Source organism: Saccopteryx leptura, chromosome 1 (assembly GCF_036850995.1).
Source record: "Saccopteryx leptura isolate mSacLep1 chromosome 1, mSacLep1_pri_phased_curated, whole genome shotgun sequence".
NCBI lineage: Eukaryota > Metazoa > Chordata > Mammalia > Chiroptera > Emballonuridae > Saccopteryx > Saccopteryx leptura.
The window spans coordinates 387,272,189-387,535,714 of NC_089503.1; the positions used below are offsets into that span (position 1 = coordinate 387,272,189).

General features: G+C 56.0%; 23 protein-coding genes, 4 long non-coding RNA genes and 3 other non-coding genes across 51 annotated transcripts in view; 16 read left to right on the plus strand and 14 right to left on the minus strand.

Annotated features, from left to right (window-relative positions):
* The first annotated feature begins 3,104 nt into the window (after window positions 1-3,104).
* LOC136387747 (uncharacterized) lies at window positions 3,105-7,218 on the plus strand. 2 transcript variants are annotated; one of them, XR_010748153.1, is made up of 5 exons: window positions 3,105-3,255; window positions 3,634-3,740; window positions 3,923-3,993; window positions 4,358-4,965; window positions 7,081-7,218. It is a non-coding gene; the product is annotated as an uncharacterized lncRNA (long non-coding RNA). The 2 variants fall into 2 exon arrangements; XR_010748152.1 differs by lacking the exon at window positions 7,081-7,218 and having other exon boundaries at window positions 4,358-5,336.
* Window positions 5,473-22,764, minus strand: ABHD16A (abhydrolase domain containing 16A, phospholipase). Its single transcript, XM_066359740.1, has 20 exons — window positions 22,580-22,764; window positions 21,468-21,524; window positions 20,403-20,469; window positions 20,081-20,167; window positions 15,027-15,112; window positions 12,809-12,882; window positions 12,491-12,613; window positions 10,556-10,670; window positions 10,348-10,449; window positions 9,544-9,607; window positions 9,120-9,169; window positions 8,607-8,730; window positions 8,105-8,209; window positions 7,825-7,888; window positions 7,341-7,397; window positions 7,152-7,214; window positions 6,916-6,992; window positions 6,733-6,831; window positions 6,589-6,635; window positions 5,473-5,810 (listed from the first exon to the last, which is right to left on the minus strand). Exons 1-20 carry the CDS (start codon window positions 22,709-22,711, stop codon window positions 5,727-5,729), a joined length of 1,677 nt encoding a protein of 558 aa, XP_066215837.1. The 5' UTR covers window positions 22,712-22,764; the 3' UTR covers window positions 5,473-5,726.
* LOC136387748 (uncharacterized) lies at window positions 8,631-12,482 on the plus strand. The gene is made up of 5 exons (XR_010748154.1): window positions 8,631-8,760; window positions 9,057-9,253; window positions 9,738-9,880; window positions 10,000-10,151; window positions 11,217-12,482. It is a non-coding gene; the product is annotated as an uncharacterized lncRNA (long non-coding RNA).
* Window positions 22,765-25,335: 2,571 nt separating the features above from the next.
* LY6G6F (lymphocyte antigen 6 family member G6F) lies at window positions 25,336-29,225 on the plus strand. Its single transcript, XM_066361458.1, has 5 exons — window positions 25,336-25,419; window positions 25,904-26,233; window positions 26,317-26,580; window positions 28,692-28,847; window positions 29,001-29,225. The coding sequence occupies exons 1-5, from the start codon at window positions 25,362-25,364 to the stop codon at window positions 29,069-29,071; spliced, it is 879 nt and encodes a 292-aa protein (XP_066217555.1). The 5' UTR covers window positions 25,336-25,361; the 3' UTR covers window positions 29,072-29,225.
* A 1,964-nt stretch (window positions 29,226-31,189) lies between these two features.
* Window positions 31,190-32,683, minus strand: LOC136389618 (lymphocyte antigen 6G6e-like). The gene is made up of 3 exons (XM_066361459.1): window positions 32,560-32,683; window positions 31,797-31,922; window positions 31,190-31,675 (listed from the first exon to the last, which is right to left on the minus strand). Exons 1-3 carry the CDS (start codon window positions 32,609-32,611, stop codon window positions 31,452-31,454), a joined length of 402 nt encoding a protein of 133 aa, XP_066217556.1. The 5' UTR covers window positions 32,612-32,683; the 3' UTR covers window positions 31,190-31,451.
* Window positions 32,684-40,619: 7,936 nt separating this feature from the next.
* On the minus strand, window positions 40,620-43,401 carry LY6G6C (lymphocyte antigen 6 family member G6C). Its single transcript, XM_066359757.1, has 3 exons — window positions 43,246-43,401; window positions 41,734-41,844; window positions 40,620-41,283 (listed from the first exon to the last, which is right to left on the minus strand). The coding sequence occupies exons 1-3, from the start codon at window positions 43,298-43,300 to the stop codon at window positions 41,069-41,071; spliced, it is 381 nt and encodes a 126-aa protein (XP_066215854.1). The 5' UTR covers window positions 43,301-43,401; the 3' UTR covers window positions 40,620-41,068.
* On the plus strand, window positions 42,058-47,987 carry MPIG6B (megakaryocyte and platelet inhibitory receptor G6b). Of its 7 annotated transcripts, none has more exons than XM_066359749.1 (7): window positions 42,058-42,078; window positions 45,406-45,490; window positions 45,900-46,247; window positions 46,412-46,502; window positions 46,827-46,867; window positions 47,008-47,087; window positions 47,219-47,987. In XM_066359749.1, the coding sequence occupies exons 1-7, from the start codon at window positions 42,073-42,075 to the stop codon at window positions 47,321-47,323; spliced, it is 756 nt and encodes a 251-aa protein (XP_066215846.1). In that variant the 5' UTR covers window positions 42,058-42,072; the 3' UTR covers window positions 47,324-47,987. The 7 variants fall into 7 exon arrangements, with proteins under 7 accessions (XP_066215846.1, XP_066215848.1, XP_066215849.1 ...); XM_066359751.1 differs by lacking the exon at window positions 42,058-42,078 and adding an exon at window positions 42,151-42,888; XM_066359752.1 differs by lacking the exon at window positions 42,058-42,078 and adding an exon at window positions 42,151-42,602.
* A 1,569-nt stretch (window positions 47,988-49,556) lies between these two features.
* DDAH2 (DDAH family member 2, ADMA-independent) lies at window positions 49,557-52,923 on the minus strand. 5 transcript variants are annotated; one of them, XM_066359744.1, is made up of 7 exons: window positions 52,557-52,923; window positions 51,332-51,693; window positions 51,110-51,209; window positions 50,914-50,987; window positions 50,705-50,824; window positions 50,048-50,197; window positions 49,557-49,862 (listed from the first exon to the last, which is right to left on the minus strand). In XM_066359744.1, the coding sequence occupies exons 2-7, from the start codon at window positions 51,626-51,628 to the stop codon at window positions 49,689-49,691; spliced, it is 915 nt and encodes a 304-aa protein (XP_066215841.1). In that variant the 5' UTR covers window positions 51,629-51,693; window positions 52,557-52,923; the 3' UTR covers window positions 49,557-49,688. The 5 variants fall into 5 exon arrangements, with proteins under 5 accessions (XP_066215841.1, XP_066215840.1, XP_066215844.1 ...); XM_066359743.1 differs by having other exon boundaries at window positions 51,332-51,690; window positions 52,557-52,921; XM_066359747.1 differs by lacking the exon at window positions 52,557-52,923 and adding an exon at window positions 51,965-52,520 and having other exon boundaries at window positions 51,332-51,690.
* A 180-nt stretch (window positions 52,924-53,103) lies between these two features.
* On the minus strand, window positions 53,104-59,037 carry CLIC1 (chloride intracellular channel 1). The gene is made up of 6 exons (XM_066359756.1): window positions 58,763-59,037; window positions 56,315-56,424; window positions 55,980-56,105; window positions 55,723-55,829; window positions 54,393-54,574; window positions 53,104-53,518 (listed from the first exon to the last, which is right to left on the minus strand). The coding sequence occupies exons 1-6, from the start codon at window positions 58,799-58,801 to the stop codon at window positions 53,357-53,359; spliced, it is 726 nt and encodes a 241-aa protein (XP_066215853.1). The 5' UTR covers window positions 58,802-59,037; the 3' UTR covers window positions 53,104-53,356.
* Window positions 59,038-63,817: 4,780 nt separating this feature from the next.
* On the plus strand, window positions 63,818-81,405 carry MSH5 (mutS homolog 5). The gene is made up of 24 exons (XM_066361460.1): window positions 63,818-64,257; window positions 64,521-64,644; window positions 65,482-65,562; window positions 65,746-65,808; window positions 68,237-68,358; window positions 68,534-68,643; window positions 68,894-68,929; window positions 69,836-69,918; window positions 70,830-70,875; window positions 73,768-73,906; window positions 74,029-74,091; window positions 76,300-76,428; window positions 76,664-76,736; window positions 77,220-77,329; window positions 77,543-77,623; window positions 77,850-77,937; window positions 78,150-78,339; window positions 78,449-78,575; window positions 78,985-79,134; window positions 79,417-79,491; window positions 79,833-79,976; window positions 80,161-80,298; window positions 80,450-80,523; window positions 81,020-81,405. The coding sequence occupies exons 1-24, from the start codon at window positions 64,132-64,134 to the stop codon at window positions 81,129-81,131; spliced, it is 2,484 nt and encodes an 827-aa protein (XP_066217557.1). The 5' UTR covers window positions 63,818-64,131; the 3' UTR covers window positions 81,132-81,405.
* Window positions 81,406-81,561: 156 nt separating this feature from the next.
* On the plus strand, window positions 81,562-83,674 carry SAPCD1 (suppressor APC domain containing 1). Of its 2 annotated transcripts, XM_066359762.1 has the most exons (5): window positions 81,563-82,016; window positions 82,260-82,400; window positions 82,911-83,006; window positions 83,128-83,181; window positions 83,248-83,674. In XM_066359762.1, exons 1-5 carry the CDS (start codon window positions 81,564-81,566, stop codon window positions 83,416-83,418), a joined length of 915 nt encoding a protein of 304 aa, XP_066215859.1. In that variant the 5' UTR covers window position 81,563; the 3' UTR covers window positions 83,419-83,674. The 2 variants fall into 2 exon arrangements, with proteins under 2 accessions (XP_066215858.1, XP_066215859.1); XM_066359761.1 differs by having other exon boundaries at window positions 81,562-82,016; window positions 83,128-83,674.
* Window positions 83,675-83,796: 122 nt separating this feature from the next.
* Window positions 83,797-95,810, minus strand: VWA7 (von Willebrand factor A domain containing 7). Of its 2 annotated transcripts, none has more exons than XM_066359758.1 (17): window positions 95,603-95,810; window positions 95,101-95,346; window positions 94,150-94,431; window positions 93,201-93,297; window positions 92,113-92,223; window positions 91,461-91,656; window positions 90,985-91,154; window positions 89,283-89,395; window positions 88,955-89,071; window positions 87,518-87,703; window positions 86,913-87,045; window positions 86,636-86,788; window positions 86,442-86,534; window positions 85,235-85,536; window positions 85,018-85,157; window positions 84,653-84,827; window positions 83,797-84,543 (listed from the first exon to the last, which is right to left on the minus strand). In XM_066359758.1, the coding sequence occupies exons 2-17, from the start codon at window positions 95,329-95,331 to the stop codon at window positions 84,373-84,375; spliced, it is 2,670 nt and encodes an 889-aa protein (XP_066215855.1). In that variant the 5' UTR covers window positions 95,332-95,346; window positions 95,603-95,810; the 3' UTR covers window positions 83,797-84,372. The 2 variants fall into 2 exon arrangements, with proteins under 2 accessions (XP_066215855.1, XP_066215856.1); XM_066359759.1 differs by lacking the exon at window positions 95,603-95,810 and adding an exon at window positions 95,456-95,557.
* Window positions 95,811-96,007: 197 nt separating this feature from the next.
* VARS1 (valyl-tRNA synthetase 1) lies at window positions 96,008-108,980 on the minus strand. 2 transcript variants are annotated; one of them, XM_066359764.1, is made up of 29 exons: window positions 107,982-108,980; window positions 106,521-106,655; window positions 106,293-106,431; window positions 105,953-106,077; window positions 105,787-105,871; window positions 105,490-105,590; window positions 105,261-105,388; window positions 102,952-103,116; window positions 101,873-101,954; window positions 101,323-101,442; window positions 101,138-101,246; window positions 100,965-101,059; window positions 100,680-100,770; window positions 100,331-100,455; window positions 100,145-100,248; window positions 99,899-100,057; window positions 99,723-99,813; window positions 99,494-99,599; window positions 99,339-99,409; window positions 99,130-99,255; window positions 98,723-98,827; window positions 98,580-98,648; window positions 98,406-98,484; window positions 98,167-98,294; window positions 97,771-97,926; window positions 97,406-97,612; window positions 97,227-97,338; window positions 96,822-97,147; window positions 96,008-96,145 (listed from the first exon to the last, which is right to left on the minus strand). In XM_066359764.1, exons 1-29 carry the CDS (start codon window positions 108,366-108,368, stop codon window positions 96,077-96,079), a joined length of 3,795 nt encoding a protein of 1,264 aa, XP_066215861.1. In that variant the 5' UTR covers window positions 108,369-108,980; the 3' UTR covers window positions 96,008-96,076. The 2 variants fall into 2 exon arrangements, with proteins under 2 accessions (XP_066215861.1, XP_066215860.1); XM_066359763.1 differs by having other exon boundaries at window positions 105,787-105,874.
* A 697-nt stretch (window positions 108,981-109,677) lies between these two features.
* On the minus strand, window positions 109,678-115,021 carry LSM2 (LSM2 homolog, U6 small nuclear RNA and mRNA degradation associated). Of its 2 annotated transcripts, XM_066359766.1 has the most exons (5): window positions 114,829-115,021; window positions 114,329-114,396; window positions 110,768-110,798; window positions 110,593-110,652; window positions 109,678-110,163 (listed from the first exon to the last, which is right to left on the minus strand). In XM_066359766.1, the coding sequence occupies exons 1-5, from the start codon at window positions 114,829-114,831 to the stop codon at window positions 110,038-110,040; spliced, it is 288 nt and encodes a 95-aa protein (XP_066215863.1). In that variant the 5' UTR covers window positions 114,832-115,021; the 3' UTR covers window positions 109,678-110,037. The 2 variants fall into 2 exon arrangements, with proteins under 2 accessions (XP_066215863.1, XP_066215862.1); XM_066359765.1 differs by lacking the exons at window positions 114,329-114,396; window positions 114,829-115,021 and adding an exon at window positions 111,760-111,894.
* Window positions 115,022-115,999: 978 nt separating this feature from the next.
* Window positions 116,000-121,507, minus strand: HSPA1L (heat shock protein family A (Hsp70) member 1 like). 2 transcript variants are annotated; one of them, XM_066359767.1, is made up of 2 exons: window positions 121,410-121,507; window positions 116,000-119,306 (listed from the first exon to the last, which is right to left on the minus strand). In XM_066359767.1, the coding sequence occupies exon 2, from the start codon at window positions 119,291-119,293 to the stop codon at window positions 117,368-117,370; it is 1,926 nt and encodes a 641-aa protein (XP_066215864.1). In that variant the 5' UTR covers window positions 119,294-119,306; window positions 121,410-121,507; the 3' UTR covers window positions 116,000-117,367. The 2 variants fall into 2 exon arrangements, with proteins under 2 accessions (XP_066215864.1, XP_066215865.1); XM_066359768.1 differs by lacking the exon at window positions 121,410-121,507 and adding an exon at window positions 121,220-121,334.
* A 504-nt stretch (window positions 121,508-122,011) lies between these two features.
* On the plus strand, window positions 122,012-124,333 carry HSPA1A (heat shock protein family A (Hsp70) member 1A). The gene has a single exon (XM_066359770.1). It carries the CDS (start codon window positions 122,154-122,156, stop codon window positions 124,071-124,073), a length of 1,920 nt encoding a protein of 639 aa, XP_066215867.1. The 5' UTR covers window positions 122,012-122,153; the 3' UTR covers window positions 124,074-124,333.
* A 16,396-nt stretch (window positions 124,334-140,729) lies between these two features.
* LOC136387759 (heat shock 70 kDa protein 1A-like) lies at window positions 140,730-143,198 on the plus strand. Its single transcript, XM_066359771.1, has one exon. The coding sequence runs from the start codon at window positions 140,958-140,960 to the stop codon at window positions 142,875-142,877; it is 1,920 nt and encodes a 639-aa protein (XP_066215868.1). The 5' UTR covers window positions 140,730-140,957; the 3' UTR covers window positions 142,878-143,198.
* Window positions 143,199-152,760: 9,562 nt separating this feature from the next.
* LOC136389620 (uncharacterized) lies at window positions 152,761-158,163 on the plus strand. The gene is made up of 2 exons (XR_010748328.1): window positions 152,761-152,935; window positions 158,097-158,163. It is a non-coding gene; the product is annotated as an uncharacterized lncRNA (long non-coding RNA).
* On the plus strand, window positions 155,858-155,933 carry TRNAI-GAU (transfer RNA isoleucine (anticodon GAU)). Its single transcript has one exon. It is a non-coding gene; the product is annotated as a tRNA-Ile (tRNA).
* Window positions 158,164-161,538: 3,375 nt separating the features above from the next.
* LOC136387760 (heat shock 70 kDa protein 1-like) lies at window positions 161,539-163,933 on the plus strand. Its single transcript, XM_066359772.1, has one exon. It carries the CDS (start codon window positions 161,766-161,768, stop codon window positions 163,683-163,685), a length of 1,920 nt encoding a protein of 639 aa, XP_066215869.1. The 5' UTR covers window positions 161,539-161,765; the 3' UTR covers window positions 163,686-163,933.
* A 9,572-nt stretch (window positions 163,934-173,505) lies between these two features.
* On the plus strand, window positions 173,506-175,063 carry LOC136389621 (uncharacterized). The gene is made up of 5 exons (XR_010748329.1): window positions 173,506-173,591; window positions 173,773-173,811; window positions 174,030-174,068; window positions 174,471-174,631; window positions 174,841-175,063. It is a non-coding gene; the product is annotated as an uncharacterized lncRNA (long non-coding RNA).
* Window positions 173,864-173,927, plus strand: LOC136389798 (small nucleolar RNA SNORD48). Its single transcript, XR_010748370.1, has one exon. It is a non-coding gene; the product is annotated as a small nucleolar RNA SNORD48 (small nucleolar RNA).
* Window positions 174,318-174,384, plus strand: LOC136389793 (small nucleolar RNA SNORD52). The gene has a single exon (XR_010748365.1). It is a non-coding gene; the product is annotated as a small nucleolar RNA SNORD52 (small nucleolar RNA).
* A 2,217-nt stretch (window positions 175,064-177,280) lies between the features above and the next one.
* On the minus strand, window positions 177,281-181,353 carry NEU1 (neuraminidase 1). The gene is made up of 6 exons (XM_066359773.1): window positions 181,085-181,353; window positions 180,547-180,739; window positions 179,177-179,439; window positions 178,461-178,643; window positions 178,069-178,291; window positions 177,281-177,978 (listed from the first exon to the last, which is right to left on the minus strand). Exons 1-6 carry the CDS (start codon window positions 181,244-181,246, stop codon window positions 177,752-177,754), a joined length of 1,251 nt encoding a protein of 416 aa, XP_066215870.1. The 5' UTR covers window positions 181,247-181,353; the 3' UTR covers window positions 177,281-177,751.
* A 504-nt stretch (window positions 181,354-181,857) lies between these two features.
* SLC44A4 (solute carrier family 44 member 4) lies at window positions 181,858-195,537 on the minus strand. The gene is made up of 21 exons (XM_066359774.1): window positions 195,444-195,537; window positions 193,642-193,690; window positions 193,205-193,278; window positions 192,983-193,061; window positions 192,057-192,156; window positions 191,854-191,979; window positions 191,649-191,709; window positions 189,259-189,346; window positions 188,621-188,704; window positions 188,144-188,379; window positions 187,935-188,034; window positions 186,791-186,883; window positions 186,425-186,527; window positions 184,212-184,465; window positions 184,034-184,128; window positions 183,829-183,932; window positions 183,655-183,728; window positions 183,351-183,421; window positions 183,160-183,254; window positions 183,002-183,086; window positions 181,858-182,351 (listed from the first exon to the last, which is right to left on the minus strand). The coding sequence occupies exons 1-21, from the start codon at window positions 195,475-195,477 to the stop codon at window positions 182,218-182,220; spliced, it is 2,139 nt and encodes a 712-aa protein (XP_066215871.1). The 5' UTR covers window positions 195,478-195,537; the 3' UTR covers window positions 181,858-182,217.
* Window positions 195,538-195,954: 417 nt separating this feature from the next.
* Window positions 195,955-218,220, minus strand: EHMT2 (euchromatic histone lysine methyltransferase 2). 4 transcript variants are annotated; one of them, XM_066359778.1, is made up of 28 exons: window positions 218,130-218,220; window positions 217,416-217,482; window positions 217,102-217,320; window positions 216,704-216,957; window positions 215,745-215,829; window positions 215,609-215,649; window positions 215,311-215,466; window positions 205,401-205,535; window positions 205,210-205,324; window positions 204,951-205,052; window positions 204,578-204,726; window positions 204,334-204,477; window positions 204,019-204,254; window positions 203,758-203,940; window positions 203,562-203,644; window positions 203,162-203,268; window positions 202,953-203,075; window positions 202,776-202,877; window positions 201,569-201,673; window positions 201,322-201,476; window positions 201,069-201,236; window positions 199,920-200,064; window positions 199,484-199,561; window positions 199,127-199,242; window positions 198,933-199,019; window positions 197,047-197,128; window positions 196,756-196,931; window positions 195,955-196,454 (listed from the first exon to the last, which is right to left on the minus strand). In XM_066359778.1, exons 1-28 carry the CDS (start codon window positions 218,169-218,171, stop codon window positions 196,274-196,276), a joined length of 3,636 nt encoding a protein of 1,211 aa, XP_066215875.1. In that variant the 5' UTR covers window positions 218,172-218,220; the 3' UTR covers window positions 195,955-196,273. The 4 variants fall into 4 exon arrangements, with proteins under 4 accessions (XP_066215875.1, XP_066215876.1, XP_066215872.1 ...); XM_066359779.1 differs by having other exon boundaries at window positions 197,047-197,125; window positions 218,130-218,219; XM_066359775.1 differs by lacking the exon at window positions 218,130-218,220 and having other exon boundaries at window positions 217,416-217,739.
* Window positions 218,221-219,982: 1,762 nt separating this feature from the next.
* ZBTB12 (zinc finger and BTB domain containing 12) lies at window positions 219,983-222,861 on the minus strand. Of its 2 annotated transcripts, none has more exons than XM_066359784.1 (3): window positions 222,834-222,861; window positions 222,257-222,484; window positions 219,983-221,760 (listed from the first exon to the last, which is right to left on the minus strand). In XM_066359784.1, the coding sequence occupies exon 3, from the start codon at window positions 221,734-221,736 to the stop codon at window positions 220,357-220,359; it is 1,380 nt and encodes a 459-aa protein (XP_066215881.1). In that variant the 5' UTR covers window positions 221,737-221,760; window positions 222,257-222,484; window positions 222,834-222,861; the 3' UTR covers window positions 219,983-220,356. The 2 variants fall into 2 exon arrangements, with proteins under 2 accessions (XP_066215881.1, XP_066215880.1); XM_066359783.1 differs by lacking the exon at window positions 222,834-222,861 and adding an exon at window positions 222,572-222,688.
* A 17,849-nt stretch (window positions 222,862-240,710) lies between these two features.
* C2 (complement C2) lies at window positions 240,711-252,974 on the plus strand. Its single transcript, XM_066359782.1, has 18 exons — window positions 240,711-241,014; window positions 241,173-241,379; window positions 241,960-242,145; window positions 244,514-244,687; window positions 244,769-244,867; window positions 244,994-245,127; window positions 246,055-246,193; window positions 246,780-246,920; window positions 247,881-247,970; window positions 250,319-250,459; window positions 250,793-250,887; window positions 250,986-251,100; window positions 251,213-251,378; window positions 251,460-251,536; window positions 251,680-251,771; window positions 252,137-252,263; window positions 252,388-252,437; window positions 252,599-252,974. The coding sequence occupies exons 1-18, from the start codon at window positions 240,969-240,971 to the stop codon at window positions 252,773-252,775; spliced, it is 2,256 nt and encodes a 751-aa protein (XP_066215879.1). The 5' UTR covers window positions 240,711-240,968; the 3' UTR covers window positions 252,776-252,974.
* Window positions 252,975-253,393: 419 nt separating this feature from the next.
* On the plus strand, window positions 253,394-261,029 carry CFB (complement factor B). Its single transcript, XM_066359781.1, has 18 exons — window positions 253,394-253,560; window positions 253,638-253,871; window positions 254,460-254,645; window positions 255,690-255,863; window positions 256,497-256,598; window positions 256,710-256,846; window positions 257,104-257,242; window positions 257,591-257,722; window positions 257,991-258,092; window positions 258,179-258,316; window positions 259,117-259,214; window positions 259,334-259,451; window positions 259,640-259,793; window positions 259,892-259,968; window positions 260,070-260,182; window positions 260,267-260,399; window positions 260,478-260,527; window positions 260,822-261,029. The coding sequence occupies exons 1-18, from the start codon at window positions 253,497-253,499 to the stop codon at window positions 260,972-260,974; spliced, it is 2,304 nt and encodes a 767-aa protein (XP_066215878.1). The 5' UTR covers window positions 253,394-253,496; the 3' UTR covers window positions 260,975-261,029.
* Window positions 261,030-261,031: 2 nt separating this feature from the next.
* Window positions 261,032-263,526, minus strand: part of NELFE (negative elongation factor complex member E) — an 8,001-nt gene continuing 5,506 nt past the window's right edge. For both annotated transcript variants that reach the window (XM_066359790.1, XM_066359789.1), the window contains 4 exons: window positions 263,493-263,526; window positions 263,287-263,341; window positions 262,948-263,050; window positions 261,032-261,317 (listed from right to left, as the gene is read on the minus strand). The exon at window positions 263,493-263,526 is cut by the window's right edge and continues 111 nt beyond it. In XM_066359790.1, the coding sequence (XP_066215887.1) occupies window positions 261,220-261,317; window positions 262,948-263,050; window positions 263,287-263,341; window positions 263,493-263,526 (290 nt within the window). In that variant the 3' untranslated portion in view covers window positions 261,032-261,219. The remainder of the gene's footprint in view (window positions 261,318-262,947; window positions 263,051-263,286; window positions 263,342-263,492) is intronic.

Below are 263,526 nucleotides of genomic sequence, written 5' to 3' on the forward strand. Positions count from 1 at the left end.
TTGGGTCCAAGCTGGTGAGCTTTTTGCTCAAACCAGATGAACCTGCGCTCAAGCTGTTGACCTCGGGGTCTCAAACCTGGGTCCTCTGCATGCCAGTCCGATGCTCTATCCACTGAGCCACCGCCTGGTCAGGCGAGAGGTTAATTCTAAACAATGTTTTTACTTTTCAGTCTAGTAGTCATAATAACTGCTTTTTTGTTTCTTGGGGAAACAAGGTTGCTTACGCCCAGCCAAAAGTTTATTTTGTTCTGTTTTAACATTCCAAAGGCGTAAGACCCGCAAGGCAGTCCCCAGCATGGCAGCTCCGGCTGCGTTTGAAAGTGGCTTATTTATTGATTTTCATTTTTAAAATATTTATTTATTTTTATTGATTTGAGAAGAAGAAGAGAAAGAGAGACAGTAATATCCATCTATTCCTGAATGTGCCCTGACCCAGGATCAAACCAGCAACCTCTGAGCTTCGGGGCGATGCTCTAACCAACCGAACTATCAGGCCAGGGCTACTGTTTGATTTTAAAGAGAGAGAAAGAAATATTGATTTGTTCTACTTATTCTTGAATTCGTTGGTTGACTCCTATATGTGCCGGGACTGGGGATCTCAACCTGCAACCTCAGCGCATTAAGAGGATGCTCCAACCAACTGAGCAGCCCGGCCAGGGCCATCTCGTTGCTGTTGTTTACATTTGCCTTCGTTGAGCCCACAGTTTTTTGTTTGTTTTTTTGTTTGTTTGTTTTTTTGCAGAGACAGAGAGAGGGACAGGTAGGGACAGACAGACAGGAAAGGAGAGAGATGAGAATTATCAATTCTTCATTGCAGCTCCTTAGTTGTTCATTGATTGCTTTCTCATATGTGCTTTGACTGGGGGGCTACTGCAGACTGAGTGACCCCTTGCTCAAGCCAGTGAGGTTGGGTCCAAGCTGGTGAGCCTTGCTCAAACCAGATGAGCCCGCGCTCAAGCTGGTGACCTCGGGGTCTCGAACCCAGGTCCTCTGTGTCCAGTCGGCCGCTCTATCCATTGCGCCACGGCCTGGTCAGGCGAGCCCACAGTTTTAATGGGGGAAACATATCAACAAGCTATGATGGGGATGGGGGTGGGGGTGAGGGTGGGGGTGGGGGCGGAGTACTTGCCGGGAGCACCTGGGCAGTGGAAACCCTGACAAAGGGATTTTAGCAGAGGAAATTTCGGAATCAGATTTCTGTCTGTAAGATAAGCGGGGAAGGGGCCTGACCTGTGGTGGCGCAGTGGATAAAGCCTTGACCTGGAACGCTGAGGTCGCCAGTTCAAAACCCTGGGCTTGCCCGGTCAAGACACATATGGGAGTTGATGCTTCCTGCTCTTTCCCCCTTCTCTCTCTCTCTCTCTAAAAATCAAGTAATTTTAAAAAATAAAGATAACAGGGGAGGGAACCAGTTAGGAAGCTATTCCTGAGTCAGGCCACTAGATGGCAGCCTGGTCTAGCAGAACAGAAGCAGGCAAGCCCGGCAGCAACGAATCTGAGATGCATTAGCAGTGGTAGTCAACCTGGTCCCTACCGCCCACTAGTGGGCGTTTCAGCTTTCATGGTGGGCGGTGGCGGAGCAACCAAAGTATAAATAAAAAGGTAGATTTAACTATAGTAAGTTGTTTTATAAAGATTTATTCTGCCAAATTTAGCAAAAATCTGACATAAAGTACTTGGTAAGTAATTATTATATGCTTTAACTTGCTGTAACTCTGCTTTATAAATTTTATAAAGTAAAGTGACTTCCCTACTTTATAAATCACCATTACTGTGGAACCGGTGGGCGGTTAGAAAATGTTACTACTAACAGAGATACAAAAGTGGGCGGTAGGTATAAAAAGGTTCACTACCCCTGCATTAGAGGGAAGACCGCACAGATTCCGAGTTAGATGGGGTGGGTGGATGGCAGGCCCGCGCCGGATGATGGTTGGTGCTACCACTTTCCAAGATGGGACAGACGTGGCGCTGTCAGAAATCCCAAAGCCAGGACACCTGGGTCCCGAGTGCCCGCAGGCAGCCTAGTGCCCGCCGTGGGTCCCGGAAAGCCGACCTTTCCCTACGCCCGCTTCTTCCCGCCTGGTCAAGCTCGGCTGCGGGTCAGTGGGTCTGATCTCCGTGCCTGGCGGCACCTTAGCGCTCCCGCGGGGGGAAGTGCGGCCCACAGCCGGCAGCCCACAGCCCGCAGCCCACAGCCGCGCGCTCAGTTCTCTGCCCACCAGCTGGAAAGGGCGCGCTCGCCGGGCGTCGGGACCCAACGGGCTTCGCCAGCAGGTGGCGCCGCGCCTCGCTCCCGCCCTCGAGCCCGGCTGGGTCGGTCTCCGCGGGAGGCTCGGGGTTTATCCGCGTCGAGTCCACGGGTGGGCTGCCGGAAGTGCTCGGCGGACAGCTTCCGGTCTGGAGGGGAGGCTTGGGGCGGGGCCCTGCAGGGCGTGTCCCGCCCCCACCATCCCCACATCATCCCCGAGTCCTCTGGCTTCGGGGTACAGGTGGGGTGGGGAGGGACGGGCGGAGGCCTGCGCCCCGAAAGACGGACGGGAAAGGACACGAGAGGAAAGTGAACGTCCCCAAGAACCTTGGGATGAAGGGAATAAGAACAGTGAATTATTTCCTTCACCCCCAGGCTCCCGACCCCCACATAAATGACGGGGACAGCGTGTAGACGGAAAGGGTCAGAGAGCGGAGCCTCTGGAAGCGAAGCGGGCAAAGGGGAAGCGGAAGGGGGCCCCACCGCGCCCGCCGACCCCCTCTCTGGAATGTGACCGCCCTTAAAGGCCAAGGACTAGGGGTGGATGGGGAACTCGCTCTGGGAGGTCCAGGAGGGCTGGCTAACAGGCAGGGAGACGGGGGTGCTATTCCGTGGCTGGGCCGGCCGGGCCGGAACCGGCCAGGCTTCCTCTGGGAGGGGCGTGGCCTCAGGTGATCAATCCCGCCCTCGTCCAGCGCGCTGAGTGCGTTGCCATGGTGACCGGCTGCCGGGCGGCTTTCCTGGGGTGAAGAAGCAAGCATTCTGGTCGTCGCCATGGTGACAGCAGTGGTGACCCTCCCCCGGGACTAGGGACAGTCCCCGGGTTTAGGGGTAAGCGGCCGAGTGATTAGACGAAGGAGGTCGGGCCTGAGCGCAGGCCACCGAGTCTGGGAGGATGGGGCGCGGCCTTGGATGTTAGGGCCCGGCCTGAACCAGGTTCTTCTGTTCCAGGACCGGTCCCCTACCGCGCAGGCAGGGGAACCGGCGCGGGGATCTCCGACCCCAGTGTAAATGAATGGCTGGGTTCCTGAGGCAGCTGCGATGGCTTGTTGATTGGGTGGACGGACGGGCGGCTGGACAGATAGGGACTTGGCTATCCCCGACACCTTGGCCTCCCACCTTCTGGGGCTCTCCACGCTCCCGGGGCCTTCACTCACTCGGACAGCTGTGAGGGAAATTCATGCCCGTCCCCGGGGCGGGGCGTGGACTAAACCCCCAACCCAAACACTGGGAGTCCAGCACCTCACACTGGGAGCCAGACAGGGCCAATGAATCGGGTAGGAGAAGGGGTGGTCCAGCCTGGGACCCCCACCTTTTCCCAGGTTTCCTGCCCAAGACAAGACCTCCCTCCCAGCCTCCATCCTCTTTCCCTGTCTGCCCAGCAGCTCCTCGGAGACGCCTGAGTGTGCAGACCTCACATCCAGAGCCCCAGAAGATATGGGGTCTGCATTTCAGCTGGTCTCCTGAGACTGCCGGAACCCAGATGGACAGGGTGAGGAGTGGACAGGGAGCTGGCCCACCCTAGGGTGGGAGTCGGGGTGGTTCTGGAAACAAACAGCTGCTGTGAAGCCTTATCCGGTGGGGAGTAACTTGAGGGGTAACAGGCCCAAGGGTGGGGTGGTCCGGATTCCTAATGTTGAGCCTCCCCTTTCCCCACCCACTTCCGGTATCCAGGGCTCCTCAGAGCACCCGCAGGTCTATGGTGTGTTCGGGAAGAAGGGGAGGGGACATGGCAGTAGAGGCGCGTTTGCAGAGCTGTGGCCAGGAAGGGAAGTCCTTTGTCTCCAGGGTGTGGGAGGTGGACTGGGTGCCCCCCCCCCCCCCCCCCCCCCGGTATTGACATTTAAGGAGGTTCTCTGAGCTGAACAAAGACTTGGTTTCCAGGGGATTAACTGTCCTGGTCATCTGGGAGGGCGAGGTTCACAACCATGCCAGTGGTCCAGCTTCCTGCTCCACACTTCCTGCCCTGTGTGTCCCCTGGGACAGGACAGAGAGAAGGGGGCCACTGTCAAGTGTTCCGACTGTTTGCTAGAAGTGGAACATTTTGGAGCTGTGGCCACCTCCCCTCTTTTTTTTTTTTTGGTAATAATTTTTATTTATTGATTTTAGAGAGGAAGAAAGAAAGACAATAACATCAACCTGTTCCTGCATGTGCCCTGACCAAGGCCTGAACCAGCAACCTCTGCACTTGGGGATGTCAGCGTCACTCCAACCAACCGAGCTATCCAGCCAGGGCCTCCTCTCCTCTTTTAACCTCAAATATTAGGGGTCGTCACCTGACAGATCTCAGGTCTCCCGTTCCAGTGGAGATGCAGTCTGCTCTCTGGTAAGGCGCTGGTGGGAGCAGATAGCTCTGCCCGGGACTTCGTGTGTGCCCTAGGACCAGAGGAGACACTGAGATGAGCTGAAGACTGCATGTGTCTCGGACATCAGAACATTGTTGCCCACGTTCAGTGTCCTGTTCAACACAGTGGACCCAGGGATGTCTCATCTGGAAAGGAGGCTTCCAAGGGAAGAAGGTGGCCAGGCAACAAACTGATGGGTGAGAGAGGCAGTCATTCTGTTCCATGAGGTCCAAGGATTGGAAATATGAGGGAAGTTACAGGGAAGTGAATTCTTCAACCTAAGAATATTCTAACAGCTGCCCAAAATGGCCAAGTGTGGCTCTGGGCGGACATGAGTCCCTGGCAGGCCGTGTTGATTGACTTGCAAAGAAGGTGAGAAGAGAGACTTGAATGGCATGCTGAGGGGGGTGTGCAGGATTTGCTGGGTAAGACAAGGGGAGCAGGCCACCCCTCACCCCCCATGGAAACAGAGCTGAGAACGGATCAGGGTGCTGACGGTGAAACCACGCTGGCTGGGCCTGAGAGGTGGTGGGAGAGCCGAGCAGGTGCCATCAGGCACCAGAAAGTAGTTTGGGAACAAAGCTTGTGAGCTGACGCACTGGGAGGCAGCCGGGCTCCCGGGGTAGCTGTACGCAGCCAGGGCTGAGGGAGGGCTGGGAGGTTGCAGTGGGGATCGTATTAGGCACCAGGGAAGGGTGAGGCTTGGGGACCCACTGCCTGAGGACAGCTCAAGCTGGGGGGCTGAAGACTTGGGGGACAGCAGAAACGGGGGGGGGGGTAAGCTGGCCATATGGAGCTGGCTTTCCCCAAGGCCAGCCCTGTGAGGCTTCCGCCCCTGGCTCCCTGGACACTTCAGAAGTCACATCATTAGTCAGCCAGTAGAAAAAATACCTTTTTATTAATTATTAGGAAAAGTCCATTCATTTAATGCAGGGTGTGTGTGTGTGTGTGCACCAGGGAGGTTAAGTACTGCCAGATGGATGGGGGGAAACGTGCAAGAGGAAATGAAAAGGGGGGTGGTCCCCACTTTCCACAAACTAAACAGCAACGTCAACACAGAATCACAAATAAGGGTCCTTCCTCATGTCTCCTCCCGTCCCGTCCCGTTCTCCAACATGAGTCCCAGTGTGGTCCTAGAGGTGCCAGGGCATCTGGAAGTTCTGGACCGGGAGCGGGGTACAGTGGGTGGCCTCGAAGTTGTACAGATGCTTCTGAGCCTAAGGAAAGGGCGGGACGGGGCGCAGAGCACTGGAGTGGCTGCCACAGCACCTTCCCGCGCTCTACCCTCCACGCCTCCCCACCTCTACCCCCTCCACGCCTTCCCACCTCTACTCCCTCCACGCCTCCTCGCCTCTACCCCCTCCCCGCCTCTACCCCTTCCACCCCCTCCCCGCCTCTACTCCCTCCACCCCCTCCCCACCTCTACCCCCTCCACGCCTCCCCACCTCTACTCCCTCCACGCCTCCTCGCCTCTACCCCCTCCCCGCCTCTACCCCTTCCACCCCCTCCCCGCCTCCCCGCCTCTACTCCCTCCACCCCCTCCCCGCCTCTACCCCCTCCACCCCCTCCCCGCCTCCCCGCCTCTACTCCCTCCACGCCTCCTCGCCTCTACCCCCTCCCCACCTCTACACCTCTACCCCCTCCCCGCGCTCTACCTCGCCTCCCCGCCTCTACCCCCTCCACGCCTTTACCCTCCGCGCCTCCCCACCTCTACTCCCTCCCCACCTCCCCACCTCTACTCCCTCCCCACCTCCCCACCTCTATCGAGCCTCCCCTCGCTCTACCCCCTCCACGCCTCCCCGCCTCTGCCCTCCGCGCCTCCCTGCCTTTACCCTCCGTGCCTCCCCGCCTCTACCCCCTCTACCCCCTCCCCGCCTCTACCCCCTCCACACCGACCACCCGCTCTACAGAAGCTGCTGCTTCCAACCATCCCCAGGTCCCACATGCACCCCCTGGCCACTCAGGCACCCCGTTCTTGCCCCCCCCCCGACTCACCAGAAACAAGGCCAGCTGCCGCCTTCCCTCTGCACTCATGTCCTCCCCTGCAGAGAGGAGGCACTCAAGCCTGGGCCGTGCACCGGGGCCTCCGTCCCCTCCCCGGGCTCTTCCCACCCCGCTCCTGCCCCGGGCCCTCCTTACCCACGCTCCAGGGGAAGTCCGGCCCATGCTCCGCCTGGTAGGAGCGGAGGACAGACAGACACCAGTCTTCCTCAACCTCCCATCGGCTGTAAATTGAGGCTGGTCAGGGAGAGAGAGGAGGGCCCATGAGCGACCCGGCCTGGCCAGGCCCCTGCCCGAAGGCCGCCCCAGTCGCCCTCTGACCTTCCTCCAGCTGTGAGGAGGCCTCCAGCCACTGCCTCACCACGCGGAGCCCTTCTTCGGCCATCACCCGGGGATACCTACAGGGGGCGTGCCGAGGGGGCGGGAGGGCCGAGGGGGCGGGAGGACCCAGGGTCAGAGCTGATTCTCCTTGCTCTGCGTCCTCAGGCCTTCCCTTCCTCCCGGTGCTGGCTGTGCGCACGCGCACGTGTCAACACAGACACAAACCCTGCTCTCACCGATGCTGCAGGAGCTTGAGCAGGAGGTCATTGCCTCGGTTGGACATGATGTCCTCAGGGACCCTGCGGGTGAGAATGTTCACTGAGGGCACGGAGGGTCTGGATGCTGGGGTCTCAGGTGGGTGGAGGTGGAGAGGTAACTGTCCAGCTCTCAGGGACCCAGGAGGGTGGAGGTCCCCAGGCACTCACGTGGTGGTGATGATCTCGTCCTTGGTTCTGCGGACCAGCAGCACAGGACCCTGGTACCTTCAGGGGTCGGAGCAGTGGGGAGGGAAAGCTCAGAGGGAGACAGGGGACAGCTGGCCCCCTCAGTCCGCGCTGGCTGCATTCTCAGCCCCTGCTACAGCGGAGCCCCAGGGGCTGGCCCTCCGGCCAGGGGTGAGAGCAGAACGTCTAAGAAAGGGCACGCTGGAAGCCTGGCCCCGCTGTGCCAGGCGGGTATCATGAAGAAACGTGTTAGCTTCACTTGGGAAATCCTAAGAATTAGGTCAAGGGTCCCTGGGGACCGGGAGGGGTTAGGCCATCCAGGGTGGGGCAGGGTCACTTGAGGGATTTGGGGTGGTGTTCATTCGACAACGACAACGTGCAGTGTGGCACTTCGGGACCCACCGCAGTGCCTGCCACCCAGCAGGGCTCTACAGGTGTGTGTGTGGGGGGGGGGGCAGGGCGTCACCTGCACAGCTGCTCCGCGTTGTTCAGATTGAGGTGCTGCCTCACGGTCCTGGTCACCAGGCCCCCTGGAGTGGGACAACAGTGAAGGGACAGCAGAGACAAAGCCCCTGCCCGACACAAAGGTCCCCGCTGTTCATGGAGAGAGAAAACTAAGGCCCCCAGAAAGGGAGTCTTCCTGCATCTCGACCACAGGGCCGCCCACTCCCCACCCACAGGAAAGGGAACCGTGGCTGGTTAGAACAGCTCCTGGTTCCAGACTCCCTTTCTGGGGCTCCACTCACTCCAGCTGTCCGGCATGACCTTCAAGGCCAAGGGCACCAGGTCGTCAAAGGAGGCATCCAGGATGACAGCACTGATGTCTGGGTAGGACATGGCGGCCCACGTGGCTGGCACCAGGACAGGGAAGGGTGAGGACAAGGGACTCCTGCCCACCCCCCCATCGTCCTCCACTGACCCTCCAGGCCGACCCCACGGCCCGTGGGAGGTTAGCCCCAGGGCCCCGCCTAGCCCCTCGGGCCCCTCCACCAGGATGTCTGGAGAGGCCGGGAGAGAACGCGGATGTGCCCTGAAGACCATCACAGGGGAGCTTCCCTAGCCTCCCCGGCCCTGGACTCGGTCTGCGTCTGAGCATCGGGCTACGTAAGATGTGAAGTGCGTGTCAAGGGTGCCTTCTCCAGACACTCAGAGAGCCCTCCCCCCTCCCGCCTCCGCCCCCATTTCCCACCTCCCCGCGGGGAAGGGGGTGCCAGACCCACCCCCAGTGGGGGAGGAAGGAGGCGGTACCCGTGAAGCCCCCGATGGACCAGGCGTAGATGACGATGTCCTGCGGCTGGAAGCCCAGACGGTGGATGGCGAACTGGACCACCACGTCCATGGCGTTGGCCTCGTTCTGCGGGAACGGCACCCCCTGCAGGAGGACGGGCAAAGGCCGCAGTGGGTCAGCACCACAGGCCGGCCACGCACCTCGGCCGGCCACACGCCTCGGCCAGCCACACGCCCCGGCCGGCCACACACCTAGTGGGGGGGGGGGGCGCACGACACCCTTCCTGCAGCTACTCTGCAACAAGGAAGGGGTAGAGGGTGGTGGAGGGGCGGCTCTCCCCAGAAACCAGCGTTCACAGTGACAGCCACCACGCCCCTCCTGCTAACGCCCCACTGAGGAAGGGGGCTCCCCAGTCACAGGTGAGTGGGAGCCCCCACAGAAAGAGACACCAACTTCCCTAACTCCAGCAGCTGACCAGAGGGACAGAGACCACAGCTGAGGAAAAGGACGGGATTCTGGAGAGAGGGTCTCACCGTGCTTCCAGCAAAGCCCGGATGATTCCAGCCCAGGACTGAGTATCCGGCTGTAACACAGGGGGGAGGGGCTGGGACCTCCTGGCCTACACCCCCAGACCCCAGAGCTCGAACCACCCCCGCACTAGAGGCAAGTAACCTGCGCCTCCCCAGGATGGGGCAGTGACACCAAACCTCCGAGGCAGCGGAGGGAGAGGCGTGTGATTGTGTGGAAAAGGCACCGGCTGAGGGACACAGCCCAAGGGGAGGGATGCAGGGTTTGCAAAAAAAAAAGGGGGGGGGGGGCGTGTACTCTTCCCCACAGGTGAGGGCTTCAAACTTCACCACAGAAAACGGGTCAGGCCTGGGGAAGTCGGATCAGCGTGGGAGGACGGGGATGTTCCATTCCCGGGGCAGGGACGAGAGGGCTGAGCCACGGGCCTACCTTCGAGAGGGGTGGTGATGCAGCCCACCTCGTAGAAGCCCGCGTTCCCCTCACAGCAGATCACCTGCAAGAGGCAGCAGGAAGGAAGGCTAGGGAAGAGCCAAAGGGGACTGAAACCCCCCGGGGAAGGCAGGACACCTGTGGGGGCTTCAGGGGGAAGAGTAAGGGCCTGTCCCTGTGCTCCCCACAGGGAGCAGAAACAGCTCTTCACAAGGTCCAGGAGGTCAGAAGCAAACGCTGTTAGCATCCGCTCGGGCCCTCGCTGGAAGAAGGCTGTTTGGAGCTGAAATGCTCAACCACCCAGCACAGCGTCCTTTAGCTCTTGGAAGGCCATGAGGTGGATATCTCTCAGGAGTGGGATTTGGGGTATCTTTTCCTTTCTAGTTTTTGGGTCTCTTTTTTCTGTTTCTCTTGGGTGGCGTGGCGATCGCTTTCCCTCTCCTTCTCCGGGCTCAGGTCTGACGACCGGATAAACTAACTGCGGTGCCCCAGCCGAAGCCCAGAGATGATGGGACCAGCCTAGACTCACAGCAGCTGGGCAGAGCCGTGACTAGAACCCAGCTCCCAAGCCTACGGACGAGTGCTCTTTCCGGGGCTGCTTCCTGGAGGTGGGAGACTCTGGAGTCTGGGCTCAAAGTCTGGCTCTCCCAGCAACTGACCTGGGAACGTGGTCCTGGGCCTGTTTCATCATCTGTAGCGGGCGCACGTGAACAGTACTGGGAGCTGGGATTATCCGCAGCTGTGCTCCCCAGAACCTGACGGCCCGTCCCACACCCTGCCTGTGGGCTCCCGGCTCCCACTCACCAGCTTCTGTCCCTGGGGCTCCGCTGTCCCCCGCCGGTCCACAAACATGGTGTCGATCTCGTTGCCATCACAGGCCAGCAGCTTGGCCCGGCGCCCGTTGTGCTGAGTGGGGCAGACGCAAGGCCAAGTTAAGGAAGGGCAGGGGAGCCAGGTGCTTGGGGGGCAGAGGGGCTGCCGTGGGGGGCGGGTCCGAGTCGAGGGGCCTCACCTCTTCCACCAGCCGGGCCTGGCCCTGCAGGAGCACGGGCATGAGGGCCTTCTGCAGCAGGTACACAGAGCCCGGGTACAGCATCCGGCGCCCCAGGGTGTGGGCCACCAGGTAGCTGTGGGGAGCACGCAGTTAACAACCCCCAGCCCCAGGGGACTCCGGGGCGGCTTCGCCCTTGACCTTCACAGCGTCCTCTGCCTCTTTCCGGGCTTAAGCAAATATTGTATGTATGAGACGGGGTTTATCAAACTTTTTTTACTGCAACCTTTGTAAGATCCACATTTTATATCGTGGCCCAGTACATATAATTCCGAAAGTTTTACAATACTTTCTATATACAATAAGTAAAGGCAACGTTATTCTCAAGTAGGAATCTGTTCATATATAAATACAACTTAGGAAAAGTCTCCAAATAATACTTGAAAAAAAAAAATGACGATTTGTAATTCACTAAAATTGATTTCAAGATTCACTAATGAGCGCTGTTCAAACGCAATGAGATTATCGATTCAATTTCCCAGTCAGGACACATACAGGAACCAACCAATGAATGCATCAATGGTGGAACAATAAATTCATGTTACTCTCTCCCCCCTCTAAAATCAGTAAGTAAAAATTAAATTTTTTAAAATAAATTAAAAATTTTTTTCCTGTATTTCAGGAGAGAAAGCGAGAAAGGCGGGGTTGGGGGGAGCAGGAAGCATCATCTCATATGTGCCTTCTAGTATGTGCCTTAACCGGGCCAGCCTGGGCTTTGGAACCAGCAACCTCAGCGTTCCAGGTTGATGCTTTATCCACTGCGCCACCACAGGTCAGGCTTAAAAATAACTGGGTCCGATGCTTGAATGAATTGAGCTATCCTCAGTGCCTGAGGCCAATGCTTGAACCAATCGAGCCACAGAGGGAGGGGAAGAGGGAGAGAAGGCGGAGAGGAAGAGAAGCAGATGATCACTTCTCCTGTGTCGCCTGATCAGGGATTGAACCCGGGATGTCCTTATGCAGGGCTGATGCTCTATCCACTGAACCAACTGGCCAGGGCCAATAAAAAAAATCTTAAAAAAAAATAATAAATGAAAATTCACTAATGGGTCGATATGGGCAGTTTGAAGGCCACCAACATACTGCAAACTGCACTGTTCTGCTCGCCCTGGCTGTTCTGTTTACTTTAATGCCTGATGTCTGTCACGTAGGGGGTGTCCCGAGCCTGGTGCAGAGCAGGGACTTAATAAACATTTCCTGAACAAGTGGACTCAGACAGATCAGCTGGCAGGTGCGGCTCCTGACAAAGACAATTACCACTGCCAGTTAACCGCAAAGGGTCTGTCCCCAGACAACACCCTGTGCCCCCTCGCAACCCACCTCTGGCTTGTCCTCTGACCAGTCAGCACACCATCAATAACCAGTCAATAGCCGACCGCCAAGTCCGCCCCGTCCCTGGTCTAGAACCTGCCTCCCAGCCCGCAGCACCAGAAAACCCCACAGCACCTGCTGGCGTGCGACCTCCACCATATCAGGGCCACAACTACCATCTCCTGGGCTTTACCGCGTGCTCTCAGGTCCCCAGGCAAGACCGTGCCCTACATGTGTCCCCCAGTGTCACCTCACCACCTGTGAGGCAGGTCATTCACGCTCCTGGAGGGACGACCCCGGAGCAGAGGGGCCAGCACAGGGACCGCGCAGCCGCTGGACCCTGCCCCAGCCAAGGCTCTGTGCTCCCTCCTCATTCTTCCCTCTCGGCTTCATCAGAAGAGCGGCCGTGTCACTGCCGACCCTTCCTGCACCCCTGGGACACTCTGGACCCCACCCAGCCTCTTCTTCACCCATGAACGTGGGTAAACAGGACGTTGCCACAGAGGACACACAGCGCACGGCGCTGGGCCCAGTACGGGGGTTACCCAGGCCCAGACCCCCGCCCCAGGTCCCCGCGTTTCCCACCTGGTGATCTGACAAGGCAGCTTCTTGACCCGGTTGAGGAGGGTGTCCGCGGTCCCCCGGTGCAGGGGCTCCGGGCGGAGCAGGGCCACGCCCCAACGGGAAGGGCCCCCTCGGGACTCCTTCCTGAGCAGTGGAGAGAAGCAGGGGAGGAAGGGGGTCAGGAGCAGCAAGCTGAGTTGGGAGGCCGGCACTGGGCCCCAGCAGAGAGGGGGCAGGGGACAGGGACCCAGGGAAAGAACCCGGCTGGGCTCACCTGGGCCCCGGCAGAGATGGGGGCGGAGGACAGGGACCCAGGGAAAGAACCCCGGCTGGGCTCACCTGCTGCTGGGCTCCTCCCAGTGGAAGTCAACCGGCCAGCTCCTGAAGTCAAAGTTGTACAGGGCCAGCTGCCTCTGCAGGGGGCGGGGAGAGGTGCGGGTGCAGGGGGGTGAGGAGGCGCGCTGCCCACCCTCATCGGCCCGGGACTGGCCCTCACACATCACGGGAGACAAGAGCAAGCCAGCACCCTCCTGGTTTTCATGTGACAAGCTCTGACGTGACCAGGAAAATCCCAGCAAGGGGGAATGTCCTGAGCCTGACCGGCAGTGGCACGGTGGATAGTGTCAACCGGGACGCTGAGGTTCCAGATTCAAAACCCCGAGGTCGCTGGCTTCCACGCAGGCTCACCAGCTTGAGCATGGTGTCACTAGCTTGACTGTGCAATCACTGACATGATTGCATGGTCACTGGCTCGGCTGGAGCCCCCAATCAAGGCACGTGTGAGAAGCAATCAATGAACAACTAAAGTAACACAACTACAAGTTGATGCTTCTCGTCTCCCTTCCTGTCTCTCTAAAATCAATCAATCAGTATTCTTAAAAAAAGAGAATGTCCTGAGAGGTACCAGACTGGCCTGTCTGCCCTCTTCCAGATGAGAAAACTGTTTGCTTTACCAGAATCTAAGACTGCCGCACCCCCAGGAGGGGGCAGAGGTGCCGGTGTTTCTGAGGGGGGTGGGCTCTATGGCTGCGGAGGCTCCCTTCCCCACCTGGGTCCTCACCTGAGCTGTCTCCGAAGCTCAGAGATGCCCCGGGGGTCAAACTGACTGTCCCAAGCTTAGGTGCGAGGGGAGGAGGGAAGTCATGCCCAGAATGGCTCCTACGCACCAGGCCCGCCTCTCCAGCGAAGCCCTCTGACTGTCCATCCCCACGGCCACCTCCCTTGCCCCAGGGCCTACGGCCATGGGCTGGCACTGCCACCAGAGCTGCCGTGGGGGCCGTCTCATACTCAGCGGTACTCCTTACCCACCCCCAGGACGCTCAATGCTCTATTTTATTTTGAGAGTTGTGTTTTAGTTTCTGTCAGAGAATTTTCTTTTTTTTAACATGTTCAACAATAACGACTCAAGGGAGCAACAGAAAATGTGCACAAAAACAAAGGGCAAACAAAACAAAATGAAGAGCAGCACATTTCAGGCAAGCTGTGCTCAGACCTGGACTCGGATTCAGACCGGGTCACTCCCTCCCCAGCTCCGGGGTCTGTGTGGGTCCCGGCTGCACACACGAGGGTGACCAGGCCGCCTCGCGGTCGTTGTGCGGATTAGCACAGGCGTGCGCAAACGTTCAGACAGCGCGGTGGAGCACGGTGACGGGCTCCCTCGCTGGTGGTGTGGAGTGACCAGTGACACCATGCCCGCGTCACAGCTCCTAATCCTAGAAAGCCCTCTGTAGCAGGAAAGACCTTCAGAGGGTTCCCAAGCCCCGTCTCAGACACCACACACTCCGCACTGGGTGGACTGGCACAACTCCCAGGACACTGTGACCTGGCGCCACGCTGTGTTCTGGGCAAGAGAGTGGACACACCTGTCCATCTGTTCCCAGCCCCAAGACCAGCAGAGCGCTCAAGGCACACAGTAACAGTAAACACGCACAGGCCTGAGCTCTGTGACAGAGAGAAAACCCCCGAGAAACACTGTAGAACACCCTGGAAAGCTCAGGGGGTAGAGCATTGTCCCGACACACCAAGGCTGCAGGCTCCGTTCCCCGTCAGGGCATGTACAAGAATTGGTCAACGAATGCATAAATAAGCGGAACAAATCTACGTTTTTCTCTCTCTCTCTCGAAAAACTAATTAAAAAATAAAAAAGAATTTCTTTGAAAAAACAAAAACACGTTGAATGTTTCTCCATCTACACAATTCTTGTGCGTGGAGGGCGGAGGGGTGGGGGTCGCTCCGGCAGAATATCCCACTAGAAGCGGTGAGAAGGAAGGGTCCGCGAGCGGGAGAGGGAAGGGTCCACGAGCGGGGAGAAGGAAGGGTCCGTGAGCGGGGAGAAGGAAGGGTCCGCGAGCGGGGAGAGGGAAGGGTCCGCGAGCGGGGAGAAGGGAAGGGTCCGCGAGCGGGGAGAAGGGAAGGGTCCGCGAGCGGGGAGAAGGGAAGGGTCCGCGAGCGGGGAGAAGGGACACCCCGCTTGGCGGGCAGCGATCACGGCTCCCCGGGCAGAAGCAGGGCTGGTACCCGGGCAGGCCCCTGCCGGCCCTCTGCTGGCACCTCTCACCTTGTTCTCTGCGGACTGGTTCCGATGCGTGGCCTCCAGGATGGCGATGAACTGCCGGTACTGGGGGTTGGTCCAGCGGCCGATGCCTGGGAGGGGACAGGAAGCGGTCAGGGGAGCTGGGAGGCCAGACGGGCAGCTCTCAGGAAGGGAACGGGGGACAGGCAAGGAGAAGGCCCCGGACAGAGACGTGAACGGAACAGAAGCCCAGGGCGGGGGTCTGGGGAATCAGGAGGGTCGGCCGGCCCCTCTCCTCCACGGTCAGCTCGTCTATGGCAGGGGTCCCCAAACTTTTTACACAGGGGACCAGTTCACTGTCCCTCAGACCATTGGAGGGCCAGACTATAAAGAAAACTATGAACAAATCCCTATGCACACTGCACATATCTTATTTTAAAGTAAAAAAAACAAAACAGGAACAAATACAATATTTAAAATAAAGAACAAGTAAATTTAAATCAACAAACTGACCAGTATTTCAATGGGAACTATGCTCCTCTCACTGACCACCAATGAAAGAGGTGCCCCTTCCGGAAGTGCGGCGGGGGCCGGATAAATGGCCTCAGGGGGCCACATGCGGCCCGCGGGCTGTAGTTTGGGGACCCCTGGTCTATGGTGTTCCTCCAGCCCCGCTTCTCCAGTTTGTTTCTTCGGAGACTCTGGAGCTCTCAGCCCCCAGAACGCTCCTTCTCCGCAGTCTCAACAGAGACGCCATCCCGCAGCCTCTCGGCCGCCCGGCCCCAACGCCTGCCGCTCTTTTCTGCACGGTCTGCCCCTGCCACCTGCCCCAGGACTCTTGCTCTGTAACTACTTCCTCCCGGGACCCAAGTCCCCTTCCTCTGCCCTCACTTCCGCTGGGACACTCAGCACTCGCCCTGTCCCTTAGGGATTCCTTCTCCCTGTGCTGCCTGGGTCTGTCCTTGTCTCCTCCCAGTCCCTGAACTGCTCCTCCTGTGTGGCCACGCTGCCTCCCTCCCTGACCCAGAGGCGGCCTCTCTCCCTGACCCAGAGGCGGCCTCCCTCCCTGACCCAGAGCCGTTCTCCACGCTGAGCTCCCTGACCCAGAGGCGGCCTCCCTCCCTGACCCAGAGGCGGCCTCCCTCCCTGACCCAGAGGCAGCCTCCCTCCCTGACCCAGAGCCGTTCTCCACGCTGAGCTCCCTGACCCAGAGGCGGCCTCCCTCCCTGACCCAGAGGCGGCCTCCCTCCCTGACCCAGAGGCGGCCTCCCTCCCTGACCCAGAGGCGGCCTCCCTCCCTGACCCAGAGGCGGCCTCTCTCCCTGACCCAGAGGCGGCCTCTCTCCCTGACCCAGAGGCGGCCTCTCTCCCTGACCCAGAGGCGGCCTCTCTCCCTGACCCAGAGGCGGCCTCCCTCCCTGACCCAGAGGCGGCCTCCCTCCCTGACCCAGAGGCGGCCTCCCTCCCTGACCCAGAGCCGTTCTCCACGCTGAGCTCCCTGACCCAGAGGCGGCCTCTCTCCCTGACCCAGAGGCGGCCTCCCTCCCTGACCCAGAGGCGGCCTCTCTCCCTGACCCAGAGGCGGCCTCCCTCCCTGACCCAGAGGCGGCCTCTCTCCCTGACCCAGAGGCGGCCTCCCTCCCTGACCCAGAGGCGGCCTCCCTCCCTGACCCAGAGCGGTTCTCTGCGCTGAGCTCCCCTCGCCCTGCACGCTGAGCTCCCCTCGCCCTGCACCCGGCCTGGCCTGCAGGGAGAACATCCCCTCACCCTGCACCGCCGCCGGGAGCCTCAACTCCCCACGTCCCTCCTTCCCACCACCCAACAGGTGCCCCATGCCAGACACTGTTCCCACGCGGGAAAGACAGTAGGAAAGGAGAGGCAAGGGCCCTGCGGCCCTCGGATAGCGACCACTTTGGTTGGGGGGGGGGCGACTACAGAAAGACTAGAAACAGTCAACAAGAAAACCTCAGAGAGGGTAAGTGCTGTAAACACAATAAAACCCGAATGAACTAGAATGCCACGGATTGTCAGGGTGGAGCCCCCAGCGACACTGAGAACGCAGGGTGGTTTGTGTAGCGGCCATGAAGCCCTTTGAGTCAAAAATGTAAACGCACCAAAAAGGCTACCCAGTGTGTACAGTCACTACGTGGTATAGATTCTAAGACACCTTCTCACATTTGAAATCAGTATGTATTTTACAACACACAGCAGTTTAGATTTGACGAGATGAGGTATGTACTTCGTAGAAGTTTAAAAATACGCGGGAAAAGAAACACAGCAGAGGACTGTGGTCACTCTGGGGAAAGCGGAGCGTGGGAGGGGAAGGGCCCCAGGGGGACACAGCAGTCACCGTATCGCTGGGTCGCATTTCACTGAAAAGGTGTGTAAAGCAGTATCGCAAAACATAAGCATTTCAGTTATTTTTGATATTTTGTTCTCTTAGCTTTTCTGCTTCTCATCTTTTCCCCAAACTAAAAAGAAATCAAGTTAAAAATTAAGACAAAACTGTGTGGGTGGGGGGCTACTTTTAGATGGGGTGGTCAGAGAAGGCCTCCCTGAGGACAGAGCCCAGCCCTGTGGGGACCAGGAGGCAGAAGACTGCGGACAGGAGGTCCCCGCCCTGGGCTGAGCCCAAGGGCAGCCATCCAGCTCCAGACCACCGCTCCCTGCTCCCAGTACCCTCCCCTGGTTCCTTCCACGTGCACCCTCAGGGAACAGTATTTGGTTTATCTCTCTATTTATGTATTTCTGAGACTATGATATAGATACAGAAAACATACATTCAGTTTAAAAAAAATGCAAAGCAAACATTCATGTGACTTATCACCCAGGTCAAGAAAGAGAACAGGCTCTGGCCGGTTGGCTCAGTGGTAGAGCGTCGGCCTGGCGTGCAGGAGTCTCAGGTTTGATTCCTGGCCAGGGCACACAGGAGAAGTGCCCCACCCCTCCCCCTCTCCTTCCTCTCTGTCTCTCTCTTCCCCTCCCGCTGCCAAGGCTCCATTGGAGCAAAGTTGGCCCAGGCGCTGAGGATGGCTCCATGGCCTCTGCCTCAGGCACTAGAGTGGCTCTGGTCGCAACAGAGCAACACCCCAGATGGGCAGAGCATCGCCCCCTGGTGGGCATGCCAGGTGGATCCCGGTCGGGCACATGCGGGAGTCTGTCTGACTGCCTCCCTTAGAGGCAAAGTACCCCTAGAACAGTGATGGGCAATCTTTTGAGCATGGTGTGTCAAAATTCACCAAAAAACCGAGCATAACTCGGGTGGTGTGTCACTTTGAGAAAAATGGCCTAACTGGAGGTCCCAGAACTAGACGCTCTGTGCTGGAGTTCTGTTGTTTTGGCCTACAGACCTCCCGCACAGAGTGTCTACACTACAGCAAATGTTTTATCCTCGGCTATTGCACCTGGCCGTGCATGAGCTGAGGATGAAACGTCCTTCTTGGTATTCGGCCCCATACTTCTCTGGTATGCGGCTGCATGTGACCGCGTGTCATCGAAAATGGCTACACGTGTCTGTGCTGACACATGTCATAGGTTCTCCATCATGGCCCTAGAAGGATCAGGAATCTCTATGTTACTTCCTAACTCTCAGGTGACGTCTCCAAGGGTGTGTGTCCCAGGGGGATTGAGGGACAAAGCGTGAGGTGGGGCCTGTAGTGGCCATGGACAGCCGGGAAAGACGTGACGTCGACATGAGGGTCAGTGTGTGAAAGGTAGTAAAGCTCAGAAAAATACAAAAAAAAAAGAAAGAGAACAGCCTGACCAGGCGGTGTCACAGTGGATAGAGTGTTGGACTGGGACGGGGAGGACCCAGGTTCAAGAACCCGGGGTCGCTGGCTTATGCGCGGGCTCATCTGGTTAGAGCAAGGCTCACCAGCTTGAGCCCAAGGTCGCTGGCTCGAGCAAGGGGTCACTCTGTCTGCTGTAGCCCCAGTCAAGGCACATATGAGAAAGCAATCAGTGAACAATTAAGGAGGTGCGATGGAGAACTGATGCTTCTCATCTCTCTCCCTTCCTGTCTGTCTGTCCCTATCTGTCCCTCTCTGTCTCTGTCACTAGAAAAAAAAAAAAAGAGAAAGAAAGAAAAGAAAGAGAACAAAGCTACCTCCTACCAGAAGTCCTCCCCATTTTGTCTCCTCTCAGGTAGTCACTCTCTTGACCTTCAAGGTAACAATGTCCATGGTTTCCCTAGTGTTTCCACTTACATCCGCATCCCTTCTGAACTCTTTATAAATGGACACACTGCATCAATTATGTGGCAGTCAGCTCCTTTCATTCAGCATTACAGTGACTGGCTTCGTCCCATTGCTGAGAGGAGCTCAAGCCTGTTCACTGCGCTGCTCAGCACGCTGCTGCAGGCCTGTACCCCCTAGTGTACTTACCACCCTACTGTCTGTGCCTGTGCAGCTCTTTTCAGTTTAGCATTATTATAAACAGAAGTGGCGACCCTGGCCAGTTGGCTCAGTGGTAGAGCGTCGGCCTGGCGTGCAGAAGTCCCGGGTTCGATTCCCCGCCAGGGCACACAGGAGAAGCGCCCATCTGCTTCTCCACCCCTCCCCTCCTTCCTCTCTGTCTCTCTCTTCCCCTCCCGCAGCCGAGGCTCCATTGGAGCAAAGATGGCCCGGGCGCTGGGGATGGCTCCTTGGCCTCTGCCCCAGGCGCTAGAGTGGCTCTGGTCGCAACAGAGCGATGCCCCCGGAGGGGCAGAGCATCGCCCCCTGGTGGGCAGAGCATTGCCCCCTGGTGGGCGTGCCAGGTGGATCCCGGTTGGGCGCATGCGGGAGTCTGTCTGACTGTCTCTCCCCGTTTCCAGCTTCAGAAAAATACAAAAAAAAAAAAAAAAAAGAAAAAAAAAAAAAGAAACACAGAAGTGGCTATGTGTGCAACTGCTGTGGAATATATGCATCTTTTCTAGATAACAGCAAAGTTTTCTGCTTTTTCTTTTCTGATATTTACGACTCAAGACCTTGAAGGAAAAGATCAGGCCTTGACCGTTCTCAATTATTCTCCTTCAGGGCCCGACACGAAACTGCAGAGGCTACTCTGTAAACATTTACCCAGTGAGGGACAGATGCAAACGGGGCTCCCTGTCCACCTACCTCGGAGGCAGGCCACCCCTGCCAGCAGCAGCAGCAACGTCCCGGCATAGTGTGAGAACGGAACCACTTTGGACAAACTCAAGTAACCTGGGGAGGGAGAGGAACGATGTGAGAAGTGTTCCCCACCCCCCCTCAGACCCTCTTCCCGGTTCCTGACCCAACGTCCGCCCCACACCCTCTCACCATGCCCGCTGAAGGAGATGCCTGACGTTAGAGGGAAGCCACGCCACCCGTGCAGGTCCCCTTTCCCTCTTCAGGGCGTCAGCCTCTCTGCCAACAACCTGCCCGTTTCCTGTCCCACCACCTCTGAAACCACACTGACCTTTCCTGTATAAGTAGAAGAAGGCGAAGGGGGAGGAGTAATAAGAGATGGACCAGAAGACTGAAGCCTGCAGCAGAGAGACGGGGACAAGCAATCAATACGCACGCGCACACACACACACACACACACACACACACACACACACACACACACACACACACACACACACACACACACACACACACACACACACACACACACACACCCTCTCTGCCACTTCCAGCCACAGGCTCTGAGCAAACTAGATAACCTGAGGGATATCATATGAAGCACCTATTCTGTGCATGACATCATGCACACAGTAGGTGCTCAAGATTTGTTGAAAGGCGCTGTGTCAGACCACAACAGGCTGCTAAAAATAAATACAAGTTCTGTTTTCTTCCTGTCATCTTCTCTGGATATAATTATTCACATTTAAAAGCCAGTTTTTCTTTCTACTCAAGTTAATCAAGCCTTTTCAATCAGCCCTGCTCAGGACAGCCCCTGGCCTGGTCCCCAAGAGATGCACAGACGTCACCATGGGAATACTGCCAGAGAGAACAGCTGTCCTTGCAGCCAAAGAGGTTAGTTGCCAGGACAGGAGGTCACTGGAGACTGCAGGACTCAGCACCTGCGGATGGTCCCAAGAGTAAACAAATTTTCCTCATGGCTTAGGCTGCCCGGAGAAAGCAGGGCACAAGCCAAAGAGGAGAGCCAAGCCCTGGCCGGGTAGTTCAGTTGGTTAGTGTTGCCCTAATATGCCAAGGTTGCAGGTTCAATCCTCCATCAGGGTACATAACAAGAATCAACCAATGAATGCATAAGTAAGTAGAACAACAAGTCAATGTTTCTCTCTCTCTCCCCCTTCCTCTCTATTTAAAAAAAAAAAAATTAAAAATAAAAATAAAGGGGAGTGTCCAGTATGCACAATGAGTGACAGTGTACGAGTGTTGGAGAGGTCTGCTGCAGAGCCTGGGCATCCCCACCCCAGGGGCACTGCCTTCTCCCAGGCTGGCGAGGAGGAAGTTCAGAAGGGCAGCCGGGGCTGAAAGGCTGCAGGAGTTCCCGGTGCCAGGGCAGACATACCAGTGCCAGGATGCTGTCGGCATGTTTCTCCAGGGCCCGGGGCTGATAGTACGTGTCCTGCCAAAGCAGATGCCGGCGTTAAGGACCCTGTCCATTGAGAAGTCCTTCTCCTTCCCTTCTGGAAGCCCCCGACGTGTGTCCTCTGGGCCTAGCCTCCAAAACTGTCTCTCCTAAGATATCCCTGGCTCTCAAAGAAACACCTCTTCTGCAGCCCTGGGCTTGGACCCTGACTTCCCACCACAGACCATGAGAACAAACACGGGGTGGTGGTGGAGAGGCACCCGGTTCGGGAATGAAAACCAATAGTGAAAGCGGCACTGGAGGACTTTGGTGCCTTTATTAGAACCTAGTTGGGTTGTGGGTGTGTGCCTATGGGGAGAGGCTGGGTTAGGGAAGAAAAGACAGACACCATTACAACGTTCAGGGGGAACAAGAGCATCAGAAATGAAGAGTCGGTTGATTATGGAAAGGAATGTGGCTTGGGGTGGGCATGTGCAGGAGACCAGAAACATAATGTGAGGCTATGGTTAAAAGGAAGAGAATTTAGGGAGGCACAGCCTACCCCCATCCCCAGCTTTCCTGAGTGCAGTGGCCCTGGCTGGGGTCTCCAGAGCAGGCTGGGGTGGTGGTGGGAGCGGTGAGATGGAGAACAGTGAATAGCTGATATGTTGAAAATGTCATGTTGAAATCCAACACCTACTAGAGGGAAGATAAGACGGAGCCCGGGAGGCACCCAGGGGCCCCGAGTAAGAAAAGGAAATGGAGAGTTTGACAGCCAGACCAGCCAGCTCCGGAATCCGCGCAGGGGCTCCTCTAGGACTTATCAGTCAACAATGGGGGGCTGGCACGAACCACGACAGCCGGGGTCGGCGGGGGATGCGGATGGGGACCGCGGGAGGGACCACCGAGGAGTGGCAGTCGGGCTGGGAAAGCGGCGGCCGGTCCACAGGCGGGACTTGAACCCAGGCAGCGCGCAGGGCGCAGGCTGTGCGCACAGAGGGCACGACAGGCAGGCTCCCCCCGATTTCCACTAATGGGCGCTTCCGCGGAGCGATGGCTGCCAAGGGGTTGGGGCCGTACCATGTTTCGGGCCAGGGGAGAACGCGACTCACCCAGGAGCTGGACGGGTGGGTGGGGACGGAAGCTGGAGCCTCGGGGACACCGGACGGGGCCCTTTCAGAGTCCCTGTCGCGGTAGATCTTGTAGAGCCGGGGGCCGAGGACGCAGCTCAGCAGCTTCGCCATGGCCCCGGCTCGGGCCGCTGCTCTCTCGGCAGCACCGCCCCCTTCCCCCGGCTGGCCCCGCCCCCCGGCCTCTAGGGCGCTGCGTGCGTGCCCTTGACGTCAGCACGTACCGGCTCCGCCTCCTCGAGCTGGCTCAGGGCGTTTTCGGCGCTTCTGGAGAAGGAGCGAGTGGTTGGAGCTACGGGTGCGGCAATGGTCCGAAATTAGTGGGAGGAGTTGGGAACGCGGAGGGTTAAAAAGTGAGCTGGCGTGGTCCCGTCGTCACTTTGTTTTCTATCCCTTCCTACTGGTAGACACCCGAGATAGACTAGGCAGGAGGCGTAGGATGAGGAGCACTTGACAACAGACAAAAAAAAGGTTAGGTGCCTGATCTCCGGTGGCGCAGTGGATAAAGCGTCCACCTGGGAACACTGAGGTCATTGGTTCAAAACCCTGCACTTAAAAAAAAACAAAAAGCCCTGGCCGGTTGGCTCAGCGGTAGAGCGTCGGCCTGGCGTGCGGGGGACCCGGGGTTCGATTCCCGGCCCTGGCACATAGGAGAAGCGCCCATTTGCTTCTCCACCCCCCCCCCCCTCCTTCCTCTCTGTCTCTCTCTTCCCCTGGAGCAAAGATGGCCCGGGCACTAGGCATGGCTCCTTGGCCTCTGCCCCAGGCGCTAGAGTGGCTCTGGTCGCGGCAGAGCATCGCCCCTGGTGGGCGTGCCAGGTGGATCCCGGTCAGGCGCATGCGGGAGTCTGTCTGACTGTCTCTCCCCGTTTCCAGCTTCAGAAAAATACAAAAAACAAACAAACAAAAAAAACCCTGCTCTTGTCTGGTCAAGGCATATATGGGAGTTGATGCTTCTTGCTCCTCCCCCCTTTCTCTCTCTCTCCTCATGAATAAAAAAACTAAGAAAAAAAAAAAGGTTAGGTGTCTAGGAATACATCTAAATCAAAGAAATACAAGATGTATTAAGAAAATGATATCGTTATTGAAAGAAGTAACGAGGGCTTGAATAAATGGAGAGTAACACCATAGTGATGAATAGAAAGTCTGAGTCTGGCCTGACCAGGCGCAATGGATAGAGCCTCAGACTGGGATGTGGAGGACCCAGGGTCGAGACCCGGAGGTCGCCAGCTTGAGCGCGGGCTCATCTGGTTTGAGCAAAGCTCACCAGCTTGGACCCAAGGTCGCTGGCTAGAGCAAGGAGTTAATCGATCTGCTGAAGGCTGTCGGTCAAGGCATATATGAGAAAGCAATCAATGAACAATAAGGTGTCACAACGTGCGACGAAAAACTAATGATTGATTCTTCTCATCTCTCCGTTCCTGTCTATCTGACTCTGTCTGTAAAAAAAAAAAAAAAAAAAAAAAAAAAAAGGAAAAGAAAGTCTGAGTCTGGTTTTAAGTTGATTGGATCAACTGAGTTATCTAGGTCAAGGATCCAATCAACTGAGCTATCTGCACATGGCTTCATAGACAGAGAGAGGCCCTGGCCTGGCTCAGTGGATAGAGCGTCAGCCCAGCATATGGACATCCTAGTTCGATTCCCAGTGAGGTCACACAGGAGAAGTGACCATCTGCTTCTCTTTCCCTCTCCTTCTCCCTTCTCTCCCTCTTCCCCTTCGGGGAAGCTGATGGCTTGATTCAAGCATCAGCCCCCAGATGCTGAGGATAGTTTGGTTGGTCCAAGTGTCAGCCTCAGCTGCTAAAAATAGCTCGTTGGTTGGAGCATCAGCCCCAGATGGGGTTGCCAGATAGATCCCAGTTGGGCACATGCAAGAGTCTGTCTCGCCTGACCTGTGGTGGCACAGTGGATAAAGCGTCGACCTGGAAATGCTGAGGTCACTGGTTCGAAACCCTGGGCTTGCCTGGTCAAGGCACATATGGGAGTTGATGCTTCCAGCTCCTCCCCCCTTCTCTCTCTCTGTCTCTCTCTCCTCTCTGTCTCTCTCTCCTCTCTAAAAAATGAATAAATAAATAAATAAAATTAAAAAAAAAAAGAGTCTGTCTCACTATCTTCTCTCCTCTCAATAAAAAGAAGTGAAAGAAAAGAGAAAGACAAAGAGAGGTGATGAGAAAGGGAAGCTTTTGTTGTTCCACTCAGTTGTGCATATTTTGGTTAGTGCTCTGACCAGTGATCAAATCCACAACCGTATTGTTTTGGGAGGATGCTCTTAACCGACTGAGCTAACTGGCCAGGGTGATAAATAAATTTAAAAATAAATAAATAAATAGCCCTGGCAGGTCAGTGCAATAGATAAAGCATCCCTGGTCAGGATACACAGGAGAAGCGACCACCTGCTTCTCTTCCCCTCCTTCTCCCCCTTCTCTCTCTCTTCCCCTCATGCCACTAGTGGCTCAATTAGTTCGAATGTCAGCCTGGCACTGAGGATAGCTCAGTTGGCCTGAGCATCAGCCCCAGGCACTAAGGATAGCTCGGCGGTCTGACCGTCGACCCCAGGTACTGAGAATAGCTCAGTTGACTCCAGATAGAGGTTGCCGGATGGATAGAGTCCTTAGACTTAGAGCTGGGCTTTATCTCCCCAGCATTCATATCCCTTCCAGAGGCCTGTGTCATTGCAGACCAGGAAGTGTGGGCCTTTATCGGGGCTCTACTTCATCTTTGGGGACACCAGTTCCCAGGCAAGCGAACTGGAAAGGCTCTCCCCATGGCAGTCTTATCCCTCCTCCTTCTGCTCTTCTGTGGGTCCCCCCAGGCTGCCGCAGGTAAGGAGAGGGATTCGCTGAGGTTGGGAGGGATTGCTGCCATTTCTCCCTAGGAGCCTGAGGAAGGCGTCTTATTCAAGAAGATAGATTTACCCCAATGGACCTCCCCCTGTCTCTAATCTTGGGGAAGTTCCAGGGACCCTGAGGATCGAGGTCGGGTACAGTTTCCTCTAGAAAATAAGAATGGGTGAGGAAGTGCTTCCAGGAGAGGAAAAATGAGAGGAGGAGACATGGGCCTCTGTCCACCGTTCCAGCTCTTTCTTCTTGCCCTCAGAGTCCCTCGCTCACTGAGGGAGAGGGGAGGAATACCCCTGCCTTCTCTCTCCACCTCACATTTTATTATAGCTGTCCCTTGAGAAATGGGCTCACGGCCGGATCCACGCTGGGGGACCTCAGAAGGAAAGGAAACCAGGGGTCGCAGATGGAATTGGGAGGTTGCTGATCTGATGGAGGGCTCCAGACTCACACCAGCCCCTCCCCACAGACAGAATCCAGGCCATCTATGTGGCCTTGGGGGAGGCGATGGAGCTACCATGTCCCTTACCAGCTGCCCTGCAGGGGGACGAACTGCTGTCCTGGTTCCGCAGCCCAGCAGCCGGCTCCTCCACTGCCCTGGTGACCCAAGTCCAAGTGGCCAGGCCAGCCCCCGACCCCGGGAGGCCTGGAAGGGAGCCCAGGCTCAAACTGCTGGGGAACTACTCTCTGTGGCTGGACGGGTCCAAGGAGGGAGACGCCGGACGGTACTGGTGCGCCGTGCTGGGTCAGCGCCACAAGTACCAGAACTGGAGGGTGTATGATGTCTCTGTGCTCAGAGGTGCGTGGGGGCAGGCGGACGGGGGCCACCGGGGGCGATGGGGCAGCCCGAGCAGGGACTGAGGGCTCCCTCTCTCCCCACAGGATCCCAGCTGTCTGCAAGGGCTGCAGATGGGTCCCCCTGCTCTGTCCTTCTGTGCTCGGTGGTCCCTGCCAGACGCCTGGACTCTGTGACCTGGCTGGAGGGGAAGGGTCCTGTGAGAGGCCGTGCTCAGTCCTTCTGGAGTGAGGGGGCTGCCCTGCTCTTGGTGTGTCCCGGGGAGGGGCCTCCTGAGCCCAGGGGCCGTAGGCCCAGGATCATCCGCTGCCTTATACCTCAGAACAAGGGGGTCAGCTTCAGCCTGGCAGGTAAGTGGAGGGAGGTCACGGGAAGGGATGCTCCCCTGGCACGGCCACACCTACTGGCTAGAGGAGGAGGGAAGAGAGGAGGTGAGTTTGTTATCAGCCAGGTCAGAAGGGATGATTTCTGGTGCAGCTGATTGTTACCTGTAAGAGGGGGGCTTTTTTCTCATTGACTGAATCTGTAACAAAGAAAGGGGTGGTTTAGGTCAAGTTTCTTGGGGAATAGACCATAGCCAAGAGGGAGAAGAATTCTGGTGGAACATGCCATTGTTTAGGAATAGGCTAACCAACCTGACCATCGGTGGTGCAGTGGACAGAGCATCAACCTGGGATGCTGAGGTCCCGGGTTTGAAACCCCAAGGTCGCTGGCTTGAGCGTGGGCTTGCCTGCTTGAGTTTGGGGTCACCAGCTTGAGCACATGGTCACCAGCTTGAGTGTGGGGTTGCTGGCTTGAGCCTAAAGGTCACGGGCTTGAGCCCAAGGTCGCTGGCTCTTGAGCAAGGGATCACTGGCTCAGCTTGAGGCCCTCGGTCAAGGCACATATGAGAAGCAATCAATGAACAACTAAAGTGATGCAACTACGAGTTGATGCTTCTCACCTCCCTTCCTGTCCCTCTCTCTCTCTCTCTGTCTAAAAAAGAAAGAAAGAAAGAAAAGAAATAGGTTAACTTATGATTTGTGTGGAATATCCTATAGCAGAGAGGAAGAAAATAAGAATTATTGCTAGAGGAGTTGCCTTTTGAACAAAGGATATACGAGCCTGACCAGGCAGTGGCGCAGTGGATGAAGCGCCGGACTGGGATGCGGAGGACCCAGGTTCAAGACCCCGAGGTCGCCAGTTTGAGCGCGGGCTCATCTGGTTTGAGCAAAGCTCACCAGCTTGGACCCAAGGTCGCTGGCTTGAGCAAGGGGTCACTCACTCTGTTGTAGCCTCCCGGTCAAGGCACATATGAGAAAGCAATCAGTGAACAACTAAGGTATCACAACAAAGAATTGATGCTTCTCATCTCTCTCTTCCTATCTGTGTGTTCCTGTCTGTCCCTCTCTCTGTCTCTCTCTCTCTCTCTGTCCTTGTCACAAAAAAAAAAGAAAAAAAAAAGAAAGGATATAATAGTGAAGACAGAGGCCCTGGCCGCTTGGCTCAGTGGATAGAGTGTTGGCTCAGCATATGGATGGACTGGGCTCAATTCTGAGTCCGGGCACATAGGAGAAACGACCATCTGCTTCTCTCCCCTTCGCCCTCTCCTTTCTCTCCCTCCTCCTCTCCCACAGCCAGTGGCTTGATTGGTTCGAGCATTGGCCCTGGGCGCTGAGGATAGCTCCATTGATTCGAGCATTAGCCCCAGACGGGGTTGACCAGTTGACCGGGATCCTGTGCCTTAACCAGACAGCTCACTCGGTTGGTTGGAGCATCATCCTGAAGTCCAGAGGTTGCTAGTTAGATCCCAGGTCGGGGCACAGATCAATGTTCCTGTCGCTCTCTCTCTCTTCTAAAATCAATAAAATAAACATTAATAAAAAAAAACACAGTGAGGGCAGAAGGAAAAAAAAATGTAATCATTTTACCAAAAAAAAGAAAGTCAACTATACAGAGAAAGAATGCTATCAGATGTGGAACAAGCCATTGACGAGGCAGGAGGGAGGAGCCAATGGCCATCATTTTAATGAGCAAAGGTCAATAATGGCAACAAGTGGACGTTACTTCCCTCTCCATCCACAGCACCTGTGGTGGGCACTCCGCTGACGCAGCGGGTGACAGGGAAGATGCAGATACGAAAGGCGCTTTATTTTTTCTTGAGAGGGTGACTTACTGTGAAGGGTCTGAGGAGAGATGACAGGTGTGGCCGGCGGTGTCCACAGGTGTGGACAGCTCTGAGTTAGCTGTCCGCGTGTCGGGTGTGGGGAGGCATCACCGCTCCCCATCCGTGTGGGCTCGCGGGGTCAGGCTGAGAGGCGGCCTGGAACCGGGCAGGATGGGGGCGGAAACTGAGGGCAAGGAAACTGATGACGTCTTATTTTGGGAGAGCCCACCAGACTACGTGGGAAGCCTGTTTGGAGCCCAGGGACAGAGCCCCTCACTCCCTCCTCCCTTGTCCTCTTGTCTGCCCTTCCTGCAGGCTCCATGGAGGCCGCCCCGGCCCCCTGCGTCCCTTCCAGGGGCTGGGATGCGCCCTGGATTGCGATGCTGTCCTTCACAGCGGGCCAGGGGCTCGCCATCCTGATCCTCAGCGTCACGCTCTGGAGGCGGAGGGCGCAGGGGACTCAGCGCAGAGGTAGGTCCGGCCCTCCCAGAAGGAAGAAGGCAGCGTGTGGGTGGGAGACAGAGGCTTGGGCTCACATTCTGCCTTTCCAGGGGGGGAGGAGGGGGCGGGGACACAGGTCTGAGTTCTCTGGTGACTTCTCTGCCACCGTCCCCCCCCCCCCAGATGCCTCGGTTCCTCAGTTCAAACCTGAAATTCAGGTCTATGAGAACATCCACTTGGCCCGGCTGAGGTGAGGAACACAAGAGGAGGGGCTTAAACCCCAGAGGGGACTGGGGTTGGGGTGGACGTGAGGTCCCGGCTCCTGAGGGGGTGGGGAATGAAAATATCCTGTCTGTCTGGACTACCGTCTCTCTGTTTCACAAAACCCACAGCCCGCCTGCCTTCAGGACCAGATGATCTCGATGACACCTGCTGGAGAGTCACCGGCTGTCTCCCCGGCCGTCTGGCACCTGAAGGACTCCCTGAAAATCCTGGCGAGGGGGCGGGGGTGAGGGTGGCATTTCTCAGACCAGCCGGTCCCCAGCAGGCAGCTGTGTGTGCATGCATGTGTGCGCGCGTGCGTGCATGCGTGTGTGCGTGTATGTGTGTGTGTGTGTGTGCGTGTGTGCGTGCATGCATGCGCGTGTGCATGTGCATGTGCGTGTATGTGCGTGCAGGTATGTGTGCACGTGTGTGCATGCATGTGTGTGTGCATGTGTGTGTGCATGCATGTGTGTGTGCATGTGGGGGGGTCCTTCACCTCTTGGGGCAGCATTATTTCCTGAGGTCACTTATGAAACAGTGTGGTCTCCTATCTGTAGCAGCCAGTGAGGGTGGCCCTGAGCCCGCAGCCATGAGACTGAGGGGTGCTGGCGTAGCTGGCAGGGGGTGAGGAGGGGTGGGGAAGGGCAGAGAGGGGACAGAGGGATCCAGGGACTTGGCCAGCGGGGGAGAACCGGGCGTAGAGGAGCCAGAGGACAAATGGCGGAGACTGTGAAAGAGAGAAGGGAAGAGACTCAGATCGGAGTAAGGGCTGAGAGGTTCAGAGAGAGAGAGAACAAAGAGAAGCACACCGTGGGAGGGTCGAGGGGCAGAGAGGACGGGGAAAAACTCAGGTTGCCTCTAAATGAAGCCGGAGCCCCCCTCCTCGCAAAGAAGAGAGGTGGAGCGAGAGCCAGCAGCTCTCATCGGACCCCAGACTGCCTCGGATGGAAGGTGGTCAACCCCTCCCCTCCCCTCCCCGCCCCGGTCACCCTCCTTGTCCTAGGCGCTCCGCTGTGGCCTCCGGAGCAGCCCATTGTCACACACTATCTCCCGGGCGTCAGTGTCCACAGGGGCAGGAGGCTGGACTGCCCGGTGAGGTGCTGCATGCTGGGCTGTCTGTGGACCGTGGACCAGCCCGGGCTGGGGAGACAGGGAGCCCGGTGATGCTCCCACCTCGTCCGTGCCCCTCACAAGCACAGCCACACCCTCACGAGCAGCTCCACGGGCGGGGAGGGCGTCCTTTCGTGTATCCATCCGCTCCAGCTTGGGCCTCACTGGTGAAGGGAGGCGTCTCACCCGAAGCCTTCACACCGCAGGGGCTTCAGCTCAGCTGGGCAGGAGGAGGATGGCAGTGACAGGGGCGGGCGGATAGTGAGGTGAAAGTTATGGTCCAGGTTCCGGCACCCACTGCAAACCGCCCCCCCCCCCCGCAGCTGCAGTTTGCTTTTAGAGAGAACACACACACACACACACACACACACACACATACCACACACACACAGTGTACGCACGTGGGCAGCAGTGTTACCAGAGCCCCAGGAGCCACATTATTAAATTTACTCTTCATCCTTCCTCAAGGCCTCTCCCCTGAGTTCCTGACCCCCCAAATAAACCTTCCCTAGCAAGACTCCCCTTCTCTCCACACACGGCGTCCCTTTTATCCTCTCGCCTGGGACCCACATCTCCATCCGCCACGTGCCTGCCCTGCCAGAGCCCTGGGGCTGGAAGAGGGCATCAACAATGGGCATAAGCCTGACCAGGCGGTGGTGCAGTGGATAGAGCGTCGGACTGGGATGCAGAGGACCCAGGTTTGAGACCCCGAGGTCGTCAGCTTGAGCGCAGGCTCATCTGGTTTGAGCAAAAAGCTCACCAGCTTGGACCCAAGGTCACTGGCTGGAGCAAGGGGTTACTCGGTCTGCTGAAGGCCCGCGGTCAAGGCACATATGAGAAAGCAATCACTGAACAACTAAGGTCTCGCAATGAAAAACTGATGATTGATGCTTCTCATCTCTCTCCGTTCCTGTCTGTCCCTGTCTATCCCTCTCTCTGACTCTCTCTGTCCCTGTGTAAAAAAAAAAGAAGAAGAAAGAAAACAATGGGCATGGGCATCAAGAAAAGACAAAAGACACAGACCAGGTGTTTTGTTTTATGTGGCTCGGCGCTAAGCAGGTGGCTGTAGGGGCCAGAGCAGAGCCCGAGCAATCAGGTCTTGGAAGGGGTCCGCAAAGGTGTTGGGGGCAGGTCTCTGCGGCCTCTGTACAAAACCAAGTTCTTGGCCGCGTCTCCAAAGTGCCTGTGGGCAGGTATTTCCGGAGTCACGCTGACGGTGGTGGAACAGTCCTGGGTCGAGGGCTGCGGGCCCAAGGGAGGTCAGCGGAGGAGGAGGTGGCCACCCCAGAGGACGCTGGTGGCGAGGAGCAGGGCGGCAGGGAGGGCACTGGGGAGCCGCTGCAGCTTGGCGGCCACGTTGCACAGGTCCTTGTCGCAGCAGTGGTGCTGGAGAGCATAGGAGCGCGACCAGTAGGTGGCATTGCCAGGCAGAAGGCACTGGGCTTTTGGGAGGCAGCCTTTCCGCTGGATGGTCTCGCTGTGCTCTGTGGGACACAGGAGAGGCTGAGGCAGGGGCAGGAAGCGGGCAGGGGCAGCAGGGAAGGCAGGAAGGACAAGGACGGGGGTGGGGAGGCCTGCAGCAGCGGCACTGGACCAGAGTCCTACCTGAGGTGCCCACACTGACGCCACACGCTTCGCCCTCCTGACACTCCGTGGGAACAGGGTAGCAGGGTTTGGCGAAGCTGCAGCTGTAGCAGAGGAGCCGCCCCTGGGCAGTGGAGGTGGTGAGACCTGTGGGGTGGGTGTAGATCAGCAGGGCAGGGAGGAGAGGCTGCACAGGCCAGGCGAGAGCCGGAGCCAGGATCCGGGGCAGGGATGCACCGGGAGAGATGACACGCAAAGCTGGGAGAAGGAAGCAGTGACATGGAAGGAGACAGGCACACGGAGGGGGATACATGGAGGGGGAGACACGAAGGGGCAGACACAGAGGAGGGAGGGAGGGGAGGGAAAGAGGAAGACACAGAGGCAGGAGGGATACAGGGACTGTGACAGACATAGTGCGAACAGAAGCCAAGAAACTCGGAGACGACTCGGGATGGCAGAGACGTTAAGCAGATGGTGCCAAAGGCAGAAGAGAACGTGGAACTGAGGTTGACCAAGGGGCCTAGCACAGAAGCGAGAGATGAGAGGAGGGGCGACAGGGGCTTGTCAAAGACGCCACAAGGAAGAGCTACTATTCTCCAGTGGCTTTGGAAAAACACTTTTAAGCTGGCCTGAGGCCATCCTGGTAGCCCCTCTTTCTAAAGCTCCTACAACTCCCTTCTTGCCCCGCCCCCCACCCCAGCTGTCAGGCTCCTCCGTAAACTCCCGCCCTAGCCTAGCCATGCTCCCAGCCCCCTGCTGTGGGAGATCCCCAACACCCTCTTACCCAACACCCCACAGAAGGACAAGATGCAGAGGAAAGCGCTGGAGGGGCCCATGGCTGGGCCCGGGGCTCAGGCTCAGGCGTCTGGAAGAATGTAACCCGCAGCCCAGGTTGGAAAGTTGGAGCATCTGAGTGAGACAGGGAGGGAGCCGTAAACAAACACGCCCAGGGAGTGAAGCTGGAGGGTGGAACCGGGACCAGATTCACCAGCCTGACCAGCGGGAGGGCCCTGGCCTCTGCTCCTGCACCCCACACCTCCCTGCCCTCTACAGAGAGAGACCTGCCGTCAGGGTCTTCTCCGGTCTCCCAGCTGTGTCTGAGCTCCAGCATGTCCATCACCTTCCCGCCCACTTGCCCCCCCCCCTTGTTTCCAGTTGTTCTCTGCTCTCTTAACTCTCCCCTGGTCTTCTTGGTTTTCTCTCTTCCCTCTTCTGTGTATCTGAGTGTCTCAGGCTCGCTCTTCTGAACAGCCCCGGCCCAGATCTGTTTGAGTGTGCAATCAACAACCTCTTCCCACCCAACCTACCATGCCCAGCTGCTTAAAGGAGGGCCCCACACCCCTCAGAGCCCTTTGACCCCCCTCCAGGCCTCAATCTCCCTACCCCATTATTATCCACCCCCATCCCCCAGCTCTATTACCTAGAAAGAGAAAATTAGTCAAGCTTGGGGTCAGAAAGTCAGATATGGCCCTGGCCAGTTGGCTCAGTGGTAGAGCATCAGTCCAGTGTGTGGAAGTCCCAGGTTTGATTCCTAGCCAGGGCACACAGGAGAAGCGCCCATCTGCTTCTTCACCCCTCCCCCTCTCCTTCCTCTCTGTCTCTCTCTTCCCCTCCTGCAGCCAAGGCTCCACTGGAGCAAAGGATGGCTCCATGGCCTCCGCCTCAGGTGCTAGAATGTCTCCAGTTGCAATGGAGCAATGGCCCAGATGGGCAGAGCATCGCCCCCTGGTGGGCTTGTCGAGTGGATCCTGGTCAGGCACATGTGGGGAGTCTGTCTGTCTGCCTCCCCACTTCTCACTTCAGAAAAATACAAAAAATAAAAAAAACGAAAGTAGGACATGTTCTGCTGGGGCAAGGTGGGGGAGGTCATAAAGACCAGGAAGTGCCTGACCAGGCAGTGGCACAGTGGATAGAGCATCAGACTGGGATGCAGAGGACCCAGGTTCGAGACCCCGAGGTCACCAGCTTGAGCACAGGCTCATCTAGTTTGAGCAGAGCTCACCAGCTTGAACCCACGGTCGCTGGCTTGAGCAAGGGGTTACTCAGTCTGCTTAAGGCCTGTGGTCAAGGCACATATGAGAATGCAATCGATGAACAACTAAGGTGTTGCAACGAAAAACTAATGATTGACGTTTCTCATCTCTCTCTCTGTTCCTGTCTGTCCCTCTCTCTATGTAAAAAAACAAAAAAAACAAAACAAACAAACAAACAAAAAAAACCCAGGAAGCAATGCAGGGATGAGATTTGGGGGGTGGTGGCAGTGTCTGGAAGACAGGAGTTAAGAGACTGGGGAGGAGGAGAGCCACATCTGGAGAATCAGGGCAGGACTATCTCGGGAGGATACGGTGGGTGGGCGGGGCGGTGGGGGCAGAGGAGGGACAGGCCTCCATTGAGCAGTAGTGTTCCTAACTTTTTTTTTTTTTTTTACAGAGGCAGAGATAGACAGGGACAGACAGACAGGAACGGAGAGAGAGATGAGAAGCATCAATCATTAGTTTTTCGTTGCGCGTTGCGACTTCTTAGTTGTTCATTGATTGCTTTCTCATATGTGCCTTGACCGCGGGCCTTCAGCAGACCGAGTAACCCCTTGCTCCAGCCAGCGACCTTGGGTCCAAGCTGGTGAGCTTTTTGCTCAAGCCAGATGAGCAGGCGCTCAAGCTGGCGACCTCGGGGTCTCAAACCTGGGTCCTTCCGCATCCCAGTCTGATGCTCTATCCACTGCGCCACCACCTGATCAGGCCCTCTTTAAATTTTTTATCTCAGGACCTCTTTACACTCATTTTTTTTTTTTAGTTGGGTGGGGGGCAGACAGGGACAGACAGACAGGAAGGGACAGACAGACAGGAAGGGAGAGAGATGAGAAGCATCAACTTGTAGTTGTGGCACTTTTAGTTGTTCATTGACTGCTTTCTCATATAAGCCATGATGGAGGGGGCTCCAGCTGAGCCAGTGACCCCTTGCTCAAGCCAGTGACCTTTAGGCTCAAGCCGGCAACCATGGGGACCATGGGGTGATTCCTCACTCAAGCCAGATGAGCCTGTGTGGAGTTTCCAACCTCAATCCATTCCTGTCTGTGCCCTGACCTGGGATGGAAGTAGCAACCTCTGAGCTTCACAATGACGCTCTGAACAGCCCAGCTATCCGGCCAGGACTTACACTTTTAAAAAGTTACAAACACACACACACTACACTCCCTGCCCCCAAAGAACTTTTCTTTGTGTTGTATTACCATTTACTCTATTAGAAACCAGAACAGAACATTTAGAATCGGTTCAATTTAAAATTAAAATAATAAACCTACCACGTGTAAACAAAACCTATTTTTGTGGAAAAGAACTTGTTTCCCAGCGAAGATGGGTGGGTTTTTGTACCGACTTCCACGTTCAAGGCTGCTGCGCTATGTTGGTTTGGTTCGCGGGGATGAAGAAAAGCGACCTGACACGGACACGCGGTGGGAAAAGGAAGACGGTTGAGGATCCTCTGACAGTGTCTTAGGACCGCTGCTGAGGGCGGAGGAGTTTGGGGACCCTAGGGGGTGCGGAGAGCTTTCTCCTTCCTGGAGAGGAGGCAGAGGCGGCTCCTCCCTGTCCCCATCGGGGCCCCAGTGCCCCCGAGGAAGACTCTCTCCTTCCTTTTTTATTGCCCTATAAAGCCCAAGGCAAGGCGGGCGTGAGCTGGTAGCGCAGGGCCAGGGAGAGGGAGAGGGGTGGAAGGGAGAGGCGCGGCTGACCCGGGCGGACACAACGAACCCCCTTCCTGAGGCTGTTTCTCAGCTCCCTGGGGGAGGGGCAGGGGAGGCTGACTTGGCTAAGAAGGCAGCCAAGGCCCCCGTCGCACTGACCAGTGCCCCTCTGCCAGCCGGCTTCCCCGGGAGCCCGGGCCCAGCGCGTCCTCTCTCCAGCCGGGACCCCGCTGGCTGCGCTGTGACTGCAGGTGGCGCAGGCCCCAGCAGCTCCTGCAAAGGGATGGTGACCACCTGTGGCGAGGGCCCCCGCGGCCGCGGCAGCTCCCTGCAGCGCACACCCGGCCGGGCCTGGGGAGAGCAAGCTGGGTCTGGGTCCGGCTGGGTCTGGGCAGGTGGTGCTGCTGGCCTTTCTGGCCGCCAGCACGGAGCCCCTCAGGCGCCCCGTCTGCTGTCCGTGGGGTCCCAGCGCCCGCCCTTCTCTTTGCTCTCCGGGGTAGGCCAATTCGTTCACGTGTGTTTGTAAAAAAAAGCTCAGCCCCTTGAAAGCAGGAACCAAAATACTAAACCAAACTTCAACTTTCTGGCATCGGCTAAGAACCAGGGAGATATATGTGGTCTTCTTCTTCTTCTGTTTATTTTTTTTTATTTTTTTGTATTTTTCTGAAGCTGGAAACGGGGAGAGACAGACAGACTCCCGCATGCGCCCGACCGGGATCCACCCAGCACGCCCACCAGGGGCGATGCTCTGCCCACCAGGGGGCGATGCTCTGCCCCTCCGGGGCACCGCTCTGCTGCGACCAGAGCCACTCTAGCGCCTGGGGCAGAGGCCAAGGAGCCATCCCCAGAGACCGGGCCATCTTTGCTCCAATGGAGCCTCGGCTGTGGGAGGGGAAGAGAGAGACAGAGAGGAAGGAGGGGGGGTGGAGAAGCAAATGGGCGCTTCTCCTATGTGCCCTGGCCAGGAATAGAACCCGGGTCCCCTGCACGCCAGGCTGACGCTCTACCGCTGAGCCAACCGGCCAGGGCCTTCTTTTTTTCTTTTCTTTTCTTTTCTTTTTTTTCTTTTCTTTTCTTTTCTTTTCTTTTCTTTTCTTTTCTTTTCTTTTTTTAACTGAGAGGCAGCAAGGCAGAGAGACAGACTCCTGCATGCGTTCCTACCTGGATCTACCAGGCCAAGTCCTCTATGGGGGCGGGGGCAATGCTCTGCCCATCTGGGGCTGCTGCTCTGTTGCTCGGCACCCGAGCTATTTTTAGCAACTAAGGCAAGGCCATGGAACCATCCTTAGTGCCCTGGCCAACTTTGCTCAAGCCATTTGATACATGACTGTGGAAGGGGGAGAGAGGAGAATGAGAGAGAAAGAGAGAAGGGGGAGGGATGGAGAAGCAGATAGGCGCTTCTCCTGTGTGCCCTGATGGAGAATCGAACCCAGAATTTGCACACACTGGGCTGACACTCTACCGCTGAGTCAACCGGCCAGGGACGTATGTGTGTGTTTTCATTTATTATTTTGAAATAAATTTAGATTGACAGAAAAGTTGTAAAGATGATACAGAGAATTCCTGTATCTTCTTCACCCAACTTCCTCTATTGTTAACATTTAGATAACTATAGGACAGTTGACCCTTGAACAGCATGGGGGGTAGAGGCACCCACCCAGCTCAGTATAAAATTCATGTATAACTTTTGACTCCCCAAAAACTTTTTTTTATTTTACTTTTTTTACAGAGACAGAGACAGAGAGTCAGAGAGAGGGATAGACAGGGACAGACAGACAGGGACAGAGAGATGAGAAGCATCAATCATTAGTTTTTTGTTGCACGTTGCAACACCTTAATTGTTCATTGATTGCTTTCTCATATGTGCCTTGACCGCGGGCCTTCAGCAGACTAAGTAACCCCTTGCTCGAGCCAGCGACCTTGGGTCCAAGCTGGTGAGCTTTGCTCAAACCAGATGATCCCGCACTCAAGCTGGCAACCTCGGGGTCTCGAACCTGGGTCCTCTGCATCCCAGTCCGACGCTCTATTCCCTGCGCCACCGCCTGGTCAGGCTTTATTTTATTTATTTATTTTTTTTACAGAGACAGAGTCAGAGAGAGGGATAGATAGGGACAGACAGACAGGAACGGAGAGAGATGAGAAGCATCAATCATCAGCCTTTTGTTGTGACACCTTAGTTATTCATTGATTGCCCTCTCATATATGCCTTGACCACGGGCCTTCAGCAGACCAAGTAACCCCCTGCTGGAGCCAGCGACCTTGGGTCCAAGCTGGTGAGCTTTGCTTCAACCAGATGAGCCCGCGCTCAAGCTGGCGACCTCGGGGTGTCGAACCTGGGTCCTCCGCATCCCAGTCCAACGCTCTATCCACTGCCCCACCGCCTGGTCAGGCCAGGCTTTAATTTTTAATTTATTGATTTTACAGAGAGAAGAAAGAGGGTAAGGGGAGTGAGAAGTATCAGCTCATAGTTGTTTCACTTTTGTTGTTTATTTGTTACTTGTCTTATGTGCCTTTTGAGCCGGCAACCTCAGTGTTCCAGGCGGACGCTTTATCCACTGCACCCCCTCAGGCCAGACTCCCCCACAACTTACCTACAGCCACCCCTTGGTATCTGAAGGGGACTGGGTCCAGTATACCACCCCCCTAACCCCTTGCAGATGCCAGAATGCCATTGCTCAAGTCCCTTATATAAAATGGCATAGAACAATGTGTATAGCTTTCTCTCTGTATCCAAGGATTCCCAACTATGGACCAAAAATACAGTTTTCAGTCTGTATTTGGCTTAATCAGCAGATGCAAAACCCAGAAGGCTGACTATATATTTATGGGGGGGGGGGAACTTTGTCTAATTGGACCCGTATTGTTCAAGAGCTAACTGTACAATTATCGAAATCAGAAAATAACACTGGTACGATATGCACTACTAACTAATCTGCAGACCTTATTCAATTTAGCCACTTGTTCCAGGACCCAAACCGAAGGCCCACATTGCATTTAGCTCCCTTATCTTTTTAGCTGCCCCCAATCTGTGACAGCCCTGAGTCTTTGATGTCCATAATCTTGATGCTCTTGAAGAGTCCTGACAACTTATTTTTACAGAATGTCCCTCGGTTTGCATTTATCTGATATTGTCTCACGGTTAGATTGAGGTCATGAACTTTTGGCAAGAATACTGTAGATGTGATATCGATGCTTTTCAGTGCATCTCATCGGGGAGTTCACAATGTCAGTATGTTAACTTTGGTCGCTTGATTTTACAGAGGTGTTTTTTGAGGAGGCAGAGAATCCCTTAGGACTCCTTCAAATCATCTACTGTTGCCTGACCTGTGGTGGCAGAGTGGATAAAGCATTGACTGGAATGCTGAGGTCGCCAGTTCTAAACCCCGGCCTGTATGGGAGTTGATGCTTCCTGTTCTTCCTTCCTTCCCTATCTTTCTTTTCTTTGGTTTTTTTTGTTTTGTTTTTTTTTGTCTTTTTTCTGAAGCTGGAAACAGGGAGGCAGTCAGACAGACTCCAGCATGCGACCGACAGGGATCCACCCGGCACGCCCACCAGGGGGAGACGCTCTGCCCATCCTGGGCGTCGCCAGAGCCACTCTAGCGCCTGGGGCAGAGGCCACAGAGCCATCCCCAGTGCCCGGGCCATCTTTGCTCCAATGGAGCCTCTCTGCGGGAGGGGAAGAGAGAGACAGAGAGGAAGGAGAGGGGGAGGGGTGGAGAAGCAAATGGGTGCTTCTCCTGTGTGCCCTGGCCGGGAATCGAACCTGGGACTTCCGCACGCCAGGCCGATGCTCTACCACTGAGCCAACTGGCCAGGGCCTTCCCTATCTTTCTATCTCCCTCTCTAAAATGAATAAATGAAATATTTTTTTTTTTTAAATCGTCCGCTCTTCGCTAGAAGGTAGGGAAGAGCAAGTCCTCCAACCAGGAGGCTAACACCTCTTCTTTTTTTTTTTTTTTCTTTATTATTTACTCATTTTAGAGAGGAGAGAGAGAGAACGGGGAGGGGGGCAGGAGACATTAACTCCCATATGTGCCTTGACCAGACAAGTGCAGGGTTTTGAACCGGCGACCTCAGTGTTCCAGGTCGACGCTTTATCCACTGTGCCACCACAGGTCAGGCCTAACACCTCTTCTTATTCTCTCTCTGAGCCTCGGTGACCTTGTCTCTTCACCATCCAGCCATCTGGTGGCCCATCACTGCAATCAAGTGGAAACAGAGCTGGTGGAAGACTTGATTTACACACCCCGCAGGGACTGCTGCATGGGGGACCTGTGCGACAGCCCTATGGCTCGGACTGGGGCCCTGGCCTGGGTCTCTCCCAGACAGTGGAGGTGGTGTGGGAATAGAGCCCAGGAAGGGAGCAAGGGGTTGAAGGAGCTCTGAGGTGACACGCACTCCTCTGTGAGCCATTGGAACCTTCCTGCCTGCCGCTGCAGAGCTGACTGGGAAATTCCACCTCTCTTTTGTTGATGGGAGGGCTGCAGGAGTCATATGAGGGGCATTCAGGCTCTAGTTTGGGGTTACTAAGCATCAATGGGCTTAATTTATAATGACACACCCCTTACCGACCCAACCCCAAAGACAATGGAGAATCGGCCCTGTGTTACTCCTAGATCTTGTTGTTAGAGGGAACCCTCCCTAGCAATGGCGCTCACTCAGAAAAAGGGCCTGGGCTGGGCGGGGTTCTCAGAGAATCAATGAGCTTGTTTGTCTGGGTTGGTTCTCCTTTCAGGCATTTGCAAAGTGGCTCCCAATAGGACGCTTCTGAATTGCGAAAGGAGATAAACTGTAACCCTGTGATAGGCGGGTCACTCAGCGCCCCCTCAGTAACCGGGTCCCCGGTCTCTTCTGCAGGCGACTCTCCTACCCTTTTCAGGGGAGCGCTCGGGCCAGGCTGCACCTCTTGCTTGGCAGGACTTTAGGGGTGTGGCCTAAATTTGAGATAAGAATTGTTTCTTCAAACACTGGGACCTGTGTGCCATGCTCAGATACTAGAAGGGAGGACAGAGGCCAGAAAAACCTGTTTCTCCGTTTGTCCCAGCTCAGCCTTCCGGGGGAAACTCCCTGAAGGGTTCTTGGGTAAAGGGTGGGTGGCGAAGGTGCTGTTTTCGGGGAGGGGGCCCCTCTGACACTGGGCCTTCCGATAATAAACGCACCACTTATAAGACGGATATTTATTCATCAAAATGGGAAGGGGGAAGAGGGAGAGGGGTAGTCCGGGCAGGCAGGGTGCGGGGTATCAGACCCATACAGCGAGGTCATCAGGTCTCTCCTCAGAGCCTTCACTGGGGACAGGACAGAAGCCCCATTGCAGGTCCCAGTCGCTCGCTCGCTCGTAAGCGGGGTATGGGAAAGTGCAGGAAACAACCTGGGCCCAGTGGAGGCTCTGGAGTGGTCGAGAGGGACACGGGAGGGGGACGGAGGGTGTGGGGGGGAATGATGGACACGGAGACCACCGTCTAATTAAAGGACCATGAAGGGTCGGAGAAATGTTTTCCCCAGCAAAGGGAGCTTGGGAGCGATCCCTGCGGGAGGCCAGGGGACCTGGGGACCTGGGGAGAGAGGCTCAGGCTAAGGGTGGGGAGCAGGGGCCGCCGTAGAGTGAGCGTCAGTGCAGCAGCCAGAGGCCAAGGCCGGCCGAGGAGGCCAGGAGGACCAGGCCCAGGGCCGGCGTGGGCCGCGGGGCCGGGCTGTTGCAGTTGTCCTTGGTGCAGCAGGTGGTATTATAGGTCAGGCCCAGCTTGTGGTTGGTTTGGTTGAAGGCTTCCCTACAGGGCTCTTCCGGTGTACCACAGCGCAAGTTGGAGAAAACCCACATCTTGCCTGGGGGCAGGAGTGGGCAGGGGTGTGTCAGCCGGGATGGGCGCCCAGGGTACCTGTGACTACCTCCCTCCGCCACGCACCCACCCCGGGTCCTTCCTTCCCAGCCCTGCCCAGGCTTTCCCCTTCTGAACCTCTGCTCAGTCTGACCTCCCTCCTGCACCTCCAGACCCCGCCCCCAACCCTGGTCCTATCACTTGCCAGGCCATGAGGCTTTGGACTTGTTACTGTTTCTTTCTTTCTAAGCCTGTTTCCTCAGAAGAAGACTAACGGCCACATTATAGGGTGGTCATGAACATGAATTGAAACAATCCACAAATGGGGTCTGGCCCGTCATAACTTTTTGGCCAAATGTCCTCACTGCTGTCATTCTCGGTTCCATCTCAGTCTTAGCCCCCAGACAGAGTCTCCTAGCGGCCCCCTGTCCCCACTAAAGAAGGGGGGGGGTGTTACCAAGGTACACATTTGTTGTCAGGCATTTCTGTCCTGGTTCCAGGCGGCAGGACTGCCGGTCCACGCAGCCCAGCACAGGGACCTTGTAGCAGGAGTGACAGCGAATGTCAGCTGGGAAGACACAAGCCAAGCGGAGGTGATGGGGTGTCTGACTCACCTGGGGCGGAGCCAGGCCCAGGGACAGGGTGAAGCCCAGCTGATGGGGGTAGGTGCTCTGACCTGTTTGGTCTGACAGGGATGGAGCAGGTGAGCGAAAGAGAGAAAGTGGAGGTGGGTTGAGGGTGCACTGTGCCTCTGGGAACGGCCCACACCCAAATACCTTCCTCCACACCGCTCCACATGGGGGTGAGTCAGGAGGGGCAGGGCCACCACCAACAATACAACATGATGCATGATACTGGTGACGAAGGGAAAGTGACGATTCCATAGGGTGGGGGAGGTGGGGGAGAAGATGAAAATAATTTAGAAGAGGTGACAAGCCGAAACTTGAAGCAGGAAGAAATATTAAAAGTAAAAACCGAGGAGGATATAAACACATGCAGGTATGGCTTAGAGCTTGAGGCTGGCAAGAAAGCCACCCTATAGCCAACTTTAGCAATTTACTCTTCACCTGCTGGGCCCGCCAAGAGTGTGGGCAGAGGAACCAGACCAGGGTTGAGTCCTCTCTCCCCCGGAGCTCTCTGGTTGAAAAGAATACTATCCAGGAGACAAATCATCAGATTCCGCCTAGGCACAGCACATGGCACCCCCGAAATTCCTGCCTCGGCTCATTGAAGATCTGAGCATGGAAGGTTTGGTGAAGGAGGGATTCGGTCCAAGGGTGAAAAAGACTGTGACTGCCCTTTAGTGAAAGACACCTCACCCTGGGGGTGAGCAGCCCTGGTATTCCCTCCCTAGCGGGCCAGGCAAAGCTTCCTGGTTCCCCAGGGTGTTCTAAGAGGTCCTGGCACCCTCCAGAAAGCTTGTGTTCTTGGGGCCATGTGCCCCAAGGAGGAGCAAGGGGAAAATAGGAAAGGCTACTGCTTGAAGGACTGAGCAGGAAGAAGTCCCTGATAGAGTAGATGACCAGGTAGGGTGCAAAAGAAGGTCCAGGCTGGACGCCTAGGTTTCTGGGAGGACACCCTGCTGAGGGCAGGTGAACAGAGGAGAAAGCAGGTGAGCTTGACTCTGGAGAGTTTTGTGTGGCAGTGGGGCTGGCAGGGGAACTGGACATCAGGGTTTCCAAGAAGAGGGCACCTTGCAGTGGGGAACAGGGGACCTGGCACCCTGGCTAGATAGAGAGTGGGTCTTGGAGGTGGGAAGGAGTTTGAAAGATGCAGACGTGGTCCTTGAGAAATGGAGCAAGGATCCTGTCACAGGGAGGCCTGGTTCTGGAAGACCAGGAGAAATCAGCCAATGGGGGCCAGGGGTGCTTGGAACCCTGAGTCGCGGGTTGTGTATAGTGCCATGGGTGGGACAGGGTACAAAAGTCCTGACCAGGTGAACCAGGTCCTTGGGGCCCCAGGAGCTCACCTGAGACCCAGCAGCAGAGCAAAGAAGACCAGGTGAGCAGCAACAGGCCTTTCATGGTGAGGATCCGGAGAAAGGGAGGGATGGCGGCAGCTGACAGAGTCGACTTCCCAGGACCCAGCTCTGGGAGTTGAGTGGCCTTTTTGGAATTTATAATCCCAACAGTCCCTCCCTTCCCTGCCTCTGGTGGCCCCTCCTTCCCCATTAATGCAAGGCTGACTGAGGAAAAGATGGGGACTGGGGAGGGGCTAGACTGGCCTGGATGGGGGAGTGGGGATGGAGAAGCAGGCAGGAGAGGGCGTGGCAGGAAGGGCGGGAGCCCAGGTGGGCCATTCGGGTTCTGGGTTTCAGAATCATATACCCCTCCTGGCCCAGACAGCCCTGCCTGCCCAGTCTTCTGAAGAAGCCTCACCAAATGCCGCTGCGATGGGACAGGGGCCAGGGTGGTAGCTTCTGCGATATGGACAATGGGTGTGGCCCAAGGTGACTGCCCATTTTGGGTCCCTGGGGGGACACTGGTAGAACGTGTGGGCAGAGATTTTGGATGGAAGGAGAGCCAAATTCATCTCGGTTCAGCCCCCCTCTCCCCCCAGTTTGGTCTTCCCAACCCCTGCTCATCCACAGGATTAGGGAGTAAGGTTTGATATCACCAAGTGTTTCTGTGATGTCACTGCAGCAGAGGCATGGGCCGGGGCTGCCCACTAGGAGGGGCTGCCGCCTCAGGCTCCCCAAAGGTTCCCAGGATCCTGCCCCGGCTCCCCAGGGCTTGGCTTAGCCTCTGGTTGCACCAGCCGGGTGAGGGCCAGTCCAGTCCCGAGCCTGGGGCACGTGCACCTGCTCCAAAGCACCTCCCCGGCCAGAAGGCCAGAACCTGCCTGTTTGGGAGGAGCTGTGACAGAGGGGGACAGTGTGAGCAGAGAGAGATGAGGTAGAAGCTACAATAACAGTAGAAATGGTAATTATCATAACAGGTACTTCGTGTGCCTGTTTGGGAGGAGCTGTGGCAGAGGGGGACAGTGTGAGCAGAGAGAGATGAGGTAGAAGCTACAATGACAGTAGAAATGGTAATTATCATAGCAGGTACTTCGTGTGCCTGTTCGGGAGGAGCTGTGGCAGAGGGGGACAGTGTGAGCAGAGAGAGATGAGGTAGAAGCTACAATGACAGTAGAAATGGTAATTATCATAGCAGGTACTTCGTGTGCCTGTTCGGGAGGAGCTGTGGCAGAGGGGGACAGTGTGAGCAGAGAGAGATGAGGTAGAAGCTACAATGACAGTAGAAATGGTAATTATCATAGCAGGTACTTCTTGTGCCTGTGGCTCAGCCGTTGCTCTAGGCGTTTTTCGGTGTTTGTCTTCCGTTCTCACATTTCTCTACAACAGGGGTTCCCAAACTTTTTACACAGGGGGCCAGTTCACTGTCCCTCAGACCATTGGAGGGCTGGACTATAAAAAAAACTATGAACAAATCCCTATGCACACTGCACATATCTTTTTTTTTTGTATTTTTCTGAAGCTGGAAACGGGGAGAGACAGTCAGACAGACTCCCGCATGCGCCCGACTGGGATCCACCCGGCACGCCCACCAGGGGCAACCGCTCTGCCCACCAGGGGGCGTCGCTCTGCCGCGACCAGAGCCACTCTAGCGCCTGGGGCAGAGGCCAAGGAGCCATCCCCAGCGCCCGGGCCATTTTTGCTCCAATGGAGCCTTGGCTGCGGGAGGGGAAGAGAGAGACAGAGAGGAAGGAGGGGAGGGGGTGGAGAAGCAAATGGGCGCTTCTCCTGTGTGCCCTGGCCGGGAATCGAACCCGGGTCCCCCGCAAGCCAGGCCGACGCTCTACCGCTGAGCCAACCGGCCAGGGCCCACATATCTTATTTTAAAGTAAAAAAACAAAACGGGAACAAATACAATATTTAAAATAAAGAACAAGTAAATTTAAATCAACAAACTGACCAGTATTTCAGTGGAAACTATGCTCCTCTCACTGACCACCAATGAAAGAAGTGCCCCTTCCGGAAGTGCGGCGGGGGGCCTGATAAATGGCCTCAGGGGGCCGCATGTGGCCCTAGGGCTGTAGTTTGGGGACCCCTGCTCTACAACGTAGGTGCTTTTAACAGATGAGCAAACAGGCCCAGAGAAATAAACGCCTTGATCACACCTCACAGATGGTGGAATGGCGAAGTCGGTATTTGAACTCAGCCCGGGTCCAGAACACGATGCGAAAATGCTTGTGTGAACGGAACACAAATTGTAAGTCAGCCCTGTTTGAGGGCTGTGAGCTTCCGGGCAGCTGGCGGCCCCGCCCCGCTTATCGGAGCCCCCAGACCCCGCCACCCCGCAGTTTCCCTCCGGTCTCCTCCGCTGATTCACTCGCCTCCCCTCCCCACCACATCCCAGCCATGGCCCTGGTCCTGCAGCTCTTACTGCTGCTGCTGTGCAGGGCCCAGGGGGACCCCCCCGGTAAGCCATCCTTGGGAAAGTTGGGGGTGACAGAGGAACGACTGAGGCACGGGGCAGGGGCCGCGGGGGAGTGGGGTGCGTGTGAGAAGATCCAGGATGATGGGATGGCAGAGAGGAGGGGAGGGGAGACGGAGGAGTCCGGAGGGAGTGGGTAGTCTTGTCTGTGGACTTGCCCTAACCACCTCCGGGTCTCCCCTAGTTTCCCTGGACGGCCACCCAGGGGACCGGGTGAATCTCTCCTGCGCAGGGGTCTCGCACCCCATCCGTTGGGCCTGGGCGCCTAGCTTCCCAGCCTGCAAGGGCCTGTCCAAAGGACGCCGCCCGATCCTGTGGGCCTCCTCCAGCGGGACCCCCACAGTGTCTCCTGCGCAGCCCTTCGCTGGCCGCCTGCGCGCTCTGGACCCTGGCATCCGGCGGCTTGAGCTGCTCCTGAGCGCGGGGGACTCGGGCACCTTTATCTGCAGGGGCCGCCACGAGGACGAGAGCCGTACGATGCTTCAAGTGCTGGGCGACGGGGCCGATTGCAAGGCCCCGGGGCCTAGCCAGGGTAGGTCGAAGCCTTCGCGCCCAGCGGGGGCTTAATCCTGACACCTATCCCAAACTGGGGGCTAGGTGGGGGGCTTGACTGGGGACTCCGGAGCAGGAGAGCTGGCTGTCTGTCCTTGCACCCCTGGCCTCGGTATTCACTACCCCCTTTCTCCGTTCCCCCAGGGTCAGTGTATCCCCAGCTCCTGATCCCGCTGCTGGGCGCGGGGCTGCTGCTAGGACTCGGAGTACTGGGCGTGGTCTGCTGGCAGCGCAGGTGAGCTGGAGAGGCGCGGCCGGAGGGAGGGGGGGCGGAGCAGGGTGTTCACAGACGATCTGGGGCCCTGGGTGTGGTTTGGAGAATTGCGGAGGTCAGAACTTGCGGGCAGGGCTGCAGGCTGGTGGTGAGTGGAGCCCTGTCTTGGGAAGCGAAGCTACTATAGGCGGGATCAGAGCGTGGGCAGACCTGTGGGATTGGAGCCTACGCTGTTTTATCGGCCAGACCCTGCAGGTTGTACGGTTGTGTTTGGCCCGTAGCCGAGGACAAGCACAAGCCAGACGAGACTGGTGGTTCTCAAAGACTATTGCACATCCCTTACAGGCGCTCGCGCCCGCACCTGCTTGATCCACTCCCCAGATTCGGTGAGCCTAACTCCACCCCATTCCCCTTCTCCTATCCGCACACTCCCCACCCCTCAATTCTTCCTGAGTCTGAGCTCTTGCCGGGAGCAGACCAGGTGGTCACTTTATCTCAATCCTTCAGCTCTGTCCCCCTCACATAGCTCCACTAGTGAAAACCGAGCCTCCGAGGCCAGTCAGGGAGGAGGAGCCCAAGACTGCCGGGGACCGGGACCCGGAGCCGGTAAGGACCTGGGGATGGGAAAGGGGACTGGCCAGAAGCCCTAAAAAAAAGTGGACTAGGAGAGAACAGAGGCCTGGGTCGCCCAGGAGTCCCACTTCTGAGCCAGTGCTGCCTTCCTCTCCACCTTTCAGATCCTGCTCTACGCCGACCTGGATCACATGGCCCTCAGAAGGTCCTGCCGCGTGTCCCCGTTGGTCCCCGCTGATTCCTCCACCATCTACGCGGTTGTAGTTTGAAGGAAAGCCCTTCCTCCCAGCACCACAAGCTTGGGCCTCCCGGCTCTCCATAACTGCTCAATCCCTCTCTGCCTCTCCCTGGAGATGAAAGGCACCATGGGATAGAAATCAGCAGTCAGGAGATGGGGAGCGGGGAGACCTGGCTTCCAGGCTTTCTCTGCCACTGACCCTGCTCCATTAGCTAGCTACGTCCTCTCCTACAACATTCCGGTCTCCTTCACCACTGATGTCCTCTCTAAACCTCACCTGGGCCTGTCTCCCCATCTTAAGACACGGCCACCCCTACAGAGTGGTCCCATCTCTTCCCTCCCTTCCAGACAAGCTCCTTGAACCTGGGGCCCACACCTGTCTCCTCCATCTCTTTCGGGCCACTCCCATGAGATTACCAGTGATGTCCTAATGGCCACACCCAGGAGACATTTTTAGCATTCACCTGGCTTGGCCTTCAATTACTCCTTTCTTTAAGCTGCTTTTCTTTAACGCTGATGTCTTCCTTCCGGACTCATCTTCCTTTCTCCCTACCCCCATGGCATCCCCCACTGTTCTAGATGTGTCCCTTTCTTCATCTGCCTTCTTCCTCTCCCGGAAAGCTACCCTTCCTCACAGAGACAGATGATACCCGGGAACTCTTTCCAGCTCAGATCTCAAGTATGAGATTGCCAGGCTGTCCCTCAGACCTCCCTGCCTAGCTGGCTGGACGCATTTTGCACACGGCATGTCTAAAAACTCACTCTCATCTGCCAAGCCTCCTCACTTAATCCTCCTCTGTATTATCTCCTGATCAACCTTGTTGCCCAAGCCAGAAACTGAGTCATGCAGACCTGCTTCCTCTCACTCCCACAATTAACCAAGTCCTGCCACCTCTTGTAACGTCACTGTAAAAGCCACACCCTCCTTTGCTCCTAGTGCAGGGGGGGCGGGGCGGGGGGGTAGGCCCTGAATGTACTCTTTTTTTCCCTGGGTTGCTCATAGCCTCGCCTCATCCTCCCACCCTCCTCCCTGAAGCCAGAAGGATCCTCCCCAAATTCTATCCTGCTCTGACAGTCTGTATTTCAGATCCGTAGTATTTCTTTTGGTAACCTTCAGCTCTGGGCCCATGGACTCTGGCCTTGGGTACAAGGTGCCACAGCTCTCGGCATGCTCTTCAGGCTTATCTTGGTCATATCACATGCCTACAACATGTCATCAGCCTTAGAGAAATTCTCCCTGGGCCCCAAATGCTGTATGCCTTTGCCCAGTGCAATTCCTTCCCCGTGGATTGCTTTTTTCCCTCCTCCTCGCTACCTGCCTGGCTAATTCTTATTTATTCTCAGGACTCAGTTCAAGTGTAGCCTTCCCAGAAGCCATTCCTGACCCTCTTTGCCACCTGCATACATTTTGATGCCCTGGGAGTTCCCTTATTTCTCTCATAGCAATAACCTCTTGTGAATTTGTTCCATCACAACCTGTATGTCCCTTTGTAAGAAATGTTCAAGAATTGTGAGTTCCTGCCTGACCAGGTGGTGGCGCAATGGATAGAGCGTCAGACTGGGATGCTGAGGACCCAGGTTCGAGACCCCGAGGTCGCCAGCTTGATCACGGGCTCATCTGGTTTGAGCAAAAGCTCACCAGCTTGGACCCAAGGTCACTGGCTCGAGCAAGGGGTTACTCGGTCTGCTGAAGGCCCGCAGTTAAGGCACATATGAGAAAGCAATCAATGAACAACTAAGGTGCCACAATGAAAAACTGATGATTGATGCTTCTCATCTCTCTCTGTTCCTGTCTGTCCCTATCTATCCCTCTCTCTGACTCTCTCTCTCTGTCTCTGTAAAAAAAAAAAAAAAGAATTGTGAGTTCCCTGGTATCGGGAGACAGACCCTTTTCGTATCACTGCTAAGCCTGAGTAAATGAGTGAATAAAAGTTAAGATCCCTGCAAGCATCATTTTCTCTTATCAGTTAGGGGGTGGGCTGGTACCCTACCACTCTCTCTGAATCATAACACTCAGATAAATTCAGCGAGTGATCCACCCATACTGTCTCTCCTCTGCCCTGTACACACTCACCACGATAGAAATTCTGTCCTACCCATTCTGTGCTTGAGCACCTATGACACAGGGCTGGGCCATGAGTCAGTAAGTGCCTAATGAGGGTTTGATGAATGACAGAGGCCTCCTTCCCAGCACTAGGCCCAACCTGAGGTCTCAGCCTGCCACTGTCCCTCTGTCCCAGCAAGACACCAGCTACAGCCCAGTCTGAAAGGTCAGTTCTATTTTATTAGTTCTAGGAAAGCAGACTCACCTAATGACCTCGATCCTTTTCCCCACACTACGCTCTCCCCCTATCTTGGGGCCCTCTCCTCACTTCTAACTAGTCACCATCCCCTGTCTAACCCTCCCTTATGCTGCCCGACCCCTGGCTAGCCAGGACCCCGAGGCCAGGCGCTGCGCCGTGGGGGCGTGTGCTGAGCACCAGGCACAGGGAGCTGAGCCCAGCACCTGCCTTCTCCAGTTCTGAGCAGGACACAGGCACGAGGGTGACGTCAGAGAGCTTCTGCAGTGCCTGCAGGAAGGACATGGAGTGAGGAGACAAGAGTGAGACCCTGAGACCACAGCCAGGTTCCCCTGCAGCCAGCTCTGCACGGTCCCAATCAGGCTTCTAAGAGAAGGTATCCCTCCCTCCCTCCTTCCTACTATGAAGGCCTGAGACTCCTTTCTCTGGTGGCGGAGCTCCGGGCCTTCCCTCACCTCCTGACTGTTGGGCAGGTCCCCGCCTCCACGATGCAGAAGGAAAGGGGGCACACCGGGCAACCCAGGACGCAAAAAGAGACAGTCAGCGGCTGCATCATCTGGGAGGGTCAGGGAGGCATAGGGGTGGTCCGTCAACACTGCCATGGCCTGGTGGAGAGGAACGGGGCAGCATTCAAGTGTCAGAAACTCTCCACACTGACCCTGGCTGCCCCACCATGGCTAAGGGCTGGGGACAGTTCTGTGGGTAGAATAATAACAACACAGCACTTCCTGTGTGAATGGCACTGTTCTAAGTGCTCTTAGTTACCTTTGCTTATTTCCGCCTCGAGCTCACAGGCAGTTCTTTCCACCTGCAATCCCTCTTCGCCCCATCTCCCCTCCTCCAGCCCCTGCCTGTCGTCCCCATCCATCCTTCAAGTCACAGCTCAAATGCTACCTTTGGGGATTTTTGTCACACTCTGTAAATCAGCCCTGTTTCCTATCTCCCAGCTCCCAGTCCGGCTTTTACTTTTGCTTTCTCGCGTGTTTTCACTACGGACCGGCTCCCTGAGGGCAGCGGCTGGAGCGATTTTCAGATCCTCCCAGCCCCGCCTCTGGGCCGAAGCCACGCCCTTTGGGGGGACCGCGCCCCGCCCTAGCCCCGCCCCTCCTCACCCTGACAGCCTTCTGGGCAGCGTCGCTGCTACCGGCCACCACCGTGCGGGGTCCCCCCATGCCGCAGAAACTGCGCAGGTGGGAGGGGCTCGAGACGGGCACAGTGGAGACTGCGAAGTCCTGGGGGGCACAGGGAACGGGCTCAGGGCCGAGGGAGGGGTGCTCTTAGCCTCTCCCTCCGCCCTCCTAAGGCTGGTCCCACTGCTCACCCTGAACGTGTCCGCCACGATCTCAGCTCCTCGGTGATTGGTCCACTTAGAGAGGCCTACGAAGAACTCCCGGCCTGGAGAGGGGTCCGGGCGGGCGGAAGGGACTGAGTCGGAAACAGGGCCTGAGATGGCCCAAGTCTCCCAAACTCCGCTTCCCCGGTGCGGAGCCCCAGGGGCGGCCACACCCCAGCCTCACCGGTGAAGAGCACATCAGTGCCATCCAGCGTCGCGTTCTCGTCCCCCATCTCCACAATTCGGAGCCCCAAGTCCTGCAGGGCTGTGCGGACTCCGTCCACCTTAGGGGTAAGAGGTGAGGAGGCATTTCCACCCCCCACCCCCCGCCCGGGTTCTTCTCTAAAGCCTCGGGTGTCCGTCCAGCTCCTCCTGTCCTCATCCCCCACCCTGCCCTGGCGCTCACCTCCGGCCTGCGGGCCGGACTCCAGGGCCGCGTGATTAGGGCCGTGTCCCCTTGGATCACGGCGGTGTCACCGAGCAGCGGTCCCAGCGGCAGCGACTCGTCAGGAGGCAGTTCTAGCAGCTGTAGCCCTAATCGCTGCCTCAGTTTACCCCCTAGCACCCCGTGCTCCCTCTGTGCTTTAGCCAGGTTCAGAGCCGGGAGGCCAGCCCCCGCACCCTCCCCCGACGCCAGGCTCTCCGGGACCCCGCGGATCAGGGCGTGGGAGCAGCGGCCCAGCCCCTCGCCCGGCGTCCCCATCCCATCCACACAGACGCCTCCTCCGGCTGCGCTGGTTTCTTACTTTCCTCTCTTTACTTCACCTGCTTGGAGAGAGAGAGAAAGAGAAAGAGAGAGAGAGAGAGAACGGGCAAGATACAGAGAGAAAGAGACATGCCGAGAAGGGCGTAGGTAGGTGGTTAAGAACGCTGGGGTGGTCTTCCAGCTATCTCGGGCGCCCCTCCCACTCCTCTCCGCCTCCTGCTGACCTTCCTCTGCTGCCCACCTCATTCCACCCGCGCCCTCGCGGGCCTGCTTTTTTTTTGGGGGGGGGGGAGTCCGAGGAGCAAGACCAGGATTCCCTAATCTTCAAAACACCTGTTGCCTCTGCTCGGGGGCTTCGGGAGGTTCCTTCCCGGCGCCTCTCTTGGCAGCCGCTAGGATGCGCTCATTCCCCAAAAATGCAGCGGCCCCGCCCCTTTAACCCTCAGCTGCTCAAAGCCGTGTGGACCCGAAGTGCGGCGAGAGACCCACAGGGGTTATGGGACAGGAGACAGCTAGGAAGAAAGGGCCTGGGGGATGGAAGCCTTGGATCCAGACGAGATAAGGGGCAAGGGGCAAGGAGGGAAGAATTAGAGCTTAAGGAGTTCAACATCCTCTCCACCCCAACCGGTCACTCTGGCCCTAGCGCGACCCAGTATAAACCAGAACAAGCCCCAGAGGACTGGGAGAGGTCTAAAACGAAATCAGAGGGGCGGGGAAACGGGGGGCGTGGTTCCGGGGAGCGGGCGCCACTCCAGGCTCCGGGACCCGATTCCTTTTCTCCCGCCGGTCTATCTTCCCCAAAGCCCTCCTCATTCCGCTCTGCACCCACATGTCGGCTCCCTGCACTCTGTCCGGTGCAGGCAGAGTGCGGCCTCAGACTCCGGCCGCAACCCGATCCAGGGGGCACCTCCCACCTCAGACTCACCTACAGCGGCCACCCCCACTCCTGCCGCTTCGTGATCTTGGCTGGGGTCCCAACACCCCTTAGGGCAGAGTTGGTGGAGAAGAGTCCTAGTCTTCAAGCCTCGGGGGCTGGAGTTTTGGCTTTGAGAAATCCCTGGGTAGGCGAGCGCAAGTACTACGGTGGGGCAGGGGCGCGACGGTCTGGCGGCTCCCGGGCATTGTCTAAACGGGACGGGGTGGGTCTCCCCGAGGCCACGCCCACTCCGCCCAGCTACGCCGCTCCCACTCCACCGGGATTGCTTCCCCCTTCTCTGAACTTGGCCCCGCCTGGCGAGCTCTGCCCGGGCCCACCCAGACATGGCCTCCCCTTAAGGCTGGGCTGCAAATGCGACATGGACCCAGAAGACAGGGCGATGATAAGACTGGCGGTAAAAATGGCAAAATCCCCGCAAGCCCCTCCCCCTTCTAAATTCCTGGCTTCTTTCCCTGAACTCCACAAGGTCACTGATCCACCCTTCGTTCCGAGTTAGCGACATTTCAAGCCCCCTTTGTGTAAATGCAACACCAGATTTTCATTCTGTATTTTTATTAACTGAAATAGCTTGTCCTACCCAGCCCATCCCACAATAAAAAAATCTCACCCGGTTCCCCTGTTCACTCCCCTCATTCCCCAGGCAGCCCTTCACCAGTGCTCCAGAATTCACTTCCCACTGAACATTTTGGAGTGTGTCCACTGGGCAGCCAAGTGGAAACCACCTGGGGGGGGGGGGGACTTTGTGTAGAAAGATGGAGGGGGTGGGGCGAGGGAGCTCCAGGAGGAGCTTATTTGAGGGCCTTGGCCACTTGCTCGTAGGCCAGCTCGATCTCCTCATCGTCTGGACAGGTGGAGGCGAACTCTTCCCGGGCATAGGCATTGCGCAAGTACCGATGCACTCCCCGGAACACCTCAGGGATGGAGAACCCCCGGTACTTCTTACACACCACCTGGGGAAGGGGGTGGAGAGGAGGAGAGGGGGACCAACATATTACACTCGGGGAAGTCACACTGGGCTGCCACACTGTGGTGTTTCTCTTATCTCAAGGCCAACAACCTGCTAAAATCCAGCCTTCTTATCCAAGCACTCCTGTGATTTTATCTCCTCTCTCCATCTTCTCCAATCAGCTTTCTTAACTCTTCACTGTCTTCTCCGTCTTTACCTTTCCTCTCTACGGACTGATAACCAGCCCCCCCTTTCCGACCGCCTCATTCCAAGGTGCTCCTTTTCTCCTCTTGGTCTTACTGGGATATAATTCACAAGCCATGGGATTTTTCTCTTAATTTCCACAGCAGCTTTTCTCTCTCTGTTTCATTGGGGACAAGGATTAATCATAATACAGCTTTGTCTTCCAGCGTCCGATACATAGTTCTGCGGCAGACCGACATCGGGCTCCTGCTTTTACAAACTAAAACCATAGCTTTAAGGCCGGGGCAAAAGCATGAGAACCAACAGTTTTCATCTTCCACAAGAGGCAGCAGAAACTGGGGCTATGAAGAGTTAAGGCTTTGATTTTAGGAGAAGCCTGTTCTAATTCAGGGATCTTGCAGAGACTGAGACAGGAAGAGCATTCTTGTGCACGGTAACACCGGGATGTGTTACTCTCGGCCAGTTGGCACCCCCCCCCCCCCAGCGTGTATCACGGAATGTCATTTTCTCAAGCACTGGTCTTGCCAACCATGATTGCTGAGAAGGAACAGGGTGGCACCCGCTATTGGTAGCAATCTACCGAAACCACCCTAAGAAAGAAATCACGTTCGGATGGTGGTTATCACAGGAAGCCATCCCAGCAGCCACCCTCTCCTCCCACGATGACCACCCACCTGCACTATGTGGAGCTTTGGCAACAGGTTGCAGTCCGCCAGAGTGAGCTCATTGCCATCCAGAAACTTCCTCTGAGAGATGCCCTCATCCTCGGCACTGGTCTCATCCACTTCTTCTGGGAGGGGGGACGTTAAGTAATTGTCTAAAACTTTCAGGGCTTTCAGGAGCCCCTTCTCCAGATCTGTGAGGAGAGGAAGGGGGTATTGGCAAGAACATCAGGTGAGTGACACAGAAGGTGAATCCAAGAAGGTCCACGGGGCGGGATAGGGGGTGAGGAATAATGCTGAAGCCAGTTCAAAATATTAACACCTAGCCTGACCAGGCGGTGGCGCAGCGTATAGAGCATCGGACTGGGATGCAGAGGACCCAGGTTCAAGACCCCGAGGTCGCTAGCTTGAGCACAGGCTCATCTGGTTTGAGAAAAAGCCCACCAGCTTGAACCCAAGGTCGCTGGCTCCAGCAAGGACTTCCTCGGTCTGCTGAAGGCCCGTGTCAAGGCACATTATGAGAAATCAATGAACAACTAAGGTGTTGCAACACGCAATGAAAAACTAATGATTGATGCTTCTCATCTCTCTCCATTCCTGTCTGTCTGTCCCTATCCCTCTCTCTGACTCACTCTCTGTCTCTGTAAAAAAATAAATAAATATTAACACCTAACTTTGTTAGCTTTCTGTGTCATTCTAAGCACTTTACATACACAAACTCACTTAAGTCTCACATCAACCCACAAAATAAGTATTGTTATCCTCATTTTATAGACCTGGGAACAGATTTACAAAGATGTTAAATGAACTGCCCAAAGTCACACAGCTAGGAAGATTTGTATTCAGGTAGTGGGGATCTAGAGTCAACGTTCTTTTTTCTTTTCCTTTCTTTTTTTTTAACGTTTATGTTATTGATTTTAGAGAGAGGAAGGGAGAGCAGGAGGAAAGAGACAACAACATCTGTTCCTGTATGGGCCCTGGCAGGGATCGAACTGGCAACCTCTGCACTTTGGGAGGATGCCCTAACCAGCCCAGCTATCTGCCCAGGGCTCGAGTCACTATTCGTAAGCACAACTCTGTTCTGCCAGAAGACGGGCCAGCAGCCAACCCAACTAATGTCCCAGTGGGGCAGAAGATGCCAGGGAAAATGGAGAGATGCTTAAGAATCGCAGCCAATGGGAATGCAAGGAACTCTGGGTGTTAAGCAAAAACCATAGGGTTTGCCCACATCTGCTCCGTCTCCCCGATATCTGAATTTCCAGGTGCTCCCTCCTAATGCCTCCCTGCCCCTGGGCCTTCTCTATTCCTCCTAGGACCCAGGCCTCTGATCCATGAGACTCACTGTCATTGAGTGCTGGGTTTGAATTCTTGATGTAGGCAGAAAATTTGGCAAATATGTCCAGGCCAGCGGTGTTTGACTCCGGGTTCAGAGCTGCCAGCTTGGGGTACCTGAAGGCCGACGGGAGAAACAGGGTAAGATACCTTCCGGGGAGAAGCCTCGGTTCCCCTGTCCCAGCCCCAGGACCTTTGGGTTTTTTATTTCTTCAGCGTCTCCCTTTCTCAGAGCCTCCCAGCGCCCCTGCCCCAGCGCCCCAATACCTGGGAGGGCACAGCACGGCCTCCAGGAACTCCTCAATCTTGTTGGTGTCTGTGTGCACTTCGGTGCCATACAGCAGGAACGGGAGCTGCCCTCCTGGGCAGAGCTTCTGCACCGTCTCAGTCCGCCTGTCGGAGAGAGAGGCCAGGCATCAGGACAGGAAGAGGGGGTCAGGGAGAACCAGGAAGGGGCGATGGGAGAGATGTGGGAAGAGAAGGCAGGGCTCTCCGGGCAGAAGGGAAAAACGTTCAAGACTGAAGAGTCGGGTGGCTGAAAGTGGGTGCACGCGCGTGTGTGTGCGCCCAAGGGGTGTCGAGAGGAACAGACGTGCGCCTACCTCTTGGTGTCCACGGTGGTGACGTTGAAGGTGACTCCCTTGAGCCAGAGCACCATGAACAGTCTCTGGGAGAAGGGGCAGTTCCCAATCTTGGCTCCATCACTGCCAGCCTGCAAAGCAACCCCCACCTCAGGTCGGGCCTGGTGTACTCCATCTAGCCCCAGGCCATGCTGGGCATTTCCTGTTCCCAGAGCCAGCTGTTTTCTGCCTAGTCATGACAGACACACAGTCTCTCCATGAAAACCTTCCTCCCAGACTAGGCTTCTCCACCTTGGGGCTGGGCCAAACCTCGTGCAAATCAGTAGGAAAATTTTCTGCCATGGTTGGCTTCTGGCTCCCCAGAGAGCTGAGGACCGGTGAGAGGCAGGCAGAGGAAATGGGTTTTGGAGAAGTTCAAGGATTGGGGTCTTGGAAAGAGAAGACAAACAGTCCTTTTCTTTTTTTATTTTTATTTTTTATTTTTCTGAAGTTGGAAATGGGGAGGCAGTCAGACAGAATCCCACATGCGTCCAACCGGGAAAACTGGCATGCCCACCAGGGGGCGATGCTCTGCCCATCTGGGGCCATTCTAGCGCCTAAGGCAGAGGTCATAGAGCCATCCTCAGCGCCCGGGCCAACTTTGCTCCAATGGAGCCTTAGCTGCGGGAGGGGAAGAGAGTGACAGAGAGGAAGGAGAGGGGGAGGGGTGGAGAAGCAGATGGGCACTTCTCCTGTGCGCCCTGGCTGGGAATCGAACCCGGGATTCCTGCACGCCAGGCCGACGCTCTACCACTGAGCCAACTGGCGGGCCCAAACAATCCTTTTCTACGTGTATATTTTAAGTACTTTACATTGGAAAGCTCCTTTACTTCTCAGATCAACCCATGAAAGAGTCCGTGGAGAGGGTCTTTGGTGAGGCCAGAGCTGTAGGCTCGAGGCCTGGGTTCCTGAAAGGAGCATACAGAGCCCGAGGACAAGACAAGGGAGAAGCCAAGAGTTCTGCGGTCTCGGTACCCAAGCTGTTTCTGGGCAGCTGGACGGGGAGTCAAGGGTCTCTTAGAGATGTCCAGAGCCTTGCAGAGGGGGGCTATGCTCTAATTGGCAAGTGGTGACCTCACCCCTCCAGGGACACCGCCCCCTAGGCTAAGGGTGATTCATGTCACGTGTCCCCAGTCTCAGCCGCTTCCTTCCTGGCTCAGAGTGGGGGCAGGGCCTTGAGAGGCTGAGGACTGGGCCACGGGGAAGGCCACATCCCCTCTCCGCACCCCTCAGGGCCAGCAGGGGTCCCCCAGCTCAGAGTCCGGGGCTCCAGAGAATCCTCCTCCCCCAGGACCCCGGGCCACAGAATCTGCAGCACAGACTCACCCAGGAGTAAAAATAGCCCTTGAGGCCAATGTGAGAGAGAGGTGGGGACCACACCTAAGGGGGCGGGCCCGGCACCTCACCGGGCTGGGGAGAATGGCCGCCCGAGAAGGGGAGCATAGAGAAAGAGAAACAGGCAGGAACACACAAAGCCACCACGAACAAAAGGGGTAAGGGGAGAGAAAGGAGCCGGAGAGGGGGCGGGGCGCGGTGGGTCAACAAGAAAACAGGGATGAGGCCCAGAGGGGAGAGGTGCAGCCCCAGCGGGGAAGGGGGCCGGGCGGACACAGGGAAGGCCGTGGCTGAGGTTCCGACACCCACAGGCCGCAGGACCGACCACCTTTCCTCATCCACACTCAGAGAGAGAGGGGAGAGTCGGGCTGACTCGCTCTCCTGCTTCTGCAACCCTCAAACCCTTACGGCCGGAACCAGCTCTCTTCCGGACCCCTCTCGCCCAGCCTCCAGGTCGCCACAGCTAAACTCCCGTCTCCTCGCCTCCCTTTCACTTCCCCGAGCCCCCAGACCGCCCCTCCACCCGTCACCTCTCCAGCTCTGCGTCCTGAACTCCGCTCCCACTGTCCTGTCTCCTTCCAGCCCACTGAGTCTTCCGGATCGACCGCCAGCCACCCCCAGGCCTCCCGACCACACCCTCTCCCTGAAACCTCCCCCACAGACACCCCCGCCCCCGCATCGGACACACACTTCTGCAAGTCTCCCCCACTGCACTCCTGGCTCTGAGATTCTCGTGGGGGCCACACGTCCTCATGTTTCCTTCTGTCCCTCCCAAACCCTTCTGGTCTCCCGGCCCCCCCTTCTGTCTGCTTGTGTCCCCGCCCCCATGCCTTCTCCCTTTTCTCCACCTTGTGGCCCTTTAGGCTGCTAAAAACTTGCACTTTTACAAACTTTTAAGGGTTGATCCTAGCATTCTCATCATCCCCACCCACGTCCATTTCCTACCCCCTCCTGAACCAGCCCCCCCACCCCGTCTCCCCAAGACTGCACGTGCGGCTGGGGGTGGGTGGGGGGTGAGGACCCAAGGGGTTGGGGGAGTTGCGGCTGGAGCCGGGGAGAGGTGAGGGCGGCCTAAGAGGAAGATGGTCTTCTTACCTTCACGAACAATTCGACCTGCGGTTGCTCTTCAGCCATGGTTGCGACGGGGACCAGGAAGCGGCCGTCACTGGGGGAACTGGGAGGGGCCCGGGCCAGGGAAGGCGGGTCGCACAGACGGAGATTCTCTCCCCGAGGACTTGGGCTGTCCCCCTCTGCACAACACGAGCCGGATCAGACTCGCTCACTCCGGACCCGGCCTCCCCACCAGCCCAGCGGACCCTACTACACTCGATTCCTGTAGCTCGGTGTCCTCCTGGGCTGGATCAGGGAGCGGCTGACTCATGGACCAGCCCCGCCCTGGACCTGGGGAGGGGACGGGAGGGGGCGGGACCCGAGGATCAAGGAGTGGTCCCGTAGGGGAGATAGAACCTCAGGTCTCTGGGAGGAGGAGGAGGAGGCGGTAGGAGACTCCTGGGGACCTCCTGGTTTCTCGGCCGGTCTCCTTGAACACAAGACTTTACTTCTGCCTCAGTTTACCTGCTTCATTAACCAGACGACCCTCCCAGTCTTCCCTCATACAAGAAACTTGATACCAACAAGTGGTGAATACCTGGAGGGCCCAGAGGGAATTTTAGGACAGAAACTTGGTCGTTGATTCCTTTTTTCCAAGTTCCTTCTAGTTTTCAGTCCAAATTCTGGGTTGCTAGGACCAGGGTCAAGGAGAAGAGCTTGGAAGTGGAGGCTGAGATTGGGGGAGAGGTGGTGAGGGGTCGGGCAGGGGGTGGGGAGGCAACCAGACCTGTACTAGAGAACAGGAGGCTGAGCCAAGGTCCCCTCACCCTCTCTAGCCTGGGGGCCACTTCTGTCCCCCCAACGAGGCGCTTTCCGGTACCCTCCCCTTTTACTGACAGGTTGCCTTGGAGATGGGGTGAAAGGGTGGGGTGGTTGGGGCCCAGAGACCCTAGGGTAATAGTGTCCTATCATGGGTAAAAGCCAAGATCAGACAGAGCAGGGTTAGAATGAGAGCAGTCCTTGTAGACACAAATAAGTAAGGACAGAGGGAGACTAGCTGCGGCCCTCCCCAGTCACCTTGATTTTAGAGGTGTATCAAATTATGGTCTCCCGAAAAATAGCCCAAGAATATGTCTTCCAAACTGGATATATTCTAGGCCCCACATTATTATTATTTTTTTTACAGGGACAGAGAGGGGGGGGGGGGGATAGACAGACAGGAATGGAAAGAGATGAGAAGCATCAATCATTAGTTTTTTGTTGCGACACCTTAGTTGTTCATTAATTGCTTTCTCATATGTGCTTTGACCTTCAGCAGACCGAGTAACCCCTTGCTCAAGCTGGTGACCTCCGGGTCTTGAACCTGGGTCTTCTGCATCCCAGTCCAACACTCTATCCACTGCGCCACTGCCTGGTCAGGCTAGGCCTCACATCTTGACTCTCTTATCCATCAGTTTTCCTTCTTCCTCATCATCCTCTGTCTGACAAGAGACCTACAGGGCCAGAAAAACTTGGTAGGATGCAAGGACACAGGAGCAAAACAGCTGGAAACTTGAAAAAGGGGAGGGACTTGGGGGTAGAGTGACAAGGCTGGCGGCTGGAAACCAGCAGTTAGTGGTTTCCTCTCTTGCTTCCTCTTCTGTGGGTTCCTCCTCCCTGGGAGAAGGTCTGTCCCTTTCCTCCCCAGAGAGGGGATGGATATATTTGGTGTTTGCTGCCTTGAATTGTAACATCCTATAAGAATGTAGAATGATTCCCGTGTGTGTGTGTGGGGGGGGGGGGGGGTAGGGAATCTCTTCCCTCAAAATCTGCAGAGGATGAGTTCCTCCGTCTGAAGGAGGTCAACACAGCCCTATTTCCCAGGGACCTCTTCTGCTCCAGCAGAGAAGCTCCCCGTGTCCACCAGAGAACCTGCCCCACAGAGATGTCCCCTCTAGCGAAAGCTCCAGCAAGTGAAGCTAGGTCTGAGTTCAAACGGGTTTGGCAGCCTCTCCCTGCCTCTTTTTTATTTCCTACAGCTTATTATAGCCAGAGCTGCCTGGATCACCAGTATTAACTGGCTGGCTGGCATGGCTACCCACAAGGTATCTTGCCTGAATTTCCCAGATGACAGGTGATGCTGCCCTCTCCTGGTCCCATCCAGAAAGGCTCCAACTCCTGCATCAGAGGTTTCCCTCCTATTTCCTCTCCTTGCCCCTGCCTTTCTCCTATCAGTATCCCCCGCTGGTTTCTTTTCTGGACAGGTTTCTCTTTCTATTCCCGCCCCTTCCGGGGCTTGGTAAACCAGTCCTTAATCTCTTCCCACCTCAGATTGGAAGGTGTCCCACCCAGATGCTGTAGACACTCCTCACCAGCCTCCTCCAGGTTTCCATAGCTCAGTTGCTCAACAGTTCACCAAGGGTATCCATTAACCTCGCCCTTAACTCACTCCCCCACCTTTCTGGTTGGAGGGGATTTTCCAATCATTGTTTTAGCAGAGCCAGCTTACCCCACCCTCTTTCCTAAAGTTTTGGGTGGGCTCTGCCCCTCTCAGGGTACCCAAGACAAAGCTTGGAGGAAGATGTATTTTTAAATTTTTTTTTTTTTACTTTATTTATTCATTTTTTAGAGAGGAGAGAGACAGAGAGAGAGAGAAGGGGGGAGGAGCTGGAAGCATCAACTCCCATATATGCCTTGACCAGTCAAGCCCAGGGTTTCGAACCAGCGACCTCAGCATTTCCAGGTCGACACTTTATCCACTGCGCCACCACAGGTCAGGCTGGAGGAAGATGTATTTTAAGGGATCTGTTTTTTCTTGTTGTTGTTATGTTTGTTTGTGTGTTTTTTTTGGAGAGAAATCCTTCATTTATTGATTGATTTCAGAGAGACAGAGAGAGGGAGAGAGAGCAAGAGACAGAGGGAAGCATTCATTTGTTGTTCCACTTAGTTGTGCATTTATTGGTCATATGTGCCCTGAATGGGGGTTGAACCTGCAACCTTGGTGTTTCAGGACGACACTCTATCCAACTGAGCTAACCGGCCAGGGCCAAGGGGTCTGTTTTTTAAAAGTATATATGTATTTGTTGGCCCTAGCCATATAGCTCAATTGGTTAGAGCTCACCTAGATACACCAAGGTTGCCGGTTCCATCCCGTCTCTCTCTCTCTCTCCTTTTCTCTAAAACAATAACATAAAATAAAAAATAAAGTATATATTTGTTTATTTTATTTTGCAGCAAGTAATGGAAGAATTTATTGGCCGTGCAGGAAGAAAGTCAGAGAAAAGGGGGCCTTGGAGATATTGGGGTGGGGGAATGCCTCTGGGAAGGGGGGCAGGAAACAGGAGGGAGACCAGGGTGGCAGGGCGAGCTGCCACTGCCCACCTCTTCCCTGGCTGCAAGTCTGGTGGGGTCCGTTATAGCTTTAGGAGGAGAAAGGCAAGGTGACCGGGCCTGTCGAGAAGAGCGGGAGGCACCAGCAAGCTCCCAGAACAGGGAAAGCCTATAGTTGTTTATTTTTCTGTCTCACCATCTCCTTGCTTCTCCTACCCTCACACACACTCAAAAGTTAGCTTCATGGAGCCCACACCTGATTACATTCATTACGTGGAATCCACCACCTGTCCCAGAGTCGACACTAAATAGTGTTGTAATGTATCCAGTCAGTTCTACAAAGACACCAAGTCCAGATGAATTTTTGAGAAGTGTATTTAATTAGTCGGCTAGCTACATGGAGCACAATCCCAAATCCTGTAGGCCTAATACAGTTCTGAGCTTGCTTTTATACAAAATCAAGTCCTGGTTGGAGTGGGTAAGGGGGGACTTGTGAACCCTTTGTCTAGAGAGAGGTATGAGTTACTCTCATGACTTTAGGGTGAGTCCGAGTATAAGAATTCTTGATTAAGGTACATAAACATTGTTTTCTAAGGTTTTCAGATAAGTTCTATCTTCTTCGCTCTGCATGGCAAGTGGCCCCAGGCACCCTTTCAGAGAATTCTAGGAATCGGCTAAACTATGACTAGATGACCCAGCTGCCCTTGTAAGCCAGGAAGCTCCTGCATTCTTCTTTCCTTTCTTCACAGAAAGGAGAGGGTAAGAGGCTTGACTTTTCCTGTTTAAAATGGCGTTGCTAATGCTAAGTTTTACAGCTCTTTGGCGCCTTATCATAATAGTTGCTGTAAGAATGAGTGGCAAGCCTCTGTCCTTAGGGTGTGTGTGTGTGTGTGTGTGTGTGTGTGTGTGTGTGTGAGAGAGAGAGAGAGAGAGAGAGAGAGAGAACGCAGGCGCCCAGGGTTATGTCCCAATAGCAGTGTAGGTGTTCGTATCAGGTCTACTCTTGGCCAGAATTTGGTGTCATGCCAACGCCTTCACTTCCTTTGGGGAGACTGAAATGATACTTTAGGGCCTGTAGTGCCCTTGTGCTCAGGAAATTGGCAAAGGAAGGCTGCGATAGGAGTCTCATTTACTTCTGCGTGTTTAAAACACGTAGCTGTGACTACGTTTGCCAGGCACTAGTCTAAGCTCTTTATAAATATTAACTCAGAGGGACAAATATTAACTTAGAGTTGTTGGCACAGGTTGAATTACTGTTGCTTATCTCCAGTCTCCAAAAAAAAAAAAATGACCCTCTTGCCCTTTAAGATCGGCTTTCTCCCCAGATACCCCGCCCACGCCCGCCCCCTACCCCTCACGGCAAAGCCCCTAAAACGGTCCTCCGGGCTGGGACTCAAGCACGGCCGCTTCCGGCCTTCTCACAGGCTCCACCCCGTCTTTATCAATACCAGAAGCCCTGGACCAGAGGCCTAGGTGCTAAGCAACCGCAGAGGGCGGGAAGTTTGAGCGTCCTGGCACCGCCCCATGAGAATCGGCCAATCAGTGCCCAGCCTTCTCAGCGACTGCGATTCCCCTCCTCCCTCTCGCCCTGTTGGTTCTCTCGGCGGGATCCGAGACTCCCTGACCAATAGCGGTCAGAGGGGGTGGGGCGATTGCGCGCGCACCCCCATCCTCCTCTCAGCGCGCTCCTCCCGCCGCAGACTGGTAGCTGTTGGGTACGCGGTCTTGCGCGCGTCAAGGTTCACGTGACAGAAAAGGCGGGAAAACTCCGCAAATCGTCCGCCAGTCGGGTGGGGAAGTTGAGAGCCGGGGCGGCCGCGGACGTAGGGGCGTGGTGGGCAGCGGCCGGGAGAGGAGACCGGGGCTCGCCCCGCCGGGCCCGCAGTCAGTCTCCATCCCGGGGGCCGCCTCGGTGTGGCAGCCGTGGGGGCGGGCGAGGCGTCCACGGCCCGCGCGGCATCGAAACCCCGGGACGTCCGCCCTCGACACGCCGCGCGTGTTTAAAGCAAAACGTGCCCTCTCTCGCCTCAGCCGCGGCCCAGACCTTCCCAGGCGCGGGGACCGCGCGCTCCGGAGCCGGCGTCCGTGTCCGCACCCGCGGGGCCATGGCCTCGGCGGCGGCGGCGAGCGCAGTTGGGCGGCCGCAGGGGCCGGAGCTCGGAGCGGCCGCGGCCGGTTTCCCCAGCCCGGCCCCCGGGCCGGAGGAGGAGGACTCGGAGGAGCCGGCCGAGGTCTCAGGGCGGCGCGGGTGGGGGACCGGGGCGCGGGGAGGGGACCGGGACGTCCCCGCCGCTGTGCTGGACGGGAGAGGGAGCGGGGAGGAGGCCCGGGCCGGTCACCCGCCCCCGCCCCCGCCGCGGCGGTCAGCAGGGCCTGGAAGGGGCGGCGGGGTGGGGCCCCAGCTCGGAGACCGGGGAGCAGGATGTAAATGAAGGCGCGGCGCCCGCCTGCACGAGGAGCGGGTCAGACACCCGTGTCCTCCTTGTCGCCGAAGACCCATCTGTGTGTGCTGTGGAACCTGGGCCACCTGGGCCTTGCCTACTATGACACGGGTGACGCCACCGTCCACTTCATGCCGGACACTCCGGACCACGAGAGCCTCCAGCTTCTGCAGCGAGGTGCGGGCGGGGCGGCAACCCTGCTCCTCCGGGACCGGAGTGCCTCTGGCTCCTGCCTGCTCACCTGACACCATCCGTTGCCATTAGTTGACTTCTGGAGGGAAGTCTGTAGTGTTTTGTTTTGTTTTCATCTTTTTTTTTTTTTTTTTTTTGTATTTTTCCGAAGAGGCGGAGACACAGACTCCCGCATGCACCTGACCGGGATCCACCGGGCACACCCACCAGGGGGCGATGCTCTGTTGCATCCAGAGCCACTCTAGCGCCTGGGGCAGAGGCCACAGAGCCATCCTCAGAGCCCGGGCCAACTTTGCTCCAATGGAGCCTTGGCTGCGGGAAGGGAAGAGAGAGACAGAGAGGAAGGAGAGGGGGAGGGGTGGAGAAGCAGATGGGCGCTTCTCCTGTGTGCCCTGGCCGGGAATCGAACCCGGGACTTACACACACTGGCCTCTACCACTGAGCCAGCCAGCCAGGGCCGCAGTCTGTAGTTTTTAGGAACTAATTTTATCATTCAGCAAATATTGATTAGGTGTTTACAGGGTATCAGGAGCTGGAGACAGGCCCCTGGGTAAATTGGTCATGTCTGTCCTCATGGGATTTATAGTGCATAACAATCTCCAGGGCACACCTCCCACCTACCAGCTTCACTACCCACTCCGTTCCTAACTCTCATGCCTGACTCACCTGTGCTCCCACTGCGCTGGGCACTCACTCCCTACTCTCAGAGAAAGGAAATGAGCTTTTGAGATGGGGTGGGAGATAGCACGAGAGGGCTCTGGTTTCTTCTCAGTCAGGGGATCAAGATTCTTTAACTCATTTGGTCTCCATTCTCCTTCTAAGTCCTGGATGAAATCAATCCCCGGTCTGTTGTTACCAGTGCCAAGCAGGATGAGAATATGACTGAGTTTCTGGGGAAGCTTGGTAAGGACTGGGTAAGGCCGAGAGGGGAGAGGAGGAAGGACTGAAGTCGAGAATGCTCCAGGAGACCAAAGGGTCTTACAGGGAGGCAGTCAGGAAGCCAGGCCTGGGTGAGAGGGAAGGGGGGACAGAGGCAGAAAGACTGAAATGGACAGACTAATGGGCCTTTCTGTGCCTCCCTCACAGCCTCCCAGGAGCCCAGAGAGCCTGAGAGACCTGAAATCATATTTCTGCCGAGTGTGGATTTCGGTATCTCCTTTAGCTTTGCCCAGTCCCACGTCCCAGCTTCCTAACCTTTCTCCTAATTCCACCCCATCAATCCGAGGTCTCCCCTATTTTATCTCATCCTAAACCTTTGTGTCCTCCAAGCTCTGTGACCGACCAGTCTCAAGATCTCTCCTGCTCCCTGCCCTTTAATAATCTGCAACTTATTATGAAACCTCCACTTAGGGATATGTAGGGATGAGGGCGTTCCCTGAGAAGAGAGAATGATTAAAAAATTATTTATTGATTTTAGATAGAGAGGAAGGGAGAGAGAGACAATTTTTTCCACTTGTTTATGCATTCATTGGTTGATTCCTTTTTTTTTTCTTAGAAAGGGGGAGGAGAGATGAGAAACATCAACTCATAGTTGCTTCACTTTAGTTTTTATTATTACTGTATTATTATTATTGCTTTTTATACGTTCCTTGACCAGGAGGTTCAAGCTGAACCAGTGACCCCTTGCTCAAGCCAGTGGCCTTGGGCTCAAGCCAACAAACAACCTTGGGATCATGTCTGATCCCACGCTCAAGCCAGAGAACACGTGCTGACAAGCCTGTGCTCTGGCCGCTGACGTTGGGGTTTTGAACCTGGGCCAATGCTCAATCCACTTGCACCACCACTGGTCATGCCACTGGTTGATTGTTGTATGTGCCCTGACCAGTAATCGAACCCACAACCTTGGTATATCTGGACAATGCTCTAACCAACTGAGTTATCCAGCCAGAGCTACACAGCTTTCTTTTTTTTAATGCTTTTATTTATTGATTTTTACAAAGAGAGGAGAGGGGAAAACGAGAAGTATCAACTTAAAGTTGTTTCAGTTCCTTGCTTGCTTGTCATGTGTGCCCTGACCAGGCAAGCCTAGGATTTTGAACTGGCAGCCTCAGCATTCCAGGTCAATGCTCTATCCACTGCATCACCACAGTTCAGCCTGGACAGCCTTTTTTTTTTTTTTTTTTTTTATACAGAGACAGAGAGTCAGAGGGATAGACAGGGACAGACAGACAGGAACGGAGAGATGAGAAGCATCAATCATTATTTTTTCGTTGTGCATTGAGACACCTTAGTTGTTCATTGATTGCTTTTTTATTTATTTATTTATTTATTTTTTTTAGATTTTATTTATTCATTATAGAGAGGAGAGAGAGAGAAGGGGGGAGGAGCAGGAAGCATCAACTCCCATATGCGCCTTGACCAGGCAAGCCCAGGGTTTCGAACCGGCAACCTCAGTGTTTCCAGGTTGACACTTTATCCACTGCGCCACCACAGGTCAGGCGATTGCTTTCTCATATGTGCCTTGACCACAGGCCTTCAGCAGACTGAGTGACTCCTTGCTTGAGCCAGTGACCTTGGGCTCAAGCTTGTGAGCTTTTGCTCAAACCAGATGAGCCCGCGCTCAAGCTGGCGACCTCGGGGTCTCAAATCTGGGTCCTCCACATCCCAGTCCGACGCTCTATCCACTGCGCCACCACCTGGTCAGGTTGGACAGCTTTGACTTATAATTTCCTCCTTTAAACCAAAGCCATTTGCTAGGGGAGTGGGAACAACTGCCCTAGTGAACTTGATGACCCATAAGGCACTTCTATAACCTTCCCAAGTTTAAAAAAAACACACACAAAAACTGGAATGTTCTATCCAAATTAGATGTTAGGGCATTAATGTTACAATATATGATCTTTTTGGTGGGACAAGTTCAGGGTTTCAAACCAGTGACCTCAGCATTCCAGGTCAATGCTTTATCCACTGTACCACCACAGGTCAGACTCTCATATCAATGGAAATTTTTACTGGTTATTTTTTTATTTTTTGACAGAGTCAGAGAGAGGGACAGACAGGAAGGGAGAGAGATGAGAAGCATCAATTCTTCATTGCGGCTCCTTAGTTCATTGACTTTTCTCATGTGCCTTGACAGGGTGGGGGTGGGGTCTACAGCTTAGTGAGTGACCCCTTGCTCAAGCCAGCAACCTTGGGCTCAAGCCAGCGACCATGAGGTTATGTCTATGATTACACACTTAAGCCAATATGAACCTGTGCTCAAGCCGGATGAGCCTGCTCTCAAGCTGGTGACCTTGGGGTCTCGAACGTGGATCTTCCGCATTCCAGTCTGATGCTCTGTCCACTGTGCCACTGCCTGGTCAGGCCAATGGAAAATTTTTAAAAAGGATAGAGCCATGGCCAGATGGATTGGTTAGTTAGAGCATCATCCTGAAGCACAGAGGTTATGGGTCCAGTCCCTGGTCGGGACCCATATAGAAACAGATCAATGTTCTCTCGTTCTCTCTCCCCCCCCCTTTCCCCCTTCCTCCCTTCCTCTCTCTAAACTCAATCAATATAAACATTTTAATTGAAATAAGAAGAGAGAGAGAGCATTAGACTAAGAATCTGCTCTCCCCCCATGCCATCTCCAAAATAGGTCTGGAGATAAGCAAACAGCGCCTCCTTTCTGGAAACTACTCTTTCATCCCAGACTCCATGACCACCACTGAGAGAATTCTCTTCCTCTCTTCCATCATTCCCTTCGAGTGCCTTCTCACGGTGAGACGGGTCCCGGGAAGTCAGGGCTGGGATACTGCAGGTAGAAGAAAGGCAGAAACACTCCCATCCTTGGGGTGAGTCCTGGGAGATACTAGCCCAGCCCTTGAAAAGAATAGTTTTCCCTGGTGTGGTCCCGCCTCCGGGACAGTGGAATTGACTCCTGGTCCCCTCCCAGGTTCGAGCACTTGGAGGGCTGCTCAAGTTCCTGGGTCGGAGAAGAATTGGAGTTGAGCTGGAAGACTATAACATCACCGTCCCCATCCTGGGCTTTAAGAAATTTGTGTTGTAGGTGATTTACCATAACCTCAGCCAAAGTAAAGTGGGAGGCCTAAACAGTAACACGGGTTGGGTGGGGGTACGGGTGAGGCAGGTGGGCAGTGACCTACCAGGTAAAATGCTCTGGGACACACGGGAGCACCCGGGGATGTGGAGCTCGGGGAGAAGGCTGAGACTGTCCCGGAAGGCGGGGTGAGGGGGGTGGGACTTACAATGCACTCCGACATCTTATACCCCGCACCTTCTCTTCTGCCCTCAGGACCCACTTGGTGAGCATAGATCAAGATACTTACAGGTAAGCAGATAGAGGCAGGCTCTCATCTCTGGGGACGGAGAAGGAATAAGCTTAATGCTCTAACATGCTTAATGAGGCTCCAGTTTCTTTCATCTGGGACTATTAAGATCTGTCTTGCTGAAAGAAGTGGGTGTGAGAGGGAGAGAAAAAGAAAAGCACAAAGTTGTTACCCTTTTCTGAAAGGAGAAACGGAGGCAGAGAGAAGTGAGGGACTCACCTTATAGGACTTGATCTCAGGAGGCTGTTCTCAACCCCCTTCTTTCTTTCTTTATTTTTTTTTTAGCATGAGAGACAGGAAGGGAGAGAGATGAGAAGCATCAACTCGTAGTTGTGTCACTTTAGTTGTTCATTGATTGCTTCTCATACATGCCTTGATGGGGGGTGGGGCTCCAGCCGAGCCAATGACCCCTGGCTTAAGCCAGCGACCTTTGGGCTCAAGCCAGTGACCATGAGGTCATTCATGTCTGTGGTCCCACGCTCAAGCTGGCGACACTGTGCTCAAGCTGGTGAACCTGCCCTCAAGCCAGATTAACTCACACTCAAGCCGGGGACTTCGGGGTTTCGATCCTGGGTCCTCCGCGTCCGAAGTGGATGTTCTATCCTCTGCACCACTGCCTGGTCAGGCCCTTCCATTTTTTTTCAATTCCCTTTAAAAATCCAAGTTACCCAGGCCCTGGCCAGTGAGCTCAGTTGGTTGAGCATCATTCCAACACACCAAAGTTGTGGCTTTGATCCCCGGTTGGGGCACATACAAGAGGAAACCAGTAAATGCACAATTAAGTGGAAAGTGGAACAACAAATCGATGTCTCTCTGTCTCCCCCCCCCTTTCTTTCTCTAAAAACCAATCAGTTAATTAATTTTTAAAAATTCAGGTTACCCAGAACTGCCCCGTTTCTCCCTGACAGCGTTCTGCAGATATTTAAGAGTGAGTCTCACCCTTCCGTGTACAAAGTGGCCAGTGGACTGAAGGAGGGGCTCAGCCTCTTCGGTACGTGTGCCTCGTCTGTCAGTCTGTCACCCCGCACAACGGGCGCCTTCCAGACGTGTCCCAGCCCCTCCCTGCCCGGGGTCAGACGCCTCCCACTCCAGTCCCGCTCCCTTTCCCTCTTTGTGCCCTGCCTGAACTTGGGCACCTCCCCAGACCCTGTGGCTGTCCAGTGCCATCAGTCTGCCATCTCTTACTTTTACCAACTGCATGTTTATTCCTCGGGCTTGTTGGAATGTTTCCACAAGTTCTGCGCCTGTCCGGGGCGGTGGGAGGCCCTCTGGACAGGGGTGAGGTAGGAACTGTGAAACTGCCCATGTCTGATTTTTTTAAAAAAAGATTTTATCTATTGATTTTGGGAGAGAGAGAGAAGGGCGAGAAGTGGGAAGCATCAATTGGTAGTTGCTTCTCGCATGTGCCTTGACCAGGCAAGCTGGGGGCCTCGCACTGGTGACCTCAGCCTTCCAGGTTGATGCCCTGTCCACTGCGCCACCACCGGCCAGGCCCATGTTTGATTTACACAAGAGTCTTTATCAGTTGTCTCTCTGGCTTTAGGGTGTCCTGGGGACATGGCCTCAAGTGTCCACTTGGTTTCACTATGCACGTATCAGTGGGTTATGTCTCATGTTTACACATATGTGTTGGGTTGTCTGTGAGTCTAACTATGCTTGCTCTGCATGTTTTTCTGGCTGAGTGTTCTGGTGCGTGTCCATTCCCACCCCTAAGCCCATAGAAGGTCTTCCTGGCTCAGACTTGGGGCCACACGCTGGCTTTGACTGCCCTTGTGTCCTGTATCTGGGGAACACCCACCGTCCCCCTCCTCCAGGCCAGCCTGCCCAACGCGGAACCTCTGACCTGGATTCCTCCGCGTGGGCACAGCCACACATTTCTTTCCCTGCCCCCCCACCCCCCAGGAATCCTCAACAGATGCCGCTGTAAGTGGGGAGAGAAGCTGCTCAGGTGAGTGAGTCTCACGCACGTGCTGTAGACGGATGCATGCAGGCTGCAGACACACACACCACCCCGCAAAGTGGAAATCAAGACAGCTGCCCTTTGCGGGTGCTGGCTAAATACATTTCACCTCTACAGCGGCCCCGTGTGGCCGCCGGCGTTATCCTCACGACATCGTCAGCACAGATAACACACTCAGGGGGACACACAGACTTGCACACACACAAGCAGCAGAAACGAAGCCCTCATGTCCTTTTCCGTTTATAATTTTAATTATAAAAACCACCCTTCCCATTGGAGCTGTTCTCTGATAACTCAGTTTCGTGCGTCCAGGTCAGGGCTCCGCGTGCAGAATGCTCTGTCCACATCATTTCTCCTGGCGGTTTCTGGAGGCAGCATCCGAACTGGGGCCCACCGGGCCCGTTCCTCTTCCTGTATCCCCTTTTCTGGTTAACGGCGTCGCTGGAATAGGGCCCGAGCTCTGCCCCTTGAGCGGATGCTTCTCCCTCACCCCCCCATGTTCAGTCATTCTCTAGGGCCTGTTGAGTCCCTCCTCCAATGTCTCCCAGCCGCCCCTCCTCCCTCTTTCCAACTCTCATTCTGGCTGTCATAACTTCGGGCCCAGAGCATTATATATGCTTTAAATTGGTCTCTGCCTCTGCTCTCTTCTTTTCTCCAACCTATCCTTTATTCTAAAATACCTGTTAATCCAAGACAGAGATCCAAACAGATCACTTCGCTCTTTAAAAAACCTTAGATAGAGCCTGCAGGCAGTGATGCAGTGGATAGAGCATTGGACTGGGATGCTGAGGACCCAGCTTCTAGACCCCGAGGTCGCCAGCTTGAGCGCGGGCTCATCTGGTTTGAGCAAAAGCTCACCAGCTTGGACCCAAGGTCGCTGGCTCGAGCAAGGGGTTACTCGGTCTGCTGAAGGCCTGCGGTCAAGGCACATATGAGAAAGCAATCAATGAACAACTAAGGTGTCGCAATCCGCAACGAAAAACTAATGATTGATGCTTCTCATCTCTCCGTTCCTGTCTGTCTGTCCCTCTCTCTGACTCTCTGTCTCTGTAAAAAAACACACACACACACAAAAAAACCAACCAAACAAACAAACAAAAAAAACCTTAGGAAGAAACTAAACGACAGAAGCCTCCGGAGGCTTCCTCGTGACCTGCGGGTGCAGATTAGCATCAGCAGCTGTGTGATGTTCCCACCCACCCAATTTTCCTTTCCAGGCTTACCTTCCCAAAGCCCTCCTCAACCCTTTCTCATTGGAGCGTCCTCCATTTCAGCCATTCCAGCCATGACCATGAACTGAGGACTTGAACCGTCCCACATGGGACAATTATAATACCTTCTCAGGGAGAACACGAGAAGAAACGTGTTTGTGCTGTTCTACCAGCCACGCTTTCATAGCTGGAGGCCGATATACAAACCCATTCTTTTTTATTATAATTATAATTTTTTTTTACAGAGACTGAAAGAGAGTCAGAGAGAGATAGATAGGGACAGAGACAGGAACGGAGAGATGAGAAGCATCAATTATTAGTTTTTCGTTGCGCATTGCAACACCTTAATTGTTCACTGATTGCTTTCTCATATGTGCCTTGACCGCGGGCCTTCAGCAGACCGAGTAACCCCTTGCTCGAGCCAGCGACCTTGGGTCCAAGCTGGTGAGCTTTTGCTCAAACCAGATGAGCCCGCGCTCAAGCTGGCAAGCTTGGGGTCTTGAACCTGGGTCTTCTGCATCCCAGTCCGACACTCTATCCACTGCGCCACCGCTTGGTCAGGCACGAACTCATTCTTTTTTTTTTTTTTTTGTATTTTTCTGAAGCTGGAAACGGGGAGAGACAGTCAGACAGACTCCCGCATGCGCCCGACCGGGATCCACCCGGCACGCCCACCAGGGGCGACGCTCTGCCCACCAGAGGGGGATGCTCTGCCCCTCCGGGGCATCGCTCTGCCGTGACCAGAGCCACTCTAGCGCCTGGGGCAGAGGCCAAGGAGCCATCCCCAGCGCCCGGGCCATCTTTGCTCCAATGGAGCCTCGGCTGCGGGAGGGGAAGAGAGAGACAGAGAGGAAGGAGGGGGTGGGGGTGGAGAAGCAAATGGGCGCTTCTCCTGTGTGCCCTGGCCAGGAATCGAACCCGGGTCCCCCGCACGCCAGGCTGACGCTCTACCACTGAGCCAACCGGCCAGGGCCTTTTTTTTTTTTTTTTTACAGAGGCAGAGATAGACAGGGACAGACAGACAGGAACGGAGAGAGATGAGAAACATCAATCATCAGTTTCTCGTTGTGCGTTGCGACTTCTTAGTTGTTCATTGATTGCTTTCTCACATGGGCCTTGACCATGGGCCTTCAGCAGACCGAATAACCCCCCGCTGGAGCCAGTGACCCTGGGTCCAAGCTGGCGAGCTGTCTGCTCAAGCCAGATGAGTCCGCGCTCAAGCTGGCGACCTCGGGGTCCCGAACCTGGGTCCTTCCGCATCCCAGTCCGACGCTCCATCCACTGCGCCACCACCTGGTCAGGCACGAACTCATTCTGACTCCCACTCTCCCACTCAGCCGCCGTAGAGTGTTATCAGACAAATGCCTCCCCACGCCGCCCTCCCTCTCCAGTGCTAACAGGCTGTGTCACATATCCGTGTGGGATGCCGCACATGGTCACACCCATCAGCTGCGGTGTACAGACAGCTGTGCTCCTATCCGGAGAGTTTCAGTGGACCCATTGTGTAGACGCCCCTGCACAGATAGGACACAGTACTTGCCAGTACACATGCATATCGCCACAATTGCCAGGGACCTGCACATGCACGTCTTCACAAATCGGGGTCCAGACAGTGATGAGAACAGCTGTAATTTCCGGTCTCCCTACCCCCACCCTCACTTCTATCTAGGCTGTGGTTCACACGTCCAACGCAGGACCTGGGGGAGCTCAACTCTCGTCTAGACGTCATTCAGTTTTTCCTGCTACCCCAGAACCTGGACATGGCTCAGACGCTGCATCGGTTGCTGGGTCACATCAAGAACGTGCCTGTGAGCACAGAGTGGGGGGCTGGAGGTGGGGGAGGAGGGCAGGGCTGACAGGGCCAGGGGCTTCCTGCGGGGCATTAGGCTGGGAGAGGGAGAACAGTGGCTGTCTCCTTGTCTGGCTGTAGCTGATTCTGAAACGCATGAAGTTGTCCCACACCAAGGTCAGCGACTGGCACGTTCTCTACAAGGTAGGACAGGACCCGCCGTCTGACTCTTACAAGGTCAGGTGAAGCCCCTCAGCATGTGTTCCGTGCCCTCTGTGGATACACTGTCCAGTTTTATCCCAACACTTGTTCTAAGCTTGTATTGTGGAAAGTGTCCAAAAAATTTAGAGGGAATACTAAAATGAACCCTTGTGTCCTCATGTGCCTACCTCGCAGCCTCAACACCTGGACTCCTGCCGATCTGGTTTCATGTGTATCTTCTCCCACTTCCCACTTCCTGCATTATTTTGAAGCAGCTCCCAGCCATCATATCATTTCATTCTTAACTATTTCAGTTTGATTTCTTTTTTCTTCTTTTTTTTTTCCAACTGAGAGGAGGGGAGATAGAGAGGACAGACTCCTGCCTGCCCCCCCCCACACACACACACGCAGGGATCCACCAGGCTGGAGCCATGCTCGCAACTCAGCTATTTTTTAGCACCTGAGGTGGAGCCATCCTCAGCGCCCAGGGCTGATGCGCTCAAACCAGTAGAGCCATGGCTGTGGGAGGCAAAGAGAAGGGGGATGGTGGAGAAGCAGATGGTCACTTCTGTGTGCCCTGACTGGGAATCGGACCTGGGACATCCACATGCTGGGCCACTGAGCCAACCAGTGAGGGTTGCAGTATGATTTCTAAAATAAAATTATTAAGATTTTAGTTTTTTATTTTAGAGGGAGGAGGGAGAGAGAAAGGCAGGGATCAGGGGTAAGAGTGGGAAGCATCAACTTGTAGTTGCTTCTTGTATGTGCCTTGACCTGGCAACACCAGGTTTCGAACCAGTGTTCTCAGTGTTTCAGGTTGACACTCTATCCACTGTGTTGCCACACAGCAGGTGGTAGTTATTATTATTATTTTTTACAGAGACAGAGTCAGAGGGACAGACAGACAGGAACAGAGAGATGAGAAGCATCAATCATTAGTTTCTCATTGCGCATTGCGACACCTTAGTTGTTCATTGATTGCTTTCTCATATGTGCCTTGTCCGTAGGCCTTCAGCAGACCAAGTGACCCTTTGCTTAAGCCAGCGACCTTGGGTCTAAGCTGGTGAGCTTTGCTCAAACCAAATGAGCCCGCGCTCAAGCTGGCGACCTCAGGGTCTCGAACCTGGGTCCTCGGCATCCCAGTCCGACGCTCTATCCACTGCGCCACCACCTTGCCAGGTGGTAGTTATTCTTTTTTTAAAATAATTTTCTTTTAGCCTGACTTGTGGTGACCCCAGGATCAAATCAGCAACCTCAGTTTTCCAGGACCATGCTCTGTCCACCGCACTACAAGCCAAGGCAAAAAAAAAAAGATTGTTTGAGTGGAGAGGAGATGGTTCTTTTTGTCCCCACTGGGAATATACAGACAACTGTGTTTTATTTACTTGGAATAGTTCCTCTCTGTGTAGTTATGCCACTATGTGGACATACATTTATGTTCACTTGTTTCATTTTTTAGTTTTAGAAATTTCTTTTTTAAATTTAATTGTGTAATTATGTAAAATATATACATAGTTCCAAAGTCAAATCTCTCAAACAAGAGATAGTCAATTAATTATAGCTTCTATCCTTGTCCCCTCTTTCCACCTATAGATATAACCTTTTCTATCTATCTATTTAATTTATGTATTAGCAAGAGAGAGACAAGAAGGGAGAGAGATGAGAAGCATCAACTCATAGCTGTGGCACTTTAGTTGTTCATTGACTGCTTTCTCATGTGTGCCTTAGCCCCAGGGGCTCCAGCTGAGCCAGTGACCCCTTGCTCAAGCCAGTGACCTTGGGCAACAAGCCAGCAACCTTGGGCTCAGGCCAGTGACCTTTGGGCTCAAGCCAGCGACCATGGGATCATACTGATGATCCCATGCTCAAGATGGTGACCTCAGGGTTTTGAACCTGGGACCTCAGTGTCCCAGCTTGACACTCGATCCACAGAGCCACCACCAGTCAGCTCCTTTTAAAAATTATTTCTTCCTCCTATGCTGTAAGTTCATATGGACCGGGACCACATCTTGGTTGTCTTTGTAGCCTCGGTGTTGAGGGCAGAGCCTGGCACATTTCCTCCCTCACTGTTTCTTCTCTGCCTTTGAGAGCTTCTCTTTGTCTTCACTGTTCTGCTTTTCCTCGTTGGTCTTTGTCCTCAGTCCAGTCCTGTCCCCTCGCCTCAGCCGGGGCAGGGTGTGGGCCACCCTGCTCCGTCCATTCCTCCTGCAGACGGTGTGCAGTGCCCTGGGCCTGAGGGACGCCTGCCGCTCCCTGCCCCAGTCCGTCCAGCTCTTTAGGGACATTGCCCAAGAGTTCTCCGATGACTTGCACCATGTCGTCAGCCTCATTGGGAAAGTGGTGAGTGGAAGGAAAACGGCCAAGCCCCTGGGGAGCTAAGGGCAAGCGATGCGGCGTGGGAGCCTGGGAGACACCGAGGATGCTGAGTGACTCCAGGGTGGGGTGGTGACAGGAGGCGCTCGGTGGGTTAGGGTTAGATCAGGGCCCGCAGGGAGAATGGAGCTCGGGTAGAGGGGACGACCAGGACCGAGAGACAGTGCTGGATTATAAGCAACTGGACTTCTTGCCTCCTCAGGTGGACTTTGAGGGCAGTCTTGCTGCTAATCACTTCACAGTTCTGCCCAACATAGATCCTGAAATTGACGAGAGTGAGTGTGGGTTGTGGGGACAGGCTTATGAGCCCTGAGACGCCCCGCCTGGCGACGGGGTGCCGTCTGTGAGCCCTGACACACCCCGCCTGGTGACGGGGTGCCGTCTGTGAGCCCTGAGACGGCCCGCCTGGTGACGGGGTGCCGTCTGTGAGCCCTGACACACCCCGCCTGGTGACGGGGTGCCGTCTGTGAGCCCTGAGACGCCCCGCCTGGCGACGGGGTGCCGTCTGTGAGCCCTGACACACCCCGCCTGGCGATAGGGTGCCGTCTGTGAGCCCTGAGATGCCCCGCCTGGTGATGGGGTGCCGTCTGTGAGCCCTGAGACGCCCCATCTGGTGATGGGGTGCCGTCTGTGAGCCCTGAGACGGCCCGCCTGGCGACGGGGTGCTGTCCTTGGTCGGCGCCACTACCACTGTGATACGCATGGCAGCCAGGGCTGGAGTCTTCCCTCTGATGTTCACGTGCCTCCCGCTCTTCTAGAAAAACGAAGGCTGGTGGGACTTCCCAGTTTCCTCACCGAGGTCGCTCAGAAGGAGCTGGAGAACCTGGACTCCCGTATTCCTTCCTGCAGCGTCATCTACATCCCTCTGGTGAGGGTGGGGGGCTGCAGGTCACCCCGGGGGTCTTTCGGGAGGTGTCAGGCTTATACAGGACGCATGGGCAGATAGCAGCACATGGAGCAGTCTGAGAACATAAACGCTTGTGGTGGCCTGGCTGCTCTTGGGCAAGGGCCTCTGGCTCCCTCTGGGGAGAGCAAGTGCCAGCACCTCACGCCCTGCCGTGTCCCCTCTCTGCTCTCCCAGATCGGCTTCCTGCTCTCTATTCCCCGCCTGCCTTCCATGGTGGAGGCCAGTGACTTTGAGATTGAGGGACTGGACTTCATGGTAAGACCCTCTGTGGGGAGGTGACGAGGAACAGGAACCGGCAGCCGACAGGGGCCTCCCCCATCAGCACCGCCCAGTACGGGGCTGTCCTCTGTCGCTTGACCTGTGTTAGCTCCGAGATGAGGGAGAATGGAACCATGTGGGGGTCAGGGTGGGGGCGGGACAGGTGGGAGAGGATGAGACCCAAGAGGCCCGGATCCCACAGCTTGAGCCTCCCCTCCCCCAGTTCCTCTCAGAGGAGAAGCTGCACTACCGGAGCGCTCGGACCAAGGAGCTGGACGTGCTGCTGGGGGACCTGCACTGCGAGATCCGGGGTGAGGGCGACAGGCCAGGGGGCGGGCAGCCTGGAGGGGACCCGCCGCTCCTGTTCCTCCTGCTCTCGCTCCGTGAGAGGCCCTGACTCCGCATCTTCTCTGCGAGTCTCGGACCGTCTGTCAGCCCGTTTCCAGGTCCACCTTCTGGGGGCTCTGCTTCTCGTTCACGTTCCCCCGGAGCTGACCCCAGCCCCTCTGCCGCCTCCCCGCAGACCAGGAGACCCTGCTGATGTACCAGCTGCAATGCCAGGTGCTGGCGCGGACGGCTGCCCTGACCCGGGTGTTGGACCTGGCCTCCCGCCTGGATGTCCTGCTGGCTCTTGCCAGTGCTGCCCGGGACTACGGCTACTCAAGGCCCCACTACTCCCCCCAGCTCATTGGGGTTCAAATCCAGAATGGCAGGTGAGAACCGAAGGTGGTGGGGGCACAGGTGCGAGGGGCCTGGAGACCCCGTACTCTGGGAGCTGCGTCCATCTGGCCCACGTGTGAGGTGCTTCTCTGCTCGCTGTAGACATCCTCTGATGGAACTCTGTGCCCAGACCTTCGTGCCCAACTCCGTAGAATGCGGTGAGGACAGAGGCAGGGTCAAAGTCATCACGGGACCCAACTCCTCAGGGAAGAGCATATACCTCAAACAGGTAGGAGAGGGGCACACTGGGCCTCTGGCACCTCCAGCCTCACCTCGTTCCCCACCTGCAGCTCCTCTCCTGCTGCGTTCTGACCCTGCCTGTCGCGGAGACCCCATGATCCACACCCTGCTCTTCCACTCATGTGTCCCATTCTCCGCCTGAGCGAGAGCCACGCCCTACTAGATCTTTCCGTAGCTTCAACTCCCTTCCCCCACCTCTGAATAGATCCACGCCATTCCCCAGGGTGGCCTCTGCCACGCCCTGTCCCTCTCTGCTGATTCTAAACGGAGTGGAAGAGGTAACGACCTTCCATTCACCTGTGTCCACCTCTCCATGACCTACCATCCACCCTCAGCCGAGCCGCACCTGTACCACAGCCCGCACTGCCAGGCCTCAGGCTCTGTCCTTCCCTGCCCAGGTTGGCTTGATCACATTCATGGCCCTGGTGGGCAGCTTTGTGCCAGCAGAGGAAGCCGAAATTGGGACCATAGATGCCATCTTCACCCGGATTCATAGCTGCGAATCCATCTCCCTCGGCCTTTCCACATTCATGATCGACCTCAACCAGGTCAAAGGGGGCAGAGAGGGGTGGGGTCGGGGGAGGGCGGTAGTGGGGAAGGAAGTCTACCCCCTGAGAACTGACCGGAACAGGAGAAACATTCCCTCTACGGCCTGCCCTCTACTCTGACCCTGTGCTTTGTAGGAGGCACTGTTGGCACCATTGAGGAATCTGGGGTCCAGTAGGGTGAACAGATAGACCAGCGGCTTTATTCACGGGCTGACTGTGGTCAGTGTGTCACAGGCCTTCAATGCTAATGAAACTCTCCTTTGTCCACTTGGTACCCAGCAGGTGGCAAAAGCAGTGAACAACGCCACCAAGCAGTCTCTGGTCCTTATGGATGAATTCGGAAAGGGAACCAACACGGTGAGCGGAGAAGTGGACAAGGAACGACGGAGGGGACATGGCGGAGGAAGAGGAGCATGGCGGGGAGGCTGGGCGTCGGGACACGAGAGCGTGTGGGCAGAAGGACACAGAAAGGGCAGGCGGGGAGGACAGGGCCGGCGGAGGGAGCGGTGCTCTGTGTGCTCACTCGCCCTGTCTGCACAGGTGGACGGGCTCACCCTCCTGGCTGCGGTGCTCCGACACTGGCTGGGCGTCGGGGACACGAGAGCGTGTGGGCAGAAGGACACAGAAAGGGCAGGCGGGGAGGACAGGGCCGGCGGAGGGAGCGGTGCTCTGTGTGCTCACTCGCCCTGTCTGCACAGGTGGACGGGCTCGCCCTCCTGGCTGCGGTGCTCCGACACTGGCTGGCGCTCGGACCCGCGTGTCCCCAAGTCTTTGTGGCCACCAACTTTCTGAGCCTCGTTCAGCTCCAGCTGCTGCCACAGGGGCCCCTTGTGCAGCATTTGGTGAGGGAACTAACCTCAGCCCCTAGGCGAGCATGTCCCCGAGCTGGAGACCAACTCCTTCCAAAGGGGCTAGCTGGCACGGGTGGCCCTTCCCTGTCCTCACTCCCCACGGGGACTGGTCCTGGGTCTCAGGGCAGGAGGCTGAGTGATGACAACACACCGTCCCCTCCTATTCTCTTCTCAGACCATGGAGACCTGTGAGGATGGGAATGACGTGGTCTTCCTCTATCGGGTCTGTGAAGGCGTCGCTGACGCCAGCCACGCCTCCCACACAGCTGCCCAGGCTCGGCTTCCCGACAAGCTCGTCGCGCGTGGCAAGGAGGTGACGAGATCCTGATGTCAGAATCAACTGTGCCCACCAGGGCCTGCTTCCACTGTCCTCTTGGGGACAGGGTTTCTGGGCCCACGGGTCTTGTGACCCTTACTCCCTCTTTTCTTACCCAACTCCCCTTCTTCTCCCTTCCTGTTCTGAGGTCTCCGACTTGATCCGCAGTGGGAGACCCATCCAGCCCGTCCGGGAACTGATGAAGGAGAAGCGCGTGGAAAGGTGAGCGTGTGACCCAGGGTCCTTGTCCCCTCCAGCACCTTCTGCGGCTCTCCCCTTTCAGGGACTCAGAAAGCCGCTTTGCCCTGCAGTGGTCCACTGTTTCTTTCTGAAATCCCTAACTTTATTCATGTAGGTATTTATTTTTGAGAGAGAGGAAGGGAAAGATAGAGAAAAGCATCAGTTTGTTGTGTTACCCATTGATCGTTGTGCCCTGACTGGGGCTTGAACTGGCAACCTTGGGGTCAAGCCAGTGCCCTTGGAATCAAGCCAGTGCCATCTGAATGGAGCTGGCGACCTCAGGATCAAGCCGGTGATTTCGGGCTTTGCACCAGTGACCTTGGCACTCTGGGACAACGCTCTATCCACTGCGCCACCAGCCAGGGCTGAAATCCCTGAGTTTGCCAGGGCCCGGTTTCCTGCGCCGCACACAGCCTCCCGCACTGCTCGGACTCCGTTACCCAGGCTCTCGCTATCTCACTGCTCCCTCTCCCGTCAGTTGCCAGGCCTTAGTCGATAAGTTTCTGAAACTGGATTTGGAAGACCCCCAGCTGGACCTGGACGCGTTCCTACGTCAGGAAGTGCTGCCCGCAGCCTCGGCCATCCTCTGAGTGTCCTCCCAGGGCCACCTCCACTGCCCAGACCCCGGGGCCATCCTCTGAGTGTCCTCCCACTGCCCAGACCCCGGGGCCGTCCTCTGAGTGTCCTCCCACTGCCCAGACCCCGGGGCCGTCCTCTGAGTGTCCTCCCACTGCCCAGACCCCGGGGCCGTCCTCTGAGTGTCCTCCCACGGCCGCCTCCACTGCCCAGACCCCGGGGCCGTCCTCTGAGTGTCCTCCCACTGCCCAGACCCCAGGGCCGTCCTCTGAGTGTCCTCCCATGGCCGCCTCCACTGCCCAGACCCTGGGGCCGCCACGCCCTCTTTGTTAGAGAAACAATGTTCGTCAGACCCAGTGTTCTCAGTTTTCCTAGAAACTTTGTGCCATATTAGGAATAAAGTTTATTTTGGAGAAAGTTATTGTTTACTTCGGCCAAAACAAAGCATGAGAACAAACAGAAAAGAGATGGACCGCCAAGCAGGAGTCCACAGAGGGACAGGCGAGCAGCACAGTGACACTCCTGTAGGGAGACAGAGGGGGCTCTGCTCAGGGGGACTCCATGAGAACCAGCTTCAACAGACCCTACAGGAGAGAGAGCACAGGGGAGGTAGACCGGAGAGCCCAGGGGAGACGGTCTCTCCCCAGAAGTGGGGACACCCCAGCCTGGGACACAGCGGGAGGGACTCCGAGAGACTGAGACTGGGTAGGACACGCAGCCTGGGGGAGGGGAGGGTCCAGCCCTGGGCAGCCGTGGGCGTGGTTGCACGGTCCCAACTCCGAGCCATGGGGAGCCGGAGCCCCAGCACGGGGCCCCCAGCGCCTGCCTCCTACACCGTTCTGCTGCTGCCCCTGCCCACCTGCCGCCAAGACCCCGGGGCCCGCAGCTTCTTCCTCTGGGTGAGTATTCGTTCAGAGGGGACCCTGGGGACGCTCCTGTCGCCAGACCTGCCCCTCCATTTCCACATAATTGTGAGGCCTCCTTAGTCTTCCCCACTGCTTTCCCTTGCCCTCCAGGCCCTTGGTGGCCCTGTCTGGGCTCACAGTTAGCGACCAGACAGTGAACTCCCGCAGGGGCTCTGAGACAGGCTGTGGCCCTGAGACCTGACATGGAGTGAGGCAGTCTCTGTCTCGCGTTTGCAGCTGCAGAGGATGCGGGCGCTGGAGCGGGAACAGGACGCCCTGTGGGAGGGGCTGGCGCTGCTGGAGCGTGGCCGGGCCTGGTGTGTGGGACGTCTGTGGGAGGCTCAGCAACAGCAGCTGCGCCTGGGGGCCCTCGGCGAGGTACGAGGGCTGCCCCCCTGGGTGAGGATGGGGAGCGGGGCTGTGGGACACACCCCGACACCACCAGGGAGAGGAGAGAGTTAATGAGCAGGGATCGAGAATGGGAAGCAGCATTGTAATTGTAATTGTAATGGCAGGGTGCCACCAAATGGTTAGGTCAGGTCCGGTCCCCTGTCATTGTAGGGACTGGAGGGGCTGGTCCGCACTGCATTCAAAAGGACGCGGTTTGGATCACCCCATCGACAGGGGGAGTGGCCTGGATTACTCCGGCAGGTCCAGGGAAAGTCCATAAAGAATGGGCAGAGAGACAATGTGCTGCTCCAGGGGATGGAGGAACCGGACTGTTCCAGGGATGGAGTGGAGAGTACCAGGTCCTCCCACCTACCTGCCTTGGAGGGGTGCTGGCATGAGGGGACCCAGATGGAAACGAGGAGTGGCCCCTGGTGACAGGAGAGGAGTGGCCGATGGCCCTCAAGTGTTCACACTGTCAGCCTCCCACTCCTCCTTTAGAACTTTCTAACAGGTTTGCACGCAGAGCCCAGTGGTCCCCAGTTAGCCCAGATTCAAGGGGTGAACATCTGTCTGCAGAATCTGATTCAGGGGAAGGTGAGTTTATTGTTTTTAGTTTAGACTTTTGGGAGGTTGGGGCAGAGAGGGGACTTGGGTCAACACTGGTTTAACAGAGAACATTGAATATCCCCCCCTGTCCTCCCCGTCCCTTGGACAGGCCAGTTCTTATGCCACTCAGGACTGGAGGGGACGGCCCAGGAAGCAACAACAGGTAAAATGGAAGGCCATGGGGGGAGGGGAGGGCACAGATGCCCAGCCTGTTTCTCTTCTTCTCCAGGGGTTGTCAGCACAGCAGAAAAGAGTCGTTCAGCCCAAAGGGAAGATGGCTCGGCCAGGCTGCCCCAAGGGGTGGAGGGACCTACCGGTGTCTAAGGCCCCCTCTCCTCCCCCTCCTTCAGTGACAGAGAGGCTGAGTCAGAACCACCAGCTGCCTTGTTCTGCCTCTTGACTCGACAGCTGAGCAGCTTCAGGCTGGTGGGTCAACCGAAGTCCAGAGACCATGGCGTCAAGTTCCTTCTCGGCTCCTGAAAACTTCCCTTTCATCTCGGTATCTTAGGCCCCTTCCCTCCTATGTGAAGTGCACAAGTGATCTTTCTTTGAAATCTCTCTCAGGAGAAGAAATGTTCATTGCCTTCAACTTTAAATGTAAAAATAAAATAGAAGGTTCTCCAGAATTTCAAAAATAAAAGCAACTCTATAAATGACACTTTCTGGTACCCTCCTACCCCGCTCTGCTCCCCACCTTTGTCTTCTCCCATCTGTCGTCCCCTCCACCTGAGCTTGGAGAGCAGGAGCAAGGAGTGCAATGGAAATGCTACAGAGGAATCGAAAAGCAACTCTCTTCAAAAATGAGCTGAGGGTTAAGGAAAGTGGATTGAGGGAAAATCTGCTGTCCTCTTTCCCAATCTTGCAAAGAGAGGGGACCAGTGCACGAGAAGGTAACCCTCCAGCCCAGCTGGGAGAGGTAGGGTCCTGAGCCCCATGTTACCTTCTCACCTATGGGGCAAGATTGAAAAGAGCCCTGGGCCCTGGCCAGTTGGCTCAGTGGTAGAGCATCGGCCTGGCGTGTGGATGTCCTGGGTTCAATTTCTGGCCAGGGCACACAGAAACGCCCATCTGCTTCTCCACCCCTTCCCCTCTTGCTTCTCTCTCTCTTTCTCTCCTCCTCCTGCAGCCATGGCTCAATTGGAGCGATTGGCCCTGGGCACTGAGAATGGCTCCATAGCCTCAGTCTCAGGCGCTAAGAGCTCGGTTGCTGAGCAATGGAGCAACGCCCCCTTGTGGGCTTGCTGGATGGATCCCCGTGGGAGTGTCTGTCTCTGTCTCTGCTTCCTCTCCTCTCACTGAATTAAAAAAAAAAAAAAAAAGCCCTGGGCACCCATCCTTCTAGGGTCTGTTGTCATCAAGAGGCCAGGCCTAGGAGAAGCAGCACTGCTCCAACTGTGCCCCACCAGGGGTTGCCTGCCAGCCCTCCCCCAGCCCTGCCAGGAGTCAGCAAAGGGAAGGGACGAAGAGTAGGGCTGGCCCTAGTGAGGACAGGGCCAGAAGAGTGGGCTGGAGCAGCGAGCTGGTCCTGGGGAGAAGAGAGAGAGAGGGAGAGAGGGAGAGAGGGAGAGAGAGACTGTTTGGGTGTCTGCGCCCAAATGAAGCCTCCCCTGCGAAGGGAAGCAGGGTTGCCTCACCTGTGGGGCGGGGGCCAGCACCAGGAGTCGGAGGAAAGCATGGGTGGGGGGCACTGGGCCTGCTTCTCTGCCCATCGCAGTCACAGTCACCAGCACCACCGAGTCCGCGGCGGCTGACGCTGGGACCTCTAACCACAGTTGCCCCCACGCGGACTCATTCTGCTGCAGACGAACCCTGTGCAGCGGATGTAGAGGGCTGCGTGAAGCCCAGGCTCCCAGTAGCTGAGGTCAAGGGGCGGAGCCACGTGCTGCGTGGGAGGGGCAGGGAAGATGACAGCCAATCGGAAGGGACCAGAGGCGGGGCCTAAGGAGGGCGCAGCGTCTGGCACACCTGGAAGACAGCGGGAGGGCTCTAACTGCTTCACCTGGAGAGGTTGGAGGTTAACGCGAAGCTGGAGGTGACGGACGTCCTCAGGTCCAGGTCCTGGGGACCGGAAAAGCTGGCGATGCGGAGGCTGAGCGGGACCTGGCTGCCCGGGGCCAGGAGACTCGGAGGGCCGCTGAGCTGCAGGGGACGGCGGGTCAGGGCAGGAGCCGCCCAGCTCTCTGTCCCCCCCGGCCGCCCCCGCCTCCGCGTCTCACCTCCAGAAGGACGGGGACCACTGTGCAGGGCTGGGGGGCCGCCCGCAGCAGGCGCCGCCCCGCTCCGTCCCGTCCAGCCAGCTCCAGGGAGAAGGGCCGCGAGGGGGACAGAAGCGCGGGCGGAAGCGCAGCCGTGAGGAGACCGCGTTGCGGAGCCCCCCGGGGCTCCAGGGGCACCCGGCCCAGCTCGGCGCCCTGCGGGAGCCCTCGGAGGACAACGTGGGAGAAGCGGGGCAGAGGCTCTCCGGGGCTGCTTCTGGGGTCCAGGCCGGTCACCTCTACCAGGAGCTGCATCCCGAGACCTGGGACAGAGGTGGGGCGGGGAGATCAGTGGTCTGCGGACGATCCAAAGACGGGAAGAAGGGAACGAGAGGTCTCCAGGGGACAGAGTGGGGGCCTGCACACTGAGGTCAGTGGTGGGAAGCCCGAGGTCGCTGTCTTGAGCAAGGAAGGGGGTCGCTGGCTCAACTTGAGCCGGTGATCCCATCCCGGGTCAAGACACATAAGAGAATCAATCCACAATGAAGTGGAGAAAAGGAGTGGATGCTTCACACTCAAAAAAAAGAAAAAAAAAAAGAAAAAGAAAAAAAGAATGAATGAACGGCTTTCAGAATAGAGGTTACCTCTGGGGAGTAGAGATGGGGAGGGAGTTCTGGGAGGTTCTTCTAAATCTTGAATTGAGTGGTTACGTGGGTGTTATTATATGACATCCATCCAACTGTGTGCTTAAGTTTAGTTCATATTTACGTAAAATGACGTAAATTACAATTCAATAGAAAGTTAAAAAATATATAGACCTTTTTTTTTTCTGTATTTTTCTGAAGTGAGAGGTGGGGAGGCAGTCAGACTCCCATATGTGCACTGACCAGGATCCACCCGGCATGCCCACCAGGGGGCAATGCTCTGCCCATCTGGGGCGTCGCTCTGTTGCAACCAGAGCCATTCTAGTGCCTGAGGTAGAGGCCATGGAGCCATCCTTAGCACCCGGACCAACTTTGCTCCAGTGGAGCCTTGGCTGCGGGAGGGGAAGAGAGAGACAGAGAGGAAGGAGGGGGGGGGTGGAGAAGCAGATGGGCGCTTCTCCTGTGTGCCCTGGCCGGGAATCAAACTTGGGACTTCCACAGGCTGGGGCGACACTCTACCGCTGTATAGAATTTTATAAATATAAAATTAATGAACAAATTGGAGTGGGAGGGATTAGATGTACCTGCAACTGGCTGAGTCAGGGGGTAGAGGCCAGGGTGGGGGCCTTCCTCGATGGGGGTCCCGAAGTGGAAGAGGAAGTCCAGAGAGGTCTGAGCTGAGGGAGGTGAAGGCTGTCAGAAACCCTCCCCAGCAGAGGTGACCCAACCGTGCGCTCTGAGCGCCATCTCTTCCCTTCCCGGGACGTCTCCCCCTCACCTTGCACTCGCACCCGGGCGGTGCCCTCAGCGAGGACCCGCATCTCCCAGGTCCCTGCCTCCGGGGGGTCATTCACGGTCACCGTCCAGAACTGCCCGAAGCGGCGAGTGTGACCCAGAGACCCCTGGCCTTCCTCCTGGCCCTGGGAGACCCCTGGGTGGGCGTAGGAAGTGAGGGAATGTCACGTGAAACAACCCCCCCCCCCCCCGCGGTCCATCAGCCCTCCTTCTCCACGCTCAGCTCTCCCCTCTGCCCGGAGACCCGCGCAGGGCAGTACCTGCAGGGTTCCTGATCCAGAAGCTGCGGACGTCCCCGTGGACCCGGATGGTCACCCTCCGGAGCAGTCCGTCGACACTGAACAGAAGTGGCCTGCCAGGCACCACAACTGGAGGTTCCAGAGGAAGGGTCACCTTTGAAGATGGCAGGGCCAGAAAATGGCGAGAAGATGAGGCAGGGAATGAGGGGGGAACCGGGACCAGAGAAAGGGGGAGTCAGGCGGAAATCAAGTCCCACCTGGGGAGGGGTATACAGAACACCAAGGATGAAGTCACAATCACTGCCGGGGGTGGAGGCCAGGGGTGAAGAATGACTCAGCCCCTTCTTGTCCCCCACCCCAGAAAAGGTAGCAGGACTTCCCGTGGAAATCCCAAGGATAAAACATTGAGCCTAAGACTGGTGGCAAGGGGGCGCTGCTAATATGGAAGGAGCAACGTGGAAGGGGGTCTCACGGGGAGATCAACGTCCCTTCCCGCCCTCAGATGTCCCTCTAGCAACACAGCAGTAAGCGCCATTCCCTCCCTCCTATGAGAAAAAGAAACGCAGTGTCCCCTGTCCCCTCAGTTCTGAGCTGAAAGCACTAGCCCCTGAGTCCCCTACACTTACCAGGTCAGCCATGCTGTCCCTGACAACAGCTGCCACATCCCGGATGTGCTGATCTTTGGTGAAGATCACCTCTCCTCCAGAGGCCAGGGCCACCACTTCATATGGCTTGAAACGCAGAGGGGACAGGGCCTCACGCCGAGCTCGGCCGTGACTCCTTGATGGGTCTTCAGTCACCAGGAATGTCACCTGCGCCCAGGAGAGAGGCCAGCTGTCAAGGGGCCCATGTATCATCTTCCCATTGCAACTGAGGGTCTCCTGTCTCCGGCTCTCGCAGAGCTCATGATTAGTGGTAAGGTCTGCCCTCTGGCTATGCAGGGTCTCCCAATGACACCCCCCCATAACTGTTAGAATATATCATCCGGCCCTGGCTGGTTGGCTTAGCTGTGGAGCGACGGCCTGGCGTGTGGAAGTCCCAGGTTCAATTCCTGTCCAGGGCACACAGGAGAAGCACCCATCTGCTTCTACACCCTTCCCCCTCTCCTTTCTCTCTCTTTCTCTCTTCCCCTTCCACAGTCAAGGCTCCATTGGAGCAAAGTTGGCCCGGGCACTGTGGATGGCTCTGTGGCCTCTGCCTCAGGCGCTAGAAAGGTTCCGGTTGCAATGGAGCAATGCCCCAGATGGGCAGAGCATCGCCCCCTGGTGGGCGTGCCGGGTGGATCCTGGTTGGGCGCATGCGGGAGTCTGTCTGACTGCCTCCCCGTTTCTAACTTCGGAAAAATATTAAAAAAAAAAAATGAAAGAAAGAGGCCCTGGCCGGTTGGCTCAGCGGTAGAGTGTCGGCCCGGCGTGCGGGAGACTTGGGTTCGATTCCCGGCCAGGGCACATAGGAGAAGCGCCCATTTGCTTCTCCACCCCCACCCCCTTCCTCTCTGTCTCTCTCTTCCCCTCCCGCAGCCAAGGCTCCATTGGAGCAAAGATGGCCCCGGCGCTGGGGATGGCTCCTTGGCCTCTGCCCCAGGCGGTAGAGTGGCTCTGGTCACGGCAGAGTGACTACCCGGAGGGGCAGAGCATCGCCCCCTGGTGGGCAGAGCGTCGCCCCTGGTGGGCGTGCCGGGTGGATCCCGGTCGGGCGCATGCGGGAGTCTGTCTGTCTCTCCCCGTTTCCAGCTTCAGAAAAATATTTTTTAAAAAAATGAAAGAAAGAAAATAGAATATATCATCCACACAGTGGGTTCTTGGCAACCAGATCTCCAGTTCTTCAAAGGGTTCCTGGGGGCAAGTTCAAATATGAATTCAGCATGGTTAAGGGCGGGGCCTTCCATTCTTTGGTACTGCGAAAGGGATCAGGAAAGGTTATACCCGTCGTCCCCATCCCACCCCGTGCCAAGGCTGGCTCAACCACCACTGTGTGGCATGGCCCCCATTACGAGACTGTCGTCACGGGGTCTCCCGCAGGCCTGGGCAGCCCCCATTGGGCCTCCCACCAGCTGTGCTCACCCTGCAGCGCCGCTCCCGAGTCAGCGACTCCACCTTCTCGGTGAGGAAGGCGTCCTTGGGGGAGGCATCAGTGAAGACGAAGATGTCTGAGAGCGGAGGGGTGTGCAGCAGGGCCAGCTGGCAGAGACGGTGGACAGGCAGAGATGGTGTCCAAGTGGCAGCAGGGGAATGGGCGGAGGGGGAGGGGCGGGGAGACAGGTAGCCCGGAGACCCTGGAATGGGGCCTGGGCCAGGCTCTGAAAGTGGGGTGGGGTGGGGTCCCAGGAAGGCTCTCGGTCCCTCGGTGGCGGGGCCTGGAAAGTGGAGAAGGGAAGGGGGAAGGACAGACCTCCAGGGCAGACAGGCACATCTCGGGCTCGTCACCACCCCCCAAAGCGTGGATTTCATTGAGCTGCTGCCAGAAGCTGTCAGGGTCAGTGGTTGTGAAGACAGGGCCGAAGCCTGGGGAGGAGGAAGGCAGGGCGGGGTGAGTGCAGAGGTTTCCCCGTTCTCACCCAGCAAGACGCCTGCTACGCTCTGGGACTAGACCAGTATTGAACCAACAGTATCTTCTTATATTTATATGGGCAGGGCAGGGACGGGGTACCTCTGGCGGGAAAGCGGTCTTTTTGGGAAGATGTGTAAGTGTAAAAAGACAATGGGGCCTCAGTTTCCTCACCAGAAAAGCCAGAACCTGACCAGGCGGTGGTACAGTGGATAGAGCATCGGACTGGGAGGTGGAGGACCCAGGTTCGAGACCCCGAGGTCGCTGACTTGACCGTGGGCTCATCTGGTTTGAGCAACGCTCACCAGCTTAAACCCAAGGTCGCTGGCTTGAGCAGGGGGTCACTCTCTCTGCTGTACTCCCCTCCCCCCCGTCAAGGCACATATAAGAAAGCAATCAATGAACTAAGGTGCTGCAATGAAGAATTAATGCTTCTCATCTCTCTCCCTTCCTGTCTGTCTGTCCCTCTCTCTGACTCTCTCTGTCTCTGTCACACACACACACACACACACACACACACACACATACAGGCCAGAAAAAGAACAGTACTTCCTTCAGAGGGTTACTGGGAGAACTAAAGAAACTGATTTTGTAAATCTTAGAAGAGCGCTCTTTGACACAGAAGGGGCAGAACTCTTCACTGTTCGTGTTTCCACGTGTTTCCACCCTTCGTCAGATGTGTGGTAAGCCCCTACGATGCCCTGGCTACAGTGAGATGTCTGCAGATACCGGCACGAGCCTGCCCCCGGGGTATTCTCAGCCCACAGGCGTTTTATCTGACCTCAGTTCAGCCCTGGGAGACAGGCAGGATAAAGCTACACTAGCTGTCACCTGTTTTATGGATGATGAAATGGAGACTAAGAGAGAAGTTGTATGTCCAAGCTCAGGACACACAGCAAGACTGGTTGACCCAAGGCCAGACTGTCTGGCTTCCAGTCCGGTGGGGAAAGGAACACCATGGAAGTATCAGTGTCAGACACTTCACAGAGGCCTGGACCCAGCACACCCCCATCTTCGTCCCAGCCTCTGTCTAGGGGACGTTGAGAAAATTGAAATGACTGTTTTCTTTTTTAGTGACAGAGAGAGAGAGAGAGAGAGAGAGAGAGAGAGAGAGACACAGATGCTCATTGATTGCTTTCTCATATGTGCCTTGACGGGGGAGGGGGGGCTACAGCAGACCGAGTGACCTCTTGCTCAAGCTGGTGAGCCTTACTCAAACCAGATGAGGCCGCACTCAAGCCAGCGACCTCGGGGTTTCAAACCTGGGTCCCTTGTGTCCCAGTCCAATGCTCTATCCACTGTGCCACCGCCTGGTCAGATGACATGACTGTTGATCACTGACGCCTCAGAGAGGCGAGGCTGCCTGCCTAACCACGGGTTGTGACTGAGCTCTGGTGTGTGTGTGGGGGGGGAGCGGCCCGTTGTCTCCTGTACACGCAGGCCGGTACCGGGACAGGCTCACTTGGGCTCACGGCCCCAGCGGCATTAACTCCTTGCCTTGACTCCCTGCCCTCCCTACACTCTCCCCGCCCTGCCGGACGGGGACCTGGGTCATGGAAAGGCACCAGGACGTAGTGGGTGGGCTCCATGGGGCCGCCGCGGCGCTGCTCCACTATGTGGCGGGCCTGGATCTTGGCGGCGCGGATCTCCTCGCCCATGCTGCCCGTGGTGTCCAGGACGAAACTCAGGCTGGCGGCTGGGCTGATGTCCAGCAGCCTGGGGAGAGCCGCCGTCAGGGGGCTGTCTGCACGCCCGCCCCCAGCCCCCAGCCCCCAGCCCGCCCCCAGCCCCAGGCGTCGCGGCTCCCCGGGGAGTCCAGCAGCCTGGGGAGAGCCGCCGTCAGGGGGCTGTCTGCACGCCCGCCCCCAGCCCCCAGCCCGCCCCCAGCCCCAGGCGTCGCGGCTCCCCGGGGAGTCCAGCAGCCTGGGGAGAGCCGCCGTCAGGGGGCTGTCTGCACGCCCGCCCCCAGCCCCGCAGCGTCGCGGCTCCCCGGGGAGTCCCCCGCTCCGGGAGGCCCCTCACCTGGAGAAAGCCCCGTCCCCCAGGCGGCTGCGCAGGAGGCCGAGGGCCTGGACGGAGGCCACAAGGGCCACTTCCGCCGCCGGGAGGTGCAGCGTGTGGTGCGGGGAGAAGCCCGGGGCCGTGCTGTCCTTGTTGATGCCTCCGCGAGGCGGCCGGGAGCTGCTCCGGTCAAAGCGGCCCCCATGGCTGCATTTTCCTGGGTGGGGACAAGGGATCTGGACGGTCGAAGTGAAAATCAAAAAACAAAACAAAACCCACTGCCTCCTAAGAACACGGAGCCCTTTGACCTGGCCAGCCCCTCTCACTGCTTGGCAGAGAGTCAGCGAAGTGATGACATTTTGTGGAGGGCAAATCTGGAGGGGTCAGTCCCGCGGCCCACAGTGGGGGACCGAGCCCTCCCGTCGTTCCGAAGAGCTGCTTCCCGGCGGGCCGTGGAGAAGTCTGATTAGCCGAGGAAGAAGCTGCTCCCTGCCCCTTCCCCCAGCAAGTCACGGCCACCTCAGTGGGCCTTTGTCCACCCAGCCCCTTCCAAACATCCTCTCCTTCTTTCAGAAAGTGGGGCCAGGACCTGGAGGCCCGAGATTCCCGGGGAGAGAGTCAGGGGAAAGGAAGCGCCTCCCCCCTTACTTCTGAGGGCTTTCCTTCCCGGTACCTGGAGGCTTGGGTGGAGAACCCCCAAAGTAGCCAGAGGTGAGGAGTGTGGAACCCAGCAGGTTCCCAGGGCAGCTCAGCTCCCGACAATCGGAGCAGGTAGGGTCTTCCACTGGGGACAGAAGACAGAGGTCTAGACCCCAGACTCGGCCACCCTGACCCTTGTCCCCAGCCACCAAACTTCCTCGGCTTCTCCTCCCATTTGGAATAAGGTGAAAGCCCACAGGGACCCTTCTGGGATTTCTGTCATAAAACCTAGAGTTCAGAGGCAAAAGACAAAAACAACACCCTGGCCCTGGCTGGTTGGCTCAGCGGTAGAGCATCAGCCCGGCCAGGCCAGGGCACACAGGAGAAGCACCCATCTGCTTCTCCACCCTTCCCCCTCTCCTTCCTCTCTCTTCCCCTCCTGCAGCCAAGGCTCCACTGGAGCAAAGTTGGCCTGGGGACTGAGGATGGCTCCATGGCCTCCACCTCAGGTACCAGAATGGCTCCAATTGCAACAGAGCAACAGTTCCTATGGGCAGAGCATCGCCCCCTGGTGGGCGTGCCGGGTGGGTCCCGGTTGGGCGCATGCGAGAGTCTGTCTGACTGCCTCCCTGCTTCTCACTTCAGAAAAATACAAAAAACAAAAATAACTCTGGAGTTCAGGGGCTGGAGGTGGGACTGCGCTAGAAAAGCCAGCAGGGAACTGGGGGCTAATCCCAGGGGGGCCGTGCCCTCTGTGAGCTGTGGACACGACGTGAGCTTGTCATGGGCAGGAGGCAGCTCACGGGACATTGCTCTGTTTGGAGGTTGAGGGGGGGGGACTGTGGAAGAAAGCCTCGTGGGAGCCAGTGTGTGTGTGAGGGGGGACCCACGGAGAAGACGGAGAACTCAACCGAGCTCTGAGGTCGGCCGACCAGGTCACGGCTCTGTCCCTCCCTGAGCAACCTGAGACCCGGCCTTCGGCTAAACTGGGAGGCCTCCTAGGTCGTTTCGGGACAGGAAGTGCTGTCACACCGTCCGGGACCTCAGGATGTGACACAGCGGATGGGCTGAGAAGGGGTGGCTCTATGCGCCCCCCGCTCACCACCGGGGTCATGGCCGTACCTCCCGCCAGGTCCCCGAGTCCTTGCCTCGGCCACAGGAGGTGCGGGTGTGGCTGCCGCTGCCCCAGCTCCAGCCAGTTGCTGTGGCTGTAGAAATCCTGGTCCCCGGGAAGGAAGGAAGGAGACGGAACAGCAGGAACAGCATTATCTGCACTCGCAGCCTCTGGCTCTAACTCGCCACTCCCTCCTTCCCCACCCGGCAAGCCGCCTCGCAACCTGCTACTCCTGTCTGACACCCCGAGTCCCCCCTCCGACACCCCGAGTCCCCTCTGCTGCTCTCCCCGCCCCATTGCCCATACCAGAACCTTCCTGGAGAGGGGTCTCCCCACATTTCTTCCCATCTCAGAGCCCAACCCACGGCCTTCCAGGCCCACCTCTGCCCATGCTCTTGCATGCCACCCTCACTGCCCTCCAGCCACCACGGTTTCCGTCTGCCCCTCAGGAAGCGCTGCCTGAGTGGCCGTGGGGACTATGGAGCCGCCTCGGGGCCTTGGCAAGAGAGGCCGCAGGCCCTTCTAGAGGCGCGGTCAAGAAGGCAGCACCCAGGTCGTGGGGGTTGATCCCCCGTCAGGACACGTAGGATAAGCAATCAATGAGTGCACAACAAAGTGGAAGGAGTTGATGCTCTCTCTCTCTCTCTCTCTCTCTCTCTCTCTCTCTCTCTCACCCCCTTTTCTCTCCCTCCCAGATCAATGGAAAAATTAAAAAACAGAAACGAAAGAAACCCGGGTAGCTCAGTTGGATAGAGCATCGGCTTTAATGTGCAAGGTTGTGGGTTCGATCCCGGTCAGTGCACGTTCAAATCAACCAATGAGTGCACAGATGTATGAAACAAATCGCTGTTTCTTTCTCCCTCCCTCTCTCTCTCTAAATTCATTTAAAGAAGAAGGCAGCAGACAGGAGGACTAGCAGTGAAGGCCCTCTGATCACTGCCCTAACCCCTTCCTCACCTGCAGGGTGTGGAGGGCGGCCCCCAAGCTCTGGCGGGCGAGGGTGTAGTCGTGGGCTCTGGCCGCCACCAGGGCGTCCCGCAGGGCCCCCACCAGGCGTGTGCGCCCCGGGCCCAGGCGCTCGGCATCGAAGTGCAGGTCAGGGTTGTTCCTGGAAGTCGGCAGGAAGTCCTGGGCTGCATTGGCACGGGACACCTCCCCTAGGGCCGCTCGGAACCGCCGGGAAGAAAAGCCAGGTCCAAAGTAGGAGGCAAAGAGGTCATCGGCGAGGAGGGTGCGGCCCTGGGAGAGCGGCAGGGGACAGGGGCTCCAGGGAAGCCCCTCGGGTGAGGCCGGTGCCCACGTCCCCTCCACAACTGCATGGAGGCTCGGTATGGCAGGGGCTGAGGGGGTGGCCCTGGGAGGGGCCGTCCTGGACCTTCTAAGGCAGGGGTCCCCAAACTTTTTACACAGGGGGCCAGTTCACTGTCCCTCAGACCGTTGGAGGGCCAGACTATAAAAAAAAACTATGAACAAATCCCTATTCACACTGCACATATCTTATTTTAAAGTAAAAAAACAAAATGAGAACAAATACAATATTTAAAATAAAGAACAAGTAAACTTAAATCAACAAACTGACCAGTATTTCAATGGGAACTATGCTCCTCTCACTGACCACCGATGAAAGAGGTGCCCCTTCCGGAAGTGCGGTGGGGGCCGGATAAATGGCCTCGGGGGGCCGCATGCGGCCTGCGGGCCGTAGTTTGGGGACCCCTGTTCTAAGGGGAGGGGCTCCTGGTCGCAGGACTGGAGCTCCCGGCGTGTTGGCTGCAGGGGTAGAGGTGGGAGGGAAAAGGGGGTCCCTTCTTAAAGGGGGTCCCTTCTTTCGGCTAGCAGGACCTTCAAGGAGTGGAGGTCACAGGACCCTCCGTGGGCTGGCTGGGAGGTGAGAGGACTAGGGGTACTCACCTGGAAGTCCTCCCAGCGAACGGGCTGCCTGCCTGGGGGTGGCCGCTCCAGGAACAGCTGCAGGGTGACGTTGAGCACCGCCTCCTCGGTCAGGTCCTGGTGGGTGACGGAGCCCGGGGCAGCCAGGAGGCTCCAGATGTTGGGGAAGAAGGCAGGTGTTCGGGGGAGCAGCAGCACCAGCAGCAACACGGAGGGGCCCAGGTGGGCTAGGGGCACACCGGTGGGGAGCATAGCTGACACACGGACCTGGGGGACAGAAGGCTCTCAGGGGACGGGTGGCCATTTCCGGGCAGGCCTGGCCCCACGCCCATGGCTACCTGCTTGGGTCCCTCCGGCTTCATCTCAAGCACCTTACCTGCCCCAGCCCACCTTCCTGCCCTCTCCAGTCACGGGACAACCCGAGGGCCTCCAGAGGCTAGTGGGGACGTCCCCCTGCAGGAGAGGACTCGAGCTCCTCCCCCAGGGCCCCCCAACTCGTCCCAGCACAGGAAGTCTCCCCTACCTGGTGGCGCAGTCTCCAGACAGGCCTGCGGTGCGGTGTCACAGGGCACTTAGGTCAGAGTTATAATTAACCTCAGTGGGAGTCGGGAGAAGGACGGAGGCCCGCAGGGCAGGGCAGCACTGTGGCCCTGGAACTCATGCCGGGCTCCGGCCGTAACAGCAGAGGGGACCAGGGCAGCCCGTCCTCGGCTGCAGCAGGGAGGTGACTGGCACCCGGGAGGAGGCAGGGATGGCGGCTCAGCGTGACTCAGGCCTGGCTCAGTGCCAGGGGCGGCCCCAGACAGATGCACCGCTGCCCACCGGGACCTGGCCCCTGGCCCAGCCTGCAGTCTCTGAGGATGCGGAATCCCAGGCCCTCAGCACCCCGTCCCTGGTCGCCCACCACACACACACACAGAGACAGTTTTGTGGCAAAATATTTATTGCTGCCACTCCCCTGGTGGACCAGTGGGGTTTGAGGGCTGGAGTTGGTGTATCACAACATTTTCTGAAACAGGGCAATGGCCTCGTCCATCTTCCTGAGCTCTGCTTCTGTCTGCTGGAGCTGGGGGGTGGGGGGACGACAAGGGGTGGTGGGTGGTGGGAACCCAGGCCCAAGAGAGAACCCCCCCAAACCACCACAAAGGCAGAGGGTCCGCGTTGGAAAGGCAGATGAGAGTCACAGGGAGTAGTTGGGGGACTGTGTACTTGGCTGGACTGGCCCCTCCCAATCACAGGACCTCCCAGCAGCACCCACTTCTCCGCCAGCACCGGACTTTTGGGTCTTTCCTTTTCCCAGAGTGGTCAGTCCCCGAGGCCACAGGGCCTCAGAGCCCGGCCCCACCTGAGGGGCACAGCAGAGGTCAGGGCCACAGGCTCCTGGGAGGGCATTTGCATGTACATGCACCGGGTAGTCCCGCCTGCCTGCGGGGGCGACAGGGACAGCCCAGCGTGTCACCCCGCGGCCCGCAGCTGCCCCTGCCCCTCAGTGTGGTTTACCCCGGGCTCCGGCCTACAGGGCGCCCTGTGTGGTCCGAGGCCAGCCCGGGTGTGCGGGATGCCGTGTTCTGGGTGCCAGGTAGGCCATGAGGGGTCCCGTTCTAGGTCTGACTCTGCCCCCACCTTGCTGTGCCCCCCCACCTCGCGCCCCCCTGGACTGGCTGGGCAGAGCAGAATGCAGTCCCAGAACCGTGTCGAAGGCGTGGGGAACCGGGGAGGGAACGCCCAGCCACACCACACACCTTGGCTTCATCCGCCTCCTGGACCTTGAGCGGCACCTTGGCGGGGTAGCCCTCCGCGGCACGGCGCTCCCGCAGACGCTGGGCCTGCCGCTGCACCTCGCCGCGCTTGGCCTGCAGCTTGCCCAGCTCCCGAGCCGGGTCGACCAGCCCCTGCAGCTGCAGGTGGACCGAGCAGCGGTCCGAGGCCAGGGCCACAGCGCAGCCCTGGGGTGCGGGAGCCCCCAGCGCCAGGACGGCCACCACCCCCGCGCTGGCCAGTGCCTGCACGTAGGCGGACACCGCGGAGGCCTGGGTGCCCGTGGCCTGGTCAGCCACTTCCAGGAAACCTGCCAGGGGAGAGGAAGGTGAGGTGGCCGCCCCAGGCATTGGGCTCGGGACAATGGGCGGGCGGGGGCGGAGGCTCACAGTCTGGCCGGATGCGGGTGAGGTTGTAGTCAGCTCGCAGGGAGCGCACGACTCGGGTGATGCTCAGGGCCAGCTCCAGGGCAGCTTCCGCCTCAGGGTCCTTCCAGGAACACTGCGGGGCGAGAGGGGGTGAGGGGGGCTGGGGGGCCGGCGGGGCCTGTCCGAGCCGCACCCTGTACCTCTGCGGGCTCCGGGTAGGGGGTGACGCAGAGGCTAGGGGGTGCTTGCGGTGTCCGCCGGGGCAGCCTCTGGAACAGCTCCTCGGTCACGAAGGGCATGAAGGGCGAGAGCAGCCTCAGGCCCACGTCCAGGCAGGTGTAGAGGGTCTGGCGGGCGTGCTCGGCGGCCACCTGGTCCACCCCGTTCAGCACGGGCTTCAGGCACTCCTAGGGTGTGGGAGGCACAGGGCTCAGGCTGGGGGAGGCTGGGCCTCCAGCCGCACTGCAGCGCGACAGCTGGGCAGGGCACAGCTCGGCTCCACCTCCTGGCCAGCCCAGCACGAGAGACAGGGCAGCCCGGTGCCTGTGCCTCTGCCCCTCCTCACCAGGTAGACGTCACAGAGCTCGTACAGCCAGAAGTTGTACTGGGCCGTGGTGACCGCCGGGAAGTCGTAGGCCTGGAAACCCTGGTTGCTGAGCCTCACGGCCTCAGTCAGCCGGCTGCGGATCCAGCGGTCCACCAGGCTCTCGCCGCCTCCGGGCTTGGGGAGAGGGGCAGGTCAGCCAGGGCCCACCACAGATGTGGGGGGGCCAACACCAGGTACCCCGCGGGGCAGGAGCCCGATGGCTCTTAGGCCGTCATGTGCCCAGTGCCTAGCGGGAGGGCCCCAATGCTCTGGGCTTCCTGTGTCACCCCGTCCCCCCAACTACAGGAGGCTCTGTGGGGTCAGGGGTTGCCGCCCCGACAGGTGCTGGTCACCTCACGCCTACCAGGCCCTCACTTCAGAGGTGGCTGCAGGCACGAAACCCTTGCCGAGGCCGCGAAGAGCGAACTTGGTGGCGTTCCACAGCTTGTTGCAGAAGTGGCGGTAGCCCAGAATGCGGTTCACGTCCAGGTTGATGTCACGGCCTGCACGCACGTGGGGAAGGGAAGTGTGACCTCAGCACCCGCCTCCCACCCCGCCGGGGGCAGCGCCGCGGGGGGCCGGGGGAGGATGCTGCTGAGATGTAGGGACCCTACCCTGGGACGTGTAGGCGCAGAGTCCAAACCGCAGTGCATCGGTGCCGCACTCAGGAATCCCTGCCGGGAAGTCCGCCTTCTGTGGGAGGAGCCAGTGGGAGGAGTCAGAGCCGAGCCGGCCAGCCCCGCCCCCACCCCCACCCTCCCCCCAAGTCGTGTTGCCCCGTACCTTACCTGCCCTTCTCTAGCCCTGTCCACTTCGCTGGGGTCTAGGTTGCTGTTCAGTAACTGGTCGTGGAGGCCCTGAGGGGGAGGGGGAGGGGTCAGAGGGCCACGGCCACAGCCTAGGCTGGTCCCGGCCCAGCGCCCAGTCCCACCTGGAGGGAGACACCGTGGATGACATCCAGGGGGTCGATGACATTGCCCAGAGACTTGCTCATTTTCCGGCCGTGAGCATCCCGCACGATGGCGTGGAGATAGACCTGAGGTGGGCAGGGGCCTGTGAGGTTGCGCCTCCCCACCAGGTCCCCTGCCCCCCACAGCCCAACATGGGTCTCCCATGCAGCCTCCCGCCAACCTATTCGCACCTTCATGGACTCAGGGGCGCCCTCCCTCTGGCAGCCTGGGCACAGGACCACCGAGCGGATCCCAGGCCGGCTGTCCGGCCCTCACGCCCACCCACACCTGTCCACGCCCTGCGCTGGCCCGTCCACGCTAAGCGCGAGCTGTGTAGAGGGGCAGGGCAGTGGGGACCGCGCGTGGGAACGGTGAGCAGGCCCCACACCTCTCTGAAGGGGAGCCTGCCAGTGAGCTTCAGGCCCAGCATGACCATCCTGGCCACCCAGAAGAAGAGGATGTCGTGGCCTGTCTCCAGCAGCGTCCCCGGGTAGAACACACTCAGGTCTTCCGACTGAAGGCAGAGCAGGGGGCGATGGGGAGTCAAGCGCCAGCCTCCAGGACCCCACCCCACCTGGGCTGGCCTCAGGGCTGTACCTGGTTGGGCCAGCCCAGGATGGAGAAGGGGAAGAGGCCAGAGGAGAACCAGGTGTCCAGCACGTCCTCATCTGAGGGAAGCCGAAGGTGAGAGATCAGAGGGTGGAGGCAGGGATGGAGGCCCCGCCCCGCCCGCCCCCAAGGCCCCGCCTTGCCTTGCTGGAGACTGATCTTGTCCGGTGACACTCGGAAGGCCTTGGCTGCCTTCTCACGGGCCTCCGCCTCGCTGCGCCCACTCACCCAGTACCGCCCATCGGGGTCCTGCCGTGGGTGGAGTGAGTTCCGGGGGTGGGGGCGCCTGCCCTGCTGGACCCACCCCCCCACCACGGACCCAACAAACCGCAGCTCCCCCAGATGTGCGGTGTTTCCTGGCCTGGTTCTCACCTCCCCAGGGGGCACGGCCGGGTCACTGACCGTGACGAAGTAGGCCGGGATGCGGTGACCCCACCACAGCTGCCGGGAGATGCACCAGTCCCTGCCCAGCAGTGGGGAATGCGGGGTCAGGGGCCAGAGGTGCCTGGCCGTCACCCAGCCACCCTCCCACGCTGAGCCTCAAGTACCGGATATTGTCCATCCAGGCATGCCATGTGCGCTGATGGGCCTCTGGCAGGATGCGGAGGTCGCCCCGAGTGACGGCCGCACTGGCGGCCTGCGCCATCTCCCCGCAGCGCACGTACCACTGTGGCCGCAGCAGAGGCTCCACCACGTCCTTGGACCGGCTGCGGGTACACGCAGGCGGGGAGGTTGGGAGGGGAGCACCCTGCGGAGCCCCCCTCCCCACCCCGTTCTCTGGCTCCCACCCTCACTTGCAAAGCGGCACCACCATCGGGTTGTCCTGGACGCCGCGGAACAGTCCCCGCTCCTTCAGCGCCGCCAGCACCGCCTTCCTGGCCTCAAACCTGGGCAGGCCCTGGATCGCACAGCAGCCTCATTACGCCGTGCCCCGGTACCCCTCCGCTGCAGACCCAGCCCCCACACCCAGGCAGCCTCACCAGGAAAGGTGGGGGCACATTGATGAGGGCCCCCTGGGAGTCCATGATGCTGACAGCCTCCAGCCCGTGCCTCTGCCCAACCTCATAGTCGTTCTGGTCGTGTGCGGGGGTGATCTTCACCGCACCTGGGACCAACGGGGGCGTGCAGAGCCGTGAGGGACTCCGTGGGGTCCCTTCCCACTGCACCCCTTGTGCTGAAGGATGTGGCTCCCACCTTCCTAAGACACCCCCCTGAGAGCCAGCCCCCCTCCTGCCTGTTTAGGTGAAACCTCTTTTCTCCTGGAGAGAGCAGAGGGACGCCATGCCGGCCTTCCCGGCTCCTCCCTCCGCACGGGACGTCCGTGCTCACCTGTGCCAAACTCCATGTCCACAAAGTCGTCAAAGAGAATGGGGAGGCTCCGAGCCAGGAACGGGTGGGCCACACTCTTCCCTTTCAGGTGCTGGGGACAGAAGGGGACCTCAAAATGCACAGAGGTCTGGGCCCGCCTCCCTCCTCTCTCCTCCCTCTTCTGCAGGGCCCAGAGTCCCTCCTCAGGGCTAGACAACAGCCCGATAGGACGTTCTCATCCAGTTTCCTCTCCTTGGCCAGCCCGTGTCGGCCCACACCCCCCGTTGGGGGGCGCCCACACCGCACCTGGTATCGGGGGTCCTCGGGGTGCACAGCCACGGCCACGTCTCCCAGCATTGTTTCGACCCTGGTCGTCGCGACCACCACCTCCTCATCGCTCTCTGTGGTGAAACGGGACCTTGTGATCTCAGCGCCAGCCGCTTCCTGCCTCCACCCTCCTGGGCGCTCCTGGACCCTACCTGAGCCTAGGACCTTGTAAGCAAAGGAGATGAGGACCCCAAACTCCACCTTTTCCTTGTAGCCAGGCACGGAGAGCAGGGTGCGACCCGTCAGCTCCTTCTTGTCCACCTGTGGGAGGGGTCTTAGGATGAGTGGCCCAGGACCAGGGCCCGGGGGAGGCAGGGAGAGCCCGGGCGGGGCACACCTCGATGTCGGAGATGGCCGAGTTGAGGGTGCAGGACCAGTTGACCAGGCGGGTGCTGCGGTAGACCACTCCTTCCTCGTGGAGGCGCACGAAGGCCTCCGTCACAGCTGCTGACAGTTTCTAGGGCAGAGCAGGCGGGTCGAGGAGGGGCTTAAGGCCCAGGGGCCCAGGCCGACCTTCCAAGGCAGCAGGGTCCTGTGAAACCGGCCAGTCTGGAGGCCCACTGCCCAGGACCCTTTAAGACCTACTTTCCCTGAGGGGAGAGGGGACTACGGAGGGGACCACGGGAGCACAAAGGACAGGCAATAAGCCTGATGACACTGGAGATGGCAGGGAAGCCACTCAGCTGGGGACAGGGGCTAGTGCAGAGGACCCTGGGGGTTCAGGCTCCATGGGAAGCTGAGGTCCCATCATGTGTCACCGGGAGGAACGTGAGCCCCCGGAGCGGGTGACAGGAAACACAAAGGGGGGGACACAGCACGTGCTCCCTTCTGGACGGGGCCCACACTGGGGGGCGCCCCCACGGCCCCAGCCCGACACCCTTCCTCACAGGGTCCATGGTGAAGCAGGCCCGGTCCCAATCCAAGGAGCTGCCGAGCTTCCGCAGCTGGTGATAAATTCGGTCCCCTTTCCTAGCGGCAGACAGACAGACAGGTCAGCGCTCAGGCCCCGGCTGCAGGGAGACACTGGTGGGGCCGTGCCGGGAACACGCATCCTCTGACATGGCGGCTGCAGGGAGACACTGGTGGGGCCGTGCAGGGAACACTCATCCTCTGACATGGCGGCTGCAGGGAGACACTGGTGGGGCCGTGCAGGGAACACTCATCCTCTGACATGGCGGCTGCAGGGAGACACTGGGGGGGCCGTGCAGGGAACACGCATCCTCTGACATGGTGGCTGCAGGGAGACACTGGGGGGGCCGTGCAGGGAACACTCATCCCCTGACATGGCGGCTGCAGGGAGACACTGGGGGGGCCGTGCAGGGAACACTCATCCCCTGACATGGCGGCTGCAGGGAGACACTGGTGGGGCCGTGCAGGGAACACTCATCCTCTGACATGGCGGCTGCAGGGAGACACTGGTGGGGCCGTGCAGGGAACACTCATCCTCTGACATGGCGGCTGCAGGGAGACACTGGGGGGGCCGTGCAGGGAACACGCATCCTCTGACATGGTGGCTGCAGGGAGACACTGGTGGGGCCGTGCAGGGAACACGCATCCTCTGACATGGTGGCTGCAGGGAGACACTGGGGGGGCCGTGCAGGGAACACTCATCCCCTGACATGGCGGCTGCAGGGAGACACTGGGGGGGCCGTGCAGGGAACACTCATCCCCTGACATGGCGGCTGCAGGGAGACACTGGGGGGGCCGTGCAGGGAACACTCATCCTCTGACATGGCGGCTGCAGGGAGACACTGGGGGGGCCGTGCAGGGAACACGCATCCTCTGACATGGCGGCTGCAGGGAGACACTGGGGGGGCCGTGCAGGGAACACGCATCCTCTGACATGGCCCTGGGCCCTGAAGCCACTGACCCTCAGCCTCTCGGAGGTGAGACCCCGCAGCCAGAGTGGCAGGGGACCGAGGTCTCGCACGGACGGGACAGGGAGGCAGGGCTGCCGGACACTTACTCCCCCTTCCACTTCCAGACCTCCCGGAGGAAGGCTTCACGGCCCAGCTGGTGCCGGCTCAGGCCCTGCTCCCGCCACAGCTTCTTCTCCACCACCACCTGGGTGGCAATGCCCGCGTGGTCACAACCGGGGTTCCACAGCGTCGTCTCCCCGCGCATGCGGTGCCTGGGGGAAGGGCAGTGCGGAGGACCCATGTGAGCGGCTGCCTGGGCCGGCACCTGGACGGGGCGGGGCCTCTGGGTCGGAAGTCAGTGGAATCAGGGAAGAAAACGGGGGTGGAGAGGGACTGCGATTCTAAAACTCCAGTCTGGGGACTGATGTGCACGGACAGCCAGAGCAATGGGCAGGCGAACAAAGGGGAGGCTTCTGTCCAACCGACAGCAAAACCTAGGAGACAGCATGATGATTCAAGCAGCAACTTCCCACACGGAAAGAAGATTACAGACGAAGGGAACAACACAGTGACTGAACACAGACCCAAGCCAATGTAGTACTTGTCACGGGTGGCATTACAGATTAGTACGAAAAGGAAAAACAATTCAAAAATTTTGTTTGGGAAAACTACCTACTACTTTCTAGGACTCACAAATAAATTCTAGTCAGCCTGGCCTGTGGTGGCGCAGTGGATGGGGTGTTGACCTGGGACACTGAGGTCCCAGGTTCAAAACCCCAAGGTCACCGGCTTGAGCACAGGTTCACCTGGCTTGAGCACAGGGTTGCTGGCTTGAGCTTGAGTGTAGGATCACTGATATGATTCCACGGTCGCTGGCTTGAGCAAGGCCTTGGTCACTGGCTCGGCTGGAGCCCCCCAGGTCAAACATGTATGAGAAGCAATCAACTAAAATGACGCAACTACGAGTTGATGCTTCTCATCTCTCTACCTTCCTGTCTCTTGCTAAAAAAAAAAAAAAAAAAAGTCAAGCATAATGAAGGAAGATAAAAAATATTTGACCCTGGCTAGCTGGCTCAGCTGGAAAGCATTGGCCTGGTGTGTGGAAGTCCCGGGTTCAATTCCTGGTCAGGACACAGAAGGAACCATCTGCTTCCCCCCATCCCCACCCCCATCTCTCTTTCTATCCTGCAGCTGTGGCTCAATTGATTTGAGCACGTTGGCCCTGGGCACTGAGGATGTCACTGTCGATCCTCCACCTCAGGTGCTAAAAATAGCTCAGCTGCTGGCCGATCATCAGCTGCAGGCAGAGTTGCCAGGTGAATCTCAGTCAGGGAGCATGTGGGAGTCTATCTCCCTTAATCTCACTTAAAAAAAAGAACCAATGGAAAGATGGGAAAACGACCAGTATGTACAGATGGTTCACAAAAGGGGATACCAGACTGGCTGAGACACAGGAAGAGGCATGGTTCACTGGTAATCAGAAATTACAGAAGTGTCTTTTTTTTTTTTTTGCCCAGCAGGTTAGTAAAGTGAAGATAGTGTCCAGAGCTGGCAAGGGCATGGGGAAATGAATGCCCGCACAGGAAATTCATGAAGGTATAAATGGGTCAAGTATTTGCAGGGAGACTTGGCAGCGTCTATCTGTACTTAATATAGACATGCCCTCTGACCTAGCAGTTTCACTTCTGGTGGCTAGGCCAGACGAGTCCTTCCACATGTGCTTGATAAAGGAGAAGGCACATTCCCAAAGACTTCCCACAGAGAAAAATCAGAAACCACTAATAAATAAACAAGAGGGACTCCATTACGAGATGTCACACTGTGGAATACCACAGAGCAATGCAAGAGAGGGAGGTCAGAGATAAAGAAAGGTCCCTAAGTGAAGGTATTAAGTGTAATAAAAAAAGTTGAAGAACACGATGGACAAGAAAAAGCCAGCCTGACCAGGTGGTGGCGCAGAGGATAGAGCGTCGGACTGGGATGCGAAGGATCCAGGTTAGAAACCTCAAGGTTGCCAGCTTGAGTGTGGGCGTCGCTGGGTTGAGCGTGGGATCACAGACATGACCCCTTGGTTGCTGGCTTGAGCAAGGGGTCACTTTGCTCTGCTGTGGCCCCCAGGGTCAAGGCACATATGAGAAAGCAATCAATGAGCAACTAAGGCTCCGCAACAAAGAATTGATTCTTTTCATCTCTCTCCCTTCCTGTCTGTCCCTCTCTCTAAAATAGAAAAGGAGAGAAGGCAGGCTGCAGGTGGGGGTGGGGGTTGAGAGGAGGCCGCTGGTCAGAGGGGAACGATGGAGAAGCATACCGCCATCCCACAGCCAGGGGGCAGCCCTGAGGACCAATACGGAAGGAGCGAGGTGGGAGGACCCCTCAGCACGGGGAACCAGCTGGGAGAGGACTCTCGGGAGCTCACCATCGGGTCAGGGAGTCCTGGATGGCATTGGTGAGCGCGTGGCCCAGGTGCAGGGAGCCTGTCACGTTTGGGGGTGGGATGCACATCATGAATACGCCCCGTGGATTTGGCGCTGAAACACAGGAACGCTAAGGGAGGAAGGAAGACGGGCACACGCTCACGTCCTGTTGCCTGTCCCGGCCCCTCCCCCGCCCTATCCCGGCCGGCCTGGGCGGCAGTGCCCACTCACTCCATACTCGGGCTTGAAGAAGCCCTGCCGCTCCCACCAGGGGTACCAGGCTGCCTCCACGTACTGAGGGCTGTAGGAGTCAGGCATGGTGCTGCTGACGTCTGCCAAGAGGAAGGCAGGGGTCAGTGCTGAGGCTGGGGGCAGCTGGGAAGGGGACTGAGGGCCAGCAGAGAGGGCCGGGCCTCGGCAGATGGTCACCAAGTACCGCGGTAGGAGCAGGACAAAGCAGCGGGGTGGGAGGCAGCGGCAGCTGAGGAGGTAGAGGTGAAGAGTGGGGGTCCCCCTGCCTCCTAGTACCTTTCTTTTCCCCAGGTGGGGTCGGGAGGTCATAGGTAATGACCCCAGGATCCCGCTTCTCCCTCTTCTCTGGCTTTACTTTCTTCTGCTTGGGAGGAAAAGACAGGCCCAGGGGTCAGCCTCCCCTCTGGGCACCGACCTCCTGGCTCCAGCCCCTGCCTCTCACCTCCCCTGGGGGTGGCTGCTGCTGCTGGATCTTCTGCTTCTGTTGGAATTTTTCTAGCTTCTCCAGTTTCTTTGCCTCTTTCTTAAGTTGAGCAGGTGTCTTTGGAGGTGCGGTGGCCCCGGGGCCTGGCAGGAGGCACAGACAAGCAGACGTAGCTGGCTGGGGGCCCTCTGGACAGGTGCTGAGTCTCCGAGGGGCTGTCCCCAGGCTGACCTCCCTCCGTACCCTCCGCACACCCTGCCCCAGTGACTCCACCATCCCAGGAGAAAAACGGAGGCGAGCTGTGTGGAAGCCCCCTTCCTCCCCCAGCCCCTTCCCTCCCACCCCCACCTCCCCTCACCTGGCTGTTGGGAGAGAGGCCTGGCCCCCGAGCACAGGGTCACCTCGCCCAGCACGGCCCGGAACTCCGGCTGCTGAACACAGGTGGTAAACCAGCGAGTGACATTACCCCAGACCCGGCGGGCAGAGGGGTCCAGGACCTGGGCAGGGGGAATCAACTATCCTCAGTCACCTTACAGCGAGGCCCGAGGGGAGCTGCCCTCACTCTTCCCCAGGCCCAGTGACTCACGTATCGAAAAGGCAGCAGCAAGGCTGTGACCGCGGCCAGGTCAGCCAGGGTGGGAGCCTCCCCGGCCAGGTAGGTGTGCAGCCGAAGCCACTCTTCCAGGGGGCTCAGGACCCTTCCCAGGGCCCCCAGCGCAGCCTAGTGGGGAGGGGAAAGGGTGTGCGACGGGGCGTGGCCTCCTTCCACTCCCACAAATCACCACCTCTGAGGCCAGTTTCATCTTCTCTGAAATGGTCATAATAAAAAGAAGCCCTGCAGCTTCTCTCGTTCATTCAGTAATTCTCACTGAACATTCACTGCGTGTCAGATGCAATATATTAAGTACAAGAAATTGAAACACAAAAATTGCTTCAACAGTATTTATTAAGCACCTACTACATGCCAGGTACTTTTTTACAGAATGAGGAGAGAACCTGAATAGATGGGGCCCCTGACCTAGTGGAGTTTACATTCTAATGGGGGGGGGGGGAGACAATAAATGAGCAAATACAGACTACATGACCCTATAAAGAAAAAGAAATCAGCCTGACCAGGCGGTGACACGGAGGATAGAGAATGAGACTGGGACGCGGAGGACCCAAGTTCGAGACCCTGAGGTCGCCAGCTTGAGCGCGGGCTCATCTGGTTAGAGCAAGGCTCACCAGCTTGAGCCCAAGGTCACTGGCTCAAGCAAGGGGTCCCTCAGTCTGCTGTAGCCCCACGGTCAAGGCACATATGAGAAAGCAATCAAAGAACAACTAAGGAGCCACAACAAAGAATCGATGCTTCTCATCTCTCCCTTCCTGTGTGTCTGTCCCTGTCTGTCCCTCTCTGTCTGTCACAAAAAAAAAAAAAAAAGAGAGAGAATAATAAATCAGGCTGAAGGGGACAGTGAATTACAGAGAAGGAGCCTATATCTTAGTGTAATCAAGATATGAGGGAGCCAGCCAGGGTCTAAGTCACATATCCATTTCATTCATTCATTCATTCATTCATTCATTCAAGAAATACTAAATATCTACCATGTGCTCAGTGCGTGGTTGTGTGATAAGAACCAAAAGGCACAGCTCCACTCTGAAAGGACTTCGTTACAGTCTGGTGGTGTGGCTATCTCTCTTTTCCCTTACTTGCCCTCATTTTATGTCTCCTCCCTCTCCTCCCCCGGCCCTACCAGCCTCTGCTCATCTCTCCTCCACCCAGTCTTTCCTTACAATGCACAGTAACTTCTATTATCAAACTTTTATTCAAGCCACTTTAAAGTGCCTGGCACTGGATGTGGCATCTGCACATTTCTCCTAACCTTCTCAACATGAAAACTAAAGTTTCCATCGATAAAGACCAGGGCTCAGAGACGTTACCAGGTGGCAACCTGGGATCTGATCAATCTTTTCCCACATCTGACACGCTATCTCCCCGTCCAATTCTCCATTACACTTTTTGCTTCCTTCTTCTAAATCTCCCCCTCCCCACATTCTCCCCACGTACCTGGGGGTCCTGGACAGAGCTGCGCAATCCCAAGGCGGGCAGCGTTGCCCCACAGGCAGCTGGTATTAGCTCCGTGTCGGCGTAACTGACCCACTGTTGGACGAGGACGGCTGCCCGGCTGCCCCCAGGGCCGCCCAAGCCCGCTGGCCACAGCATCTGGGCCACAGCTGTGGCCCCCCACACCCAGAGCCCACCGGGCCCCTGCTCCAGGGCAGGCAGCCGGGGTGGGGGAAAGGGAGTCCTGCTGGCCGGAGGCGGCTGCAGACAGACGCGAGGAGGGGCGCCTCCCCAGCCGGGGCCGTCTCCAGCCTCCCCGTAGCGCGCAGCTATGAGGGCGCGGAGGCTGGGGAAGGCGTCGGGGTGGGGGGAGACGTAGAGGATGGACATGGTTATGCCGAACCCAGTAGAAAGGACCTAAGGAGAAAAAGAGACGGGGCGGTCGGACCGACCTGGGGTCCCAGCTTAGTACAGAGGGGAGGCCCTCAACGGACTCCTCCACTACGCGCGCCCGAGGTCCCCAGGACGGAGGGGGTGAGGCCTGAGGGGCCGGCTGGCGGAGTGGCGGTGACAGTGCGGGGCTTCCTGTGATCCCGGGTCCTCGGGGAGCGTGGGAAGCCCGGAGGAACCCCTCGGCGTCCGGTAGGACGCGGGTTCGAGCCGCAGGTACGTACGGGAGGGAGGTGGTCAGATGGGGCCGGGCATCCACCCCCCAGTCGGGCGCCGGCTGAAGCCTGACCGGCCGGGAGGCGGGGGCCGAGGACTCGGGCGGCCGCCGGGACGGTGGACGGTTCCCCAGGCGACGCTGGCTCCCTGGGACCTCCGCCCGGGCCGTCAGCACCCACGTGTCGCCCCCTTTGCGACAGCGAGCGTTTCCGGCCCGCGGGTCCTGGCGCGAGCGGGCGGCCGTTCCCCGCCTGCGTGCGCAGCCGCCACCCCGCGCGACACAGGCCGGGGGCGCGCCCCGCCACGCGCAGGAGGAGGGCGCGACGCGGACACGGGCACGGGCACGGGGCCACCCCCACCACACACACCCCCTCCGCGGGCCGGCGCTGCATTCAGGCGCCGCGGCGGGCACCCCGCGGGTCCTCGGGCCGCAGGGCGGGGCGGAGCCAGCGGAGCGCGGCGGGAGCGGCCGCAGCAGGTGCTGCCGGCAGACGGACCGCTTTGCCCCGGGCACCAGCCCCCAGCGGCTCACTTCCTCCGACGCTGCCGACGGAGTCGCGCCGACCGGCTTCTGATACCCGTGAGGGCCCTGAACGCCGAGAGCGCTCCTCTGGAGCGGAAGGAGCGAGCGAAGACAGTTCGCACCGACGCCCCACAGTATCAGTGACGGCACCTATTGATCTGCGGTGGGTATCAGAATGGACTGATTGGACTGGGTTGAGAGATCTATCCAGCAGCAAAATATGCGTCTGGCGTCTCATTGAACGTTGACTGTCACGTTACAAAAGGGGCCGAAGGTGTTCATCGAAGGTGCAGTCTGAGCAAAAGGCCACGTCGGTAGGGGCGCGTTCAGCAAACTGTCGCCCCGCCGAGGTGGCAGTAGACGGGGGCTTAGACTACGGACAGTAGTGGCAGGTAATCCTGGGAAGCTGGGCTGCACTCGCGGCTGGGGCAATGAAGGGGAACAGCCTGAATGAATTCAAACCCTTTCCCACCCTCCAGCCTCCCTCACCAAACACACAGAACCAGAAACTTGCATCATAAGTTTTATTCCCGATGCGGGACAGATTCCCTCCACCCCCAAATGAACTGCATGCTGCTCTGGAGAGAGCTGGGAGCCTCTCCCACCATCTCTGAGGAAGGAGTCAGAAAGGCATGTGCTGGGTTAAGGAACATCTTGCAGTTCCCCAGACAACTTCTCTGCCCCCTTCTCACTGAGGACAGCTCTCCCCATTATTAGTCCTATGATCTACTCATCGCTTAAAATAAAAAAAGGTGCCTTCACTGTTAAACCAAAAACGCAACACCTCATGTATGGGTGGAAGTGTCCTTGGCTGGAACACTGGGCCAAGGACCGCGAATCGAAGTGGGGAGGGCAGGAGAGGAGCCGCCATCACTGTTTCTGCTGCAGGGCCTCCTTTCTTGCTGCGTCCTGCAGTAACTGCGTGTCCACCTCGTCGGCTGGCAGCTGCACGTAGCGGACCACGGAGCCGCGGATGAAGCAGTTCTTCACTGATAACTGGACAAAGATAGGCAAACGTGAAAACACCCTTAAAAATGTACTCCACCGCCCTGGCTGGTTGGCTCAGTAGTAAGACATCAGCCTGGCATTGGATGTCCCGGGTTCAATTCCTGGTCAGGGCACACAGAAGAAGCAACCATCTGTTCCACCACCCCTTTCTCTTCCTCTTCCCCTCCCAGCCAGTGGCTCAATTGGTTTGAGCCTCTGTCCAGGCACTGAGGATAGCTTGTTGGTCTTAGCATTAGCCTCAGGCACTAAAAATAGCTCAGTTGATTAGAGCATTGGCCCCAGTGGGGAGGGGGTTGCCAGGTAGATCCCCATCGGGGCACATGCAGGAGAGAGTTTGTCTATCTCCTTCCATTCAAAAAGAAAAAAAAATGTCCTGCTTTTAGAGGTGTTTCCTCTTTTCCACCATCTCCAACTCACCATGTGAGGGTATTTCTCAGGGTCTGTGACACTGATGTCGGTTAGTTTGATGTTGAGATACTAAGACAAGAAGATGAACACCACTGTTAGCCCTGGAGACAAAATACAAGTGCCCCACCATTAGCTCTCCCCATCTCCTGCCCCAAGCCAGTCCTGGGCTCTTGTTCTGTCTCACCTGATCCACAGAATGGAGAGTCCCACAGATGCTGTCAGGGACAGAGGGAAGGAAGAATAAAATTAACTGACACCAACGGCAACATAGAGGTGACTTGAGAGCTGAGATAAGAACATGGCTGGGGGAAGGAAGCCAGGCACTTGAGGAAGTCAGGACAGGTGGAACCAGAAGGGGGCGTTCCTGAGCCCTAGAGTGGCCAATCAGGGCTTCCAGGGCACTGTTATTTTAGATTGTACATTTTTCCCTACACCAGCCCACTCTCCAGAGCTGCCATTAGACAACTGTGATGCACTGCACTTGTATTTCTCCTGTATTCTATACAGCATTTGTAATTTTCACAGCCGCTTTATAACTTCTTAGCTACTTTACAAAGTAGCTATTACCACCCAGGGGCTTAATTTGCTCAAGAACAAATAAGCCCACATCTGTCTGACCCAAGAATCTTCTGCTATTTCAAACATTTACTGCTTTGGAACCAGAGCTCCATGTGTAAAGTAGATAAAGCAGCTAGCATTTCTCTTGATGAAAGAACAAGGGATGTTCCTTCCCTTCCCCAGTCCCCAGGACCCTGACATGGTAATGAGGCATACTATCTGCACACCAGTGCTCTAAGCTTTGCTACCTCACTCCCCCAGCTTCTGTCAGTGGCTTCAACGCTAAGTCTCACACCCTTGCATCCCAGGGACTGTATTTCTCTACTCTGTAGGTCCCATGAACCTGCATCGTTTGCTGATGTCTAACATTTCTGTAATTCTCGTCTGACATCTACAAACCAGGGTCTCACTGATGAAGGCCCCCGGTCAAGGCACATATGAGAAAGCAATTAATGAACAACTAAGGTGTTGCAATGTGCAATGAAAAACTAATGATTGATGCTTCTCATCTCTCTCCGTTCCTGTCTGTCTGTCTCTGTCTATCCCTCTCTCTGACTCACTCTCTGTCTCTGTAAAAAAAAACAAAAAAAAACACAAAAAAACATTATCGTGCCTGACCTGTGGTGGTGCAGTGGGTAAAGCTGGAATGCTGAAGTCGCAGGTTTGAAACCCTGGCTTCCTTGGTCAAGGCACATATGGGAGTTGATGCTTCCTGCTCCTTCCCCTTCTCTCTCTCTCTCCCCTTTCTAAAATGAATAAATAACGTCTTAAATAAAGATAGCTCAATTGAGCCTGACCAGGCGGTGGCGCAGTGGATAGAGCGTTGGACTGGGATGCAAAGGACCCAGACCCCAAGGTTGCCAGCTTGAGCGCGGGCTCATCTGGTTTGAGCAAAAGTTCAACCGCTTGGACCCAAGGTCTCTGGCTCGAGCAAGGGGTTACTCAGTCTGCTGAAGGCCCACGGTCAAGGCACATATGAGAAAGCAATCAATGAACTAAGGTGTCGCAACGCACAATGAAAAACTAATGATTGATGCTTCTCATCTCTCCATTCCTGTCTGTCTATCCCTATCTATCCCTCTCTCTGTCGCTGTAAAAAAAAAAACTCAATTGATTCAAGCTTGGCCCCAGACGGGAGTTGCCAGGTGGATACCGGTCGGGGTGCATGCAAGAATCTGTTTCACTATCTCCCCTCCTCTCAAAAAAAACCAAAACAAACAAACAAAAAAAACCCCAGTATCTGAGCTCTACTGTCTCTCAGTGGCAGTGTCACTATATCCCTAGCTGCAGAAAAGTCTTTAACAGCACCTCAACACCAACCACAGCAATGAGGTAACTTTCAGGAAGTGTATAAGGAAGGTGGTATTATTTCACTGAATCCTTTAAAAATGAGATATTTGGCATAAAAGTGGTCTGAACCTGACCTGTGGTGGCACAGTGGATAAAGCGTCGACCTGGAATGCTGAGGTTGCTGGTTCAAAACCCTGGGCCTGCCGGTCAGGGCATATATGGGAGTTGATGCTTCCTGCTCCTCCCCCCTTTCTTTCTCTCTCTCTTCTCTAAAATGAATAAAAAAAAAAAAAAAAAAGAATTAAAAAAAAAAAGTGGGCTGAACCTGGCCAGACAGCTCGGTTGGTTAGAGCATCATCCCGATATGCCAGAGGTTGTGGTTTCAGTCCCCAGTCAGGTCACGTACAGAACAATGTTTCTGTCTCTCTCCCTTCCTCTCTCTAAAAATCAAATAAAAAACAAAACCAAAAAACAGACAATAAACCTAAGAGAAAGAACTCTTTCCCAACCCAGTGGACTACCTTTGAATCTTGTCCTTGCTTTAGGACTTGGAGCTGAAACATAAGTTTTTTGCCCTGTGGAAGGCCCAGGAAAGAGAAAAGAGAAAAATAAAAACAAGTTGTCTCACAGAATTGCCTAGGGTTGGTTCTGGCTTCCACACTTGTCTCTATATAGCTATAAACGATATGCCATCAATACCCTATGCCCTGCCTGGCCTGTGGTGGGGCAGTGGACAAAGCTTCGACCTGGAACTCTGAGGTCTCCGGTTCAAAACCCTGGGCTTGCCTGGTCAAGGCATATGGGAGTTGATGCTCCCTGCTCCTCCCCCTCTTCTCTCTCTCTCTCTCTCTCTCCTCTCTAAAATGAGTCAAGTTTTTAAAAACATTTAAAAAAAAAGAATTGTGTACAAATTAAAATATCTGTTTACTTAGCCTCAAAACAACCAATAAAATCTCAATTATGAAAGAAACCTAATTAAAAAAAAATACCCTACGCCCTGCTGATGTCACACAGAAAATCTGCGATGTAAAAGGTGAGGCCCTTTCCTTACCCTTCCCTGCCATGTCCATGTTTCTTCCATTAAAATTATCTCCTGCCTGACCTGCGGTGGCGCAGTGTGGACCTGGAGTGCTGAGGTTGCTCGTTCGAAACCCTGGGCTTGCCAGATCAAGGCACATACAACAAGTGACTGCTTACAAGTTGATGCTTCTCACTCTTCTCCCTGCCTTTCTCTCTATCTTCTGTAAAAATCAATAAAATCTTTATAAAAAAATGTAAAAGCTGTCTGCCTGGTAATGGTGTAGTGGATAGAACTGACCTGAGATGCTGAGTTCCGAGATTCAAAACCCTGAGGTCACCAGCTTGAGCGCGGGCTCATCTGGCTTGAGCTCAGGGTCGGTGGCTTGAGCAAGGGGTCACTGCCTCAGCTTGAGCCCCCCCAGTCAGGCACGTATGAGAAAGCAATCAATGAACTAAAGTGCTGCAACTATGAGTTGATGCTTCTCATCTCTCTCCCTTTCCTGTCTCTCTCACTTAGAAAAAAACCCCCACAACTTTGTACATACATCTTTACTTGTGGAAATGATTCTTACGTTTATGGAAGTTGAGTCAAAGGAGTATATAGTTTAATTGGAAAAAAAAAAACAACTATGTCTATTTTGTAAAAAATGTTGATGCCTCCACTCTGACCTCTGTGGACTTACTCTTTATATACATATTGTATTTTTTTTTTCCAACACAAGAAATAACACCCCAGCTAATCTGTCAGTTTTAAGGCACAAGTCATTTATTTCTTCTGTATCTCTCCCACCTTGCCCTCAAATACTTGTCCAATTAAAGAGGTTCCAGGGCCCTGGGCACACCCACCCCCTACAGACTTGTTGCAGCAGGGACCTACCTCAGGTCATTCTTCAGCTCCACGACCACATCTTTGCCCACAAGGGACTTGAAAAAGGAATAGAAGAGCTATTGGGCAAGAGAGGGAAAACGGTCACACGGGAGAGACGTGGTGGGGAGGAGTGGCCTTGGGCCACTACCACCAAATACCGGTACTGGGGTCCCCACCACGTCTGGGGCAGGTCTCAGAACTTCAAGAGAAGGCACCCTCGGCGACAGAGAGGAACAGCTGGGGCCCAGAGATTCTGCACACTTCACTGAGCCTCGGGCATCAGCCCCGGAGAGGGGCTCCGCCCTGCACCCCTCGGGCCGACCCGGCTGGGGGCTCAGTTCAGCAGCTCTCCGGGGGTCCCAGGCACTAAGGGCTGGAGGGCACCCCAGGGCCCCACTGCAGCGCCGCGGGCCGAGGCCGGGATCCCCGCCCGGACCCCGACCGGGACCCCAACCGCCCGGCCCGCCCGCGCTCCCCGAGGGCGCCCCTTGTGACGTCACGACACCTACCATGGCGCTCGCGCAGCGGGCTGCCGGCCGGACCGGGAAGGCGAGGCCCTGATGCCCTGATTCCGCCGGCGGGAGGCCGTAGCCGGGCGGGAGGCGGAGCGCGAGCCCGCGCGCGGGCAGCGGTGTGGGCAGCGCGGAGTCCCGAAGGCGCGCGCGCGGCGGGCCCGGTCCCGAGAGCCGGCGGCGTGGAGCGGCGGGCGCGCTGACGCCGAGACGGGGCGGGGCTTCCCGCCTCAGACGGGGCGGGGCTTCCCGCCTCCCGAGCCCCGCCCTCGGCGGCGGCGGCGGGCTCCACCGCGCAGGCGCGGCCCCAGCTGTTGCGAGAAGGTCCCAGAAGCTCCTCGCTTCCCCGAGGATTTTCTTGTCCTAGGCGGGGCTGTCCGCTGTGCGATTCGCTCACACCCTATAGACACTTCCTACTGAAAACTGTGGGGACGTTTGTGAAGCCTCATGAAGTATGTACACTTTTCTGTATCTATACAGTTCCTTAAAAAGTAACAACCCCCCCCCCCAAAAAAAAACAACACCCCGCTCTCCCGTCAGGGAGGAAGTCGGTTCTTTTTCCCTGTCCCCATCCCCTTCTTCGCCGGCGACTCTTCCTGGCCCGGGTCTCCGAGGGACCTCAGGAGGCTTGCAGCTAGGGGAGCACACTGGGCAAGCTAGTCCCGGCTAAGCCCCTGAACAAGTCTCTGAGGCCCCCTTTCCTCTGACTTTTCCTCCTGCACGGCCAATAAACTCTCACTTGGCTTGCTGCGCTTTGTCTCTTGATTGAATTCTTTCAATAAGACAAAAATGGAGGCCTTGTTGTTTTGTCTGGAACACACATAGGACCATTCCGCTAATCTGCTATTCGTTGACTGCTTTAAGAAGTGTGAGGGCGTAGGGGACAGCCCGTCTGTATAGTATATGGCTGTGGGGGTAGTGTCGGTAGCAGATGATCATCTAATTTCTTCCTACTTAAATTCCCTACATTAATTGTCACGTGCAAATGATACACACAAAACTGGATTATAATAAACAAACAGTAAAACCATGGAGGGGGGAGATGACACGTTCAGTCCCCGAGACCAGGATGATACTATGAAAGGGTTCCTACTGTCCTGATACACCTTTGCCATTTTGTTCCCGGTCAGGGCACATACAGAAACATCTGTGTTTCTGTCTCTTTCTCTCCATCCTCTCTCTAAAATCAATAAATTAAAAAAAAAAAAAGTCATTAAAGTAAGACTTTTATTTATTTATTTTAGGGAGAGGAAAGAGAGAGAGAGAAGGGGGAGGAGCAGAGAGCATCCGCGGGTAAGCCCAGGGTTTCCGACTGGCGACCTCAGGGTTCCAGGTTGACGCCCCATCCACTGTGCCACCACAGGTCAGGCAATAAACAAAGTTTCACTCCTGGCCCTGGCTGGTTGGCTCAGTGGTAGAGCTTCAGCTCGGCGTGTGGATGTCCTGGGTTTGATTCCTGTCAGGGCACACAGGAGAAGCAACCATCTCTCCCTTCTCCTTCTCTCTCTCTCTCTCCCCCTTCCTCTTTGTCTAAAGTAAATAAAATAAACATTTAAACACCTATTTACAAACAAATAAAAGGAGGCAGAGCTTCGGATATGAATCCCGTCTCCTTCACTTGCTGCTAGAAAATAAAACTGCCTTGTGACAGCCACGCCTCCGCATAATATTTCACATCCAAATGTGCCCCCTCAAATACAGAGCGTTACAAATTCCGTTACACATATTTCTATGCCCTTGTCCCCAAGACTTTCATAAACATGTGATATGACCTAACAGGTGAAAGTATTTTTTGAAGAAATAAGACCATACCAAATCCTCCATGTCTCATTTTGCACAAAAGTACCCATTTGTCAGGAGTTCTGTTGTAGAAATGTTTTCTGCATGTAAAAGTTATAATAATGGACGCTGGGGGCACAGACACTGGACCTAGACCCCACCTGCAGGTAACATCAAGGAGAAGTTTGTTCCCCAGCTGAACTCTGAGCGCCTGAACCAGTCTATCATGGAATAGCTAGTAATTATGGTGAGTAACTGCTCTAACTGGGGCTGAAAGTGACTAATGATCCCATCATTTTCCTGTTTAAAACAATGAGCTCGTGAAAATTCACATACTTTGCCCTTAGCAGCTTAATCATGCACAATAGCTCCAACCACACATGCTCTTGCCACGTGCTTTTCAAAATACACTCACAGCCTAAGGATACCAGAAGAAATCTGCTTTAGGAACAAATTTACCGAAGGACAAGTAGCTCTCCACACAAAGGAGAAGAAAGTTGGGGAGTCTGGAGATACAAGACGTTCAAATTCATCCGTTGGTTCTCAGAGGGGCCTCGCTTCCCTAAGAGCCTCATTCCACAGTCAGAAGCAGGACCTGGAGTGTGGAAAGATGGCATATGACACTCTCCCTTTAGAATCCCAAAATGATGATCACTTCGGTTCCGTCCAGTTAATTCAAGAATCATAACAAAGTCTGAAGGTGAGGGGAACAAATTCACCTGAGAGGCACCGTAGAACCTTTCAACACCAAATAAGATTAGTCTACTTCTTCAATGGTGGGGCCAGTGGTGGCCTGTCCGGGCGAGTACCCTGTTGCGCAGGTCGGCCCAGTGCATCCGCCCTGGTAGAGTTTGGTGATGACGGGGTTACACACCTGCTCCAGTTCCTTCCTCTTGTGCTCAAACTCATCTTTCTCAGCCAGTTGGTTGGCCTCCAGCCACGAAAGGGCCTCATTGCACTTGTCCAGTATTTTCTTTTTATCTGACTCACTAATCTTACCCTTCAACCCTTCTTCACCCACAGCACTCTTCATATTAAAAGCATAGGATTCTAAGCCATTTTTTGCTGCAATTCTCTCTCTCTGCACCTCGTCCTCCGCTTTGTAGCGCTCCGCCTCCTGCACCATGCGCTCGATCTCCTCCTTGCTCAGGCGGCCCTTGTCGTTGGTGATGGTGATCTTGTTGGCCTTGCCCGTGCTCTTGTCCGTGGCTGTAACATTAAGGATGCCGTTGGCGTCGATGTCAAAGGTCACCTCGATCTGGGGCACGCCCCTGGGCGCCGGCGGGATGCCACTCAGCTCGAAGCGCCCCAGCAGGTTGTTGTCTTTGGTCATGGCCCTCTCACCCTCGTACACCTGGATCAGCACCCCGGGCTGGTTGTCCGAGTAGGTGGTGAAGATCTGCGTCTGCTTCGTGGGGATGGTGGAGTTGCGCTTGATCAGGGCCGTCATCACGCCCCCGGCCGTCTCCAGACCCAGCGACAGGGGAGCCACGTCCAGCAGCAGCAGGTCCTGCACCTTCTCGGACTTGTCCCCCATCAGGATGGCGGCCTGCACCGCCGCCCCGTACGCCACCGCCTCGTCCGGGTTGATGCTCTTGTTGAGGTCACGGCCATTAAAGTAGTCCTGTAGCAGCCTCTGCACCTTGGGGATGCGCGTGGAGCCCCCAACTAAAACAATGTCATGGATTTTAGCCTTATCCATCTTGGCGTCCCGAAGAGCCTTCTCCACGGGCTCCAGGGTATTCCTAAAGAGGTCCGCACACAGCTCTTCAAACCGGGCTCTGGTGATGGACGTGTAGAAGTCGATGCCTTCGTAAAGTGAATCAATTTCCAAGTTGGCCTGCGTGCTGGACGACAGGGTCCTCTTGGCCCTCTCGCAGGCCGTGCGCAGCCGCCGCACGGCTCGCTTGTTCTGGCTGATGTCCTTCTTGTGCTTCCTCTTGAACTCCTCCACGAAGTGGCTCACCAGCCGGTTGTCAAAGTCCTCCCCTCCCAGGTGCGTGTCCCCGGCCGTGGCCTTCACCTCGAAGATGCCGTCGTCGATCGTCAGGATGGACACGTCGAACGTGCCCCCGCCCAGGTCGAAGATCAAAACGTGTCGCTCTCCCTGACCTGCTCTATCTAAGCCATAGGCAATGGCAGCAGCTGTGGGTTCATTGATAATTCTTAGCACGTTGAGACCCGCAATCACGCCTGCATCCTTGGTGGCCTGGCGTTGAGAGTCATTGAAATAGGCCGGCACGGTGATCACCGCATTGGTGATAGAGTGGCCCAGAAAAGCCTCAGCAGTCTCCTTCATCTTGGTCAGCACCATGGACGAGATCTCCTCGGGGTAGAACGCTTTCTTCTCTCCTTTGTAGGACACCAATACCTTGGGCTTGCCTCCTTCATTGATTACCTGAAACGGCCAAAGTTTCATATCTGATTGCACTACAGGATCATTAAATTTTCTGCCAATCAGACGTTTGGCATCAAAGACAGTGTTCTGCGGGTTCAGCGCCACCTGGTTCTTGGCCGCGTCCCCGATCAGCCGCTCCGTGTCGGTGAAGGCCACGTAGCTGGGGGTGGTGCGGTTGCCCTGGTCGTTGGCGATGATCTCCACCTTGCCGTGCTGGAACACCCCGACGCACGAGTAGGTGGTGCCCAGGTCGATGCCGATGGCCGTGGCCTTAGCAGTAGCCATGGTTTTCCGAGACCTATTGAGAAAAAAGTGCGATAAAGTCTCAGCAGGATACTTCTTCAATTTACTATTTTTAGCTGTGGTAAAATACTCATAACATGAAATTTATCAGTAGTAAGTTCATTCACATTGTTGTCTAGCCAATCTCCAGAACTCTTTATCTTACAAAACTGAAATTCCATGCCCATTAAACAACTCACCATTCCCTACTCCCAACAGACCCTGGAAACCACCACTTGACATCTCTACAAATTTTACTGCTCTAGATAACTCATAGTAGCGGAATTATACACTATTTCTCTTTTTGTGACTGGAGTATTTCACTTAGCATAGTAACATATTTCGTCTGCTTTTTAAAAATTTTATTTTATTTTACTTTTTGCGAGAAAGTAAGGCAGAGAGATGAGAAGCATCGATTTGTTGCGGCGCCTTAGTTGTTCATTGATTGCTTTCTCATCTGTGCCTTGACCAAGAAGCTCCAACTGAGCCAGTGACCCAGTGCTCAAGCCAGTGACCTTGGGGTTTTGAACCTGGGTCCTCAGTGTCCCAGGCCGATACTCTATCCACTGCAACACTGCCTGGTCAGGCCATATGATTTTCCTTCTTTTTTAAGGTGGAATAAAATTCTATGGGGTATCCACATTTTATTTATCTATTCCCTCTGTGGACATTCAGGCTGCGTCTACCTGATGGCTATTGTGAATAATGCTGTCATGAACTCTGTGTACAGACACCTTTCTGGAGTACAAATATCTCTTCTAGACCATGCATGCTTCCATGTTCTTTGGACAAGGCAGACCTAAGCATTCTTAGCCTACTGGAAGGGGGAAGGCGGTGGTTGTAATTTTTTTTTATAGATGTTTCTTATTTACTCGTTTTTATTTATTTTAACTTTATTTATTTTTTACAGAGACAGAGAGTGAGTCAGAGAGAGGGACAGACAGGGACAGACAGACAGGAACGGAGAGAGATGAGAAGCATCAATCATTAGTTTTTCATTGCACGTTGCAACACCTTAGTTGTTCATTGATTGCCCTCTCATACGTGCCCTAACCGCGGGCCTTCAGCAGACCAAGTAACCCCTTGCTTGAGCCAGCGACCTTGGTTTCAAGCTGGTGGGCTTTTGCTCAAACCAGATGATCCCACACTCAAGCTAGCGACTTCAGGGTCTCGAACTTGGGTCTTCTGCATCCCAGTCCGACGCTCTATCCACTGTGCCACCGCCTGGTCAGGCTATTTACTCATTTTTAGAGAGAAGGGGGAGGAGCAGGAAGCATCAACTCCCATATGTGCCTGGACTAGACAAGCCCAGGGTTTTGAACCGGTGACCTCAGCGTTCCAGGACGACGCTTTATCTACTGCACTACCACAGGTCAGGTGCAGTGGGGTGTAATTGTTTTGAATTTCTCACAGTTCCTGACTCAAGTGTCCTGTCCTAAGTCTGTGATACATTTTATTTTGAGACTGGATCTGTCTCCTGCTGAACTAAGATTGTTTTACCCTCTGGTCTCTGCATGAGACATTAATCGCCACACTTGGGTTTAGCTGCCTTCCTGGGCTCCTTTACCCTCTTCTAGGGATATGTGGGAGTGAATCGGGGCTGTCAGGAACCCTCTGCAGCCCTCAGAAGTTTTATCAGGTGAGGTGGGGCACTTCACGTAGTATTTGTGTTTAACCTTTTACCTTAAAAAGTCCCATTATGGGCCCTAGCCAGTTAGCTCAGTCCCTTAAGAACATCAACTTGAAACACCAAGGGTGCGGGTGTGAACCTGGTTAGGACACATACAGGCCACCAGTAAGTGCACAACTAGGCGGAACAACAAACGAATGTCTCTCCTGCAAATCAATCAATAATTTAAAAGTAAATAAGTGAACTTCAAAAAAAAAAAATCCCGTCATCTACAGACAAGGACAAACCGGCTCCTCTACCTCTTTCCAGCAGCTGTGACCAGCCAATTCACTGCACCTTGAGCTCTTCAAAGGCTCCCCCTCCGTGGTTGGCACGCCCCCCACACTTAGATTTGAACGAACTCAATAGAGAGCCTTGCGGCACTGTGTCACACGAGGACCTACCCGTCCTGCCTATTCCCACCCCATTACAACCGGCCCTCCCGGTCACCTAGTCTCCCGCCGTCTTCGCTCCAGTTTGGCAATGTTCGGTTTGCGAAGCCCTAGTAGGGATCACTCAAAATCCACCGTGTGCGGCCAGCTGTCCCCCCACCCACCCCCACCCGCCCGCCGCCCTAACTTTGAGCCAAACCCAGTCCTATCACCGCGTTCCGCTACTAGCGGTGAGGTCAGAGATAGCACTTCCATTGTAACGCGGCCTAGGGCCGGGGCGTCAGCATGACCACGCCCCTCCCACCCCCTTTTTACCGTCACCACGACAGCCAGGCGGGCCCCTCCCACCCAGGGCTCCTCCCACCACCCCATCCTTCCCCCTTCCCGGTGCCGCACCAGCCCAGCAAACCCCAGAACAGTCTGGAGGGTTCTGGGAGAAACGGGACCAAGGACGCTGATTGGTCTGAGAAAGCCCGGGGGGCAGGACGCACAGCGAACCCCCGAGAACATTCCCGACTCGCCGCCCCGCCTAGCGCGAGGATTGGGGGAGCGGGGAAGAGGCGGGACTAGGTGAAGAAATATAAATGCAATCAGCCGCGACTACACACAGCAACCCAGCCTCCTAGAGTGATCTTTGCTCTGTTTTTGTCAGCCTATTGTTCGTGGACGCAACCGCCGCGGATCCGAGCCTCCGAGGACAAACTTCTGCTATCCCGGCGTTCCGTCTCCTGCTTCGGAAAGGACCGAGGTTTTCAGAAGAGACCCGAACCTTCAGCGCCCGGCGCGAGAACAAGGCAGCGGCATGGCTAAAACCACGGCCATCGGCATCGACCTGGGCACCACCTACTCGTGCGTCGGGGTGTTCCAGCACGGCAAGGTGGAGATCATCGCCAACGACCAGGGCAACCGCACCACACCCAGCTACGTGGCCTTCACCGACACGGAGCGGCTGATCGGGGACGCGGCCAAGAACCAGGTGGCGCTGAACCCGCAGAACACCGTGTTCGACGCCAAGCGGCTGATCGGCCGCAAGTTCGGCGACGCGGTGGTGCAGTCGGACATGAAGCACTGGCCTTTCCAGGTGATCAGCGACGCGGACAAGCCCAAGGTGCAGGTGAGCTACAAGGGGGAGACCAAGGCGTTCTACCCCGAGGAGATCTCGTCCATGGTGTTGACCAAGATGAAGGAGATCGCCGAGGCGTACCTGGGCTACCCGGTGACCAACGCGGTGATCACCGTGCCGGCCTACTTCAACGACTCGCAGCGCCAGGCCACCAAGGACGCGGGGGTGATCGCGGGGCTGAACGTGCTGAGGATCATCAACGAGCCGACGGCGGCCGCCATCGCCTACGGGCTGGACAGGACGGGCAAGGGGGAGCGCAACGTGCTCATCTTCGACCTGGGCGGGGGCACGTTCGACGTGTCCATCCTGACGATCGACGACGGCATCTTCGAGGTGAAGGCCACGGCCGGCGACACGCACCTGGGAGGGGAGGACTTTGACAACCGGCTGGTGAACCACTTCGTGGAGGAGTTCAAGAGGAAGCACAAGAAGGACATCAGCCAGAACAAGCGAGCCGTGCGGCGGCTGCGCACGGCCTGCGAGAGGGCCAAGAGGACCCTGTCGTCCAGCACGCAGGCCAGCCTGGAGATCGACTCCCTGTTCGAGGGCATCGACTTCTACACGTCCATCACGCGGGCGCGCTTCGAGGAGCTGTGCTCCGACCTGTTCCGGGGCACCCTGGAGCCCGTGGAGAAGGCCCTGCGCGACGCCAAGCTGGACAAGGCGCAGATCCACGACCTGGTGCTGGTGGGCGGCTCCACGCGCATCCCCAAGGTGCAGAAGCTGCTGCAGGACTTCTTCAACGGGCGCGAACTCAACAAGAGCATCAACCCGGACGAGGCGGTGGCGTATGGGGCGGCGGTGCAGGCCGCCATCCTGATGGGGGACAAGTCCGAGAACGTGCAGGACCTGCTGCTGCTGGACGTGGCTCCCCTGTCGCTGGGTCTGGAGACGGCCGGGGGCGTGATGACGGCCCTGATCAAGCGCAACTCCACCATCCCCACGAAGCAGACGCAGATCTTCACCACCTACTCGGACAACCAGCCCGGGGTGCTGATCCAGGTGTACGAGGGCGAGAGGGCCATGACCAAGGACAACAACCTGCTGGGGCGCTTCGAGCTGAGTGGCATCCCGCCGGCGCCCAGGGGCGTGCCCCAGATCGAGGTGACCTTTGACATCGACGCCAACGGCATCCTGAACGTCACGGCCTTGGACAAGAGCACGGGCAAGGCCAACAAGATCACCATCACCAACGACAAGGGCCGCCTGAGCAAGGAGGAGATCGAGCGCATGGTGCAGGAGGCGGAGCGCTACAAAGCAGAGGACGAGGTGCAGCGCGAGCGGGTGGCGGCCAAGAACGCGCTGGAGTCGTACGCCTTCAACATGAAGAGCGCGGTGGAGGACGAGGGGCTGCGGGGCAAGATCAGCGAGGCGGACAAGAAGCGGGTGCTGGACAAGTGCCAGGAGGTGATTTCCTGGCTGGACGCCAACACGCTGGCGGAGAAGGAGGAGTTTGAGCACAAGAGGAAGGAGCTGGAGCAGGTGTGTAACCCCGTCATCAGCGGCCTGTACCAGGGTGCGGGCGGGCCCGGGGCGGGTGGCTTCGGGGCGCAGGCCCCGAAGGGAGGCTCCGGCCCCACCATTGAGGAGGTGGATTAGGACGCCTTTCCCAGATTTCTCATATTTGTTGGCTTGCTATTTTATGTATGTACGTTTCATCAGCTCTCAATTTTGCAAGTGGTTTGCAAAGTTGAACTCCATGTTTAGTGAAATAACTTGCTGTTTTTTTCTCCTGACTATAATTGTGCAGATGAGTTTCTACTGCCCTCTTTTATTTCCTTTTTTTGTAATACTCATACCAAACTCGGTTGTTTTTTTCTTTTTAAAAGTTTGGAGTAAATAAAGTCAAAATAAGTTGAGTGATGTCACATCTGCCTCTTCATTTTGAAGTCAGAATGGCCTCCACCAGTTTCTTAGAGTATCTCAAGTCAGGGGGAATTTGCCTCTTTGGAAAGGTTTTGAATCTGAGAAAGAAGACTGTTACTGGATTGTGATTTCTTTGTTTTAGGGAATGGTATTCTTTGAGACTTGCAGAAAAACAACTCTGCTTGTTTACAGTGGGTTGGGTGTGTGGGTCCTGAAAGTAAGGGCCGTGCTAACAGGGTTGTCTCAGGGTGGGTCAGGGGATTCACCCCTGTGCAAGCGTGGCCTCAAACGGGACTTGGGGTTGTTCCTGGAGAAACGGGCAAAGGAGAGGCAGTTAACTAGGAAGGTAATGGCTGCTAGTTTCTGTAAGTACACCTGATAAAGGCATGATGTTGAATCTGGATTCAACCTGAAAGAGAACGTGAGGCCTAAATCAGCAGTGAGACGTGAGTTCAAGCAGTGGTTTGCTGACTTATGCCCAAGTGCATTAGCCCCTGGTCTCCACTTCTCCTATTTTAAAATGACAGAGTTTGGCTAATCCCTCAGCCTATAATTCTTATTTACGAAAGGATGCTGAGATCGAAATGCCACATTTCTATTAGTTAACTACATTTTAAATGCCCCACTAGCACTTCAGGGGGGTGTCATTGAGAATTTGATGCCCCAGCAGAAGGACTCCAGTGGTTTGTTGCTGCTCTTGTGTTTAAGTACCATGCTGAGCCCTCTTACGTATTTATTAACCCTTACTCCACCACGCTTGAGTTGAAGTAGTGTTTGACCTTCACAGGTGAGCATATGGGGAGATTTAAAGGTACTTGGCTTCCCTAAAATTATTTAAAGGTGCAAGTAAAGTCCAGTTCACTAAGATGTTGAACCTTGACACCAACTCTGGTGTTACAGGGTTTTGCCATGCGACCCCCAAGTCCACAAGGTGCGTCTGTGCGTGCCTGGTTCTGGGTTCTGTCTCGAGTGTAGGTTTCACAGGCAGTGCCTTTACTCTGTTATGTCAAATAACCAATAGGATTGATGACAAAGGTCTATTTCATTTAGAAGGGAGGGGAAAAACTTGCAGCCCTGTCTCGGGAGGACCTGTTAAAGCCTGCTTTTCCTTGGTGATGCTTCATGCCCAAGCTGCTAGCATCCTAGAAGTAACCCCTTCCACATTCTCCTTGTCAGGAAAGGCCCGGAAAGGGGATGGATTCGTTGGCTAGAGCATCCTGAAGCGCAGAGGTGGCCCAGAAGTTGCTGGTTCGATCCCAGGTCAGGGCACATATGGGGAAGAGATTGATGTTCTTGTCTCTCTCCCTTCCTCTGTCTCTCCCTAAAGTCAACTATAAACATTAAAAAGAAAATTAAGACCCAGAAAGATCCTCAAGACTTGAGGGATGAGCTCCTTTAAAAATCAACTGCATTGGCCTAGGCAGGTTAGATCAGTTGGTTAGAGCTTGGTCTGGAAACACCAAGGTTGCTAGTTCGATCCCAGGTCAGTGCACATAAAAGGAACCAACAAATGAGTGTTTCTCCCCTCATTTATCTCCCTCTCCCTTCCTCTCCCTTCCTCCTCATCTCTCCACTCATACACACAAAAAAATTAGGTTAAAAGATGTTTCAGGCCCTGGCCGGTTGGCTCAGCGGTAGAGCGTCGGCCTGGTGTGCGGGGGACCCGGGTTCAATTCCCGGCCAGGGCACACAGGAGAAGCGCCCATTTGCTTCTCCACCCCCACCCCCTCCTTCCTCTCTGTCTCTCTCTTCCCCTCCCGCAGCCAAGGCTCCATTGGAGCAAAGATGGCCCGGGCGCTGGGGATGGCTCCTTGGCCTCTGCCCCAGGCGCTAGGGTGGCTCTGGTCACAGCAGAGCGATGCCCCGGAGGGGCAGAGCATCGCCCCCTGGTGGGCAGAGCATCGCCCCTGGTGGGCGTGCCGGGTGGATCCCGGTCGGGCGCATGCGGGAGTCTGTCTGACTGTCTCTCCCCGTTTCCAGCTTCAGGAAAAAAAAAAAAAAAAAGATGTTTCAAAACTAGATCCAGGTGATAGCAATACAGCACTATAAATGTACTAGGTACCACTCAATTGAACAATTAGAAATGGTTATTTTGCCTGACCTGTCGTGACACAGTGGATAAAATGTCAACCTGGAATGCTGAGGTTGCTGGTTCAAAACTCTGGGCTTCCCAGGTCAAGGCACATAGGAGAAGCAACTACTCACAAACATTAGGGGACCAGGGAACATGAGACACTCCAGTACTTCCAGCCTTTTATATGGTGCATTTTCACCAATGAAGTAATAGTTGGCTTTGCATCTCATTTGCATAACTGAACAACTTTCTTTGACTTGCCGTTTGCTTTTCTGATGTTCTCTGTTTAATAAAAGGAAAAAAATGCTGTTTTCTTTTCGCTTCATATATATTTTGAAATATCCCCTAATTTTTGTGAGCAGTAAACCGTGAGTTGATGCTTACCTGCTCAACTCTCACTAAATCCAATTAGAAAATAAAAGGTTATTTTGTCCCATAAATTTCACTTAAACAGTAAAAAAAAAAAAAGCATCAATATTCCAGAAGCACTTTGTGAGCTTATGTATACCTCAAAGCTCAGCAAACCTTTCACTGTTTAGCTTTGAAGAAAACCCAGTATCAGGGAATGGTACATACAGGTATACCTTGCCCTGGAAGTTTGGAAATGGACAGCTAAGAGGTCCTTGGGCTTCAGGTCAGCTTATAAAAGCACGTGTCACCTTCAAGATAGTTGAACTGTAGCATAGTGGATTTAGCCACAACAAAAATCAGTCTTCACTGGGCTGTGCATTTGCTACAGGACCCTTCGAGCTGCAGGACCAGCAGTCACCTGCTGATAACAGTGACTCTGCAAGCCAGCAGTCACTGTCACTACTGGGGGGGGGAGGGGGGAGGGGAGGTGGAAAAGGATGGAGATTGGCCAGGACCTACCAATTCTTTATTAAGAAATAGCCGCCTGACCCTGGGCTTGCCTGGTCAAGGCACATAGGGGAGTTGATGCTTCCAGCTCCTCCCCCCTTCTCTCTGTCTTTCTCTCCTCTCTCTCCCTCTGTCTCTCTCTCCTCTCTAAAAATGAATAAATAAAATAAAAAAAAAAATAACCGCCTGACCTGTGATGGCACAGTGGATAAAGCATCAACCTGGAACGCTGAGGTTGCTGGTTCAAGGCTCTGGGTTTACCTGGTTAAGGCACATATGGGAGTTCATGCTTCCTGTTCCTCCCCCCTTCATTTTCTCTCTCCCCTCTGCCCTGTCTCACTTCTCTCTAAAATGAATAAATAAAGTCTTAAGAAAAATTAAAAAAGAAATGCCCTGGCTGTGTAGCTCAGTTGGTTAGAGCACTGTCCCAAAGTACAGAGGTTGCGAGTTCGATCCGTGGTCAGGGCACATACAGGAGCAGATTGATGTCCTTGTGTCTCTCTCCCTTCCTTTCTCTCTTTCTAAAACAATACAATAAACATTTAAAAAAGAAAGTAACGGAAAAAATGAATGCTAATAAATATTTGTGAAAAAAATAAAAAAAGAAAGAGCCTGAGCTGGGGGAGTGGATAAAGCGTCGACCTGGAGGGCTGCGGTCGTCACTGGTCTGAAACCCTGGGCTTGCCTGGGCAAGGCACAGATGTGAAGCAACTACTACGAGTTGATACTTCCCACTCCCCCTTCTCTCTCTCCTCTCTCTCAAGTCAATAAATAAAATCGTTAAAGAAAAGAAATAGAACTTAGGGGATCTAAAATAACCTTGGAAAAAATAGTTCCAATTGCTAGATCAGTAAGGTTATTGACTAGATATACTATTAAGAAATATAGCCTGACCAGACGGTTGCGCAGTGGATAGAGTGTCAGACTGGGATGTGGCGGACCCTGGTTTGAGACCTCGAAGTCGCCACCATGAACGCGGGCTCATCGGGTTTGAGCAAGGCTCACCAGCTTGAGCCCAAGGTCACTGGCTCGAGCAAGGGGTCACTCGCTCTGCTGTAGCCCCTGGGTTAGGCACATATGAGAAATCAATCAATGGACAACTAAGGAACTGCAACGAAGAATTGATGTTTCTCATCTCTCTCCCTTCCTGTCTGTCTTCCCTCTCACTGACTCTCTGTCTCTGCCACACACAAAAAAAAAAAAAGAAAGAAAGAAATATAAAATGTGCCCTGGCCGGTTTATCAGTGGATAGAGCATCGCCCAGGCATATGGATTTCCCAGGTTTGATTCCTGATCAGGGCGCACAGGAGAAGTGACTATCTGCTTCTCTTCTCCTCCCTCTCTTCCTTCTCTCTCTTCTCCTCCCTCAGCCAGTGGTTCCAGTGTAGGCCTCAGGTGTGCGTTGAGAATAACTCCATTGGTCCCAGTGTCAGCCTCAGGTACTAAAACTAGCTCTGTTGAGCATTGGCTCCAGACAGGTTGCCAGGTGGATCTCTGGGAATCTCTGTTGGTCTCTCTCAGTGCATGCAGGAATCTGTGTCACTATCTCCCCTCCTCTTCTTAAAAAAAGAAATATAAAATGTCATTGCCTGCGTTTCCTTGCACAGAGCACTTTGAAAATAGTCACTCTGCCAGCTCAGGAAGATCAGGCTGAGAGCACTGCAGAACTAGCAGAGAGAATGCAGTACCACCCAGGAGGAGTGATGGTTAGGGATGGAAGTCTGTGGGAGGGGCGCTGCCTCAAGAAAAAAGTAACTGCAAGTGATGGAACAATTTTTAAAAAATATATTTTATTGGGTTTTTTAGAGAGGAGAGAGAAAGAAAGGAATGAAAGTGCAGGGGTGGAGGAGTTGGAAGCATCAGCTCTTGGGTCTGTGGCTGGACCAGGGAAGCCCTGGATGCTTTATCCACTGTGCCACCACAGCTCAGGCTGTTGGAACAATTTCTAAAAACTGAGGAGCTGCCCTGGCTGGTTGGCTCAGTGGTGGAGCGTCGGCCTGGCGTGCAGAAGTCCCGGGTTCGATTCCCGGCCAGGGCACACAGGAGAAGCTCCCATCTGCTTCTCCACCCTTACCCCTCTTCATTCTCTCTATCTCTTCCTTATCCTTCAGCAGCCAAGTCTCCAGTGGAGCAAAGTTGGCCCGGGCGCTGAGGATGGCTCCTTGGCCTCCGCCACAGGCACTAGAATGGCTCTGGTTGCAACAGGGCAATGGCCTAGATGGGCAGAGTATCACCCTCTGGTGGGCATTCCGGGTGGATCCCAGTCGGAAGCATGCTGGAGTCTGTCTCTCTGTCTCCCCGCTTCTCCAGAAAAATAGAGAAAAAAAGAAAAAGGAAAAATTGAGTAGCATCCCTGATACCAATCCCACCTATCTCCCTATACCAGCCCTCAGAAGGTAGGCAGCTGTGCTAACAAGGCTCATTTCACAGGGCTTTCTTTCCTTTTTTTATTGATTTTAGAGACAGGAAGAACAGGAACATCAATCCATACCTGTCTGTGCTTTGACTGGGATTGAACTGGCAACCTCTGCACTTCAAGATGATGCTCTAACCAACAGAGCCATCAGGCAGGGTTCACGGGGTTTTTTTGTTTTTGTGTGTTGTGTGTGTTTGTGACAGAGAGACAGAGAAGGGTACAGACAGACAGGAAGGGAGAGAGATGAGAAGCATCAATCCTTCGTTGTGGTACCTTAGTTGTTCATTGATTTCTCATATGTGCTTAGATAGTGGTGGGGGGTTGGGGGGTGGGGAGAGAGCTACAGCGGACTGAATGACCCCTTGCTCAAGGCAGCGACCTTGGGCTCAAGCTGGAGAGCCTTGCTCAAACCAGATGAGCCCACACTCAGCCAGTGTCCCCAGGGTCAAATCTGGGTCCTCCGATTCCCAGTCCAATGCTCTCTCCCGGTGGTAGTCAACCTGGTCCCTACCGCCCACTAGCGGGCATTCCAGCTTTCATGGTGGGTGGTAACGTAGCAACCAAAGTATAAATAAAACGATAGAATTAACTATATTAAGTTGTTTTATAAAGATTTATTCTGCCAAACTTAGCAAAAATCCAACATAAAGTACTTGGTAAGTAGTTGTTATTACATGCTTTAACTTGCTGTAACTCTACTTTATAAATTTTATAAAGTAAAGTTACTTCCCTACTTTATAAGTCACCATTACTGTGGTGGGCAGTTAGAAAATCTTACTACTAACACAGATACAAAAGTAGGTGGGTGGTAGGTATAAAAAGGTTGACTACCCCTGCTCTATCCACTGGGTCACTGCCTGGTCAGGCTATGGGGCTTTTTAAAAGACTGTATTGATTTTACATAGAGAGGAGTTGGAGGAGATTGAGAAGTATCAACTCTTAGTTGCTTCAGTTTAGTTGTTCACTGTTGCTTGTCCTATGTGCCTTGAAGGAGCACGGGGGACCTTAACATTCCTGGTCCATGCTCCATCCATCGCACCATCACAGGCCAGGCTCATGGCCTTTTTAACCTCAGGTATTGCCTTATTACTAACCTACATAGCTATTGTTAGTTTTAACACGGTTTTGTCATCAAAAGTGCAGAAACGATACCAAACAACACAAAAAGTTCCTTGACAAATGTGAGAGAAGTTGGATTCTTGGTTAAAAGAAATGGGGTTATTTCAGGTGCAGAGCCAATATTGGCGACTTTTTTTTTTTTTTCATTTTTCTGAAGCTGGAAACAGGGAGAGACAGTCAGACAGACTCCCGCATGCGCCCGACCGGGATCCACCCGGCACGCCCACCAGGGGCAACGCTCTGCCCCCCAGGGGGCGATGCTCTGCCCCTCCTGGGCGTCGCCATATTGCGGTCAGAGCCACTCTAGCGCCTGGGGCAGAGGCCACAGAGCCATCTCCAGCGCCCGGGCCATCTTTGCTCCAATGGAGCCTTGGCTGCGGGAGGGGAAGAGAGAGACAGAGAGGAAAGCGCGGCGGAGGGGTGGAGAAGCAAATGGGCGCTTCTCCTGTGTGCCCTGGCCGGGAATCGAACCCGGGTCCTCCGCACGCTAGGCCGACGCTCTACCGCTGAGCCAACCGGCCAGGGCTATTGGCGACTTTTAAGGTGGCGATCATTAGGTATAAGGACCGGTAACTATCATCCTTCACACTAATCGATCACCCTCAATAAGGCCCCTCGGGTCATCCCTTCAAGGTATCCGGTGCAGTTCAGTGGGAACCGCAACCGCAACCGTGGGTCCCTCCTCCTAGCACCGCTCATTAAAGGGACTGGGGCGGGGAGCCAGCTTGGGACCCAGGAGGACCGGCCCCGCCAGCCCGGTCCAGAACCAGAGGAGCGGTCTCGAGGGGGCGACAAGGGGCCGACCCACAGCTGGGAACACTGCGGAGTCCCGAAGACGAGAATCACTCCCGAGGGTCTACGACCTCTTGACCCCTCCCAAGGGCCCGATGAGAGGGACGAGGGAGCGAGGTGGCGGCAGGGAGAAGCCACGAGGTCCCCACCGGTCGCCCATCCGAACCTCAGCCTGGTGCGTTCCCGGGGGGGCTGAGGGGCCGTCCCTTCTCCGCTAGGCCTCCCGATTCCTCTGGCTCAGTTGTACGAGTTACATTAGCCAGTGCGAGAAAATTTAAAGGTCTTTTTTGTTTTTTTCCTCCTCTAATCACGTTTTGAAAACAAGCAATACATATCGCCCGAGGCCGCCAGGACCCTCAGCGGCCATCCCAAGTCCCCAGCCGTAGTCAGACCCCTAGGCCCCCAGCTGTGGTTAAACCCCCAGGCCCCCGGTCGTGGTCAGACCCCGTCCCCGCAAGGCCCCAGGGGGCCCAGCCCCCGCCCCCTCCAGGCCCCGGAACCCCGGACACGGTCAGGCCCCGCCCCTCCTGGCCCCAAACCACGCCCCCGTTAGCCCCCCCCTTCAGTGGTTTCGGCCCCGCCCCTCTGCGCCGGGGTCTTGTTTGGCTCAGGCTGCCTCCGGGTTCGTGCTCTGCCCAGAACCTTCTGGAGTTTTCTAGGCTCGAAGGTGGAGACTGACCGAGAACACGCCTCAAACAAACTGCCCCACGCAAAACACTGTAGCTCGGAGACTCATCATAGAACATCAAGCCTGGTAACAGCTCTACCGTTAATATCTAGAAGGCTCGGTGACCCCCGCGCCACCTGCCATTCCACACCCCGTTTCCTTCCCCTCGTTCCAACCCAGCAGTCCGTTTTGGGGGGGGCGGGGCTTGGGGGAAGCTGGAAGGGTGGGAGCTGGGGGCCCTGGTAGTGGTGGTGGTGGTCCCGCACCCCCGGTGGCGGCGGCGGCAGCGGCGGCGGCTGCAGGGGGGGAGACCTGGCTGGTCACGCAGCCCCATGGTGCCGCTGGGGGGCACATCTCTGATCATCACTTTTCACTCCCTTCGTTTGTGGCCCTTTTTAGAGAATGACACCATTGGGAGGATTCCAGCTGGGAAGTATGAGGGCTGTAGGTTGATCACTGGTTCTATAATTACCTGTGTGACTAAACCACGTCGCTGACCCGTTGCGCTCCTCTTTGAAAGTGACAAGGTTCGGCTGAATGTCCTCTACCTAGAAAACCTAAAGTGGTTTCTACCCTAAACCAAAGGGAATGCCATAGTGCTAGTAGTACCCAGCTTTGAAAGCCCCTCAGTACCAATGATGGAGAGGTCAGACGGGAGAGTACCGACCCCAACACAGGGGAGAAGGCAGCAAGTATGCAGTACTGTCACCGCCACTAAACCAAGGCCTTATAATCCCACCGATCCTGTGGCTGCCATCCTATGACAGTAGTTAATTCTACTTTAGAGATATAGTCTTGTATAGTTTAGTTAACATACAAGTATTCCATTATTGATTATTATATCAATATTTTCTTAGATTTTATTTATTCATTTTAGAGTTGGGGGGAGAGAGAGAGGGTGCTGGAGGAGCAGGAAGCATCAACTTGTAGGTGCTTCCCATGCGTGCCTTGACAGGGCATGCCCAGGGTTTCCAATTGGCCACCTCAGCATTCCAGGTGGACACTTCATCCACTGGGCCACCACAGGTCAGGCACAAGTGCGCCATTATTAAGGAAACAGCTTAAACGGGAACTATATTCTGGATGCAAACTCACTTCTTCCCTTACCCAGGTTCCTCCCACCCCCATGCTGCCTGAAATCCACAGAGTTCCCAAGTCATTGAAGCTTTTTCCACTTTTTGCATTAAAAATGCTTGGCTCTGCCTGACCAGGTGATGGCTCAGTGGATAGAGCATCAGACTGGGATGCTGAGGACCCAGGTTCGAGACCTTGAGGTCACCAGCTTGAGCACAGGCTCATCTGGTTTGAGCAAAGCTCACCAGCTTGGACCCAAGGTGGCTGGCTCAAGCAAGGGGTCACTCGCTCTGCTGTAGCCCCACGGTCAAGGCACATATGAGGAAGCAATCAATGAACAACTAAGGTGTCACAACGAAAAACTAATGATTGATGCTTCTCATCTCTCTGTTCTGTTCCTCTTTGTCTGTCCTTGTCTATCACTCTCTCTGTCTCTGTTTAAAATAAATAAATAAATAAATGCATGACCAAGCGGTGACGCAGTGGATAGAGCATCAGACTGGGATGCGGAAGGACCCAGGTTCGAGACCCTGAGGTTGCCAGCTTGAGCGCAGACTCATCTAGCTTGAACAAAAAAAAAAAAAAAAAAAAAAAAAAAGCTCACCAGCTTGGACCCAAGGTTGTTGGCTTGGGCAAAGGGTTATTCAGTCTGCTGCTGAAGCCCTGTGGTCAAGGCACATATGAGAAAGCAATCAATGAACAACCAAGGTGACACAACTATAAGTTGATGCTTCTCACCTCTCTCTCTTTCTCTCTCTCTCTCATTTAAAAAAAATAGCTTGCCTGTAGCTGGGGCCAGGTAGTCCAGTGGATAGAGCGTTGTCCTGGCGTGTGGATGTCCTGGGTTTGATTCCCGGTCAGAGCACACAGAAGAGCCCATCTGCTTCTCCACCACTGCCCCTCTTGCTTCTCTCTCTCTCTCTTTTCCGCTCCTGCAGCCATGGCTCCATTGGAGCGAGTTGGTCCTGGGCACTGAGGATGGCAACATGGCCTCAACCTCACGCGCTAAGAAGAGCTCAGTTGCTGAGCAACAGAGCAACACCCCAGAAGGGCAGAGAACATCACCCCTAGTGGGCTTGCCATGTGGAACCCAGTCAGGGTGCCTGCAGGAGTGTCTCTGCCTCCCCTCCTCTTACTGAATAAAAAAAGAAAAGGAAAAAGGGGCTATGCACTAAGCCTGACATGCTCCGGGGGGCGCCATGCCAGGCCTGACAAGCTTAATGACCAAAGGAACCCCACAAGATGGTGTGATCAGAAATTCCCAACTGGGCAGGTCATAGTGGGTAGTCATGTCTCAGCCGATAGCTTTCTTAGCAAATGCCAGTCTCCACCTTAAGTGAGCTCTGTCCACTGTTCTTATACATCTAAGCTGACATACCTTTGAAATGTCAGTGATTTTCTTTTCCTAGCCCTGGAAGTCGCAACCCCCCCCCCCCCCACACACACACACACACATCAGAGCACAAGGTTACTAGAGCATGAGACCAGAGAATCCCTCATTGTGATCTTGATTCCCATACCATCTCTATGTGCGGTAATGTTAACTATCCAGTACCCACCAATGTAAAACTATCTGTTTCTCCATTTTGCCTTTTTTTTTAATTTAAGGGGTAACATTGGTTAATAAAATGATATAGGTTTCAGGTATACTATTCTATAATACATTATATGTATATGGTATTGTGTGTTCACCACCCCAAGTTCCATTTTGCTTCTCCCTCACCCCATGCTTTGTCCTGTCTCCTTACTTTACCACCACTGGTTTCCATGCATCTTTTTTAGGTCGTCTCCTTTGATTCCTTTGATTCTCTTTTCCAAAGAGAGGATGGGGACAGAGACAGACTCCCGCATTCACCTCGACTGAGATCCACCCAGCTACCCTGTGTGGGGCCGATGCTCTGCCTGTGGGGTGGTCAGCAATGGGGGAAAATCACAAGAGGAACCCAGACCCGGGAACTTTAGCTGGGATCGCCCACACTCATATGCTGGAGGAAACTTCCCAGGAGTCCGTGGAAAGGGAGCAACTGTCAGCCAGTGAGATTTCACTACGTCATATTAGCTCAACCATCCTAAAAACCCTTTAAATATCTCCCACACGAATCACCCCATGTGACTTCCCTAGCCTCTGTCCCCGGGACCAGAGAACTTCGTTGGGCAGGATGCGCTATACTAAATAAAAGCTTTTACTATTCCACACTTTGTGGCTACGCTCCTTCCTTCTTCCTTGGTGGGGAAAATACCATCTAGGGCCATGCTCGCAACTGAGCTATTTTTAGCACCTGAGGTGGAGGATCCACAGTGCCATCCTCAGCGCCTGGGGCCGATATGCTGGAAGCAATCGAGCCATGGCTGCAGGCGAGGAAGAGAGAGAAGAGAGTAAGGGGCAGGAGTAGAGAAGCAGATGGCCACTTTTCCTGTGTGCCTTGACCAGGAATTGAACCCGGGACTCCTTTGATTCTAATATATCATATATGCTGCAAAACTGCTATTCTCCAGAGCATTTGCAATCTTACACCCCAACATATGTCATCAGTTTGGCTCATATAAACTCATAAAGACTTTCTGGGCCCTGGTCAGTTGGATCAGTGGTAGAGCATTGGTCCAGCATATGGAAATGCTGGGTTTGATTTCCGATCAGGGCCAGAGGCGGATTTAACGGTGGCTACACGGGGCATGCATCCTGGCCCTGACTTCTGAAGGGCCCCGACTTCTGAAGGGCCCCGCAAAACCCCAACTTTATACACTTTTCTAGTGACCCCAAGTTTGGTTTCATATGTGCGATTTTTTTTAAAAAAAATACTTTATTGATTTTACAGAGACAGGAGAGAAAGGGGAACATGGAATGGGAAGTATCAACTCATAGTTCCTTCATGTTAGTTGTTCATTGCTTGCTTGTTGTATGTGCCTTGACCAGGGAAGCTCAGGGTTTTGAACTGGCAACCTTAGCATTCCAGGCTGAAGGTTTATCCACTGCGCCACCACAGGCCAGGCTCATATGTGCAATTTTAACATTAACAGTACATAACATTTTTTATTTATTTAAAAATATGGGGCCCTGGCAGGTTGGCTCAGTGGTAGAGCGTTGGCCTGGCGTGCGGAAGTCCCGGGTTCGATTCCCGGCCAGGGCACACAAAGTCCTGGGTTCGATTCCCGGCCAGGGCACACAGGAGAAGCACCCATCTGCTTCTCCACCCCTCCCCCTCTCCTTCCTCTCTGTCTCTCTCTTCCCCTCCCGCAGCAAGGCTCCATTGGAGCAAAATGGCCCGGGCGCTGGGCATGGCTCCATGGTCTCTGCCTCAGGTGCTAGAATGGCTCTGGTCACAACAGAGCGACACCCTGGATGGGCAGAGCATCGCCCCCTGGTGGGCATGACGGGTGGATCCCAGTTGGGCGCATGGGGGATGCTGTCTGCCTCCCCATTTCCAACTTCAGAAAAATACAAAAAAAAAAAAAATACAGTTAACATCTATTTTTATTTTCCCTGTCTCTCTCTCTTTTTTAAAGGGGGGAGGGCAAATATTTTCTTTTATGCCAGGGCCTCAACTGACCTTAATCCGCCTCTGGTCAGGGCACAAAGGAGAAGTGACCCTCTGCCTCTCCATCCTTCCTCAACTCTCTCTCTCTTTTCTCTTCCCAGAGCCATGGCTTGATTGGTTCTGAGCGCACTGTCCATTGGCACTGAGGATGGCTCCATGGAGCCCCGGCATCAGGCACTAAAAACAGCTCAGTTGCGAGCCTGGTCCCAGATGGACAGAGCATCAGCCCCAGATGGGGATGGCCGGGTGGATCCCGGTCGGGGCACATGTGGGAGTCTGTCTATCTCCCCTCCTCTCTCTTGGAAAAATAAAATTTTTTAAATTGAAAAAACTGAAAACTTTCTGCTGGTGTGGACGTTTATTACATCACAAACTAAATCCCCAAATTAATAAAGTCCTAGTTCTGCAACATCCCTTGGGATTCTTTTTTTTTTTTTTAATTTTTTTTAAAAAATTTATTTTTTACAGAGAAAGGGATAGACAGGGACAGATAGACAGGAACGGAGAGAGATGAGAAGCATCAATCATCAGTTTTTCGTTGGGACTTCTTAGTTGTTCCTTGATTGCTTTCTCATATGTGCCTTGACATGGGCCCTTCTGCAGACTGAGTAACCCCTTGCTCGAGCCAGCAACCTTGGGTCCAAGCTGGAGAGTTTTTTGTTTGGTTGGTTTTTTGCTCAACCCAGATGGGCCCACACTCAAGCTGGCGACCTCGGGGTCTCGAACCTGGGTTCTTTCGCATCCCAGTCCGACGCTCCATCCACTGAGCCACCACCTGGTCAGGCTCCCTAGGGGTTCTTATAGTCACCTTACACACTTATTAAACCTATGATTAAGTTTCTGCTTTGGGTACCTCAGTGTAAAATGAAAGACTAAATCAGGGAGATCCTGTTCTTGTCAGGAAACGGAAAACAAATATAGGTGCTTAGGTTTCCAGACCAATCTAAAGAGACTTAACTCGAACAGTAGTTAAGCTGTAGTGTGTAGTTGACTGTCTGATTCATGAAGACCAGCATTCCTGGGGGATCTTTCTCTGCTACCCCAGAAGTATGGGAGTCAGATTTGAGCCACTATCACCATGTTTACTGGCCAGACAGTGGACACAGCAATGTCCTTTGCTTCCAGCCAACAGAGAAGCAGTCCAAATTGCACAGGTGGAGCCTGGCCTGTGGCCACGCAGTGGATCAAGCGTCCTGGAACGCTGAGGCCACCAGTTCAGACGCCTGGGCTTGCCTGATCCAGGCACATGTGGGGGCTGATTCCTCCTGCTCCTTCCCCCTTCTCTCTTCTCTCTCTCTCTTCCCTCTAAAATGAATAAAGTCTTTTAAAAAAATTTTAAAGTGCCCATGTGCACTGCAAGAAGGAGAGAAGAATCCAATGCTGTGGGTAGCTGCTGGTGGTCAGGAAGCGTGGAGGAGGGGATGGAGGTTAAAGGAGTCTATAAGTGTTTATTCACTGGGCGGCTAAAATGGAAGTTTGGGGAACTCCCAGCCAGATGGTATAAAGAAATAGAAAATTTCTAAAGTTTAACTGGTTTGATTAGATTAAGGAGGTGAAATAAAATGCTATACCTGCCCTGGCCTGCAAGCATGTGCTAATAACACCCAGGCTGGGAATTTGATCCCGGGCAGGGCACACATAAGAATCACACAATGAATGTATAAAAAAAGTGGAACAACAGTTCCATGTTTCTTTCTCTCCTTTCCTTTCTTTCTAAAATCAATTATAGCCTGACCTGTGGTGCTGCAGTGGATAGAACACCGACCTGGAATACTGAGGTCCCTGGTTTGACCCTGCAGCTTGCCTGGTCAAGGCACATACCAGAAGCAACTACTATGTGTTGCTCCCTTCCCCCATCTTCTCTCTCTCTCTCAAATCAATAAATAAAATAAAATAAAAAAATGAGAGGGAGGGAAGAAGGTGTGTGTGTGTGTTGGGAAGAGAGAGAGAGAGAGAGAGAGACCAATCTGATGTTTTTCCACTTATTTATGCATCATTGGTTGATTCTTGGTTGTGCCCTGACCGGGTGGAACCTGCCACCTTGGTGTACCAGGACAGTGCTCTAAGCGGCTGAGCTACCTGGCAGTGGGAAACCTATGTATTATTAACCAATGTAATCCCCCTACATTCAGCTTAAAAACCAAAGGTGGATATAGCACCAAGTCTTTTTCCTGCATTATTAACCCCTTATTTTTGCTTTAATGTCCCTCATATTTTTACTTCAAGCTCCTGAGAAGGGGTCTTGCCTGCCCAAAAGGATGAAGGAAAACGGTAAAAATTAAGTTACCAAGTGTGGTTGTATTTAAAACAGTCTGCAGGTAATGCGCAGTGAGTTGGAATGTAGATTAAAATAAGCAAGTGGGTGAATTATGTGTAATACAAATAAGCTGAAGTTTCAGATCAGCTGGAACTACAACTTGGTTCTCACCAACCCTTCCAACCTTACAGTGACTCTGGGGTTGTTTGCTTAAAACGGGCCACCTGCCAACCAGCAGTGCCATGAGGCTGTTAGAAAAGAACAATGTCTGGGCCCCTCCCTGGCTGACTCACCATTCCATCACATTTATTTTAAAGCAGTGGTGAGGGGACCTGACCCGCGGTGGCACAGTGGGTCAAAGGTGGACCTGGAACACTGAGGTTTGCCGGTCGAGGCAGATCGGGGAGGCAGCTACTATTCATGCTTCCCGCTTCTTCCCGCCGTCCCTCTCAAAGAAGTAGTTGCAAGTCCCGGGCGGTCCGATAGCTCGGCTAGTTGGAGCATCCGCCCAAATCGCAGAAGTTGCCAGTTGATTAGGGCACATACAGGGACAGTTCCACGTTCCTGTGTGTCTCTCTCTAGAGCTAAAATCAGTAAGTTTAAAAAATTAAAAAATAATAATAAATGGCGGGGATCCCAGGGGTTGCAGGAACAGGGCAGAATGCCACATTCGGGACCATGTGGTTAACCCTTTCCCTACTCCACCCGGAAGCATCGCGAAGGCCAAAAGGCCAAAAGGCCAAGGTTCACGGAAAACTGTTCTCTTCCTCACGCAGGAGCCACCCCGAGGCAAAGGGAGCGACTGGGAGCAGGCAGGGGCGCCCCGTCCCCCGGCTCCGTCCCTTCGTCCCCTCCCTGACCCCCCACCCAGCTCCTTCCTTCTTCCAGTTTAAGGACCGCCTGTCTACCTGATTGCTTTTCTTACTCAAAATTCAGATCCCTCCGCATCCCCATTCCTAGATAGTCCATGAGGGTTAAACAGGATGTCAAGAACCATAGTGCATGATCTCTTCACTGCTTCCCGTTTTAAAAAGAAGCCGGGAAACGCCACCGACAGCCAAAGGGATCCTCGGGCAGCCCGGGCGGCGGGGACCCTCGGCGAGCGGCCCCAACGAGCCGTGTCCGTCAGCGCCCAGGTCCAATCGGAGTCTCTTCGTCTCACACGCCCCACCCTCTTCAAGAAATTCAGGAAATTTCAACGTTAAATCAAATCAGTAGTTTCAGCCTCAGGACCCCTCATCGCCCCAGATCTACGTTGGAGCCAAGAGCTGCCCCTTCTGGGTCGATTTCCACTGGGTAGCTGGAGCCCGCGTCGCGGGGAACTGACACGGGGGGCGGGGCGTAGAGTCTAAACCCCGCCTTCCCGGCGGCCCTCCGCCCCTTCCGACTCCAGCCCCTCCCCGGGAGCCAAGAAAAGTCTGGAGAGTTCTGGGAGGGGCGGCACCCAGTGTGCTGATTGGTCTGAGAAAGCCTGGCGGGGAGGACGCACAGTGTTTCCCGGAGAACATTCCCGACCCGCCGCCTCGGCGAGCGCGGGGATTGGGCCAGCGGGGAAGAGGCGGGACTCGGTGAAGAAGATTAAATAAGGGCCGCCTCCGGTACCCACAACGGTCCAGCTTCTTGGACTGACGTTCTCCCTTCGTGTATGCGTATTGTTTGTGAACGCAACCTCCGCGCATCCGAGTTGCCGAGGAAAAACTTCTGCGGCCCCGGTGTTCCGTCTCCTGCTTTGGAAAAGACCGAGGTTCTCGTCGCGGACCCGGACCGCGGTTTTCAGAAAAGACCCGAACCTCTCAGCGCCCAGCGCGAGAACAAGGCAGCGGCATGGCTAAAGGCACGGCCATCGGCATCGACCTGGGCACCACCTACTCGTGCGTCGGGGTGTTCCAGCACGGCAAGGTGGAGATCATCGCCAACGACCAGGGCAACCGCACCACCCCCAGCTACGTGGCCTTCACCGACACGGAGCGGCTGATCGGGGACGCGGCCAAGAACCAGGTGGCGCTGAACCCGCAGAACACCGTGTTCGACGCCAAGCGGCTGATCGGCCGCAAGTTCGGCGACGCGGTGGTGCAGTCGGACATGAAGCACTGGCCTTTCCAGGTGATCAGCGACGCGGACAAGCCCAAGGTGCAGGTGAGCTACAAGGGGGAGACCAAGGCGTTCTACCCCGAGGAGATCTCGTCCATGGTGTTGACCAAGATGAAGGAGATCGCCGAGGCGTACCTGGGCTACCCGGTGACCAACGCGGTGATCACCGTGCCGGCCTACTTCAACGACTCGCAGCGCCAGGCCACCAAGGACGCGGGGGTGATCGCGGGGCTGAACGTGCTGAGGATCATCAACGAGCCGACGGCGGCCGCCATCGCCTACGGGCTGGACAGGACGGGCAAGGGGGAGCGCAACGTGCTCATCTTCGACCTGGGCGGGGGCACGTTCGACGTGTCCATCCTGACGATCGACGACGGCATCTTCGAGGTGAAGGCCACGGCCGGGGACACGCACCTGGGAGGGGAGGACTTTGACAACCGGCTGGTGAGCCACTTCGTGGAGGAGTTCAAGAGGAAGCACAAGAAGGACATCAGCCAGAACAAGCGAGCCGTGCGGCGGCTGCGCACGGCCTGCGAGAGGGCCAAGAGGACCCTGTCGTCCAGCACGCAGGCCAGCCTGGAGATCGACTCCCTGTTCGAGGGCATCGACTTCTACACGTCCATCACGCGGGCGCGCTTCGAGGAGCTGTGCTCCGACCTGTTCCGGGGCACCCTGGAGCCCGTGGAGAAGGCCCTGCGCGACGCCAAGCTGGACAAGGCGCAGATCCACGACCTGGTGCTGGTGGGCGGCTCCACGCGCATCCCCAAGGTGCAGAAGCTGCTGCAGGACTTCTTCAACGGGCGCGAACTCAACAAGAGCATCAACCCGGACGAGGCGGTGGCGTACGGGGCGGCGGTGCAGGCGGCCATCCTGATGGGGGACAAGTCCGAGAACGTGCAGGACCTGCTGCTGCTGGACGTGGCTCCCCTGTCGCTGGGTCTGGAGACGGCCGGGGGCGTGATGACGGCCCTGATCAAGCGCAACTCCACCATCCCCACGAAGCAGACGCAGATCTTCACCACCTACTCGGACAACCAGCCCGGGGTGCTGATCCAGGTGTACGAGGGCGAGAGGGCCATGACCAAGGACAACAACCTGCTGGGGCGCTTCGAGCTGAGTGGCATCCCGCCGGCGCCCAGGGGCGTGCCCCAGATCGAGGTGACCTTTGACATCGACGCCAACGGCATCCTGAACGTCACGGCCTTGGACAAGAGCACGGGCAAGGCCAACAAGATCACCATCACCAACGACAAGGGCCGCCTGAGCAAGGAGGAGATCGAGCGCATGGTGCAGGAGGCGGAGCGCTACAAAGCGGAGGACGAGGTGCAGCGCGAGCGGGTGGCGGCCAAGAACGCGCTGGAGTCGTACGCCTTCAACATGAAGAGCGCGGTGGAGGACGAGGGGCTGCGGGGCAAGATCAGCGAGGCGGACAAGAAGCGGGTGCTGGACAAGTGCCAGGAGGTGATTTCCTGGCTGGACGCCAACACGCTGGCGGAGAAGGAGGAGTTTGAGCACAAGAGGAAGGAGCTGGAGCAGGTGTGTAACCCCGTCATCAGCGGCCTGTACCAGGGTGCGGGCGGGCCCGGGGCGGGTGGCTTCGGGGCGCAGGCCCCGAAGGGAGGCTCCGGCCCCACCATTGAGGAGGTGGATTAGGAAGTCCTTACTTATTTTTTCGTATTTGTTTTTGAGACGGAAGGCACCCAAAGACCTTTGTATTGCTTAAAAAAATTTTTTTTTACTTTCAGCTCTCTGCTGTTTTTCAGTTTAAAGTTTGTAGCCTAATTAGCTTGCTTATCTTTATTTTTCTTGTTGCATAACAATTATGTTCTGTAGTTTAGAGTATTGTCTCGTTATTTTTCTTAAATGAGGTACACTACCACTTTTTTTTTTTTAAACACACCAAAAGTTATGGCATTTTTTTTACTTTTCATAATTTGTGTATTATGAGTGAAAAATAAAGTAAAATGTTAAGAATGTGTGTCTGTTTCTATTCGGGAGGGCTAGTGGACTCTTCTGAAACGTCTGAATTCCATCTGTGGCTTGAAAGGGGCAGTACTTCTAAAGGCAGGTGCAATTGTTAGCAGCCTTGACTACGGCTGCTTTTGTTGGGAGGATTTCTAGGTGATAAAATACATCCGTGGTAGCAAACAAAATTCTAGGTGACGGAGCACTTTGATTGGGGTGGGGCCTGTGGTAGTTTTCACTTGTCTCAGTAGGGACAGAGGCAGCAGACGGGGTTTGGGCAGGAGAGGCTGCTGTGGTTTAAAGGCCACGTTGAGGGGTTTCTGTGTGCTTCTTCCCGGACGGTTAAGTGTGCACAGCACCTCAGCACCCACTTCTGGCCCGTGAGCCATCCGTTCTTCTGTTGAGGTTACAGTTAGGAGCTGAGAAAACAGAAACGAGCTGCAGATTCGTACTCCGGCTCTGTAAATCCCACTTGGCAATCAAGTGCAATTATTTATCCTCTTGGTTTTGGTTGCTTTATTTTGTCCAAATGGCCTTATTTCCAAAATTTTAAGATCATTTTGAATAGAACTGTGCTATATACGATGACACTTTCAGGCATGGTCACCCTAGCTGCTGCTGTTATTCAAGTGAGAGTCTGGAGTGAGATGCCCCAAGTTTGGAGGCGTGGTAAGAAAGGGGTGGGATGCGCAGGGGACCAGTTTTCTTTGAACCACTCCAGTAACCCCCAGTAATCCTCATCCTAACATCCCGTTCACATCAGATATTCCAAAGCTGTTTTCTATAGGTGAGCGTGTGGAGGTGGGGACCTCAACTATACTGTTCACAAACGTTAGGGCATGTTTCACAATGAATATGAAGCTATAAATTATCCCCTAGTGTTTGTGAGCCGTGGACACCCAGGGCACAATTAGCATAAGTGGTGGTTTCGGGGTCAGTCTGTTTCCAAACTGCTTGAGCACGGTGGGCTTTGGGTTGTTCATGCCTCGTTCTAAGTAGTGCTTTTACCCCAGTGTTTATTGGTACCCTCTTTGTCCTTTTTATAGATAGTCTCAAAAGAATAGCAGTTTAAAGTAATAGCAAATTTAATATACAGAAAGGAGATAAAAACTTCAGTTTAGAGCTGGGGTGTAAGGGAAGTTGGCTTTCCTCCCACAAAGCCCTTCACCTGGGGTTCTTCCTGGCTCACAGTTAATGTCCGGAACATTTCCTCTGGCCTGAGAGAATTCCAGCCCCCTCCCTGCCAGAAACAGTCTGGAGATACTCCAAAATCTAAGAAATTTAAATCCGATGTTATATCTTTCAATACATTACCCTCTGTGGAATCAAGCAGTTTAGGAATGACAACAGACAGGAAGCCCTCCTCAAAGGCTTGTAAAGGAAAAGGACTAGGGTAAGAGTTCTTTGGTTACTGGGCCATTTACAGGCCTGTGTTATTCTATTCACAAGACCATAATGAGATGAACCGTAATGAGATCTATAATTATAGACTACACTGAATGCAGTATAGGGAATACATCCTTTTGTTTCAAGCCATTCGAATTATGATTTTTCAACCTCGTGGCATTATTAAAATTATTTGGGAAGGCTAGCTAGAAAAGTAATACAGATTCCAGGCTTCCCTTGTGCCAATTCAGAATCTCTGGGAGTGGCTGAGTTTCCCTGAGACTGAAGTGGAGGAGACACTGCACCTCAGGCTGCTCCGGATTGTATTTTTGGAGGGACAGGTGGGGAGGGAGCAGGTAGGTATCTGTGCTTCCAGGAGCCGGAGCTGTTGGTAAGGGGCTCGTTGCTGTAAGTGGAGCCTGAAGGCTGGAAAGGCATTAAAGGACTGACCCACTGGCAGCGGCAGCCTCAGCAGGAACAACGATAAGAGCTTAGGGAGAGGATAGAAACACCATCTCCAGCAGCAGCAGCAGTATAACAGCAGGAAAGAGAATTCCTGAGTCTGGGCCAATTAAGTTCATGACTCCCTTCTTGGAGAAGTGGTGAGTTAGGAAGCAACCTCAGAATATGTCATTGTATCTCTGTACACATAACACATCCTGAAACTTGGAGCAAATTCACTTTGCAACAACAGCCACAGGTGGAAGCCACAGGAGAATTGTTTCAAATAAGTGAGTGCTGTCCTGTGGTGGCGCAGTGGATAAAGCATCGATCTAGAATGCTGAGGTTGTCATGTCATTTCCAGGCCCCAGGCTTTCTGGTTAAGGCATTTATGTGAGTTGATGCTTCTGCTCCTCCCTCCCACCCTTCTGTCTCTTTCTTCTCTCTAAAATGAATACATTAAAAAAAATGAAGAAATGCTAACATAAAAAATAATAACCACAGGATTCTTGGAAGAATTTTTATTTTTTCAGAGGGAGGCTGGCCCTGTCCGGTTGGCTCAGTTGTAGGGTGTCACCTGGCATATGGATGTCCTGGGTTCAATTCCTTGTCAGGGCACACAGGAGAGGTGACCATCTGCTTCTCCACCCTTCCCCTCTCCATTCTCTATCTTCCCCTCCTGCAGCCATGGTTCAATTGGAGCGAGTTTATCCTGGTTACCAAGGATGGCTCCATGGCCTCTGCCTCAAGCACCAAGAAGAGCTAGGTTGCTGAGCAACAGGCAACGCCCCAGATGGGCTGAGCATGGCCCCTGTTGGGCTTGCTGAGTGGATCCTGGTCCATCCAGCACATGCCAGAGTCTGTCTCTGCCTCCCTGCCTCTAACTGAATAAAAATAAAAAGAGAGGGAGACAGAGGCAAACAGGGAGAGAGATGAGAAGCATCAAATCTTTCTTTTTTAAGTGAGAGGAGGGGAGATACACTCCACGTGGCAAACACCATTCCCCCTCCCCACCCCGGGTCTGGGGGGATGCTAGAATCAACTGAGCTGTTTTTAGTAGTGGATACTGAGGTGACTCTGGGACCAACCCATCCTCAGCTCCCGGGCCCTAGCTTGATTGAACCAATCCATCCAAGCCACTGGCTACGGGAGGGGAAGAGGGAGAGAAGGGGGAGTGGGAGAAAGAAAGAGGCCGATGGGTACCTCTCTTGTGTGCCCTGATGGGAACTGAACCCAGGAAGTCCATACACTGGACTGATGCTCTATCCACTGCGACAACTTGCCAGAGCTGAGCATCAACTCTTAGTTGCTTGTGGCACTTTCTTTGCTCGTTGACTGCTTTCTCATAAGTGCCTTGACTGGGGGCTCCAGCTGAGCCAGTGATCTCTTGCTCAAGCTTGCGACCTTGGGTTTCAAGCCAGCGACCACTGGGCTCAAGCCAGCGACCGTGGGATCATGTCTATGATTCTGCACTCAAGCCAGAGACCTTCCCAGGTCAAGGCACATAGGAGAAGCAACTACTCACAAAAATCAGGGGACCAGGGAACAGGAGACACTCCAGTACTTTCAGCCTTTTGTATGGTGCATTTTCACCAATGAAGTAATAGTTGGCTTTGCATCTCATTTGCATAATTGAACAACTTTCTTTGACTTGCTCTTTGCTTTACTGAAGTAATTGTTTAATAAAAGAAGAAACAAATGGTATTTTTTATTGCTTTATATTCATTTTGAAATGTCCTCTAATTTTTGTGAGCAGTAAACCATGACTTGATGCTTCCCGTTCCACTCCTCCTCTCCCCTCCCTGCTCCTCACCTCTCTCTAAATTCAATTAGGAAAAAAAAAAGGTTATTTTGTCCCATGAGTTTCCCTTAAACAGTAAGAAAAAAAGGCATCAATAATCCAGAAAAGCACTTTGTGAGCTTAGGTATACTCAAAGCTCAGCAAACCTTTCACTGTTTACCTTTGAAAAAAATCCAGTATCAGGGAATGGTACATATACCAGGGAATGGACAGGTATACCTTGCCCTGGAAGTTTGGAAATGGGCAGCTAAGAGGTCCTTGGGCTTTAGGCCAGCCTATAAAAGCACGTTCACCTTCAAGATAGTTGAACTGCCTGACCTGTGGTGGCGCAGTGGATAAAGCCTTGACCTGGAATACTGAGGTCCCCGGTTTGAAACCCTGGGCTTGCCTGGTCAAGGCACATATGAGAGTTGATGCTTCCTGCTCCTCCCCCTCTTCTCTCTCTCTCTCTCTTTGAAATGAAAAAATAAAAATAATTTTAAAAAAAGATAATTGAACTGTATTAGCCACAACAAAAATCAGTCTTGCCTGACCAGGCGGTGGCGCAGTGGATAGAGCATCGGACTGGGATTCGGAAGGACCCAGGTTCGAGACCCCGAGGTCGCCAGCTTGAGCCTGGGTTCATCTGGTTTGAGCAAGGCTCACCAGCTTGGACCCAAGGTCGCTGGCTCCAGCAAGGGGTTACTCGGTCTGCTGAAGGCCCGCGGTCAAGGCATATGTGCGAAAGCAATCAATGAACAACTAAGGTGTTGCAACGCGCAATGAAAAACTAATGATTGATGCTTCTCATCTCTCTCCATTCCTGTCTGTCTGTCCCTGTCTATCCTTCTCTCTGACTCACTCTCTGTCTCTGTAAAAAATAAAATAAAATAAAAATTTTAAAAATCAGTCTTCACTGGGATATGCATTTGCTACAGGACCCTTAGAGCTGCAGGACCAGCAGTCACCTGCTGATAACAGTGACTCTGCAAGCCAGCAGTCACTGTCACTACTGGGGGTGAGGAGGGAGGGGAGGTGGAAAAGGATAGAGATTGGCCAGGACCTACCAATTCTTTTTTTTTTTTTTTTTTTTTTTTGCATTTTTCTGAAGCTGGAAACAGGGAGAGACAGACAGACTCCCGCATGTGCCCGACCGGGATCCACCCGGCACGCCCACCAGGGGGCGACGCTCTGCCCATCCTGGGCGCCGCCATGTTGCGACCAGAGCCACTGCAGCGCCTGAGGCAGAGGCCATAGAGCCATCCCCAGTGCCCGGGCCATCTTTGCTCCAATGGAGTCTTGGCTGCAGGAGGGGAAGAGAGAGACAGAGAGGAAGGAGAGGGGGAGGGGTGGAGAAGCAAATGGGCGCTTCTCCTGTGTGCCCTGGCCGGGAATCGAACCTGGGTCCTCCGCACGCTAGGCCAACACTCTACTGCTGAGCCAACCGGCCAGGGCCACCTACCAATTCTTTATTAAGAAATAGCTGCCTGACCTGTGATGGCACAGTGGATAAAGCATCAACCTGGAACGCTGAGGTTGCTGGTTCAAGGCCCTGGGTTTGCCTGGTTAAGGCACATATGGGAGTTTATGCTTCCTGTTCCTCCCCCCTTCATTTTCTCTCTCCCCTCTGCCCTGTCTCACTTCTCTCTAAAATGAATAAATAAAGTCTTAAGAAAAATAAAAAAGAAATGCCCTGGCTGTATAGCTCAGTTGGTTAGAGCACTGTCCCAAAGCACAGAGGTTGCGGGTTCGATCCCTGGTCAGGGCACATACAGGAGCAGATTGATGTCCTTGTGTCTCTCTCCCTTCCTTTCTCTCTTTCTAAAACAATACAATAAACATTTAAAAAAGAAAGTAACGGAAAAAATGAATGCTAATAAATATTTGTGAAAAAAGAAAAGAAAGAGCCTGAGCTGAGGCAGTGGGTAAAGCGTCGACCTGGAGGGCTGCGGTCGTCACTGGTCTGAAACCCTAGGCTCGCCTGGGGGTGACGTGAAGCAACTACTATGAGTTGATACTTCCCACTCCCCTTTCTCTCTCTCCTCTCTCTCAAGTCAATAAATAAAATTGTTAAAGAAAGAAAATAAATAAGCCCTGGCTGGTTGGCTCAGTGGTAGAGCATTGGCCTGGTGTGCAGGAGGCCCGGGTTCGATTCCTGGCCAGGGCACACAGGAGACGCGCCCATCTGCTCCACCCCTCCCCCTCTCCTTCCTCTCTGTCTCTCTCTTCCCCTCCCGCAGCCAAGGCTCCATTGGAGCAAAGTTGGCCTGGGCGCTGAGGACGGCTCCATGGCCTCTGCCTCAGGCACTAGAATGGCTCTGGATGCAACAGAGCGACGCCCCAGATGGGCAGAGCATCGCCCCCTGGTGGGCGTGCCGGGTGGATCCCGGTCGGGCGCATGTGGGAGTCTGTCTGACTGCCTCCCTGTTTCCAACTTCAGAAAAATACAAAAAAAAAAAATGAAAAGAAATAGAACTTACGGGATCTAAAATAATCTTGGAAAAAAATAGTTCCAATTGCTAGATAAGTAAGGTTATTGGCTGGGTATTTTATTAAGAAATATAAAATGTGGCCTGACCTGTGGTGGCGCAGTGGATAAGCATTGACCTGGAATACTGAGGTTGCCGGTTTGAAACCCTGGGCTTGCCTGGTCAAGGCACATATGGGAGTTGATGCTTCCTGCTCCTCCCCACCTTCTCTCTCTCTCTCTCTCTCTCTCTCTCTCTCTCCTCTGAAATGAATAAATAAAATTTTAAAAATTAAAAAATAAAAAAAAAAGAAATATAAAATGTGCTCTGGCTGGTTAGCTCAGAGGCTAGAGCATCACCCAGGCATATGGATGTCCCAGGTTTGATTCCTGGTCAGGGCACACAGGAGAAGTGACTATCTGCTTCTCTTCTCCTCCCTCTCCCTTCTCTCTCTTCTCCCTCAGCCAGTGGTTCCAGTGTGGGCCCCAGTTGTGCATTGAGGATAACTCCATTGGTCCCAGTGTCAGCCTCAGGTGCTAAAACTAGCTCTGTTGAGCATTGGCTCCAGACAGGTTGCCAGGTGGATCTCTGGGAATCTCTGTTGGTCTCTCTCAGTGCATGCAGGAAACTGTGTCAATATCTCCCCTCCTCTTCTTAAAAAAAGAAATGTAAAATGTCATTGCCTGCGTTTCCTTGCATAGAGCACTTTGAAAATAGTCAAAGTGCTCTGTCAGCTCAGGAAGATCAGGCTGAGAGCACTGCAGAACTAGCAGAGAGAATGCAGTACCATCCAGGAGGAGCGATGGTTAGGGATGGAAGTCTGTGATAGGGGCGCTGCCTCAAGAAAAAAGTAACTGCAAGTGATGGAACAATTTTTAAAAAATATATTTTATTGGGTTTTTTAGAGAGGAGAGAGAAAGAAAGAAATGAAAGTGCAGGGGTAGAAGAGTTGGAAGCATCAACTCTTGGGTCTGTGGCTGGACCAGGCAAGCCCTATATCCTTTATCCACTTTGCCACCACAGCTCAGGCTGTTGGACAATTTTTTTTTTTTTTTTAAGGTTGGGCTTGGGAGGACTTTTTTTTTTTTTAAGATTTTATTTATTCATTATAGAGAGGAGAGAGAGAGAGAGAGAGAGAGAGAGAGAAGGGGGGGAGGAGCAGGAAGCATCAACTCCCATATGTGCCTTGACCAGGTAAGCCCAGGGTTTTGAACCGGCAACCTCAGCGTTTCCAGGTTGACGCTTTATCCACTGCACCACCACAGGTCAGGCCTGTTGGACAATTTTTAAAAACTGAGGAGCTTCGGCCCTGGCTCAACTGGCTCAGTAGTAGAGCGTAAACCTGGCGTGTGGAAGTCCCGGGTTCGATTCCCGGCCGGGGCAAGCTCTATCAGCTTCTCCACCCCTCCCCCTCTCCTTCCTCTCTGTCTCTCTCTTCCCCTCCCACGGCCAAGGCTCCACTGCAGCAAAGTTGGCCAGAACACTGAGGATGTCTCATAGTCTCCGCCACAGGCACAAGAGTGGCTCAGGTTGGAACAGAGCAACTCTCCAAATGGGCAGAGTATTGCCCCTGGTGGTCATTCAGGGTGGATCCCAGTCAGGCGCATGCTGGAGTCTCTCTGCCTGCCTCCCTGCTTCTCACTTCAGAAAAAAAATTTAAAAAATTAAGTAGCTTCCCTGATGATCCCAATGCCACCTAACTCCCTATACCAGCCCTCAGAAGGTAGGCAGTTGTGGTAACAAGGCTAGATTCACTGTTTTTTTTTTGTTTTTTTTTTAATTTAATGTTTATTTTAGAGACAGGAACATCAATTGGTTCCTGTCTGTGCCTTGACTGGAATGAAACCTCTGCACTTGCACTTCAAGATGATGCTCTAAATCAGGCAGAGTCAGGCAGGGTTTGTGGTGTGTGTGTGTGTGTGTGTGTGTGTGTGTGTGTGTGACAGAGAGACAGACAGTAAGGGAGAGAGAGGAGAAGCATCAATTCTTTGTTGTGGCACCTTAGTTGTTCAGTGATTGCTTTCTCATATATGCCTTGACAGGATGGGGGTTGGGGGGCTACAGCAGACCAAGTGAGCCGTTGCTCAAGGCAGTGACCTTGGGATCAAGCTGTTGAGCCTTGCTCAAACTACATGAGCCCACACTCAGTGCCCCGGAGTTTCAAACCTGGGTCCTCTGCGTCCCATTCCAATGCTCTATCCACTGCGCCACCGCCTGGTCAGGCCATGGGGCTTTTAAAAAAAGACTGTATTGATTTTACATAGAGAGGAGTTGGAGGAGATTGAGAAGTATTAACTCTTAGTTGCTTCAGTTTAGTTGTTCACTGTTGCTTGTCCTATGCGCCTTGACGGAGCACGGGGGACCTTAACATTCCTGGTCCATGCTCCATCCATCGCACCATCACAGGCCAGGCTCATGGCCTTTTTAACCTCAGGTATTGCCTTATTACTAACCTATATAGCTATTGTTAGTCCTGGTGTTTTAACACGGTTTTGTCATCAAAAATGCAGAAACGATACCAAACAACACAAAAAGTTCCTTGACAAATGTGAGAGAAGTTGGATTCTTGGTTAAAAGAAGTGGGGTCATTTCAGGTGCAGAGCCAATATTGGCGATTTTTAAGGTGGCGATCATTAGGTATAAGGACCGGTAACTATCATCCTTCACACTAATCGATCACCCTCAATAAGGCCCCTCGGGTCACCCCTTCAAGGTATCCGGTGCAGTTCAGTGGGAACCGCAACCGCAACCGTGGGTCCCCCCTCCTAGCACCGCTCATTAAAGGGACTGGGGCGGGGAGCCAGCTTGGGACCCAGGAGGACCGGCCCCTCCAGCCCGGTCCAGAACCAGAGAAGCGGTCTCTAGGGGGCGACGTGGGGCCGACCCACAGCTGGGAACACTGCGGAGTCCCGAAGACGAGAATCACTCCCGAGGGTCTACGACCTCTTGACCCCTCCCAAGGGCCCGACGAGAGGGACGAGGGAGCGAGGTGGCGGCAGGGAGAAACCACGAGGCCCCCACCGGTCGCCCATCCCAGCCTCAGCCTGGTGCGTTCCCGGGGGGCTCAGGGGACCGTCCCTTCTCCGCTAGGCCTCCCGATTCCTCTGGCTCAGTTGTACGAGTTACATTAGCCAGTGCGAGAAAATTTAAGGTTTTTTGTTTCTTTCCTCCTTTAATCACGTTTTGAAAAGAAACAATCACATATCGCCCGAGGCCACCAGGAACCTCTGCGGCCACCCTAGGTCCCCCGCTGTGGCAGATCCCCCAAGGCCCCGGGACGTGAACAGGCCCCGCCCCCGCCGAGCCCCCAGCTCCCGCCATGCTCGGCACCACTCCCGCCAGGCCCCCAGTCCCCCGGGTGCGGTCTGGCCTCGTCCCCGCCAGGCCCCAGGTCTCGGCACCAGGACCCCAGGCCCCTTGGGGCCCGGCCTCGGACAGACCCCGCCCCCGCCAAGCCCCGCCCCCCACAGACCCGCAACTCCCGCCGTCTCGGCCCCGCCCCTCTCCGCCGGGGTCTTGTTTGGCTCAGGCTGCTTCCCGGTTCGTGCTCAGCCCAGAAATTTCTGGAGTTTTCTAGGCTCGAAGGTGGGGACTGACCGAGAACACGCCTCAACAAACTGCCCCACGCAAGACACCCTAGCCCCGAGACCCGCCCTAAAACATCAAGCCTGGTAACGGCTCTACCTTTATTTTTATTTATTTATTTTTATATTTTTCTGAAGTTGGAAACGGGGAGGCAGTCAGACTCCCACATGCGTCCGACTGGGATCCACCCGGCATGCCCACCAGGGAGCGATGCTCTGTTGCAACCAGAGCCACTCTAGCGCCTGAGGCAGAGGCCATGGAGCCATCCTCAGCGCCCGGGCCATCTTTGCTCCAATGGAGCCTTGGCTGCGGGAGGGGAAGAGAGAGACAGAGAGGAAGGAGGGGGTGGGGGTGGAGAAGCAGATGGGCGCTTCTCCTGTGTGCCCTGGCCGGGAATCGAACCCGGGACTCCTGCACGCCAGGCCGACGCTCTACCACTGAGCCAACCAGCCAGGGCCACGGCTCTACCTTTAATATCCAGAAGGCTCGGTGAACTCCGTGCCACCTGCCATTCCGCACTCCCTTTCCTTCCCCTCTTTCCAACCCAACAGTCCGTTTTGGGGGGAGGGGGAGGAGGCGGGGCTTGGGGGAAGCTGGAAGGGTGGGAGCTGGGGGCCGTGGTGGTGGTCCCGCACCCCCGGTGGCGGCGGCGGCAGCGGCGGCGGCTGCAGGGGGGGAGACCTGGCTGGTCTCGCAGCCAGCCCCATGGTGCCGCTGGGGGGCACATCTCTGATCATCACTTTTCACTCCCTTCGTTTGTGGCCCTTTTTAGAGAATGACACCATTGGGAGGATTCCAGCTGGGAAGTATGAGGGCTGTAGGTTGATCACTGGTTCTATAATTACCTGTGTGACTAAACCACGTCGCTGACCCGTTGCGCTCCTCTTTGAAAGTGACAAGGTTCGGCTGAATGTCCTCTACCTAGAAAACCTAAAGTGGTTTCTACCCTAAACCAAAGGGAATGCCATAGTGCTAGTAGTACCCAGCTTTGAAAGCCCCTCAGTACCAATGATGGAGAGGTCAGACGGGAGAGTACCGACCCCAACACAGGGGAGAAGGCAGCAAGTATGCAGTACTGTCACCGCCATTAAACCAAGGCCTTATAATCCCACCGATCCTGTGGCTGCCATCCTATGACAGTAGTTAATTCTACTTTAGAGATATAGTCTTGTGTAGTTTAGTTAACATACAAGTATTCCGTTATTATTTTTTTTATTTTCTTAGATTTTATTTATTCATTTTAGAGTTGGGGGGAGAGAGAAAGGGTGCTTCCCATATGTGCCTTGACAGGGCAAGCTTAGGGTTTCCAGTTGGCGACCTCAGCATTCCAGGTGGACACTTCATCCACTGGGCCACCACAGGTCAGGCACAAGTGCCCCATTATTAAGGAAACAGCTTCAATGGGAACTATATTCTGGATGCAAACTCACTTCTTCCCTTACCCAGGTTCCTCCCACCCCCATGCTACCCGAAATCCACAGAGTTCCCAGGTCATTGAAGCTCTTGCCACTTGGTGCTTAAAAATGCTTGGCTCTACGCAGGCTTGCCCGCTTGAGTGTGGGATCATCGACATGATGATCCTGTGGTCGCTGGCTTGGGCCCAAGGTCACTGCCTTGAGCAAGGTGTCAGTGGCTGAGCTGGAAACTCCACATCAAGGCAAATATAAGAAGCAATCAGCCCTGGCCGGTTGGCTCAGCAGTAGAGCGTCGGCCTGGCGTGCGGGGGACCTGGGTTCGATTCCCGGCCAGGGCATATAGGAGAAGCGCCCATTTGCTTCTCCACCCCCACCCCGTCCTTCCTCTCTGTCTCTCTCTTCCCCTCCTGCAGCCAAAGGTTCCATTGGAGCAAAGATGGCCCGGGCGCTGGGGATGGCTCCTTGGCCTCTGCCCCAGGCGCTAGAGTGGCTCTGGTTGCAGCAGAGCGACGCCCAGGAGGGGCAGAGCATCGCCCCCTGGTGGGCGTGTCGGGTGGAACCCGGTCGGGCGCATGCGGGAGTCTGTCTGACTGTCTCTCCCCATTTCCAGCTTCAGAAAAATACAAAAAAAAAAAGAAGCAATCAATGAACAACCAAGGTGACACAACTATAAGTTGATGCTTCTCATCTCTCTTGCTTTCTCTCTCTTTAAAAAAAAAATAGCTTGCCTGTAGCTGGGGCCAGGTAGTCCAGTGGATAGAGCGTTGTCCTGGCGTGTGGATGTCCTGGGTTTGATTACCGGTCAGAGCACACAGAAGAGCCCATCTGCTTCTTCATCACTGCCCCTCTCGCTTCTCTCTCTCTCTCTCTTTTCCGCTCCTACAGCCATGGCTCCATTGGAGTGAGTTGGCCCTGGGCACTGAGGATGGCTCCATGGCCTCCACCCTCAGGCGCTAAGAAAAGCTCAGTTGCTGAGCAACAGAGCGACACCCTAGATGGGCAGAGAGCATCACCCCCTAGTGGGCTTGCCATGTGGAACCGGGTTAGCGTGCCTGCAGGAGTGTCTCTGCTTCCCCTACTCTTACTGAGTAAAAATAGAAAAAGAAAAAGGGGCTATGCACTAAGCCTGACATGCTCAGGGGGGCCCCATGGCAGGCCTGACAAGTTTACTGACCAAAATAACTACACAAGATGGTGTGATCAGAAATTCCTAACTGGGCAGGTCATAGTGGGTAGTCATGTCTCAGCCAATAGCTTTCTTAGCAAATGCCAGTCTCCACTTTAAGTGAGCTCTGTCCACTGTTCTTATACATCTAAGCTGACATACCTTTGAAATGTCAGTGATTTTCTTTTCCTAGCCCTGGAAGTCGCAACCCCCCCCCACACACACACACACACATCAGAGCACAAGGTCACTAGAGCACGAGACCAGAGAATCCCTCATTGTGATCTTGATTCCCATACCATCTCTATGCGCGGTAATGTTAGTAACTATCCAGTACCCACCAATGTAAAACTATCTGTTTCTCCATTTTGCCTTTTTTTTTTTAATTTAAGGGGTAACATTGGTTAATAAGATGATATAGGTTTCAGGCCCTGGCCGGTTGGCTCAGTGGTAGAGCATCGGCCTGATGTGCAGGAGTCCCGGGTTTGATTCCCGGCCAGGGCACACAGGAGAAGCACCCATCTGCTTCCCCACCCCTCCCCCTCTCCTTCCTCTCTGTCTCTTTCTTCCCCTCCCACAGCCAAAGCTCCATTGGAGCAAAGTTGGCCCGGGTGCTGAGGATGGCTCCATGGCCTCTGCCTCAGGCACTAGAACGGCTCTGGTTGCAACAGAGCAACGCCCCAGATGGGCAGAGCATCGCCCCCTGGTGGGCGTGCCGGGTGGATCCCGGTCGGGCGCATGCGGGAGTCTGTCTGACTGCCTCCCAGTTTCCAACTTCAGAAAAATACAAAAAAAAAAAAAAAAAAGATATAGGTTTCAGGTATACTATTCTATAATACATTATATGTATATGGTATTGTGTGTTCACCATTCCAAGTTCCATTTTGCTTCTCCCTCACCCCATGCTTTCTCCTGTCTCCTTACTTTACCACCAGTGGATTTCATGCATCTTTCTTAGGTCTTCTCCTTTGATTCCTTTTTTCTTTTCCAAATGAGAGGATGGGGACAGAGACACACTCCCGCATGTACCCCGACAGAGATCCACCCAGCTAGCCCGTGTGGGGCCGATGCTCTGCCCATCTAGGGCCAGGCTCACAACTGAGCTATTTTTAGCAGCTGAGGTGGAGGATCCACAGAGCCATCCTCAGCGCCTGGGGCCGATGTGCTGGGAGCAATCGAGCCATGGCTGCAGGTGAGGAAGAGAGAGAAGAGAGTAAGGGGGAGGCGTGGAGAAGCAGATGGTCACTTCTCCTGTGTGCCCTGACCAGGAATCAAACCTGGGACTCCTTTGATTCTAATGTATCAAATATGCTACAAAACTGCTATTCTCCAGAGCATTTGCAATCTTACACTCCAACATATGTCATCAGTTTGGCTCAAATAAACTCATAAAGACTTTCTGGGCCCTGGTCAGTTGGCTCAGTGGTAGGGCGTTGGCCTAGCATATGGAAATGCTGGTTTTGATTTCCGATTAGGGCCAGAGGCGGATTGAATGGTGGCTTTACTGGCCATGCACCCTGGGCCCTGACTTCTGAAGGGCCCCGACTTCTGAAGGGCCCCGCAAAACCCCAACTTTATACTTTTTTCTAGTGACACCAAGTTTGGTTTCATATGTGCAATTTTAACATTAACAGTACTGTAGTGGAAAAACCCATTGCATGGCCTTGGATGGGACCACAGCCAACAAGAAAAGAATTTTTTGCCAAGAGAATTGTTTTGTGACTTGAAGGTGGGTCACTGAAACAGGTCTATGTGACTGAAGGCAGTTTCTGGGCTTTTTCTCAGTAAAACATTCTCATAAGATTTCTGTACCTTCTAAGGTTATCCCTTCGGATAAGGAGAAAAATGTTGTGGGAACCATAGAAGCAATAGCAATTAATGCTTTCTGATACTATGTTGTTACTAAGCTATCTTGCAGGTGCATTCCATGTATCTTTAAGTAAAAGTTACACTTAATGTCATGCCAATTTCTCAGTAAACAAGCTTTTTGAAGTCTTGTGAATAAAATTAGGACACAACCTAAACTCGGGGCCATTTGCCTGAGCGAACGGTGGTCCTTTGCTAGTCCTTGATGATTTATTCTGATCTCTCTCTCTCTGCACCCCCAACTCACAACAACACAGTACATAATATTTTTTTTATTTAAAAATATGGTTAACATCTATTTTTATTTTCCCTGTATTTTTTTTTTTTTTTTTTTTTTTTACGGAGAGAGAGCGTCAGAGAGAGGGATAGGTAGGGACAGAAACAGAGAGAGATGAGAAGCATCAATCATCAGTTTTTTGTTGCAACACCTTAGTTCATTGATTGCTTTCTCATATGTGCCTTGACGGCAAGCCTTCAGCAGACCGAGTAACCCCTTGCTCGAGCCAGTGACCCTGGCTCCAAGCTGGTGAGCTTTTGCTCAAACCAGATGATCCTGCGCTTAAGCTGGAGACCTCAGGGTCTCGAATCTGGGTCCTCCGCATCCCAGTCCGACGCTCTATCCATTGTTTCACCGCCTGGTCAGGCTTCCCTCTCTTTTTTTAAAGGGCGGCCCAATATTATCTCCTGCACCCAGGGCCTCAACCAATCTTAATCTGCCTCTGGTCAGGGCACATAGGAGAAGTGACCATCTGCTTCTTCATCGCTCCCCCACCCTCTTCTCTCTCTCTTTTCTCTTTCCAGAGCCATGGCTTGATTGGTTCTGAGCGCACTGTCCATTGGCACTGAGGATGGCTCCATGGAGCTCCGGCATCAGGCACTAAAACAGCTCAGTTGCAAGCCAGGTCCCAGATGGACAGCGCATCAGTCCCAGATGGGGATGGCCGGGTGGATCCCGGTCGGGGCACATGTGGGAGTCTGTCTATCTCCCCTCCTCTCTCTTGGAAAAATAAAATTTTTTAAATTAGAAAAACTAAAAACTTTCTGCTGGTGTGGACGTTTATTACATCACAAACTAAATCCCCAAATTAATAAAGTCCTAGTTCTGCAACATCCCTAGGGGTTCTTATAGTCACCTTACACACTTATTACACCTGTGACTAAGTTTCTGCTTTGGGTACTCAGTGTAAAAGGAAAGACTAAATCAGGGAGATCCTGTTCTTGTCAGGAAACGGAAAACAAATATAGGTGCTTAGGTTTCCAGACCAATCTACAGAGATTTAACTCGAACAGTAGTTAAGTTGTAGTGTGTAGTTGACTGTCTGATTCATGAAGACCAGCATTCCTGGGGGATCTTTCTCTGCTACCCCGAAGTATGGGAGTCAGATCTGAGCCCCTATCACCATGTTTACTGGCCAGACAGTGGACACAGCAATGTCCTTTGCTTCCAGCCAACAGAGAAGCAGTCCAAATTGCACAGGTGGAGCCTGACCTGTGGCCACGCAGTGGATCAAGCGTCCTGGAACGCTGAGGCCACCAGTTCAGACGCCTGGGCTTGCCTGGTCCAGGCACATGTGGGGGCTGATTCCTCCTGCTCCCTCCCCCTTCTCTTCTCTCTCTCTCTCTCTCTCGCTCTCGCTCTCTCTCCTCTCTAAAATGTATAAAGTCTTTAAAAAAAATTTTTAAATGCCCATGTGCAGTGCAAGAAGGAGAGAAGAATCCAATGCTGTGGGTAGCTGCTGGTGGTCAGGAAGCGTGGAGGAGGGGATGGAGGTTAAAGGAGTCTGTAAGTGTTTATTCAATGGGCGGCTAAGATGGAAGTTTGGGGAACTCCCAGCCAGATGGTATTAAGAAATAGAAAATTTCTAAAGTTTAACTGGTTTGATTAGATTAAGGAGGTGAGTCATTAGGGAGCTACAGCAGGATATAAAAAAAAATGCTATACCTGCCCTGGCCTGCAAGTATGTGCTGATAACGCCCAGGCTGGGATTTTGATCCCGGGCAGGGCACACACAAGAATCACACAATGAATGTATAAATAAGTGGAACAACAGGTCCATGTTTCTTTCTCTCCCTTCCTCTCTTTCTAAAATCAATTATAGCCTGACCTGTGGTGCTGCAGTGGATAGAACACCGACCTGGAATACTGAGGTCCCTGGTTTGAAACCCGCAGCTTGCCTGGTCAAGGCACATACCAGAAGCAACTACTATGTATTGCTCCCTTCCCCCATCTTCTCTCTCTCTCTCAAATCAATAAATAAAATAAAATAAAAAATGAGAGGAAGGGATAGGGAGGGAAGAAGGTGTGTGTGTGTGTGGGGGGGGAGATAGAGAGAGAGAGAGACCAATCTGATATTTTTCCACTTATTTATGCATCATTGGTTGATTCTTGGTTGTGCCCTGACCGGATGGAACCTGCCACCTTGGTGTACCAGGACAGTGCTCTAAGCGGCTGAGCTACCTGGCAGTGGGAAACCTATGTATTATTAACCAATGTAATCCCCCTACATTCAGCTTAAAAACCAAAGGTGGATATAGCACCAAGTCTTTTTCCGTGCATTGTTAACCCCTTATTTTTGCTTTAATGTCCCTCATATTTTTACTTCAAGCTCCTGAGAAGGGGTCTTGCCTGCCCAAAAGGATGAAGGAAAAAGGTAAAAATTAAGTTACCAAGTGTGGTTGTATTTAAAACAGTCTGCAGGTAATGCACAGTGAGTTGGAATGTAGACTAAAATAAGCAAGTGGGTGAATTATGTGTAATACAAATAAGCTGAAGTTTCAGATCAGCTGGAACTACAACTTGGTTCTCACCAACCCTTCCAACCTTACAGTGATTCTGGGGTTGTTTGCTTAAAACGGGCCACCTGCCAACCAGCAGTGCCATGAGGCTGTTAGAAAAGAACAATGTCTGGGCCCCTCCCTGGCTGACTCACCATTCCATCACATTTATTTTAAAGCAGTGGTGAGGGGACCTGACCCGCGGTGGCACAGTGGGTCAAGGGTGGACCTGGAACACTTGAGGTTTGCCGGTCGAGGCAGATCGGGGAGGCAGCTACTATTCATGCTTCCCGCTTCTTCCCGCCGCCCCTCTCAAAGTAGTCGATAGCTCAGCTATTTGGAGCATCCGCCCAAATCGAAGAGGTTGCCAGTTGATTAGGGCACATACAGGGACAGTTCCACGTTCCTGTCTGTCTCTCTCTCGAGCTAAAATCAATAAGTTTAAAAAATTAAAAAATAATAATAAATGGCGGGGATCCCAGGGGTTGCAGGAACTGGGCAGAATGCCACATTCGGGACCATGTGGTTAACCCTTTCCCTACTCCACCCGGAGGCATCGCGAAGGCAAAAAGGCCAAAAGGCTTTAGGGCAAGGTTCACGGAAAACTGTTCTCTTCCTCACGCAGGAGCCACCCCAAGGCTAAGAGAGCGACTGGGCGCGGGCAGTGCCGCCGCGGTCCCGCTCTTCTCTCCTCGCCCCGCCCCCCGGCTCCGTCCCTTCGTCCCCTCCCCGGCCCCCCACCCAGCTCCTTCCTTCTTCCAGTTTAAGGACCGCCTGTCTACCTGATTGCTTTTCTTACTCAAAATTCAGATCCCTCCGCATCCCCATTCCTAGATAGTCCGTGTGGGTTAAACAGGATGTCAAGAATCATAGTGCATGATCTCTTCATTGCTCCCCGTTTTAAAAAGAAGCCGGGAAACGCCACCGACAGCCAAAGGGATCCTCGGGCAGCCCGGGCGGCGGGGACCCTCGGCGAACCGCCCCAATGGGCAGTGTCCGTCAGCGCCCAGGTCCAATCGGAGTCTCTTCGGCCCACACGCCTCACCCTCTTCAAGAAATTAGGGAAATTTCTACGTTAAATCAAATCACTGGTTTCAGCCCCAGGACCCCTCACCGCCCCAGATCTACGTTGGAGCCAAGAGGTGCCCCTTCTGGGTCGATTTCCACTAGGTAGCTGGAGCCCGCGTCGCGGGGAACTGACACGGGGGGCGGGGCGTAGAGTCTAAACCCCGCCTTCCCGGCGGCCCTCCGCCCCTTCCGACTCCAGCCCCTCCCCGGGAGCCAAGAAAAGTCTGGAGAGTTCTGGGAGGGGCGGCACCCAGTGTGCTGATTGGTCTGAGAAAGCCCGGGGGGCAGGAAGCACAGCGAACCCCCGAGAACATTCCCGACCCGCCGCCTCGCCGAGCACGGGGATTGGGCCAGCGGGGAAGAGGCGGGACTCGGTGAAGAAGATTAAACACGAACCGCCTCCGGTACCCACAACGATCCCGCCGCCTAGACTCACTCTAGCTCCATTCTGCCTATTGTTCGTGGACGCAACCTCCGCTGACCCGAGCCGCCGAGGAAGAACTTCTGCGACCCCGGCGTTCCGTCTCCCGCTTCGGAAGGGACCGAGGTTCTCGTCGCGGACCCGGACCGCGGTTTTCAGAAAAGACCCGAACCTCTCAGCACCCAGCGCGAGAACAAGGCAGCGGCATGGCTAAAACCACGGCCATCGGCATCGACCTGGGCACCACCTACTCGTGCGTCGGGGTGTTCCAGCACGGCAAGGTGGAGATCATCGCCAACGACCAGGGCAACCGCACCACACCCAGCTACGTGGCCTTCACCGACACGGAGCGGCTGATCGGGGACGCGGCCAAGAACCAGGTGGCGCTGAACCCGCAGAACACCGTGTTCGACGCCAAGCGGCTGATCGGCCGCAAGTTCGGCGACGCGGTGGTGCAGTCGGACATGAAGCACTGGCCTTTCCAGGTGATCAGCGACGCGGACAAGCCCAAGGTGCAGGTGAGCTACAAGGGGGAGACCAAGGCGTTCTACCCCGAGGAGATCTCGTCCATGGTGTTGACCAAGATGAAGGAGATCGCCGAGGCGTACCTGGGCTACCCGGTGACCAACGCGGTGATCACCGTGCCGGCCTACTTCAACGACTCGCAGCGCCAGGCCACCAAGGACGCGGGGGTGATCGCGGGGCTGAACGTGCTGAGGATCATCAACGAGCCGACGGCGGCCGCCATCGCCTACGGGCTGGACAGGACGGGCAAGGGGGAGCGCAACGTGCTCATCTTCGACCTGGGCGGGGGCACGTTCGACGTGTCCATCCTGACGATCGACGACGGCATCTTCGAGGTGAAGGCCACGGCCGGCGACACGCACCTGGGAGGGGAGGACTTTGACAACCGGCTGGTGAGCCACTTCGTGGAGGAGTTCAAGAGGAAGCACAAGAAGGACATCAGCCAGAACAAGCGAGCCGTGCGGCGGCTGCGCACGGCCTGCGAGAGGGCCAAGAGGACCCTGTCGTCCAGCACGCAGGCCAGCCTGGAGATCGACTCCCTGTTCGAGGGCATCGACTTCTACACGTCCATCACGCGGGCGCGCTTCGAGGAGCTGTGCTCCGACCTGTTCCGGGGCACCCTGGAGCCCGTGGAGAAGGCCCTGCGCGACGCCAAGCTGGACAAGGCGCAGATCCACGACCTGGTGCTGGTGGGCGGCTCCACGCGCATCCCCAAGGTGCAGAAGCTGCTGCAGGACTTCTTCAACGGGCGCGAACTCAACAAGAGCATCAACCCGGACGAGGCGGTGGCGTACGGGGCGGCGGTGCAGGCGGCCATCCTGATGGGGGACAAGTCCGAGAACGTGCAGGACCTGCTGCTGCTGGACGTGGCTCCCCTGTCGCTGGGTCTGGAGACGGCCGGGGGCGTGATGACGGCCCTGATCAAGCGCAACTCCACCATCCCCACGAAGCAGACGCAGATCTTCACCACCTACTCGGACAACCAGCCCGGGGTGCTGATCCAGGTGTACGAGGGCGAGAGGGCCATGACCAAGGACAACAACCTGCTGGGGCGCTTCGAGCTGAGTGGCATCCCGCCGGCGCCCAGGGGCGTGCCCCAGATCGAGGTGACCTTTGACATCGACGCCAACGGCATCCTGAACGTCACGGCCTTGGACAAGAGCACGGGCAAGGCCAACAAGATCACCATCACCAACGACAAGGGCCGCCTGAGCAAGGAGGAGATCGAGCGCATGGTGCAGGAGGCGGAGCGCTACAAAGCAGAGGACGAGGTGCAGCGCGAGCGGGTGGCGGCCAAGAACGCGCTGGAGTCGTACGCCTTCAACATGAAGAGCGCGGTGGAGGACGAGGGGCTGCGGGGCAAGATCAGCGAGGCGGACAAGAAGCGGGTGCTGGACAAGTGCCAGGAGGTGATTTCCTGGCTGGACGCCAACACGCTGGCGGAGAAGGAGGAGTTTGAGCACAAGAGGAAGGAGCTGGAGCAGGTGTGTAACCCCGTCATCAGCGGCCTGTACCAGGGTGCGGGCGGGCCCGGGGCGGGTGGCTTCGGGGCGCAGGCCCCGAAGGGAGGCTCCGGCCCCACCATTGAGGAGGTGGATTAGGAGGTCCTTCCTTATTTTTTCGTATTTGTTTTTGAGACGGAAAGCACCCAAAGACCTTTGTATTTTTTTTTTTACTTTCAGCTCTCTGCTGTTTTTAAGTTTAAAGTTTGTAGCCTACTTAGGTTTTTTGTGTTTATTTTTCTTGTTGCATAACAATTATGTTCTGTAGTTTAGAGTATTGTCTCGTTATTTTTCTTAAATCAGATACAGTGCAACTTTTTTTTTAAACACACCAATAGTTATGGCTTTTTCTTTTTCATAATTTGTGTATTATGAGTGAAAAATAAAGTAAAATGTTAATAATGTGTGTCTGTTTCTATTCGGGAGGGCTAGTGGACTCTTCTGAAACGTCTCAATTCCATCTGTGGCTTGAAAGGGACAGTACTTCTAAAGGCAGGTGCAATTGTTAGCAGCCTTGACTACGGCTGCTTTTGTTGGGAGGATTTCTAGGTGATAAAATACATCCGTGGTAGCAAACAAAATTCTAGGTGACGGAGCACTTTGATTGGGGTGGGGCCTGTGGTAGTTTTCACTTGTCTCAGTAGGGACAGAGGCAGCAGACGGGGTTTGGGCAGGAGAGGCTGCTGTGGTTTAAAGGCCACGTTGAGGGGTTTCTGTGTGCTTCTTCCCGGACAGTTAAGTGTGCACAGTGCCTCAGCACCCACTTCTGGCCCGTGAGTCATCCGTTCTTCTGTTGAGGTTACAGTTAGGAGCTGAGAAAACAGAAACGAGCTGCAGATTCGTACTCCGGCTCTGTAAATCCCACTTGGCAATCAAGTGCAATTATTTATCCTCTTGGTTTTGGTTGCTTTATTTTGTCCAAATGGCCTTATTTCCAAAATTTTAAGATCATTTTGAATAGAACTGTGCTATATACGATGACACTTTCAGGCATGGTCACCCTAGCTGCTGCTGTTACTCAAGTGAGAGTCTGGAGTGAGATGCCCCAAGTTTGGAGGCGTGGTAAGAAAGGGGTGGGATGCGCAGGGGACCAGTTTTCTTTGAACCACTCCAGTAACCCCCAGTAATCCTCATCCTAACATCCCGTTCACATCAGATATTCCAAAGCTGTTTTCTATAGGTGAGCGTGTGGAGGTGGGGACCTCAACTATACTGTTCACAAACGTTAGGGCATGTTTCACAATGAATATGAAGCTATAAATTATCCCCTAGTGTTTGTGAGCCGTGGACACCCAGGGCACAATTAGCATAGTGGTGGTTTGGGAGTCAGTCAGTTTCCAAACTGCTTGAGCACGGTGGGCTTTGGGTTGTTCATGCCTCGTTCTAAGTAGTGCTTTTACCCCAGTGTTTATTGGTACCCTCTTTGTCCTTTTTATAGATAGTCTCAAAAGAATAGCAGTTTAAAGTAATAGCAAATTTAGGTCCTGGCCGGTTGACTCAGTGGTAGAGCGTCGGCCTGGCGTGCAGAAGTCCCAGGTTCGATTCCTGGCTAGGGCACACAGGAGAAGCACCCATCTGCTTCTCCACCCCTCCCCCTCTCCTTCCTCTCTGTCTCTCTCTTCCCCTCCAGCAGCCTAGGCTCCATTGGAGCAAGGATGGCCCAGCCCCAGGCGCTAGAGTGGCTCTGGTCGCAAAAGAGTGAGGCGGGGATGGGCAGACCATAGGCCCCTGGTGGGCAGAGCGTAGCCCCTTGGTGGGCGTGCCGGGTGGATCCCGGTCGGGCACATGCGGGAGTCTGTTTGACTGTTTCTCTCCGTTTCCAGCATCAGAAAAATACAATAAATAAATAAATAAATAAACTGTGCTGAAACACAGTGGGCTCAGATAAAGTAACAGCAAATTTAATACAGAAAGGTGATAAAAACTGTTCAGTTTAGAGCTGGGGTGTAAGGGAAGTTGGCTTTCCTCCCACAAAGCCCTTCACCTGGGGTTCTTCCTGGCTCACAGTTAATGTCCGGAACATTTCCTCTGGCCTGAGAGAATTCCAGTCTGTCCCTGCCAGAAACAGTCTGGAGATACTCCAAAATCTAAGAAATTTAAATCCGATGTTATATCTTTCAATACATTACCCTCTGTGGAATCAAGCAGTTTAGGAATGACAACAGACAGGAAGCCCTCCTCAAAGGCTTGTAAAGGAAAAGGACTAGGGTAAGAGTTCTTTGGTTACTGGGCCATTTACAGGCCTGTGTTATTCTATTCACAAGACCATAATGAGATGAACCATAATGAGATCTATAATTATAGACTACACTGAATGCAGCATAGGGAATGCATCCTTTTGTTTCAAGCCATTCAAATTATGATTCTTCAACCTAGTGGCATTATTAGAATTATTTGGGAAGGCTAGAAAAGTAATACAGATTCCAGGCTTCCCTTGTGCCAATTCAGAATCTCTGGGAGTGGCTGAGTTTCCCTGATACTGAAGTGGAGGAGACACTGCACCTCAGGCTGCTCCGGATTGTATTTTTGGAGGGACAGGTGGGGAGGGAGCAGGTAGGTATCTGCTTCCAGGAGCAGGTGCTGTTGGTACTGGACTCCTTGCTTTAAGTGGGAGCCTGAAGGCTGGAAAGGCGTTAAAGGACTGACCCACTGGCAGCGGCAGCCTCAGCAGCAACAACGATAAGAGCTTAGGGAGAGGATAGTAACAGCATCTCCGGCAGCAGTATAACAGCAGAAAAGAGAATTCCTGAGTCTGAGCCAATTAAGTTCATGACTCCCTCGTTAGAGAAGTGGTGAGTTAGGAAGCAACCTCAGGGCCTGACCTGTGGTGGCACAGTGGGTAAAGCGTCGACCTGGAAATGCTGAGGTCGCCGGTTCGAAACCCTGGGCTTGCCTGGTCAAGGCACATATGGGAGTTGATGCTTCCAGCTCCTCCCCCCTGCTCTCTTTCTCCCTCTCTCTCTCTCTCCCTCTCTCCTCTCTAAAAATGATTAAATAAAATAAAATATTAAAAAAAAAAAAGGAAGCAACCTCAGAATATGTCATTGCCTCTCTGTACACATAACACATCCTGAAACATGAAGCAAAATCACTTTGCAACAACAGCCACAGGTGGAAGCCACCAGAGAAATGTATCAAATAAGTGAGTGCTGTCCTGTGGTGGCGCAGTGGATAAAGCATCGATCTAGAATGCTGAGGTTGTCATGTTATTTCCAAGTCCCGGGCTTGCCTGGTCAAGGCACAGAAGGGAGTTGATGCTTCCTGCTCCTCTTTTCCCCTCTTTTTTCTCTCTCTTCTCTCTAAAAGGATTATATATATATTTTAAATTAGCCTGTACAGGCAGTGGTGCAGTAAATAGAGCGTTGGACTGGGAGGTTGAGGACCCAGGTTCGAGACCCGGGGTCGCCAGCTTGAGCGTGGGCTCATCTGGTTTGAGGAAAAAGCTCACCAGCTTGAACCCAAGGTCGCTGGCTTGAGCAAGTGGTTACTCAGTCTGCTGAAGGCCTGTGGTCAAGGCACATATGAGAAAGCAATCAATGAACAACTAAGGTGTCACAATGAAAAACTGATGATTGATGCTTCTCATCTCTCTCCATTCCTGTCTGTCTGTCCCTATTTATCCCTCTCTGTCTTTGTAAAAAAAAGAAAAGAAAAAGAAAAAGTACTGCAGGATTCTTTGAAGATTTTTTTTTTTTTTTTTTTTTTTTTTTGAGAGGGAGGCAGGCCTTCTCTGGTTGGCTCAGTGGTAGAGCATTGGCCTGGCATATGGATGTCCAGGTTCGATTCCCGGTCAGGGCACACAGGAGAAGTGCCCATCTGCTTCTTCACCCCTCTCCCTTTCCCTTCTCTCTCTCTCTCTCTGTCTCTCCTCTTCTCCTGCAGCCATGGCTCAGTTGGAGTGATTTGGCCTCAGGCTCCATGGCCTCTGCCTCAAGCACCAAGAAGAGCTTAGTTGCTGAGCAACAGAGCAATACCCTCCATGGGCAGAGCATCGCCCCCTGATGGGCTTGCTGGGTGGATCCCTGTTGGGTGCATGTAAGAATCTGTCTCTCTGCTTCCCTGCTTCTTGCTGAATTAAAAAATAAAGGCCCTAGCCGGTTCGCCCAGTGGTAGAGCGTCAGCCTGGCGTGCGGGACTCCCGGGTTCGATTCCCGGCCAGGGCACACAGGAGAAGTGCCCATCTGCTTCTTCACCCCTCCCCCCTCTCCTTCCTCTCTGTCTCTCTCTTCCCCTCCTGCAGCCAAGGCTCCATTGGAGCAAAGTTTGCTGAGGCACTGAGAATGGCTCTGGATGCAACAGCCATGCCCCAGGATGGGCAGAGCATCGCCCCCTGGTGGGCTTGCCGGGCGGATCCTGTTCGGGCGCATGCGGGAGTCTGTCTGACTGCCTCCCGGTTTCCAGCTTCGGAAAAATTCAAAAATAAATAAATAAATGAATAAAATAAAATAAAGAAGAGAGGGAGACAGAGGCAAACAGGGAGAGAGATGAGAAGCAGCAAATCTTTCTTTTTTAAGTGAGAGGAGGGGAGATACACTCCACGTGGCAAACACCACTCCCCCTCCCCACCCCGGGTCAGGGGGGATGCTAGAATCAACTGAGCTGTTTTTAGCAGTGGATACTGAGGTGACTCTGGGACCAGCCCATCCTCAGCTCCTGGGGCCTAGCTTGATTGAACCAATCTATCCAAGCCACTGGCTGCGGGAGGGGAAGAGGGAGAGAAGCCGGTGGTCACCTTTCTTGTGTGCCCTGATGGGAACTGAACCTATGAAGTCCGTACACTGGACTGATGCTCTATCCACTGAGCCAACCGGCCAGAGCTGAGCATCAACTCTTAGTTGCTTGCGACACTTTCTTTGTTCATTGATTGTTTTTTCATAAGTGCCTTGACTGGGGGCCTCCACTTGAGCCAGTGACCCCTTGCTGAAGCTTGCGACCTTGGGTTTCAAGCCAGCAACCATTGAGCTCAAGGCATCGACTTAGGATCATGTCTACTGTTCTGTACACAAGCCAGAGACCTCATGCTCAAGCTGGCGACCTATGGTTTTGAACTTGAGTCCTCAGCATCCCAGGTTGACGCTCTACCCACTGTGCTACCACCTTGTCAGGTAAGAAGAGACATTTTTTTTTTTTTTTTTTACAGAGACAAAGAGTAAGAGAAAGGGATAGACAGGAATGGAGAGATGAGAAGCATCAATCATTAGTTTTTGGGGTTTTTTTGTTTTGTTTTGTTTTTAGAGAGAGACAGACAGAGAGAGAGAGAGAGAGAGAGAAGAGCAGAAAGCATCAACTCTCATATGTGCCTTGGCCAGGCAAGCCTAGGGTTTTGAACCGGCGACCTCAGCGTTCCCAGGTCGACACTTTATCCACTGCGCCACCACCACAGGTCAGGCCAATCATTAGTTTTTTTGTTGTGCGCTGCAACACCTTAGTTGTTCGTTGATTGCTTTCTCATATTTGCCTTGACAACGGGCCTTCAGCAGACCAAGTAACCCCTTGCTCGAGTCAGTGACCTTGGGTCCAAGCTGGTGAGCTTTTTGTTCAAACCAGATGAGTCCGCACTCAAGCTGGTGACCTCAGGGTCTCGAACCTGGGTCCTTCCGCATCCCAGTCTGATGCTTTATCCACTGCGCCACCGTCTGGTCAGGCAAGAGATTTTTTTGTTGGAAGGTTTCCTGTACTCACAATTGCATTCTTCCAAAATATTTTTTTAAAGATCTTATTTATTCATTTTAGGGAGGGAGGAGGGGGAGTGGGAGGAGCAGTAAGCATCAACCCCATATGTGCCCTGACCAGGCAAGCCTGGGGTGTGGAAACGATGACCTCAGTGTTCCAGGTCCATGTTTTATCCACTGCGCCACCCCAGGTCAGGCACATTCTTCCAAATTTTATGCTATGCTTACTATGTCTAAATTATGTGACTGAAAATGGAGACTGATTTTTATATGGTTCGGAACCCCCAAATAACCCTTAATATGTGGCTTTTTCTCAAAAGATGTAAAGAGCCTGACCTGTGATGGTGGATCAAGCATTGATTTGAAATGCTGAGGTCGCTGGTTCAAAACCCCAGGCTGTCCTGGGCAAGGCACATATGGGAAGCAACTATAAGTTGATGCTTCCCGCTTCTCCCCTTTGTCTCTCTCTCTCTAAAATTAATCAGTAAAATCTTAAAAACAAAAATGAAAAGATGCCAAGATATGTTACCAAAAAACACTTGCATTTATTTTTATTTTAAATTTTTAATTTTTTTCTTAAGTGAGAAGAGGAATGATAGACTTTGCATGCACTCCAACCGGGATCCACCCAGCAACCTCTGTCTGGAGCTGAGGCTCTGCCCATCTGGGGCCACTCACAACCAAGCTATTTTTAGCACCTGAGGTGGAGGCTCTACAGAGCCATCCTCAGTGCCCTGGCCAACGTGCTTGAATCAATCGAGCCATGGCTATGGGAGAAGAAGAAAGAGAAGGGAGGCGGGGAGAAACAGATGGTGTCCTCTCCTGTGTGCCCTGACCAGAAATCAAACCCGGAACTTCCACACATTGCATCGACGCTCTACTGCTGAGCCAACCATCCAGAGCCTTAATTTTTTTTTTTTAGATTTTTTATTATATTGATTCTAGAGAGAGAATAGAGAAAAGTGGGGCGGGGCATAGGAAGCATCAACTTGTAGTAATTGCTTCTTGTGTGTGCCTTGACTGGACTAGCCCAGTTTTTCGAACCATTAACCTCAGCAATCCAGTTGACACTATCCACTGCACCACCACAGATCAGACCACTCGTGTTTATAAATGATGGGGTATAGAAGGATCCAGGTTGGTGGGATTTGGGATAACATACAAGTAGATGGATTAAGGGCCAAGAGCAAATGACTAGGGAAGATTTCTGAGAACTAATACTAGTGCAGGGAGAGTAGGGCCTGGTTGTTGCCACCCACTCCAATTAGTTTGCTTTCAGCCCGACCTTACATGCAGTGCTATTCAAAGTGTACTGAACACTTTCACTGTTTTTGGCTAACTCCCAGGCCATGCACTGCTGATAAAAGGACATGAAGCCTGACCGGGCAGTGGCGCAGTGGATAGAGCATCGGACTGGGATGCGGAAGACCCAGGTTCGAGACCCCAAGGTTGCCAGCATGAGCAAGGCTCATCTGGTTTGAGCAAAAGCTCACCGGCTTGAGCCCAAGGTTGCTGGCTTGAGCAAGGGGTTACTTGGTCTGCTGAAGGCCCGCGGTCAAGGCATGTATGAGAAGGCAATCAATGAACAACTAAGGTGTTGCAATGCGCAATGAAAAACTAATGATTGCCTGACCTGTGGTGGCGCAGTGGATAAAGCGTCGACCTGGAAATGCTGAGGTTGCTGGTTCAAAACCCTGGGCTTGCCTGGTCAAGGCACATACGGGAGTTGATGCTTCCAGCTCCTCCCCACTTCTTTCTCTCTGTCTCTCTCTCTTTCTCTCCCTGTATCTCCCTCTCTTCTCTAAAAAATGAATGAATAAATAAATAAATAAATAAAAACAAAAAAACCCCAATAAAGTGCTTCTCACCTTGTTTTCTTTAAAAACAAACAAACAAAAAACTAATGATTGATGCTTCTCATCTCTCCGTTTCTGTCTGTCTGTCCCTGTCTATCCCTCTCTTTGTCTCTGTAAAATAAAATAAAATAAAATAAAAAAATAAAAAGGACAATCCTTCTTTAAAAAAAAAAAAAAGGCCTGACTAGGTGGTGGTGCAATGGATAGAGCATCAGACTGGGATGCAGAGGACCCAGGTTCGAGACCCCAAGGTCGCCAGCTTAAGTGCGGGCTCATCTGGTTTGAGCAAAATCTCACCAGCTTAAACCCAAGGTCGCTGGGTCCAGCAAGGGGTTACTCGGTCTGCTGAGGGCCTGCGGTCAAGGCACATATGAGAAAGCAATCAATGAACTAAGGTGTTGCAATGCGCAATGAAAAACTAATGATTGATGCTTCTCATCTCTCCATTCCTGTCTGTCTGTCCCTGTCTATCCCTCTCTCTCTGTAAAAAAATAAATTAAGAAAAATTAAATAAAAAGGACAATTCTTCTTTTTTTAAAAAAAGGACATGAAGAAGGACTGGGGAGTTGTTTAATGGGTATAGTTTCATTTGCAAGATGAAAAAAGTTATGGAGGTCGGTTACACAACACTGTGAATATATTTAACACTAATGAAGAGTACACTTAAAAAAGGTTAGAATGGTTACCCTGGCCAGATAACTCTGTTGGTTGGAGCATTGTCCCAATGTGCAGAGATTGCGAAACAGATCAAACAGATGATATTCACCTGACCAGGAGGTGGCGCAGTGGATGGAGTGGTGTCCTGGGACACTGAGGACTCAGGTTGGGACCTGGAGATGGCTGGCTTTAGTGTGGGCAGTTGCCAGCTTGAGCGTAAATCATAGACATGACCCCATGGTCGCAAGGGGTCACTGGCTCAGCTGGAGCGCTCGGTTAAGGCAGTGGTCCCCAACCCCCGGGCTGCAGACCGGTACTGGTCCGCAGAGAAAGAATAAATAACTTACATTATTTTCGTTTTATTTATATTTAAGTCTGAACGATGTTTTATTTTTTAAAAATGACCAGATTCCCTCTGTTACATCCGTCTAAGACTCACTCTTGAAGCTTGTCTCGTAAGTTTGACAATTATATTTAAAAATACCACAGTTTTTACGTCGGTCACATAATTTTATTTTGTGCATTTATCCATCCCACCCTAAAGGCGGTCCGTGAAAATACTTTCTGATATTAAACTGGTCCGTGGCCCAAAAAAGGTTGGGGACCACTGGGTTAAGGCACAGATGAGAAAGCAATCAATGAACAACTAAAGTGCCTCAATTATGAGTTGATGCTTCTCATCTCTCTCTTCATGTCTGTCCCTGTCTCTCTCCCTTCCTCTCTAAACATTAAAAAAAAAAAAAAAAAAAAGCCCTGGGCAGTTGGCTCAGCGGTAGAGCATTGGCCCAGCGTGTGGAAGTCCCAGATTCGATTCCTGGCCAGGGTACACAGGAGAAGCGTCCATCTGCTTCTCCACCCTTCCCCCTCTCCTTCCTCTCTGTCTCTCTCTTCCCCTCCCGCAGCCAAGGCTCCATTGGAGCAAAGTTGGCCCAGGCGCTGAGGATGGCTCTGTGGCCTCTGCCTCAGGCGCTAGAATGGCTCTGGTTGCAACAGAGCGACACCCCAGATGGGCAGAGCATCACCCCCTGGTGGGCATGCCCGGTGGATCCCGGTCGGGTGCGTGCGGGAATCCGTCTTTCTGCCTCCCGCTTCTCACTACGGAAAAATAAAAAATGAAGAAATAAAAAGAAAAATAAATCAATTTTTAAAAAGGTTAGAATGGTTTATAAAGACATCAAATTATGTAGTTTAAACACGTGTTCATTGTAGTCAGTTACACCAGTAACATTAAAAACAAAACAAAAGATGATGCTTAATGTGCCTGACAGGTCTGCAGGCTCCAGTGAGCTTGCGAAGTCAGATTTCGCTCGCTCGATGGAGCGGGGTGACAGTCCCTGGACCCCCAGCGGGGCCGGGCGAGGACAACGAAGCGGTCCAGGAACCATGAACGGCACCAGAGCGGACCACGCGAGCCTGCAGCTGCGCGCGCAAGCGGCTGGCGCCGGGGACTTTCTCTCGCCTGGCCCGTCCGGTGCCCTGTGTTATTTTTCAAAATTCAGAAAATATCTCCGAGTGGTTGCCCAGGAGAGTGTAAAACATTCACTGAGGGCCTCCCTTTCACTTTGTTTAGTCTCGTTTGAACAAGGGGGGACATATCGCTAGTTGAAACAGGCATCTAAGAAGACAGCTACAGCCGTCAGGCCCCCGATCTCACGCCACTATAAATAGCCCGGCCCGGCGGCGGAGGGTCTCTTTGAGCGAGGAGCTGCGATGGTTTGCGTCAAGGTTCCGCGCGCTGTGCGTGGCAACCCGTCCCCGAAGGAGGGGGTGCTGGCGGTCCCCGGCGCCTCGGCCTTCTCCGCACCGCTGCCCGCGGGAAGGTACCTCGGGGCCCTGCTGGGTGAGGGACCGCAGTGTTGGGCTGAGCAGGATGAGTTACCATTACAGACTAGAGTTTCTGATGTCTGCGTGACGCCACTGCTTGGAACTGACCCAGCCCGGGGTCTAGGGGGCCCGGCTGCAGCCGTCCCGGCCTTGGCTGACTCACTGCTTTCTTTCCAGGCCCTTGATGTTCGCAGGCGGGTCTGCAGCGCCACGAAGGTGAGTGGATTGTGCGGAATGGAGTGGCTACGGTCGCCGTGGGGTAGGGCAGGGTGATGATGACTCCAGGTGACTCTGAGTGTCTTCGCTGACGCCATCACCGCAGCGCGCTGACCGCCTCCCTCCCCCGGCAGGGATCCACTATTAGTATCGGGAAAAGTTGATGGCCAAGAACCCTTACTAATCACTTATTCTTGTGTCTCGTTGCTTTATTAAAGGGTGTAAAGGATCCACTGGTGTGTGAGCCTTGAAGAAAGGTGGGTGTTAAGTGTGAGCGCGCAGGGTAACCTTTCTGACCTTCTGATCAAAAGCTCTTTAATGGAGCACGAGGGAGTCTGCCTGCTTGATAATGAAAACACACATCAGTTTAAATATTTCAACTGGTAATTTTCCAAGGGACACTCTAATTCTTACTTTCTGCTCTCAAACTACCCATCTTTGTGTGTCTCTGGCTGTGCTAGACTCCTTCCCAGAATGGCTCCCTTTGATCCGGGTCTCCCTAAATTGGGAATGATGATTTCTCAGACTAGAGTCTCTGACGCTGGTTCTGATGTCAAAACTAAACTCTGACTCATCTGGGGGACTGGACGTTGGGGTCTCTGCGGAGGGTGAATGGGAGAGCAGTAACTCGGCTTCTCATTGGTTGTCCTGTTTTCAAGTTTCTAGCATGGGCTGTAGAAGCTTAGCCAGGGACAGTGTCCCTTCAGTCACCGCCACCCTGGTGACTGAACGACTCGGGGACTCCTGTTGAGGTGGCCGGGATGGATGCCTCGGATGCTTCCTGCTACTTCAGGCTGTGACAAGAGCTCTGGCTACTGTGGTGAGTGTGCTGGTGGTTCTTCCAGCCCCAGAGTGGTAGTGGTGACCTGGTTGGCCTGGCCTCAGAGCCTTTTTCTGAGGATTTTAGAAACTATCTTACCCACTCTGTCTCTCTCTACCCTCTGTGGCAACTCCCCGCCCACCCAGCTTTATGTTTAAATGGCGATTGCCGGTATGGTTCTAATACATACTCCTTTTATAACATTTCAGGGTTTTGCTGACAGAAAGGATGCTTTCTATTTCATGTTGGGCAGATCCCAACTTAAATCTTTCCTGCATTTGCCAGTGCAAACAGCTGTCAACGGAGGAGAAAAACTCAAATTTGGGGAGGGAAGTGCTCAAAATCCATCACCTTTCATGTCTTTATCCCCGTCTTAGACAAGCAGTTGCTCTTCTTGAAAGGATTCCAATAAAATATATTAAAGCAAATAAAGTGTATTCTTTGATTTCAATGAAAACAAGATGGTTCAAAAAGATCTAGGTCCCTGGCCAGGTAGAGCTCCAGCATTAGTCCAGAGGTTGCCGGTTTGATCCCTGGTTAGCGCACATACAGGAACAGATCTGTGTTCCTGGGTTTTTTCTCAAAAAAGATTTGGGGAAGTGGAAGGAAGGTAGTAACCACCAGTGAAGGAGCATTATAGTTGACATCTACCTGTACCTCTTGATAGGTATGTACAGAAAACTAAGATTATGCCATTGACTTAAAAGTGCAATGTGTAGCCCTGGCCAGGTTGCTCAGTTGGTTCAAGTGTCCTAATATGTTAAGGTAGATTGATCCTTGTTTAAGGCACAAGAATCAACCAATGTACGCATAAGTGGAGCAACACATAGATGTTTTTCTGCTTCCCATTCTTTCCAAAATCAATAATTGCAATGTGTAGATTTTTATTGGATTCTGAAAGAATGAGATGCAGCCTGACCAGTGGTGGCACAGCAGACAGTTTTGGCATGGAACACTGAGGTCGCCAGCTTGAGCGCGGGCTAACTGGCTAGAATGTGGGGTCGCTGGCTTGAGTGCAATCATGACATGACTCCAATGGTGGCTGGCTCGTCTCCCTGTCAAAAAAAGGGAGTGAATGTCATGAAGTCTGGGGTTTGCTTTAAAACACTTCAGCAAAAGAAAGGAACATTATGTTAACACAGTAAGTTAAAATATTTAATTGAAAAAGGAATGGGGCTGACCTGTGGTGGCACTGTTGATAAAGTGTCGACCTGGAACACTGAGGGCGCTGGTTTGAAACCCTGGGCTTGCCTGGGCAAGGCTCATATGGGAGTTGATGCTTCCTGCTCCTTCCCCCCTTCTCTAATAATGGATTTAAAAAAAATAAAAAGATCAGAAGAAGCAATGTGGCAATATGTTGATAACTGTTGAAACTACATGTTTTGGGCCTGATCAGGTGGTGGCACAGTGGATAGAGCATTGGGCTGGGATGCGGAGGATCCAGGTTTGAGACCCTGAGGTTACCAGCTTGAGCGCGGGCTAATCTGGTTTGAGCAAAACTCACCAGCTTGGACCCAAGGTCGCTGGCTCCAGCAAGGGGTTACTCGGTCTGCTGAAGGCCCACGGTCAAGGCACATATGAGAAAGCAATCAATGAACAACTAAGGTGTTGCAGCGCGCAACAAAAAACTAATGATTGGTGCTTCTCATCTCTCTCCGTTCCTGTCTGTCCCTATCTATCTTTCTCTCTGACTCTCTGTCTTTGTAAAAAAGATAAAAAGTGTACGTCTCTTTAAAAAAAAACTATATGTCTGGTACATGGGGTTATTTAAGCTACTTTTTTTTAGTGAGAGACAGGAAGGCAGAAAGAAGCATCAATTCCTAATTGTGTCACTTTAGTTCATTGATTTGCTTCTCATGTGTGCCTTGACTGGGGACCTCAAACTGAGCCAGTGACCCTTTGGGCTCAAGCCAGAGACATTGGGATCCTGTCGATGACCCCACACTCAAGTTGGCGACCTCAGCACTCCAGGTTGACACTCCATCCACTGCGCCACCTCAGGTCAGGTTTTTCACACACCCCCCTTCTTCCATCAGGTAATAAATTATCTTATTCCCTAGAGAAGCAGTTGAAAGTCAAACTTCTAACTGCAAATGAATGTGGCCGTCATCCCTTTCTGTGAAAGGCATTTTTTTTTTTTTTTTTTTTGCAAGAGGGGTAGATAGGGACAGGAAAGGAGAGAGAGAGATGAGAAGCAGCAATTCTTTGTTGCAGCTCCTTAGTTCATTGATTGCTTTCTCATATGTGCCGCGACTGTGGGGCTACAGCAGACCGAGTAACCCCTTGCTCAAGTCAGCGATCCTGGGCTTCAAGCCCGCGGCCTTTGGGCCTGAGCCAGACGAGCCCGCACTCAAGCCTGCAACCTTGAGGTTTTGGACCTGGGTCCTCCGTGCCCCAGTCCGACGCTCCATCCACTGTGCCACCGCCTGGTCACCGTCTCGTCCAGGCGTGTTTCCATCGGGAGGAAAGCTGTGGCTGTTGTCCCACTCACCTGAGGCTACCCGGGTCCTTTTCCCAACGTGTGCTGTAGGGTGCAGGTGCTGTTTTCTCCTGTCACCTGTCACTGTTGATTCCCCCACCGAGCATGTCCCCAGACCCATGGTGACAGGAGGGACACAGATGTGAGACCGGCACTGACAGGACCCCAGACTCTGATATGTTTATTTTCCTTCATTAATAACATTGCGTTATAAACATTTGATCCATAAATAGTCCTGGTCCGTGGTGCGTGGGGTCCCTTTCCCTGAGAGCAAACGGGCCCTTTGCTAACCGTCTGCAAAGCCACTCTTACCTCCGAGAGGAAGCTCGGCCCTCCGCAAGTCCCTGAGTTCAGTTACTCGGGTCTATACGGCCCCAGCCCCGCCCAGGAAGAGGGCCACCACTGTCCCGTGAGGGCAGAGGGCAGGGCCACCCCCGTGGGGGCGGGTGGGTGGGACTTCCTGTGTGGTAGATTTCAGGCTCCCAGTCCTCACGGAGTGATTGATTTCCCAGTTGAAGAAAAGTGCATTGTGCACAGGGCTCAAGTCTGCAGGACGTTGGGACCGTCTTCCCGGCCGTCCCGGCACCTGCAGGCCCGCAGTCCCGGAGGCTGAGCCCAGGCCTCCGCAGCAGGTGTGCGGCTCACAGCGTCCCGTACACACTGACTCTGGCCAGGGAGATGCTCTCCGTGTACCGGGCCCGGCCCTTCTCGTACAGGACGAAGAGTTGCGGGGCCTGCTCCGCTGCGCCGACGCCGCTCTCCAGCGCGGCCAGCGACGAGTAGCCGCTGGGCCCCGGCCAGAGCTGGACCGTCTCTTTCCTCCACGAGGTCCCGTTGCTGAGGCTCCAGCGCAGGGTCAAGTTCACGCCTGGGGACGGCGGGAGAGTCAGGGTTGGGGTCTCTGCCCAGACCTCCTCTGGACAACAGGCCACCCGCCACCCGCCTGAAGGACACTCACGGAACTCCGGATGCGCCGGGTTGGAGAAGAAGACGATGCCAGAACTGGTGGCCACAGCTCCTGCAGCGACCACAGGGTCCACGAGCTCAGGGTCGAAGGTCACATCGCGGGGCCTCAGCGTGTCGCAGGCGTCGTGGCTGCGGATGACAATGCGGCAGTGGCAGTGATAGTTGTTCTGGTTCCGGGCGTTGATGACAACTGAGCCGTCTGGGAGCTCGTAGGGCTGAGGAGAGAGAACAGGCTCTGGGAGGACTCAGGGAGGAGGGGCCTCTCCCCGAGGGAGCCAGGCTGGCGGCAGGCGTTTGGGAGCCAGACCCTGGCTTGGGGATGAACCGGCGTTCTGGGGGACAGGGCAGGTGATGTGGGCGGGAAGCAGCCCAGGGACGCCTGACCTGGCACTCATCGGGGTTGAAATCGTTTTCCCGCTTGGGCTGGCCATAGGGGATGCCGCTGATCCCGCTGCCGTAGCGCCAGGAGGCTCCGTGGTCATCGCTAAGGAGGCAGAAGACCCCATCCCGCTCCAGGGTCCCGTGGCCACACACGATGAGCCGACCCTTCCGCGGCTCCCGCTGTTTCTGTGGGAGAAGGAGCCGTGTCACAGGAGCCGCTGTGGGGCTCCGAGGCCGAAGAGGAAACCCACCACCTCCTGCCTCCTGTGTGAAGACCCGCAGTCCATCAGTTCTGTCCTGGCGTGCCGAGAGTCCCACACGGATCTCACAGAGAGCCACAGCCTGACCTAAGAAGCTCTTCTGCAGAAGAAGCTCCTTTGGGGCATCTAGGACCCATGCTGGACAGGCTGTGCACAGGACAGGGGGCCTCACCACAGGGGTGGATGGGAACTTCCTCTTACACTTGGGGTGCTCACTCACCAAGCTGACACCAGGGCACAGGCTTGTGTCTGCCCAAAGCAAGGGGTGTCTTTTACCTAATTTGCAGACCTGCTCTCAACTACCAAGAGGGAAGTTCACCTTCCACGCCTCCCAGGATATTCCTTTCTTCCAAGGGATCCCGTCTAAGACAGGAACTCCAACTTTGTAGAGTCTTCTTCTTGGGAAGGGGTCCATTTTGGGGCATGTTTGGGGCTCTCCACCCATCTCAGGACAGAGACCTGAATGCCAGAGCCTGGGCCGGGGGCAAACATCTCGGTGCCGATGTCCAAGGAGAGGTTCCGGGGCGGGCTCCAGGAAACACCGTCATCCTTGCTCCACACCAACATGGTGGAGGCCACCGGGCAGCCAGCCTTGTGGGCGCAGAGGGAGTAGAACAGGAACACCACCCTGGTCTCAGCATCGCACACCACGGCCCCCAGGTTCAGCCCGTCGGGTGTCTCCCCATCGTCCACAATGAATGCTGTGGGGGACCACGTGCTGCCTACAGAGAACGAGGAAGAAACCCAGGGTGAGCCCTCTGGAGGTGCCCTTCCCACCACTCCCTGTAACCTTCACCTCCTGCCAGGGACCCAGGGCCGTACAAGGGCCCCGGGGGCCTACAGGATCGACCCCTCCTAACCTCTTCCCCCAGAACCATTCTGCACGCACTCCACACAAGCTCCTCCCTGCTCCTCAAGGTGCGCACATTTGCCCGGCACACTCTTCCTCCAGGCTCACTCTCACTCCTTCCTGTCTTTGTTCAAACGGCACGTGCCAAAAACTGCAGTCAAACTCGGGCACTGCCCATACCTCTTGCCCTGTTTTAGGTTTCACCACGGCATTTGTCATCTCCCGACACAAAAACTATGTGTAGGTGTTTATTACGCTTCTTGTCTGTCTCCCCGCAGTAGCATGTAAGGGCTGCAAAGGCAGGCATTTTTTTTTTTTTTTTTTTTTGCTATTATTCTGAAGTTGGAAGCGGGGAGGCAGTCAGACAGACTCCCGTATGTACCCGACCGGGATCCACCCGGCATGCCCACCGGGGTCGATGCTCAGCCCATCTGGGGCGTTGCTTTGTTGCAACTGGAGCCATTCTAGCACCTGAGGCAGAGACCATAAAGCCATCTTCAGCGCCCTGGCAAACTTTGCTCCAGTGGAGCCTTGGCTGCAGGAGGGGAAGAGAGAGACAGAGGAAGGAGAGGGGGAAGGGTGGAGAAGCAGATGGACGCTTCTCCTGTGTGCCCTGGCTGGGAATCGAACCCAGGACTTCCACAGGCCTGGCCGAAGCTCCATCACTGAGCCAACCGGCCAGGACCACTGTCTTGTTTTTGTTTTATATAACTATTCACAGAACCTACAACAGTGCTGGACATACAGTAAGTGCTGGATATATGTTTGAATGAATGTCCAACGCCTCGCTTATCCCAATTTCCAGATCACTGCCCTGGACACCTTCTCCCCTTAGCTTCCCTGTCCCCCTCTCAGTGAGTGACTCAGGCCTCCAGCCCTCTAAGTCCCCCATCCCTAGAAGCACTCGGGCAGGTCAGGCTGGCTCCCCACCACCCCTTCAAACGTAGCAGCAGCTCCTGCCACCCAGGCCTCTTCCTACCCTGGTCGATGGACCTCCGCAGCGCGATGAACTTGGCCCCCGCATCCGAGGTGGACATCTTCCTGGCCTCGGCAAAGGCGAGAAGAGTGCCCCGCGGCGTGGCCGTGATGAGAGGGATGCGGAAGGTGTCCACGGAGCCGATCTGCCTCCCGCTCACCCACAGCAACTGCTCCATGGTCAGCAGCGGCTGCACCTGCGGCGGGAGCAGGAAGGGTCAACGCGGACATGCCGGACTTGGGGGGGGTGTCCGTCCGGACGGGTGAGCAGCGGCTCCGGGGCAGGTTCCCCCGGGAGACGCAGGGTGACGGGGCTCTCGCCTGGGAGCCGGGGGTCCTGGAACAAGGCAGGGGAACGGAGAGCGGAGTTGGGAGAAAAGCCGGGGGTCGGGGCGGCGGAGGGGCTTCCAGGGGTTCCGAAGGGGAAGAAGGACGAAGCCCGAAGGAGGTGAAGGGCCAGGGGGCCTCAGGACGGCGAGGGGCCGGGAGCCGGTGGACGGGACGGGGCCGGAGCCTCGCGGGGCCGGCGGGGGGCCACTCACCAGGCTGAGGTCGTTCCCTGCCCGGGCCCCGAAGGCCGCCGCGGACAACAGCAGCGGGAGGATCGCGGCGGACGCCCGAACCCGACAGGCCGCCCCGAACCCCGGCATCCGCGGTCCCCCACGTCCGCCCGGGAGCACTGCGCCGGGGCGCTCCTCTGGCATGTCTCCCCCGCGGCGTGCTCGACCCCGGTAAGCTCGACCCGGGACCCAGGACGTTAACCCGGGCCGGCGACAATCACCTGACCCGGACCCCTTAACCACTCAGGTGTCACACACCCCCAGCCGCCCCGCTGGACTTCCGCACTCTGATTGGCCAGGGACACTGAGATTTCCCCTACGTGGCCCCTCCGCGTCTCTGAACTAGCCCTCCTATTGGTTCCCTTTGAAGGCCCGGAGCGCGTGACCCAGGCGGGAAACGTACTGGCTGGAATGAGCCGGGCGCTTCTTCAGAAGCCTTTTGATTGGTCGCAGCAGCTGAGGAGCGTTGTGAGGGCGGGTCTTATCTTAAAGCGCCAGGCGGGGGCCCTGACCAGATCCTTCGGTTTCTTTTAGAGCATCTTCTGCACAGTGCAGAGGTTGCCGGTTCTATTCCCGGTCAGGGCTCATACAGGAGCATATCGATGTTCCTGTCTCTCTCTGCCTTTCTCTCTTGGTAAAATCAATCTGTCAATAAAAAAATTTTTTTTAATTGAAAGGACCAGGAGGGGAGAATTTTTTTTAATATATACAGCTCACAAATATTAGAGGGTATTTCAAAATGAATATGAAGCGATAAAAAAAAGCATTTTTTTTTTATTAAACATGAACAGCAGAAAAGCAAACAAGTCAAAGAAAGTTGTTTGATTATGCAAATGAGATGCAAAACCAACTTTTATCTCATTGGTGAAAACGCACCAGACAAAAGGCTGAGTCCTGGAGGGTTTGCACGTTCCCTGGTCCCTTCATTTTTGTGAGCGGTGTATTATTATTGTCAAGGAGGGAATAAAAGCCAGCCCAGACTTCTTTTTATTGTTTGTTTGGGTTTTTCTTTTTCTTTTTTTTTTTTTTTTTTTTGCGAAAACAAAATATCCATCTTTAATAAAAATCTTTTTACTACAAAAATCACGATCTGAGAGGCGGGCTGCAGCCGCGGCTCAGGGCTGCGTGCCTCCCTTGTGCCGCTTGTTCCCCGGGGGCGCGTCGTTCTTCTTGCCCAGAATCTTCAGCAGGTTCTTGGACATGTAGTAGGGCCGGTCCAGCGAGCCGTCGTGCCGTTCCAGGTCTTCCACTGAGCCGGGACACAGGCCGGTTAGAGCGGCCCCGCGGCCTCCGCGCTCCCTCCCGGAAAACCCGGGGCCCCCCGAAAACCCGCCCCCCCCCCCGAAAACCCGGGGCCGGAACACCGCCGCTGCCTGCTTTGCAGACTGCGCTCCCGCCGGCTGTTTCTTGGGGGGGAGAGGGGCGTGTTTTGTAATTGGGTAGTTTATGTAACCTCGGTTTCCTCATTTGTAAAGTGGGGTCAGTAATAGCACTTGTCAAGCTGTGATAAAGATGACCGGTAAAAAGAAACCGCAGGCCTGCTGCTCAATGCAGAGCCTAGTACACCCTAAAGCCTGGATGGATGGACGGACGGATACAATAGTGCAAGGAAATTCCGCTCTGGACAGCACCTGCTGGGAAGTCCTCACTTCTACCCGAGGTTTCCTGACAGGTGACCCGAGGCCTTGCCTTTGGAAGGCTGTTTCTTAAAATAGCCCACCAGCCTCGGAGGGGACTTCCCCCTTCCTTCTCCAAACCCTTGGGGGATGCCAGAAGGCTCCCTTTGGCTCCTTTAACTCACAAAGTTGCCGTTTCTAGAAACACCAGGTTTTCAATCAAGCTAGAACAGCCTCTGCAACCTTGATTGGGGGGGGGGGGGGGGGCTAGGGTGTCACTCACAGAAACAGAGGAAGAGGGTGTCCACACACATGCCAAAAACGCTGAAGAAGCCGCTGGCAATGACATAGGCCCCCAGGATAGAGGTCTGGAAGACACAGGCCTGTTAGGGTTCCTTTGGGGAGTGAGGGGGTGACACAGAGACGGGTGCTGTCACTCACCATGATGGGCAGCCAGTAATAGTTGAGGTGGGGGTTCTCAAAGTCTTTCCCCAGCCCTGGGATGCCGCCGGTGAAAAAAAAGAAGGACAGGACCCCTGTGGAAAAGGTCAGTGTCACTTCTGTAAGGTCACCTGTTCGGCTTCCCGGAACCCGGGCCCTCTGTCCTTGTAGCTCCCTTCCCAGGTCCTTACCGACACCTCCCACCACCAGCAGCTTCCCGAAGAAGAGCAGCAGCTCTGTGACTTTGTCCAGGACAGCCACCCTGCGTGGGGAATGGGGTGCATTAGTGGTGTGAGGCCCAGCAGGGTTGGGAGCAGAACCGGCTATACAATTTGCCACGACCACGACCGAGGCAAAATGAGAATGGTTAATGTTTCAGGAAGGAAGCAGCAGAGAGCTGAAAGCAAACTCAAGGCCCTTCTGGGCATGGCGGCGTGCCCAGGACCCCGGCCAGCCTGCGGGTGGGAGGTCTCCCCACGCGGGGCCTGGCCTGACCTGACAATGTTCCGCATGAGCAGCATGAAGGCGTTTCTGGCTGAGACACAGAAGTTCTTTCCGTAGATGGCAATCTGGGGGAGGTGGGGGGGTAGAAAGATCGGAGTTACCGGTGGGCGCTCACCCGGGCCAGGCTGGGGAGGGCGGGTCTGCTCACGCAGCAGCGGGGCTCACCATGATGTATGCATTGCGGTTCAGGAACTTGATAAACTTTTCCAGACACCAGAGGCAGCACTTGAAACAGCACATGATGCAGCGGGCCACGGGGTTCTGGGCTCCTGGGGGCCAGGGGCTCAGGCTCAGACACTGGCCCTGAAAGCCGCTCCCTAAGCGTCCAGCTGTTCCGCGGACCTGCCCCCAGCCCCTGCCCTCGGCTCACCTCGCAGTTTGTGGTCAATGTACTCCAAGAGGACCCGGGCGATCTGTACAAGACTCAGGATGAGGGCCCCGAAGGCCAGCGACCCGGTGTGGTAACTGCCGAGGGACCAGGCCGTCAGAGGCAGCTCTGGGGCCCCTGGGGCTCCCAGGGGGTCTCCAGGCCCCAGCTCCAGGCTTACCGCAGCGTGCGGACGAAGGCAGCGCTCAGCGGGAAGGTGGGGATGTCCCGGGGCTTGCTGAAGGCCCAGTAGAAGGAGGCAAAGGCCCCGGCCAGGACACACTGGCCGAGGGCCAGGACCCAGTTGACGGTCCAGAACAGCCCCAGGACCCCGTAGATTTGCAAGTTGAAGAGAGAACGTTGTACCAGGCCCGTGGACAAGTAGCCCTGGAAGACGCACATCAGCCCCGGGCACGAGGAGTTCACCGGCTGAGCCTGTGGGGCACAGAGTAGGCTCACTCCCGCAGCTCCCGCCACCCCCAGAGCAGAGGGGAGGACGCGGCGGCCTGCCTTGCCCTGGAGGGCAGAGTGGGTTCCTTCCAGCAGGTTCATCTCCATGTTCACTGGGTTTCGCTCACCGACTGTGTCAGCATAATTCACTTCTTTCGGTGTCTGGGTGGGCGAGGAGCTCCCAGGAGCTCGCAGGCCGTGTGGGCTAAGCCTGGACGGTGTGTGGGGGGCTGTGTGAACAACGCCCAGCTCTAGAGAGCCTGGCGCCCGATCAGCAGTGCCCTCCCAAGGCAGCCTCTGCGACTTCAACCAGAACACTTCCCAGCAGAATGGGAGACTGGGTAGCAGATGGTATTAAGGAATTATTGTTAATTTTGTTGGGTTTGATAATGGTTATAGTGGTTATGCTTTTTTTTTTATTTTTTCTGTGACAGAGACAGAGAGAGACACAGAGAGGGACAGACAGACAGGAAGGGAGAGAGATGAGAAGCATCAACTCTTTGTTGCGGCTCCTTAGCTGTTCATTGACTGCTTTCTTATATGTGCCTTTACCAGGGGGCCACAGCAGACCGAGTAACCCCTTGATCAGGCCAGCGACCTTGGGTCCAAGCTGGTGAGCCTTGCTCAAACCAGATGAGCCCGCGCTCAAGCTGGCGACCTTGGGGTTTAGAACCTGGGTCCTCCTTGTCCCAGTCCGACGTTCTGTCCACTGCGCCACCGCCTGGTCAGGTTGGTTATGCTTTTTTAAAAAGTCCTTATCTGTCGAGATCTATCCTGGTATATTTACAAGTAAATGGCATGATGTCCAGAATTTGCCTTAAACTCTAGAGAAACAATTTGGGGTTCAGGCTGGGTGGGGAGATGGATGAAAGAGGAAAGTTGAAGGTGTGGAATCTGGGGGCAGGGATTCTCTCCTGGCTTGATGTGTGTTTGAACATCTCCTGGCTTGATGTGTGTTTGAACATTGCCGTAAGAACAAGTGAAAGGCACAGGAATAAACAGCCCTCGCCAGCAGATGTGTCCACGACCTGGGGAACTGCTGCCACTGAGTGTATGTTGGAACCTTCAGAATAAGAAAATCAGCCACCTTCCATGTGTATGTCAGTCTGGGTTTGTGTCCGTTGGCACTTCTAGGTCCTGAGCAAGTGGAAAGCAGGGACCAGGTCATCTGGGGCTCTGCACACCAAGTGTCTGGCACATACGGCTCCTCCGTAAAGATAAGGAAACCCCCCTCTCCTTTTTTTAGAGTGAGGCTAATGCCTGCAGGCAAAGCTCCGAGCAGGTGGCCACGTAAAAACCTGGAGGACAGTAAATTCCCGGACTCCAGCCCCTCTCCCTGGGAACCTCGCAGGAGGCAGGCTGGTAGAGTCTTTCTCAGAACCTCCTCCCCTCCCCCCCCCCTCCCACCAGGCGTCCTGCCCGCGCACTGCCTGGGGTACTGTGTTCTGAGGGAGGGAGGTGGGAAAGCTAAACAAAACCAGTAGTTATCAGCTCTTATCAGGTGCCAGCATGGCACTAAGCGGTTCCTGCGCCCACTGTCATTTGGTTTTCTCTGCCACCCGGAGACAGGTCTTGTGATTTGCTTCGCTGCACAGGTGACGGCCTGAGACCCAGCTGGGCGGGGCTGTTCATGGTCCCCCGGGCAGAGGAACGTCCTGGGAAGGGCGGGGTTCTGTATGCAGCTTCCCGGAGGCTGGCCCTGCCTGGAGGCCCTGTGTATCTCCTCCTGGGCCTCAGCGTCCTTCCCTGGCTCAGGGGCAGGACTCCTGGACCTGCGGTCAGCAGACCGGCTCCCTTCCGGGCTCTGCTGTGGGCCTGTGGCGTGACCCTGAGGAAACCCCTTGCCCTCTCTGTCCCCCGTCTCCACTGCACAGTGAGGCATCTGGACCAGTTGGTCCCTAAGGTCCCCTCAGCCCCCTCCGTCCCCTCCCCCAGTCACCTTACCAGGGGGTCACAGGAGGCATTCATGGGCACCGTCTCACAGCCGGCCAAGCTGACGTTGGGTGCCCAGAGGACGTACTGAGGTTGTCCCGATGTGGCCAAGTACCCAGAGGGAAGTCAAGGAAAGCATGGCCACATGGGGGTCGCTACAGGTCCCCTCCTCAGGGACCCCTGCCCAGGTACTGTGCCAGTGTTCACTGTGCGAGGGGGGCTGGAAGTCAGCCTGGGCTTGCTCTTCCAACCCTGCCCGGTAGCGGGCTGTGTCTGCCCTGACAACGGTGCCTTCTTCCCACTGCGCGGAAAACACCGGGTGGGCAAGAACCCCCCTCCCTGCCCTCCAGGAGGGCGGGCTGTGTGGGCAGAGGATACAGGGCGATCATGGCCCAGTAGGCAATGCAGATGAGCAGGAGCACAAAGGTGACCAGCGGGTAGAACATGGTGGACATCATCTGGCCCACAGCCCTGCAGGGAGATTGGTAACTGTCACCAAGCAGCGCGGCCCTGGGGTCCCCTCCGCCCCACAGAGGCGGCCCTGGGGTCCCCTCCGCCCCACAGAGGTGGCCCTGGGGTCCCCTCCGCCCCACAGAGGCGGCCCCGGCCCCCAGGCTGGGCACACCGTGGTGCTCCCTTGGTGAACTGAACTGAACTGAACGAATAAGACTGGGAGGGGGGCCCTGAGAGCAAACAGGGTCTCAGAGACGCCCCCAGGGCAGCTTCAGGGTGAGGAAGGGAGGAGAGTCCTCAGAGGACGGTGTGTTCGCTGGCTCGGCAGGCGAGTCTTGTGGGGAGAGAGCTGCTGTTTCTCCTCCTCCTCCTCGCCTGGATTCCCGCCATCCCACCCGACCACCGTCACCACGGCAATAATAACAATGGCCCCCAGGACCAGCCCTGCTGTCCGGGCTGCCCCATGCTCGAGGGACTTGATGGGACATTAACTCTCTTCATGCTCAGGGCAACCATACGAGGTAGGAACGATGCTCAGACACCCACCGGCCCGCCCCACTTTATAGGTGGGTAAACTGAGGCTCGGAGAGGCTGTCACACCGCAGCATGGAGCACTGTACTGTTCTGTCCTTCCCCTCCAGGGCTCCCTGCCAGCAGCCCGGCCCGGCCCGCACCCCGTGCCCCCGGCCCCATCGCCCCGGACGGGCCCTGACCGGCTGGCCTCCTCCAGGGCTCCCCGCCAGCGGCCCGGCCCGGCCCGCACCCCGTGCCCCCGGCCCCATCGCCCCGGACGGGCCCTGACCGGCTGGCCTCCTCCAGGGCTCCCTGCCAGCGGCCTGGCCCGGCCCGGCCCGGCCCGCACCCCGTGCCCCCGGCCCCATCGCCCCGGACGGGCCCTGACCGGCTGGCCTCCTCCAGGGCTCCCCGCCAGTGGCCCGGCCCGCACCCCGTGCCCCCGGCCCCATCGCCCCGGACGGGCCCTGACCGGCTGGCCTCCTCCAGGACTCCCCGCCAGTGGCCCGGCCCGCACCCCGTGCCCCGGCCCCATCGCCCCCGGACGGGCCCTGACCGGCTGGCCTCCTCCAGGAGGGCGATGGCGATGCGGATCCGCTGTCGCAGGAAGATGACCATGAGCAGCAGGACGGCTTCCAGCACGGCCAGCACGATCACTGAGGGGGGACACAGGGGCACGGGGAGGGGGGGCAGTCACGGCCGGGCCGGGCGCGGCCCAGGCAGCCCTCGGGCAGCTGGCGTCCGGAGGGGCCGCGGCAGACTCACGGGCCACCAGCCAGGTCTCCTGCACACTGCGGTAGGCGCCGAGGTCGGTGGTGAAGCCCAGCGTGGTGATGGAAGCGCCCTTGTCCCGCAGCGCGCGGTACTCCTCCCAGCAGTGGTAGATGCCGTAGGCCAGCACGCCCAGCACCCCGAGGACCAGGACCAGCACCAGGGGCCCGGCCGTCAGGCGCAGGAGCAGGACAAACAGCAGGCTGAGGACCAGAGCCACGCCAAGGGCACTAGAGGCGGGGGAGGTAGGTGAGGGTCACCACTGGTCCCCCCAGTGCCTTTCCTCACACCCCCACATGTCCCCAGATTAGACCCCTTTTCTTTTTATCATAAATCCTGTTGGGTTTGGGGTCCATTCTGAACTCTGGCTCCTCTTCCCTTGTTTAAAGACTCGGTGTCAGACAGGGGGCTGGAGGCTGAGGACCCGGGAGGGAGAAGGGAAGGAGAAAGTAAGGGAATCTGGTGACTCACACAAGGATCCAGTACCAGGATTGGGCAAAATCTTCAAAGATCTTAACACTGATGTCATGGGCATTGAGATCGTCAAGAAGGCCGCTGTGGCAAGGGACAGAGTCAGAGGGGGCTGTGGGCGAGGGGCGAGGGACAGAGAGGGCGGAGGGGCGAGGGACAGAGAGGGCGGAGGGGCGAGGGACAGAGGGGGCGGAGGGGCGAGGGACAGAGGGGGCGGAGGGGCGAGGGACAGAGGGGGCGGAGGGGCGAGGGACAGAGAGGGCGGAGGGGCGAGGGACAGAGCGGAGGGGCGAGGGACGGAGGGGCAAGGGACAGAGGGGGCGGAGGGGCGAGGGACGGAGGGGGCGGAGGGGCGAGGGACAGAGCGGAGGGGCGAGGGACAGAGCGGAGGGGCGAGGGACAGAGCGGAGGGGCGAGGGACGGAGGGGCAAGGGACAGAGGGGGCGGAGGGGCGAGGGACAGAGGGGGCGGAGGGGCGAGGGACAGAGCGGAGGGGCGAGGGACAGAGCGGAGGGGCGAGGGACGGAGGGGCAAGGGACAGAGGGGGCGGAGGGGCGAGGGACAGAGAGGGCGGAGGGGCGAGGGACAGAGGGGGCGGAGGGGTGAGGGACAGAGAGGGCGGCGGCAGGGGTGCCCACCTGATTCCCTGGGTGACAGAGGTGTTGCTGGGGATCCCCGGGAGTGTGGGCACAGTACTGTTGGTCCATGGGAAACAGCGCCCCAGAGCTGGAGGGAGAGAACCGGCCGGTACCAGAGCTTTGCCTTGAAAGCCTCTTGCCCCCACCTCAGGCCACCGCGCCCCCAGGGCCGAGAGGAGAGATGGGCTCTGCTCGCCCCACAGAGCTGCTCTTGATTCTACCGCCAGACAGGAGCTTCTCTGCCCATGGGGCCCCGGCCATACCTGCTTTACTGTCCCTGAGTGACCCCCTTCCTCTCCTTCCTGGGCCGCTGCTCCGGTCAGAGCCTCCTCCCCTCCGGCCTGCCTCTTACAACACCTCCACCCCCAGCCCTGTCACCCATCCACCCACCCGCTGCCTGAGTGCCCGGGAGACCAGGGCACAGCGGAGGCCTCCTCAGTCCAAGGCTCAAAGTCCCTCAGCTGCTCAGACACGCGGAGGCTCCATCCTGGACAGCGCGCACCTCACGGCCAGGCTTCCGGGCCCCCCTGCCTGAGCACAGCCCTTCCCCCTCACTCCTCTACCTTCGCTCCCACCGCGCCCTTCCCTGCGTGCCCCCTCCCCCAGAAATCCAATCCAGTACCCCCTGCTCACTCCCTCTGCCCCTCACCTCCTCTAGGGAGCCTATGCCACCCCCCCCCCCCGGCACCTGTGATGTGCCTACCGCATCTATCCCCCACCCATACAACACCTCTGCCAGGCAAACTCGCTGTGGCATTGACAGTCTAAAGATGAAGAAACAAGGCTCAGAGAGGTTGAGTAATGGGCCCAAGGCCACACAGCTAGAAAGTGCTACAATTTATATCCAGCTCTGACTTCAGGGCACGCATGTCATGTCAGATACTTGTTGTTGCACTTAGGTTGAGCACTGGATATCTTTTCTCATGCTGTCATCTAAATTTTATTTTTATTTTTTGTATTTTTCTGAAGCTGGAAACGGGGAGGCAGTCAGACAGACTCCCGCATGCGCCCGACCGGGATCCACCCGGCACGCCCACCAGGGGGCGACGCTCTGCCCATCCGGGGCGTTGCTCTGTTGCGACCAGAGCCACTCTAGCGCCTGAGGCAGAGGCCACAGAGCCATCCTCAGCGCCCGGGCCATCTTTGCTCCAGTGGAGCCTTGGCTGCGGGAGGGGAAGAGAGAGACAGAGAGGAAGGAGAGGGGGAGGGGTGGAGAAGCAGATGGGCGCTTCTCCTGTGTGCCCTGGCTGGGAACCGAACCCAGGACTTCCGCACACCAGACCAACGCTCTACCACTGAGCCAACCGGCCAGGACCTGTCATCTAAATTTTTTTTAAAAGTAACATTAATTATTGGAAAGAAGAGCATGCATAATTTAAAAAAAAGTCGACTGCGGCCTGAGCTGTGGCGGCACGGTGGATAAAGCATCGACCTGGAACTCCGAGGTCGCCGGTTCAGATCCCTCGGCTTGCCCAGTCAAGGCACATACAGGAAGCAACTACAGGGAGTAGGTGCTTCCTGATTCTCTCTCCCCCACCTCTTTCTCACTTTCCCTCTCTCTTTGTCCCCTCTCCAAAAATCAGTAAAGAAAATCTAAAAATAGGCCCTGGCCAGTTGGCTCAGTGGTAGAGTGTCAGCCCAGCATGTAGAAGTCCAGGGTTCAATTCCCAGCCAGGGCACACAGGAGAAGCACCCATCTGCTCCTCCACCCGTCCCCCTCTCCTTCCTCTCTCTCTCTTCTCCTCCCGCAGCCAAGGCTCCTCTGGAGCAAAGTTGGCCCAGGTGCTGAGGATGGCTCCATGGCCTCTGCCTCAGGCTCTAGAATGGCTCTAGCTGCAATGGAGCAGCGCCCCAGATGGGCAGAGCATCGCCCCCTGGTGGGCATGCGGGGTGGATCCTCGGTCAGGTGCATGTGGGAGTCTGACTGCCTCCCTGCTTCTCACTTCAGAAAAATACCAAAATAAATAAATAAAGAAAGAAAGAAAGAAAGAAAGAAAGAAAGAAAGAAAGAAAGAAAGAAAAGAAAAGAAAAAAGAAAAAAAAATCTAAAAATAAAAAATAAAAGTGGCCAATTGCGATCCCACCACCCAGCCACAGTCATCTGTGGCGTTAGGATGACTTCTGGTTTGTCTGCTGTGCACACACCTGCCCGTGTTGGGGAATGTTCGCCACGTGTGTTTTCATGGGATTCCTGTGCGCTCTCTCTGATCTCTACACCTAGCATGCAGCTCCCACAGGGAGCCAAGTGCCCTGTGTCCACCCCCAGTGCCCGGCGTAGCAAACTGCCACAGCCCAGCCCTGCGACCTCATCCTCTCCGGGCCTGGTTTCCTCATTTGAGCAATAAAAATATACGACTAGCCGATGCCCGAGGAAGGGGTGCGCTTCTCACCTCGAGTCGAAGGGAGGAGGAAGCTGGGGCACAGCTCCTGCTGCAGGCTTTGGAGCACTGGCTGGGGGGGGGGGGTGAGGGAAGGACAGACGGACACACAGTCACAGAGCAGGATGCAGGAGTGAGCGTCCCCCGCCATAGCCTCGCACCCCCACCCACGCGGTCCCTCCTTGACCACGCCCATGACGCTGGGGGCAGCGCTCACCATGTCCCCGGGCACCCCCGGCAGACAGAAGTTCCGGTGGGCGGCATAAAAGACCTCCCCGACCGTCAGGGACAGCTCACTCCTGCTCACAGTCCATGAGTCCGTCGGACAGGAGGACACACACACCTGGGGGGCGGAGGGCATGCTGAGGGGCTCGCGGCCGGCCGGGGCCGATCTGGGCAGAGGCGCGTCCCCGCTCTGACCTGGGGTGTGGGGCACTGCAGGCCGCGCTGGGCCACCGTGATGATGTTGGCGGTCAGGACGCAGCTGAAGATGTTGAAGTACAGGAGGTAGGGCTTCTCTCTGCGGGTGGGGAGCACGCGAAGGTGTCAGGGCGTGGTCAGGTGTCGGGAACGGGAATGGAGGGACAGCGTGGGTGGCCCAGACCTGCCCGACCCAGATCCTGGGCTCGGGAAGCTCAGTCCAGTTTGGGAGGTACCGGGGCACACTGAACCACTTCCCCGGGTCGGTCAGCATCGCCTGTGGTTCACGCAGGACCAACCTAGTTCACGCTCACAAATGGTTAAGGGCAGGAACACCGGAGCCAAATCGCCACCCAGCTTTATGGCCTTGAGCAAGTCACTCAATTGCTGACTGCCTCGTTCCGTGGCGGGGAGAATCACACTACCCACTTTATAGGCTTTAAATGACTGTGTGTGTAAAGTACACGGCCTGCTGGGAACATGGAGGCGCGCACACAAATGCCAGAGGCTTTACCGTTGGCCGCTCCCTGCCTGCGAGGGCTGGTCGCGTCTCTTCCGGGACCCCCCTCGCATTTCTGATGGGCACCTCAAAGCTCAGAGAGGCTGAGGACCTTGCCCAAGACCACGCACACGAACCAGAATCCCAGCTGGGGATTCGAAGGCCAGTGTCTCACGGCTAAAACCCATGAACTTAACCTTGACCCTATACTGCCTTGCAGTTTTGGGGGGGCGGGGCTTGCTCACCAGCCAGCTGCCCAGCAATGGAAGCTGCTCAATGTGGTCTGGGGGTGAGATTAAGGGCGGTGGGGGGTGGGCAGAGAGGGTCTGGGAACACAACAGGGAAAGGTCTGCAGCCTGAACGTGGGGGGGGGGGGCTGCCTGCCCACCCCACCCTCACCTTCCTCTTGCTCCTCTGTCACACTCACTTGTTTGCCCCCACGCCGCAGTAGGCCCCGGTCGAGTTCCTGGGGTAGAGGACTTGCCGGGGGTCTCCATACACCCAGGCTGGACACAGAGACACACACACAGAAGGGTCACCGGAGGGGGGCGGGCAGGGACTTCGTCGTCATCGAGAGCAGCCCTGGGTCGTTGGACCCCCTGCCCCCACCAGCCAGCGCTGCCCCAGCCCCGCGCAGCTGGACACTCACCCACGATCCCCACCGCAATGTAACCCAGAATGAAGAGAAGGAAGAGGACGCAGCAGATGACATCTGTGCAGCTCCTGGGGGGGGGGGGGGGGACACGGGGAGCCTTTGGAGAGGACAGCTGGGGGGCAATGGAAAGTGGGCGTGGGGAGGTTCTCTCTGGTTTGTAAAGGAGAGCTTTTCCTGGATGGGTCAACTCTCCTCTGAATTAGAACAGAAGGGGGCATAAACCCTAAGTGCTCAGCCTCGTGGAGTTCCCCGAGGGCACGCGGCAGACATTGTCAGAGGGGCCCCGGGAGCCACTGCGTCGTCTCCCCCCGCATCGACCCCCTCCTGGGGCAGGCTTTTGCTGTTTCACAAGCTTCTTACCGATTTTTCAGCAAGTACACAGCAAAAACAAGACAGCCCTCCCCCCACCCTGCGTGGTCCCCAGGACTCACCTGTTCTTGATGGGGCCTCGGAAGGAAGGGTCGTATTTGACCGGTTTTCCTGAGGGGCGGGTGTGAGGAGCAGGGTGGAGAGTGAGGCCCTGAGCGGAGTCTCTCTCCTCGCTCCTTGTCCGTCCCGCCCCAGTTCCCCCTGTTCTCAGGGGTCTTCAGGGAGATGGACAGGGGCTGGGCGCGCGGAGGGGCCACAGGAGAGCAGGAAAGGTAGGGTCACTGTGAATCCACCCAGGTGGCCTTGGAGGAAGGGGATGGGGGCCTTGATGGGTCATTTCCAGCTCACACCTTGAGGCTGGAGGCCAGGGACAGAGCTTTCGTGTCCTGCCGGTCCGACCCATCTCTCCTGAGTCTCCCCTCAGCTGCTATGTGGGAGGGACTCTGTGTCTAGTGATCTCAGTGGCCCTCACGCTGTCCCCTGCCTGTGCCCCGCCCAGGCTGGGCACAGATGGAGCCCCTCAGGGAGGTCAGAGCCTCAGACCCTACCTCTAGCCCAGGGCTAGGGGGAAAAAAAACCTGAAATCAAATGTACCAGCTCCTGCCGGGCCTAGGGAGGGAGGGAGCTCCCTGCGGACCCCACCTGAAGGGACTCCATCCCCAGGCCACTGCCAGACTCTGGGCAGGCCACCAAATCAAGCTGACACCTGAGCTCGGTGGCTGAGGTGGTGATCCTGTCCGGTTCCTGGTCCTCCCTGAGTACACACGGGGAGGAGGTGGGGCCAGGCACCCGGGGTCCCTCGTGGGCACCGCGGATGACCCGAGGGGGTGAGGGCTGGGCGTGAGTGTGGGAAGAGGTGGGGTCCGTTCTCCGCAGGTGCTCTGGACTCTGTCCCTCCATGGCTCTCGGACGGACGTGAGGTCAATGATTGATCCAAAGCTGTTCCAGGAAGTCTTTTGGGAAGTCCTCACTGCTCCTACCCTGCCCCTTTGGGACCCAAGCCTTCCCTCTGGGAGGCCCCTCCCCTGGGGTTCCCTTCCCTCCAGAGCAGGGGCTCAGACCCCCCCCTCCCCAAACCTCAAGGGACCTGTGCAGGCAGGTCCCTAGCCCTCCCTGTGCATGGGGCTAGTCCCCATTCCGTCTCCCCTCACACCTGCCACCCTGACCCTCAGACCCCTGGGGCAGGCCCCTAGCCCTCGCTGTGCATGGGGCTGGTCCTCGTTCCCTCTCCCCTCAGGCCTTACCCCCAACAAGGACCCTAGAAGGCCCCTGCCTCTCTATTCCTCAAGGATCCCCCAGACAGGCTCCTCTCCAACAGAAACCGAGGCAGGTCCAGCCCCCTCGTAAAGGCCCCGAGCCCCAGCTCCTCACAGGGCCCCTGGCAAGATGGACCTCACCTGCCACTGCCCACGGAGACCCTGGTGGGCAGCCCGGCATCCTTCCCCACAGAGACCCAGGGTCCAGGCTGAAACCCTTCCTCGCAGGGTCCCCAGCCTTTCCTGCTGCCCCCCCCCACCCCCCCGGGCCGGAGCCCCAGCCCCTGCTCAGGACCACACCCTACCTCTCTCTCTTCAGGCCCTGCTTCCTCCGTCCCTGCCCTGGAGGCCCCCAACCCCTCCTCCCAGGAACTCCACACCAGCGCCTCTCCGAGACCCCCGGCTTGTCCCCCTGAGGTCTCCTCACCCACGGCTGCATCCCCTGAACCCCATCCTCCCAGAGCCCTGGCTCTTCCACCTTCCATCTGCTCCCTTAGCCCCTCTCCCGGGGGCCAGCCCCGGACACCGTGCCCCCGAGGGGTCCAGCCAGGCCTCCTGCCCTCCGCGGGGCCCTGGCTTCCACCCCGGCCAGCCCCGGCCAGCCTCACCGTAGGCCTCCTCGCCGGCTGCCTTCTCCCCCATGGCTCAGTCTCCGGAGTGATTGGAGCCTGGGAGACCGGGCAACTCACCTGCCGCTGCCCCGCCTCCTGCGTCACCGCCCCACCTCCACCTGTGGTCCCGCCGCGCACAGGCCAGTTCCTCCTCAGTGTGCAGGGCGGAGGGCGGGAAGGCCGGCCAGGGACCGGGGCGCCCGCTGCTGCCTGAGGCCCTGGGGCCTGCGGCCTGCACCACCTGGAAGCCTTCAAGAATCCTCCACAATTCTGCAAATCACCTCACGCGTCCACACCCTTCAGTCAAGATTGTTGAGATTTGCCTTTTAGGCCTTGATTAGACCCTGCCCTCAGGGGTCCCCTCGGGTCCCCCTCTCCTCCCCCCTCCCCTGGGCAGCCATCCACGCCAGTCCAGCTTGCTTCCTGGCCTGCTCTGCCCCTGGGACCCACACTCCCTCTGGCTGCGTGTGCCGTCTCCCCACCCCCCCAAACAATCACCCACACACTGTTAGCAAACCCAACATTTTATTGAGAACAAAGTAAATTGGGTGGCAGAGGCCCATTTCAGTTCATCGAACTTCAGCTGAGGACGGGGACCAGGGGGTGGCCAGCCCTGAAGTCACCCCCCCAGGGAGGAGCCAGCCCTGGGTGAGGGGGCAGTCAGACCTCCAGGGCCTGGTGGGGATCTCCGCCCAGGAATGTGTGAAGGCCCAGAGGGCCTGACGGCAGGGCAGTGCCCCCTGGCGTGGGCGAAGGTGCCAGCAGCAGATGACAGGCAGCTGCGAGCGGGTGGCCATCCAGGGGCGGAGGGGCAGGCCCGGCCCCTCTCAGGGATTGACGGGGGGCAGGGAGCTGAGTTCGGGCAGGAGCTCCGGGTGGGGGTCCAGGCGGGCCAGGCGGCTCTGCTCCAGGGCGATGGCCTCCGCGGAGTGCTTGCACTTCTCGGAGCCACACTGGCAGGTGAAGTATTTACTCTTGATGTCCCAGAAGCGGTCGCCGTAGTCAAACCTGCCCGGGGAGCACAGGAGGCTTGTGGGGACCCCCCGGGAGGGAACCCGGCACCCCCCCTTTCCTGCCAGGCTCTATGTCCTCTGTCCTGTGGACCCGCAGTGCCAGTTCTGCTGGGAACCTGGCTGAATGCGGAGTCTTGGGCCCCAACCTACTGAATGGAAATCCTGCGAGGCTCAGGCCAGTTAAGAGGCCCTCCCTGCAGGGACACTTCCACACACTGCTGTCTAAGCAGCCGTGCCGCCCCCAGGACTGCCACCCCGCTCTCCGGGTGCTGGGCCTGGCCAGGCCGCAGCCTCACCCCAGCTCCTCCCCGGTCCGGATGTCCCGGGAGCTGAAGAAGGCGATACGTGGAAATCGCAGGTCTTGGTGCAGCATGAAAACCCGGACGGGGATGATGTTGGGGTCACACAGGTGGTTGATGAACCGGCTGATGTTGCCGTAGTAACGTGCATCGATGCAGTACACCTCTCCGTCCTGAGGGGAGGGTGGCATGCTTCAACCTCGACCACCCTCTGTGCCAGGCCAGCGCCCCTCACTCCGGGGGTCCACCTGCCAACGGGGAGCAGGGGACCGAGGGGCCTCCTCCCACCTTGTTGTCTAAGTCGAAGAGGTAAGAGTCGTCCTCTCTGACGTCGGCCTCCGCGTCGGAGATCAGCTCCCCGACATACCTGCTGGGCAGGAAGTGGAGGTTCTGAAGGGAGGCAGGGGCGACGGGGGCGGCTCCCAGCCGGTCTCCTCCTCAAGACCCAGGGCTCCTCGTCCACCACGCCAGACGCCCCAGCCAGTGTCTCCGAGTGTCACAGACTGTCAACACTGCTGGGACCTGGCCAGGTGACCGAGGCCCAGTGGGTCCTGAGGACAGTGGACCTCACTTGGGAGGGAGGGACATGGGGACACTGGCATGTGAGGTCCCCACCAGAGAGCCACAACAGGCAGGGACCCATGAGAGCGCTGGCAGGGGACAAGCTGGAGACGGGCTGTGGGAGGTAAGGGGCGGGCCTCCAGGCCAGGCCTCTGGGCTCCGACGATCACCCAGGGGCCACGGGCTTGGGTGGGGCCTGCTGTTCGGGTTGAGACCCTGGGAGCTTTGTCGCCCCGGAGTCACCCAGCAAGGGTGGCAATGGCAGGCTGCAGGAGTGGTCAGCGCTGCAGGAAGGGACAGGGGCCCAGGCGGCGCGGCGAGGAGCATGGGGAAGCAGCCGGGGCCAGGACACCCCCCCCCCCCCAGAGCAGAGGGAGAGCAGCTGCTGGAGAGGAAGGGTGGACGGCCGGAGGTGAGGGCAGGGTCTGAGCCGGAGCTGCGGGCGCTGGCCGGCGCCCCGGAACGAGGGCCGCGGTGGGCTGGGGGCTGTCGGAAGGCAGCAGCTGCACAGGGGTGACAGGATGAGCAGTGAGTGGACCGTGGGGAAACTGAGGCCCGGGAAGAAGGGGCTGCTTGTTTGAGAAGTTGACAGATGACACCATGGAAAGAAAATGGAAACAGGCAAGTGGGGCTGGAGGGTTTTCTTTTGAAAAACTCAGAGTTGAGAGAGGGAAAGGGGTGGAGGGCGACATTGCTTTGTTGTTCCTAACTTATGAACTCACTGGTGGATTCCCGCACATGTACTGACCAGTGAGCGAACCCACAACCTTGGCGTATCGGGGCGCTGTAGTTAACTGAGCTACCCAGCCAGAGCAAAGGGTTGTTTTTGTTTCTTTTTAAGTAGATTTCCAGTTGTGAGAATGCAAAACACAGTTTATTCTGGTATTATTAATATTGTATTATTTTCCATAAGAACTGTACATCTACTAATGTATTTCCCTCCCATCCTGTAAGTTACACACACACACACACACTATAGAGAAGGAGAGAGAAGGAGAGACGGAGAGAGGGATCAGCTGTTCCACTCATTCGCGCATTCACTGGCTGATTCTTACCCGTGCTCTGACCTGGGACCAAGCTCACAACCTTGGCGTACGGGGACGATGCTCTAACAAACTGAGCAAACTGGCCAGGGTGGTTTTTTTCCCCTTCCAAGGTCAAAGGAGACCTAGATAAGCTCGAAGGCCACGGGACGGGACCCAGGGGACAGAGAGAGGTTAAGACGCTGGGCAGAGGAAGAACCGATAGAGAAGGTGGACAGAAAGGTGCCCCCTCCACTTTGGCCAGAAGAATGAGGCTCAAAAAGGCCAGGTGACTGTGCCAGGGCCGCCAGCGGCCGAGCGGGCCGCAAACTCAGGCGTGTCTCCCCAACTGGTGTTTTCACCCGCTCTGAGGGGCAGGGAAGCGAGGTGTGCGATTGGGAAGTGGGGGGCACGTGGGCAGCGAGGATGGGCAGCCCTGTGGCCTGGGCAGAGTGGGGCAGGTGGGGTGCCTGGCTGTGGGGGTGGGGCAGAGAGGCTGGCCAGATATGGGGCAGGGACAGGAGGTGGGACCCCAGGGAGGCGGGCAGAAGCAGCGTCAGCAGGCCCCCCCCTCACCCCTGCCCCACTCACTCGCAGATGAAGGTTCCCTGCGGAATGGTCTGCAGGGCGCGGACCCCCCAGCCCATCTTGGCCGTGCGGTAGAGCTGCAGTCGCACCCTGGGGGTGGGAGAGGGGGCGATGGTGGGCGGGTGACCGCGTGCACGCGCGCGTGTGCGTGTGCGTGTCTATGTGTGTGGTGGGGGTCTCCAGGGACAGGGCCTCACTTGATGCCACTCTGCACCACGCGGTTCTTGCAGTTTCTCCAGCAGGAGCAGGCCTGGTTGCACTCGAAGATCAGCGGGGGCTCGATCTTGTTAAACTCCTGGAGCAGCCGCCCGTCCTGGGGGAGGGACGGGAGGACAATGGATTCTGCGCGACCCCATCTCGGCCGCCAGGACCCCCAAGGCCCCACAGAGAAAGCCCCCCTGACACCAACCCAGAGAGACAGGAGACAGGGCTGGGGGACACCACTCACGCCTCCCAGGACCGGCCCTGCCCTCTCTGCTCTGTCCCTCACAGGGCAGCAGGCGAGGAACAAGGTCGCAGGGAGTCTGTGTTCGAGGCCGGCAGGCGGCACGTACCTTGTCGTACCAGCAGCGGATGCTGAGCTGGCCGCACAGGCAGTTGGAGCTGGAGCAGTCATCCACACACGTGCAGTGCTGGGCAGGAGGCAGACGCACTCAATCCCGGGTCCACCCGGGACCCTCGGCGCCCAGGGCGCCCTGCCCCCACCCGCTGCCCGCTCTCTAGGCCGGGTCTCCGTTTCTGGGTGGTGGGTGGTGCCGGCTCCATGGCGAAGGGAATGAGGACGCTGCTGAAGGCGTGTCCTCTAGGACCACCGTGAGCCTGCCTGACACCTTGGTGTGTCCTAGGTAGAAGCCACCTTCTCCAGGTGGACTTGAGGACCTCCCTCCGGCCCACTCCCTTGACCAGGTGCCCTTCTGGGCCCACAACTTGCCCCCCAGAACTTGGTGGCTGTGGCACCCCTTTGGAGGACCCCAGCCCGCCCCCCCTCACCTGCAGGTGGGTGATGTTGCGGTCGATGTTCATGGTGGATGTCTCACAGTTTTCCGAAATGTACTTGTAATCCTCCGGGCATGGCTCCCCATCCACGCCATTGACACAGGGGATGGGCACATTCTCATAGCCCCGAGCCACGTCCCTGGCAAAGGGAAACCGGCTGAGGATCCCCTTAGGTCCAAGGACAGAGCCCAGGGCGCTGGAAAGGGGGCGGTCTGGGTGTTCCCCGGGGACATGGGGTTGCCAGATAAAAGTGTAGGGCCCCAGTTAAATTCAGATTTCAGATAAACAAGAAATAATTTTTTAGAATAGCTATGTCCCAAATACTGCACAGGATACTTAAAAAGAAAAATTTACTTACTAATTTTAGAGAGAGAGGAAGGGGGAGAGAAACATGGACTTGTTGTTCTACTTAGTTATGCACTCATTGGTTGATTCTTGTATGTGCCCTGATGGGGATCGAACACACAACCTTGGCATGCTGGGCTGATGTTCTAACCCAGTGGTCCCCAACCCCCGGGCCGTAGACTGGTATCGGTCTGTGGGCCATTTGGTACCAGTCCGCAGAGAAAGAATAAATAACTTACATTATTTCCATTTTATTTATATTTAAGTCTGAACGATGTTTTATTTTTAAAAAATGACCAGATTCCCTCTGTTACATCCATTTAAGACTCACTCTTGACACTTGTCTCAGTCACATGATACATTTATCCGTCCCACCCTGAAGGCCGGTCAGTGAAAATATTTTCTGACATTAAACCGGTCTGTGGCCCAAAAAAGGTTGGGGACCACTGTTCTAACCAACTGATCTACCTGGCCAGGGCTGGCTACACGGGACACTTTTACACTAAAAAAGTATAAACTGTACATTTGACATTCTATTTTAACTGGATATTGTGTATTTTATTTGTTATATCTGACAATCCTGGTAGGGGGAACCAGAAGTGCTTCTTAGGATTCTGTGGGGCCCAGGGAGGGTCCCGGGATGTTCTAGGGTCCCCTGGGGTCCTGGTGCGTGAGCGTGACCGGGGCGTGACCAGAGCAGGGCAGGGCGTGGCTAGCCCAGAGGGTGTGGCTGCGTGACCCGTGCGTGGCCAGCCTGGGCGGGGCCGGGCCGTCCTGGGCCCCAGGGCGCATGCTCACCGGCAGATGATCTTCTCCGTGCGGATGGCCCGGTTTCCCACACCTAGCCGCAGCTTGCGGTTCAGCTGGAGTGCAAACCACACGTCGGAGCGTTCCGGAGTCAGGTCCCACGCGGTGTCCCCCTCCTTGTTGCGCAGCTCAGGATTTGCACCGCGTGACAGGAACAGCCTAGGAGGGGAGAGGAAGCCGCTCGTGGGGCCCGGAGCTGGGCGAGGTTGCAGCTGCGCGGGGGCGCGGGGTTTGCGGGGCTCACAGCACGCAGTCGTGGTAGCTCTCCCGGGCCGCGATGTGCAGGGGCGTGTCCCCGTGGTAGTTGACAGCATGGAGGTCGCAGCGGGCGTTCAGCAGAACCTCAGCGATGGCGGCGCTGCCGGTGAAGGAAGCCCAGTGCAGGCAGATGTTCTCCTCCTGCGCAGGGGGGGGTCGGCGTGGCCGGGGCAGTGAGCCCCAGGGGCCGGGGCCAGCCCCACCTGCCCTACCCCGACTACACCCGCACTCACGTTGTCTGTGAGGGTGACGTCGGCCCCCCGTGTCAGCAGCATGCGGATCACCTCGATGTGCTTGTGCTCTGCGGCCCAGATGATGGGTGTCCATCCCCCACTGTCCTGTGGGTGCGGAGGGAGGGAGATAGGGAAGAGAATGGGGGGCAGGCCCAGCGGCCAGCCCTGCTCACCAGAGCACAGGTGGTGGAGAGCGCGTGCTCCGCAGCCAGCAGCGCACCCTGAGCAAGTCCCCCAGCACCTCTGGGTCAGCTCTCATCTATCAGTGAAACTGTAGCGTCTGCTGCTCAAGGACGCGGAGTACTTTCTCTCTCTAAAGAACACGTACTTCCTGCCTGACCTGTGGTGGCGCAGTGGATAAAGCATCAACCTGAAAATCCTGAGGTCACCGGTTCGAAACCCTGGGCTTGCCTGGTCAAGGCACATATGGGAGTTGATGCTTCCAGCTCCTCCCCCCCTTCTCTCTCTCTGTCTCTCCTGTCTCTCTCTCCCTCTCCTCTCTAAAATGAATAAATTTAAAAAAATAATAATAAATAAATAAATATTTAAAAAAAAAAAAAAAAAGAACACGTACTTCCTAAGTCTGCCTAGTCAGAAGTCCAAACGCAGCGACCCAGTAACGACAACCACCCCCAGGAACACAGACTAGGGTGTGCGAATGCGCCGGAAGGCCAGGTGCTCCCAAAGGCTGCTGGGTCCTGTCAAAGCCAACGCAGCAACCTCCAGGGGCTCCTCCGGACAAAGGACGGATGGAGAAGGGGACAACGGAGGGAAACACGTCTACCACTAGAAAAACGAAGAGTTCACAGAGAGTCTCACTGGACACAACGGAGCTGAAGGCAGCCACTCGTGGCTCTAAATACTACTTGGATAGAGCGTCGGTCTGGGACGCAGAGGACCCAGGTTTGAAACCCCCAAATCACTGGCTTGAGCAAGGGTCACTGGCTTGGCTGTAGTCCCCCCATCAAGGCATATGTTGGAAAGCAAATCAATGAAAAACTAAGACACAACGAAGAATTGATGCGTCTCATCTCTCTCTCCCCCTTCCTGTCTGTCCCTCTCTCTCTCTCTCTCATACACACACACACACAAAAACCAAACAAACAAAAAGCCTGACAGTGAGAAGCAGCAGAAGAATAATGAGGAGAAGCGTGAACGCAGGGGCAGACGGGACCGCCCGAGCAGTGCGGGAGGCTGGGCCGCTGACCTGGGCGTTGACGTCCACCTGTCCCGTGCTCAGCAGCAGGCTGACCATCTCCAAGTTCCCAATTTTGGCTGCGTGGTGGAGGCAGGTGGAGCCGTCTTCCTCCTGAGGGAGACGCGGGTGGGTGAGTCCCCTGCGGGGACCTCCACCCCAGGTCCGCCCCTGGGCCGTGCCGCCCACCTTGTTATAGACGCAGCCGCCGCGCTGCACCATGTAGCGGGCCACCTCCAGGTGGTTGTTCACCACGGCCTCCATCAGCGGCGTCCGCTGCTGCTTGTCCACGGCGTTGATGTTGGCTCCAGCCTGTGAGGAGGGGGGACGTGGGCTGGTACCAGGGAGGGGCCGGGGGCGGGGCCTGGTCAGTGAGGCAGTGGGCCGGCCACGCTGACCTGCAGCAGCACGTGACAGATCTCCACGGAGCCCTTCTGGGCGGCGGCGTGCAGGGGCGTGCGTTTGCTCTGCTGGTCGCTCTGGAAGTTGGGGTCCAGGTTGTCCACTGCGGGGAGAGCCCGCCACACCGGGAGAGGGAGGGACAAGTGGTAAGCAAGCTAGGGGGTGGGTGGCACCTCCTCCGGGAAGGCTTCTCGGGCACGTGTCAGAGGAAGGACCTGGGGGCACCCGCACTGGCCGAGTTCGCCGCGGCCTGTCCCGACTGCCGCTGTGCACTGGGCGGGGCAGCTAACCTCTGGGGTGAGGGCAAGTCTTCCATCGCACTCCTGGTCCCAGCCCGCTGCCCGGTAATTTCCGGGGCGCAATCAAGCTGTGCTGAACGAAGGAGCGGATACTCACACAGCATCAGGATGACCTTCTGCAGCTCCCCCTGCTTCACGGACAGGTACAGCTGCCGCGGGTGGAAGCGGAGCTTCTTCCGCCTGCCGTGGGGAGGGGGGCTCCTCAGACTCGAGCACCAGCTTTTAGTACCCACAGATCTGCCCCCCCCAAGCCTCAACCCTGTCTCCGTGCCAGAGAGCTGCCCCCCACTCACCGCTCTGACTCCTGGATGACAAGGGCCTTTTCCAGGGCCTCGCGGCCGGGCCCTGGGGGCAGCCCCACGGCTGAAAGGCAGCCCCCACTGGGCAGGGCCAAGGAGGGCCCCGAGCTGTCGATGGTGTCAGCCACGGGGTCACAGGGTGGGCGCCGGGGCTCCCCCTGCCCTCGCATCCGGGCGCTGTGGGAGAAGGGGCTCGTGTCTCAGGGGCGATGGGGAGGAACAGGAGACGGGGCGTGGGCAAGGGGAGGCCAGTACCTGGGCTGGGAAGTGTCCGCTCTCCCGGGGGCATCCTGGGCCAGGGGTGGGGGGGCAGGGGCGGCAGTGCCAGCTGGCGGGGTCATTCCGTCCCCCCGGGGGATGGTCACCTCCTGGGCTTCGGACGCATCCTCCCCACAGTGGGGACAGAAGACCATCCCATTCAGCTGGGACACACAGGCCTTGTGGAAGCGATGGGCCACACGGAAGTCGGGGTGGCACTCCAGGAAGGTGCCCTGGGACAGGGAGACAGCGTGGTCAGGCTCCGAGAGCCGCCTCTCTGGGGGGGGCGCACGCTGCCTGTGGGCCACTCACCGCCGTGCAGAAGTAGCCGCAGCCGGGACAGCAGTGGTGCTTGACCATGCGGGCACGGTGGGTCTCACAGAGCACCATCAGGGCCACGCGGCTCGACGGCCTCATGGTCTCCCGCTTGAGGATGGCGGCGTTGCAGCCTGACAGCTGGGGGCCGGGACGGGGGCGGGCAGAGAGGTGAGCTGGGGCCCAGGCTGAGAGCCCGCTCTCCCCAACCGCCCGGCCCCGCGCATGCGCACGCGCCCACCTCGCCGTCCACGCTCTCCGTGGCCATGCACTTGTGCCCCGCCCGCTCGCTGATGCGGTCGATCTTGGGCGCCTCCATGCGGCAGCTGCACAGGGGCAGCTCCTCGAACCCGCGCTCCGTCTCCAGCGAGGACGTGTCATTGGACACCCCTTGGACAGAGGACAAAGGGAGCTGAGGGAGGCCCTGCCCCTCACCCACCGGGACCCCCAGTGGGGCCGTTCACCCCCCACCCAGACTGCCTTTCCCTTCATGCTCCGGAACCCCCAAAACCTGGCCGTGGACACCCGTGCACCAGTGGAGGCCCCTCCGCCCCTTTCCCTCCGGTCCTCAGAGCGCCCCCTAGCGGCTCCCTGTCCCAGCAGTTGGCAATTACCAGCGTGGTTGGGGGAGAGGGTCCCCTCGCTGGGCAGCTCCAGGGACCCCAGAGGGACCTCCATGTACTCACTGGGGCCTGAGGAGCCCACACCATTCACTCCTGACACAGAGACAGAGAGAGGGAGAGTGCGAGCTCGAGGGCACCAGGACGTGTGGGGACATGCAGGCGGACATGCGTTCAGTGTGTGTCTGTGCATGCTTTCGGGGGCTGGGTGGGGGCTGGAGAAAGGGACCCCAAAGCAGAGGGGCCTCCTCACCTCGTGGCTCCTTGGCCCGCGGCGGCTCCCGCTTCCGCCGTTTCCGAGACGGCTTCACCCACGGGCTGTCTTTCCGCCATTTCTTTTTGGCTTTCCGCCGGCCGCTGGACCCACTCTGGGGAGGAGGAGGCAGCGTTAGGCAGCCTGGCTCCGGCCCCTCAGCCCTGCGGGGGCCAGCCTCCAGCTCTCACCCGGTCAGACTGGTTGCCAGACTCCTCGTCTTCCTCCTCCTCCTCTTCCTCCTCGTCCTCCTCCTCCTCTTCCTCCTCGTCCTCCTCCTCTTCCTCTTCCTCACTCAGTTGTTCTGCCAGCGCTTCAACCTCAGACTGGGACAGAGGCAAGGTGGGGGTGAGGGCACAGTGACTGCTGGGCCACAGATCTCTCCTGCAGGGACCTGGGAGGGGGCAGAGCAGCTCACAGCCACCCCCGGGACTCGAACAATGCGGTGGACCGCAGAAAACCACCACCACCCGGAAGGGCTCTCCAGCGGAGACGAGCGCTTACAAGGAAAGCACCACAAGAGCTGGACAGAGAGAGGGATGTGGAATACGACACAGCAAGGAAAAGGAGGTGCGGGTGCGGCTTAGAGCAATGTGTGACTCTCGGCAAGACGCTATTAAGCAAAAACAACAACAAAAGGTATGTTCCAGAAAGGAAATGTACAGCATGCGTATGTAACGATATAACGTATACTCCTTCCGTAAAGTTCACGAATAGCTGAGACGACCAAAGGCTACTAAAAACACTCGGTGAAAAGCTAACGAGGAACTCAACAACGAGGATCAAGTTAACGTCACCTAAATCCACCGACGGAGCTCAACATCACTGATAAGAGACCAGATATTCTGTCTCTCCTGATGTGAGGCGGCAGGAAGCGCTCACACCGGTGAGTGCGGTGGCGTGGGGGAGGGTGCACCTGAAGTCCGTCACGCTTTTAATTTTTTTTTTTTTTTTTTACAGACAGAGAATCAGAGAGAGGGATAGACAGGGACAGACAGAAACGGAGAGAGATGAGAAGCATCAATCATTCGTTTTTCATTGTGCGTTGCAACACCTTAGTTGATGAGCCCGCGCTCAAGCTGGCGACCTCGGGGTCTCGAACCTGGGTCCTCTGCATCCCAGTATGATGCTCTATCCACTGCGCCACCGCCTGGTCGGGCTCGGTCACTCTTTTAGATTGATAAGTTTACAAGTACAAGAAATAAGGGGCAGCTTGACCAGGCGGTGGCGCAGTGGATACAGCGTCGGACTGGGATGCAGAGGATCCCGGTTTGAGACCCCGAGGTCGCCAGCTTGAGCGCGGGCTCATCTGGTTTGAGCAAAGCTCACCAGCTTGGACCCAAGGTCGTTGGCTTGAGCAAGGGGTTACTCGGTCTGCTGAAGGCCCGCGGTCAAGGCACATATGAGAAAGCAATCAATGAACAACTAAGGTGTCACAACGAAAAACTGATGATTGATGCTTCTCATCTCTCTCTGTTCCTGTCTGTCCCTATCTAACCCTCTCTCTGACTCTCTCTCTGTCTCTGTAAAAAAAACAAAAACAACAAAAAAAATCCTTAAAAAAAAACAACCACTGGGAAGTGGTTTAGGTGTGAAAACAGTCGCATGGTGATGCTAAGAAACAGAAGGAGGCCCTGGCCGGTTGGCTCAGCGGTAGAGCGTCGGCCTAGCGTGCGGAGGACCCAGGTTCGATTCCCGGCCAGGGCACACAGGAGAAGCGCCCATTTGCTTCTCCACCCCTCCGCAGCACTTTCCTCTCTGTCTCTCTCTCCCCCTCCCGCAGCCGAGGCTCCATTGGAGCAAAAATGGCCCGGGCGCTGGGGATGGCTCTGTGGCCTCTGCCTCAGGTGCTAGAGTGGCTCTGGTCGCAACATGGCGACGCCCAGGATGGGCAGAGCGTCGCCCCCTGGTGGGCGTGCCGGGTGGATCCCGGTCGGGCGCATGCGGGAGTCTGTCTGACTGTCTCTCCCTGTTTCCAGCTTCAGAAAAATGAAAAAATGAAAAAAAAAAAAAGAAACAGAAGGAGTCTGACTGCGGGGACGCAGTGAACAGAGAGACAAAGAGCTGTCTCGAGACACCAGGTCCCAGGTTTGAAACTCCCGAGGTCGCCCGCTTGAGTGCCAGGCTCATCTGGCTTAACCTGGAGCTCCCCCTCTACCCCCGTCAAGGCACGTATGAGAAGCAGTCAATGAACAACTAAAGTGACAAAACTGTGAGTCGATGCTTCTCATCTCTCTCCCTTCCCCCACACTCTCCTAAAAAAAACCCCAAGTAAAACAGAAAGAGGTCTTATGTTTAGAGATGCACATGGAAATATTTCTAGATAACATGATTTGTTTGGGATTTGCATTCAAATAATCCAGCAGGCGTGCCTTGGGGAGGAGTAGTGAGTGTCAGGACCAGCTGTGCATTAATCACAAAGGGGGCAAGATCGTGCGTGCAGCGGGCTAGAAGGGTCTCTTCCATCAACGCGGTCGGGAAAACTGGACAGGCACGTACGAAAGAGTAACACTGGATGACCTTCCTATATCACACCTGAGAATAAACTCCAGCCTGGCCTGTGCTGGCGCAGTGGATAGAGCGTCGACCTGGAAGGCCGAGGTTGCGGGTTCAAAACCCTGGGCTTGCCCGGTCAAGGCACATACAGTAGCCAATGAACAACTAACGTGAAGCAACTATGAGTTGGTACTTCTTGCTTCCCCCCTCCTCTCTCTCTGTAAAATCAATAAATAAAATCTTAAAAAAACAAACTCAAGCCCTGGCTCAGCTGGTTTGTGTAGGTGTGCCAGAAATGTCACGCTGGTCCATATGTATGAAGATTGCAGAGTCTATAATCATTGAACCTATAATCTTTATACAACATCAGGCTAGTTAACTCTTTCATGGACTGGCAGGTGAAAAACACTGGTAGAACATAGTCCCGATACACCAAGGTTGTGGGTTCGATCCCCGGTCAGGGCACATACAAGAATCGGCCAGTGAATGCATACATCAATGGAACAGCAAACTGACGTTTTTCTCTCTTTCCCATCCTCTCGCTCTAAAATCAGTAATAAAAATTTTTTGAGAAAGAAAATTTTTTGAGAGAATAAACTCAAAAAGGATCAAAGACTTAAATGTAAGACCCGAAACCACAGAACTCCTAGAAGAAAACAGACCCAGTATGCTAACACTGCTCCTAGCGGTATATTTTTGGCTCTGTCTTCTCAGGCAAAGACAGCAAAACGGAAAATAAACAAACGTGATTATATCTAACAAAGGAGTCTTGCACGGAAAAGGAGACCATCAACAAAACAAAAAGACAACCTACTGAACAGGAAGAAGAGATTTGCCAATGATACATCTGATAAGAAGTGAACCATTGAAAACACACAAGAAACTCATAGCACTGAAACACCCAAAACAAGACAAAAAAACCCCTCACCAAACAAGCCAAAAAAAAGGGCAGGCCCTGGCTGTTCACTCAGTGGGTCTGATATGCCCGGTGGTGGGTCTGGTCCCCAGTCAGGGTACGTACAGGAATCAACCAATGAATGCATACCTAAAGTGGAACGAAATAAACTGATGTTCCCCTCAAATAAACAAACAGACAAGTAAATAAATAAAGGGGCATAGGACCTGAATAAACACTTATCCAAAGAGGACTTATAGACATATGAAAAGACGCTCAGCCTGGCTGGCGGTGGCGCAGTGGGCATAGACCAGCGACCTGGAACGCCGAGGTCCCTTGGTTTGAAACCCTGGGCTTGCCCGGTCAAGATACATACTAAAGTAACCCATGAAGGACTCATGTGAAGAGTTGATACTTCTTACTCCACCTCCCCTCCTTTGTCTTTAAAATCAATAAAAACAAAAAAAAAGATGCTTAACATCACTAATCATCAGGGGAATGCAAATTAAAACCACAGTGAGCCCTGGCCGGTGGCTCAGTGGATAAAGCACTAACCTAGTGTGCCCCAGGTCAGACATCAACCCACAGCAGGGCACCTAGGAGAAGCCATCAATGCGTGCACAACTAAATGGAACGGCTAAGGCTAAGTGAAACATGTTGAGCCTGACCAGGCGGTGGAGCAGTGGATAGAGTATCGGACTGGGATGCGGAGGACCCAGGTTCAAGACCCTGAGGTCTCCAGCTTAAGCGCGGGCTCATCTGGTTCGAGCAAAGCTCACCAGCTTGGACCCAAGGTTGCTGGCTCGAGCAAGGGGTCTCTCGGTCTGCTGAAGGCCCACGATCAAGGCATATATGAGAAAGCAATCAATGAACAACTAAGGTGCCACAACAAAAAACTGATGATGCTTCTCATCTCTCTGCGTTCCTGTCTGTCCTTATCTATCCCTCTCTTTGACTCTCGCTCTGTCTCTGAAAAAAAAAAAAAAAGAAACACGTTGATACTTCTCTGTTTCCTTTTCCCTCCCCCTACACTGTCAAATAAATGGAAAAATTAAAAATAACAAACAAGGCCCTGGCCGGTTGGCTCAGTGGTAGAGGGTCAGGCTGGCGTGCAGGAGTCCCAGGTTCGATTCCCGGCCAGGGCACACAGGAGAAGCGCCCATCTGCTTCTCCACCCCTCCCCCTCTCCTTCCTCTCTGTCTCTCTCTTCCCCTCCCGCAGCCAAGGCTCCATTGGAGCAAAGTTGGCCTGGGCGCTAGGGATAGCTCTATGGCCTCTGCCTCAGGTGCTAGAATGGCTCTGGTTGCAACAGAGCAACGCCCCAGATGGGCAGAGCATCACCCCCTGGTGGGCATGCCGGGTGGATCCCGGTTGGGCGCATGCGGGAGTCTGTTTGACTGCCTCCCTGTTTCCAACTTCAGAAAAATTAAAAAAAAAAAAAAATAACCCTGGCCGGTTGGCTCAGTGGTAGAGCATCGGCCTGGCGTGCAGGAGTCCCGGGTTCGATTCCCGGCCAGGGCACACAGGAGAAGCACCCATCTGCTTCTCCACCCCTCCCCCTCTCCTTCCTCTCTGTCTCTCTCTTCCCCTCCCGCAGCCAAGGCTCCACTGGAGTTTGCCTGGGCGCTGAGGATGGCTCTGTGGCCGCTGCCTCAGGCACTAGAATGGCTCTGACTGCAGCAGAGCTACGCCCCAGATGGGCAGAGCATCGCCCCTGGTGGGCATGCCGGGTGGATCCCGGTCGGGCGCATGCGGGAGTCTGTCTGATTGCCTCCCTGTTTCCAGCTTCGGAAAAATACAAAAATAAATAAATAAATAAATAAATAAATAAATAAATAAAAGAAACACAGTGAGATAGAACCTAACATCTGTCAGAATGGCTATCGTCAATAAATCAACAAATGCCTGACCGGTGGTGGCGCAGTGGACTGAGCATCAGCCCGGGACACTAAGGGCCCCAGTTTGAAACCCTGAGGTCACTGGCTGGAGGACAGGCTCGTTGGCTTGAGCCTGGGGTCTCCAGCTTGAGTGTGAGATCATCAACATGACTCCATGGTCACTGGCTTGAGCCCAAGGTCACTAGCTTGAGCAAGGGTCAGCTGGCATAACTTGAGCCCCTCCCACCCCCGTCAAGGCACACAGGAGAAGCAATCAGTGAACAACTAAGGAGATACAAGTTGATGCTTCCCGTCTCCCTCGCCTCTCCCTCTCTCTCCTCCTTTCTCTCTCTTAAAAAAAAAAATCAACAAACAAGTGCTGGTGAGGAAGTGGAGAAAGGGGACCCATGAATTGTTGGTAGAAATTCATATCCTCAAAAAATGAAAAACAGAACTACCACATTCAGCAATTCCACTTTTGGGTATTTGTTCAAAAAAACCCAAAACACTAATTTGAAAAATTAAAAAAAAAAATACAATTTGCCAGTTAAAAATGGTTACAAGAATGTAAAGTACAGCATAGAGAATATAGTCAATAATACTGTAATAACTATGGTGTCAGATGTGTACTAAACTTTTTGGGGCCATAAGTTCATAATCACTATGTTGTACACCAAAAACTAATGTGTATATATATATATACACATTAAAAAATTTTTTTAAGCGAGAGGAGAGGAGATGGTAAGACAGACTCCTGCATGTGTCCTGATCGGGATTCACCTGGCAACCCGTCTGGGGCCAATGCTTGAATCAACTGAGCTATCCTCAGCACCTGAGGCTGATGCTCGGACCAACCAAGCCACTGGCTGCAGAAAGGGAAGGGAGAAAAGGGGGAGAGAAGCAGATGGTCGCTTCTCATGTGTCCTGACCGGGGATTGAACCTGGGACATCCATATGCCAGGTCGACACTGTATCCACTGAGCAAACCGGCCAGGGCCCCAAAACTAACACACACACACACACACACACACACACACACACACACACACACACGTGTGTGTGTGTGTGTGTGTATATTTTAAAACATATTTTTATTTTTTATTTTTTTTAAGTGAGAGAGAGAGAGAGAGAGAGAGAGAGAGAGAAGGGGGGGAGGGACAGACAGGGATACACAGACAGGAAGGGAGAGAGATGAGAAGCATCAACTCGCAGTTGTGGCATTTTAGTCATTCACTGATTACTTCTCACACGTGCCCTGATGGGGGGGGGGGGCTCACTGAACCGTTGAGCCCTTGCTCAAGCCAGTAACGTTGAGCTCAAGCTGGCAACCTTGGGGTTTTGAACCTCAGTCCTCAGCGTCCCAGGTCAATGCTCTATCCACTGCGCCAGTACCGGTCAGACCACCCAAAACTATTATCATATGTCTACTGTAACTGAAAAATAAAATTAGTTTAAAAAATCAGCTGTGGCCCTGGCCAGTGGGCTCAGCAGTAGAGTAGGGGTCTCCAAACTTTTTACACAGGGGGCCAGTTCACTGTCCCTTAGACCATTGGAGGGCCGAACTATAAAAAAAACTATGGACAAATCCCTATACACATTGCACATATCTTATTTTATTTATTTATTTTTATTTTTTATTTTTTTGCATTTTTCTGAAGCTGGAAACAGGGAGAGACAGTCAGACAGACTCCCACATGCGCCCGACCGGGATCCACCCGGCACGCCCACCAGGGGGTGATGCTCTGCCCACCAGGGGGCGATGCTCTGCCCATCCTGGGCGTAGCCATGTTGCGACCAGAGCCACTCTAGCACCTGAGGCAGAGCCTTGGCTGCGGGAGGGGAAGAGAGAGACAGAGAGGAAGGCGCGGCGGAGGGGTGGAGAAGCAAATGGGTGCCTCTCCTGTGTGCCCTGGCCGGGAATTGAACCGGGGTCATCCGCACGCTAGGCCGACGCTCTACCGCTGAGCCAACTGGCCAGGGCCACATATCTTATTTTAAAGTAAAAAAACAAAACGGGAACAAATACAATATTTAAAATAAAGAACAAGTAAATTTAAATCAACAAACTGACCAGTATTTCAATGAGAACTATGGGCCTGCTTTTGGCTAATGAGATAGTCAATGTGCTCCTCTCACTGACCACCAATGAAAGAGGTGCCCCTTCTGGAAGTGCAGTGGGGGCCGGATAAATGGCTTCAGGGGGGCCGCATGAGGCCCGCGGGCCGTATTTTGGGGACCCCTGCAGTAGAGCATTGGCCCGGCATGTGGAAGTCTTGGGTTTGATTCCGGGCCAGGGCACACAGGAGAAGCGCCCATCTGCTTCTCCACCCCTCCCCCTCTCCTTTCTCTCTCTCTCTCTCTTCCCCTCCCGCAACCAAGGCTACATTGGAGCAAAGTTGGCCTGGGTGCTGAGGATGGCTCCATGGCCTCTGCCTCAGGCACTAGAATGGCTCTGGTTGCATCAGAGCAACGCCCCAGATGAGGAAAGCATCACCCCCTGGTGGGCTTGCCAGATGGATCTCGGGCACATGTGGGAGTCTGTCTCTTTGCCTCCCCGCTTCTCACTTCAGAAAAATACCAAAAAAAAAAAAGGAGAAAGAAAAAGAAAAAAAATCAACTGTATTTGCAACAGCAGAGCTAGACCTAAGGGTACCACACTAAGTGAGACAAGTCAGAGAAACAGAAATACTATAGGATTTCACTTGTATAGACTCTAAAGAACAATATAAACAAACAAACAAAACAGAAACAACTCATAGGAAGGGATTGAGGACTGGGTGAAAAAAGTAAAAGGATTAAGAAGTACAGATTGGGCCCCGGCTGGGTAGCTCCATTGGTTAGACCAGCATCCTGATACGCCAAGGTTGTGGTTCTATCGCTGAGCAGGACGCATCTAAGAATTAACCAATGAGTGTATAAATAAGTGGAACAAATCGATGTTTTTCTCTCCCCCTTCTTCTCGCTCTTTAAAAAACAAAAATACTTTACTTAAAAAAAAAAAAAGGACACCTGAAACTAATACAAAATAATATTGAATGTAAAATAAAATAGTAGCCTGACCAGGCAGTGGCGCAGTGGATAGAGCGTCGGACTGGGATGTGGAGGATCCAGGTTCGAGACCCCGAGGTCGCCAGCTTGAGCGCGGGCTCATCTGGTTTGAGCAAAAGCTCACCAGCTTGGGCCCAAGGTCGAGCAAGGGGTTACTCGGTCTACTGAAGGCCCGCGGTCAAGGCACATATGAGAAAGCAATCAATGAACAACTAAGGTGTCGCAATGCACAACGAAAAACTAATTGATGCTTCTCATCTCTCCATTCTTGTCTGTCTGTCCCTGTCTATCCCTCTCTCTGACTCTCTGTCTCTGTAAAAAAATAAAATAAAATAAAACAAAACAGTACTGGCCAGTTGGCTCAGTGGTAGAATGGCCGCCCAGTGTGTGGATGTACTGAGTTCGATTCCCGGGCAGGGCACACAGGAGAAGCGCCCATCTGCCCGCCCCCCCCCATCTTTCTCTTTCTTCCCCTCCAGCAGCCATGGCTTGATTGGATTCTGGGTAAGGTGGCCCCAGGCATTGAGGATGGCTCCATGGGATCCCCTTCAGGCACTAAAAAAAATGGCTCAGTTGCTGAGCAACAGAGTAACAGCTCAGATGGGCAAAGCATGCCCCCCCTCAGCTTGCCAGGTGGATCCCAGTTAGGCGCATGCGGGAGCCTGTCTCTCTGCCTCCCCTCCTCTCACTAAAATAAAATAAATAAAATAAATAAATCACCCCACATATTTGGAGCTGGGTGACAGCTACGTGGGGCTCACACTTCTATTCTTCTGTGTATATACAGTTGGTTCTTGAACAACACGTGGGTTAGGGGTGCCAACCCACCATGCAGTCGAAAATCCACGTATAACTTCTGACTCCCCCTCAAATGAATGAATAGCCTATTGTTGACCGGAAGACTCACCAATAACGTACACAATTGATTAACATATATTCTGTGTATTATGTGTAATATATACTGTGTTCTTACAATCAAGTAAGCTAAAGAGAATAAATCCTAAGGGAAAAAAAAATACATTTACAGTTCTTACTTAAAAAAAATAATGAGCCTGACCAGGCAGTGGCACAGTGGATAGAGCGTTGGACTGGGATGCATAGGACCCAGGTTCGAGACCCCGAGGTCGCCGGCTTGAGCGCGGGCTCATCTGGCTTGAGCAAAAAGCCCACCAGCTTGAACCCAAGGTCGCTGGCTCCAGCAAGGGGTCACTCGGTCAGCTGAAGGCCCGCGGTCAAGGCACATATGAGAAAGCAATCAATGAACAACTAAGGTGTTGCAACGCGCAATGAAAAACTAACGATTGATGCTTCTCATCTCTCTCCGATCCTGTCTGTCCCTGTCTATCCGTCTCTCTGACTCACTCTCTGTCTCTGTAAAAAAAAAAAAGAAAAAAAAAAAAAGAACTATGTATAAGAGGGCCCACATAGGTCAAACCTGTGTTGTTCAAAGATCATCCATATTTGAAAGTTTCCACGATAAAACACGAACTAAAAAGCAAATTAGGCAAGACTACAGTACATATGCAAACGTGTGCGACAACAGCAAACCAAGAGTCAAGGAGTGTCCGAGCAAACAACAATTCAACCCTAAAGTGGATGGCGGTCACTGCACAGAGGACGGGGCGGACTGGGGCGCAGCACACGTGGCCGTAGTTCCGGACGGCATGGGGTAATAAGCCAGTGGGTGTTCAGGAGACACAAACAGGAAGGGTGACAAGGGACAGGAGCAGGAGAGCCGGGAGAGCGAGGAGGCCTAGACGTGGGTGGCCGGCGGGCGCCCCTCACCTTGCTGTCGGAGTCCACGCGCTCATCCACAGAGTAGGAGTCGTAGTAGAGGCTGAAGTCGTCGCCCACCACCGTCTCCCACTCGTCCAGGGGCCCCGGGGTCGCCTTCGCCAGGCTCATGTCTCCCGAGCCCCGGGCGGAGCCCAGGTCCTCCGACTGGAACACAGTGAGAGCCATGGAGGCCACCCTTGCCCTGGGATGGCAGTAGGCAGACCCCATCTGCGGAACCCCCGCAGCAGCCCCCGCCCCCCCCCCCCCCCAGGTGGGGAGGCCTTGCTCTCTGCCTCTCCCTGCTCACCAGGCCACCGCCTGAGTGCAGCTTCCTCCTTTTGGCCGCATCTGGAAGGAGAGGAGAAAGGAGCCTGGCTCGTACTCTAAACCCTCAGGACAGCTCTGTACAGAGCCAGCTGCAGGGGGGTGGGGGGTGGACTGACCTGAGGCCGCCTTCCCCAGGGAGTGCACGTCATCGCTCATGCGGAAATGCTGCACTTCAGGGGGCCGCTTCTCCAGGACCGGGGGCTGGGGACAGAGAGGGAGTCCACTGAGGGTCAGGGAGCCTCGAAGGTCTGGCCCAAGCTAACCCCAGTTGGGGCTGGGGTGGTGAGCCACACCCTCAAAAATGCCACCAGGAGCTGCAGTTAACCAGATGCGGTCATAACAAGAACTGCAGTCTCTTGAGAGGAAGTGTATCAAGCACACCCCACATCTAACCCTCACTTCTTCACCCAGGCAGCAGCCCTTTCTTCCCACTTTACAGATGAGAAAACAAAAGTTAAGGCCTTGAGTAAAGCCGCCCAAACCACACCCCCTGCTACCAAGAGCCCTAAAAACATTGTCACCCAGCCTGTGAGATTCTGGGGCCTCCTGTCCTGTTTATGGCCCTCACTAACTGGCAGGGGCAGTTTCTAAGGGAGGAGAAAGTTCCCTGGGGGCTTGCTTGGAGGGTAAAAAGGGAGAGTGGTTTGAAGTTTCTCTACATAATCACTACCTTAAGAGTAATGAAGACATTAACTACTTAAATAAACCCTTTGACCTTTATCTCTTCTACTTCTCTCCCGAAGAATGCAAACTCTAGGAAGGCAGGAACCTGTCTGCTCACATATTAAGCCCCAGCCCAGGTGGTGACCTGAAATAGCCCCTTGGTAGATAATGTAAAGCTGTGAATGGATTAGAACAGACCTAAAGCTAAAGTATAAGAAAGCCCAAAAGATTCTTTTAAGCCTGTAACTACCTTCTTTATGTTGAATCCCTGTAACCCTTAAGCATGTCCCCTCATGATCACATATTGCTTTATCAACTTCCCTTATCTAGCCAAAAAAAAAAAAAAAAAGCCCAGAAAAGGTTGAGGATTGATGACCTTTCCCACCCCCACAACCCTCCCCCAAATCCTCACCTGTCCGTTTCCCAGTTTGGACATGGTTTTCCTGGCTCGGTGGACCTTGGGCTGCCCCTCTGGGCTGGCTGTAGCTGGAGAGGGCTCAGGCCCTGGTGCAGCGGCCCCCTGGGCCCCTGGCATACTCAGCAGCCTCATAGCCAAACTCTGGACTGATGGGGGTGATTTTCCAGCCCCCGTCATTGACATCTTGGCCCGGCTGGGACAGGCACCCCCTTTGCTGGGGGAAGAGGGGAATGACTTTGTGGCATGGCCTGGAAAAGAGACAGGCAGGCAGAGGCAAGATTAGAAGGAAGGCAGAGTATGCCCCCCCCCCCCCCCCTCCTCCGGCCTGCCGTCCCCCCCCCTCCCGTCGTCCAGCCGTCCGTCTCCCCCCCCCCCCCCCCGCAGCCTCTTACCCAGCAGGATGCGTCCCCCTTGGAGGTCCCCATCTCCCTCAAGAGTTTCAGGTTCATCCCCAATGAGTGGTGTGGCTCCCATTGGGGTGTCAGCCCCCTCGTCACCGACAGTGACGGTAACAGAGGCTGGGGACGTGGGGCCAGCAGGCTCCAGAGGGTCGGGGTTGGCCTTGGGCAGGGTCTCTTCACTACGAGGGATGTCCCCAAAAGAGCCATGAACTGCAAGGGAAGAGAGAAAGTTCCGGGCTGCGCGCTCAGCGCGTCCCGGTCCGGGGAGGGGAAGGTCCGGTCGGGCCCGCTTCCGCGTCGCTCACCTCTCTCGGTGGCCCCTCTGGGCTCCTTGTCCAGCAGCAGAGCCGCCTGCTCCGCGGGGGCCTCCCCCTGGGAGGCGACACAGGGAAGATGGGGGCTGGTCAGTCCGGTCGGAAGTTGGGGGGCCCAGGACGCCTGGGCCCTGGAAAGAGAGAGTAGGCTCCGGGGCCTACCTCTTCCTCTCTGGGCGCCCCCCCTTCCGCGGCCGCGGCTGCCCGGAGGGGCCGCACGACCCCTCCCCCGGGCCCGCATCAGCCCCCGGCCTCTCGGTAGACCCCTCATCTCTGGGGCCGCGAAGAGAGGAGGGGGAGGGGGCGGGGCCTCCGCGCACCGGCCCCGCCCCCTCCTCCCGGCTGCACGCGCCGCTCCCCCTTTGTCCCCCAGGCCGCGGGGACCCCGGGCACCAACCCCTCCAGCGCCCGCTGCCCCCCAGCCCGGCGGACGGCCCCTCGTGCCCCGCGCGCGTGCTCCGGGGGCCCCGGCGCCCGCCGCCCACTCGGGGACGGCCAGCGGCTGCACGCGCGCTTCCGTGCCCACTCCCCCCACCTCCCACCCCCTGGTCCCCTCATCCGCCCCCGGTGCTGGCCCTCCGGAGTGTTGCAAGTCCCGCTCGGGCCCCCCGGCCCCGTTGCACCCCCGGAGCATTGCACGGGCGCGCGCTTTCCCCCGGGCGCGCGCGCGGGCATGCACCCGCCTCTCCCCCTCCCCTTCCGCACCTCGGCGGCCGCCACCGCTGCAGCTCCCGCCGCCGCCGCCATCGCCGCTCGCGCTGGGGGCCGAGCCGGCGCGCGGCCGCCCCGGGTCACGTGGGAGGGGGAGGCAGGGCCAGGAGGAGCCTTAAAGGAGCCACCGCGCGCTTTCTAGCCATTTTTCCCCGGAGAGGGGCCTTGGAGGTGGTGGTGGCGGCGGCTAGCCCTCGGCTGGAGGGTGCGGGGGAGCATCCAGCCGTTCCTAGTTTCAGCTCGGCGGTGGACGAAAGGCCAGGCACGCCTGAGTCCGGGTGTGGCCTCTTCGCCCACCCCACACCAAGTTTTTAGGTGACAAGCGGAGTCTCCGAGCCTCCCAGCAGCGGTTCTATTTATTTCCCATCTGGCTTGCGCGTGCTTCTCCCGCTTCTGGGTACTTTCTAGTTTCTGGGTCTCCAGATAGAAGGCACAGCCTCAAGTTTGGCCTTGCTTGTCTAACGAGCAAGAAGGGGGCGATAGGGACGCACAGAGGACACCTTCACTCTTGGCTGCTGCTAGCATGCTGCTTCATGTCCTCTTTTGAAAACTGGAGGGGGGGGCGGTCTCTTTTTATACCGGACTTTACCCCACACATGCACCAGGGTCTTAGGTAAGCCCTCCATCGCCTCAGAGTCATTACTGTCTGGTGACACTCGAGTAACCAAACAGTTCACAAGCAGTCAGGCACTCCGTGGGTCATGGCCCAGCGGGCAGTGGAAGTATGAATATTAGGTCAAGATGTACAACCTTGATAGGACAATTTAGGGTACACAGTCTCTTTAGGTATTACATTCTGGTAAAAGTTGGGAAAAGATCTGTATGCTTTCACAGGCAGTATTTGCCATAGGTAGGTGGTTGAGATATAGGGCTCCTGAGGCCAATTCAAAGCCTTCTGGGAACTGTAGTTGTCTTTGGTTAGGAACTATTCCAAGGGCTTTCTGGGATTTGTAGTCTTCCCTGTGCCCTGAGTGTTTGTTTTTTTTTAGCTTCACTGAGCACACGAACCCTTTCCCCAGACCCCAAATGCCCAAAGATAGGCTCCTGCTTACAAGTTCAGAGATCACAGTGATCACACCTGTAGGCCGCCACTGGCCTTGATGCCAAACTCAATAGAGAAGCAGGTCATGTATTATCACCACTGCCCAGCAGTCATGGAACACTTGTGCTGGCGGTGTGTGCCAGGTGTTGAGGACTTCAGAACTGGGAGGGTCCCCAATGCCAGAGGAGCCGCTTGTCACACTATCTTCCTTTAGGCATGGGACCCGCATGAGTTGTGACCTCTGGGTACTCAGCAAAGGAGAGGCTGCCTAGGGCGACAGTCATTTACACGCAGTTGCCAGACAAGAGTGTAAAGAAAAAAAACTTTTTTTTTTTTTTATTTTGTGGAAAACAAAAGCAAAAAAACCTAAAACCCCAAACTCCAGAAAAAAAATCCTAAAAAATACGATCTGTCTTTTTTTGTTGTTGTTAAAAATACTGTATAAGTCTCTACTCCTCTCCCTCCCCCTAAATAGCCCTTCTTGTGTCATTTCATCTAAGTCCCCTACCCCCACCCCACCACTAGTCACTGTTCTTGCTATTGTGCCCCACTTCCTGATCTACCCGGGACGCTCACCCACACGTTCTCTTTCCGCTACCTTGTCCTCCCTAGAATTTTGGTGAGCCTTGAACCCACAGTTCCATTCCCCCCGCATGCAAGACGTGTCCCCCCTTCCTTTTCTGGGATTCCATAATCCTTCCCCCTACCAGTCCCGCTCCCAAGGATCTATCTATTCTAAGCAGGAGCATGTAAGGAATTCCTGCCCAACTCCCTCCCGGTTCCCGCCCACCCACCCCTACCCCTCAAGAAATGTCAGACCTTTCCCCCCCAGCGGGCTTTGCGGGGGATACAGCGTGTTCCAGTCGTTTAGCCTCCTCATTCTGTGCGACCCTTCCCCACCCTCCACAAATCCATGCACTTCTAAGAAAAGACAAACTTCCTCTGGGATCCCGGATTCCCTTGGCCTTCTCAAAGAATCCTCGTCCACCTTTTCTTCTGAAGAGGCAGGACCTTCTCTCTCTCCCAGGAATACTGGGCGCCTCTCTCGGGATGTGTGTGTCTGCTCAGTCTCCCCACCCTACCTGCCTGTCCTCAACCCCCAACCCCCTATTCTCCTGGGCCAGGGAACCCCCTTTCCACCCCGCCCAGGACCGGGCACCAGCCCGGCGAGCGCTAGCGCTAGCGGATGAGGACGTTGATTTCGGCCACGCTGGCTTCCAGCACGTTCTCGGCGGTGGTCTTGCCGTGCTGCTCCTTGAGGTGCCGCCTGATGGCCGGCTTGTGAGCAAAGCGGACGTCGCAGTAGGAGCAGCGATAGGGCCTGGCTCCCGAGTGCAGGTTGAGGTGATCGTGGAGCGTGGACTTCTGCGTGAAGCACTTGCCGCAGATGCCACAGGAGTGCGACTTGACGCCGCGGTGCACGTTCATGTGGCGGTTGAGGTTGCTGCTGTGGTTGAACTGCTTGCCGCAGCGCGGGCACATGAAGATGAAGTGCTGGGCCCGCATGTGGAAGACCAGCTTCTCCACGCCCTGGAACACCTCCGGGCACTTGGTGCACTTGATGTTCTTGAGGGAGTTACTGCTGGAGAAGCCCCCCGGCAGGGGGCCGCGGCCGCCCCCTGACCCCAGGCTGCCCCCCGCCCCCCGGGCAGCCATGGCCACTGCTGCTGCCTCGACCAGGCCCGAGGTGGCCCCCACGCTGGCCCGGCCTCCGGGAATCAACAGCAGGCCCTCCCCTTCTGCGTCCTCAGACAGGCTGTAGCAGGCTTTCACCACGCCCTGCGGTGGAGCCACGGTGCTGGGGGGCCCGCTGCTCTGAGCCAGCTCCCCCAGGTGGCTGCCCACAGAGCTCCCGAGGCCCAGACCTCCTCCCAGGCCTCCCGGAGGTTTGAGCCGGTGGGCCACCTCCAGGGCAGACTCCACCTTGACGATGCAGATGTCTGACACATCCTCGTCCTCATCCTCATCCTCTTCCTCTGCCTTCAGCTCCAGGTCCTCATCCAGCGGGAACTCCAGCTTCACAGGCCGCAGGAGCGGAGGGGGTAGCGGGGGTGGTGGTGGGGGTTTGGGGGCTGGCTTTGGGGTCCTGGCAGGAGGGAGGAGGGATTTGGTGGCACTGACACTGCTCATAAGGCTGGCATCGCTGACCCCATCTTCTTTGAGGCCTATTTTGGGCTCGATGAACTGGCTGAGGGCATTCCGGCATTTCTCCACCACGTGCTCCATCTGCAGGTAGGAGGCTGCCGTCAAGTAGTTCACGATGTCTCTAACTGCAAATTCCAGAGCGCCCGTGTAACAGGAGAGGAGCAGGTCGGCCACTATGCGTGCACTGTGCATCAGTGAGACCTGCAGCTCAGAGCTGGGATTCAGCAGGAACTGGTCCCGCAGGAAAGGGGAGCAGGCGGCCAGGATGACCTTGTGGCCACGGAACTTGAGGCTGTCGGCCACAATGGTCACATCGCAAAACCGCTCCTCTGCGCGAAGCTGGTTCATGTTCCGCAGCGTAGCGGCCTCGTGGCCAGGCAGCTGGAAGCGCAGGACTTCCACCCCAGAGGCCATTGTGGCGGGGGTGGGTGGGCAACCCTGGTTGGGAAGGAAACTGGTCAAAGACAAAGGTCTCTGGTTCCCCTAAGACAAGGCTCTGGGTCCCTCGCCTGCACTCTTGCCCGGCTCCCCCCCCCCCCCAAGTATCACATCTACCAATTTTCAGGCCTCGGCCTCAGTTTCCCCAGCCCCGGGGGGAGGTGCTGTCCCTCCAAGCGGAGGGAGGCGTGGTTCCTGGGGGCGGGGCAGCGGAGTCCATACCCCCAGCCTAACCGCCCCAATGGGGCGAGCCCGCGCGCCCACGGAAACAGGAGCTCTGGGGCTCTGAGTTCTGGGGTGCCCAGGTTGCAGGATCTTCTCACCCCGCCCCCTTTTACTCGTTGCCTCTTTCCTCCGCCCTCCCCCCGTTTGCACGTTTGCACGCGCCTTTCACGTCCTCCCCCGCCGCCTGCACGCATGGTGCACGCCCCCCCCACGCTCAGAGCTCCGTGGCACGCCCCCCAGCCCCACGACCCTAGTTGCACGCGCCTCTCACCTGGCCTTGGTCCGCGTGCTGTTTTTTTTTTGCCCCCTACTTTCCCCACCCCCCCTGGGGCCGCCGGCGCCCCCGCACTCGGGCAGGGCCTGGGCAGCGCGCAGGCGCGGGGGTGCACGGGGAGCGCGCGCGCGCGAGTGGCTGACTCCGCGTGGGCGTCGGGGGAGGGGAGGGGGTGGCTCGTGCCGTGTGTTCCAGGCCCCGCGCGCGACGGCCGCGGCAAGAACTCTGGGAGGAAGAAGAGGGGAGGGAATTAAAGGAGCAGGAGTCCCCCCTGCCCGACCCCCCTTTCTTCACCAGCGCCCCCCCACACACGGTTAAAGGGCCGGACGGCCTGGCCTCCCCTTTGGCCGGTATTATTTGTCCGCCAGAGCGGAAATACGTTCCACACCCCCTTCGTCCTGGCCGCCCCTCCTCTGTGCCTCCGGGCTCAGCGGCCCGTCTGCGCGTGCGTGCCAAGTGCCGCGCAGAAGCCCGCTCCTCCCGGCCCGCGGCGCCGCACGCTCCGCGTCCTCCAGGGCGCGTGCCCGACCCCCGCGCTCCCTGCGGGCCGGCTCCCCGCGGCCGGCGCGGCCACCTGCTTCCAAGGTGGTGCTGTTTGGGCCCATCCATGCCAGGCGGGCCCGTGTTACAGCCAGAGCCCCGGGCCACCCTGCGCCTGCCTCTCTGCGCTGTCGGTCACGGTTGAGTGTGTATCCCTCTAGCCACGCTTCCAGACTTGCCCAACTCTTCTGAAGCTAGTAGCCACCCCAGCCCTCCGGGCCAATCCGACAGTCCGCTGCCTTCAACTTTCCTCCATCTCACGTGTAACATGCCATCCATTCTCCCCTCCTCTCTGTTCTCAGAATTGACCCCATCGGTCTTGCCAAGGCAAGCACTCTCCAGCCGGTGCCTTGAACTGTCCCTGACCTTACCCATTTCACCCTACTATTAAGGTGACCAACTTTTTTACAATGAAAAGGAGGACAAAAATAAATAGAAGAAAGCGATATCATAAATAAAAGAAACATTTTATTCATTGCAACAATAATACACTATACTGTGATAAATGCATAATAAAACATTTGTAATATTTTATATTGTAATTATGCTTGCATAGCTAGTAATTTTTAATAATAATTGTAAGAAAAAAGTACTCATTTAGATACAAACACATCACATCACACGCAATGGATCTGCATCAATCGAATACGGACATTTACAGATTACTTTTCCAATATCAAAAAGGAGGACATGTAGGAGGACACTTTTCAAGAGAGGATAGAACTTACAAAAGAACCTAAAGGGGGACAATTGGTCACCTTACTACTTATACAAGTAATCCTAGTACTGCTCCCCCCCCCCCACTACTTCTAATTATGCGATGATTTGTTAGTACAATTCTATCTTTATCATCTTCCTACTGCAACCATCCCTCCACGGAATGGACAAGGTCGGAGCTTCACTGCCCTAAACAAAACCTCCCTCGACTCTCCACCTCTGCCTTCTTTTTCTCTGTCACTCCCAAACTAAGCTGCAATCTCTACATCTGCAGCACCAGCATTTATTAGCATCTTGAAGACTTCTCCACACACACGCATATACCTTGAACCTCTCGTACCCACACTTCCCCACCTACCCGAGTCCAGGTGAGGAAGCCCCTGTTTCCTGCCAATTGGATCTATTACATCTTCCAGGACACTAGCGGGTTTTCCTTACACATCACTTTTGATGAAACCGCTTCTTATATAATGCATTCACAACCAGGTTTCCCCAAGTGAACGACTTGATTGCAGGAATTATGTTGTGGGTTATATTTTGCAAATAAAGTGACCGATAAAGTCATTCCTCGGCCCTGGCCAGTTGGCTCAGCGGTAGAGCGTCGGCCTGGCGTGAGGGGGACCCAGGTTCGATTCCCGGCCAGGGCACACAGGAGAAGCGCCCATTTGCTTCTCCACCCCTCCCCCTCCTTCCTCTCTGTCTCTCTCTTCCCCTCCCGCAGCCAAGGCTCCATTGGAGCAAAGATGGCCCGGGCGCTGGGGATGGCTCCTTGACCTCTGCCTCAGGCGCTAGAGTGGCTCTGGTCGCGGCAGAGAGACGCCCCGGAGGGGCAGAGCATCGCCCCTGGTGGGCGCGCTGGGTGGATCCCGGTCGGGCGCATGCGGGAGTCTGTCTGACTGTCTCTCCCCGTTTCCAGCTTCAGAAAAATACAAAAAAAAAAGTCATTCCTCTTCAGCGCAGCTAGCATCCACTCATAAAAAGTCCGTTCCTGGCCCTGGCTGGGTAGCTCAAGTAGAACTGTTGGAGCGTCATCCTGATGTGCCCGGGTTGCAGGTTTGATTCCCGGTCAGGGCACATACTATACAAGAATTAAACAATGAATGCATAAGTAAGTGGAACAGCAAATCCATGTTTTTCTCCCTCCCTTCACTTTCTATCTCTCTCTAAAATCAATTTTAAAAAAGGTTTGTTTCTGCCTGACCAGTTGGTGGTGCAGTGGATAGAGCGTTGGACTGGGATGCAGAAGGACCCAGGCTTGAGACCCCGAGGTCACCAGCTTGAGCGCGGGCTCATCTGGCTTGAGCAAAAAAGCTCACCAGCTTGGACCCAAGGTCACTGGCTCGAGCAAGTGGTTACTAGGTCTGCTGAAGGCCCGCGGTCAAGGCACATAGGAGAAAGCAATCAATGAACAACTAAGGTGCCGCAACAAAAAACTGATGATTGATGCTTCTCATCTCTCTCCGTTCCTGTCTGTCTGCTCCTATCTATCCCTCTCTCTGACTCTCTCTCTGTCCCTGTAAAAAAAAAAAAAAAGTTTGTTCCTGACTTACACTGGATTCTTGAACTCAAGGGATGCCTTTGAGGGGTGGGGGCAGTGTTTTGGTGGTGCCTTGATTTTTTGCCTTTCCTAGCTTCTGGTCAGTCCCAGGAATGGCACTCTTCTACTTCATGCCAAATACCCTTCCCTCCCATCCTGGGAGTCCTGCTCGGCCCATCCCTGCCTCTTCTTGGTGCCATGAGTAACCGGCCCCCAGGCCTGGGTACCTGGGTACCTGGCTCAGGTCTTCTGCCCTGGTCCTGCCAGTGTCCATGCTAATGACCTAATCCACACCCCAATTTTCCCTTCTGTCATGCTTTCTTTCCTCCCTTCCTTCTCCCTTCCTGCCCTGCTCAACCAGGGTGCAGGGAATCACCCATCTAACCTTGAACCCTCGATGACTTGGATTGGGGAACTTTAGTTAAAAGCCCTGAGTGAATATCTCTTGGATGCAAACACCAAGAAACTGTGTGAGTGAGTGACCTTTGTGGAGACACAAAGGAATGCAGGAGGACAGGCTTTAGAAAGTTAGCCTAGAGGTTCTAGATTGCCCCTCCCTTTGTGCTTGTTAATTAGCAAAAGAAAAAGAATGTACTGACCAAATTAGCCCTTTCTCCTCTTGACATAAGTATGTGTCTTGGATAGGTTTCTTCCACGTGAGGCTGGTAGTCCCCAGCGGGCTGGAGTCCTCCGCCAGGGTACCACTCAGCATGCATCACATCACCTGGCTCTGGAGGCTGCTTTGTGCACCTGCAAGGGCCCCTGTTCTAACCACAGCTCCTCCCAACCTGTGCACAGTCTGAGTCCCCCACCCACACACCCATGCTGAGATTCAAATCATTTCACAGTGGGTTCTCTGCCCTAATGACTGTTTTCAGTATAAAAAAACAAACAAACACGATATACTGGCCTTGGCTGGTTGGCTCAGTGGTAGAGCGTCAGCCTGGTGTGTGGAAGTCCTGGGTTTGATTCCTGGCCAGGGCACACAGGAGAAGCACCTATCTGCTTCTCCACCCTTTCCCCTCTCCTTCCTCTCTGTCTCTCTCTTCCCCTCCCGCAGCCGAGGCTCCATTGGAGCAGAGTTGGCCCAGGCACTGAGGATGGCTCCATGGCCTCTGCCTCAGGTGCTAGAATGGCTCCGGGTGCAGCGGAGAGACGCTCCAGGTGGGCAGAGCATCGCTCCCAGTGGGCATGCCGGGTGGATCCCGGTTGGGCGCATGCAGGAGTCTGTCTGACTGCCTCCCCACTTCTAACTTCAGAAAAATACAAAAACAAACAAAAAACTATATACTGAAAGGTAGTTTATTATTTTATGCATTTAATACTTAAATAAGAATAGTACAAGAGGTACACAAAACTAGATTACACTATAGGGAAGAGTTTTAAAATATTAATGAAAAATTATTCAATAATACCTTACTGGAAAACAATAAAATGGTTATTTAAGATACTTCCATATTGCTTCTTGATTGGCATCCTCACTTGCAATTTTTTTTATCTGTGGACAGAATGAACATGACTACGGGCGCTTAGAATACGCTGTTGAGCAGATGAACGTTAAAAAAGAGTCAGGGGCCCTGGCCGGTTGGCTCAGCAGTAGAGCGTCGGCCTGGTGTGCAGGGGACCCGGGTTCAATTCCCGGCCAGGGCACATAGGAGAAGCGCCCATTTGCTTCTCCACCCCTCCCCCTCTCCTTCCTCTCTGTCTCTCTCTTCCCCTCCCGCAGCCAAGGCTCCATTGGAGCAAAGATGGCCCCGGGCGCTGGGGATGGCTCCTTGGCCTCTGCCCCAGGCGCTAGAGTGGCTCTGGTCATGGCAGAGCGACGCCCCAGAGGGGCAGAGCATCGCCCCCTGGTGGGCAGAGCTTCGCCCCTGGTGGGCGTGCCGGGTGGATCCGGTCGGGCGCATGCGGGAGTCTGTCTGACTGTCTCTCCCTGTTTCCAGCTTCAGAAAAATACAAAAAAAAAAAAAAAAAAAAAGAGTCAGGAATGTCAGTTTGTGATTTCCACATTGGGCGACTGCCCAGGCGCCCACTTTAGAGAGAACCTTGATGACAAGTGCCATTTTAACAACCGGTTCACCAAACTCAACAAAAAATTAAATATCGGTTCTGCCGAACTGGTGCAAACTGGCTGAATCCCACCACTGGGTCAAAAGGGGTTAAAATGTTTTATTTTTTTTAACCTTTTTTTTTTGTGGCAGAGAGAGAGAGAGTCAGAGAGAGGGGCAGATAGGGACAGACAGGAAGGAAGAGAGATGAGAAGCATCAATTCTTTGTTGTGGCACCTAGTTGTTCATTGATTGCTTTTTCATATGTGCCTTGACCGGGAGGGGGGGCTCCAGCAGTGCGAGTGACCCCTTGCTCAAGCCAGCGACCTTGGGCTCAAGCCAGCAACCTTTGGCTTCAAGCCAGAGACCTTTGGGCTCAAGCCAGCGACCATGGGGTCATATCTATGATCCCACGCTCAAGCCAATGACCCTATGCTCAAGCTGGTGAGCCCGCGCTCAAGCCAGATGAGCCCGCACTCAAGCCGGCAACCTCAGGGTTTTGAACCTGGGTCCTCTGTGTCCTAGTCCGATGCTCTATCTACTGCACCACCCCCTGGTCAGGCCATAACTTTTCCTTTTTTTTTAATCTATGGTTTTATTTATTTGGGCTCTCTTACACAGGCATTTTTGAATGAAAGGGCAGAGGAGGGGCGGTTAGGTCCCCCTTCTCACCAAAGCTAAGACCAGACGAGGAGGGCGGGGACAGTGACGGGGGTGGACGGGGAGATGACAGCCAGAGGTCCTCTTGCTCCTTGCCTTTTCCCAACTGGCTCCTGAGCACATGGGCCTGGTCAGCACCCTCGCACCGGGCTATGCCGGACAGCCTCCCCCCTAGGTTGCAAGAAGCAGGGCAGGGGGGAGAAGATGCAGCACTACCAGCCCCCAGGACTGTGGAGACCCTAGAGCAGGGGTCCCCAAACTATGGCCCGTGGGCCACATGTGGCCCCCTGAGGCCATTTATCCGGCCCCCGCCGCACTTCCGGAAGGGGCACCTCTTTCATTGGTGGTCAGTGAGAGACGCAAAGCATGGCATCGCTCACATACAGTACTACTTCCAGTGACGTGGGATGCACGCCTCACGGCTCCGGAAGCACGTCACATCACTTGTTACATCTAGCAGTGACAAATATGGAACCGGACATTGACCATCTCATTAGCCAAAAGCAGGCCTGTAGTTCCCATTGAAATACTGGTCAGTTTATTGATTTAAATTTACTTGTTCTTTACTTTAAATATTGTATTTGTTCCTGTTTTGTTTTTTTTACTTTAAAATAAGATATGTGCAGTGTGCATAGGGATTTGTTCATAGTTTTTTTTTATAGTCTGGCCCTCCAATGGTCTGAGGGACAGTGAACTGGCCCCCTGTGTAAAAAGTTTGGGGACCCCTGCCCTAGAGGGACGGCACGGACAGGGGTAAAGCAGGGGCTGTGGTGTGGGCTGGTGGACACGCCGGTACCTCCTAGGTCTGGCTGTCCCCGGGGCTTAGTTTTCATCTGAAAGAGTTGTGGCCCCTTACAGGAGGTCAGGGACAGGCTTGTTTCTTAGGAGGCCCTACTGTACCTTTAGTGCCTTGCTTAATTCTTGGGACTTGATTGTGCAATGGGTGGATGAGGAGAGGAGGTTCGGTTTCCTGACCCAGAGTTTGGGCCTGTAGGGTAGCCTCTGAGACCTGAGGGGCGGGAGGAGCCTGGGGGTGAGAGAGGAGCCCTCATAACTCTTTCTGGAGGCTCTAAGGATGCTAGATATGGCCCTGCCCTGTGGTTCAGTGGATAAAGCGTCAACCCAGCATATGGATGTCCTAGGTTTGATTCCCGGTCAGGGCACACAGGAGAGGCAACCATCTGCTTCTCTCCCTTTCCCCCTTCTCTCCCTCTTTCCTTCCTGTAGCCAGTGGCTTGTTGGAGTGTGGCCCAGGGTGCTGGGGATGGCTCAGTTGGTCCCAGTGTGCCAGCCTCAAGCACTAAAATTAGCTCGGTACTCATGCATCGGCCCAAGATGGGGTTGCTGGGTGGACCCTGGTTGGGACACATGCGGGAGTCTGCCTCACTATCTCCTCTCCTCTCATGTAAAAAGAAAAAAAAAGATTTTATACACACACACACACACACACACACATTTCTGCCAGTGCATAGTAGGATGGGAGATGGTGTGGGTGACAAGTGCCGTAACCGTGTCCTGTTAGGGGAAGTGGGTGGGGTCTGACCCAATGTCAATATTTTTATTAAAAAAGAAATGGAGGCCCTGGCCGGTTGGCTCAGTGGTAGAGCGTCGGCCTGGTGTGCAGGAGTCCTGGGTTCAATTCCCAGCCAGGGCACACAGGAGAAGCGCCCATCTGCTTCTCCACCCCTCCCCCTCTCCTTCCTCTCTGTCTCTCTCTTCCCCTCCCGCAGCCAAGGCTCCATTGGAGCAAAGTTGGCCCAGGCACTGAGGATGGCTCTGTGGCCTTTGCCTCAGGCGCTAGAATGGCTCTGGTCACAACAGAGCAACGCCCCAGATGGGCAGAGCATCGCCCCCTGGTGGGCATGCCGGGTGGATCCGGTCGGACTGCCTCCCCGTTTCCAACTTTAGAAAAATACAAAAAAAAAAAGAAAAAAGAGAGAAATGGAAAGAATAGAAACCAAAGTCGCTTTTGTTGCTGATCGAAAGGATGCTATTTACTTGTAATGAGGGTAGGACTGGGGGGAGGGGTTGGCCCTTGACTTTGTTCGAGGAGCTCGTTATTTCAGCAAACACTCCTGGGGTCCCTTTTCTGGGGAGGTTGAGACCAGAACACAAATAGCCTGAAGGCAGTAGATCCAGCGAACAGGTCCTGTAGGACTCTGGAAGAGGAGGGATTGGAGAAGAATGGAGGTTAAGGAGTCCCAGGAGAAAGGGTGCGAAACGGCAGAGGTAGAGGGGAGAGGCGGCTTGGGAAGGCACAGTGCGAGGGGTGGGGGTGGAGAGGGGACCCGAGGGAATTCAGGGTGCTCAGAAGAGCCGCCTCAGAGATGTTCGGCAGAGGCCCCCAAACCTAAGGGCTATGAACATAGACTCAGGAGCCACGCTGCCTGGCTGTGAATCCCAGCTCTGCTGCCCGGGGCCTGTGTGAATCTGGGGGGCAGGTCACTGAACACTTCTGTGCCTCGGTGTCCTTATCTGTCAAGTGAGGGTAAGGATAAAGCCCATGTCCTCGGCTTGCTGTGAAGACTGCGGGAGCTCTTACGCACAAAGGGCTCAGGATGATGCCTGTGGCTGTGGGTGGAGTCTTCTTCCCCCAAGACAGCCTCTGAGACAAGGACTCAAGGGCAAACAGCGCAGTGACGAGGTGGTCCCAGGAAAGCGGGCTAGGAGAGACGGGCAGTCAATCAAGTGTGCGTTGCCCAGTCAAGTCACCGTCGTGGGTGAGCGGAGATTAGTTCTGCTGAGGAACCCTGGAGTGGTTATCTGGGGGGGGGTGGAGCGAGCTGGGGCACCTATACACCCATTCTGTTCAGTCTCAGGGTAAGGGCCGATTTCGGGGGGCCTCAGTTCTCTACAACTTCCAAAATTCTGGGCTCAGGCGGAGCAGGACCCCAGAGAAGCCCTCGAGCAGACCGACGAGAGGCTGCTCTTGGAAGTCGGTGGCACAGCCCAGCGGTGACGCCCCAGGTCCTCGAGTGGGGCAAGGACTGTGTCACTGCCGCCGGAAAGAGCCCCGCTCAGGAATGCCGCCTCCTCAGCTCCAGTCGTCCTGTCGGCTGAGAGCCAGGCCAGCTCGGCCCAGGGTCCCAGACTGGAGGTGGACCTGGGAATGGCGTGCGTCGGCTCTGCAGTTGTCCTGGGAGGTTGAGGGGGGCAGATCCTAGGATGCTAAGTCCATGTCAAAGTGTCCAGAAGGGACACCAAGGAGACTGTGGCCAAAAGGAGGCCACTCCCCTCCCTCCATGGCCTTGTCTGGCTTGCTGAGTAGTAAAGGCATTCTGAGAGACGCAGAGAGACAGACTCCTGCATGCGCCCCAACTGGGATCCACCCAGCAAGCCCACTAGGGGGTGATGCTCTGCCCATCTGGGGCGTTGCTCTGTTGCTCAGCAATCAAGCTCTTCTCAGTACCTGAGGTGGAGGTTAGGGAGCCATCCTCAGAGCGTGGGACCAACTCACTCCAATTGAGCCATGGCTGAGGGAGGGGAAGAGAGAGAGAGAGAGAGAGAGAGAGGAACAAGAGGGGGAGTGTGGAGAAGCAGATGGTTGCTTCTCCTGTGTGCCCTGACCGGGAATCGAACCTGGTTACATCCACACGCCAGGCTGATGCTCTACCACTGAGCCAACCGGCCAGGGCCCATCATTTCCTCCTGAAACCTATGATTCAGGGATGAGTTGCAGACTATGGGGTTTTGATTTCTTCCCTTTGGAATTGGCCCCTGAAAGCCTTGAATCAACGAGAAGAGATCAGGACAAGAGGGAGGCCGCTGGCAGGGGCGGAAGGCCTGTCATTTTAGGTATTATTTACCTCCTTCCTTCCATTTGGAGAGAAAAACAGAAGCGGCATCTGTCAGGCTTTTTTACCAATGCAAAAAAAATAGACAAGCCAAAGTCACCTTCCCCAAACGGGGTGGGGGGTCGGGGGACGTCTACTAGAAATCCCCTGGGGAGCGATGAGAAGGGACCGGGCCCTGGGCCTTCCACACTGGACTGTGCCTCAGGGAAGGCTGGACCGGGGCGACGCTGGGGACCCACCGTGCCTTTGTCCGGCTCGCTTTGCTGGGGACCCACTGTGCCTTTGTCCCGCTCGCTTTGTCCTGGCGCAGTGCGGTGCTCCCTCCAGCAGAGCTGGCCAAGTCTCGCCCGCTGCCCGCTGTCTCCCCAAACCCCCTGTCTTCCCCCGGGGTGCCTCCCCAAACCCCCTGTCTTCCCCCGGGGTGTCTCCCCAAACCCCCTGTCTTCCCCCGGGGTGTCTCCCCAAACCCCCTGTCTTCCCCCGGGGTGCCTCCCCAAACCCCCTGTCTTCCCCCGGGGTGCCTCCCCAAACCCCCTGTCTTCCCCCGGGGTGCCTCCCCAAACCCCCTGTCTTCCCCCGGGGTGCCGGAGCCCTAGCCGCGCACACAGTAGAAAGCTGCAGACCACACCCCCCCAGCCTCCCGCATCCTCCAAGCGTTTGCCAAGGGAATACGAGTGGAAGACGCGGGTCGATTTCCGTGTCGTTACCGGTCCCCTGTTCCTTCTCTCCTTTTATTTCCTTGGGGCGGGGATGCAGACCTGGAGGGGACCTGGGGCAGCCACGCAGACCAGGACAGTGAGCTCCCCGAGGGCAGCAGAGCCAGGTGGACGGAACCTGTGTCCTGAATGACGCGGACGGACGGCTCCGTCCCGCCAGCCAAGGCCAGTCTCGCCGTATCCGCCATCTGCCTGTGCTGAGGCTTTTACCTGAGAGAGAGAAGTCAACATCTATCTTAGTCAAGTCCCTGTGTTTGGGGTTTTCTTTATGACGGCCGGCTAGGTCACAGCCTGATGGCCGTGTGTCCCAGGTGTTGCCTTTGGCTCCAGTGTTGATTTCTGGCTAATTGTTTTCATTGGATACAGGTTTGGCTGCTAAAACAAGGCTTGAATCACAGTTTCTTAACCATCTGGCATAAGCAGTCTGAGGCGGTTGTGATCAGCCTACAGCAGGGGTCCCCAAACTACAGCCCCCGCAAGCCGCATGTGGCCCCCTGAGGCCATTTATCCGGCCCCCGCTGCACTTCTAGAAAGGGCACCTCTTTCACTGGTGGTCAGTGAGAGGCGCATAGTTCCCATTGAAATATTGGTCAGTTTGTTGATTTAAATTTACTTATTCTTTATTTTAAATATTGTATTTGTTCCCATTTTGTTTTTTTTACTTTAAAATAAGATATGTGCAGTGTGCATAGGGATTTGTTCATAGTTTTTTTTTATGGTCTGGCCCTCCGACGGTCTGAGGGACAGTGAACTGGCCCCCTGTGTAAAAAGTTTGGGGACCCCTGGCCTACAGGTTCGGGGAGCAGGGCTTCTTCAGCTCTGTGGCTTTGTCATGATGAACATGGGACTTCCACCTTGTGGTCTAGGGTGTCATTCCAGCCAGTGGGAAGGCAACAAGAAAAACATGAGGGCACCCACCCCTCTTTCCTTAAGAGCATACTTTACGGACTCGATGAACATCTGGGGGTTTTGTTAACTTAAGGAAGAAGGAAAAATGGGTTCTGACCCAGTCTGCCAAGTTTATGTAACTCAACAAATATTGTGAGAAACTCATGAAAGAAAGGGTCTTTCTTTTTTCTTTGTTTTCTTTTTGAAAGATTTTATTTATTGATTTTAGAGAGAGGAGAGAGAGAGAGAAGGAAGGGGGTGGGAAGAGAAGCAGGAGAGATCAATCATAGTTGCTTGTTGTATGTGCCTTGACCAGGCAAGCCTGGGATTTTGAACTGGCGACCTCAGCGTTCCAGGTCGATGCTCTGTCCACTGTGGCACCACAGGTCAGGCTAAAGGCCCTTTCTTTTAAAGACATTTGCCACAAACCAGCGCAACTCGTAATTGTCCAGGTCCTGAGGGAGAACATGGGAGATTAAGAAATAAACACAGGCCCTGACCGGTTGGCTCAGTGGTAGAGCGTCGGCCTGGTGTGTGGAAGTCCCCATTTGATTCCCGGCCAGGGCACACAGGAGAGGCAGCCATCTGCTTCTCCACCCCTCCCCCTCTCCTTCCTCTCTGTCTCTCTCTTCCCCTCCTGCAGCCAAGGCTCCATTGGAGCAAAGTTGGCCCAGGCACTGAGGACAGCTCCATGGCCTCCGCCTCAGGTGCTAGAATGGCTCTGGTTGCGACAGAGCAACGCCCCAGATGGGCAGAGCATCGCCCCTGGTGGGCATGCCGGGTGGATCCTGGTCGGGCGCATGCGGGAGTCTGTCTGACTGCCTCCCTGTTACCAACTTCAGAAAAATACAAAAACAAACAAAAACAACAATACAGAAAGAAAAAGGATGAAATCAGGAGGCCTCCTATAGGCTGATGGCATACAGGAAAAAAGGGCAAAAACCCCTGGCCAGCTTTATTATACAGTGCAGAGAACAAATCCATTTGTAAAACAAGGAAGTTTCTGATACAAAGTCACATATCTAAGGTATAAACAGGAATCCTCATAGGAGTGCACCCCCCCACACACCATACTGCAGCCAAGGGTGTAGGGAAGAGCTCAGTCTTTCTTTTTTAACTTTTTAAAATTTTTTTATTAATTTATTTATTTTAGAGAGGAGAGAGAGAGACAGAGTGGAGAGAGAGACAGAGAGAGAAGGGGGAGGAGCTGGAAGCATCGACTCCCATATGTGCCTTGACCAGGCAAGCCCAGGGTTTCAAACCAGCGACCTCAGCATTTCCAGGTCGACGCTTTATCCACTGTGCCACCACAGGTCGGGCTTAGAGCTCAGTCTTAAACGAAGCCCTAGACCAGGGGTCGGGAACCTATGGCTCGCTAGCCAGATGTGGCTCTTTTGATGGCTGCATCTGGCTCACAGACAAATCTTTAATAAAAAAAATAATAACGTTAAAAATATAAAACATTTTTGCCTGACCTGTGGTGGCGCAGTGGGATAAAGCGTCGACCTGGAACACTGAGGTCGCCGGTTCGAAACCTTGGGCTTGCCTGGTCAAGGCACATATGGGAGTTGATGCTTCCTGCTTCTCCCCCTTCTCTCCCTCTCTCTTTCTCTCTCTCTCACTCCTCTCTCTCTAAAAATCAATAAATAAAATATTTAAAAAAATAAAACATTCTCATGTATTACAATCCATTCATTTCCTACCGCTCATGTTCATGGTTGCGGGTGGCTGGAGCCAATCACAGCTGTCCTCCGGGACAGCACCAAATTTTTCTTGGATAATGTGTAATGTACACGGGTCATTGTATGGCTCTCACGGAATTACATTTTAAAATATGTGGTGTTCCTGGCTCTCTCAGCCAAAACGGTTCCCGACCCCTGCCCTAGGCTATCGGGACTTTGTCAGTTTACAGCCTGTCTCCCACCGACATTATTAGACATTAATTGGGCAGATGTATTGGTCTACTTCAGCTGCCAAAACAACATACCATGAACGAGGCAGCTTCCACAACATACGTTTATTTCTCACAGTTCCGGAGGCTGGAAGTCCAAGATCAGGGTGTCAGCAGGGCCTCTTTCTGGTGAGAGGTCTTTCCTTGGCTCACAGATGGCCATCCTCACGTGGCCTTTTCTCTGTGACACTTGGGGGGGGAGGAGACATGGAAAGGGCGGGAGAGAGAGAGAGAGAGAGAGAGAGAGAGAGAGAGAGAGAGAGAGAGAAATCAGATTAGGATTCACCCTGATGACCTTATTCAACTGTAATTACCTTTTTTTTTTTTTTGTATTTTTCTGAAGCTGGAAACGGGGAGACAGTCAGACAGACTCCCGCATGCGCCGGACTGGGATCCACCTGGCACGCCCACCAGGGAGGCGATGCTTTGCCCACCAGGGGGCGATGCTCTGCCCCTCCGGGGCGTCGCTCTGTCGCTACCAGAGCCATTCTAGCGCCTGAGGCAGAGACCAAGGAGCCATCCCCAGCGCCCGGGCCATCCTTGCTCCAATGGAGCCTTGGCTGCAGGAGGGGAAGGGAGAGACAGAGAGAAAGGAGAGGGGGAGGGGTGGAGAAGCAGATGGGCGCCTCTCCTGTGTGCCCTGGCCGGGAATCGAACCCGGGTCTTCCGCACGCCAGGCCAACACTCCACCACTGAGCCAACCGGCCAGGGCCTGTAATTACCTTTTTATCAGCTCAGTAATCTCCTCCAGTATGGTCACATTTTGGGTTAGAGTTTCATGTATGAATTTTGGGGGGAGGAGATGCAGTTTAGCCCATAGCAGTGGCTTAAAGAGGCACCCAAAATTCAGTAGCTTAAGAATTCAGTCAGGAGGCCCTGGCCGGTTGGCTCAGTGGTAGAGCATTGGCCTGGCGTGTGGAAGTCCTGGGTTCGATTCCCGGCCAGGGCACACAGGAGAAGCGCCCATCTGCTTCTCCACCCCTCTCCCTCTCCTTCCTCTCTGTCTCTCTCTTCCCCTCCTGCAGCCAAGGCTCCACTGGAGCAAAGTTGGCCCGGGCGCTGAGGATGGCTCTGTGGCCTCTGCCTCAGGTGCTAGAATGGCTCCGGTCGCAACAGAGCGACCCCCCAGATGGGCAAAGCATCGCCCCCTGGTGGGCATGCCGGGTGGATCCTGGTCGGGTGCATGCAGGAGTCTGTCTCTCTGCCTCCCCGTTTCCAACTTCAGAAAAATACAAAAAAAAAAAACAAAAAAAAAAAGAATTCAGTCAGGTGAGGATTTACATTGTCCCCCCCCCCCCCAGTCGCAAACAAACCCCAGATCTTGGTTACCGTCATGGTTGGCAGACTATGGTCATGGCTGTCTCCTCTCTAGGTGTGCACGCCTCGTTGCGGTGACACCGTGCCACTCCTCCCATCAAGAGGTAAAGTCTCCCTCACTATTAGCCCTGGGTTGGCCCTGTCATTGGCTGTGGCCGACAGAACGGGGTGGGACAGGTGTTCCGTGACTTCTGAGCACAAGCCTCCAGGGACCTTGCTGCTCGGGTTCAGGATCTCGGATTGCTGCCCCGACAGCCGCACCCTGAGGGGCTCGGGTGGAGGGCCCCGGGGAAGTGAGCTGCAGCTGTCCCACTGTCCCCACCGAGCGGGGCCCTCAGACGACTGCAGCTGCAGGAGTGAGCCCAGGCGAGATCAGCAGGAGAACCACCAGGTCCGCCCAGAGTCATGAGAGGAATAAGTCATTTTCCCTTTTTTTTCCTTTTTCTTTTTTTTCCTTATTCAGTGAGAGCAGGGGAGGCAGAGAGACAGACTCCTGCATGTGCCCCAACTGGGATCCACTCGGCATGCCCACTAGGGGGCGATGCTCTGCCCATCTGGGGCATTGCTCTGTTGCTCAGCAACTGAGCTCTTCTTAGTGTCTGAGGTGCAGGCCATGGAGCCATCCTCAGTGCCTGGGCCAACTCACTCCAGTGGAGCCATGGCTGCAGGAGGGGAAGAGAGAGAGAGAGAGAAGCGAGAAGGGGAGGGGTGGAGAAGCAGATGGTCGCTTCTCCTGTGTGTCCTGCCTGAGGATCGAACCTAGGACATCCGCATGCCAGGCTGACACTCTACCACTAAGCCAGCCAGCCAGCCAGGGCCAAATAAGTCACTGTCTTAAGCCCTTACATTCTGGGTGGCATTCTCCCTGCGGCAGAGGTCATGCAGTGGATTACAACCACTAAAGTTTGTTTGTGGCTCATGTTACGTAGTTACTGATGGTCAGCAGTGCTTCTCGGGGATCTAGGGTGATGGAGCAGCCACCACCTCAAGCGTTGCCACACAGAGGGAGAGAGAACGTGGTGGACACTGCGTTATTGGCTCATCAAGCTGCCACCGAGAAGTGGTACGTGCCACTCATACTCAGGTTTCATTGGCCAAGCCAGTGGGTGGGGAACTTCAGTCCTGCCATGTGACTGTCTGAAAAGGGACAAAGCCGGACTATTTGTGAACATCTCTAATATGAGCACCACCCTTGAGGTAGTTTATGTCTCTTTTGTAAGAGCTGAAGTAGGTGGGCGGGGCTGGTGTGACACCAACAGCGTGTCAGGGACCTCAGCTCCACCGCTGGCTCCACCGTCCCCAAGATGCTGTTCTCGAATCAGCATCAGATTTATACTCCAGTGCATCTGAAGGGAAGGGCAGACTCCCCTCCTATTTTAGGGAAGTTACACAGGGCAGTTCTACTCACATTCTATTGGCCAGAGCCATGTAACCAGGCCAGCAGCTTGCAAAGGATACTGGGAGATGTAGTCTTTAGTTGGGTGGCTGTGTGTCCTGCTAAACATCTCTTAGTGTAGAGGAGGGGAGCAGACACGGGGGTCAGGGAGGAGGCAGCAGCTTTGTCGTAGCAGCAGCGTTGGGACCCCCAAATCGAGGGTGTCACAGTCTTCCCACATTCAGTCAGTCCTGTCCAAGGGTGCCTCGCTTTCTGTATGTGTCTTTCTGAGGAGTTATTTATTCCTTTTTATTTCTTTTTTTATTTTTTATTCATTTTAGAGAGGAGAGAGAGAGAGAGAGGGAGAGAGAGAGAGAGGGAGAGCACGAAGAGGGGAGAAGTAGGAAGTATCAACTCCCATATGTGCCTTGACCAGGCAAGTCCGGGGTTTAGAACCAGTGACCTCAGCGTTCCAGGTCAATGCTTTATCCACTGAGTCACCACAAGTCAGGCCATGTGGAGTTATTTGTAAGTCAAAAGAATATCCATCCAGCGGTGGCGCAGTGGATAGAGCGTCGGACTGGGATGCAGAGGACCTAGGTTCGAGACCCCGAGGTCGCCAGCTTGAGTGCGGGCTCATCTGGTTTGAGCAAAAAGCCCACCAGCTTGAACCCAAGGTCGCTGGCTCCAGCAAGGGGTTACTCAGTCTGCTGAAGGCCCGCGGTCAAGGCACATATGAGAAAGCAATCAATGAACAACTAAGGTGTTGCAACACGCAATGAAAAGCTAATGATTGATGCTTCTCATCTCTCTCCGTTCCTGTCTGTCCCTCTCTCTGATTCATTCTCTGTCTCTGTAAAAAATAAATAAATAAATAAAAATTAAAAAAAAAAAGAAGAAAAAAAAGTTTCCACAAACATAATTGAGCACCTGAGAGATGTTTCAACTTCTTCTTCTTTTTTATTTTTATTTTTAAGCAGGAGAGAGAGACAGAGAGAAGAAAAGAGAGACAGACTGACAGACAGGAAGGAGAGAGATGAGAAATATCAGTTGGTAGTAGTGTTAGTTGTGCATTGATCGCTTTCTCATATGTGCCTTGACCGGGGGCTCCAGCAGAACCAGTGACCTCTTGCTCAAGCCAGCACCCTTGGGCTCAAGCCAGTGACCTTGGGCATAAGACAGTGACCTTGGACTTCAAGCCAGCGACCTCACGTTTAAGCTGGTGAGTCTGTGCTTAAGGTGGTGACCTCGGGGTTTTGACTTGGGTCCTCAGTGTCTCAAGTCGGTGCTCTATCCACTGTGCCACCACCTGGTCAGGCTCAACTTCATTTTTTTTTTTTTTGTGGCAGAGACAGAGAGAGTCAAAGAGAGGGACAGATAGAGACAGACAGACAGGGAGAGAGAGAGATGAGAAGCATCAATTCTTTGTTATGGCACCTAGTTGTTCATTGATTGATTTCTCATATGTGCCTTGACCACGGGCCTTCAGCAGACCGAGTAACCCCTTGCTCGAGCCAGTGACTTTGGGCTCAAGCTGGTGAGCTTTGCTCAAACCAAATGAGCCTGCGCTCAAGCTGGTGACCTCGGGGTCTCGAACCTGGGTCCTCCACATCCCAGTCTGACGCTCTATCCACTGTGCCACCGCCTGGTCAGACTCAACTTCATCTTTTTTAAAAGATGTTATTTATTGATTTTAGACAGAGGATAGAGAGAGAGAGAAAGGTGGGAGATGGGGAAGGAGCTGGAAGCATCAACTCATGGTAGTTGCCTCTCATATGTGCCTTAACTGGACAAGCCTGGGGTTTTAAACTGGTGACTTCAGCGTTCCAAGTCGAAGCTCCATCCACAGGTCAGGCTCAACTTTATTTTATTTTTTTTAAGTGAGAGGCAGGGAGGCAGAGAGACAGACTCCCACATGCGCTGCGACCGGGATTCACCTGGCAAGCCTCCTACCAGGTGATGCTCTGCCCATCTAGGGCCATTGCTTTGTTGCTCAACAACTGAGCTATTTTAGCACCTGAGGCGAGGCCACAGAGCCATCCTCAGTGGCCAGGGCCAACTTGTTCAAACCAATTGAGCCATGGCTGCGGGAGAAGAAGAGAGAGAGAGAGAGAGAGAGAAAAGGGAAGGGTGGAGAAGCAGATGGGCACTTCTCCTGGGTGCCCTGGCCGGGAATCGAACCCAGGACATCCACACGCTGGGCCGACGCTCTACCACTGTGACAACTGGCCAGGGCCCTCAACTTCATTTTTGAGCACTGTTTTTCATTTCTACCTCCCATTATTTGATGAAGTACTACAGAGACTCCCATGGGGTGGGGAGGCTAACACAGTAGCTCGGAGTTTCTTTGCCTCTTGCCTTTCATACGACACAAGTTGTAACTTAAAGATGCGCCCCAAACTCTCAAATACTTTTATTCCTTTGAGTAACCAACTCAAATTTTATTTATATTCCAAGTTGGGAATTGTCTCTACGGGACTTTCCATAAAAGTGTTCTAGACATTTTTTCCATCTCTAAAACTGTTGATTTCACTTTTTTTTTTTTTTTTTTTTTTTAATCCCCAGATTCTCTCTGGGGAAGAGCTACAGGGGGAAGAAAAAAAAAAAAGATTGTGAGAACTCTTATGTATCAAGAGCTTCTAAGAAAATTAGCCTCAGTCTCCCGGAGGTTTACGTCCAAGAAGACACTACTACCCCCCGGCTTTTTTCTTTTCTTTTCTTTTTTTTACAAGAAGTAAAATCCACTTGTCACATCCCAAAAGAAAACTGAAACTGTGTCTACATGAGTGGTTTTGCAATCTCTTGGGCGGCTGGTCGGTCTGTGCACTTTAGACTTCTCGCGCCAGAGCGTGTATGTTCGGGTGTGTGTCCTCGCCGGGTGGAGACCAGTGCGGCGGCACCGGGGCTGTGGCGGAGACACGGCGGCGGGGTGTCCTGGCACTCGGGGCACATGCTTCGCCCCGGGGCTCAGTCCCCAGTTCTGTTTTCTCCCAGCCAAGGCCACCCCCCCCACACACACCCCTCTTACCACTCCCTGGTTCACTCCCTGGTTTTCTTCTCTGGCAGCACACGAGCCAGCTGCTGAGCCAGCTCTGGTTTTCGGGAAGTCAGGTGACCTTTTCCCTCTCGCCGGGCGCTGCCTGTCCCTGGCCCTGAGGTGGACACCATGAGCGCGCTAGTGGCTCTGCTCTGCGTGCTGCATCTGTCCCCAGGTAGGAAGGAGCAGGGGAGGGGAGTGCCCGGGTCCCCCGGGAGTTTCCACGCTGGAAGCAGCCGTGTGGGTTGGCTTCCCTGCCTGGTCCCCGAGGCCGGGGTTTGGGACGGGGCCTCCCCCCTTCCTCCTCTTCTGCATCTCCTCCTCGCTCCCCAGGCCTGGCTGCAGCCGCCCCCTCCTGCCCTCAGGACGTGCAGATCTCCGGCGGCAGTTTCACCCTCAGCCACGGCTGGGCCCCCGGCAGTGTCCTCGTCTACTCCTGCCCGCCCGGCCGCTACCCGTCGCCAGCGTCCAGGCTGTGCCTGAGCAGTGGGCAGTGGCGGACCCCGAGATCCGCCCCGTCGCGGAAGGCGGTCTGCAAACGTGAGGCTCCCCGCCCGGCCCCGGGCGTCGCCCAGGGCGCCCCTGCTCGCTCTGCACCCCTGTTTGAGGATGTGGTTGGCGTGGGGCTCCACCTGAGTGGACGGTGTGGGAGGCACGGCCGTGCTGACCTTCCGTGGGGCTCTGCATCAGTTTCCCGCGGGAAGGCGTTGTGCTCAGGCTTCGATGGAGACGGGGCGGGGCGGGGGAGGGGGTGCTAAACCCCAGAGGTGGTTTACAAAATACTTAACAGTGGACCGCATGGTACTGGCCTTTCAGAAAGGATGCGGGTGGTCCTCGAGTCCCCGCTGTGCCCACTCACGGGACATCTAAGGACTCCAGGGGAGGGGCTGGGGTGACCGTGGCCCTCAGGGGCTGAGAGAAGTAGCGACTTATGAGCGTATTAGGCTGAACAGTGTGAAATCACCAGTTACCCAAAGCAGTGATTTTGCGGGCGTCAGCCTAATAGGCAGACAGACGGCCAGTTGGCTGGCCCCGGGCATCCAGGTGGACGTGACGCACGTGGTGCCCAGCCTGAGTGCGACCCACCCACCCGTGTCCCCACCGCCCTCGCCCCCCTCAGCTGTCCGTTGTCCGGCCCCCGCCTCCTTTGAGAATGGCATGTACACCCCGCGGCTGGGGTCCCACCCAGTGGGCGGCAACCTGACCTTCGAGTGTGAGGACGGCTTTGTGCTGCGGGGCTCCCCCGTGAGGCGGTGTCGTCCCAACGGCATGTGGGACGGGGAGACGGCCGTCTGTGACAACGGCGGTGAGTACCCCCGGCGGGCGCTGCGTGGGACCCCGGGGACAGACGCGCGTCCCGGGAGCCTCGGTGGGGCACGGGGGGCCTGGCGTGTCCAGTGTCCAGCTAATATTCCCGGATGTTGGTCAGTGGGGACCCACAGGTCACACACACATCACCGGCCTGGAGGCAGCCTGGCCCAAGGCAGCTGGTGCTGAGCTTCAGACCCAACCCGAAGGCTCCGCACACGGTCTGGCTTTTCCAACCAAACGCCTCAAAGCAAGACTGGCCTTCAGGCTTCCACGGGATTACAGGGGTTACAGGGATTACAGGGGTTACAGGGATTACAGGGGTTACAGGGGTTACAGGGATTACAGGGGTTACAGGGGTTACAGGGATTACAGGGGTTACAGGGATTACAGGGGTTACAGGGGTTACAGGGATTACAGGGGTTACAGGGGTTACAGGGATTACAGGGGTTACAGGGGTTACAGGGATTACAGGGGTTACAGGGGTTACAGGGATTAGAGGGGTTACAGGGATTACAGGGGTTACAGGGGTTACAGGGATTACAGGGGTTACAGGGGTTACAGGGATTACAGGGGTTACAGGGATTACAGGGATTACAGGGGTTACAGGGATTACAGGGGTTACAGGGGTTACAGGGATTACAGGGGTTACAGGGATTACAGGGGTTACAGGGGTTACAGGGATTACAGGGATTACAGGGGTTACAGGGGTTACAGGGATTACAGGGGTTACAGGGATTATAGGGGTTACAGGGATTACAGGGATTACAGGGGTTACAGGGATTACAGGGGTTACAGGGGTTACAGGGATTACAGGGGTTACAGGGGTTACAGGGATTACAGGGGTTACAGGGATTACAGGGATTACAGGGGTTACAGGGATGAGGCTGGGCGGAGGGCCTTGCCACCGGCCTCACGGACATGGGCACGTTCTTCATCTTCCCTCTGCCTCCGTTTCCTCGTCTGTAACATGGGGGTGGTCAGGGTGCCGACTAGCTCCCGACTTTCGGATGTGAACACAGAGGCACAGAGAGGTTCAGCGGGGTTGTCAGGTGGGGGGAGCGGGGTGATGTTCGTAGGCGTCTAGCACAGCCCTTGGAATCTGGTGAGAGCCACACACACTTCCGTCATGGTTGTTACCGTCCTGGTGAATGGCGCAGGGCTCTGCTTGACAGAGTGGGGCTCCCGCAGTTCCCCGAAGCCGCCTTTACCTGGGGGTTCAGGGAGGTTCCTGGGTCGTAGTTCTGAGCACACTTGACGTAACGGCCCAGGAGACGTCAGGACCACTCCCTTTCCCAGTGGCCCAGCGTTTGGCTTCCTGCTCACGTCCTTGACGCTGACAAGAGTCATGTATGTAAACATAAATATAACCGACTTGAAAACTGAGGTAAAAATCTACCTCCAGTAAAGTGTACCAATCTTAAAGAATCAGCTGGATGAATTTTCACACATGTATCCACCCATGTGATCACCACCCAAGAGAGAGAAAACACGTCCAACATTGCAGGGGGGTCCCTGTCGCCTCCCGCAAGAGCACCCAGCTTCTGACTTCTGCCTCCTGGGTTCATTGAGCCCTTACCACCTCGCAGGAATGGAACTGCACACAGGATGTGACCTTTTGCACCCAGCTCCCTTTATTTGACATTCTGCCTATGAGATTTATCCACGTGGCCCTGGGTATCCGCAGCTTGTTTTTTTAATTGCTACATAGTTACATTATATGCGTATATTACAATTTATTTGTGTATCTGTTGATGGGTGTTTGGGTTATTCCCAGCTTGGGGCTATTATGAGGAGAGCTCCGTGAACATTCTTGTACGTGACATCTGTCTGTCCGTGCCCCGGTATCTCTGGAGCATATTGTCTAGGCGTGAAATCCTGGGTCTCAGTGGGCATGTTGGGCTCAGTGGAGGCTGGTAGGCAGTCTCACTGGTTCCCCAGCGATATAACTGGGTTCAGTGGACTCACATCCTGTCTGACACTTGGAATGAGCTATCTTTTTTGCTTTAGCCAGTTTTACGCTGGTGGGTCTGTACTGATGACTCACTGCGGTTTAGGAAGTGCCAGTGTCCTCTGTGGAGTGGACTCCTCTGCCAGCATCTCCCCTAGGTTCTGGGATGGATGCAGACAGAGCCCCCGGTCTGGGACTGGGGGGCTTCAGCTGGCAACCGAGGCCACTGAGCTCTGAACATCTGACCCTCCTTCAGGTTTTCTATCCACACCCAAGGGGGCGACCAAGGGGCCCAAAGAGGTTCTGGGGCGGGGCAGGAGAGGAGGGAGAGACAGAGGAGGAGGGTGGGTGAGCAGGGTCAGAGGTCAAGGGGGCGGGTCCCTGCTCACCTCCATCTTCCTTTGCTCACTTGCAGCTGGCCACTGCCCCAACCCGGGCATTTCGTTGGGCTCGGTGCGGACGGGGTCCCGGTTTGGTCTCGGGGACAAGGTCCGCTACCGCTGCTCCTCAAATCTGGTGCTGACAGGGTCGGAGGAGCGGGAGTGCCAAGGCAATGGCGTCTGGAGCGGGACAGAGCCCATCTGCCGCCGTGAGTAGCCACCCTGACCCTCCCAAGAGGCCTGGGCACCCAGCCCTCGGCCCCGGCTGATCCCGGTGGCTCTGCCCACAGAACCTTACTCTTACGACTTTCCCGAGGACGTGGCCCCTGCCCTGGGCACCTCTTTGGCCCACGTGGTTGGGTCCACCAATCCCACCCAGAAGAAGAAGGGTGAGTGTCTGCAGGGGAACGGCAGGCTGCCGGGCAGGGGTCGTGGGGCCTCGGCCTCCCAGCCCCTCTCTGGAGAGCAGGGAGGAGGTGGGCGTCTGAAACCTCCCCTTCCACACTTCCCCCTAGAAAGCGTGGGCCGAGCAATCCAAATCCAGCGATCGGGGCACCTGAACCTGTACCTGCTGCTGGACGCCTCGCAGAGTGTGAAGGAAGAAGACTTCAAGATCTTCAAGGCCAGCGCCGAACGCATGGTGGACAGGGTCAGGGAATGGGAGCCCGGGGGCGGGGCCGCTGCTCCCGCACCACTGTCTCTGTCTGTCTCCTCCCCTTGCTCGAATCCCACGGACAGCCCACCTCCTTCCGCGAGTCTTCCCAGACCTGGTGCGTGCTGCGAAGGGAAGCGTGGATTCCGTTTATAGGATCACACTTTTTTTTTTTTTTAATTATTTTTTTACAGGGACAGTGAGTCAGAGAGAGGGATAGACAGGGACAGACAGACAGGAACGGAGAGAGATGAGAAGCATCAATCATTAGTTTTTCATTGCGCGTTGCAACACCTTAGTTGTTCATTGATTGCTTTCTCATATGTGCCTTGACTGCGGGCCTTCAGCAGACCGAGTAACTCCTTGCTGGAGCTAGTGACTTTGGGTTCAAGCTTTTCCTCAAACCAAATGAGCCCGCACTCAAGCTGGCGACCTCGGGGTCTCAAACCTGGGTCCTCCTCCGACGCTCTATCCACTGCGCCACCGCCTGGTCAGATTAGGGTCTCCCTTAAGACTTAAAGTTAAATCACTTACCTTGAGGCTTCAGAATGTGCCCGCTGGGTGCCTAAGCGTTGCACCCATAGGTTCAATTCCTGCCTCCACCTCTTACCAGTAGTGTGACCTGGGGCCAAGTTACAAAGCCTCAATGTCCTCATTTGCAAAATAAGGACCATCTGGCCCCCCCCCCCAAAAAAAAAATGGCTGTGAAGATTCAGTGAGGAGTGAGCCTATCAAAGAGCGTAGGTGGTCAACCCGTGTCAGTCCTGGAGTTCCTCTGAGTGGTGGTTCCCAGTGAGTGTCCAGGCCTGGACCTTGCCTTTGCCAGCCGGGTTCTCAGCCTCCTCCAGGGCCCTCTGCGAGCTCTCTCACCTGCAACCCTTCGGTCTCGGGGCCCCTCACGCCGCCTCTCACTTCCCTTCACAGATCTTCAGCTTTGAGATCAACGTCAGCGTCGCCATCATCACCTTTGCCTCGAAGCCCAAAACCATCCTGTCTGTCCTGGACGACAGCTCCCGGGACGTGACCGAAGTGCTCGACAGCCTGGAGAACATCAACTACAAAGGTAGGGTGTCGTCAGATGAAGGTGGCGGGAGGGAGAAGGGACCCGTCGCCTGCAGAGAGATCCGGACGGGTTGGGGGCGGGGCCCGCGGGTCGCACTCAGGTCTCGGGGCTCGGGGGCTCTGGTCCGTTCCCCAGGTTTCTAAGTCCAGCTCCTGGTGGGGGAGTCCCGGCTCCCGCCAGCGCCCGGGTCGCTCTAGGGCGTGCTGCACGTCCAGCGCGCCCTGCAGGTCCTGGCTCCTCTCTGACGCCAGCGCAGCAAGGCCTGGTCCTCGTGGCTCAGTGCCGTGGGCTCCCACGTCATGGTACACCGCCCACAGGCCGGCGGCAGGCGCTAACACAACCCGGGCTCTTTGGAAAACCCATCTTTGCGTCTGGGGACTTCAGAGTGGCCGTGGATGGTTGCTATGCACTGAGCACAAAGTCTAAGGGGGAATGTCTCTTAATGCCTGAACGGTCAACGATGCCCGATCTCTGTCTGGGTATCCGAGGTCTGAGTTTATCAAACCGGTTGATGATTTCACCTCCAGTGATTGGGGGGGGGGGGATAAGAGTGATTCCCTTCTTCCTTCCTCTTCGCACATTCCAGACCACGAAAATGGAACTGGTACCAACATCCATGACGCCCTGCACAGTGTCTATATCATGATGAATAACCAAATGGGTCGCCTCGGCATGCACACGGCGGCCTGGAAGGAAATCCGACACGCCATCATCCTTCTGACAGACGGTGGGTGCTCTCGTCTCTGTGCGTGAGGTTGGCACGGTGGGAGGGCGCCACGGCGAGGTCAGAGGCCTGCATTCTGGTGCTCCCTCTTGCCGCTTGGGGCCTCTGTGTCTTATTTATAAAGCAGTATTATTTACAAACATTATTCATAAAATAGTGTTAAAAAAAATAGGCCCTGGCCAGTTGGCTTAATGGATAGAGCATTGGCTCAGCATGCGGGCATCCCTGGTTTGATCTGGCACACGTGAGAAGCGGCCATCTGCTTCTCTTTCCTCTGTCTCCCCCTTCTCTCCCTTTCTCTTCCTGTCTTGCAGCCGGTGGCTCGATTCACTAGAGTGGCGGCCTTAGGCACTAAAAATAGCTCTGTTGATTTGAGCATTGTCCCAAGATGGGTGGTGTTGCTGGGTGAATCCTGGTCAGGGCACATGCAGGAGTCTCTCTTTCTATCTCCCCCCTCTCACTTAAAAAAACATATATAGTGTTGAAGGTGACAAAGGTAATGACGACAACAATGATGCCAATAATAGCTACCTTCCTTTCCTTACTCCATATTTATGGAGAGAGATTTAAGCAGTTTGTGTAAAAAGTGCTTTGTGATGATAAGTGTTAGTTATTGTCCCGACCCGGGAGGTCACAGGGAGCTTGGCCCTGGAGCCTGACATCTAGGAGTTAGTTGGAAGGAAGGACAATTGTGCATTGGCTCCGGGCTCTGCCGTCGAGCTCTTGATTATGTCCTCATTACGCCGCCCCTCAGAACAGTGTTCTTGTCCCTAAAATGAGGATACCTACACTCCCCGGGATTTCATGAGAATTAAAGGAGGCAAAGTGAGATTAAGCCCCCGGCCCCCTGCCTGGACGACAGGTAGGAAGTGCTGGTGTTGGGGTTCCCAGGATGAGCATCTCCCCGGCCCTCCGGGGCGGCACGGGGTTCTGTGACGTGTCCCTTATCCCTCCCGGTTCTAGGGAAGTCCAATATGGGGGGCTCCCCCAAGCCGGCCGTCGACAGCATCAAAGAGGTCTTGAACATCAAGCAGAAGAGGCAGGACTATCTGGGTGAGCCTCCACCCCCACATCTGTGCGGCCCCACGGGGGGCATGAGGCCCACAGCCGAGGGTTCCGGGGCCTCGGCTCTCTTTCTAGCGGTCCTCGTCCCCAGCCGGGCTGCGTCGTTCTGTCTGAGGGCAGCCGCGTGTCACTGGAAGAGTCGGGAGCCGAACCCCCCCCATGGTCCCCCCCCCCCCCCCCCCCCCCCGTGGCTCCGTCTTCATTGGGCCGGGGCTGTGGGCGGTCTCTTCGCCTGTCAACGGGCCTCGTGGGTGGCTAGGGGCGAGCGCTGAGATGTTGCCGGGCGCACACAGGGAAGTACCACGCGTGTTAGCGGTCGCCCTCCGCATCAATATCATCGTGGTTATCGCTGTTTACGGAGTCATAAAACTCTCCAGGAAGAAGAGGCCCCGGATTCCTGTAGGGACTGTCCCTGGCACTTCCCTGTAGCAGGGCAGATAAGTAACTAAAGGTCTGGCAGCTGCAGACTCCAAAAAAAACAATTCCCTGGGTTCCGAGGAAATACCGATTGCACTGACCTTTGACCGGAAAAGAACTTCAGGGAGGAGTGCTCCCGATAAGGGAAGGCAGCTGGTTTTGAGCCCCCAAGTTTCACTTTCCCCTGGGTCCTGTCTGTTCTTTACCCTTCACCCCACCCCCACGTGCAGCTGCCCCACCTGCCCCTTAAAGAGGAAGCAGATTCCTCTTTAAAACTCCAGCCTAAGGAAGGCAAAGGCAAACCCCACTCTGTCCACTCCTCAGCACCACTGCTCAGAAACACTCCATTAGAAAGAGGCAGCAGTGGCTTGCCAGGTGGTGGCGCAGTGGACAGAGCATCGGACCGGGACGCAGAGGACCCAGGCTTGAAACCCCAAGATTGCCGGCTTGAGTGTGGGCTCACCAGCTTAAACATGGGATCACAGACATGACCCCACAGTCGCTGGCTTGAGCAAGGGGTCACTCGCTCTGCTGTAGCCCCCCCCCCCCCAAGGCACATATGACAAAGCAATCAATGACCTAAGGTGCCATAATGAAGAATTGATGATTCTCATCTCTCTCCCTTCCTGTCTGTCCCTATCTGTCTGTCTCTCTCTGTCTCTTTCTCTCTCTCTCTAAAAAAAAAGAAAAAAAAAATAAGAAAGAAAAAGCAAGAATGAAAAGAAATAGTCAAAGAGAACCCACGGGGTGTGAGAACAGGTGGCTTCTGACTGGCACCTGCGCCCCCTGGGAGGCTGTGGAAGGCTGTGCCCGGATGGTGTGGGGGCCGGCTCTCCAGGGGCAGGGGGGGCTCCAGGCCCTTCTCCCCGACCCCCCACCAGGTGGAGGAAGACCAGATCTGAAGCTCTTCCTCTCTGCTGTGTTCATGGGTTCTTCTTATTTATGTAGTCACTTAAAACAATGCTTTTCTACCTTTTTACTCTGGGGGACCGGTGATCTAAGACAACCTCAGTAGTATTCTCATCGCTGATCCAGGCTTATAAGAGCCAATCACCCTGAGCATAAGCGAATTCGACTAAGATCACTGGGTCTGTAATCTCAAGACAACAGCAGGGCGGCTGCTTAGCTGTTTCCTGGACTGGCACGAAATTTCTGGCGGACGGGCACCGGTCTGTGGACCCGCGGTTGAAAAACACGAATTTAAAAAAGTCCTCCTGAGAACAAAAGAGACAAATTCCTGTCTGCAAGGGGTTGTCCCTCCGGAGGGGACAATGTATCAGTTTGCTAGGGTTGGTGCAACAAGTTGAACAAACTTGGGGGCGTAACACAACAGAAATCCATTGTCCCATGTTCAAGAGGTTCCAGGCGGGCCGTGCTCCCCCTGGAGGCTCTAGGAAGGGTCCTTCCTGCCTCTCCGGCTGCTGGTGGCCTAGGCATCATCAGATCAGGGCACGCCTGAAGGCACTGTGACCTCTGAACCTGATCACATCAGGAGAGGCCCTGTTTCCTAGTAAATTCAACGTTCCCAAGTATTAGGAGTTACGACCTGAACATACCCTTTTTTTGGGGGGGGGGAGAGACACAATTCTATTCTACCCACGGTAGGCATTCAGTAAGAGAGATAGGAGTCCCTGGGGGCGCTGTTGGTGGTTTCACACGCTAAGGTGCCGACAGGAAGCAGGCAGGGAATGGGGCTGCCCGGGGCACCGCGGTTTCAGCCGGCGGTGGGGAGGCCGCAGGGAGGACGCGCTGAGGTAGTGCTGTGTGGGTCAGGACTCCGAAGGGAAGAACGTGGACCCAGTGGGAGGTCTGGGCGAGCGGGGGAGTGAACCAGGCAGAGGCACAGCCGTGGGGAAGACCTGAGGTGGGCGTGCCCCCCCCCAGCTACCAGATTCTGCTGACAGCCCCCTCCCCGTCAGACATCTACGCCATCGGGGTGGGCAACCTGGACGTGGACTGGAGGGAGCTGAACGAGCTGGGGTCCAAGAAGGATGGCGAGAGGCACGCCTTCGTCCTGCAGGACCCGCAGGCCCTGCGCCAGGTCTTCGAGCACGTGCTGGGTGAGCATGGAGCGGGGACGGAGGGAGGAGCAGGGACGGGAGGGAGGAGCGGGGAGGGAGGAGCCGGGACGGGAGGGAGGAGCCGGGGGGGAGGAGCCCGGACGGGAGGGAGGAGCCGGGGGGGAGGAGCCTGGATGGGAGGGAGGAGCCGGGACGGGAGGGAGGAGCGGGGAGGGAGGAGCCGGGACGGGAGGGAGGAGCCGGGGGGGAGGAGCCCGGACGGGAGGGAGGAGCCGGGACGGGAGGGAGGAGCCGGGGGGGGGGGGTGCAGCGGGAACCCGCTCACAGCGCCCCTCACCTGCCCCCTTCCCCGCCCACTCCTCACACCCACAGATGTCTCCAAGCTCGTAGACAACATCTGTGGGGTGGGGAACCTCTCGGCCAACGCCTCTGCCCAGGAGAGGGCGCCCTGGCACGTCACCATCAAGGTACCAGGACGGAGGGAGGGGGCTTGGGCCCCAGAGGGGAAAGTGGCCACACAGGCCGGAGACACAGCGGTCCCTGACGGTCCTCTGCTCACCTGCAGCCCAAGAGCCTGGAGACCTGCCGGGGGACCCTCGTCTCGGACCAGTGGGTCCTGACAGCCGCTCACTGCTTCCGCAACGCCGACGAGGACCACGCGCTGTGGAGGGTGACCGTGGGTAAGGCGGGGCCCCCACCCCCGCGAACGGAGCCCCCGCCCCTTGTCCCTCGCCTCGGAGTCCGGCCCCTTACGGAGCCCTGGCCCAGCCCAATCCGCCGTATTGTTCGCAGGGGATCCCAAATCCCACTTGGGCAAAGAATTCCAAATCGAGAAGGCGTTCATCTCCCCCGGGTTCGACGTCTTTGCCAAGAGGCATCTGGGCATCCTGGAGTTCTATGACGATGACATTGCCCTTCTGAAGCTGGCCGAGAAAGTAAAGCTGTCCACCCACGCCAGGTGCCGGCATCTGGGGAGGGGGGCGTCCCTGGAGGAGGGGGCCCCGAAGGTGGGCCCGGCTGACCGCATCCTCCTCCTCAGGCCCATCTGCCTTCCCTGCACAGTGGGGGCCAATATGGCTCTGCGGAGAGCCCCAGGCAGCACCTGCCGGGACCACGGTGAGGGCTGCGGCTTCGGGTGCGGGCGGAGCTGGGACCGGGCTTGGCGGTGGCGACCTGGGACTGTGCCCCAGTCCCTAGGGCAGGAGTCGGGATGCTGGGTAAAGGGGCCAGCCCCAACCTAGCCTTCCCCTTGACTGCAGAGAACGAACTTCTGAGCAAACAGAGCATTCCTGCTCATTTCGTGGCCTTGAACGGGGACAAACTGAACATTAACCTCAAGACAGGGACGGAGGTGAGGGTGCTAGGTCCGAGGTGCTGTGTGTGGGGGGGATGGGCCTCCCCTGTCCGAGGTGCTGTGTGTGGGGGGGTGGGCCTCCCCTGTCCGAGGTGCTGTGTGTGTGTGTGGGGGGGGGATGGGCCTCCCCTGTCCGAGGTGCTGTGTGTGGGGGGATGGGCCTCCCCTGTCCGAGGTGCTGTGTGTGTGGGGGGGGATGGGCCTCCCCTGGACATCACCCATAACGTCCCTCTGCCTCCGCCAGCTCTGGCGGCTTTCCTCATCGGACCCTGAGTCACCAGTCCCCCCAGGTCTGGCTGGACTCCCCGGTGTCTCCCCGGGCCTGATCATTCCATTCCCCTCTCCTTCTGCGCCCCCTGCAGAGAGAAAAGTGTATCGATGTCGTCTCCCAAGACAAAACCATGTTCCCCAACCTGACAGATGTCAGAGAGGCGGTGACAGACCAGTTCCTGTGCAGCGGGACCGAGTTGGATGACAATCCCTGCAGGGGTGAGTGGCTCCCACCCCCTCGCCCCGCAGCCTGGAGCCTGGACTCCGGAGGGGAAGGCGGGCACACCGGCCGGGACAGGGTCGCAATGCCGTGCTGACAGACTCTCGGCCCGTCTTTCCTCAGGGGAATCCGGGGGAGCCGTTTTCCTCGAGCGGAAACTCAGGTTTTTTCAGGTGAGGAGAAGGAAGAAGCCGCAGGACCCGGGTTACTGGGCATTGGCTTCATGGGGTGTGTGTGTGTGGGACAGACGGGGGGCCTTTGAAGGAACCGGGGGCGTTGGGGCTTGGGTCTGGGGCTGCGGCCACCTCCTGTCCCCATTCTCTCTTTCTTCTAGGTGGGCCTGGTGAGCTGGGGGCTCTACAACCCCTGCGGCTCCAGGGATAAAAACTCCCGCAAGAGAGCCCCCAGCAGCCGGGTGCCCCCGCCGAGGGACTTCCACCTCAGCCTCTTCCGCCAGCAGCCCTGGCTCAGGCAGCACCTGGGGGGTGTCCTCGACTTTCTGCCCCTCTAACCACCCCCGGGCGCTGGCCCCTCTGCTGTCCTGCGGAGGCTGCCGGCTCTCCGGGGTCTTGCCTCTGGGTGTCCGCCTGCAGACCTGGGTCCTCGCCCTACATCCAGCCTCCGGGCCACCCCCGGTTCGCTGGGACCCATGCTCCTTTCACTTTCCCGTGGGATTTCCCAGTTATGAAATAAAAACCCAGTGATTTCCACATCTGCCTGTGCCTTTCTCCTGGCGGTGGGGGGCGGGCAGGGGTGATTCCAGGAAGCACAGGAGGCAGGTCAGGGACCCAGCTGGACAAACAGGGACTCTGCTCCGCCGCCCTGTCGACAGGGGAGCCTGTGAGGGCCTTGTTTCCGGCCCTTCAAGGGGTGGCCTGGGCCTGCGGGGGCCCGTGGCCCCGAGGAGCTGTGGAAGGGGAGAATCTGGACCTTGGGCAGCCAAGGGTGCGGCTGCTGCGGTTCTGTTTCCTTGACGGGCTGGCAGGCGGCTTAGCGGGGCCCTCCCGCCTGGACATTCCGGAAAGTGACGTGGGTGGGGCGTGCAGGGCGGGCGGCAGGTGCCAGCCGTCGGGATTGCGTCAGAGGCGAGAGGTGGCGGGGACGGGGGGAGGCAGTGCAACCTGGCCCCGGTCTGCAGTCTCAGCCTGGACGTCGCACCAGGCAGACACGCCACACGAGCAGGGGACAGCTGTCCTGCCCGCAGCCCCAGCCTCTCCCTGCCTCCCGGGGTCATGCCGAGCAGTCTCAGCCCCTGGCTTTGCCTGGTGCCCCTGGTCCTGGGCTTCTTGTCCACAGGTGAGCGGGGCCGGGCCGCCGCCCCTGCCCCCCGGTCTTGGCCTTCCCAGGCCTGGCTTCATCAGCCTGTCTCTTAGGTGTGAGCACGACGCCCTTGCCCAGGGCTGGACCCCACGGGCCCTGCTCTCTGGAGGGGGTCGAGATCAAGGGCGGCTCCTTCCGGCTTCTCAAGGAGGGCCAGGCCCTGGAGTACGTGTGTCCCTCCGGCTTCTACGCCTACCCCGTGCAGGCACGCACCTGCCGGTCCACGGGGTCATGGAGCACCATGCTGACCAAAGACCAGAAGGTCGTCAAGCAGGCCGAGTGCAGAGGTTGGAGGGCAGGGAGGGTGGGCGGCAGGGCCGGGGCGGGTGGTGGCCGGGCCCGGGCAGGGCCGGGGCAGGTGGTGGCCGGCAAGGCCAGGGCGGGTGGTGGCCGGGCCCAGGCAGGGCCAGGGCGGGTGGTGGCCGGCAAGGCCAGGGCGGGTGGTGGCTGGGCCCAGGCAGGGCCAGGGCGGGTGGTGGCTGGGCCCAGGCAGGGCTGGGGTGGGTGGTGGCTGGAGTCCGGACTCGGATGTGATGAGAGCGTGTTGGGACCACACAGGCTGACGAGCTGGGCCAGGCGTGCAGGAGCTGTCTGGTGTCCGAGGTGGGATGAGGGGGAGAAGGAGGACAGAGGAAGGAAGGGGTCTGCCCTCACTTAGCACTTACCCAGAGCCAGGGCAGCCCGGGGCGGCAGACAGAAGGCCCAGGTGTGGGGAAGGGGGGGCAGCGGGACTCGGGGGGGGGTGAGGGTAGACGCTGCTCCAGCGGGACCCAGAGGGTGCGTTTTCCCAGTGACAGGGACCTCAAAGCCCGGAGGGGTCTCTAGCAGGCACCCCTCCCCTCTCAGTAACTCCTGCTATGTCCCTCTCCCCAAAGCAATCCGCTGCCCCAGGCCCCAGGGCTTTGAGAACGGGGAGTACTGGCCGAGGGCTGCCTACTACAACCTGAGCGATGAGATCTCTTTCCGGTGCTATGAGGGCTACGCTCTCCGGGGCTCTGCCAACCGCACCTGCCAGCAGAACGGTCGGTGGGACGGGCAAACCGCCGTCTGCGACAACGGAGGTGAGGAGCACGGCCCCGCCCCTCGGTCGCGGTCTGTCCCTGGCCCCGCTGCCTCCGGGGGGACTGGCGCTGTCACTCCCGTGCCCGGCCTTGCCCTTCCCGCCTCCAGCGCCGGCCCTCACACACCCCCCCCCCCCGCCTCCAGCGCCGGCCCTCACACCCCCCCCCGCCTCCAGCACCGGCCCTCACCCCCCCCCCGCCTCCAGCGCCGGCCCTCACCCCCCCCCCCGCCTCCAGCGCCGGCCCTCACCCCCCCCCCCCGCCTCCAGCGCCGGCCCTCACCCCCCCCCCCGCCTCCAGCACCGGCCCTCACACACCCCCCCCCCCGCCTCCAGCGCCGGCCCTCACCCCCCCCCCCCCCGCCTCCAGCGCCGGCCCTCACCCCCCCCCCCCCCCTCCAGCGCCGGCCCTCACCCCCCCCCCCGCCTCCAGCGCCGGCCCTCACCCCCCCCCCTCCAGCGCCGGCCCTCACCCCCCCCCCCCCCCGCCTCCAGCGCCGGCCCTCACCCCCCCCCCCCGCCTCCAGCGCCGGCCCTCACCCCCCCCCCCCCCCCGCCTCCAGCGCCGGCCCTCACCCCCCCCCCCCCGCCTCCAGCGCCGGCCCTCACCCCCCCCCCCCCCCCGCCTCCAGCGCCGGCCCTCACCCCCCCCCCGCCTCCAGCGCCGGCCCTCACCCCCCCCCCCCGCCTCCAGCGCCGGCCCTCACACCCCCCCCCCCGCCTCCAGCGCCGGCCCTCACCCCCCCACCCCCGCCTCCAGCGCCGGCCCTCACCCCCCCCCGCCTCCAGCGCCGGCCCTCACCCCCCCCCCCCCGCCTCCAGCGCCGGCCCTCACCCCCCCCCCCCCCGCCTCCGGCGCCGGCCCTCACCCCCGCCTCCCGCCTCCGGCGCCGGCCCTCACCCCCGCCTCCCGCCTCCGGCGCCGGCCCTCACCCCCCCCCCCCCCCCCGCCTCCAGCGCCGCCCTCACCCCCCCCCCCCCGCCTCCGGCGCCGCCCTCACCCCCGCCGCCTCTGGCCCTCACCCCCCGCCTCCGGCCTCCGCAGCGTCGTACTGCCCCAACCCGGGCATCCCCATCGGCACACGGAAAGTGGGCAGCCAATACCGCCTTGAAGACAGCGTCACCTACTACTGCAACCGGGGCCTCACCCTGCGTGGCTCCCAGCGGCGCACGTGTCTGGAGGGCGGCTCTTGGAGCGGAACGGAGCCTTCTTGCCAAGGTGACCCTTACCCCGTGCCCCGGAGCCAGACCTTGCCCTCTGAGCCTGAGTCTCCGTGCCCGGTACTGTCTCCCCACCCTCTCTCCCAGCCCTGCTCCCTTCGGCTCCGCAACCTCCTGTCTAACGTCTCTTCTGAGCCCTTCCTTCTTGGGAAACCCACCCTTCCGTTCCCCCGTCTCTCTGGCCACTGTGTCCCCGACCCTCCTGGACATTTGGCCGGATTACCTGATTTTTTTTTTTTTTGTATTTTTCTGAAGCTGGAAACGGGGAGAGACAGTCAGACAGACTCCCGCATGCGCCCGACCGGGATCCACCCGGCACGCCCACCAGAGGGCGACGCTCTGCCCCTCCGGGGCCTCGCTCTGTCGCAACCAGAGCCACTCTAGCGCCTGGGGCAGAGGCCAAGGAGCCATCCCCAGCGCCCGGGCCATCTTTGCTCCAATGGAGTCTTGGCTGCGGGAGGGGAAGAGAGAGACAGAGAGGAAGGAGGGGGTGGGGGTGGAGAAGCAAATGGGCGCTTCTCCTGTGTGCCCTGGCCGGGAATCGAACCCGGGTCCCCCGCACGCCAGCTGACGCTCTACCGCTGAGCCAACCAGCCAAGGCCCGGATTACCTGATTTTTGACCTCTTCCAGACTCCTTTATGTACGATACCCCTGGAGAGGTGGCTGAAGCCTTCCTGTCCTCCCTGACGGAGACCTTAGAAGGGGTCGATGCTGACGACGGGCACAGCCCAGGTTGGAAAGCAAGGGGGACGTGGGGGCCGGCCACTGGGGTGGGTGGGGAGGAGGGAGAGGAGGTGGGAGCATCCTGCATGCTGGCGCCTGAGACTCTCTGGTGGCACCCAGGGGAACAGCAGAAGAGAAAGATCATCCTGGACCCCTCGGGCTCCATGAACATCTACCTGGTGCTGGACGGATCAGACAGCATCGGCTCAGGCAATTTCACTGGAGCCAAGAACTGTCTCAAAGCCTTCATTGAGAAGGTGGGGACCCTGAGAGGAACTCATGGCCTGCCAGAGCTAGCTTCCTGAGGTTCCCAGCCCCTCCATGAGCCACAGGGTTCCAGAAAACCCTCAGATCCGATTCTGTCCTCTTTCCCCTTTATGTGACTTCTTGACCATTGGCCCAGACTTCCCTGCCAACCTGAGCGGTGACCCATCTGCCCTCGAGTCTTACTCCAGGCCCGTCCCTACCCCAGCCGCCTTCTACTGGCAGTGCCAGGACCCTCTGCTTCCCCCAGGTGGCGAGCTACGGGGTGAAGCCCAGGTACGGTCTGCTGACGTACGCCACAGACACCAACGTTCTGATCAGAGTGTCCCAGCCCCAGAGCAGCGACGCAGCCTGGGTCACGGAACAGCTCGACAAGATCAGCTATGACGGTCAGAAGGCGGGGAGCGAGCGGTGGGGGGTTCGCTTCGGGACCAGGGGGGTCAGAAGTTTCAGGGGTGTTGGGTGAGACTGCATGCGTGTGTGTGCGCGCGCACGCACGCGTGTTTGCGTGTGTGGGGGGCAGGGAGGACCGCTCTGTAGTGCGTGACTGCACAGCAGGGTCAGTGGGAACCTGTGAGGGGCTGAGAAGGTCACTTTGTGGTCGAGAGGAAGTCAGTAGGGTGACCACCAACTAAAAAAGTTGAGAAAAAATGTGGAAGGCGTTGCTGACAGGCCAGTGTGGGGCTCAGGGGGGGTCTGGAAGACGAAGTGAGGTGACGCCTCTCTCGTGGCCCCAGATCACAAGCTGAAGATGGGGACGAACACCAAGAAGGCCCTGCAGGCCGTGTACAACATGATGAGCAGGGAACGGGAGCACCCCCATGAGGGCTGGAACCGCACTCGCCACGTCGTCATCCTCATGACCGACGGTCCGAAGGGCCCCGCCTCCCTCCCGGTCCCCCGTGTGGCGGCCCCTCAGACTACATGCAGCGCCAGACTCCCGGGCGGGTGGGCCGTCCGCAGCTGGGGAGGGGCCCGCCAGGCTGACCTTTGCTGCGACACTTCTCGAGGAGACTCTCCGATGTCCTTCCCTTCCCTCTGTGCTGACCCAGCTGTGGGTCACTATTCCCAGCTCATTCATGCCCCTCGACCCTTTCTTGCCACCCCCTGTCCTGATGACCCCTGTCTCTCTCGTAGGCTTGCACAATATGGGCGGGGACCCGGTCTCAGTCATTCACGACATCCGGTCCTTGCTGGACATCGGCAGGGATCGCAAGAACCCAAGGGAAGACTACCTGGGTGAGCTGAGGGGCCAGGCCCCCGGCCCCGCTTTCTGAGCTCCTGCCCCCGCCCTCGGGACCCTCACGCTCCCCTGTCGTCCTCAGATGTCTATGTGTTTGGAGTGGGGCCTCTCGTGAACCAAGAGAATATCAACGCTTTGGCTTCCAAGAAAGATAAGGAGCAACATGTGTTCAAAGTGAAGGACATGGACAACCTGGAGGATGTTTTCAAACAGATGGTCGGTAGGAAGATGTCCGAAGGGCGCAGGACGGCCGGGAAACTGGGCTCTCCCTCCCCAGGGCCTCCTCCCACAGCCGGGCAGCCCACAGGGCCTTTCTCGTTCCTTCCATCGTATCAGTGTCTCCTGGCACCACCCACTTCCTGATCTTAGAGCCGTGATGGCGAACCTATGACATGCGTGTCAGCACTGACACGCGTAGCCCTTTTCGATGACACGCGGCCGCATGCAGCTGCCTCCCAGAGAAGTATGGGGCCGCATGCCGAGAAGGACGTTTCATCCTCGGCTATTGCACCTGGCCGTGCAGTAGCTGAGGATAAAACATTTGCTGTCGTGTAGACACTCTGTGTGGGAGGTCTGAGGCCAAAACAATAGAACTCCAGCACAGAGCCTCTAGTTCTGGGACTTCCGGTTCAGCCGTTTTCCTCGAAGTGACACACCACCTGAGTTATGTTCGGTGTTTGGCGAATTTTGACACACCAAGCTCAAAAGATTGCCCATCACTGCCTTAGAATCACAGAGCTGTAAACGACAGCCAGGCGAGATCTCTCTCAGGTCCCTTGTTCCACAGATGTGGAAACTGCAGCCAAGAGACATCAAGGGGCAGCAAGCCAGCCAGGGCTGGGCCTGGCACCGCCAGGCCTCCAATCTCGTCTCAAATTCTTTCCACTGTCCAGTGTCTTCTTGTGTTCGACATAAAGGAACGCATACCCGTGGCTTGCCTTTTCTCGGGGGTCCCCTCCCCAGAGTCGCTGCCATGTTTGGGGTGCCGTGTCCCGGCTCTCAGCGCTCTTTCCTTGCCAGATGAATCCCAGATACTGGGCCTCTGTGGCATGGTTTGGCAGCACACGAAAGGCTCCGACTACCACAGGCAGCCGTGGCAGGCCAAGATCACTGTCACTGTAAGCACAGAGCCCAGTGGGGGGTGAGGTCAGGGTAAAACGGGAGGGGGGGGGGGCGAGAGGGCAGAATGCCCGAGTGTGCCAAAGCTGAGCTTTCCCTCTCTGCCCTCTGTTCCCAGCGCCCGTCCAAGGGGGTCGAGAACTGCATGGGGGCCGTGGTGTCCAACTACTTTGTGTTGACTGCGGCGCACTGTTTCACGGTGGATGACGAGAAAGAGTCGATCAAGGTCACCGTGGGTAAGGGCGACACAGCGGATCAATGCGCGTCGCCCTCCGGCTGGCGCCTCCCACTTCAAGAGCCCACAGGCCTCCTGCCCGTGGTGCAGCCCCTGCCTTTGTACGCTGGACCCGCTAGGGATGGATGACCCGCTAGACGACCGGGGTCCGGGGTCCGCCCACAGGCACTCACTCTCCTCCAACCTCAGGAGGCTCGAGGCAGAGCTTGGACGTAGATGCACTCTTCTTCCACCCCGAGTACAACATCAACGGGAAGAAAGAGAAAGGAATCTCTGAGTTTTATGACTATGACGTGGTCCTGATCGGGCTCAAGAACAAGCTGACGTACACTGAGACTCTCAGGTGAGGCCCCGGGCTCCCCAGGAGAGGGGGTGCCGGGCGGGGCAGGGACACGGGCAGGCGCGGCGTGCCATCCCCGGGCGCCCACCTCTCTCCCCCAGGCCCATCTGCCTCCCGTGCACGGAAGGGACGAACCGCGCTCTGAGGCTCCCGCTGGCAACCACGTGCAAGCAGCAGAGTAAGGCCCGGTTAGGGAAGGGGCACCGGGGTGAGAATCCAGGAGACAGGGGGGCAGGAGAGGGAGTTGCGGGAAACGACCCGGTCTGTCCCCCCATCCAGTGGAAGAGCTGCTCCCTGCGAAGGACATCGAAGCTTTCTTTGTGTCCGAGTGGATCAAGGACGGCAAAAGGCGGCTGGGCCGGAAGGGGGTCTACATCAAGCACGGAGACAAGGTGCGGGGGGCGGGGTCCTGAGGGGCTGAGAGCCCTGGCTCCCCCGAAGCCCCGCCCACCTCCCGCCCCTTCTCCCCCCCACAGAGAGACGCCTGTGAGAGGGACGCCCAGCACGCCCCGGGTTATGAGCAAGTCAAGCCTATCTCTGAGGTGGTCACCCCCAGGTTCCTGTGCACTGGAGGGGCGGATCCCGTCGCCGACCCCAACACCTGCAAAGGTGAGGAAAGGCTCTGGGGGGTCATGCTGTGAGTCCCCCAGGCCCAGGACCGTTCCTGCAGCTTCTCCCCCCCTGCAGGTGACTCCGGTGGACCCCTGATCATTCACAAGAGGAGTCGCTACATCCAAGTGAGTGTCCCCTCTGCTGGCCACAGGGAGAAGCCACGGGGTCTGCACGGACCCCAGAGCAGGAAAGGTCAATGATGTGGCCAGTGGGGGGCAGAGCCTGCCCACCTTAGGCCTCCTCCCTGAACCAGTGGGTTCAGGACCACGTCCGGCCTGGGTGCTGCAGGACAGGACTGAGCTGCGTCCCGAGTCGTAACCTGACTAGGTCGGTGCAGATGCAGGTGGGAGCCGCTGTGCTCCCTGGGATGAAGAGGGAATTCTCCCAAACGAGGCTCGACAACCTCTCGCCCCCTCCAGGTTGGTGTGATCAGCTGGGGGGTCGTGGACCTCTGCAAAGACCCGAAGCGGAGGCCCCAGGTGCCTCCTTACGCCCGCGACTTCCACATCAACCTCTTCCAAGTGCTGCCCTGGCTCAAGGACAAGCTCAAAGATGAGCTGGATTTTCTATGAGGGGTTTCCCGCCGGGAAGGGGCATGAGACCAAATTAAAAACAGCTGCGATCATACGTGTGTTCAAGATCCTTTTCGGCCAAGAGTGTGGGAAGTGCACACTGGTCATCTTATCAGGGCCCCACCCAACCACACGTGCGGAACCCTGGAGGCCAAGGGGCCGCGTGGGCGGGCGCCCCCCTCCGCATCCGGGTTTCACGGGGACCAGCCCGGCAGAGGCCGGGCACAGGAGGGTCAGCTCGCTCCCTAGAAGCCGTCCACAACGTTCTTCTTGTAGACGTCATCGTTGTAGACTCTCTGGGTCCTTTTGTCCCTGTGGCAGCCCTTGGGGTTGTTCTGGACAGCTACAGAGGGAGGGCAGGAGTTAGGGCCTGAAGGGGAGGCCTCCAGTGCAGAGCCCGACTACCTCACTCCCAGCCTCTGGCTGCGGGGAGCCACGGCTCTATGCTGCCCTCTGGTGGCGGGACGGCCGCTCTCCCTTTAGCCCCTTGGGGGTGGGGGTGGGGGCTGTCAACCATCACCACTGGCAAGGGGCGGGCGCGCTGTTATCTTGACACTTGGGGATACGTAACACGTCTTGTTCCTGAAAAAGTCCCAGATCCTACGGTTGACACACGCTGGTGCTTCCCTAGCACCCCAGTCAGTACGTTTAAAATGAAAGCTAGAAGGTCCCTATCGCCTGTTGCTGCCACACTGGTCTTTCCTGAACCCTGTATCTGGAGGCTGCTCTGGCTCGGAACCGTTCCTGCCGCCTTTGCCAGGAAAATCAGTTTCCGCTAAAACAGGTTCTTCACACGGAGAAATGCAATCGTCCCTCCAGGGGGACGTGCCACAGGGGCAGCACTGGTCCCTGTGAGTCCCCCTCAGGCCCCCAGCTCTCCTGCCCCTCCTCCCTGCGCCCCGTGCGCCCCCCTTTTTTTTATAGAGACAGAGAGTCAGAGAGAGGGATAGATAAGGACAGACAGGAACGGAGAGAGATGAGAAGCATCAATCATTAGTTTTTGTTGCGACACCTTAGTTGTTCATTGATTGCTTTCTCATATGTGCCTTGACCACGGGCCTTCAGCAGACCAAGTGACCCCTTGCTCAAGCCAGCGACCTTGGGTCCAAGCTGGTGAGCTTTTGCTCAAAGCAGATGAGCCCACGCTCAAGCTGGCGACCTCGGGGTCTCGAACCTGGGTCCTCCGCATCCCAGTCCGACACTCTATCCACTGTGCCACCGCCTGGTCAGGCCAGTGCGCCCCTTCCTTCTCCTCCTCCCTGTGCCCTGTGAGCCCCTCACTTCACCCCATCTCCAAGGGCTCCGTCCCTGCCGCTCTGGGGCTGCTGTGAACTCCCCCACCAGCCGCCATCCTCTGGGGTCTCTGAACCCCGACTCCGCTGACTGCACCTCCTTCTCAAAGCTGCCGTCCTCTGGCTGCCTCGGCCCAGGCACCCCTGCTGCTGCCCCCAGCCCTGACCCTTCCTGCTGCGTCAGCCTCAGCCTGACGGGTCGGGAGGGCTGGGACGAGCGGGGTGCGAGGACAGACCCCCCCACCTGCTCCCTGCACATTCCCCAGGCCCGTGCTGCGTCCCGTTTTCCTCCGGCCTCCCCAGGGACGCTGCTGTCGCGCAGCCGCCCTAGATACAGGTGGCCGACACCACGGTGTCCCTCCTCCCTCACGCCGGAGTTCCAGACCCCTATGCCAAATGCCTGCTCTATAAAACCAACTACACTCATCTCGAAACGCCAAGGCCACACGAGGGGCGCACACTCCGCACGGACCCAGCCCACGTTCCAGCCACTGCGGTGGTTTCTACCCTCTTCTCTCCTTTGTCCTGCGGCAGCCAACAGAGGGACCACCACTCTCCCATTCCCACAGCCCCCCGCAAACCCAGGCCTCTGGGGAGCCCAGGGACATGGGCGGGGGGCGACGGAGGAAGAAGAGGTGAGCGGGAGGAGGCAGGGCGAGGGTGGGAGGAGCGCGCTCTCACCGAGGGAGCCCCAGACAGATTTGCCGACGGCAACGTCCAGCATGGGCTGCTTGCGGGCAATGCTGACTTTGAGCTGCACGGACTCCACCTGGGTCCCGTTGAGCTGGGGCGGAGAGGGCAGAGGACGGAGCGTCACAGACAAACCCAGGGGCTTCCGTGAGCTGCCGTCCTAGCAGTACGCTGAGCAGGGATCTGAGACTACGAGGGATTCTGTTGAGTAGGGAGAGGCTTTCTCTGCTAACGGCCCGGTCTCCTCCCAGCTCCCCGACTTTAAAGAGAAAACAGGAGGTTGGGGGGGGCAGGGGGTAGAGGCGGGGGACAGACCCGGGAAGCCCCCACCTCGGCGACGGCCTGGTCTGCTGACTCCATCTTCTCGTAGGTGATGAAGGCGCAGCTGGGGGGAGAGCGCAGGGTCGGGGCTGCGGGCGCTCCTGAGCCCAGCCAGACCCAGGCCTCGCCTGCCGCCGGCCGGCGACCCGAGGCCCTCCCCCAGGACACCGGCCCAGCTCCTCCCAGGACTCATCTTGCCCCACAGTCACCCTTACTTTCTGGGGGGGTCCATAGAGAGGTCAATGATGT

What these genes read in the sequence shown, in the direction of transcription:
- LY6G6F (XM_066361458.1), top strand. Translation starts at nt 25,362, where the DNA reads ATGGCAGTCTTATCCCTCCTCCTTCTGCTCTTCTGTGGGTCCCCCCAG. An exon ending in TGATGTCTCTGTGCTCAGAG is followed by an intron (nt 26,234 to 26,316) that starts GTGCGTGGGGGC and finishes CTCTCCCCACAG; the next exon opens with GATCCCAGCTGTCTGCAAGG. An exon ending in GCAGGGGACTCAGCGCAGAG is followed by an intron (nt 28,848 to 29,000) that starts GTAGGTCCGGCC and finishes CCCCCCCCCCAG; the next exon opens with ATGCCTCGGTTCCTCAGTTC.
- LOC136387760 (XM_066359772.1), top strand. Translation starts at nt 161,766, where the DNA reads ATGGCTAAAACCACGGCCATCGGCATCGACCTGGGCACCACCTACTCG.
- ZBTB12 (XM_066359784.1), bottom strand. Translation starts at nt 221,736, where the DNA reads ATGGCCTCTGGGGTGGAAGTCCTGCGCTTCCAGCTGCCTGGCCACGAG.
- CFB (XM_066359781.1), top strand. Translation starts at nt 253,497, where the DNA reads ATGCCGAGCAGTCTCAGCCCCTGGCTTTGCCTGGTGCCCCTGGTCCTG. An exon ending in CGTCATCCTCATGACCGACG is followed by an intron (nt 257,723 to 257,990) that starts GTCCGAAGGGCC and finishes TCTCTCTCGTAG; the next exon opens with GCTTGCACAATATGGGCGGG. An exon ending in GTCGATCAAGGTCACCGTGG is followed by an intron (nt 259,452 to 259,639) that starts GTAAGGGCGACA and finishes CTCCAACCTCAG; the next exon opens with GAGGCTCGAGGCAGAGCTTG.
- EHMT2 (XM_066359775.1), bottom strand. Translation starts at nt 217,695, where the DNA reads ATGAGGGGTCTACCGAGAGGCCGGGGGCTGATGCGGGCCCGGGGGAGG. An exon ending in GCGGCTGCGTCTATAACAAG is followed by an intron (nt 202,878 to 202,952) that starts GTGGGCGGCACG and finishes CGTCTCCCTCAG; the next exon opens with GAGGAAGACGGCTCCACCTG. An exon ending in GCAACATCACCCACCTGCAG is followed by an intron (nt 199,562 to 199,919) that starts GTGAGGGGGGGC and finishes CCTCCTGCCCAG; the next exon opens with CACTGCACGTGTGTGGATGA.
- VARS1 (XM_066359763.1), bottom strand. Translation starts at nt 108,368, where the DNA reads ATGTCCATCCTCTACGTCTCCCCCCACCCCGACGCCTTCCCCAGCCTC. An exon ending in TGCTGCTGCCTTTTCGATAC is followed by an intron (nt 106,432 to 106,520) that starts GTGAGTCACTGG and finishes CCCCCTGCCCAG; the next exon opens with GTCCTGGACCCCTCTGCCCG. An exon ending in CGGCCGTGCCCCCTGGGGAG is followed by an intron (nt 99,600 to 99,722) that starts GTGAGAACCAGG and finishes CACCCACGGCAG; the next exon opens with GACCCCGATGGGCGGTACTG.
- HSPA1A (XM_066359770.1), top strand. Translation starts at nt 122,154, where the DNA reads ATGGCTAAAACCACGGCCATCGGCATCGACCTGGGCACCACCTACTCG.
- MPIG6B (XM_066359749.1), top strand. An exon ending in GTGGTCTGCTGGCAGCGCAG is followed by an intron (nt 46,503 to 46,826) that starts GTGAGCTGGAGA and finishes CATCCCTTACAG; the next exon opens with GCGCTCGCGCCCGCACCTGC. An exon ending in TGATCCACTCCCCAGATTCG is followed by an intron (nt 46,868 to 47,007) that starts GTGAGCCTAACT and finishes CCCCTCACATAG; the next exon opens with CTCCACTAGTGAAAACCGAG.
- NEU1 (XM_066359773.1), bottom strand. Translation starts at nt 181,246, where the DNA reads ATGCCAGAGGAGCGCCCCGGCGCAGTGCTCCCGGGCGGACGTGGGGGA. An exon ending in CAGGGAACGACCTCAGCCTG is followed by an intron (nt 180,740 to 181,084) that starts GTGAGTGGCCCC and finishes CTCCCGCCGCAG; the next exon opens with GTGCAGCCGCTGCTGACCAT. An exon ending in GCGGAGGTCCATCGACCAGG is followed by an intron (nt 179,440 to 180,546) that starts GTAGGAAGAGGC and finishes CGTTCTCTGTAG; the next exon opens with GCAGCACGTGGTCCCCCACA.
- LSM2 (XM_066359765.1), bottom strand. Translation starts at nt 111,836, where the DNA reads ATGTGCCTTGACCAAGGAAGCCAGGGTTTCAAACCTGCGACTTCAGCA. An exon ending in CTCTCCATTCTGTGGATCAG is followed by an intron (nt 110,653 to 110,767) that starts GTGAGACAGAAC and finishes TTCTTGTCTTAG; the next exon opens with TATCTCAACATCAAACTAAC. An exon ending in CTGAGAAATACCCTCACATG is followed by an intron (nt 110,164 to 110,592) that starts GTGAGTTGGAGA and finishes ATCTTTGTCCAG; the next exon opens with TTATCAGTGAAGAACTGCTT.
- VWA7 (XM_066359758.1), bottom strand. Translation starts at nt 95,331, where the DNA reads ATGCTCCCCACCGGTGTGCCCCTAGCCCACCTGGGCCCCTCCGTGTTG. An exon ending in GGGGACGGGGCTTTCTCCAG is followed by an intron (nt 91,155 to 91,460) that starts GTGAGGGGCCTC and finishes GGCTCTCCCCAG; the next exon opens with GCTGCTGGACATCAGCCCAG. An exon ending in CGCCCGGGTGCGAGTGCAAG is followed by an intron (nt 86,535 to 86,635) that starts GTGAGGGGGAGA and finishes CACCTCCCTCAG; the next exon opens with CTCAGACCTCTCTGGACTTC.
- CLIC1 (XM_066359756.1), bottom strand. Translation starts at nt 58,801, where the DNA reads ATGGCTGAAGAGCAACCGCAGGTCGAATTGTTCGTGAAG. An exon ending in ACCACCGTGGACACCAAGAG is followed by an intron (nt 56,106 to 56,314) that starts GTAGGCGCACGT and finishes TCTCTCCGACAG; the next exon opens with GCGGACTGAGACGGTGCAGA. An exon ending in CAAAGCTCCACATAGTGCAG is followed by an intron (nt 53,519 to 54,392) that starts GTGGGTGGTCAT and finishes CCCCTTCCCCAG; the next exon opens with GTGGTGTGTAAGAAGTACCG.
- SLC44A4 (XM_066359774.1), bottom strand. Translation starts at nt 195,477, where the DNA reads ATGGGGGAGAAGGCAGCCGGCGAGGAGGCCTACG. An exon ending in AGCCGGCGAGGAGGCCTACG is followed by an intron (nt 193,691 to 195,443) that starts GTGAGGCTGGCC and finishes CCCGCCCCTCAG; the next exon opens with GAAAACCGGTCAAATACGAC. An exon ending in TGCAGTGCCCCACACCCCAG is followed by an intron (nt 191,980 to 192,056) that starts GTCAGAGCGGGG and finishes TCCGCCCCCCAG; the next exon opens with GTGTGTGTGTCCTCCTGTCC.
- DDAH2 (XM_066359744.1), bottom strand. Translation starts at nt 51,628, where the DNA reads ATGGGGACGCCGGGCGAGGGGCTGGGCCGCTGCTCCCACGCCCTGATC. An exon ending in TCGTGGCGGACACGTTCAGG is followed by an intron (nt 50,825 to 50,913) that starts GTGAGCAGTGGG and finishes TGTGCCCCCCAG; the next exon opens with GACTTCGCAGTCTCCACTGT. An exon ending in CTGCCCAGAAGGCTGTCAGG is followed by an intron (nt 50,198 to 50,704) that starts GTGAGGAGGGGC and finishes CCTCTCCACCAG; the next exon opens with GCCATGGCAGTGTTGACGGA.
- C2 (XM_066359782.1), top strand. Translation starts at nt 240,969, where the DNA reads ATGAGCGCGCTAGTGGCTCTGCTCTGCGTGCTGCATCTGTCCCCAG. An exon ending in GAAGAGGCAGGACTATCTGG is followed by an intron (nt 247,971 to 250,318) that starts GTGAGCCTCCAC and finishes CCTCCCCGTCAG; the next exon opens with ACATCTACGCCATCGGGGTG. An exon ending in AAGCTGTCCACCCACGCCAG is followed by an intron (nt 251,379 to 251,459) that starts GTGCCGGCATCT and finishes CCTCCTCCTCAG; the next exon opens with GCCCATCTGCCTTCCCTGCA.
- LY6G6C (XM_066359757.1), bottom strand. Translation starts at nt 43,300, where the DNA reads ATGAAAGGCCTGTTGCTGCTCACCTGGTCTTCTTTGCTCTGCTGCTGG. An exon ending in GCTCTGCTGCTGGGTCTCAG is followed by an intron (nt 41,845 to 43,245) that starts GTGAGCTCCTGG and finishes GTGTCTTCCCAG; the next exon opens with CTGACATTCGCTGTCACTCC. An exon ending in GACAACAAATGTGTACCTTG is followed by an intron (nt 41,284 to 41,733) that starts GTAACACCCCCC and finishes TCCTGCCCCCAG; the next exon opens with GCAAGATGTGGGTTTTCTCC.
- MSH5 (XM_066361460.1), top strand. Translation starts at nt 64,132, where the DNA reads ATGGCCTCGGCGGCGGCGGCGAGCGCAGTTGGGCGGCCGCAGGGGCCG. An exon ending in GTTCAAATCCAGAATGGCAG is followed by an intron (nt 78,340 to 78,448) that starts GTGAGAACCGAA and finishes TGCTCGCTGTAG; the next exon opens with ACATCCTCTGATGGAACTCT. An exon ending in GGCCCCTTGTGCAGCATTTG is followed by an intron (nt 79,977 to 80,160) that starts GTGAGGGAACTA and finishes TTCTCTTCTCAG; the next exon opens with ACCATGGAGACCTGTGAGGA.
- LOC136389618 (XM_066361459.1), bottom strand. Translation starts at nt 32,611, where the DNA reads ATGGGCCCCTCCAGCGCTTTCCTCTGCATCTTGTCCTTCTGTGGGGTG. An exon ending in GTCCTTCTGTGGGGTGTTGG is followed by an intron (nt 31,923 to 32,559) that starts GTAAGAGGGTGT and finishes CCCACCCCACAG; the next exon opens with GTCTCACCACCTCCACTGCC. An exon ending in CGTCAGTGTGGGCACCTCAG is followed by an intron (nt 31,676 to 31,796) that starts GTAGGACTCTGG and finishes TGTGTCCCACAG; the next exon opens with AGCACAGCGAGACCATCCAG.
- LOC136387759 (XM_066359771.1), top strand. Translation starts at nt 140,958, where the DNA reads ATGGCTAAAGGCACGGCCATCGGCATCGACCTGGGCACCACCTACTCG.
- SAPCD1 (XM_066359761.1), top strand. Translation starts at nt 81,564, where the DNA reads ATGAGAACAAACAGAAAAGAGATGGACCGCCAAGCAGGAGTCCACAGA. An exon ending in GCCTGGGGGCCCTCGGCGAG is followed by an intron (nt 82,401 to 82,910) that starts GTACGAGGGCTG and finishes CTCCTCCTTTAG; the next exon opens with AACTTTCTAACAGGTTTGCA. An exon ending in AGAATCTGATTCAGGGGAAG is followed by an intron (nt 83,007 to 83,127) that starts GTGAGTTTATTG and finishes TCCCTTGGACAG; the next exon opens with GCCAGTTCTTATGCCACTCA.
- HSPA1L (XM_066359767.1), bottom strand. Translation starts at nt 119,293, where the DNA reads ATGGCTACTGCTAAGGCCACGGCCATCGGCATCGACCTGGGCACCACC.
- ABHD16A (XM_066359740.1), bottom strand. Translation starts at nt 22,711, where the DNA reads ATGGCGAAGCTGCTGAGCTGCGTCCTCGGCCCCCGGCTCTACAAGATC. An exon ending in CATCACCACCCCTCTCGAAG is followed by an intron (nt 9,170 to 9,543) that starts GTAGGCCCGTGG and finishes CCTGTGTTACAG; the next exon opens with CCGGATACTCAGTCCTGGGC. An exon ending in AACGCGGAGCAGCTGTGCAG is followed by an intron (nt 7,398 to 7,824) that starts GTGACGCCCTGC and finishes CGACCCCTGAAG; the next exon opens with GTACCAGGGTCCTGTGCTGC.